At 27.5% G+C, this 258,413-nt stretch overlaps 6 protein-coding genes and 2 pseudogenes across 13 annotated transcripts; 6 read left to right on the forward strand and 2 right to left on the reverse strand.

The window, feature by feature from the left end:
- The first annotated feature begins 39,886 nt into the window (after nucleotides 1-39,886).
- On the forward strand, nucleotides 39,887-72,958 carry LOC107173448 (uncharacterized). Of its 4 annotated transcripts, none has more exons than XM_015523995.2 (30): nucleotides 39,887-40,160; nucleotides 61,168-61,303; nucleotides 61,371-61,793; nucleotides 62,110-63,810; nucleotides 64,300-64,338; nucleotides 64,425-64,469; nucleotides 64,573-64,632; nucleotides 65,343-65,456; nucleotides 65,692-65,736; nucleotides 65,831-65,908; nucleotides 66,109-66,144; nucleotides 66,322-66,393; nucleotides 66,481-66,516; nucleotides 66,659-66,730; nucleotides 66,799-66,843; nucleotides 66,988-67,101; nucleotides 67,639-67,701; nucleotides 67,822-67,857; nucleotides 67,954-68,046; nucleotides 68,179-68,277; nucleotides 68,589-68,624; nucleotides 68,861-68,983; nucleotides 69,095-69,121; nucleotides 69,274-69,402; nucleotides 69,503-69,529; nucleotides 70,017-70,139; nucleotides 70,308-70,436; nucleotides 70,634-70,747; nucleotides 70,867-70,995; nucleotides 71,059-72,958. In XM_015523995.2, exons 1-30 carry the CDS (start codon nucleotides 40,113-40,115, stop codon nucleotides 72,381-72,383), a joined length of 5,517 nt encoding a protein of 1,838 aa, XP_015379481.2. In that variant the 5' UTR covers nucleotides 39,887-40,112; the 3' UTR covers nucleotides 72,384-72,958. The 4 variants fall into 4 exon arrangements, with proteins under 4 accessions (XP_015379481.2, XP_015379498.2, XP_015379489.2 ...); XM_015524012.2 differs by having other exon boundaries at nucleotides 62,119-63,810; XM_015524003.2 differs by having other exon boundaries at nucleotides 61,371-61,784.
- Nucleotides 72,959-92,512: 19,554 nt separating this feature from the next.
- LOC107173315 (neuromedin-K receptor) lies at nucleotides 92,513-169,268 on the forward strand. 3 transcript variants are annotated; one of them, XM_015523812.2, is made up of 10 exons: nucleotides 92,513-92,706; nucleotides 114,809-114,868; nucleotides 136,789-136,934; nucleotides 144,072-144,277; nucleotides 145,921-146,069; nucleotides 146,277-146,398; nucleotides 149,815-150,032; nucleotides 164,987-165,087; nucleotides 165,160-165,250; nucleotides 168,549-169,268. In XM_015523812.2, the coding sequence occupies exons 3-10, from the start codon at nucleotides 136,805-136,807 to the stop codon at nucleotides 168,837-168,839; spliced, it is 1,308 nt and encodes a 435-aa protein (XP_015379298.2). In that variant the 5' UTR covers nucleotides 92,513-92,706; nucleotides 114,809-114,868; nucleotides 136,789-136,804; the 3' UTR covers nucleotides 168,840-169,268. The 3 variants fall into 3 exon arrangements, with proteins under 3 accessions (XP_015379298.2, XP_015379324.2, XP_015379315.2); XM_015523838.2 differs by lacking the exon at nucleotides 168,549-169,268 and adding an exon at nucleotides 166,302-166,471; XM_015523829.2 differs by lacking the exons at nucleotides 92,513-92,706; nucleotides 114,809-114,868 and adding an exon at nucleotides 136,616-136,729.
- LOC107173181 (uncharacterized) lies at nucleotides 102,899-103,688 on the forward strand (annotated as a pseudogene).
- LOC149057521 (uncharacterized) lies at nucleotides 161,908-163,597 on the forward strand. The gene is made up of 2 exons (XM_089223793.1): nucleotides 161,908-163,033; nucleotides 163,099-163,597. The coding sequence occupies exons 1-2, from the start codon at nucleotides 161,959-161,961 to the stop codon at nucleotides 163,227-163,229; spliced, it is 1,206 nt and encodes a 401-aa protein (XP_089079919.1). The 5' UTR covers nucleotides 161,908-161,958; the 3' UTR covers nucleotides 163,230-163,597.
- On the forward strand, nucleotides 166,562-166,961 carry LOC149057522 (uncharacterized; annotated as a pseudogene).
- Nucleotides 169,269-191,613: 22,345 nt separating the features above from the next.
- LOC107173408 (nucleoside diphosphate kinase 6, mitochondrial-like) lies at nucleotides 191,614-194,124 on the reverse strand. The gene is made up of 5 exons (XM_089224340.1): nucleotides 193,969-194,124; nucleotides 193,804-193,912; nucleotides 193,406-193,548; nucleotides 193,184-193,344; nucleotides 191,614-192,324 (listed from the first exon to the last, which is right to left on the reverse strand). The coding sequence occupies exons 2-5, from the start codon at nucleotides 193,879-193,881 to the stop codon at nucleotides 192,176-192,178; spliced, it is 531 nt and encodes a 176-aa protein (XP_089080466.1). The 5' UTR covers nucleotides 193,882-193,912; nucleotides 193,969-194,124; the 3' UTR covers nucleotides 191,614-192,175.
- Nucleotides 194,125-198,671: 4,547 nt separating this feature from the next.
- LOC107173173 (hyaluronidase-like) lies at nucleotides 198,672-215,794 on the forward strand. Its single transcript, XM_089224079.1, has 8 exons — nucleotides 198,672-198,902; nucleotides 199,013-199,149; nucleotides 199,410-199,569; nucleotides 207,970-208,367; nucleotides 208,943-209,082; nucleotides 210,385-210,560; nucleotides 213,194-213,398; nucleotides 215,262-215,794. Exons 3-8 carry the CDS (start codon nucleotides 199,430-199,432, stop codon nucleotides 215,487-215,489), a joined length of 1,287 nt encoding a protein of 428 aa, XP_089080205.1. The 5' UTR covers nucleotides 198,672-198,902; nucleotides 199,013-199,149; nucleotides 199,410-199,429; the 3' UTR covers nucleotides 215,490-215,794.
- Nucleotides 215,795-224,918: 9,124 nt separating this feature from the next.
- On the reverse strand, nucleotides 224,919-236,996 carry nord (neuron derived neurotrophic factor nord). Of its 3 annotated transcripts, none has more exons than XM_089224082.1 (9): nucleotides 236,864-236,996; nucleotides 232,777-232,946; nucleotides 227,711-227,844; nucleotides 227,345-227,603; nucleotides 227,108-227,261; nucleotides 226,088-226,309; nucleotides 225,772-226,008; nucleotides 225,356-225,651; nucleotides 224,919-225,290 (listed from the first exon to the last, which is right to left on the reverse strand). In XM_089224082.1, exons 2-9 carry the CDS (start codon nucleotides 232,941-232,943, stop codon nucleotides 225,152-225,154), a joined length of 1,608 nt encoding a protein of 535 aa, XP_089080208.1. In that variant the 5' UTR covers nucleotides 232,944-232,946; nucleotides 236,864-236,996; the 3' UTR covers nucleotides 224,919-225,151. The 3 variants fall into 3 exon arrangements, with proteins under 3 accessions (XP_089080208.1, XP_089080207.1, XP_089080209.1); XM_089224081.1 differs by lacking the exon at nucleotides 236,864-236,996 and adding an exon at nucleotides 235,209-235,551; XM_089224083.1 differs by lacking the exons at nucleotides 232,777-232,946; nucleotides 236,864-236,996 and adding an exon at nucleotides 235,209-235,552.
- Between the last annotated feature and the right edge of the window lie 21,417 nt (nucleotides 236,997-258,413).

Here is a 258,413-nt window from a genome sequence, read left to right on the forward strand (position 1 = left end):
TTGAAATTAATTTTTTACTCAATTAGTTACATTTTATAACACAATTAATGTGTTAAATTTGATTTAATTGTATATAGATAATTAAGTTAAATTTTAAATTGTATATTACCTAACCATTTATTTATAGCTTTGTTGCTTTATGAAATATTAGATAAGTATCAAAGGATAGGTAACTGAACCAGACTTGATTTCAAGATTATTTTAGAAATCACTAAATATTGTTAAACTTTCATCATTTAAACAATAAGTAAAGCTTTAAAATGTATAACTCAGTTTAATTTTTGAATGAATAAATAACGCTCAATTAATTATTAAAACGAACCGTTTCCTCATATTCTGGTACTTCAATAAAACCACATCATGGTATATTATAATTAAATTTTTAAAAGTCAATTTTGTGTATATAAAATTTCAAACAGAATAGTTTGGTATGGTCAATAATTCATAGCAAACGATTGTTTCAATATTGAAACAGTTGCAATGTTGTTAAACCTTATATTGTGTACATGGATATAAATTTCAGCTTGAATGGATATAAAATGATATACCAACCACATTATGTGCCATGTCTAATATTCTACTTGGCTATGAAATATACAGTTCAAGTTTATTGAAATATATAATATGCCTGTAACATTTCTTGATTTTTGCTACTCATCTTGCAGTACGCTGTAAAATTATATTCTTGTAAAACATTTTAAAGGCTTTAAACCCACTTTTTTCTATATATGTTATACTATAGAACAACTTGAAGAAACTGTTTTTCACGAAGTGTCTTGTTTTATCCAACACAAATACCGTTATGCGTATAAGTTAATATTATTGTCTATATTTAATGTATTTTATGAGTTAAAATTATTATTGTTAGTATTATTGTTCAAATATTTCGAAATATGACATCTTGATTGAATGAAAACCTCTGTTTGTTTTGACATATTATTCTAGAGCATTTTTATTGGTTATAATTTTGATTTATAAAATTCTAAGACTAACAGTTGTTTTATCTACATAGAAATATAAAATTACGTGTAACGCATCTAGAAATAAAATGTTGTAAGTAGAAAAATTGCCTTAAAAATTAAATGTAAAACAATAATTAATTAGAAACGGAGAAATGAATGATGTGTTGATTTTATGATGATGATGATGTGTGTGTGTTTCGTTCTTATTTGTTTAATTGAGGGAAATAATTGAAAACAACGAAAAAATAAGAAAATTAATTTTACTCAAAACCAATTTTTCACAACATTTAATTAGCTTATATTTTTTGTAGATAAATCTTAAAAAAATGTATATTATTGAAATGATCAGTAAATAAACATATGCATATCAATACTTAGAAACCAAAATCTATTTACCCAAAATTTGATTTGTATGTATCGGTACCACAAAAATATTTCGTTTTGGAATAAAGAATTAAAAATAAAAAAACATGGATAATAACAAAAAATTAAATTTTTTCTCCTAAGTTATATGTCGTAACTATTTAAAATTTTGTGAAAGAATATTTTTAAAGATATTAATAGTTTTTGGAATAATAAGTGTTCTTCTATATAAAAATCACTTACATATCTACCTTGCTAGTATCTACAATGTGTAAATAACTATTTTTTTTATACTTATTATATGTAATAATATTTAGAATTTCGCTAAAAGAAATAACAATTATTCCTTAAGTATAAATATGATAATCGTAAGTATTTCCAATAAAATAAAAATCCTTATTAGGAATGTCAAATAAAGAGTGTTTTAGACACAAGGTTATGAGATTTAAGATGAATCAGTACTAAGACGTTTAAAAAGAAAGTCTTAAATCCACTGAATAGATGAATCATTAAGAAGAGTAGCACAAGATATACTTGCCTAAAGCACCCGTGATCCTTGAGCTTGATTGATTTTAGAAATGTTAACAGTTTATATCATACGTTTTATTTAACGCCTACTATACTAAATGGCATACATTTTATTAAAGTAGCTTTTTTTAAATTTATTTGTTCACTTTAAAATTAAAATATATTATGATGGTAGTATAAACTTTTAAAGTCTTTGATATAATATCTATTTTTTATTTTTTTAAATAATAAATACATTATAATTATAATTGTGATAAACATAATATTATACTCATTGGAATAAACTGAGGCAAAAAAAAATTATTACATAGTTTTAACCCGAGATCAGGTACTGTTGCGGGTGACGCATTGTGTTTGTGTTTGTTGTGACTTGTGAGCAGTGATCTACCAAAATTAAAAATGTCTGATTGAGACTACCTATGTATAATAATATAAACAACAATAACCCCTCCTCTCTCACGACCCCTAACTGACACTATCTGTTATAAAGAGGTTTTACTCTCATTGTAAATACATCGCAAGTCGTTCTTACTTCCCATAAGATATTATGCTCAAATTAATTACGGGAATTTATTTCAACATATTTTACACAATTTTATGTTCAATAATCACATTTTTAAGTTTAAAAACTGTTTTGAATTTTTAAAATAGGGGATCAACAAAATATAGCTTAGCTAAAATATATTTTCTATCTCTTGTTCTTGATTTATTTATTTTTGTTACTACTTTTGTAAAAGTGTCATAAAGTTCCATATGATGATCGGAATGGGACACATGTGGTACTTTAAGTTTGTCAAAATTAATATATAACAGTATATAGACAACTGTCAAGTTATACAAAAATACCGGATAGGTGAAATTATGAATTTTTATGGTTGAATATTTTTTAAGATGATATGACATAACTTTAAGCATATATTATATCGTTAAGTTGGAAATTGTTTTCAAATAATTTATTCTACAAAAGACATTATAATATTTATTACCAAATATGGTGCATGTATTCAAAACTTGGATGAATTTGATTTCAACAATGGTTTTAGTATAACTAAAACGATTGTTAATTTTAAAATTGATATTTCCAGTTCTCAGAAATTACCTATAAAATTGATATTTTTGTAATAAATTAGTACTTTTACAATATTTCCATTTTATTTCTTGAATGTTATAAAAAATTACAAGTTTTATTTATTTAAGAATCTTTTTGAATAATATGGTTGGCAATAATTGTTTCAAATTTAATATGTTATATTACACGCTTCGATAGCTCTTCATACAGCGGCTTGTAACCGTACAGTATGTGAATAATGTTTTACGTCCCTGTAAACTTTCAATGCAAAATAAGCTTGTATTGTATAGGTATTTTACTATTTTAATCAATTTTAAAGACATTTTCTCAATAATGTGGATTAATTAATTTTGAACGGGAAATTGGGTTTGGAAAATGATCTATGAGTATTTATTTCTCAATGCGTGTTTATATATTGTGTACTAAGCTACAAGATTATATAGTGTGTTGATTGTGAGTATATAATATGACTAATTAGAGTTGAATAATGCTAAAACTATAGACTATAGTGTATTGATTATAAGTATTGTTAATGAATAGTACTTTATATGTATAATTATGTTATAATATAATCTTAAACAAAAGTACAAAACTATTATTTATTTATTTAGTAAATAATCATTGGAGGAGTTTGTACAAAATAAGTATTCAAAAAAAGATTATTTTCATAAATAGATTAATAGTTTATAAGCTAAAAAAAATCTAAAGGAGCTGAACAAATAAAATATTAATAACCGGGAAACTCACAATAATATTATTTGTTAAAAGTTAAATTATCATATTTATAAATAATCGCATACGAAAAATGATGCTGACAGAGAGCTCTCAGAGGTCTGTTATTCTATATTTTTAAGAAAATTTTTTGTAATTTTTATAGTAACCTCTATTATATAGTCATAGTGCTATGCAAATATTGGCTTAACATATGTTGAACTAATCCTAGTCAAAATTATTTCATATTTTTTGCTATAAATGATTATAATATAATGTATCATACAATATCATTATCACACATAGAATAGTATGGAATGGTTTAAAAGTTCAAAAATAACTTAAAATGTATCTAAATATTTTGAATAGTTCATTGTTTATAGAAAGTTATAATTTAAGTATTAATAGAATGCTTTATGTTGCAAGTTTTAAGTTTCTATGATTAATTATTTTTAGAATTAAAATATAATAACTAACATTTTTGAGGCAATATTTATAAAAAAAAATACCAATAAAACGCTAAAAAGCGAATGTTAAAATTGCTATGATAAGCTCAAAATGAGCCAATATATTTTGAAAATTATACCACATATTATGTAAAGAAAATTCTAATGTAAATATTTGGGTGAAAATTGTGATTACCTCTAAACTGTTATAGTGACAATTATTAATGGTTGTATTTATTTTTAATTACAACAAAATAACAAAATCAATTTGGTAAGATTGGTGTTGGGTAAATATATATGCCTGTTTTTTCATGCAGTTGTTAAGAAAAGTGTGGAAATATTTTTACATTTGACCTTCCAAAATATCTACTGTATCAATTTTGCACTATGAACCATAATTCAAAGTTGAGGATCAAAGCATTTATTCTACCACAAAAAGTTCAACAGTAGAAATCGTCTATAAAAAATTAATAAAATACACATCGTTTTACACCTATGTCCATACGCTGTACGTTCAACGTTCCGATCATAATATCTAAATTATATACAAATACTGTGTATAACATAATACATAACTAAATAAAATTATATAGCTAGGTAATTAAAATTTATATAAGCTTCATAAATAAATCTAGTTTATATGGATACGTGGACCTACTTAGATTTTGTCCCTCGTAAAAAATACCTCTTTAAATATCCAATTATACAGGATAGAATATTATGCATACATCAGGACTCGTGGGTAGATTATTAGTTATTACCAGCGCATATAATATTAAAACATAATGTTTTGTTCTATTATAATGCATTAAATATTGCCAAATATTTCCATAGTACTACGTATATAATGTATGATAATTACTATTATATTAGTAGATACAGTTTTTCGTTTCATAATGTAGTACAATTTTTTTTTTTATTCATATATTTACAGTTATAAAATAATTAAAAATTCGAAATTTTCACCTTTTAATTTATTATTTAATTCAGCATACATATTAAGCTATTGTTACGGTGAAAATGTAACATAAATTAACTCTATACCTAATCTGTGATATAATTATATAATTATATGTCAAATATTATATAATACTCAAACGTAAATCAAGTTATTAAAGTTTGATAAAATAATAAATATTGGAAAATCTGTATCAAATAAAATTGTTTACGTCTATAATAGCAAAATGTATTAGTTATGAATTAGCTTGAAATATAAATAAATAATTTTAGATTTTGAGCGGAACAATGAATGTATTGATTTTATTATATTATGTACGACGTAAGTGTAATTAGTGTCTTTCATCGTCTTTTGAAGCAGTAAAAATCCATATATTTTCTACTTCAGCATATATTCTATTCGAAAAGTTAATCTTATTGTTAACTTTGGGGTAGGAAGTAAAAAATGTGGACTTATGCATTATGTATATGAAAAATGATTTTGAGCGAAGACGGTGTGCAAGCACAAGATAAAAAGATATTATCTTTTATAGTTTTATTATATTTCTATTAATTACTACTAGAGTTTTGAATTCATTGTTACCAAAAACATTGTACTGGCATAATATTATCATAAAATTGTCAGTTATGGTGGAAAAATAATATTTTATATTAGTATGTAAAATTGGGTTTTTGGAATCGGTGCTAGTCAGTAGTCACCATTATTCTGGATCTATTATGATGACTGTAAAAGCTTGTAAAGTTTTATTTAACCAGGAAACAATACATAGGTAATTTAATATTTTCTAAAAATTTTGTATCGATTACATTCTGAATGTGGACGTAGATTGTGTTATATAAAAATAAAATATTAACCACATTTATTTGGTTCATTATTATTGTATATTTTAGATTTTTAATTAGTTTTTTGTTATTTTTATCGTATGATGTTTCGATGATGAGTCGCGTCCTTGTGTAAATGTGTAATCTTGTAATAATTTTCCATAATTTGTGTGTAAAACATGATACAATAGTAAAACAAATTTTATATATTTTTTAATGTAGTTTTAATCAATATATTATGTTTATTGTATCTATATATTGTTATAAAAATCAAAATTTTTAAATCATTATTTTAAATACAATTTGAAAAACCGAAATTTAAGATAAGTAATATAATTGATTTTATTACTGATGATTATTTAAATTACTTCACATTTTTGAAAATAATTTCTTCATATTTGTAGAAAACATTTATTGATCTACTTGCAAGGATTGAAACAATGCAATACATAATTAATGTTAACGGTTTTAAAGAATTAAGAGTCACTTTTTTCCATTCAGGAAAGGTTCAAAGAGCTGTTCTTTACGTCCTAATCAATAAAAAAAAGTAAAATACGAGTAGTAGCTATCTCACTATTTGAAACTTTTGTTTCAAAATCTAAAAGCACTTTATTATATACACTATAGCTTGTATATAGTCTTATCTTATTACTTTTGGACTTAAAATTCTAATAAATTAATGGATTAGGTATACAAAAAATATAATATTCTAACATAAAAATTAATAATCGAAAATAAATAAATTTTAAATTATTTAATTATAGGAGTTTTAATTTAAGTGGTTTTGTCTTTTTAATTCCAATTTGATATTTAATTGTACTCTATAGACGATTCTAAATTAATAAAAATGGAATACGAATTCAGTTGAGAGCCATAGGCGCCCGCAGGGGGGGCAAGCTGGGGCATTTGTCTCCCCTGGCCTTTTCAAAATATTATTTTTAATTGAATGTTTTAAGATAAATTACTATATATCTACTATACAACAAATTTAAAGTATAAAATATAATATATAGTATAATAAAAAAGGTTATTATTTTAAAACACCTTTTTTTTTTTTTTTTTTTTTTTCCTTATGGTATCGAGGACTGGAGGAGGAACTATGGTGCCAGTACTTCTCCTCCAGCCCCCATCGTTTATTGTTCAAAACAAAAACATACGACAATTAGCAGCGGCGGGCCAATCCCCCACTCGCTGCTATTACATGAACAATATTAGGCTATATAATAAATTACAACGGTTTAACTACGGTGAATTATGTCGGTTCACGGCCTGTCGCACCCGTTCTTCCTCTTCCTTGGCTGAAAGGATGTTTTCCACCATGCCGTAGAACAGCCTGAACCGCTCTTCGGCTTCTCTTAGGATCGCATCCTTCCCGTGAGCGTCCGCCGGCAGGAGCTCAAACGCCGGTCCACAAATGATGTCCGGAACGTCGTCAGTGCTCGGTCGATGGTCAATCCTGGCACTCAGGGCTTCGCGAAAGCCGTCCCAATGGGGGCAGTCGAACAGAGTGTGTTCAACGGTGTCTGACTCGCCCGAACACTGCCAGCAGCGAGGGCTGGCGGCCCTGTTCATGCGATGGAGGTACCATTCAAAGCAGCCATGGCCCGTGAGTGCCTGTGTCATGTGGAACGTCAGAGGCACCCACGGGACAGTCCTTCCAAGCCATCTTGCCAGGTCAGGGATGACGCGGCGCGTCCAGGCCGCCTTCGGGGTAGCCTGCCATCTCGCCTGCCAGGCGACGATCGTGATTCTTCTTGCCTCACGTTTCACGGCCGCCTTAGAAGGCCGTTGTTCGCCGGGCTCCGTTGCGGCGCGCAGTCGGAATCCGATGTACTGTCTCTCCAGTCCGAGCAGATCAACGGGCGGCATACAGGCCAAAACCAGAGCGGCCTCGTCCGACACGGTGCGGTAGGACCGGATTACCCTCAAGGCGGCGGTCCTCTGCGGACGGATCAAGATCGCCCTAGTTCTGGCGACTTCTGTAACGGAAGAGATCCAGACGGGAGCAGCGTACAGCAACTGGCTTTCCACAACAGACGCGAGCAGCCTTCTCTTCCACTGAGCCGATCCGCCTATGTTGGGCATAAGCCTGGATAGCGCAGCAGCCGAACGGGCCGCCTTCGCAGCGACGGTACTAGAGTGTGCAGCAAAGGTCAGACGCTTGTCCAGAATGACACCGAGGTACCTGATCTCATTCCGCAATGGGATAAGGTGGCCGCCGACCGTCAAACGCGGAGGGACAAACGCCCGCCTCCGGGAAAGCACCACCGCCTCGCTCTTCTGATGAGCCAGCTCTAGGCCCCTGCTCCGCATCCAGTCGTCTATGGCCGTCAGTGTGGGATTTATTGCATCTTCGAGCTGCTGTCCGGTCACGGCCGTACCCACAACCGCGAGGTCGTCCGCGAAGCCAACGAGCTGCACCCCGGGCGGCGTTTCCATCTTCAGGAGGGAGTCGTAGGCGACATTCCACAAGGTGGGGCCAAGGACGGAACCCTGCGGCACTCCGCAGGTCACTGGTCTCTCAGCCATTTCTTCGCCAGTCAGTAGAGTTCTGTCAGCCAGCCAGGACCGGAGCATCTCTACCAAGTACTCCGGGGTGTTAATGCCCCTCAGAGCTGCGTCAATGACCAGCCAGCCCAGAGAGTTGAAGGCGTTCCTGACGTCCAGCGTCACCAGAACGCAGAGGCTCTTCCTTCTCGGGGTGGTGGCCGCCTGGGCGGCGATGCTGAGAACCGTGCCGATTGCTGACTCCGTGCTAACTCCCCTCCTGAAGCCGAACTGGTTCGGGGCTCTTCTCCGTCCCCCGTGAGCGTCCAGGTGTTCTTCTAGCCTCTGAAGAAGGAGCCTCTCGAGCAGCTTCCCCGGGGCGTCCAACATACAGATCGGCCTGTAGCTCGACGGGACGTCCGGAGGTTTGTCCGGGCCCTTACGAAGTAGCACTAGCCGTGCCCTCTTCCAACGTGGTGGGAACGTCAACGCGTTGAGGCAATCGTTGAAGACGTGGAGGACTGCGCAGGGCTGGGCAAGCGCGACGGCCCTGAGGATCTCGTTAGGGATCCCCGAAGGACCGGCCGCCCTGCCCGGTGCGAGCCTCTGGACTGCTCTACTAAGCTCCTCCGGCCTGAAAGCTGGAATGACCCTGGTGAACTCGAGCGTGTTCAGGACCGGATCGAATGCCTGGAAGATGTTGTGCACCGCTGGGGACGGAGCCAAACCCCAATCCGTGACGGGGGCCGCCGGGAACAGAGCGTCGGCGATGACGGCCTCCCTACCCTTGGAGCTCGCAGTCGGGTTCTGGCCGCCGAGCTTCTTCATCACGAGCTTATAGGGTCTGCCCCAGGGGTCGGTGTCAACCTGAGCGCACAAGTCAGCCCAGCACTTGTTTTTCGCCTCCCGGATGGCTATACGGAGCTCCCTCTTGACGGCAATATAGGAAAGCCTAGCTTCATGTACTCCAGGCTGGCTGGCGCGTCTGATACAGGCTTGGTATCGCCTACGGAGGGCAAGGGACTGGCGCCGCAGATCGGCGATCTTATCCGACCACCAGAACACCGGCCGCCTGCCCTGAGGGCCCTTTCTCTTCCTGGGCATGGAAGCTTCACAGGCGCCGAACAGAAACACGTCCAGTGATTCAGCCGAAGACAGCGCTGCCTCAGCACCAGCGGCACCGATGGTAGCTCCTAGGTGCGTGGTGCTCAGATGACGACACAGAGCGTCTGGGTCGAGCTTCTTGGTAGACCAGCCCGGGGCAACGTAAGCGGGTATAACGGCACGGACCGGGGCCTGGGTTAGGTCGGCCGTGTTGAAACAGACGTAGTTGTGGTCGCTCAATGTCTCCAGGTCAGGTACCTGCCAGTCCATGAGATCCACACCTCGATAGAACGTGAGATCTATGATTGATGTGGCCGCCCCTCTCACGAAGGTAGGAGAGGTGCCCGAGTTGGCCAGGGTAAGCCCCAGACTTGTGGCGAGATCAGACAGCGGTGCGCCCCTGGGGTTGTTGGTTCTTGAACCCCACTCCACGCTCCAGGCGTTGAAGTCACCGGCCAGAACGATCGCTGAGTCCCCTCTAGCACGGATCGCCGCCTCAAGGTCGCCCAGGAACAGTCGATACTCCGGCAGCGAGGCCCCGGGCCTGCAGTAACAGCTGAAGACAGTCAACCCCCGGAGCGACAGCCAGGCGAACCCGCTGCCGGAGCCCCGACCGTCATGACTGAGCTCTGAGCGCAGTGATGTTCCCACAGCAGCCTTGCGATCCGTGCTGAAGCACCACCGGTCCTCATGGCCATAGGGGGTGGCCGGCTCAGACACGATAAGGATGTCAGCCCTGATCTCTTCCGCCGTCTGTGCCATAAGCTGTTCCGCAGCCCAATTTGCGTTCAGATTAATCTGCAGGAAGTTAATCATCTGAGATCTTGGCTACTCCCGACTGTCTTCTAGCGGCGCACGCCCCGGAGCCTGGTTTGTGCGCGACCCTCGGCAGACCAGCGGTTTCACAGGCCACACAACGGTCGTCACCCTCGGCGCAGTCCCTCATTGAGTGGCCTACCACGCCGCACCTCCAGCAGGCGCCCGTCCTGTCCTCCGCGGTGCAAGATCTGGAGTTGTGACCGAAGGCCTGACATCTGAAACACCTCTCCGGTGGCAGCGTTCTTGGCCGGACGCGGCACATGGTCCACCCGATCGGGACCCTAGCAATGCTGGCGGCAATGCTACTGGGCATTTTCGCCGTCGCTATCTGCTGTCCGGATCGGGTGCCCCATATCCTGACGTCACTGACTACGTCCCTATCGATCATAACTGCCGGATCGTCCTGTCCGGGAATCGCATTGCGAAGTGCCTCCAGTACTTCCGAGGCGGTGGCGGCTGCGTCGATGTCCAACACTTCGACTTCCACCTGGACCCCGAGCTGGATCACCTTGCCGACGGAGTCGCCGAGCTTGCTTGACATGGCCGAAGCGATTGTCTTGGCTGCTTTTGTTGAACTGCTTCCTTTTGGTAGCTCCAGGAGGAGACATCCGTCCCGTGTCTGCCTCATCGTGACGCTGGTGCCTATCTCCTCCCTGGTCAGCCCGCAATTCCGCACTGCCAGAATGGTGTCCCGGTAGGACTTCCCGGCCGCATTTTGGATTAGGATCGCCGGTGGTTTCTTGGAGTAAGCTGACGGGCGCTGGCGGAGCCCCGTGGCATGTGGGGTTGCAGCAGCCGTCGTTTTTCTCCCTTGCCTGGATCGTCTGCCGACGACTTTCGACCACTCTTCACCGTCCGTTTCCATAGCGTCGGTTTCGGCCTCCCGGGCGACCTGTTCACCTACCACCTTCGGTTTCCTAGACCTGCGTGCCGAGGCTGCTTTGGACTCAATGGCCGCATCACTATCCCAGTAGCCCGGGGTCAGGATCATGTCCGTGGAGGCGTCGGATGTAGATACAGCGGACTTGTCGGCGGTCGGGGGAGCGCTAAAAACGGGCGCGTTAAGCAGTACCCCATCCCTGTTGAGTAATGAATTTAAGCATTCAAACGCCTCGTTATTATTATTGAGAATCCTCTCCATTGCGCCCAACAGAACATCATCCGTCGTGCGATCATTAATCAACCTGGCATCCCTGTGTACATGCATAAGGTGTGCCGTGACTCCCTTGAGTGTCGACCAAAGATCCTGCAACCAGGCGGTTTGGGTCTGCTCCGAATTGCCCTGAGAGGTTACTGAGGACTTCGGGGACGTTGTGATCTTCATTTTCTTGACTAAGGGTTCATCGGTCGGATTCAGCTCAGACATTTTGTGCGAAGCGGCCAGTGTCTGATAGGAGTGGTCGGTTTCGAAGTCTGGTTGAAGCGTGGCGTCGCCAGGGGCCGGGCCCCGGCGCGGTGAGGTAGGCGGCTTCACTTCTCCTTTGGATTCGAGGTCCAGAGCCGCGGATTTGGGGTGCCTCTATCTCCGCTCCTGGGGGGGATAGGGGGTCCGGGTTTGCGGGGTCAGGTCCGGTATCCCTAAAGATGCTAAGGATACGTTAGGGGGGCAAAATTTTCTTCCCGAAGCTCTCAGACCACCTCCGGCCGAGATATCCACGAAAAACCGTGAAAAGCGGGGTACCGCAAAAAACGCTAACTTCGAAGTTGGCTTAGCGGATCGGATACGGGAGCGTGACTGCTATCGGAAATCTATCGTGGCTGTCGATAGACTTCCGTTGCTAAGTTTGCTTCTACAGGATATGTCGGATATGCGCGCGCGCACACGACGACAGGAATAGCTGCGATAACGGAGCGACCCGCTGCGGTGTACGTCCTTACGGATCGGCATACACAACTCGACTATTTTAAAACACCTAGTAAAATTATAATATTTATTCTCAAATCCTAACATTGCCCCCCCCCCCCCCCTAGAAAAATTTCTGCGGGCACCTATGTTGAGAGCATAATCTGAACATTAAATAATTTAATAATGAATTATTAACTTGATGTATTTGAAGTATTAAGCATTATACCTGATATTTGATTGATTGTAATTTCCACATATGAAACTCAACTTTTGAAGTACTTTCACTAAAGTCAAAATATTATTTACCACAGATTATACAACTACGTGGTAGTTTCACAGAATCCAAATCAATGTCACAAACGTTTATTGTTTTTATGAATTGTTATTTAAAATAAGTTATAAACTATTACTTTGTTATAATATAATCGTTTATCAGCATTTTTAGTGTCGTAGAATGACGTTGACTTACCGGTATAGGTAGATAGGTGCGTCGGTGCTATATCCCTTATGAGTCATAGTCAACTAAACATAGGTATGCATATATAGACTACATGAACATATAAATATTATAAATTTTATTTAAAAAAAAAGTAATTGTATTTTATATAATAATAAGGCTTATGACATAAGCAATTGGAACGTATAGGTTTAATAAAGTACCTATTAATCATTAGTCATTACACAAATTACATTGACTAATCTCGTATTATGTATTAAATGTCAATGCCATAAGAATTTCAGTCTTAATTTATCTATTTGTTGCACAGTGATTAACACACGATCTCACATCACATTATACTATCCCGAGTTGGTTTATATTTATCAATAACAAGATACGTTAATACAATACAATGCACTATATAAACCGTAGCAGTAAGGTTTTATGCATTTACGTACATTAATTGTATAGAGTTATTATACTTAGGCATTTGTCATTTCAGCACATTCTTTTATTTACAAAAACTTTTCTGTTTCATTGAAAATAAAATAATGATTTCAGATTTAATAGTTGGGGATAAGCATACGAGCTGCCATCTTACTGTCAATATAAAGTATAAAGAGAAGAATGATTAAAAATTGTTGTTACGAGTAACTTCGATTTCAATAAAATGTATATTAACATGTTACATATGTTGTTTACTATTGTTATTCGACACCTGGAACATTTTTAAACTTTACCACGGAAATACTTTTAAACAAATCGCTAGTGTTCATCGACATATAGGATGTATTTTAATTAAAATTTGATTGAGTAGTTTTTGGGTTATATACATGTATATGAACCTAATATTCGTATATTGGAATAGTAGACCTTCATTTTAACACAAATAATAATAAAATATAGAACGCAAGTAATATTTAATCTATTAATTATTACAATAAACTACTTAATCAATTATAAAATGTATTAATCCCTATAATTTATATAGGCTATATATTATCCTTAGTGTACAAAGTAAAAAAAATACTCAAAAACTACTAATTCGAATTTTACTTAGATACTTCGGATACATTTTCAATAAACCCCTTTGATAGTTTACAAGGAAAACTGGTAAGTTACTCCCTATGAAAATTTAAGTATTAGGTAATTCGATAGTCTAATACTCTAATGCATATTTTTTTGTGTATATGTTTTTGTACTTAAATGTTCCAGCATTTGAAATTTGAATAAACTATAATTACTCAAGGAACAATTGGAAGTGAGCACGATTGTCGAATCTTCTTGTATATTATTCTGGATAAATTAGTTCAAAGTCAAATATTATAAATATCATAGTAAATAAATAGTTAACAATTAAAAAACTTTTACCAAATAACAGAAAATTATGATTTATTGAATTGAGTTTTAAGTATATCATTTTGTATTGTAATGCATTCATGACAACAATACATTTAATTGAATAAAGCATCTAGTATATAGTAAAATCAATTGTAGTTGTAGGTAACCAGTTTTAATTCAATGAGTATAGGTACTCACTCTTAAATTCGTAACCTTATATCATATAGAAAGGTTTATTAAAATCCCAATTTCGAATATTGGTCGTTATTTTTACGGATGACGAAAGAGAAATAAAATATAATACTTACAAGAGTTGTGGCTTTAATAATTGTATATAAAACTTTCATAGTTTTCTTATAGAATGTTAAATGTATAAAATTACTTAATCTATTCATTTTAAAATCAAAATTATCAAAACTATAATGATTTACGGAATACCCTATTTATTAATTTATTTTTATTATAAACGGCATGATAACATTGATAACAATCTATATAATACCGTCGAACCTCAAAAACCTCGATATTCAAATTTACTTCTTGTTTATTTAAGTTGTGTTCTTAACTTGAAAAATATATTAGTTGGATTTTCTTTATTTCCTTCAAGATTTGAGTTATTTAGATTTCTGTATTAGATTTATACTGCAATGAACATCAATATTATATACACATCGATGAGGACCACTCTACAATTTAAATTTAAAAATCAAATGAATATGTAAGTTTTATCGTATTTATAATGTAAGTTTTAAATCAACCGCATTAATTTAAATATTGTTACAACGTTCGATATAAAAACAATGAAATATTTAGTCTTGTTGTCTACAGGTATAAGAATGTTGTACAGGTACTTGCAGTGGCAGTGGTGTATCCAAGGAGGCTGTTAAAAGTAAATAATATCAACATTTTCATTAATAAATCATTTTAATATAACATTTTTCAACAATTTTTTTAACCTTCTATCCCTCAAAAAAAAAAAAATTCCTTAGTACGTCATTGGGTACAAGTATATATATTATATGGTAATTTGGCGATGGTTAATAATGTACCTATTGTTTTTTGATGTATTAAAAATCATGGTTTTGAATTATTTTGAAAAATTTGTTTGAATGATACTTTAATCATAGCGTATGAATATTTTAATTTGTATGTATATACAAATATAATTTAATATTAGAAAAAAATAGTCAACCAAATCATGATATTATATTATTATTTTTAAATATTAAATGATCATTTTCTGAGTATTAATAAATATTCTAAAATGGTTGTATTTATTTTCTTATAGAAATTAAGTCGAAAATAAATGAAATTCCAGTCGAGAGACCATTTTTGGTAACAATAGTATCTCACAGAATTTTTCAGAAAACTGAGAAAAATAGCTATCGCACAAAAATAAAACCATTCCTATACCACGAAAAAAATTATTTATCATTATTTTTTACTATTAAAAAATATTTAAGATTTAGTTTGCATTACATTTTATTATACTTACCTACAGTGGCATATACAGGGGGGTGGAGGATAACCCTGAAAATTATTCAATGTTTAATAAATTTATTTAATGATCGATCGAGACACATCACAAATAAAATTCAACACAATTTAATGTTATATTTTAAACCCCCCCCCCCCAAAAAAAAAAAAAAAAAAATGCTGGACACGCCACTGCCTACCTAGGTGCTTATGACTTCTTTAGCTATATTATCGTTGATTTTAACAAAACATACAACCATCAATCAACGAAACATACAGAATCATCTATTATTCACCTTTATGATTAACACGTTTATGATTAGCGTCTCGAATTTGAATCAACCTATAATTAAATTGCAAGTATTAATCATAAGACCTACATGTCTTATATTCAAAAGATTCAAAGATTCATATTAGCATAGTCATTAGTCACATCTATAATGAGTAGGGGTTCTTAATTCTTAAAGGTATAATAATATTCGTGATGTTGATATATTTTATTCCTTCGCGATGGAAGCAGTGATTAGTGATAAGTTTTTTTTATAGGTATATGGAAAGGTTTGTATATTTGACACGATCACTACTGTTGGATATCAAACAAAAGTTAGCCAACGCACGTTTTCGGAGTATCAAATAATAATTATAAAATAACATTTAATATTAATTAGTTACCTATACATTGTTGTCATCATACATATTATATTTTACTATTACACTATTACATCATATATTAAGTGTAATAATATATTATTAATATTGTTGTGATAGATAGGTAATACCATTTAATATTAATATCAGTGATTTTTTCTAGGGTCCAAAAAGCTTTTGCTCAGCCTCGAACGAAAGCTTAAGCTGAAACCGTTAATATTTAAAATTCTCCCATAGAAATCATCTTAAATATGATATCAAAGTTTATTTCTAATTTAAATTCTTCAATTGATCCAATAATTTCCCTCTTTAATGAGGTTTTACATAATCGCTCCTCTTGATACCCGATATTTCCCTCATTATCTAGTCATTTATCATATTAAATTTAATATTTATACACTTTACTATTTTACAAACAACCTTAGTCTTGTTATTTTATACTTGCTATCGTGTAAGCTATTTATAAGTTATTATGTTATTATCCATCTTTGGGACGGATATTTTATTTTATTTTTGAGTTGTAAGTAATAATTTACTATTAAAAGGTTATATAATTATATTTAATTTAATTTTCCACTGTTATGATTTATAGTAACCTATCGTACTTATATTACCATAATTGCATTTTTAATACCTACCAACTAAACTCAACTTCCTAATTTAATATCAGCTTTGAGTTTTGGAACTCGGAAAATGTTGTTTGTGCAAATAAAATATCAGTATTAATACACATAATTATAATGAATAATAATGACAAACAAATGTTTGAAATAAGCTTAATTTTTATGTTAATTAACAGTTAATCACTCTTGAGTACTTCATATACACATACAAATAATAATTGATTATTCTTTATGTGGCTTATATTATATTGTTAAATGATAAAAGATATTCTAATATTTCAAAAATGAAAATAAAAGCTCTACAATTTATTGTTATGAAATACGATTTATAAATCCATAACATAATAAGAAAATAATCTAAAAGTTACATTAAATATTTTTACTACCTACAAAATGTCTCCTGCAGATATACCACAAACCATGCTCCCTCCGGCCATACACAGCTCAACTACAAATCATACATAGAAGACAACTAAAGTAATTATTAGTGATTGTTATCAAAATATTTTATCTCAATTTGGTTCAGATTTAAATTCAATCAGTAGTTTGTTAGTTTAATAAGTTCCCTTCAAGCGACACTCAAAAGTTTTAAAAACAATTTTTTCCAAATCGCATTATTTATACTTAATTCGTATGCATAAACACCATAGTTCACATTAAAAACCTATGTAATAATTATGTTTATTTTAATTTAATTTAATTACTGTTAAATAATTTAATGATCAATTTTAACTTAATATCTATATCTCGATATGCACATATCGGGTGTTACTGTTAATAAACGCAACAATGTAAGTTTGTGTTAACCGATTCTGTATTAGACAACTTTTTAAATATCAGTTTGATATTTGAAAAGTAAAAAATAATATACATGTAACTTTAAGTTGTGAGTAAACCAACATAAACGAAAAAAATATGACGTAATTTTAGTAAAAATTAAAAATTATATTATATATTGACTAACGACCAAAGTGATTGGATTATAAATTGGAAATATAAAATATACATTATGTTTTACACACTACTATTAGATGTGTATTTATATTAGGAATACTACTTCAAAATATTATATAGTAATATTATGTAGTAAATTTATTGTTAATTCACGAAAAAGTTAGAGTATGATTTCCTTAAACATAGAGGAGTTTAAAAATATATATTATGTTTATGTTAATCTATTGTTGGCCAATTTTATAATGTATATAATCGTGACCATAAGTCATTAAAAATGGCACAATATATTATTATTCAGGGTGAACGACAACAAAAGATGAGTTCTGCCCGATAGCTATTATAATAATATAATAATATTGTAAGATAAATGATAATTATGTTTTTCTTGGCAGTTTTACGCGCTTAAATTAATCATTATATCTTCGATTTATCTCGTATTATCTAAATACTGTAAATTAAAAAAAAGTTAAATATTCTTCAGTAAAACATAAAAACAGAATAATATTAGTTTATAGATTAATATAAAGATATTGGAAATTAATTAGTTTTTAGATTTTTGAAGAGAATTTAAATTTTTGAATTAATTTATTATTGAGAATATAAGCAATGACTCATGATTTATTTTTAATACTGAAACAGTATTTTACAATATTTATTTTTTATGATGCTAATATACAGTGATGTTCAAAAATGTTCAAACATTATTACGCGATCTTTGATCAATAAAAAAACAACTTAAAAAAAATTAAAAACATTAATTTTTATTAAAATTCTCCATTTCGTCAACATTTTAACTGAAATGTTGTCTATAAATAAAATTATTTGTTAACTAAAAAATAAGTTTCAATTATTCTCGTGATCATAATGAATTTCGTTTAAATAGTTACTTCTAATAAAAAAAGTTGTGCCCATGTATTTTAAATAAAAACATTTGCGATCTTGAGTTAAATTTTCAAGCTAACAAAACAAAATTTATAATTTTTTGTAGAAAATAAAACTTAATAAATTCAAAAGTTTTAAATATTTAGTAGTACCAAGAAATTTGTCAATATATTAAAAAAACCATATTATGAAAGGGTAATTTAAGCAATTGTAAAATGTTTGAAATTTGAACAGTTAATAGTTTTTTAATCAGATGGTACACAAGATAATAAAAACTGTTTGAGGAAAAATCGTTATTTTATGCATGAATTTCCAATTTCGTCAGAAGTCTAACTTCAGTCGACTAAAGAGATTCATACTCCAGCACAAAGTACCAACTTAAACCAATTTGCTAGTTGGCGATTACTCTCGAAACTGAAAATCAAACCATTGTTACGGCTCTAAAAGGTGACTATAGAAACACACAAATAAAAAACCCCATTTCAATACGTCAAAATATGTCAATATTGTACTGTCAATATGCCATAAATCGTATCACTCAAATTCTAAAAATGATATTATGCTATTAAAATACTGCCTTTGGAGTGTAAAGATTTGAATAGACAAAATTATTTTTATTCCTAAAGCCAAGAACACACTCAAATAGGTAGTGTGTCTATACTCCAGCTCATACGTGTTGAAATAATAAAACAATAATTTATTGTAGACATATTTAGGGAATAATAAATCAATTAAAAAAAAAAAAAAAAACAGAAGACACTTCATATTTATGGTGTTGAAACATGCAAACATTTTACTTAAACAATTGTGTGATTTTCTGACTATAATATATATTTAAAAAAATACGCCATTAAATCATAAAACGAAAGCCACAATCATAAGTGCGCGCACAGGGGAGGCAGCCTCCCCTACGAGATTTTCTGCTTCAACAAGATCTTATATTATACCTACCAATTGTTGATAACATTTAAATAATTGTATATAAATATGTTCAAATGTTCAATATTCATTATTGGTATAATGGTATACTGGTATTTACACTATGGAATTTTAATAAAACATATACTTACTTATTTTAAAAGTTTTTCAAATTATGTTTTCTTATTTTATTAATTTTTTTTCATTATGTATTTTTAATTATTTTTTATTATAACTCCTTGATAAAAATAAAGATATTATTATTAGAAAGAAAGTTATTAAAAGCTTTTTTGATAATTTTATGTTTAATCTAACTTTTAACCGCATAGAACAATATCATAATTTAATACAACCATATACTTGATTTTGTGTGAGGATTAATTTAAATTATCGTTGCCTCACATCAAGGTCTTGATTGGGAAAAATGGGGGGGGGGGGTTGGATTCTAGATCTAAGGTATTGCCTCCCCTGCCAAGAAGACCCGCACACGCTTATGGCCACAATCCTTTCATTAAGAAGTTGAGAGAATTTGTCTATATGAGTTTATAATAACATTAACGACGTGATTTCTATTTACAATTAAACTACTGTACGCTTGTCAATGGTAATACATAAATTGATAATAATAATGTACCTATATATACGACATTATTAACCTCTTGCGAAATACCTTGTGTGGGTGTTAAATTTAGACACCAAACAACTATTAAGTTCAAGACGAATCGTATAATTGTGTTAACTATATAAGTAATATTAATTCGTAATCATAACGCATTATGCAGAATGTCGTAATTTATTCCAATCAAAATTATTTTTAAATACAATTTTTTGTAATTTTTAAGTAGTATAAGTTCAATAAGTTGATCTGTTTTGTATTAGTATTAGCGTACCTCATAATTTAATTGCTCATTATTAAAGTTAATTAAGAATTTATTTAGTTTGAATTCAATGATAAATCAATAAATCATATAGTGTACAAAAGACGATTCGCTGAGCGGAGACGGCCTACCACCTATATTTTGAAGGATATTTTATTTTATATTGATATTGCATTATTTTAGTTACCTATAGTGATTCATTTTTAATTAGTCATGTGTAAGAGATTATAATAACTTTTGTCAAAATCGAATTACATATAATATTGTATAATAGCTACGATAATAATATTTAATATAATATTTCTATCAATTTTAATTTATTAATGAAGTAATACCGTTTAATGATGTGAATAGATTTATTTTTATAAATAGCTAATAATAAAATAATTTAAATCTCTTGAAAATGTTGTCGTGTATATTCATTTAATTATGTATGTTATAGTGGACTTTTTCAATTCCTTATAAATAATGTTTTCAAATTACAACAATATATAAGGATCTAGGACAATTCGGCACGGCCGTTTCGGCACGGCTAACCTAACTATACCTAGTCTTAAGTGTTTTCGTAATATTTTTTTTTTTAAATAAAATTATGAAAAATAACCGTAATCGTCAATAGTACAATCCAGTCAAATATAGCTGTTATTGTGTAACGTAAAAACCGATTAAATAGGTAAGATTAAGGTAGGTACCAGCAGTTAAGATAAAGCGATGAATCGACCGTCTGACCGTAGACGTGTAGAGTATTAACTGTAGTTTGTAAGTCAGTCATAGTCGAATAGTCGATCAGTAATATTCAGTATAAAAATTTCTTATTAAGATGTCAAATATACTATCAAATCGTGGACGTGAAATTTTACCGAAATTTGATTTTACAGTTGATTCACTGGCTCAACATCTCGATGAAGAATTAAATGACTTATTAGAATGGTTCGAAGATAATTATATAGGTCGAACTAACCGTAATGGCCGGGGAAGAAGAAATGCGCGTTTCCCTCCAGAAATTTGGAATCTATATGATAGAGTCTTAAATTCTGAAAATAGGACAAATAATCATGCTGAGGCAGCAAATAGGAGATTAAATATTGAAATGGGAGTGTGTGGCCCAACAATTTGGACATTTATAAATTGCTTGAGAAGGGTTCAAACAGGCCACAATGTTGTTATAGCGCAACTAACTGCTGGAGGGAGTCCCCCTAAAAAATTTAAAAAATACACTGACCTAAATCACCGATTATATAAAATAGAAAGCGAATATAATATAAAAAATTGCATTGAGTATTTAAAAGGAATCGCTCATAATATTTCTTTAAAATAAATTTCAATTGTATATTATTAACATTTTATTTATATTAATTCATTTTTTTTCTAATTCATTTATCTAACATTATATTATCAACATTATATTTATTTGTATTTTTTAAGATTGTAATATTCGAATAATATATTTATTTGTATTTTTTAAGATTGTAATATTCGAATAATATATTTATTTGTATTTTTTAAAATTGTAATATTGGAATAATATATTTATTTGTATTTTTAAAATTGTAATAATGATATTGGTAATATTATTTATTTTGTATTTTTTAAATTGTATATTAATACCTGCGGTGCCGAAATTTCCTCGCGCAAAAATGCCCAGCGCCGATTTGTGTTCGTGCCGAAATGTCCGATTCCCAATATATAAGTAACTTATATCGTGGTGTTTCATTTGAATGTCCAATTTCGTACAAATTTTAACAATAAATTCTTTTAAAAAATATAATACTAATACTATAAACTTGTGAAGGATTTTGTTTTAATTTTTTAAGCTGATATAAACTGATAAAACAAATTTAGTGCTTATTTGTTATTTATATTTATTTTTTCTATATTGTTTCGCGAGTAATCATTTTTTGTTTTAAATAAAATATTCAAATTTAGTAGATTAAAAGAGACATTACAACAGATGCATACATGACGTCTTCTTGCGCATTTATAAAGTTAATACTCTATAAATATTTTATTTTCGTTGTTTAAAAGTTGTTATGTTACAATACCTAAGGCGATTTGTATACGATTTAATCAACATAAATAATGAATATTAATTTTTTTAAATATTTATATAAACGATTGAGAACGATCTACAATGTCACAGTTTATTTTGTACAAGTCTTAATTAAACAGTAAAGACGTGACGTACGTATAGTAATGATAAAAAAAAAATTATAACTATAACAACATATAATATTTGAGTAGTATAACAAAGACTTTGGTAAGTTTATTACGTATGGGATAAAGCCATTGGATATATTTAGAAACGATTTTAAGTAATATAAGTATCTAAATTCTATTGTTTTAATTATTGGTATAGACGTTTAAAAAAGAGATTTTACGCAAGCTTACAATTTATAACAATAGGTTGTTTTATTTATGCACATTAACTTTATAGACCAAAATTATCTAAATAAGCTATAATTAAAAAAAAAAATATTGATTGTAATACAAAAAAAAAAAGATTAATTTACGGCCGTGTATAAATTAATTTTGTGATTCACTGAGTACGGTAAAAAGTATACTAAACCATTTCAACCCTGGAAACATTGCTTCTAAAATTCAGAATGGGCTCAATAAAGCTTCCGTTTTGGGTATACGTATCATCATCATGTGGATTCCCGAATATTCGGGTATATACTTGGAAACGATACTGCCCGCGATCAAGCCTCATTAGCCGTTAACGATAACGAAATCGTTTTAATAAACCAAATGTCTTACGATGACTCGAAAAATAAATGGTTAAGTATCTGGAATACGCAAAATACCAAACTAAATGAAATCAAAAGAGATACCTAACGATGGGTAAATCCAAAACTTAACCGAAAAGAAGATACAGTACTCAACAGACTTCGCATTCGACACACCAAAATCACTCACGGATTCCTGATGGCAAGAGAGGAGCTTCCAATTTGTCAAACATGTGGAACTATATTAACCATAAAACACATAATTGCCGACTGTTTATTATACAACCAAGGACGAGTTGAGCACAGGATATCATACAACCTGGACTCCGCACTCGGTCCCAATCCTAAAAATAACTCAGATTTATTGATTTTTTAAAACACTCCAAATTGTACAATCATATATAAAAAAATGTTTATCCCATTATATTTATAACTCATCTTTGTAAATATCGTTGTAAACATTTATTCACACATATCTTTTAACTTTCTATAACTAATAGTCTTTGCTATCGATGTTTTTTTTGTGATCAATAAAAAAAAAATTACTTTTGTTTATTTATATATTATTATCAACTAGTTTATTTCCCTATTTGATGTATAATTGAATAAATTCTATAGATACTGTCTGACCAACATTCTTGACCCCGAATAACTTTGTTGAGTTTTCGTAAATAGTTTGAAACAATTAGTTATTTCTTCTACTGAATTATCTGTGTGTAAGAGATGAGAAATACATACTGACTACTAGAGTACCTACATGATATCACAGAGGAACGCAGTCTATCTGTAATCATTGATTGTCAATTATCATGGTTCACTGCCACGATTAAAAATTAATTGTATAAAAACTAATGAGAGTTGCTCGTCATTCCGAAATAAAATCACAGTTAATATATTTTTCGTTGTTACTTAATTTTTATTTATGGTATATTGTATTTGAACGCACTTCATCTTGTGATATTTTAATGTAACTGATTAATTAAAATATATTACCGCGTTTCTCATGAGCATTTTTATATTTATTTATTTCAATTTTAGAATTAATAAATATGATAATAATTATGTTTACTTTATATTATGATAATTCATAATTGGCCGATGCATATATTATTATGACAATCGTGATTTTAGAAAACAGATAAAATATTATGTATCCACCAATTTCATACTATACAACTATACCTACTAATACCTTTCATACGGATTTGTGGTATAAAAATATGATGGTCAGCTGAAAATAAAAATGCACAACAATTCAATTATTCCAAAATAAAATCCTCAGTAAAATACCAATGTCTTCTACCCACTACCTGCAATATCTCTCAAAACATACCACCCACATACCTCTACGTCATTCTAAAGTTAACAGAAACATCCACAAAACATTATTCAAAAACGTAGAAACTTTGTTTTTAAAAACACTGACCAATCATAACCAAAGGTTTTCTAAAACAAATATTTTATTTAAAAAGTTTATGAAAAAAAACCTGCACTGCAAAAAAGAATGATATTAAAATTTAAAACCACGCTTCACCTGCCTCATCGTATATTACATATTATAATATTTTTATTATTATTATTACGCCATAATATTATATTGACATGGTGTAACATAATGACTGTGTGCAGCGCGATAGGTGAGTTGATTTCCGAGACCTATTTTATGTATGAGTTGATTCCCTATTGTTGTAGAATCTTTTTACCTGCAGATTCTAATTTATAAAAACAATGTGATAGACAATTTTACAAAATTACAAAATTTTTTTTTTGTATTTATTTTACATAATTATTAAATGGTTTTTTTTTTTGTTTTTTTTTTATTAAAGAAATAACCATCGGCAACTTGACCTTTGGGATAAGATACATTTTTAGATTCTGAACGAAGTGATGAATGTATTGATTTTACAATGATGTGTGTGTTTTTTTTTTGTGTCTGTGTGCAGCATAACTATTCGAAATAATGCTTAGATTTCAAACTTTGGGGGTGGTTTCCTATGTAAAATTGAAGATCCTTGGTGCATTATAAAGGTCAAAAGTAAACATTTTCCAACAGTTTTCAAAAAAATCGAGAAAAAAAAATGACAGAAAAACAGGAATTTTTACGCAAAATCAGTTTTCGACCTCAATTTTTCAACTTCAAAATTACTTGCAAATTTTCGCGTTTTTGACAGATTTCGTAAAATTTTGAACTGTAAACGCTTATTAAAAAAATTGTGACTTACGATTTTTAATTTTTTTTTAGCTACAATAAGAACAACTCATAAGGAACCGTGTATTAAATTTTCAAGTTTTTTTGGTCGTCCAACATTTTTTTACCGACACTTCAAAAAAAAATTCTAAAAAAAATCGAAAATTTCAGTGGTCTAAAAATAACTCAAAAAAGTCGAATATTTTTTAATTGTATATAGATATCATTAACATTAACATTTGGTGAAAATTTCAAGTATTTACAGTGATTAGTTATTGAATCACAACCATATAAAGATATCGATTTGGTCGAAAACTGATTTTGCGTAAAAATTCCCGTTTTTCTGTCATTTTTTTTTTGTTTTTCTCGATTTTTTTGAAAACTGTTGGAAAATGTTTACTTTTGACCTTTATAATGCACCAAGGATCTTCAATTTTACATCGGAAACCACCCCCAAAGTTTGAAATCTAAGCATTATTTCGACTAGTTATGCTCTGTACACAGCACAAAAAAAAAAACACACACATCATTGTAAAATCAATACATTCATCACTTCGTTCAGAATCTAAAACAGCATTTTTGAGAAACTTGTCAGCCAACCTCCTCGTGGTGTTTCTTGGGTTATGCTAATAAAAAATTTAAAATGATTCGGGAATCAACTCAACGGTATCGGTGCAGGTAAACAAGTACCCGGGAATCAACTCGTACGCAGCGGTGTGCAGACATTGCAGTAATAAATGCCTGCGACTATGGCGAGTGGAAAAAATTTGTCTCATAAAATAAAAAACTGGTTATTGACGCACGATACTAATAATAATAATAATATCGTGTATGTGGTCAATTTATTAGTTGCGTTGCATTCATACGTATAGAATTTTTCGGAATATTTTTTTGGAACTTAATGATCGTCGAACAAGGAAAAGAAACACGAAACGCGAAATTCCTTGAATGTTTAGTGAACGTATTCTCGGTGTACACGCAAAACCTTTTGTCATACAACGACCGCCATTATTCATCGAATTTACGTTGTGGTGGCGTGCAAGTATGTAGCCTTTTCGTCTTTTTGACAACTATACTGTGCCATGACGTGCATTTTGTATATGAAAATTCACCGCGTGCGCATATACATAGAGAATACATAATATTATTATTATACCATTTAGATTTATGGAACATAATATTTTTGGCACTATCGTTATTATTCATTGGAAAAATTGTAAATACCTCATCGTACGCATGACTGAAAAACAGAGAAAAAAACCTTTCAGTTTAAAAAATACGAGTACATTTCAGACCACGTCTATGTGCATAAGAATAGGTATATTATTATTATTTATGGCCGGAAGTCTCACATCAGCAAATACGGTATTCGAATATTGTAACGTTGCGGTAAAAAAATTAAGTAAGTATGTGTCAACACGATCAATTATTGAATAATAATTATTAGTATTTAGTGCTGATATTCAGTAATAATAATACAACATAATTTATTTAAGCACCACCAGGTTGGACGTGCACATATTGGTCTTATAAAATACACAAATTTATTATCTCGGCACGGGTCAAACACTGCACATTTTGTGGTATGGTTTAATTGTATTTTTTTACCCAAACACTATATCGTATGAGACCAGTGACAAACGATACGATAGTATACTTTACACAAATTTAATAAATTTAAATTTACATCATACAAACAGGTATAATGATAAACCGATTTTTTAAGTACGTACATATAAAAATTAAAAGGTAACTAAACATTATGTTTTTTTTTTATTGAACGTATTTGACATCAGCAGCTAAGGCCATTAGTCACAATTATTAATATACACAATTTTTTTTTTTTAGATTTTATTATATAGAATTGATTTTTTAAGAATTTGAGAACCCGTGCGATGGTGGTTGCGTCCAACGTGATGGGTATGATTGAATTTCATAATTCATCTGTAAATTGGTTGCATTCCGTGCTTATGTGTAAACATTATTTTTGTATTTAGATTTATGGAATATTTCTTGACCTTATCACTATTTGATGGAAAATTTGTTATAATTATTTCGTACATAGTTAAAAACCAGAGAAATAATCTTTCAGAATTTAAGAAATTCATGTCACACGATTATAGTAAGAATATATTATTATTTAAGGCCGGAAGTATCACAGCAGCAGAAACTTTGAAAATATGACATATAATATTGAAATATTGTAATAATTTCCTTGATACGATAAATTAAACAATAATTAGTAATTACTACTAATTACCTAATAAATGGAATACAAATGTTATTTGGGCACCACTCCGCTAATATGGTCAAACATTTACCCATTTAGAGGCACAGAGCTCGGATTTAAATTCCCAAAAATTATCAAAAATTAATATTAAAAAACACATTTATGACAAAAAAACTCTAAAAAAATTTCTTTAAAAAAATGTACTTTGCATGTAAAATTGTGTAGTTACTAAAACAATTAGTAAAATATTAAAATTGCATTACATTGCATTACTGAACTTCACTTTAATACACCGATAGTATAAGTTGCTTACAAACAAATCAACTAACTGATCGATGTGACATAAAAAAAATTTCAGACTAGTCTAACTTAAAATCTAATTACTTGATGCTATATATAATATATATATATATATATTATATAATATAGTTAAAACTTAAAATTATTTATATTACACGGAGTACTATATTTATATTTAAATTAATTCAATTTTCTTAGCCATAATATGAAAAATTGGTTAAAAAAATGTCAAGTGTCTTCAGAAATTAAAAAAATACATTACGAATGTTTAAAATGCACTGAAAAATGTTACGGGTACAACATGCATTGATACGCATTTATTTTAGTTTAGAAATCATCGTGTAAGACATTCCAAAAAAAAAAAAATGATGCGAATGTATTGAAATCCTAACCCTAGTCATATAAAAAAAATAAACGCATTATAATCCCTGAACCTTCAAACAGCGTTGACACACTGTGTAACATTGTGATTTTGATCCAGTCACGGTGTTGTCCGAGACTAGTGATAAACGGTATAGCCATACACTACAGATGTAATGAGAAACCAATGCCTGTACGTATACATAACCTATGTGTCAAATATCCGCACTGACTTGAGAATATATTACAATTCCGAATTGTGAAACTCATTTCGAATAAAACAGCATTAATTTAATTAAAGCGCAAGAAGATCTATCGAAGAGGTCACAACCCACGGTCCTTATAATATTGTATATGTACGATTCTTTGTTAGCAAAAAAAAAAAAAAAACGTGTTTTAGAAATCAAAATGATATTATCTAATAAAATAAAATGTGATGGTAATGGAACTGCAGCAGCGACAACGAAATTGTTGTTTATTAATCGTTTATCACAGATCTATTATGTCACCGTCACTGTAGTTTAATAGTTATAATATATTTGGTACGTATAAATGTATAATTATGCAGCATATTCAATTAAATTTTGTTTCAATGCTAATAAAAATTTTATTTTGTTTTGTTTTATTCTATGGCCTATTTAATTCCAACTATAATTTTTCACCACCATGATAAACACTAAGTGAACAGATTTGAGTGTCTTCTACTATATTATTTAAAAAAATTTAAAAAAATGTCTATAAATATCAATAAGTACATATACCTACTTGTATCACTTATATAAGTTTAGTAAATAACATTATACTTTATATTACAGCAAGAGTAGTCAATTTTCGTGGAACAGTGATCGACTTATACATTTTTTTAGCTTGTTGTGATTGAACAAAAAAAAAAGTTACAAATCATTAATTTTAAAAGGAAATAATTCAAAGATTATAACAAAAAAAAATCAAAATATTTAATAACTCAATTATATTATATATATATATATGTATATTAATTTCTGTTTGTTTTATCGATTCGTGTGAATGTGATAAGGGATAAACAATACGGAATCAATATCGGATCACGTACTATGTACATACCTACGTAACTATTGGCTAATTTATTGTTATTGAAGTATAATTTTGATTTTTATTGTTATTTATTGCCTTTATTAATTTTTATATTTTTTGGTTAGGTAATGTAAAAAAAATAAATAGTTTTATTTGTTTTCTGAAAAAATTCAAGAAAATATGAAAGATAATCTTGATTGGCCTTTTAGCCAACCCTGCATTACTATACAATTGTTACATTTTCATCATGTCTAGTTTACATCATCATATAATATATTGTATGATACATTAAGTATCATTATACGGCTCTTAAAATGTAAAATAAAAAGTTTTGATTTTTAGATTGAATTAAATATAAATAGAATATTTTTAATTACGTAACTTTAATACTATCATGAATAATTTATGTATGATATCTTATAATTCTTCTTTTTTTTTCATTCAATTGTGCGTAAATAAATTATAGCAGTGCCATACCTATAATTATAACTAACTTAATGTGTTTTCGTGGCATTAAAAAATGCGTTATTGTTATTCTTGTAATACATAATAAAGGTAATATTTTATTTGTACGTACCTATTGTGAATAGGTAGTTACTGTATATTTTAATAATACATAATATATTTATTTTTATTTGCATAAGTAGTCATATGTGTATTATTAAATTTAAATCTTACAAACATTTTGTTAAGGTCTCATAAATCTGAATTCTGAATTATTAACTATGGTTAATGTATCGAAATTATATGTCAGCATATCCTTCTGTAAATATAAATTAGACGGTCTCGACTTATGATCGTAAGATAATAATATTTAATATGTATATTGGTGATTTAGTTATAACTCAACAAACTCATAAATTATAACAATGATCAGTAGCTGTTACCAAATATTAACATTATTTTGAATTACTAACTAAAGCTACTACGTATTTGTATTTAATATTTGTTGCGGTATGAATGCATAATACGATTTATAAATATATTATAAATCTAGGACCTATGTAGAAGAAATACACGAAAACGTACATAGTTCACACAGTTTATATTTTTAATTCAAGTAGGTTTAATATTAATAAGTCAATATTGTTTTGTAATAGACGCATATATGTAATTACTAAATTAAATATCATTTTTATAATATGATAATAATCTTACTAATTTTTGACTTTGAAATAAATTGAATAAAATATTTAGGTATATAATCAGTTGTAATCAGTACCCATATAATATTATATATTTATACTTATAGGTTTGTAAATTTTTTCTTTTACTAAAGAATGTAAATATTTGTCATTTGAATAATTTATTATGGCATGTAATATTGTAAATGTTAAACGATAGCTAGTAAACATTTAATTCAAAATTTGAATTTTTGAATCTGTTAGACAGTTCTGTTCTTTATTATTCAAAGACAAAAATATTATTTTATTTAATCATGTTTTATGAATACCTCTAAAAACATTTCAATGTTTTTAATTTTAAAACTTGGAACAAATACATTTCAAGAATAATAAAAAATGAACTTAATAAAATACCACTAAATAAAATTTATTGCGTTTACTATAAATATTTCACTTGTATAACATGTATTTTGTAGAATATGCCTACCTATCATCTTACATAATATTATGCAAGATGTGACGTGTAATGTGTACATATTGAAACGATATTGCTATAACTATACATAGAAATCGATTACAGATCATATTTATTTTTTTGTTTTTTTTTTTTTAAATAAATTGGCGTTTAGGTTTGTTTTTAACATTGTTAGCGTACTCTGTATAAGATTTTCTTTAATTCAATTTGAAACCAATAATAAATCATTCAATTCAAAAAAACGATTCCGAGAAGGGCATGTTAAAAACTTGGTTGACATTTTTTCAATGATTATTTAATTCATTTCTGCGCTTTAAGATACTATTGTAAAAATCGAAAAAAAGAATTTTAAAAATTACCGTTTGATACAACTTTCAACTTGTATACAGGTGTTTCAGAATTATAAATGATAGATTCATATTTATTACTATATTCTAAGATGAATACATTTTTCGATTATAAAAATATCGATTTTTAATTAATTAATTATCAAAATTTATTATTATACGTAGGTAATACATTTTTACTTACACGATAGTTAATAATTAGTAATCTATTAGATACGCAATCGTATATAGTTAATATTGTGGGTGACATCGAGGTTATTGACTACTTTTAATCGCATGATGTGTCTTATGTAATATATAATATATATTTAATAAACTTTATATTAAATTCATATTATTTGTCTTGTTTTTATGTTTCTACATTACGTAGATGGAATACGTTATAAGTTATAAAATATCTTTCCTGTAGTCGTAATTATCCATCTGCAGACATCGTCCGTCGTTCGCGTTCGTCACGGCTTCCATTGCTATGCTTACCAATATAATAATTAATACCGTCATTGATTTTAAATCTAATTATTATTAAGATATTGTTCACGTTTTGGTCAACACTCTCTCGGAGTAGTCTCACCACTATTGTCTAAAAAATATATTTGTATTTATCTTAAATTAGTTTAATGTTCTATTAATATTTTAAACGTTTACCATCGTTTATTTCGTGATATAAACACACGCATTTGCTGTTATGATAGCAACGTCAAAGACTTAAACAACTAATAGGTACATTATTTAATTAGGTAATAACTAATATTACACATATTAAGTTATGTTCATTTTAAATTCATGAATTCAGTTTATACCCACGCAACTAATATTTTACGTTCGTATAGATTGTGCATCTCTTCATCTTGTACTATCATAGCAGGGACAGTATATGTAATACTGTAGATTTAATTTATGTCGAGTCATAAATCGATAATGAAATAAAAACATGTTTTTTTGTTCTGGTAGAAACTATATTTAAAATCTTTAATACATATGTATTTTTACAAGGTAAATAACTGCGGATTGTGCGGATAGCTTGGAGACTTGATTGCTGAAAACGTATTATCTTATTAACACCACTGAGCTACGTTCGCGCACCTATAATTATACGATATAGATAATATTATATTATGGGTGCCATTTTCCGTAACACATAATAATATTCTGAAGAAAATATAATAATTGTTTTTTTTTTTAAAATTATTTTTATAGAAATACTTGAAAAAATGTTAAAAATGTCTTGACCTTCGACCGATAATTACAATTAGACACAGTGACACTGAATAATAACGTCAAAAAAAACGATTGGTGTTTTGTACAATTAATTTTTAAAAAAGGAATCTGCAGAAGCATAAGTAGAACTTATGGTTTTTTTTTAATTCATTGAACAAATTTCAAATTACTGATGTTTTAGTTGATCAATTAAATTTTTAAATGAATTTTAAAAACCGTAGAAATGATCTCAAGTTATAAAAATGTTAGAGTCTAACTTATAATTCCATATATGTAAGTTTGTTATATGGGTTTATTTCTTATTCATACATTTCTTTGAATAGCTGTTAATTTTACAATATATTACACTTGTAGTCTTACATGCATGTACCTATACAAATTGTAAGAATCTATAAGGGTATTTGAATTTTTTTTGGTGACAAGGATAAATCTAGTTTTTGAATTAGCACATCATGTGTAGTTTCTAAAATCTATACGGAGCTGCAAATGTATATAAGGAATCAAAATTTATTTTTAATTTACTGTTGAGTTAAGCATCAAAGAACAAAAATTAGCTTGATAAACATCTCAGCGTAGATATTAATTAATGCTATTTGAAATGATGATAGTGTATAAAAGTTTATTCCATCTTATTGAATTCACGAATCTCAATTGAAATCTAGAATCCAACGGTGGTTTCAATTTCGTCCGCCCTTGAACAAATACTCAACATAAAATGATTATAGATGAGACCGTCAAAAATTAAAGTTGTATTCACACATACGTGCATATATTTAATATCAATGTTGCATTAGAAAATAAATAAAGTTTTTGTTTTCTACTAAAATATAAAATGTTTTGAAATAACTCAGATATAGTTTTCTTTGATTTTCATTATCTAATTATTTCAGCGTGACAAAACAATAATTTAACCTCAAAACTATTTAGCGCTTTAGTATTCATAATATTTAAGTAATAAACACGTCATAACAATAATAGAATCATATACAAATATGAGTTTAAATTATTAACAATGACTTATTATTGGAGAAGTAGACACAATCGCTTTTATGGCGACTAATAAAAAAATTTAAAAAAAAATTTACATTTAAAAATAAGAAGAAATTTCATAACAAATAAATGGTGAATGTAATACTATATCACAGTACATTATTTAAACATAGACCATATTATGTCAATATATTAAAATATGATCTGTGTAAACTAGTAATAAATCAGTCATAAATAGTTAGTTCAAGACCGGTTATAATCTAGATTAAAATGTACTAATAAATGATTGAAAATCAAATAGGTATTATCATCTCAAATGATTTTCACTTGCAATTTATCATATTTTAATATTTTAATATGATTATAATTTATTTTTATCATTATGGTATACCGATTTATTGGTTTGAAAATGATTATTTTTAGAAACTTTTTCGAGAAGTTCAATAATAGTTGAATCTGCCAAGACCAAAATCGATCCTTGGTGGTTTTTCAAATCAACTTATGTATAATGGTTCGCACGACAAATGAAAACTACATAACTGTGTATGAAAATAGAGAATGTACAGCTGAAAACGTATTCTCAATTGTTTGAGGATTCTAAAATATTTATTTCATCATTGGTTTTTAAATCTACGTAATAATAATTCACCTTTACCTATACTCTGGCGCCATTATGAGCAAAACACATTGCTAATGTTTTGATGTTTAACACTTGTAACCCGACTGGATTTTATTCTGTATCCTATTATAATATGTGTGCTATAAAATATGATGAATTAAGTTGCTAAAATTAATTATATAATAGCAAAGATGACTTGTTTAATATTCTTAAATACACATAATAGTCAGAGTTTTTAATATTTTATTTTGATTTATAGCTTTTTTTCCATGACTGTTCGTCTAATGATTATATAGTAGATATATATATATATGTAGATTATGTAGTAATAACTGATTATTCCTTTCAAATTTTATAATACTAAATATTATGAAAAATGTATAATATATATATATATATATGTATTATGTATACAAATATATAAATGCAAAAATGCTAATTTTTTAACTGTTAATATTAAATATTATTAGGGGGGAGGAGGGTACTGACTAAATTATTGGTCATGCACCATTATTTTTGGAGTGCCAATATTTTGTGGTCAGACATTTGTCACTTGAAAATTTTAAAACTTCTAAAATTTAAATTATTTTATAATATAATATAATGTATGATGTATTTTGATATTTTAAATTTAAATAACTATTGTATTAATATACTTAATAATAATTCTTTAAAGCTTTTACTGAATTTTTATAATTCGATCAATAGAAAAATTTATAATATCATGCCATTATGTATTTTATTATTGCGTACTTACTACAAAAGTACAATTATTAGTCAACAAACACAAGCTAAAGCATTTGTGAATGATGTTAAAGTGATTAATGTTAATTATTTCACTACTCAGTGCTTTTGATTATTTTATTTGTTTTATTTTATATTAATTTTAAACAGCAAAAAAGAAGTTAAGTGGATATAAAAATCGTAAACAAACCTTGTGAAAGACAAAATACAACTTTATTATTATTAAAATATGCAGAAATATAAGATATGTTTCAATTTATTCGACAAAAAATTCTCGACAAGACCCTTGATACAGTTCTTAGATTCAAAACCGTAGGCAATTTAAAAATGATCGATTTTTTAAAAGCATCGAAAGTTTATAATTTAATTTAATAATATCTTCTCTTTTTTTGTATGCTATTATAATGACATATATTTTTATTGTAATTTTATTTAATTAGTACATCTATAAATATTGTAAATACTGTACTTATCATAATTATACCTATATTGTATCAATATTGTCACCTAATAACTCAAAAAGTCAAATGATACATCCCGATAAGGTGATAAACACACATGTAATTACCAAAACTAATGGCCTTAGATGTCAGGTTTTTGAGATAAAGAAAAAGAAATGTTTTATAAAAACGTCAACAAATAACAGTTGAATGTAAATATACAAAATATAACATAAATTATATTTACAAGTTTCTATATACATATATATTAATCAGAGCTCTTAAATGTGCACTATAAAGCTTAAATAATATGAAAAAATAAATTGTTTAAAATAATATGTAAAATCTAAAACCATGTAGGAACGTATTAAAACTTGAATATTAACTTGATATTAAAAATATTTATTATTTTGTTAATTAAATCCTGTGACTTTAGTCCTAAGTTTTTTCCCTATTTACCATGATGATCTATCTCCTATTTTTAGTGGATTGGCCCCTCACAAGGGCGTCAATTTCTTTTGCCACCGAGTGAAAAACTGGATTAATTATTTATATTATTTCTTGACACCACATATTGATTATAGTATTTTATATTTATATTAAATGAGATAATATTTTGTTTACGTTACATCGTTAAATTAATATTTTACTGTATACACCTGTAGCAGAAATATGGTAAAATAAAATAAATAAATATTGCTTTAAATATGTATTAATGTAATTTTTTAGGTTATTAATTCTTATACATTGTCTTTGTCTTAAAATTAAAAGATGACTTAAAATCTGCTGTAAGGTAGTACTCTATATACATATTATACAAAATATACATACATAATATATAGAGGTAGTCTCATATCCTTTTGTAACACAACAACAATGATTTGTCTGTTCTATACTTGGCGTAAAATCACTGTGATTGAAATATGGAACTTTTTTAATTCATTTTTTTTAGTGTAAGCTAGACGGTGGGATGATAGCGACAACAGCAATTAAAGTCAATGTGCTCCAAGTGATAATAAATGTGTGAAATTGCTGCTGGTACGCATTATACCTATTTCATTGAAGTATAACATTTTATAGTATTCCAATGACATTTCACTCGGATGAATTTGCGAGTTTAATTTCTGACAATTATAAATTATTATATATAATATCAGTTTTGTAATTGTGTAATTATATGTGCATACAATTTATGTGCACTTATTGTTGTATTTTATTATTATTATTTTTTTTTTCATCGTAATTTATTCTATATGCATTCTTTCCGACAAGTTATTAAAATACAATGCACGACACAATTCAGTTAACATAATATTGTGTGTGTGTTTTATAAGTTACGAACATATATATAGTCATATTATATTTAATGTAGTTATTTTTCACGTGTTCTAAACGCATAGGTATTTTCTCATACTAAGTTAATTAACATGATATTATACTACTACTGCATCGGTCTACAATATAATAAAATATTTTTTAGATTAATAACAATAATATTATAAAACTCGCATTTTTAAAATGATTTTTTCGTCGTTCTTCTTTTGTTCATAATATTGAACTATTTTTTCCGAAGTAGTATCGTTTGAAAAGCAACGTAATTTTACTCATTTTATAAAATAAAAGTAATTGTTTTAATTTTTTATGGTGCAATTCATGAATTTAAAATGATGTTAATTTAACATCATATATCGGACAACATTTTACGTACTTAAAGAATAAAGTCACGGATTGTATTTGACATGAATAATGTACATTTTTTGGTTGAAAATCAGCATGCAAAGAGCTTTGCTATATTTACGGTTAGGTACATTTAATTTTTTTTTTCATGGAGCATTAGGAATCTTAGTAATCATTTAAAAGAAATCTAAATATTTCTACTTGTGGATCAACGTGTGTTCTACTTCTATTTGGTGTATTGAAATTGAACTACGTAACGATGTCTTATAATTAATTTAATACGAAGGTATGTAACCATAATTAAATGTAGAAAAAAAACTATAAGCAACCAATGTTTTAAAATATCACGCTTCATTTATGAATAGGTAATTAGATGCGCACACGATTTTGAAACCTAATAATTCATAAAAACAATAAAATATATTAGGTATATACTATATTTGAATTTAAAAATAAAGCAGCAACCTTAAATGTACTTAGTTGTTATTATTATATTATTAATAGAAATTTATGATACAATTTTAATAGTTGTATCTCGAATTAGCTAAGATCAATCATTGTAACTTAAAAAAAATTATTAAATATTTCGAATAATTAATATGTTTGAAGTGTTTATTAATTTATATTATACCTAATATTCGTTTTTATTAAACAAAAAATTGGATTAACCGTAGGATTTTATATTATATTTACAAACGTGATGTAATAAAAAAATCTAAGGCATACAATTTTTTTTTCAAAATGTATTTAAAATTTTAAAACAGACCTATAAATAAGAAATTGTATGTAAGTTCATATTTTTTTTTTAATTTTTCATTAGATTTCGAGAAAATTACTTAAATACAGCAAAAACTTGTTAAATCAACGTCAAATCACAGAAAGTTTTATTGCAAATTAGAAAATATATCAAACTTAATATTATTATAACTTGTAATAGTATGCATAATATGCTGAAACATTTTAATTGTGATAAAAAATGCAGGGTGATTAACTATAAGCATGCTCAATGCTTTTGTTCTTCAATAATACAGTTCTTCGAATTATGATTATTTTCTACCTACTTTTAAAATTCTTGATGTTTTCATACTTTTTAAGAAGTTTCATGTGGTGATACAAACTTTTGTTTTTCATATGAAATCCACAAAATTAAATTATTTAGTGAACAATTTATTGTTTTGAACATTTTCATGTAACTATAATTCAAAATTCTAACGAGTAAGTTCTTAGAAAATATTAAATGATTTTAAGTTGTGATTTAATTTTCAAAAATATTTAGTATTATGTATTGAGATGTATGAAAATATTTTTCGCTGTATGTAAGAAAATGTTTGATATTAGGTTAAGTAGTATGGTAATACCTACTTTTAATTATAACTCTATACTAAGAGTGGCTAACATGAATACGTCCACGAGCCACATATATAAGTACACTGATATCGAACCAACATTTTTATAAATACATTTTATAATTTTATCGCATTTTATCGTTTTTTTTTTTTTTTTAATAAGGCGAGAGACGCATACGACTATGACGTGAGACATCGTGTTTTCATTGTTTTGAGAGTATTGAAGATATAAATTTTAGTTAAATCTTTTAATTTGAATACTATATAGATTTTATAATGTTTTTTTTTTCATGTTAAATAATATGATGTAATATAATTCGTGATTTTCATATTTAAACTGCAATTTTTTTGTTTCATTATTGTTTAGTAGTTTAATATAACGTAATTGTATGATAAAATTATATTGTTATTTTTAGATTTTCGTGAACACTTACAGTTCTATGAATAAATAATTTAACCCTAAATTTATGCTTATTATTTTAATCGAACGGGACAATTGATTACGATAATTATTAATTGCTCTCCGATAGTCTGATCCATAACATATCCTTAATATCGTTAGGTTTATGAGCTATAAATACAATTCAACACTTTTATTACATAGATACGAGATTCAACCTGAAAATGCTTATAAGCACAAAATCTTATTATTCTATCAACGCATTTACACCACCACAAAATTGTACTGTTAGCAATAATTTTTCTTGGTGAAAAGAATTGAATGATGTGTTTTTGGCACACATTAACGGATAGTTCAACGACGAGTGCAATAAATTGTTTTATTTAATTACATTTAATATTATGAAAAAGTATTGAGTATATAGTATGTAAACAAAATACTATAATAATAACGATTACATTTTGTACCACAACTGGTAACCGAAGGTGATTGTGTAAATGCAATCACAAATATGTAATTAACGGAAGATGTAAGCTCTAAACTGAGATAAGAAAAATAATAATCTATTAAATACTCGTACAACCATCAAAATCCCTGACACCTGTGCGATTCATGCCAGATATAAAATTTAGAACTATTAACGTAAATAATTTGAATCTAAAATTAATGTAACTATATTTTATAATAATAGATCATCAAAGTTTTTGGGTCATAACAGTAATCTATACCGTACTTACTGCGAAATTTAATTTTACATAATAATAAAAGCGCTTATGCATTTATTATTTAATGAACAATATCGTAGATTTTTACGGCTATTAATTATAATTATTATCATCATTGATAATTTTTAATATTATGATATATATAAAATATTAAACTATTGATATTTCTTTTAAATATCTTTTTTGTGCTTTTTTCCTACCAATTTTGGCGCTAATGATTAATTTTTGGAGTAATTATGTCATATACGAGTAATATATAGCCAATGTAATTTGAGTATGTCTAACTATAAGTATATTAAATACATATATTATGGATGAAATGTGTTGCACACCATACGCGCGTGCGTATAAAATATATTTATAATAATCGCATTCGAATACATATGGGTTTCCAGATTCCACCGATCGTGCAGGAAAAAATAATCCGTGTCCGGGGTCAAATGTGGCATCCGCGGGACCTTGACCGCTGGACCCCGGGCTCATACAGTAATACTACAGTTTTTATCGTACCTATGATGATTTTTTTTCGTTTCGCTCGTACCTACCACCGCCGCAGCCGCTTCCGTCGTTATCTTCTTTTTGGCCGCAGCGGCGGCGTTAAAGTCTCCCGGTGCAGACTGGTCCGGCTTTCGCTATATATAAGAACGAAACACCAACGGTTCGTACTCTTTACGCCGGAACAAACCAGTCCGCAAACAACGCACCCGCGATTGTAATCGCACATACACACACACTGAGGTATACGTTCACTCTCGTCTGCCGCGTCGTCTCGCACATAACATTAACATTAAAAATATACACATTCACGCACGCGAACGTAACATAGCTCCGGTCGTTCGGGTTCCAGCAGGATAACCCATACGAGCATCCGGACGCCATGCACCTGCAACGGGACGGCAAAATGTCTCTGAGACCGTGTACAAACGTGAGTACTTATTTTTATTTATAACCGTAGTGTTATATCATAATATATCTGATTGGAAGATTTATCGAACAAAGATTTAAAAAAGCACATTAGCACAGCATTCCGAAAAAGTTATTTTAATGGAAAGTAATATCATTGTTAGAACAATAAATACATTTTCTTTTTCGCTTAAGATGGTTGATGAGATTTTGATGTACAAACCAAATCATTGTTATGTACGAATTTATATTTTTAATAGTTTAACAATTTTTAGTTTGTTACTTTTCTTTTACTTGTAGGTATTGGTTTTTGGTATTATAAACTTAATCGACTTAATACACTAAAATTAACTTAATATACGAGTTGTAAAAATTTTAAATTTTGAAATGCATTAACTAGGTACATAAGCAGTATACTTAATAATATTATTATGAAGGTACCTTAGTTATAACCTAGTTATTTCAGCTGTCTTAATTTTACGGATAATATAATAAGTAGTGTGCATATTTTGTAGTTATATACAATTATAGATTTGAAAAAAATATAAATGCATAAAGTGTAAGGTCACTTGAATAATATTTACCTATGTTGTCATTTTTTTTTTTTTAATAACATATATAAAGTACTAAAATCTAATTAATTAATATTTCACAACCATTAAATTAAAAACCATTAATATTACTTTATTTTGGCATGTCTAAATCTAGCTATAACAGATTTAACAGTACCTATCTGCAATATTGGTATAAATACCTAAAAAAAAAAAAAAATACTTCTTTCTCTCTCTCTCTCTCTCTATATATATATATATATATTTGTATGTACAATTATATTTCTTAGAATAAAAACATAACAGTTTTAATAAACTTATAAACTTTAAATTTTTTAACGATTACCATAGTATTGGTTCTTACAGCACTTATCTGTAATATTCTATAATGAAAAAAATACTTAGTTTAATTACTTACTAAAGTTATAATAGTTTTATATTTATAGCTAATAAAATAAAAGAATAGGCACAATTTAATTAAATATTCATAATAGTCTTTGATAGATATAAAACAAATGTTCAACTCCACTTTACTAGACTTAATATAATTATAACTTATAAGTTATAGTCAATTAATTATTTAGTTGGAATTAGACACTAACATGTCATACATTAAAAATAAAAAAGAAAAAACATTGGTAACATATTTTTAAACATCACAATTGTTTGGTAATTTTATATGTGGCCAGTTAATAAAAATCAACGCAAATGCTTATATTAGCTTAAAATGAAACAAAACAAAATAGTAGATATGAATTTTTTTAGTAAATATTTTTAAGTAATGTGTGATATATATATATATATGATATATATGATATATATATAATACCAGGTTTATATAATACATATATGGTAACATAATTTAGATATTTTAAAATTTACACAAATAGACTATAGACAATCGCTTAGATATGTTGTTGTTCATTTTAGTCATGTAATTTAAGATAAGTGTTTCAACCATATGCAAATTGATAACTATAACATTGTGGTCAAATAAGTCAGCGGTCAGTGCAAAATAGTTCTACTACCACGATTAACCAGGTTTTTTAGTTAAAATTTGTTGATAATTCTTCATGTTTATGTAATATTTTATAATATATAGTGAGTGAGCAAAAAATACTAAAAAAAAAACAAAAATTGTTTGAAAAAAAAAATGTAAAATGTTTCATTGATTTTAAACGTATTATTGTTTCACAAATAAGGGAAGTTATTAGCACCAAGAAATAATGGAGGTACTTTTTATACTTTTAAAGTGATACAATTTACTTTTTTTTAAATATTAATTAATTTTGATACTAATTTATTTACCTACCTCATATTTTATATTTTATTAGTCATAGTTAATTTATTTGATTCACTTTTATTTAGTAATTAGTATTCTAGTATTCTAGTATTATATTTTAATTAATCACACGTATAATAACGTATTATTTCATAAACTTTTTGTTATTTGAACTAACGTTATAAAAAATATTAGTTAAATAATAAAATATATAACTTTTTTAATATTAAAAAAATAACACTATTATTCAAGCTCGGATTATTATTATTTAGTATTTACCAATTAATAGATATTGTCTGAAATATTGAGTATGATCATCTTGGTTCTGTTAAATGATAAATGTACTAAAAAATACTTCATCAAATTAAATTAAATTTTAAATATATGTACTCAATAATTAAAAATTATTATAATTTAATTTATGATGGATATTATTACAGGTTTTAGCATGATAATTTATTGTTAATTTAAGTACAAATTTTTCATTAGATAATGATGTAAATGATATGTAATAGGTGCGGTACCTGTATTTATTAAATAAATAAATTATACGCTAATGTATTCATTATTTTTCACACAAAACTAAAGATTAGTGTTATTTTTAAAACTCGTTTATAAATTAATAATGATGTCGAGACGCATCAGCTTATAAAGAATAATATTGTCTATCATCGACGTTTATAATGTATTCAATAATGACATTATAGTAATAAATTATTAAGTCGTAATTGAAGATGCGAACGAATGTAACATTGATCTAGGTCGTAATCAAGGTGTGACATCTAGGTAACCTTCTTACACTATCTTTCCTTATAATTTTGATGATGATATACATAAATTGCACAATAAGTGTTTTTATTGTTTTAATATCCACTTATCTAAATATATGCCTTACAGATTCTCAAATTGGTATTTATAAATTTCCAATGTGTTTAATTTTTTTTTTAATTCCAAAATCATATAATTAATTGTTTCTAGACTTCAACATAAATCTTTAAACTATGAACATTTAGTTCGCTGATTACCTAATATGCAATTTAGTCTATTGTCATACACAATGGATACAACGTAATACATGAAATTGGCATACATTCAAATATTAGTTAATATCAAGTATTGAAATTTAGTTTATATCAATTACTGAATTCATAATATTAATTTAATGTATATGCACATAAAAATAACTTCTCACAGACGGATTTTAAAACTTTTAATTTCTAACTCTGTGCAACAATTTATTCTATAAATTTTTTAAAACTACAAGCAAAGCACATTTCTAGTTTGTAAAACTACAAGTTATAATAAATTAAAGCTACGAAATCATAATGGCATTTTTTCTTAACTGGTTTGGTCACTATTTTCCTAATCATTAAATCATATATTATGATAAAATGTTAAATAATAATGGATTGTATCAAAATCTTTGGAAGTATAAACATTATTTATGCATCTGAAATTGTTTGTATTTCGATAGATTGAAAACCCAATTACGTTATACTATGTTCTTACAAAATTATAAAATCAGAAGATATTAGTTGATTATAAAGAAACATTGTTTTGTTGAATAAAGTATTATCGAATTTAATTCTAAAAGTTTTGAATACATTTCTTATTTATTTAATGGGCAATTACTTTTACTATTTAAATACTATGTAAAAAATGTACAAAGGTAATTTTAATTAAAATTTAATTACATACATTATTGAAATAAATACATAATAAGAGTACATAAACATAATATATTAATGTTTGGTGTTCAATTTTAATATACTATTACCACTATATTTTTCACAAAATTCTGCAATTCAATTTTAAGTAGCTTCTTGTTTTTTATATTAAACACAATTTTTTTTTCATTAATTCATTTTTGTTCATTTTTATTGAAGCATAGTTGCAGATAAATACTTATCAAACTCATTGATTGTAAAGAATCTGATTACAATACTATACTTAAATTTGAATTTGTTTGTGACAAAATTTTAATTTATATTTATTTATTATGATAGGGACTTTGTGAGTATAATATACTGATTAATTGTCACGTAAGTGTCCTATTGTTAAATGTTACATAACACCGTTATTTTTAGACTGCATATGCACAGTAACCTCGGATCACGTGTTATTTGCGTATAAAATATTTTTTTTTCAATCATAATTCGTCAATTTGTTCGTTCGTGGCTATTGGATATTGGTACTTATACCACCGACATGCTAATAATGACAAAGTTTATTAATCGTGACTCAGATAAATCTTGAACGTTAGATTTATCTGTTTGTCGTTCGTATGGGTACCTATATAAAATATATTGACATTGTGCCATAACACACATTCGAGATTAATACTTTAAGCCACGACAACATAATTTATTTTTATTTTATAAATGTATCATAGCTTAGAATCGATACCTATATTTATACGTCGTGTCGTATTTTATCAAAGTGCAAAAATAATACGTTTCAATCAATATTTTCGGTTACTTTTCATTAGAGTTTTAATCCGAAATATTACGGTGACGTTATGAAGTTTTGGTATACGACTTGATGTTTTTAGTTTAATCAATTTTTATACCGATCTAAATGTAAATAATAAGTCAATACGTTTTTGACACGTTTCGTTGTAACTTGTAATAATAATTTACGTAATACCGTGTTCTGTATAATATTTTTCGCGTAGCGTCTCTCCCGGATAGGAAATAAATAAATTACAACGTTCAAAACCAATTTATTAAAAACGCCGTTCTTTCATATCTCCATTGGCTTTGTATTAAATGGATTAACTTAATATTATTTATTGATTACTTAAAGACCGCTGGGCTGAATAGTTGAGTTACGTTATTAGGTACATATAGATACTAAGCGTAGTACGTAGGCTAGTCGTGGTTTTAAACGTATACCGCGTCAAATGCCAATCGATAATGCACGGTTGGACAACATTTAATGCAGCCGATTACAAGCAGAATACCAAAACCGTTAAGTATTTATCAGGCTGATAATGATATGTTTGTGTAAACACATAATACTATTGTATCATATGTTGTTATGTGTGAACACTGAAAAACAGAAACTCAATAATGAGTAATAATTACTGTCGTGGGTCTTCAGGTGCTCGTTTAAAATATCTCGTAGATCTTCCCAGAGAGCTCATTAAATTAAAAACGATATACCCAACATAGTACCTAACATAAATATAATGGTTGACTAACGAGACTCGTAACATCATTCGTGGGAAGTCCGTCAAGTCTATAAGGGATGAGAGGCGTACCTATAGATAGGTTTGAAAATTATTATCTTTTACACAAGTTAGATATTTTATGGAATTAACGTGAAGTTGATTATTGTATGTAGGAGGCTGAAAATATTTCAGTTTGTTCGTCTTTTGCACGAGTGATTTTGTCACGTCGGTGTCAAAGTATTTACGATTAGCGGTACGACGATAATTTTGGTGGAACGTACGTTGTTTGTTTATTTTACTAAGAAATTATTATTTTTTTTTTTTAGATGTTATGTTAAGTAGGTATATAGAGACATATAATTTAAGAACCTCTCAAAAATTATACTCTCACACAAAAATTGTATTTAAATTGTTGTTAAAAATCATTTTTCACGTAGTTAAAGATTTTGCGTGTGGATTAGAGGTCTTATTGTTTTCAATTTCTAAATCCAAACAGTTATAATTTATTTGAATTTTAAATGAATTTTTTCATTGTTTGTTATAAATATCAAATAAAAAATAATACTCATCATACAACATTATACATTATGAAACACATAACATAGCATACATAGCGCACTAGTAATATAGTATACTTTTGTATGCTATATTGTATTATATTATAATGTTATAATATACCGATGATAAATGTGGTGCAAGTTGGATTTTCAACAGGAGATGGTTAAAGATAAATAATTACACTTTGGATAAACATAAAATCAGGTTAGAAAGAATAAAGCTTAAGAAAACTTTTCTTCTATTGATATAACAGACAATATACAAATAATTGTTAAAAAATAAATGAAAAAACAACATTAGGTTACAAAAATTATGACTTTTTTGTACTAGTAAAAACTATGCTGATTTTCGTTATGATGATGTTTAGAATAAGTTATAATTATAATATTAGTTAGTGTATTATTTTATAATTAGAATGATAAAATATTTATTGAGTTTTTAAAAATGAAAAATTTGCATCATACATGCATCTGTGTTTTTAATTAAAAGTTATTTTGTAATTTAAACTTTGGGTTACCTAATACATAATATGTCGTACAACGCACGTTACGTTTGGTTTACTACTATGAATTTTTTCATATGATTGTAATTATTTATCTATTATGGAATGTATTGACATATTTTAATATTAACATTTATTCGAAATAAAAGAGTAAATAGTGATGTATTATGAATTTATCTTTTATTTTTTCTCATTATTCCAAATTAAAAGAGAAGATAGCATATAATTTTATCTTATACTGATAATATTATAACAATTGATACGAAAAAAATTTTGTTCGTAACTATATAGAACATTATGTTTATTTTAATGATGATGTCTAATATGATTATATTGTATATTAACTAACATTAAAATCATCTTCGCGCGTGACATTATTCAAATTATTTTTTATATAATATATAATTAGCTATTAATTGTCGTGACCAAAAACGCGTATACCTAGCTTAAATCGAATAGGGTAAATTATTAATTTATAGTTTAGTTCTGGCATATAATAAATTGTTGTTACTTTTTAATAAAAACCCTATTGAACCATTCGGTCAAGGGTGTATAACACACTATCTCTGGCCTAAAAAAGTACGCACGTTTTTCTTGCTATTCAAACAAGTAATGAATAGGTATTTCACATATTAAACGGGGCAATTTTCTGACACACCCCGATTGTTTGGGATGAATCATTTTTAGAAAAATGTTTACTTATACGTTCACCAATATCCTGTATTATGTAATATAATTTATCAATGTAATATAATTTATCAGCCAGTTGAAAAACATCTTTGCCAGATGGATGACAGCTTTAATAAGAATTTGACTTTGGTCAAAATTACAATTCCGTCACTGAAAACATAAATTACAGATTAGGTACATAGTGAAATAACTTGAAACCGTTTGTTTGTGAAAATAACGCGCATTATATAGTTATACCAAATTAAATGACTGAAGAAGTGAATGTATACAGATTTCAAAAAAAAAAAAAAAAAAATATACGAAACTGATGACATTTCATTTCCATCGGGCTTTGAAGAAATGTTTGGTATGAAATTGGATAGATTTAATGTTGATAAATTGATGTTCCGTTCAGTTGTTTTTTAAAAAACAAAACTATATAATGTACGAAGCTGGTTTAGACGCAAACAGTCATTTACTGATAGAAGTGTACGATTTATAACAATATAGTATAATGTTTTCCAAGTTTTGGTAAAGTATTTTAAAGAAAATCAATATCATAGACGACGAAACTAATGGCTTCTCCAATATCCACTTTAATCTAATGTATATAATACTACCTGGAAATCTGCTCTTAAGTATCGTTATTTCTATTTTTTTTTTTCTATGCCGGTTAAACGTGATTTTCAAAACGACCTATCATCGTGTCACACGTGTCACGTGATTTTGACCGTATAATATGCGTGCACTTTGTAAAATACCAGTCTTATAATTTATAAAACTTGGCAACCGTTCAAGAGAGATGCGTGGGATAGGGTGCATACGTCTGCTGCCCAGGTGATTTTATGTGTGTTTCCTTCCACGTTGGACGATCGTAAATATCGTCTGTTATTTTGTTTATACGCGTCTCGGCTGTCTTTAGTTGGAAACAATGCGTTTTCGATTTTATTTCCCTTCGGGACAGAACGGATTGCAACACATTCCACATAGCTGTGCGTCAATATGGAAAGTATAAGTAGCCAATGTGACGCATAAACCTGACAGATACGGCGGGTGGTCTTTCTATTGTTTTTTCGGTCACTGTGTCGTTTCATAACAGCATACGAGTATAATATTATAATATTATTATTAGCAATGCTAATGCTATAATATGTCTAAGTGCCTTGGGTTTGTTTCTAAACAAATCATTACACGCCTATTGCAGTGGGCGACACGTAAGCTGCAAGAAGAAGATAGTAATATTATTATATTGTTATAAAAATATTTCGCGAAATAGATTTTTTTTTTTTTAATTAGAAATTTATATCTACTGCTCCGAGGTAGCCGTTTAAGTTTTTTACTTTTTTACAAAACCAAATATTTTTTTGAAATAGATTTTTAATTACCTGACGAATGTTTGACAACAATAAACGGAAGCTTCTGTGAGTCTCATAACTGATTTCGATAGTTTGCCTGGGGTCGTATTGATTTTACAGCTGATAAAAAAAGAACAATACATAAGCAGTGATTCAAAATGTATAAGATACTATAAAAAAAATCAATTATTTATTAAATTAAATCTTTTTTATACACAACTTATTTATTTATACACACGCGAAATATAATACAGTTTTTAAAGTTCTTATACAAAAACCTGGACAAAGAACGAGATGCAGGATTACTCATTTCACTTTGCTATGACCTCTTCTCTGTGTTAAGGAAATTATTTTTTTTATCAAGTTTATCATATAATGAGATAAAAATATGTCATTGATGCATTTTTTTTTTTTAATTAAAACTAAACGGTTAATGATTTCTTCACTATTTATAATTTGTAAATATTCATTTCTTTAGGAGGTTAACTATATACCAAATCTTACTTTTTATATTTTAGGTTCTGAGTGGAGTGAAATGTATTGTTCTTAAAAATAAATTATGTTTTTTTATTTCCGAAGACATTTTTTCTATAAGAAAATAATGTTCCAATCGTCAACATTCATCAAAAATGTACTCATTACTGTTTTTAAAATAATCTTAATAAATAAAAAATAATTAGAATTTAATTTAATGATTTGTCAACTGTCTGTTTACTCAATGTGAGAGTACTTATCTTAATTCCTAAAACCAATCATTCAAATTATAATAATGAAACGTATTGAAAGTAAAAACAATAATTTAAACCGTAGGTATACGTTTTTATTTGTACTTAGCAAATAGTCATATAATATAATATTTTCTATAGGTGTAATATATTTTTTTTAAGCGATTCTCATATTACATTATTACATGATCGATGATCGATAATATTTTAAACCGTTACAACAATATGGTCGTATAAGTATGAACGTTACCCTAACCATCACGTTTCTCGGTAGCACACACAGCTGTATAACTTGTCTCTCTCTTGGGTTGTTACAGCACTATTATATTAAGTATACGACGACTACAACAATAATTATCATTAACAATAATTCCGATGTCTCCAAAGCCAGTCGTAGCGCCTCCGTGTCGAATTCAATTCGTCGGAAATGTTCCGTAGTACCTACCCACCCACCTACACACACACACACACGGACTTATGCCATATTATGCACTACACGAAAACAGCTCCTACTCCTTTGACGTTCAGGACATCATCAACTTGGCGACAAGGTTAGACATGTTGCTGTGTAGATGCTGTCGTGGTCGTCGTCGTTGTATAATAGTAATATTTGAGTGTGAGTTATGTATAGACACGATATATTATAAGCGTTCAATGTTTACGGCCGCAAAACGCGTAATATATCCATGCATGTGCCCATAATTATAATAATAATAATGATGATGATGATGAATAATAGCCAATGCGAAACGCGTTATGAGCGTGACGGCCGATACCGTTTTGGTCGTAAGTACATTGAACGAGTCGCTTCGGTCCTCCCTTATTATGATTGGGATTTACCATTATTTTCCATAACGTATACAACTGCACTGCTCCCCATGCAAGATATAATTACAACGACAATCGTGACTTGTGTTGCGCAACACCGTGGCATTTGTAGTTTGTTTCTTTATATTTTATTATTTTCGTTTTCCCCATTTAGATCATTGTCGCTGCAGCTGTGTGGGAATTGTTAGCTGGCGGTTTTAATTTCACGGTCGGACATCGTTCTGTGTCGATAGATGATGATATAGTAATCACATATGCATGTAGTGCGTATATATTAATGGGAAAAAATAAGACTACACTATCGTTAAATAATGAAAACGTAATTCGAAACACTTCAATTTCATCGTAATATTATCAAAACGATGTGACTCAAGTGTGTAATCTACACATTGTTGTTACCAGATTTACTTTATCTGCAGCACTTCCTACATTTTTTTTCTATTAAAGAATAATGAAGTATATTACTATTTTCGTTTGGCTGAATGATCTGTTTTTAATAATATTAAAATTCAAGAGTAATAGACACAGGTTACACGTGATACAGGTCATACTTATCAGTTATACAATATTCGAATCTCGTAATTTAACAGCCATTTACATTGTTGATATGATTATGACAGTCCGCGAGATTGTGAATTCGTGACAGATATTCCAGCCTCCCCTCTTACCGAAAAATGACGTAATTTGGGTTTTAGATGGTTTGTCATATCTTGAATTCATACATGTATGACATATACTGGAAAATTAATACTTATTTTAAAGTTATAGTTTCGTACAATTTTATATTAGTTTTAATATATTAATACAATTACGATACTAAAGAAAAACAAAACATTTTTTTAAACTATTATTTTGATAAAATATGTTAATTGTTGAAATTTTAGGTATATTAATTTAATTTGAATTAAAAAAAGATATTTTAAGAATGAAATATTTTAAATTCATAACGTTATGATGCATATTTCTTTTTATGTTAATGTTTTTTTTATTTAATTTTTTTTTGTTCAATGACTAATTTAAAGTTTAAGAGAAGTACCTATAAATATATGAATATTTAAATTTTAAATTTTAAACTTTAAGTGTAGTTTTTGGTAGAAAATTGGATTTAGTTGGTTTTATGAGGGGAAGAGAGGAGTCAAAAGTAAAAATTCCACGTACATTCTTTATAAAATATCCTTACAACTATAATAGTCTGTTGGACCGTGTGTCAGATACATGCTCAACTCAAAATCATTTTCATATTATGCATAATATTTATGGATATCATATTAAAATTTAACACATTCATTTATTACAATGAATACCTATACCAATGAGGTTTAGTCAAAATCTTCCATATTATACAACACAATAATATAATGGCTAAGCAAATTTTTTTAAGTTACAACTTTAAATTGTATATCACTTACTCACTTACTATAAAGTATAAATTATAGATAAAGACTTAAATAATTTTTTTTTCATGTATCACATAGTTCTATTCGAGAATGATTTTCTGTTATATATTTTAATTTAAAAGAATATTTCAAGTCACCATCATACATTTTATGCGTTTTAACAAATGGTTCTACAAAACAATTTGAAAGCTTATATTTATACTTATGAAATAATCTTATTAAAGTTAAATGTTATGGAAATTTTATAAATTTTCTTGTCTAGTTAGATTGCGTTTACAAATAAAAAATACCAATAACATTATCTACACGTGCGACGTGCTTAAATGTATTGTAGCGTCGAAACAGTTTATCATCATACTAATTATTTTAAATAAATAGTTCAAAAACTATTATACGTGAAATTAAGCAATATCAACTTTCTAAATAGTTTTGATCGTGTCCATCTAGCGTGATGAACTAGCAATATTTATCATTTAAATCGATACTAGGAATGTCGGAATCATCCTCTTGACGATTTCGTAAACTGCACTTGAAATAAAATAGCAAATCATTGTTAAAACATTCATAATATTGTATTATAAAAATAAAATTGACTAATTATATTATAAATTAAAATAAATCATTATTATAAATTTTTAAATATAACTGTTACATTTTGTCGATAATGCTATGAAAAGCTATAATACTTCATATTATTATATTCATTTTACTTCATATCGGTTTCATATTTTGAAAAAAGGAAAAAACTTATACCTGACAACCCAACCTTCTTTTTCTAATTCATCTCATACATATTATAATTTTTAGAAAAAGAAAAACTTATTACATTATTATTGCAAAATACTGTAAAACATTTAAAAAAAAAAAAAAAATCGGTTTCAAACTTTTTAAGCCAGCCTATTTTAGAGGACTATTCAGCAGTTAAAAAGTGTACATGTATTTAAAACAAATAATGTATTCAAAAGTTTTGTGCACGGATCGGTGAAAAAGTTACTTATATAATATTATGTATATTAATGTTTGCACACGTAAGCTTGATAAAGTCGTGAAGGTTTAATTCGAGCAAAATTTAAGAATCACAGGTCACATATTGCAGCATTGTGGTACTTTTACCACTCGTTTATATTTATTCGCATTCGTTTCCGGAGTATATAATATGCGAAATGACATTAAAAATGTGTCAAACTGCATAGATACCTACGTATACACTACACTATAATATGTGCCTACAATCTACATTTCACGTGGATCACGACAGCGATTAATTATTATCATTATAAGATGGAACGAAAACAAAAACAAAAAAGTGAAATAAAAAAATATTAGATGCTGCTTGTGTGTAGTTGTGTAGTATTATATCTCCAGCACGTCTGCAGATCTATTGTCGGAGTTCGCGCCTTCGTCCATTGTTGTATGTATTATTTCACATGTGTGGGCAAATATTATGTAATCCGTATTCGTACGCACTACACACACACACACGCATATATATATATGCATTATATTATATGTATACGGTGTTCCGGGGAACGGTGTCTTTTCGGTATACTACAGGGAAGCAATGCGCACGTAAGTACTGTAGGTCGAACTTGACATAAAGCTTCAAACCTACCCCGGGGCCAGTGAAAGTAATTTATTGATGTTTGCTATTATCGTAGACATCAATCATTTTACTTCAATATTTAACAATATTTGTCTCATTAATACGAACCGCGTGCATTGTATTGGTACCTAGAGTCCTAGACTGAAATATTATTATTATGATCAGAACCATTTCGACCGCAAAGACCTGAAAGCGATATATTATTATAATAGTCACCGCACCCACACTTTCTGTTTAGGTAGGTACGCGTTTTACACCTACGGAATACTAAAATACATAATTTTATTATATATTACGGTTAACAACTGTTAAGCGATAACAATAATAATTTGAGACGATAACTGTACTTTGTATTTTACAAAATATTACGTATAATAATGATGTACATTAAAATATATTATAGTTTAAATGTGTACGATGTACGCGGTGTTTTCAGAGACGGAAATCAGCAAATATTATTATTATACCGCGATTGTATGAGCTATATTTCAACAAACGCGTGTGGCCTTATACGAATGTCATTTGCACAGTCGTTTAATATGCGTACTATTTTCCGTGATATAACGTGTTTGTTCGACTGCTCGAAGATCGAAGATGCTTTTTTATTCGACGGAATGAAAAAAAAAACACTGAAGTATGCACGTAAAACCACTTTGAGCACGTTGTTGAAATACACTTGCGAAAACATTTATTTATTTACCAGAACTCGCGAGATATTACCATATATTACCGACCGAGCGGGCACATCAATGCGTTTCCAATAATAATAATAATGATGATGATAATAATACGACGTATATAATAATAGTATGTTGTTTACGCGCATCCGTCGCCCATAGGCATTTATAATCCTTGTTGAATGTTCTGTGGTATTTTGCCGGTTTATGGACCGCTTTTCGCGCGTGGGCATTTCTTTGCACGCTATACCAAACTCACCGTATGCCCGAGATTCAATTGTTATTTCGTTTATTATTATAATTTTTTTTTTTCCGTTCGAGTTGTGTATTAACCGTACGCGCAAGAGGAATGTCGAATAACGAAACTTTCACTCATACTCATAATATTATAATATTATTATCAGACAATAAGATGCACACACGGACGTGTGCGCTCATCGCCCCGGCGGCCGCCGACCTTCGAGCGCGTGTGTGTACGAATTATTATTATTTTCATCGGTCTTTAGGGCGCGGATACTCCCAGAAATAAAAACGCAGGCTCCGGGCCAGGTAGACCTAGAAAAATATAAATATAATAATAATATATTATAAACGAACGCGAACGTTGTTATTATTATTATTCACCATCCTTGTCGTCGTCGAAAGTGTTTACCCACGCGCCGTCACCCGAACCCGTATACCGGTCTTCGTAGGTACAATATATAACATTATACATCTATATAATAATAAAATATATTGTACAAAACGTACGCGAGAAGGTTTTGGGCGGTTCACGTTGAACTTTCAACCGTTTAGGTCATACACATGTGCGCAAAAGTGAATGCGTGGAATTCCGACGGCACACGCACACACACACACACGTGCATGCTTACACGTACGCCATATTATTATGATTTATAATAATAATTATACTATCGAAATCGCGTTGCCCCGTAGACGGTAGATCACCGACGGCAGTTTGTTAACGCGTAATGCGATATTAACACACCGATGTAATGATAATTATATTATTAATATCTGGTTAGACCAGTGTCCAACGCCAAGTGGTATATAATAATAATAATAGTTATTATATATTAATAATATAATATAATATGTAAGGACTGATGGATAAGGACGTTCACGTAACCAGGTATAATACTGTACTACAGACGTAGATGATGCGGCGGCGGCGGCGGCGACGACGATGATACCGGACGGCCTTCACCTTAAAAGCGACGGCGCCTGTGTACCATTTATACACGCCGCCGTAGTTAAAAGTGTATAATTTTAATGATAATAATATAATGCGATCGTGTCGATTGTAATAATAAATAATAATAAACGGAGGCAATTCAATCGAAGGACCGTGCGGCTAGTTTTCTTCTTCTTCTTCTTCTCGTGTTTCGTAGACTATGAAGTTACAACACCGTTTCGTTCATTTCAATATAAGTGCTATATAATATGAGTTCCTTATAGTGTACTTATACTTGCATATTATTACTATTATTTTATTATTATTATTATTTAAAATTTTCCCGACTCTCAGTATCTAAATTTAGGCATACAGAACAATATTTTTAACGTTTGGTACATCAGATCACAATAGGGTATGGATTTATATTATATTATGTTATGTTGAACACTTAACGAACCTTATTGTGTCGGTCGTTGTGCCTGTCTGTTAACCACTCGTTAAGGCGGGTTTCCACTTTACGCGTTCGCTTAAATCCTTTGCTGTGATTGGATGGTTAGGTTAGGTTACCACACGATTAACTACGTTACCGTGTTGCTGAACATATCTGAACATTTTTCGTGTATACGGCAAGAGACTTTTATCCTTTGTAGGGACGGTTATACATGAATACACACGCTTAGTACCTACCAACTTTTATACCACGGTACAATTAATGATGTTATCGTAATCACGCGAAGACTGCAACTGTTAACAGTAATCATCTCGATTATATTTGTAATTATTTAACGTAATATTATATTAAAAACGTGTTGCCTGCGTGGTATCAATAATACTTCATGTAGCGTATGGTAGGCAATACTACGTGACCGAACGTGGTGTAATAAATGAGTATAATAACAGGTACAATGAAGTTTTGCTAAACAATGGTTGCTGACTTGCTGTTGGTCAAACGCATGGTTCTGTAAACAATGTGCATACATATCACCTACTGGCATACGTCCGATGCGAATAATATAATAATATCGCATAAATCGATATTGTACCTGTTCTGGCTGTTCTGCTACTATAGTGTTGGGGACCTTTGCGGGGTGCATTAAAATCCAATTTAAACGTCGTTCGTAAATAATCGTAATACAACAAATCGTATACAGTCTTAACACCACAGCTTATATACTTATCGTACTATAATATATATATATAATCGTGGCAATATTATTCACTAACGAAAATGTGTATTTGTTTTTGAGATGATATTATGCTATAATACTTTAATGGCATTAAAATAAAAAAGTTGTTTCATACTGAACGTAAATATGAATAATTCATTTCATTCGAGGGTTTACAGCGCATAATTTAATTTATAATACACGATTTGCATCAAAGATCAGAAATCCAGACATACTGATGAGTAGGCATTCCATTAAAACAATAACGATAAGCTTATCGTTGAGTATGTAAAATTATTTCGAAATTGTTGATTAGAGTTAGGAAACTAAGTTTGTAAAATTACCTAAACGCGTAGCCCTATAATATTACAGCAGTATCCGATCAATTTGGTTTATAATTATTCAGTACACCGAACACTTAAATAAATTCAAATTACAGTATAACCATAACTATAGGAACTATATTTACCTAATTTGAATCATAATTAATGCACAGTTTATTGAGAACAAGCTCAACAAATCCATACCATAAATTTCCCAGCATTAGTAACATTTAGAAAAATGTTGTTTTATTATAGGTATTTACATTTGTAAGCTATAGAACATTAATAGGTTACACATACTCATACAAGTTTTAGTGCTAAATATTCGTTACTTATCTGTCGGTGGACATCAGTCACGTGCGTTCGACACGTACGTCAGATTCGAACAAGTTCCAACGTCCGACCGGAGACAACAAACTTATAACACGTATATATAATCCAGTTGATTTAGATTTTCAACCCCCAAAAAATTTGTTTCTCGAAAGGCACGTGTTAAAATATTCGAGGATCATATAAGGCGAGGGTGTACACATTCCGTATCCTATACCATATAGCCGCTGAAACTGTTACCCAAGTGTTTCAGAACTGGCGGTTCCTACGAGTTCGGTATTATTATCACATAATAATATAATATATGGTGGTCGATTTATTTTGCTGAGACAGTGACTGATATTCCGAGACCTTTGTACTGTATTGATTAGACTGCGTATCCTACCCCATACTTCATGGCGTTTTGTTCGTATACCGGAGTACCTTGATATTATAATATTATTATAGTATTGTGTCGGCTGGCTCATCTTTACGATTGAAAAGCGATTCGTGTTCCCCGTGCCGCGATGATATAAGATAAAGCAATAATGATTTTTTTCTTACTACCGTTTACCATATATTATATCTATTCGTATAATAGCGTATGACATTCAACATTTGAAAAATGACGTCATCTCGTGATCATATTTTCATATTGTATAATACTGTACTTTATCTAATATTAATTATCTAAGGCAATCAGGTTTTTTATTGGCATTGAAATTTAATTATTGTACGAGTGTAAGTGTTTCCAAGGATTTGTTGTATACGCCTCTAAATTGCACCTAAATCATTCAATTGACATAGTAAATGTCAATAATGGTTTCGGTCCTAAAAGTCCGATCCAGTCACAGTGCATACACCTCTACATCACAAAAGGGCCCAGGAAAATATTTGTAAAGTTCATTGTGCATGACGTGCTTTGAATAATAGTCTAAATATATCCACTATTAGACATATTAATTCATTTTGGGCTTACGAAACGTCGTCATTATTTAAATCTAATTAAATATATAAAACTAATAGAATCGTTTTGTTTTAAAACTTGACATCAGGTTAGGTTAGGTTACTCATTGATTGATACAGATAGAAATTTATTTTTCTATCACGTAATGTATTTCTATCTACGATGCATAATGATTATTAAATATTCTTATAAAAGCATGAGCAACACTTTGGTGAATCGTGGGAATTGGAAAAGAATTCATTTATGTTGTATTTAACGTATTATGATTATTTTTAATATTTTATCATTTGCATACAAAAAAATTCGTTGTTTACCCATTTACTTTTGGGAGCTAAAAATTAAGATTTACATTGAAAAAAAACGATATTGGTTAATTAACTTTGTTTATGTGTCTTAATAGCACAGATAAAAAAAATTATATTAGGTATATTTATTTAACTATATATTTTTAATATAAATTATTATGGTTATAAAAAATATGTTTAAATTTTTTTGTACAAAATATATAGGTATAATCACTACAAATTAAGGGTTTTTTAAAATTATTTTAAAATTAAATAAACACATTTATAGAGTTGCTCAGTTTTACTTAAATAGTATACAGTATTTTTTAATTTAGAAAGTATTAACGATTATAGCTACGTTTGACAATATTTGTTATAAAATTAATTATTTTTCTTTTAACGTAATATCCATGATATATATATATATATATATATATATATATATATTATATTTTATACCACTAAACTAGGTATTAGTTTCTGCCCATTACTGATGGAAAACGTATTTACGTTTTGTTTACATTTATCCAGCTTGGGTACTTAATAATTAATAAATGCGATGATCAGATTCGGTTTAAATCGCTGCACCTACTATAGAATAAATATGTAACTTATTGTCAACCTTGGTATTACTTTAAAATAAATAGGGTGAGATTAGGAAAAGAAAATTTCTCCAAAATTGGTCTACCGACAAATATAAGTTTAATACGTTGAATGTTATTCATATGATATAATAATTGGCACCTCGAGGATATTAGGTATAGATGGTCAGATGGATAAGATAGATTATTTCTTTAAAGATCTCTATAGTTTTTTTGTGTATTTTTGAGTTTTTAGCAAAATCTTGAGGCCAAAATATGTTATGTATGGGCATATAAAATGGGTATACAACTATTGTTATACAATATTACAAGTACCTATTTAATATAGATAATCATAAATATACTATGTTTTCTAATAAAAATTGTATATTTTGTAACGTGGTTGGGAGGGGGGGATGATCAGTTAAATATGAGATATCTAGAGTCATATAATCTTATGACCCTACAGATATAATTACCGTAGTCAGGGGTACATAATATATTTATAAGACTTTAAATATAGCGAGAATTCAATTTAGATATAATCATTGTTTATTGTTTTATTTAAAGCAATGTTATAAGTTTTTAACTAAAGGTTTACTGCAAGTTGGATTGTCTTGTAGCCTAAGAATCCATGCTGGTAATCTCAGAGAACTGAACTTTTATTATTGATATATTTGACCATAGCCTTACAATAATAAATCTGTGACAAATATGAGGGGCTAGTCAGCATAAATAATACGAGTATATATGTTATGTTTATAGTGTATATAATACATATATGACATAAGTATATATCATATTTAGGTGCCTATTGTATATAATTATGTTTATAATATATAATTAATAATGCTACAATCGTTACGATTTAAAACCGTTTTATACTAGGTACTTATAACGTTATATTTTTTCTTTTTTATTAGGTTAAACTATAGGGAAACATTATGTTTACCATTAGAGGGAGTATGTGAATTATATTATGAACAAGAGATTTTTTTTTTTTACATTAATTTTGCTAATCATATGTTAATGAAGATATTATATACATATATATTATATATATATATATTTTTTTGAAGTTTTCTTCGCCAAGTGTTATTATAATATTATAATTTATATTTGTTTATAAAATTACTTAAATAACTTAAGGGAAAAAAAATAAAAATAAAATTCAGGATTCACTAAGTACCAGGATTTACATACTGTATGTTGAATATTTAAAAAGTCTGCAGTAAATGTAATTCAGTTAGTGAACATGCCAAATATATTTAAGAATTTTTTTTTTAAATTTAATATATGAAATATAATTACTATTATATGGCATGGTAAACCAAAGTCTATTAGTCTGTATAAACTCCTTTAAAATATACACATTTTAAATTTTATATTAAAATGATTTAACTAATATATTATATTAGGTATATTATGAAGTGCCTAATATACGGACATAGGTACGTTGAACATTATTTCTGTTATAATAATATATTCTATTCTATTTATATGAATAACATAAAATGAAAAAACATTTTTATAACGTAATTTATTCAACTACGTATCTATAGTGCATTATTATTATGTTTCGGATAAATTCAAACCCTGACGCTGTCCGAACAATATTATATTTTAATACGAATATTCCTATAATAAGTATAATAAGTAACAGTACACTGAGCGCACCTTTATGACGGTTCAATAAAATATAGGTAGGTAATTCACCATGCGAATGCACTATAGTCTGAGTTGAATTTCTAAGTGGTGATTACGAGTGCTCTAGCTCGTGTGATGAATTCGACCAGTAGGTTCTCACAGTGAACAAATGTAGGGCAAAAATGCCAACACGATTATAATTTTTAGAATTCTGTCTTGTGCTGAAGAACAACTACGGTTACACTTCGTTGGAATCGCGACAAAAATAACAGTTTAACGTTCATTGGCAAAATTGCAAGAAATAACTATTTTTTTTAGGTATATGCGCCGAGTTCAAAAAAACATACATTATTTTTCGCAGCTGTATACATAGAATAATATATAAATATATATATATTATTTTTATATTAAAAGCCTTATGGTTTTAATAATTTAGTTAAGCATTAAATTTTAGATAGACAAAAAAATGTGCATATTTGTGTATTACTATCGAATTAAAAGCAAATCTACTTAGCGTCTTTGAACTCTTTGTAAAATATAAAGCAACCTAACCTATCGGAAGACTATTCAATACGCGTTCAATACATCAAAACGTCTTTATTGGTATAGTTGGTATTGCTGTTTTACTTTAAGATGGTAATAAATTTATATTTTATATCTTGATTGGGATAAATATATAACTAATATGTAATGAATCTGCAGTTTCAAACATTAAGCATGTGATATTCAAAAATTATCAATTTTGTTAAATCTTGTATATTATTATGAATATATTATATTATATGATACGGCCTACGGGTAATGTGGAATATAGCCAATATAATAGGTATAAAAATGATACAAAAATGGTACGTTATAATTCATTAATGCTTACACATATTTAATGGGTACGACATTTAAATTTTAAACCATCATCTAAACAAATTTTTCCATTTAAAATTTATCAATTTGCAATATTTCTATTTTAAATCAATGTAGTTAAAATATAATTTACTTAACATAAATAACATATTTTAAATTTTTAGAAATTTAATAAACCATTTAAATTATTAAAAGTTTTATACATTGCACACTATACCTAGATTGTGAAATTGAATGAAATATTTAATTCAATGGTAATGAGACACATTTATATTGCTAGTATTTTTGAGGTTCGAAAAAAAAAACTTTCCAATCAGATATTGTATTATGCTAAGTTTTATTCAAACTTTCAATAGCTCTTAATATCTATAATAAAACATTAAATTTCATTTTAGATGTGTTTAATACTGTTCGCAATTTTTGGGATTCAGTTGGCTTTTTCTCAGCAAACTAACCCAAATGATTTGGAAGTGGTGCTTAACATTGAAGATAGCAACAAAACTCAATACCATGAGCAAAATTTCGATACCAGTATGTATTTTTTTAGCCATATATTATTTGATAATATATTTTACAGCATTTTTTTTACATTTGATAGTGGCCTATATATTCGGCTACGAAGTAGGTCCAAATGGTCAATTCCATCACGAAAATAAAGGTCCAGATGGATTCACATATGGTTGCTACGGATATGTAGACCCAGAAGGAAAATTACAAGCAACTCATTATATATCTGATGGCTGGGGATATAGAGTTGTCACGCCAGGTGAATCTGTAGAAATATTCCATCATAAACATGACCCTGCAGATGAAAATCAAGCTAATGAAAGTTCTGAAGGTGGTTCTGAACACGAACATCATGGACACCATGGAGTGGTAACAGCGTGGGGTGATCTTTATTTCCCAAAAGGTTGTGGAGGAGGACGTCCAATTCAAGGTACAGGTCAATTGGGTGGATCAGGCTCATCAGGATACCCTAGTTTTGTTGGAATTGGTCAACCAGGAGCAGCAGGTACACCTGGTAATTTATTATATCGATTTTTAAAATTTAATAAATGATAATATCCAAAATAATAATTTGGATAGTTTTAAATATTAATTATTTTTTAAATATTAAATTTTTAAAATACAGTAAACATTTTTTGTTTTCAGTTTCATTAAATTTATTCAATTAACTACTTTAAAATTCTAAAATTCGAAACTATACATAGAAGTATTTTAAACTTATATTAAGTATAATTATTATAATGTAAAAATATTTTTAATGGTAACTGTATTAGATATGCCACTAGGTAAAACAAAAATAAATATTCTGAAACAAAATTATATTATTGAAGGATCTCCAGGTTCTCCAGGATCTCCCGGTTCTCCAGGATCACCAGGTTCCCCTGGATATGGAGGTTCTCCAGGATCTGGTGGCTCTCCAGGATCTCCCGGTTCTCCAGGATCACCAGGTTCCCCTGGATATGGAGGTTCTCCAGGATCTGGTGGCTCTCCAGGATCTGGTGGCTCTCCAGGATCTCCAGGATCACCAGGATCTCCAGGATCACCTGGATCTCCAGGATCACCAGGTTCCCCTGGATATGGTGGTTCTCCAGGATTTGGTGGCTATCCAGGATCTGGTGGATCTCCAGGATCCCCCGGTTCATTCGGTAAACCAGGATACCCAGGATCACCAGGATCACCCGGATCCCCAGGATCACCTGGATCCCCAGGCTCACCAGGATCACCCGGATCCCCAGGCTCTCCAGGATCACTTGGTTATCCAGGACAAGGATCTCCAGGTTCCCCAGGATCACCAGGCTCTCCAGGATCACCAGGCTCTCCAGGATCACTTGGCTACCCAGGGTTAGGAACACCAGGCTCTCCAGGCTCTCCAGGATCACCAGGCTCCCCAGGCTCACCAGGGTCAGGATCACCAGGATCATTTGGCTATCCAGCATTAGGCTCACCAGGTTCACCAGGCTTACCAGGCTCACCAGGATCACCAGGTGCACCAGGATCCCCAGGATCACTTGTTTACCCAGTATCAGGATCTCCTGGATCATTTGGTTACCCTGGCTCACAAGGATCTCCGGGTTCACCAGGAGCTCCGGGAGCTCCGGGATCACCAGGTTCACCAGGGGTATCAGGATATCCAGGATCACTTGGTTACCCAGGAACAGGATCTCCAGGATCATTTGGCTATCCAGGCACTCCAGGCACACCAGGCACACCAGGCTCACCAGGCAAACCAGGCAAACCAGGATCAGGATCTCCAGGAGGATCTCCAGGATCATTTGGCTATCCAGGCACACCAGGCTCGCCGGGTTTACCAGGATCACCAGGTGCACCAGGATCCCCAGGATCACTTGGTTACCCAGGAACAGGATCTCCAGGATCTTTTGGCTATCCAGGCACATCAGGCTCACCGGGTTCACCCGGCTCACCGGGCTCACCGGGCTCACCAGGCAAACCAGGATCTCCAGGGTCAGGATTTCCGGGATCATTTGGCTATCCAGGTACACCAGGCTCACCGGGTTCACCAGGATCACCAGGTGCACCAGGATCCCCAGGATCACTTGGTTACCCAGGAACCGGATCTCCAGGATCTTTCGGCTATCCAGGCACATCAGGCTCACCTGGCTCACCGGGTTCACCAGGCTCACCAGGCAAACCAGGATCTCCAGGGTCACTTGGTTACCCAGGATCAGGATCTCCGGGATTATTTGGCTATCCAGGCACACCAGGCTCACCGGGCTCACCAGGCTCACCAGGCACACCAGGATCCCCAGGATCACTTGGTTACCCAGGATCAGGATCTACTGGATCATTTGGTTATCCTGGTTCACAAGGATCTCCGGGTTCACCAGGAGTTCCGGGATCTCCTGGCTCACCAGGATTCCCAGGTTCACATGGTAAACCAGGATATCCAACCACACCAGGATCACTCGGATACCCAGGTTCAGGATCTCCAGGATCATTTGGCTATCCAGGCACACCGGGCTCTCCAGGCTCACCAGGATCTCCAGGCTTACCAGGATCACCAGGATTACCTGGTAATATTAAGAAATTCTTAGTTTGAAATTAAATGAATTGTATGGTTAAAAAAAATGGTTTTTCCTAAAATCGCTTTTACAAAAAGTATCCAGATGTATTTGCTGACCACGAATATTGATTCAGCTTCTTACTGCCCTTAAAAAAAGTAGTTGTAATTATTCTGAATTCAGGTCATAAAAGAGTAAAAACAACTTTAAAAAGATCCAGCAAATACCTAATTTACATAGTCGTTTAGCTCCATGAAAGTGATTATAGTTGCATTATCACTTCTCAGCCGATTTCTATATGGTACAATTATTATAATAATTCATACAAACTTACATCATAATACACCACTTGAACGTTCATATTATAATTACCAAGTGAACTTGTAGTGTGAATTATAAATTATTTTTAAAAATTGCACCGTATAATCTGTTTAATTTTATATCAGATTGGAAAAATCTGTTAAAATAGTTAAATTTTTTTCAAATTTGATTTTTTTCCAGGCAAACCAGGTTCAGGATTATCATCATACCCAAAACCAGGTAATTTTACAACTTACTGTGTTCAAAATTCAATTTTAATATTTTAATATATCTTTATTTTTAATATTTAATTGTTTTTTTATTAGGATCCCCAGGATTCCCAGGATCCCCAGGGTCTCCAGGACTCCCAGGTAACTTAAATGGATACAATTTATTTTAATTATTTTATATTTTTCAATTTTGTATTTTGATTTAATTATTAATGTGAGTATAATTATAATGTATTTAATCAAGGTCAACCAGGTCAACCAGGATTACCGGGAAGTCCATCTTCAGTTTATCCTAGTCCTCCAGGTATAAATATGTATAGTTAAATGATGTTTAATTATTTATTAAGCTTTTTACTTTATATTAATATTAACTTTAAATTCATTATTTTTTTTCTCTCACTCTGTCTCATTCATATCATAGTAAAATAGCAAATTAGAGAGAGAAAACAAAATAGTGTACTTCCATCATCTTTTCACTTGATTACTATGTTCAATTATATCTAGGGTCGGTGGGGGGGGGGGGGGGGGGTCAAATTTTGGAATTTGAGAAACTCGTCAGTACCGACCATAAATCAATAATCATTATATTTTTAAACCACGGTCACGAGTTGTTTTTCAAAGCAAATTGACTATACTCCATCCCAAAAGAGAATAATCACTTTTCGCGCATGTAGACTGAGCATTATGGCAGCGCCAAGGCCAACTTTCTCCTACCTAAATCAGCCCTATATAACTTGTAGTTGGTTGGAGATGCGCGGAAATGAACGATAACCGGTCGGCCGACTGATTATTCTTTTTTGGGATAGAGTATAGAAAGAAAAAAATGGTGATTGCCTGATATGGAAAGAATTTGGAAACCATCACATGCATATTAATTTCACGAGTATTTCAATTAACTGTTTTTGCAATAATGAATACAAATTGTATTATATATTGTTTATAATAATAGTTTTTTACTTTACTTCAAATTTTCAGTAGAACTAAAATAATAGTATATTTTGTTTTGTTATCTAGGACCACAAGGGCCATCAGGTTCTTTAGGTGCTACAGGTAGCCCAGGACTACCTAGCTTACCATCTTATCAAAAACCAACAGTTTATCCGACATCCACTTATCCCGGGAGCTCAGGTAATTTTTATTTATATGATGTTTGATTTAAAAACCATTAAAAAAATATAATTCACAAATTTTTCAATATTTTGAATTAGGATTATAGAAAAGTTATTTTAAAAAATTTAATTTTGATAAATAAAACTTTTTATATAATGTCAATACATGAATATAATTTTTTAAATTGTATGTATGATACTGCAGATAGCTAAAAGAAATTATGATATTGAAAATGTTTTTTAATATTTTTTAGGTTCTCCAGGCTCCCCAGGTTTCCCAGGAGCTCCAGGCTTACCAGGTTAATATTAAACTAAACATTTGTATAACATATTGAAAAAAATAGTACCTTTTAAAAAAGCTAAATAAATTATATTTTGACTTTAATTTTATAGGTAAACCAGGATCTCCAGGCTTTCCTTCATATCAACAACCATCCCTTTACCCTAGTTCATCTTATCCTAGTGCACAAGGTAAATATGAAAGAAAATTATTAATCTAAAATAAATAACTTTTATTTTATGAATAATTTATTTATGAATAAATCCATGATCATATATAATTGAATTCTATAAAAATTATTGATTTTTTAGTAATTTGTTAATTATTTTAAAATATTGTAGACCAACAATTGTATAAATTATTAAATGATTATATTTTTAATTGTACTTAGGCTCGGCAGGTTTACCAGGAACACCAGGAATTCCAGGTTGGTATTTTATTACTTACTGATTTAACTAACTTTAAATTAATTTTGCTTAGGCTTACAGTTATTTGATAGTCAAACAATGCAGAAAAGAATAAAATAAATAAATAATTATACACAATGTATTTATAAAGTGTTTTTAAATTATCGTAAATATAACATTTGATTTATTTTATATAGGGGCTCCTGGATTGCCAGGTTCACCAGGATCATCTTTATATAACAGACCCTCGTCATACCCAAGTGGTCCAGGTAATTTTATTAAGATCGCAATTCATAAACGATTTAACATGAATAAATATTTAATTTTAATCAAATGTTTTTTTAATTTTAATTTAGGGTCACCAGGGTTACCAGGTTCACCGGGATTACCAGGTATAATTAAATGTTTTTTAAAAACTAATATAACAGTTAAAAATAAATACCTAAATATTAATAATAATAAGTACATGAATATGTTTAAAATTTATTTCGATAATAGTAATTAATTAATAAACAAAATGAATTATTTATTTAGGAACACCAGGTCTGCCTGGTTCATACCAAAAACCAACACAGTACCCAGGAACATTATACCCTAGCGGATCAGGTACTTTGAAAGGCTTTATCAAAACTAATTTTTAATTTAAAAAATGTAATTCTTAAATTATTTAACAGGAGCTCCGGGATCACCAGGCACACCAGGCTACCCAGGATTACCAGGTATAAATTATATATATAAAATATAACACAAAAATCTACATTTTAATTCATAAATTAATTAGTTTGTTAACGTAACATGATTGATTTAACTCAGAGTTTAAAATTTTTTTTATATGCATATAGTGTAATAGTTATTATTTTTAGGCCAACCTGGAACCCCAGGATTATCAGGTTCTTCACCCTATCCGAAACCTTCATACCCTGTAGCTCCAGGTTCACCAGGTACACCAGGATCTCCAGGTTTTCCCGGTCTACCAGGTAAATTAATTACTTTTTTTTTAAAATAATTTGTATGCTATTTAAACATGTGGTGTAACATACTGACATAGGTAGATTGGCCTACTTCATTTTGATATAAACATATAAGTTCCTACTAGAAACATAATTCTAAGTTGATATTTTCGGAGTGAGTGAGATATTTGTAAGGTGTATCAAAGTCGAGAGTTGATGTATAATTTAAGTGTTCTTTGAAGTTTTTTTTTTTTAAATGTGGAGTAGCTGAGTAGGTTTATGTTGTATTAGTACCTATATTGTACAAGTAATACATTTGTTTATAATATTATATGTACAATGAACGTATAGTACAATCAATATGCTTAATTATATTTAGTGTATCCATAAACACCTATATTTAAATGCGAATTGTAATTGGTTATTTTGTGATTTTATAATGTATTAATATTAATAAATAGGTACATTATAAAATATGATCGAAAAATTTAATAAATTAATCATCCTGTTAGGGTAACTTTAAAATAAACTACTAATTACTAATTTCTAATTATTTGATTAAAGGAAAACCAGGATCTTATGTTCCGCAATCTTCATACCCAGGATCCGCTTATCCAGGCACCCCAGGTATAGATAAATATTTAAAATATTTATATAATTTTCTTCAAAATGCCAATATCGCTATCATATAAAATATAGCATTGTAAAAAACTCATATCATATAATCTGTTTTATTTTTCTTACTAGGTCAACCAGGCCTGCCAGGAACTCCAGGGTTACCAGGTATATGCCTATTTAATATAATATTATATAACATATTTAATTTGAATAAAATGATAATAAATATTTAATATCAACCTTTTTAATAAAACTATGTAGGTAAGCCAGGAGCATCAGTTATACCAAGTATACCGTCTGAAAAACCACAACCAACCTATCAAAAACCAAATTCAGGGTACCCCGGAAGCCCAGGTAAATTAATATTTTTTATAAATATTTTTAACAAGTTTATATTAAGTATTATATTAGAAAGACATTTAGTTTAAATGATCAAAGTATTTTATTTTACATAATATATCCTAATAAGAAATAAAATATTTTCAGGTCAACCAGGTACTCCAGGTTTACCAGGAGCTCCAGGATTACCAGGTACAATTTCATACCCGAAACCCACACCACCATCTACATATCCCGTTGGACCAGGTAATATAATAACAAATATATGTAAAAATTAGAATTACAAATGGGGTTTTTAAATAAGATTCATTCATAAACATTTTAATATATATATTACACTTATTTTAAATATTTGTATGGTTTATCTATTTATTCTAAATTTGTACAACTTAAATTATTTTATTTATGAATTGGAACAAAAAATGTAAAATCAAATAAACATACTATATAATAAAATAGATTTAAAACCAATAAAAATATCTATGAAATCATCATCACAGTATTATTATATTAGGATTTATTTATTTACTTATTTAAAAATATTTTTTATTTTTCAGGTCAATCAGGATACCCTGGATCTCCAGGACTTCCAGGTAACTTTATTCACATATTATCACCTGTAAAAAATTAGTATAAAAATGTTGGTAAATATTTAATAAAAAATGCTATAATAATATACAATAAATACAAAATATGGAAAATATTTTGATTGATATAACATTGTTAATTATTTATTAATGATTTACAACATTGTTTAATTATAAAAATAAGAATTAAAAAATTACGTAAAATAACTTAATCAATATAAAATTCATTTTTATCTCTATAGGCCAACCCGGAACACCAGGTCTACCTGGGTCTGTATACCAACCCTCATATCAAAAACCAACTTCCGTTAACCAATATGGAAATCCTACTTTATATCCAGGATCTTCATATCCTGGAAGTCAAGGTAAACAATTAAAGTTAATATAAATAAAATAATTTAAAAAAAATGTTTAAGTATAATATTGTTCTTACTTTTGATTAAAAACAATAATTTAATATAATTTGATTTTTGTAGGATTACCCGGAACACCAGGATTACCAGGTATCTACTTATTATTAATTTATATTTTATTTTATGAATAGTATTATGAATGCCCGAAAATGATTAATTTAATATTTAAATCAATTAACTTTGCTAAAATCTATAAGTTGAAAAATAATTGTCAAAGTAAGAGTTTAAATTTTTTATTTAAGGTCAACCAGGTACACCTGGAACACCAGGGTCCGCTTATCCAGGTTCTACGTTAAATCAAACACCTAATTATCAATCTGTGAAACCAAGCTCTCAGGGATATCCAAGTTCTTCATATCCAGGAAGTCCAGGTAAAAATATTTGAAAAGTTGTATGATAATCAATCAGTAGAAATAATGAAATCGGAATGATTATAGTAATATATATTTCACATTTTTATTTATGTTTTAGGTCAACCAGGTACCCCAGGATTACCAGGTACATAACATTATTATATTTCTACGACTTAAAATTTAAAAAAGAAACATTAGTATTGTTCATCTAATTTAAAACAAAATTGTCTGTTGCTTAAAACTGCACTTTGTAGAAGACTAAAAGTGTTTATTCTATAATAATTTGGGACAATTAGTTAAAAGTGAATATTTGTCAAAAAAAAAAAGGTTCATTGGTCAAATTCATAATTCATCACAAATACAGTTGAAGAAATAATACTTATTTTTTATTTGTTCTGAAATTTCATATTTGTTTTACTCATTCAAATAATAATAATAATTTTTTTTTTTTTTTATGTCATCATTTATTAATTCAAAATTTAAGTACATAATATATATATAATAATAATTATGATATTCACATAAAAAACTTTAAGTGTCAAGAATTTTAAATTATTTCTTAACAAAAAAATATTTAAGAAATATAAATTTATTGTATTTTTTATGTAAAAATTTGTCAAATATAATTTTAGGTCAACCAGGAACTCCAGGTATACCAAGCCAGCCGTCTTATCAAAAACCAAATCCACCAACATACCCAGCTAAACCAACATATCCTCCTCAACCATCTTATTCTGGTTACCCCGGAAGCTCAGGTAAATACAATTTGAAAAAAAAAACCTGTTGCAATAATATTCTTAATAGGTAAGAATTTAAAAATAAAATTGCTTCGTTATGTTATCTAAATCCAAATAGCTGTTTAATCAACTTTAAACATTTAAATTGGATACAAACGATGTTTATAACTGTGATTTATATCTTAGGTCAACCAGGAAAACCAGGAACTCCTGGTACACCAGGTACACCAGGCACACCAGGCCTTCCTGCGGGACCGCCTTACCAAAAACCTACTCCCCCACCTGCTGGATATCCAGGTTCTCCTGGTAAGCCAGGTATGTTTAAACTTAAATTTAGACCTAAACAATTTAAATAAAATGTAGTTACCTATTTTCTATTAAATTGCTAGTTGGTATTTATTTTTCATAGTTTGAGTTTCTAAATCATTAAAATTTGTTTTGATAATTGTTCGTCTATTCACCTGCATTTTGCAATATATAATTTAAGCATTTAAAAAAAAAAAATATTTCAGGACAACCAGGAATCCCTGGTCTCCCAGGCATTCCAGCTCAATCATTTGGTCAAAATCCTCAAACTTCGGTTGACTACGGAAAACCTAATCCATCGGGATATCCCGGTTCTACTGGTAAGATATATTATAACTAAGGGATTTCGACCATTAAGGTTACGATTAAGGTTTAATAATAATAATAATAATAATCGAAATTAATTTTTTTGTGTAACATAGTCATGTTTTTGTTTAAGGTCAACCAGGCCTTTCCGGTCAACCAGGCACTCCAGGAACTCCAGGAACCCCAGGAATCCCAGGTTCTTATCCCACTTTACCAAAACCCAGCTCATCTCCAATAAATTCAGGCAGTGGAAGTGTATCAGGTGAATATTCAAATAACTATACACTTTTAAATCCATAATGAATCAACATAATTTTTTTTTAAGGTTCACCATCTAATGGTTATCCATCATCAATCGATCAAACTCAAACAGGTTATCCAAATAAACCTGTTTCTCAACCATCATACCCGAGTCAGAACTATGTTTACCCTACCAGCTATCCTCAAAGACCAGATATTCCTGACTACGGAGCACAGCAACCAAATGAATATCCTGGATATTTAAGTTCCGGTTATCCAGTACCTCCACCTCCCAACGCACCACTTCCTAATTACCCACCACCTAGTTCACCATCTGGTTACAATGGTTATTTTGAGTTGTACCCGGGTCAAAATCAAATATACTCAGGTCAACCTGATTCTAATGTATACCCAGCTGGTAATCAATATTCTTTCAATGGTTATCCTGAACAACAATTTACTTACCCTGCAAAAGAAAACAAAGGTAAAACGCCTCAAATAACTACACCCGTTTCAACTTCAACATTGGGTTATACAAGCAAGTCTAGTCAAACTACTGTGCAATATCCAAAAACGCCTAGTTTGATAGATATACGTGTTAATGTGCCAAATGAACCTCAATTCAACGATGGTCAAAAGTCCGTAAATTTAGGTAAAAACGAATTAATAGGACCATCGTCAGGATCATCTGGATATTCTAGCTCACTTACTCCACAATACGTGAATAGTCCTACAAAGGCACCCAAATTACCATATCAATTTGGTCAAGAATCAAACCAGGTAGTCTTATCATCAAGCAAACCAGAATCCAGTACTCCGTTGTATAGTGTAACCTCTAAAATATCATCGACACCTGAAAATATTAATTCAGTGGAATCAAGCAGTACCATATCATATGAAGATCAATTTAGTACTCTTTCACCAGATTCTTCGACACCTGTCAATATAATTCCTTATCCTTTGCCAATTGTGCCTAACCCAGGATCTTGCCCATGCTATTTTGTCCCCCCAACAAATAATAATTCTTCCAATCTATTGCAACAACAGCAACCAACGTTTGACTTAAACAATCTCCCTGAGGGTGCTGTTATTGGATTTGTGCCAGTAGTATTTTATCCATCATGTGGAGCAGGAAGTGTAGCATCAAAAGAAATACTGTCATCTAAGTTAGAGCCTGTTTTTCCGTCGGCTTATCAAGTACCATATAAATGTTCGTATTGCGAACAAAGTGAATCACAAACTGCGACCATCAGAAGCAGTTTTAATCAAGTACTAAAACAAAGTCAATTAAATCCATCCGTTGTAATAAAAAGTCCAAGTAGAAAGAATTACCCAAACGCCCCAATTTATGACCAACAAGAATTTGGAAAAAAGATAAAAGTTGTAAACAGAAAAACTAATGATGAATAATATTGGAAAATTATAATAACACTCATTTAAAGACTAAAAAAACAATAAATTAGAAAACAAATAAAACGGCAATAGGATGAATATAACATCTGAACATACAAACAAACGATTGTGTCCATGTTATATTACATACAATATCAATTGAAAATCATACTGCACTATAAAATTTAATGCCACAAAGCTCAGGTAATTTTATTTTTAGTTTAAGTTGATTTTATTGATTTTAATCGAAATAATAAGGATAATTTTTTAGGCAGTTTGTTTTATTACATAAAATTTTAATTGTACCAATTGGATTTAAGTGAAAATTTTATATTATGTTTATAAGCTTATATTATTTGTTAATTATAACCCGTCCAGAAGTTACCAAATATTTACTGTCAATTTATAGATATTCTCGTAAGCCTATATAAATCTATTGTTACGATAAAACTGTATATATTTATGTGAAGGTAACTCCTGGATAGACGTTGATTGACAATTTTGATTTTCTTTTTAATGAATATTTGTTTCTATGTGCCGTACCTAAATGTCAATTAAAAATAAATAAAGTATAAATAATTTGAATTATAAAATTGTGTGCTCATTTATTAGTTAGATATGCATTTTTCCATTTAAAATTAGACCTTTCAAAAAAAAAAGTGAAACGATATAGTTAATAGTTGGGGAAAATAATATTGTATTAAGATATATAATAATATAACTTAAATTATCTTTTTGATATATTTTTACTATACATACAATTATTATTTATTTATATATATTAATTTCAAGTAACTTATTAAATTAGGACTTAAAATGTATACATATACATACATGTACATTTATACATGTATATACATATGTTTCCAATAGAATTTTAAGTTAATGTTATGTATATAATATGATAAGCAGCATTAATTTATATGCATACCACTTCATAGAGTATGTGGCATATTATTTATGATTTATGATTTATAAATATATTTTTAGTTAGGCCAATTAAGAAAATTTCAAAATTACAGATGGATTTTTCACAAATAGATATAGGTACACTCTAATATCATTATTCAATATAACAAGCAATGGGTCTTTATAACATGTATGTTAAATTTTATGAATGTAATGAGTGAAATATATTCTAAACATTCCTACATATTATACTTCGTGCTGGTGAAGTGATATCGAATCTTGGAAAATACTATCACGTGTATAGCAAAAATATACGCCATTTTATTGTAGTATATACTATATAGATATTTAATATTATTCACAGTTGGATTATTTAAAATATGATGATTTAAAATCATAAAGATTTTGACGAATATTATTAAAACATAATATTGAGAATTGTTAGCTACAACTTATGATTACGTTGAATATTATTTTGATACTTAAAAATTATATTATATATAAAACAAAAACACTACAAATCTATACACTCTATTTTTGCTTTAGAGAATAGAATGTTTAAGACTTAAAACGAATTTTCCTATTATTTTTTAGATAGGTTCTGGAGCAGAAACAATTAAATATCAATTAAAGGATAATGTGAAATTTGTTAAGCCATATAGACCACTGATAAAATATATAGGTACTTATGCATTATAATTTAAATAAAATTAGTATAAATGGCTTAGATTGTAACAGTTACTTCTGGAAATGCAGCGAAACGAGCCAATAGCAATGTGAACTGTAAACTGTTCATACTTAGTGGTAGTTTAATTGGTATACGGATTAATTTACAATGTACCCTTAAAACTGTGATATTATTATTTTTTCTTGAAAATAAAAGATTCTGGATATTTTACATGACGGAAAACATTCGTTGGTATGCGTAATAATGTTATTTATATTATAATATATTCGTAAAAATGTAATAGTAAATTCGTAACAGCAGTGATTTCCTTGAATTCAATAACAGTGAATTATTGATAAAATATTAAATTTCAGTATTTTTCACGTTTGAAAATAAATTTTATATTCAATTATGACAGCAATGAAAATGGCGAATTTGGTTCTAATTTGCACGATTAATCGTCAAAAATATTTCGTTAAACAGGCGATTTCGTTATAGAAGTTTGTTATACAGTAGTTTCATTCTTGTAGTACCTGTGAGGCTATGCCCAGTGACCGCATACCGTATAACTTGATATTTAACTGAAAAAACAATTTCGTAATTTTTCGAAATAATTTTATATTTAAAAATGTAAACACTTAGATATCAATTTATTGCTTGAATTCAAATAAAATTCCTATATAGTTGTTTAGTAACGTAGTATAGGTAAAATTAATTATAATACGGGCTATTAGGTATATTATTTTGATAATTTAATATGCCGTAAAACCTCTTTTTATATCGGAATCTCTCTGTTTCAACATATTTTTCAGTAATATAGAATTTTCCTTTAGGGTTACTACAATATATTAACTATAGGAAATGCAAAATTAATGTGATTTTCCTTTTTATGGAGATTTTCGTCTTACAGTGGGTCCGTTCTTGGGAGGTTTTACTATATATTACAAATTATAAATAACACTTTGATTGTATTTGAATGTCGATTTATATAGTACCATATGCCATATATAGTGTTAATCAAAGTTTGTAGAAATGAAGAGCGTTTTAATACTAATTCGAAAGACAATCGTTGCACATCAATCACAATTATTAGGGTTGCCATCCGTCCCGATATATCGAGACTGTCACCGATATTGAGCTCTCTGTCCCGATGTCCCGATAAAAGACTAAAATGTCCCGATTCATAAATCCCAAATAAAAAAGATTTTTTGTTCAACTTATTAATTTCTGACAAAACCGGCGTGCTCCGAAGCGCTCTGATAGCTATATGCGTTCTCTCGTGGTGCGGACTTTAAAATCCAATTAAGTCGTTATCGTAATAGTTAATGTTATTTTTTATATTAATTTTTTAAATAAACTAAAAATCACGAAAGAAAATGCCAACTGTTGAAATTATGCGAGTATTTGTTTGCAATTCCTGCACACAATGCCACAGTGGAAAGAGTTTTTTCATTAATGTTGGCCCAGTGGACTGATGAACGAAATCGCCTGATTCTAGAGACCTTGGAGTCAATTCTACAGTGTCAAATTAATCATAACATGACTTGCCAAGAGTTCTATCAATCTATTAAAGGGGAGAAAGAATTGTTGAAAAAAGCAAAATCTTCTGAAAAGTATAGTCATACAAGTACTTCTGCAATAAATTAAAAATATTTTTTTGTATGTAACCTTAATAAATAAACAGATAATTTATCTAAAATAAAGAGCTCTAATTTTTATTTCAAAATTGAGTATTTTTATACACTCTATCCTAGAATTCCTAAAACGTCCAGAAGAGACTCTAGTCAAATATGGCAACCCTAATCACAACGTATAAACGGCAAACAAACTAAAATTAACTAAACAAACAAATTGACTTATTTTCATCAATCGACTAATTGAAGCATTGATTGATTGATAAATCGAGAGGTTGGGTGAAATATGAACGACCGGATCCTATGACCTCATATGTTGACACTGATGTTTAACTGTATATAATTGATGCCTCTTGCTGGTTAGGTTAGAGATATGCCTCTAGCTTATGTACCATAACACATATCGGCCAATCGGATCATAGCTTTTTGTGATTAAACTCAACATTAAATATTTGTATAAAAAATAAATCATATTTCATAGCATCAATTTTATGAAATATTATTATTACATTACTGATATATTATTCTTTCACGAAAAATTCCAAAAAATTATAACTATCGCTATTTAGTTACTACCAAGTGACAGATTCATACAAAATCTCGTATGTAGTGTTAAAACGTATAAAAATATATGAAAACAAATAATTTGTCAAGATTAATATACAATAATGAATATAATATGGATAACCGACTTTATAATAATAGTTGAGTTTTCCTTTTTTCAATTAAGAATATTTGAACTTGGAGCCTATATAAATATTAAAAATTATACATTTATACCTAGTTATTCATGACTCGGGTACATAAATCGTAATTTATATATTTGAATTATCTTTATATTTTATAAATTATCTCAGATTTATAGTTTAAAGTAATATTTTTCTAAATTAAAACATCATCACTCTTGTTCGATAAATATAATAATATTGTGGACGATCCTAAATTCCAATAATGGTAACATGATTGAGAAAACAGCGTTATTATACAAAATAATCAGCTAATTATAATAAATAATTATATTATACATTAGTATTATTAGAAATATACATTAGTATTTATGTGACTTGGGCACTTGACGCGGCGGTATTGCTGCAATCATTCACACAACGTGATTGAGTGTACGCACCATTTGATGCCACTAGTTCTAGGATGGGTGACCAATGACCATCAGGGTTCTAAGAGGCGAAAACATTACCAAAAATACTAAACTAACCATATCTAATGGCCTATATTGCCACGGGGTTAATTAATTACAATAATAATGAAATAAAAAAAATATAGTAGTAATATATTATATTATACAAAGCCGTGACTGGATGAGGTTTTCAGAAACCCAGACTCCTCCAAAATTTTTAAAAAGTAAAAAAAAAAAATGTTAGCTCTGAATATTGTTTGTTAAATTTTGTAATAAAAACAATTTTATATTTTCATTAAAACAAAAATAATGAGAATAAAGAGTTTTTATATTTTGAACGTCACAATAACAAATAATATACGGTAGGTAGGTGTCTAAAATAAAAAAAAAGTTGCATCCCATCAAAATTTGTTTTTGGTTATGGTCATGATACCTATTGTATAATATTATAATCTATAACATAATAATAATGTACAAAATTGCAATGATAATAATAGAAATGTTATCATAATGTAATATAATATTTTAGTTTACATTTCGAAACAATACGCTTCAGTTTATACATCAAGTCATCAACTTCATAACTATATTGGTATTTTATTATTGTATTTTACATCTGGTCATTAATTTATTTTTTTACGTTTAATTTACATTTTACCATTACATATTTATTTTTATGCTTTATTTTGAGAGAGAATTACATGTTTAAACTTGTGTAGATGAACAAATTGTAACTATACTTCAGAAATGTTACTTTACAAGAATAGTTATTTTCTGTGATTTAAAAATTAAATTTTGTATTTAGCAAATAGTTGTTGAAACTTTTCATATAAACGTCTCTTTAATTTCCAAGTAGCTAAACTTTGATAATTGGTTTAGTAAATTAATTTAACAAGATGAATTACACTGTGTTACAAATGTTTCAGATTTCAGTACATCAAAAGTAAAAATTTAGTTTAAAAGTTAAAATTTAGTTTTTATTAAGTTTAAATTTATATTATTTTGTTTTTTAACTATAATATTAATTGTAATAAAGTAAAAATATTCTTGCTCACTTATATCACTGATATATAAATTTAATACTGAATCTAAATCAATCTTCCTATTATTACATCACTTGCTTTATATTTTTAAATTTATTATTTTACCATAAAAAACTATTTATTTTGTTTTTTTAAATAGAATATATGCAATTTGTAACATAAAAACAATAATAAAATAATATTTATTTTTTAATAAAATATTTACATGGTGATATATTATGAGGGGGTAGGCTGTCCAATGACAGAACCCTCATGCGTCATTGGTGTTAGGGGTTTAGTAAATTCCTGCACCAACTCCAAATAATCTTAAAATATGTGATTGAATACCTATTAAATATTTAGTCGTAACATCTATAAAAATTAATATATTTAAAATTAAAAATTAAAATATAAGCACTTTTTCTAAATAACATTTAATACTTTACATTTTCCAATTTTTGGTTATATTTGTGTACAATCTACAATTAAAATGTATTAATTTTTGGAAAATACATTTTTTTAATATGGTACGACGTATTACATATTATAATGTATGGAATCGACTGAAATTATCAGTAGCTAAAAGAGATAATGGATACCTAAATGCCAATCTAGAATTGTACGCATGACCACATGGATATTAAATCTTTTTTACACACACAGAATATAAACAGACAAAACAGTAAAACATTAGGTTATAAAAAAAAGTACAAACTTACATAACTCAATTACAACTAATTGTGTAATATTAATTAGAATGGTTTCATACGAGAATTACAAAAACTTAAAGACCAAAATATGCAATGATGTATGATTGTAATGAAATGTAAATATTTATAAAGATAATATCCTTTAGAAAACATCACAATAATCAAGTCGTCCTAAAAAACAAAGCTATGTTTTTGCTTATTACAAAGGTCTGAATATAAATCTAAGTTCCACACAATTAAATATTATCACTATTAATTAATCTCGTTTTCATCTTAAATAAGCAAAACATAATATTTTTTAAAGAACGTGTTTTGATTTAAACATAAATGAAGTATATTATATCATATTATCCTATACATATAATAGGATTTCAACGGTGCTCCTCAAGTACGGATTGTCAATAAATAAAATACTCAAAAAAACTAATTCATCGTCAAAGAAGCTCTTCTGTAAATAATTCTTTAAGTCGTCATCATTCTAGTTTAGGTAATTAAACTCATGTTATAAATCTGAAATGTAAAACAAATCATAAAATATTTTCTGGGTTATATCAAAATATTCGTGAGTTAAGAACTACATTATCCTCTGTTCAATTACATATGCCCAGCTTATCTCACTTTGATTATTTATTCTCGTTGAAACCTGGTTAACTCACGATATATACGACTCTGAGCTTAATATGATTAACTACAATATTTTTAGAGCTGATCGTAATATTAATAATAGTATTCATAATAAAGGCGGTGGTATTTATATAGCTGTCCATAAGCGTTTTCTCTCTTATAGTACCCTTCAAATGATTCTAGTTGAGAACAGTTATCTATTATGATTAACACAAACGGAACTAACATCATTTTACACTCCTGTTATATTCCTCCCAACAGTTCTTTAGAAATGCATGACAATCATTGCATTTCTATTGAAAAACTATTCACTGATCATCCTGATTCTACCTTCATATTTGCCGGTGATTTTAATTTATCTGGTATACACTGGGATAACTCTGATGATCATGCTATCCTTACTGGTTTGATGACTAATAAATCTGAGTTAATTAAAGAACTAGTCATATTCCTGCATTTATTTCAACATAATTTTACTAAAAACCACTGTTCTAACATTCTATACTTAATATTCTATAATAATGCTAACTTAAATGTCTCTAAAACTTCATTTCAATTTGTTAAAATATTGATGCTGCACATCATCCACTTGAAATTATAGGTCCTAAGATAATCTCTACTGACTACCTAAACAAATTAAATCATGAATATAATTTTTATCTTGGTAAATTTAATGATATGAATAAATATTTATGTTCCATTGACTGGTTTTTAGTTCTTCTACGTCATCCTAATGTTTCTTCAGCAGTTGATACATTTTATGATATAGTTTATAACTCAATAAGATTATTTATTCCTAAATCCTGTATTACTACTAGCACTTTCCCTAAATGGTATAGTAAAAAATTGAAAAAAATAATTTTCGAAAAAAAAACGTCTTCAATGATTATTTAAATCTACAAATGATCACTCATACTATATCGAATTTTCCAAACTAAGAGCTCAATACAAAATAGAATCTAAATCAATTTATAGAGATTATATCATTAGTATTCAATCACATCTATCTAACAAACCTAAGACTTTCTGGAGCTACATTAAAAACTTAAAAAACAATAATAATATCCCATCTGTTATGGAACTTAATAATATTAGCAAATCGAATGACCCTGAAATAACTGAATTGTTTAAAGATTACTTTAGTTTGGTTTAATCTATGAATACCCCAGATTCAAATAATAATACCTCTCAGTTACCTGATGTAATCAACTTACTAAATATACAGTTCTCACTATCAGAAATATTTTTAGGCTTGGACAGTTTAAGTACTAATTGTAGCCCTGGTCCAGATAAAATTCCTGAAATTGTCCTTAAATCATGTAAATTTGCTCTATCAATGCCAATACGCATCCTTTTCAACTGGTCTCTATTATGTGGATTATATCCTTTATCTTGGAAATGTAGTTACATTATTCCTGCACACAAGTCCAGCCCTAAAAATAATATCTCTAATTTCATACCGATCTCCAAACTTTCTTCCTTACCTAAACTCTTCAAAAAACTGTTAGAACCCATCTTATCTCTGGCATTTAAAAATTTATTCAGTTCTAATCAACAGGGTTTTAGATCTGGATGTTCTTAATCTGGATAACTGAAACTAATCTACTCTGCTTCTATTCTGATTTAGTTGGACCAGTTGAAAAAGGTCTTCAGGTTGACGTAATTTACACTGACTTTCAGAAAGCATTTAACACTGTACACCTGAAATTCTAATATAAAAATTAAAATAAATTGGCTTTTTTGGAAATTATTAAAATGGTTTGAATTAATCTAGTTAATCATCATCAACAAGTTTAAGTAAGTAGTAATATATCATCTAAATGCAATGTAACTAACACCCTTAAGGTGGATATTTATCCCCTTGGTTATTTTTAATATTCTTATTCGATATCGACACATGTTTCAAATCGTGTAAATTTAAAAATTTTTCTGATGACTTGAAACTTTATCATAATATAGCCTATGTAAATGATTGTTTGATATTTCAAGAAGACTTAAATAGACTTCTTGATTGGTGTATTGTAAATAAATTAAAGGTCAATGTCTCTAATTTTTCAAAAATTATGTTTTGCCGTACAAAAAATAAAATAAACTTTAATTATTCAATCAATGATGTTATATTACCTAATGTTACTACTATTTGTGATCTTGGTATTACATTCCAATCTGACTTCTTATTTTCCACCCACATTGACCAAATTTGTTTAAAATCTCTAAAAACTCTTGGATTTGTAATAAGACTACTTATATTTTACTGATATTTATTGTCTAAAAAATCTTTTCTGTTCCCTGATCCGATCAATACTGGAGTATGGATCTATTGTGTGGTGACCATTCTCGACATGCTATATTGAAAAATCTAGCGGATTCAAAGAAGATTTTTTCGATTTATTTATTTTTTTTTTAAATTAAATAATGAAAATTACTATAATATAAATGATATTCAAAATATCCTTAATCTCAGTCCTTTATCTATTCGTCGTAAAAATTCCGATATTTCCATCCCCTCAAAATTAATTAATGGTAAAATTATATGTTCCACTTTCCTAGAATGTATTTCTATAAATTTTCCTCAATATTACTCTCGTAATTGCTCTACTTTCTATATCAAAACCCACCGTACGGATTATGGATAGAATAATCCTTAAGAAAGAATTCTGAGGATGGGAAATGAATCCAGAATTGATTTCTTTAGTTTGTAAGTATCCACTAAATATTTATGAGTTAACTGTTATCTAAATTCTTATCTAACCATAAAAATGGTGTCTAGTTGATACTTTGGAGTATGGTATAAATGATTTCGCTAAGATATTTATAGATGTTTATATATATATATATACATACTTTTCTATAGAAGTGTATGCTAGGTAGAGCTTACAAATTGAAACAAAATCTGAAAATATGAAAAATATTTCTGAAAAATATGAAGTGTATTATTATATCTTGCTAGCTGTCCCAAACAGCATTGCCAGTGGCAAAGATTTGTTAAAAAAAAAAAAAAAAAATGTGAATAAATATTAATCCAATACTTCTACTTATTATATTAAACTACTATAGTTTTATAGCATGAAGAATGGCAATAATATAAGTAAATAAAAAAATATTATTATTTCATGAGCTACCCTTATTGTATATTAGTTGAATAAATACAATATAAGCACCCTCGGGTCTTAAGGAATTGATTGTTATAATTTTTATTTAAAACCGTCCAGTAGTTTTCGAGTAAATTATTTACAGAAAGACAAACTAACATACATTTATTATATATTATTATTATATTATGTATAATATATAATAATATTATATTATATAAATGTATAAGTGTGAGTGTATAAATAGATGTTATATTTATAAATTCTATTTACGCACAAGTCTTTTAATAATAAAGAGAGATCATAAATTATAGAACAGTTTTATTTAACACTTTGCAAACGGGTTGTTTTGACAAAAACTCAAAATTCTCTATAAATGTTATATATGTTTTTTTTTTCCTGTGATTGTGACTCATTTATTATACATCTTGTTAGGTATTTAGCCAGTTAACTTAAATCATTTCAAGAAAATATATGGTAAGATTACCAAGTATCATGTTTAAATCATTCAGAAAACTACGAAAAATTAACGCCATTGGGTTATTCTAAGATAAAAAGATATTACAAAAAAAAATTTTCGGGCGTCGCTGCCAGAGGTAATCGAATAAACCATTTCTATAAACATAATTTTATGCTTAATAGGAATGTATAATTTATTATAATTTAATAGCTGAATTACCCGGCTTCGCACGTGTGTAGTTTTTGCTTTCTCAAAAATGAAATCGTTAAATCAACACACATTGTTATGTTTTAAAGAAAAAAAATGTATTTTACTTATTAATGCTATCAATTGCTAAATAGTAGTAGTAACTGTATTATAAATAAAAAAAAAAAATAATAATAATAATAATAATAATAATATTCACAAATGATTCTATTTCGCATACTGATAAGAAATGTATTATAATTTTTAGATAACGCAATTTGTATAATAATTGAGCTGGTCAGTGTTTTCTATACAACTCATAAAATATATAACCTCAAAAAAATTCATATCAAAACGCCGATAAAATGCACACACAAAAAAAGGTCAGAGTCCAGGTAAAGGGAAACCCTCGGGACGCCGTGCCGTATCGTATTTCCCATTATCGGTCAACTGCTATTGTTATTGTTATATGAATTACATGTAAACATTTATTTTTGTCGATTTCAATCCTTTAAAATAAAAATGTTGAAAATCGGGCGCTGTGGTGACACTCAGGAAGGTATTTGGAACAACTCTGTGAAAAAAAATTGGAAGAAAGTTAAATAGCGTCGTCACAAAATTGGTATATATTAAAGGCCTGTTCTTTTTGTATGTATAAGGATTCAGATTTGTATAACATTCATTTTATACAGTTTTAAATTATTGTTGTTCTTTATAAATTATCATTATTTTTGTAGCATTCAAAAACAAAAATGATATGAAACAAAGAATTAATTCTTATAGCCGCAATTTCAATAAAAAAAAAACTAAAGGTGCTTAAGATATGTATCATCTTAGTTTTTTTTTTTTTTTTTTGTAAGGAAGAGTTTTTGATATATAAACACGAACATTATTTGAGGTTGCTAATTTTAAAATTGAAGGTGCTAATACTCCCAAAACCCTCCTTCCGATTTGTACCTTTGAATTAATCTTATTATTAAATTGTAATCAATGTTTTGTTATCACAGCAGAAAGTACCGTTCAGATGATCAAAAATAAAACACATGTTATTATTATTTACGTATTATGTTTTCTTTAAGTCTCAATTATCGTAGTAGCTTTCTCTTAGAGTTGGTGTATCAACTGATGAGAGATTTCATTTAGATAAAACTAATCAAGTTCCCTGCTGACCATCCGAAGAAAAGTGAATATGGACTATGTTAAATCTGATAGTTGAATTATTATACTCTATACTATAGTTGTCAAAGTTATAATCATATCTTAATAACTATTGCATGGATGTAGTGACTTTAGATAAATAAACTTATCAGCCAACATATTTTTCATATTTTTCTTATCCGTTGCATTTTTTATATCTATAAATAAAATAAAATCAATTATAGATTCAAATCAATCTTATACCACAGATTATATTATATATAATATACATAAAATATATAATAAATAAATATTAATATTATTATTATATATATATATATATATATATATATAATCTGTGCTTATACAAAGAATTGTGAATTCTATCTATGTATATCATTGTAGAAATCAGTGATCAGTTATTAGCCTACCTATATTTTCTGTCGTGCAGTTTAATAATAATAAAAATAATACATACTATCTAATATAAATTTTTTATCTGGGAGTTAAGAAATAAGACCATACGAATAAATAAAATTATTATTTATCATAATTTCAAATGATAAGTATGATAATAGCATTTTAGCATATTCCATATTAATTTATTTAAAATTCTACGAAGTACCTAGAGTTAATATTCGACAAACTCCTTAACTAGAGCTCACATCTTAAATAAAAACGTAAATCAATGAACTCTAGACTGCATCTTCTGAGACCTCTATTAAAATCGAAACTTTATCTAGCCAACGAACTTACAATATACAAATCAATAATTCATCCGGCTTGGCTTTACAGCATCTAACTATGGCGGCCAGCAAAACCATCTAACATTACAACCTTGCAAGAATTCCAATTCATATGTCTATGCCTAATAACTGCTGCACCTTGGTACGTTACCAACAAAAACCTCCAAAAAGACCTGAACATACCAACCCTCAACGACTTAGTCAAATCCTACTACTTAAAATTTCACTCAAAGCTTCGAGCTCATCCAAATCCCACAGTTAAAAATATATCCTCTACCTTAATTATTTCTAGAAGGCTAAATAGGCAATAGCATAGAGATCTTCTCAATACCAAAAAATTAACAAGGAAAAAATACTAAAAAATTAAAACTCTAATTTCTTGTCAAGTGGCACTGCTGTGAGCCTTCCTTTTCTGTAATTAATCTTATTTTGTCATCACACTTACTTATTATAACATTGTATAGATTGTAAAATCACTATTTTTAATAATAATGAAAAAAAATTCTATAAAATTCTAAGCCCATACTATACACAATACAGTTTTAAATGGTATTGTTTGATGTAGACATAGTTACGTTATTATATTATTATACTTCTACTAGTTAACATCGGATGGATTTAAATCGTTTAATTTACTTGACATAGATACTTGCTTTAGTAATTAAAAGTTGTTTTCCATACTTATATTATAAGGTATGTATATTGGGGTTTTTAGATTTAATAATTAAGTTTGAAAAATTAAAGAACCGTAACTTTTCATCACTCAAATAGAAGTATAATTGGATTTTCTTAAAATACTACGAACAAACTTGATAAATAGTTCTGTACATACACACTTGTTCAAGCATTTTTCTAAGAAAACAGATTTTATGATTTCAATGACTGTGTCGAAAAATTGTTATTATACGTGATACTGGTACCAATAGAGTAGTCGGGGGATTTGACCACACAAATTATAATTTATGTTGGTAACTGCTACAAACTTTAACACAGTTAATCATATAATGTACCAGGATATTTTTGTTTTGTTAAAATAATTATTCCTTAGAATGTGTATACAATTATTTCTTTAATAATTTCGCAAAAAATTCATTATAATTTCATAATCTTATGACATTTAATGATATAAAAAATAACGAAAAAAAAAACAATAATAATTTCAGACTTTTTATATAAATATGCATGCAGTTAATTTACAACATAAACATATTACATATATGTATGTATAATATAATATTATTTTAATAATAAACAATTAACATAAAAAAGAGAATAACAAACAATATTTTGATATAAATATTTGCTGAATAATAATAATTATATAATTTTCATAATTAATTAATTAATTTTATATATTATGGGTAATATATTATTAAACAAAAATAGGTAGTAACAAAAAATATTTTTAAAACTAAAAATTGTATAGTTTATATTTTTATAATGCAATTAATTAAATATTTAATTAATATAGTAACTTCACTTATCCAACCTAAACGTATTCTTTAAATTAATTCACCCATTTTTTTTTATATATTCAAATATTACGACCTCCGACTTTGGGGCAATGCGAAAAAGATAAATATATCAAACATCCAAACCTTTCAAAATATTGCACTTAGAATACTGATGAATGCTCCACCCTACGTATCAAATCATACACTACACACCGACTTGAAACTCAAAACAATAAATGAGGAAGCAAAAATCTTTTATAAAAGATTCCATTGTCACCTAAATAATCACCAAAATGAACTTATAAAAACTTGGCTACTCCCACAATACCTGGGAATCCTCCGAGACATTTGAAGCGTAAGTGGTGTCTTTATCTCTTAAATTAAATTAAACTAATTAAATTTATTTATTTACTATCAAGCTAACAGAAAGTGTCATCAATGGGTGGCTCTTTTCATCAAAATCTCATGACCTGTCAACTTTTATCTAATATTCTTACTGTGTCAAGTATAATTAATGATACAGATTGTTTATTTTTTGTAAAAAAATGTAAAAAAAAAAGAAATATTTAAATGTTGATTTATATCTAGATTAAATTTAAAACATACCAACTTATACAGAAATACAGAATATTACTGTAGTTTATCTGAAATAATTGTCTTTAAAGCGTCAAATAGTAATCAAAGACTATATAAAAAATAGTAAACATTATTACCTATATAATATTTGTTTAACCAGTATACTCAAATTATTTGATGAAGAATAGTACATTCAATAGTACTTTTCGCTTAAAATTCCGGGCACGAACTGACTTTAAAAGATTTAATAGGAGCGTTACCTATATTTATGGAATACAGCGTCTGTGTATAAGTAGGGCCATTAAAAGAATTTGGAAGAATATGAACCTAATTATTATTGGTTCTTATTTTTTTTTACCTATAGAAAAAAAATATACATTACAAGTTATGTATAACTAATATTTTTCTAGTGTGCAATTAATTTATATTTGTTTTAAATTATTGTAATAGGTAATAAAAGAAGAAATAATACAATGTTTTACCATTTTTCTTGTTTATGTATAATGCATAATGTTTGAGTATAAAGCATTAATATTATTAAATTATAAAAAAATGAATACGTTTGGTACATATTATTCCACCAAAACGTACTGTCAAAATTATATATTACCTAATGTAATGATTTGAGATTTGAGAATGAGCTTTTTAATTTGATTATAAAGCTACATTATTATATCGTATATAACAATAATGGCATTTGTGGCCATTGGACGTAAAAATACATTTTACAATATTCATAATAATTATTTATATAATACTAAATAATGAGAAAAAAAAGAAACATATAATTATATTATTGGAATAACAGGACATGTTATTTGTTAATAAGCTACGTTTCTGTTAAAAATTGTATAATTCCGAAGACGTTGATTGATTCAGGGTTGAGTGATTTAGCGAGGTGGTCGGAGATTTATAGTTGCCTTCTTTAATAGTCATAAGTTCTACATTTGGTTAAAATATGTTTAACCGAAAGGGGAAGCCCACAACAAGTACAGATAGGGGATTTTTTCTTCATTAAATAGGAGTGAGTGAGTCGAGTGTGTCCTATTATTAGACGGTTGATGGAGGTCTTTTGTTTTCTTGTGGTGTTTTTTTTTTTTTTTTTGGGGGGGGGGGGAGGAATGGTTGAATGGATTTCTTGATTTCGTTTAGTTTGGTGGACGTTTCATTCCACTCCATTTGACATATTATGCGTGATGTGTTATGCCCTATGACTTTCTTTATGTCATTATAAAGATTATAATTAACATAGGTAAGGTACTAAGGTAGGGGCATATGGGGACGAGTGGACGATTTTCGCAGCTGCATCTGCTTGCTCATTGCTAGCTATTTTGTAAACAATAATATAAACACACTGATACACGTATATATTTTCAATGTTTAACATAATATTTTCTACAAAAGATATGTACGGCATTAAACAGGTAATAATGCATTTATATAATATGTGTATTTCCCCGAAGTGCCTTCGCTGGTTGGTTCTTCCCTCAAGATATTCAAGCTCATTAATTATAATTTTTTTTTAAAAAACCATAATTTATGCTTATTGTACTTTTTTTTATGTACAGATTGTATAATTTCTAGATTAAAAATAAAAAAATAAAAAATGTGTGTATTTCATAGCTGGTATTAGTATATAATATGAATCAATAAATATAATACCATATTTATGATACGATGGAAATTTTTTATAGCAATATGTTATCACTTATCAATATTAAAATATTATGTAAATGTCAGATAAAAGATAATAACATTAACAACATTATTCTATACGGGTTTATGTTATAATAATTTGAAGTATCGCTTGAGGTTTCTTATTGCATGATTGCAAAGACCAAAATACTATTATATCTTTCTATCAGGTATCTAATTACTATCTATAGATACTTATCTGAAATCGGCTATCACAACCACTCCAGAAGTTAACTTCTCGCAACAATAGTTCTATTGGTAGATCATATTATTAGATATTAGGTAGCTAGTTGTCTATGTTTTTCCGAAATCAGCAATCACAATCACTAGAGAAATTGTTGTTCACTTGCCACCGTAAATCTATTGGTAGCTATTAATATTCGTCGTGAACGTTCCAAATCCATATTAATGGTTATCTTTAATATTATGAGGCTATCGTAGTGAAAATATTAAATAGTTGTATTATCGTTCTCCGTTCAATAGTATTATAGAATACCAGTAGGTATCTGCAGATCATTGTTTGAGTGTGTCGCTCGTTTTCGTTTATACTAATCAACTACGCACTCACAAAAAAAAAAATTAAGTACTTCTTACCTAGTCATTGAAAATTCACATGATAAATTCGTGTATTGGAGCATAAAACAACAGTAAATGTACTTACTCAGTTTTAAACAATTCCATAGGTAGTTAAATGTTCATTTAAGTTTAATATGTACTCAATTGAGTTTTATAACATTTTATACCCGAGTAAAACATTTCACGAAGCATTTTATTACAATATTAATAATTTATGTAGATCATAGTCTCATAGGTACTGTGCCAAAAGGTTTAGAATCTCAGATTTCATGATGCACAATGTTAATATTTTGGTATTTTGTTTGAAATATGATTTACAAATTATCGTATTTTCTATACATAATGCTCGTAGGCTATAAATGTTTGATTAAGAATTTATAGAAGTGATACACTCTAATTGAGTTGAAAAGAAATATAAGACTAGTGTTCTTAATTTTAAACTATTAATTTTTTTAAGTAGGAATCTTCATGAAGTTTTTTTCTTAAGAGTTATAAATGGGTGCCCCGGGTACTTCTATAGGTACTTGATAATATAAGTACTATTATGGATATATATTACTTATTGTGATGCATTTTATCATCAGTTCAATAATATTTTGAACGTTTATAGAACTTTCAAGTTAAGTATAGAAAAAATAATTTCTTAATTTTGTGTTTTTAGCTTACAAGAAATTAAATATTTTAAACAACACAGAAAAACATTTTTTTCAAACAAATTAAAACAGGTATGTCTTAATAATAGTTTTTTTTGATAATATTTTTAGCTTAAAATTTATGTTTATTTATTTATTTGAAGATTTAAGAAGATTTTTATGGATTTAAAAAAAAGGTTTGGGTATTACCATTTTCATACTGACCTTCTATTCATATTTATATTTAATCAAAATGTATTGTATGCAGTATTCACTATTTAATTTAATTTACATAGGCTTTAAAATATAACTTTTAAATAATTTATATGTCTGATACATTTAAACAAATAATAACATGTATTAAACAGTAATTTAATGTTGAAATAAAAAGTAATTGTTTTACTTAATATGCATATTATATTAATTTTAAGCTTTTCGTAAATATTAAAAGAGCCAAATACTAGATAGGTATGCTCAATAGATGAATATTATAAAAAATAAAAATACCATATGATTATTTCTTATGAATGATTGACCGCAAGAATTTTAATCTCATAATATAGTACCGTATCAATCATTATCACAACACACGATCTAGGTACCTATTATATAGGTTAAGGAAATTTCATATTTTATAATTATATAATCATAACAAAACAAATTAATTCATATGGTCACCCATCCGGGAGCTAGCAACACTAGCCGGTGTGTACACTCAGGTGCATATGCAACTTGGCACTTTGGTCACATCAAATTATATCCAATTAAATTTGTTAAATAATTTCGAGTAATTTTTGTGTAGTGCATTATTTTTACGAACAAATTACGTAAATCCGATTATTTGACATTGGACTGCAATATTGATACCCACACATACAATATAATACCATTTTGTTTGTAAATAATGAATTAGGATTTTGATGATTTTTATTATACAATTTGATTGACATTATATTAATAATATGCTTATCATATAATTACATTAACAAGGAAATTAAGAATTCATTCTTTACAATGTTATACCTAATTATTATTTACTGCACAATTATTTCATCGTGTATTCTTAGACATAAGTTATTCACGGATTGATAATCACATAATTCACAGTTCACAATGAACTACTATTATTGTGCGTGAATACTGAGTAGGTATATTAAACTTTTTATTCAAAACTCATTACCGTAGAGACTAATAAGTCATAACAATAATTCATAAATCATAATGATCCGGGTTCTTTAGCGAAAAGCATTCTAATTATTCTTAAGTACGCCATGTATGTAATACCTACGAGCATAATGGTAAAAAGTCAAATTGTTTGCTTTATTGTATGATCTATAAAATTATTTGCCTACAACCTACGTATAAAAAACGTCCGGATTAAATACCTGTCTACTTCTATATTTCTGTGTAAAAAAAATAATAATAGGATGATTTGAAAGCATGGGTATTTTTTGTATTTAATTTATAAATTAGCATTCAAATTATTTTGTTATTATTTGTTAGATGATATATTTTAAATTTAAACTATACATTTTTATTCAATATAATATTATATATAAAGGTAACGCGTTTGAGGTTTTCGTATCTATAAATTCAATTTCATTATTTAACTTTAAATGATAAAACATATTAACGATAAAACCTTTATCGTGAGTAATAATAGTACCTACAACTTTCAGTAAGAGACAAAGTCATTAATATGCACATGCTTGTATAAATATCATGGAAATAATTATATTTTGTATCACCAGAAACTACATTTGAAACCAGAGATTGTATTGTTATTAAATTAAGTTAAGTTACCATAATACACGTGTAAAGGAAAAACAACAATTACCTATATTTTATTAAACTATAGAAACAAAACGTTTTTAGTTAAAGTGAAATGAAATCGAAAATTGAGTTCTTTGCGAATTTAAAATGCGACGTGGTTGAAAGATTTATGTGTTTGAAAAGACAAAATAATTGTTTTGTCATACGCTTGTACCAATATTTATTACGATATAGGTACGCACTTCATAAAAATGCAAATATAATGTGGATGCTATGTGTATCTTCTAACTATGATGGTACAAACGAATATCATGACAGATGGTGTGTGAATAAAACTGGAATTTAAATTTGAATTTATAGTATAGAATGATCATAATTAATTTTTTTTCTCCAGTATTATGAATTAACTGTAAACGGAATTTAAACCAAAATGCCTTCATTGGTTTGCTCTTCCCTAAAGATATTCAAGCTGCTACTTATTTTATAATAGGTAAGAACATATTTTATGCTTATCATATACCTACTTTTTTTATGTACAGATTGCATAAAACACTAGATTAAAAATAAAACTTTAAACGACATTATGTAAATTTATGCGATTATAGATGCCCAATTTTTTTTTTTTTTTTTTTTAAAGAGATCAAAATAATTTGATCAAATAAAAATTAACACGAGAGTTAATATGTTAGACAATTATTATAAACATCGTGTAGGTATGCAATTAGTGTATTAGTTAGGTACTATTTTTTTAGTTACCAGAAGTATGTAAAAAAAATGTATGTGTCCATATAGTCGTGTTATAAATCTTAACTAAATATAAATTACAATGAATTCTCTATTTATATTCAATTATTTGGTTAACAAAACACGTTTACTGTATTAAATACATGTAATGTTTTTTATTTTTATATATTACATTCTCAATTTAAATAAATAATAACAAAAAAAATTCCAGCGTGCGTGAGCACAGACACACAAATACTGGAGAATGTAATGGCCGTTTCCTTTCTCTTGTTAGTGCATCTGTAAATACAAGGCCGTAAAAAGGGTTTAGGACCTGCGCGGGGTTGTTGCAAAGCAACACAATGCGAGAGCACACGTTAAGGGTTGCCAGTCTGGTGTTGCCGAGCGGTTAACCAAAATGTCCAAAGCGCTTATGTTCACGATTGCTTCTCTCGTTCCGTATTCGTTAGCAATTACGAAAGTGTTTACTCGACGATTGAATTTTTTTTTCACACATATAATATAAGAACAAACGATAAATTTACAAATATGGTTTCAAAATGTTCGAGACATCCTATAGATTGAACAGCGTAAGTAAATACAAATTTAAATTCAATACATAGATAATATAGATAGGTGAATGATAGGTATTTTTATATTTTATAAATTCAATGTTATTATTACAATTTGTATGAACTAATGTTGACGAGTTATTTTCATTGGTAATGTAGATTAAATTTTTATTGCACGCAATATATGGTAAAAGTAATTGCTGAATACACAATCAATATTAAAAAATAATAAGGTTATTAATTTAAATTAAGCAATGATCAACAATGAACTACGTTAAGACATGTAAAATAAAAATGCCAATTTCAATAATGAAATTTGCAAAATATCTCTTATTTAAATAAGAAATGATATAATAGTTGGAAACTGAGAATTAAAAGTTAAATTTATTGTACAATATTATAATAACCTGGTATTTTTCATAAATATACATTATGATTATTATTATTATTTTGTGTTTTTGTATTATATTTTATAAAATTAATATTAAAAGTTGAAACCAATGGCTAGGTTGAGATTTTGGTTTTAATTATGATATCAAATAATCAAATGCTAATATTTATAACGTCAGAATATAATTGCCTGTTAATAAAGGACTGTAAAAATTATAATAAAATCAAATAATTAGTGGTTAATTAATGTATATAGCAATTGATAAAGATGGCTTATTAAATATTTAAACGGTAGATGAATGATGAAAATAATGTATATTGTTTAATAAAATGTATTATAATCACAAAAAAATACGTCTTAAAATAATGTTTATTTAATAAATTTAGTTATAATCTTAACACTTCAGAGTTTTAGATTTTAAATAATTTATAAATATTTAATATTTCAACTTGGTTTTTTTTTAGATTTATATCCTTTGCAAGAGTAATACTTTAATTTGTTTAGATTATAAAAACTGTCATTGCGTTAAATATTGATTAGTCGTTATAATAAATAATAAATTCTTCTTTATTTTTAAATAAAATTTTATTCTCTATTAAACATATTATTAATTTGTAATTCATCGAATTACGATAAGTTTTTATTTTATTTTATAATATCGTCAAATATCATGGTAGGTATTTATAAAATAATACGTATATTATTATCTAGTAAGACGTGTATTGTAATTTACACTATACAAGTTCTTCACTTATTTTTATTTTGTTAATTTTGTAACATCATTGTTTGATGACAAAATTTATTTTATTATAAAAGATAATAATAATATTTTTTACACGAAGATTTATAAAAAAAAAAACTTGTAATGACGCTCTGCCGTATAATAGGTATTTAGAGGGTACCTTTTTATTCAGTAGGTCCGCAGCTGTAATGGATGTGTTAAATTCAAATAAAATAATAAATCATTGCATAAGAGAAAAGAATCCAAAGCTGTCTGTCAGTCTATATCTCTAGGGTTATTTTATATAAGTAAATATTATTGCTATACGCAATATTATTTCTTTTCACGATGTACCTAATATGGTAGTTAGAAAACATTTTAGACAAAAAAAAAACATTCATCTAAATTTATATTATAATATGTACTATTTGTAATCATAATTAGGTTCGCATTAAAATACCAATCAAAATGTTTTGAAGTTTGAATTGTGTATAGTAAATTAAACAAGAAAAATTTCTAGTTTCTATATGATTAATATATTCTGTGAATGACACCAAACTAATTCAAATCATTATTTTAGATGCTGAGCGGAGTGAGGAATGTATTGATTTTACCATGATATGTGTATGTTTTTTTTTTTTTTGTATCTGTCATCACGTTTTGGTACAGTAAAAGTGCTTCGATTTTCGACTTCAGTACCTCGTTCGATCAAAAAGTGAATTTAGTTGGTACTTTGGGGGTCAAAAGTAAAAAAAATATTTTTCTACATAATCGGAATAAACAAATAAATTAAAAATTAAGGGAAAACCGGGAATTTTTACGCACAATCAGTTTTCGACAAAATCGATTTTGGTTTTTGATGTAACTTTAAAACAAATGATCATAGATACATGAAATTTTCACCAAACGTTAACATAAGTATATTCTATTCACCGTGCAATTTTCAACTTAGGTTAAACTATTTATAGGCATATGCCATTTTCGATCATTATTAGTTTTTTTTTTAAATTAATATCGATCAAAATGTATTTGATGGGTAGAAAAGCTTGAAAATTTAATATAAGGTTCCTAACATATTGTTACAATAGGAGTTGAAAAATAAAATAAATTCATAGTCACATTTTTTTTTTTATAAGCATTTAAAGTTTGAATTTTGACAAAATATGTAAAATCACAAAAATTCACAAATTATTTTAAGCTAGAAATTCATAAAAATTTTTCTTTTTAAATCTAAGATTTGAAAGTTTAATACAAGATTCCTTACAAGTTTTTCAATCTTTATCACAAAAAAAATGTCCTCCAGAAATTCAATTTAAATTTTTATGAGCGTTTGAAATTTAAATGTTTACAACATTGGATTTTCACTGGATTTCACATTTAGCGATTTTCTTATTTTTATGTAACTCTAAAACAAATGACCGCAGATACTTGAAATTTTCACTAAATGTTTATATAGGTATTAATTTCAAATATAAAAATGTTTATCCTTTAATTATTTTAAGGTCAAGCTACGTATTTTAACCAATTCATATATATAAATTTTTAAATTACACTGAATTATTTGAATTAATGTCCACGATAAAATATACATTATGTAATACCTAAAATTTTTTAAATCTAAGTTTTTATGAATATTATTAGATATTAATAAGAATATTGAACACAATGTCTATTTCTAAAAATACGTTACCTATTTCCGTCGTCTTGATAAAACACTAATTTATTCAAAACTTTTACATATTTTGTATAAATATTGTACGTTTTTAAATATTTAAAATTAATTTTTCAGCTTTCAGCGTATCTGAAATAAAATTTAGTGGATCGTCACAACATTTTGAACCTAAATAGGTACTTTGATGTAATTTTTTTGGCAATTTCGTTAATTGGGCACCATCATGGTATGTCGTTTGAGTGATAAGTTTAAATGATAAATAAAGGAATTTTCAAAATTCAGAGACCATCCCAAATAAATCATAACTCATTAATATTGTCATAAAAACAACACAAATCAGTAATATATTATTTGTTGTATAACATTTCCTGTCATAGAGGTATATCATGCTTCATTATATTTATTATTTAGTATAAACATTACTATGATGACATTTGTAAATTGTTAGAGAAATATCTCATTAACTCGCTAGTTGCTTAAATTAAATTAGTACTTATCTTTCATTTGAATAAGTATAAGATTGGAGTTTTATAACAATACTGTGACAATAATAATATTTGATTAGAATTTGAAATGAAAGCTTTATACCATTTATTTTGATGTTTTTAGATAATATATTTTATTTAATTCCTTAAAATGGATAAAGATTTTGAATCTTTTGACAGTTAATTTTTAACTATCTAATCCACAAAGTTTGTTGGTCAATAAATATAAAATCTTTAAAATTAATTTATTTTTATCACCATTTGAAAATATAAGAAAAAAATTATATGAAGTTTATTTTATTCTGTCATCTCGTATAATTTCTCAATAGAAGTACACATTTTTTTTTTTTTAATTTTTATGAAATTATTTCATACAAACAACAGATTTTATAATTAAATATTATTGTGAATAAATTATAAATAACATACATTCGACTTTAAATTAACTGAAAACTTGGAATTTACCTCTTGATGCTTGTTAACTTACTAAGGAATTATCAATCAAACTATAGTTAAGAAAATGTTGCTTCGTATTGAAATTTGACATCCATTATGATGGCACGTAATATTATGTAAATCCAGAATTCACTATTTCTCAAACCAATTACACAATTTATGATTTAATATTAAAATAGCCAGATTTAAAGGTTTTTATAACATATTTATTATTTGCATAATATTATAATATAAACTTATTCATAATTATCTATTCCTATTTTTTAAATATTCCAAAATATGAATAAAGCATGTTTTATAAATAGTATTTTTTTTTATTGCCCATAAACCATACTTTTCTATTAAAACAATTACCGGTATAAAAATTATAATTGTTCTTAAAATTGGTATTCTTGACGAATAACTTATCTGAAATATTAATTCAGAATATAATATAGACATTTTTCTTCTCATTAAGAAAGTTACAGATGTTAAATGATGTAGGTACAATATATTATTATTATATAAATGAGTAAAAATAATGATGTTTTATATAAAAAAATCACTATACTATTATGGTTAATAATAGCAGCTTATCCAACATAGTAATAATATAGATATGTACTAACTTAACATAACGATTTCATGATTGATTTAAAAAAAATAAAGTTTTTACCTCAAAATAAATATATTTTTGTTTGGAAAAAATAAATATTTATCATTATTTTCTATTCCAAAATATTAAATTATTATATCATATTTGTTGAACGGCGTGATGTATAGGCAATTTTGGTACATCAGTGTATAGCTTCATTGTGGTAACTGAACGGTATCTCGTGATGTTAACGTTAACGAATTTTAATACAAGAATATTATACTTCGTCACAGCAACAATACCGCTTCAACACCCATGTCGACATGCGTGACTACAGTTTAATTATAAACATTTTCAGATTCCATATAGCATGATAAAGGTTTGACTGTTTTGGTTAAACCATATTTATGTTTTCACAATTAATCTATATATCAGTTATAATGTATAATATTACTTCAAACTCCATTTCTACTACGACTAAAATGTAGGAGTAAATCTAATAAATGATTAAATAAGAAAGTAATATTCCTATTTTTCTGATATTAACTACCTACTGCGAAAAAAAATCAATTAAGTAATTAATTCTTAAGAAAGTAAGTAGTACATAGTAGATTTTGTTTTTATTTTGAGTGGGAAGAGCGTTTATACAATATGCTCTCTCTCTCAAAAAAAAATTAATAATAAGTTTAAATACGAACTTTGAAAAACAGTTATTTTTCATAAATATCATTCTGATTTTTTTTTTTTAATTGGATATTTATAAATACGATGATGTTGTTATACATTTTCAGGGTTAAAATCCATTATTATTTTTAATATGTACCTTATTTTATTTTTATCACAGAGTGTTCTAATTTTTGGATCATCTATTTTCTTAAATAATATATTAGATATTTTTCACTATTTACCTATTTATTTATTTAATACCTATAATATTTATTAGTGTGACCATAATTAAAATTATAAATATGTCTAAATATAGCATACGAATATACAAAAAAGTATAATATTCATAACTTTCAATTAACAACAGCGAAATATGTCCACAAATGTATATTAATTATTATTTATATTTATTGTCTACTTGTATATATATAATATTTTTATAGAAATTAGATAGTAGCAACAAACTGGTAAGATATATGAATTTAAATAATTTATTTTGATGTTATAATAACTTAACGATATAAATTTCCAAACCAAAATAAATAAAGAATTTGCAGCTTAATCCATTAAACAATAGCTAGTGGTTTAAATAAAATATCTCAATCCACAAACTAACATGAAATTGTAATTAAAATATGCATAAATAACGATAACGATATTTATGATAACAACTCAATTTGCAAGTCAGTGCAAAATAACGTTTTAAAAATATAATAAAATAACAATATTATGAGATAAAAAAATAAAATAATAATACCTGGCGTCAATTCTATATAAAAATCTGTTTTATCTATAAATTTCAAGTATTAAGAATCTTTTAAAAAAGGTTTTACTTTTCCTTTTTTAAAATACAATACATAACATCAAAAAATAATATGAAAACTCTTAAGTCAGTAAAATTAGACGATTGTATACATAAAGAAAAAATGTATATAACATTATACACAAATATTTTTTAAAATCATTGTTTCACACTCGACACCTGGCGCTCAACTACTTAAGTGAAATAACTTTTGTGGAAAAAAATCTACTCAGAAAAGATCGGTAAATTAATTGAATCTTTTTTTTAATGGATTAAAGGATTCTTACTTGACTATTCAACACATTTCATTTAGGTACTTCATTTAGAACATCTATAATCGGTGTAAACTCAATTTCCCCTTTATATTCTTCATAATGGATTTAGTTGATTATAATTATAAATTCAAAATGAGTCCCCGGAGCATAGCTGAATAATTCTGGCCATGGCTACCGGCATAATGATATGACTTAGTATTTTCCGATATAGGTATTTACTGGTGTAATTTTATTACCTATGGTAATTATAATCGGTTATAGCTACATACCAATATAAAATTTAAATATTATAGCCAGTCACGAAGGATAAGAAAGAGGAGGATCGAAAAAGAGATGATTTGAAGTTATAGAGTGCGATATGAGAATGACTGGTGTTTGTGAGGAGGATGCTAGTAAGTGGAAATTGAGGACCAGGGTGGCCGACCTCAAATAGTTGGGAGAGAAGGCGAAGGAAAAGAAGAAAATTATAGCTAGTCACGTTAACGATTTGTTTATTTTAAATTCGTTTCTAAGCTTAAATACTTATCAAACATAAACGTGAATCATATTAATACATATTTGTTTTTTCATTACTCATAGTAATTAATATTTTATAACTTCTAACATTATCTGTATGAATACATTGACAGTTACCTTGTGAGTATGATCGTTTTCTCATAATCATGCTTTGATACAAACTAAAATTTAATTAATTATATTATGGTTGGTTTCACACGTTATAAATTTGTAAAGGACCAACAGTATAAGACGAAAATAATTCATAATAAAATAAACTATCAATACAGGATAGTGAATTATAATTTATAATTGAATTCGGGATATTTTTTTTATCGAAAGTAAAAATTTTAACTGTGGTTTTAAATCAATGATAATATTATTAAAAATTTATAAACTTTAAATACTAATATAATTGTATGAAAATGTTCTCGTAAATATAATATATAGAATTTGCTTTTATGTAATAAGTATATTACTCCTTACTCTTAGAAAAAGATTTTTTTTTTTTAAGTTAAAGCAATTTCATAAATATTTTTAATGGATATATGAAATTGAAAGTTTGACGAAATATGACATTCTTGAGTATTAAAACGATTTCTTATCAAACCATTTTCTTATAATTAAAAAATATTTTAACCATCGTCAATTGCTTATATATATATATAAGTATTTTCTATACATTTACATTGTAATATCTCAATTTTCAATACTTAAATGTTGACAACATTTTTCAAATTAATAAATTTGCATATTATTTTGTAGTTAAAAATGTATACAATTTAAATTTAACACGAGGTTTCTCATATGTAGTCTATATTGAAATAAAAAAATATAAAAACATAAAAATATAAAACAAAATGTATATACGTTTTACGGACATTTCAAGTTGAAAATTTAACGAAATTATTGATTTTTAAATGAAGTATTATGATTTTGATTATTTTATGATGTATAAAAATTATTCATTGAAAGTGGGAACTTGAAACTCTTAGCGTACAACAGTATATATTATATACCTATACACACAACACTGTCCTTTACACTTGCATGACAGTGACTTTGTTGACTGCCGTGTGTTTAATTTGAGTAATATAAGTAATATATATATAGAGAGAGAAACAACTTTATTCAAAGTGAACTGCCCGTCTACCGGGTTGCCTATATGACACAGTGTAAAAATCAAACATAATTGTTACAATGGAATGGATAAAAATAGTATATAAATGAGATTAATAAATTGAAAAAAAAAAGTAAAACATATACTTATAGGTTGCTAATACTAATAATAATAAATCAACAAATTTGGGCTGATAATAATATAAAATGGACTGTATTATGATATTTCCTCACATGGCATAACAATATAACACAAATAATATATATATATATATATATATATTATAAATAATAACAATAATCATATTTGCACATAGTGGTGTAGGCTCTCACCTACTATATACGAGTATAATATGAATATTAGACCAATCACGTATCATCTGAAAATAATAATAATAAAACCGTAATTATAATGATACAATAAACACCACGAAGGCCATAATACAAAAATATTGATATAATGTCAAAACAACGTATCTATACAAATAATAATGTGATAATTTGGAATATAGATAAAAAAAACCATATATCAAGTATTATGATACTGTGTTACCGGTTAATGTCAATCGCTCGACCGCCCATATGACTTCATATAAATGTTTAACGAAGACCACCCCAATGTCTGCTCGGCTCGTTCAAGGTCCACAGATAACGACAGATACTACTAAGGAGTGGGGTTCTAATTATTCTGTGCTCTATCGGCGGAGACCCATGACCAAAATAACTATTGTCACCGCTAGAGTCGGTACCGAACAGACTTATTCATTGACGAAATACTTTTGACACCTATAACTTTAGTTACCTATACGTATCTCATTTTTTGGTTTGTTTTTTTTTAGTTTTATACGACTTGTTGTTCAAATAAAATCTATAAAACTAGCTTTGACCATCAATGTATTATATTTCTTTGTTTTTATTTGATAAGATTCATGGGTCAGAAAAAACAAGGTTTCACCACACTATTTGTTGACAGGAGTTTAATAATTAGATGCATTTTCGCAAGACCAAACAACGAAATAAAAATACTTACACATGCCGTAAAAATTTAACAAACGTGTGTTCCATCCGTTCCACCCCCTAGCAATGTAATGTGTAGTCTTAAGGATCATATAACATAATACGCTAGAAAATCAAGTTTAAGTGTGTATAGTAATAAAAAGATTTATTGTAGGTACTTGATATAGTTTTCACAATATGTTATATTAAACTATTTTTCTACTCTGAGAACGCAGTTTTAAACGTTTTTGATGAATTAACTCTAATTACATTGTAATATAATGTGAAAATTTAAGTTTTGTATTTTTAAGTAGGAAATATATTACAAAAACATTATTATATTGAAAAATATTCACATTAAATATAATTATAACTCAATGTGAAATGTCTTAATGGGGTATAACCATATAGTTTTACATTCTTGAAAATAAAATACCACTAAAACGATTTCTTTCTATGTCCTTAGTTTATAAAATTATATGTCTATTATCAAGTTTGAACTAACGTTTTGATAGATAATGGTTCAATGTCTATTTGTTCATTAAATGCACCTAACATATAGGTATATGTCATCATAAATATAATGTAGCGTAATATTACGAAATATCTTGAACACTAATGAATTTACCTTAAATACGATTCGGTTTATTTTCCTATTTATTGTGGTATTGTAAACATATAAGATTTTTAGATTTATATACAAATATTTGTCTATTTAATCACAAGTTACTCAATTGTTCCTTATTGTTCCTAATGCCTCTTTTGCAGTCAACTTGATAGTCTAAAACCCTACCACTGCAGTAGTCTGTGATATCTCGTATTGATACAATTTCGTAGTAAAGTTCTTTAGTAGGTACATAATAATTATATAAGTAGTATAATTAAATAACAATGGAAATTAATTCCGAAACGAATAACTTTTCTTGTTACCAGGCTTGGGTTAAAATTCAGTTAATGTGAAAATCATGGAAATGAAGTTTCGAGTACAACGGGATCGTAGAAATATTTCTTTGATGGTTTGATAGGAAGATACCAATTACATGAAATTTGAGAGAAATGTAATGACTTTTTAGTGTTTGAGTGAATGATTCGGATGAAAATTAAATATAAAAAGTATCTAAAAAATCAAAGAGCAAATGTTATTATTCAAAATGTAATATAAATGGCCATGTAAACCATTTTATAATCCTTAAATTATACATTTTATTTATACATATCTTATATTGCATGACTTATAAAGTCACATATTTAAGACATTTAATACACATACATTTTGATTTAAGGTACCTATACATTTGTTTGTGATAGATGTCCTGAACTTTAGTCTGAGCTGTTATATCTAAAATTAGCCTACTCACTCAATTATATAGGTATTTACGAGTTTTCCAAATTAGAGAATTATTAGCATTTTAGTAATTCCAATAAGTCTTAGTAGTATGTTTTAGTAGATTCTGTGCCTCTCGCAAATCCAGTCGATCTAGGTACCCCGCCCAGACTATGGTATGATATCGCAAACGTGCCCAGCCTTTCCCACATTTTTTTATAATTTTTTCTAAACATGGCTGATTCAGTTGTAGATAATATAGGTATATACAAGAAAACCTTTACATATATACCACCAACACCACCTTCAGATTAAACTTCGTGAAACGTAAGTTTATACATATCGGAATCGATCCGAGTGATATGTCTAGAGTAGCAGTCCATATATACATAATAACACCATTACATTATGTAAATATTTCAACTGAGTTTGTAAAGCGGATATTTTCACTGATGGGTAACATCCTATCATTTATTTTGGAGCAACCAAGGAAGTACAAAAGAACCATTTTTCTTGAGACAGAGAATTTAAAATTATCTAGTATGATGTATAGTGGGGAAAACACCTTAGTAATAGAGTCTAAGATACATGACGGGTGTCGAAATTTTTTAAATCGTATGGAACTCATACGACTTAAATATCTAGAATGGTGTATTTTTGAAACAATTATACGGAAATCAACTATCATGCAACCAATCACTTAAAACAATTTGAAATATTTTCCTAGTATCTTGATAGAGAACTTAGCAAAATGGAATCGTCACACAAAACGAGTGAAGAAATGATTATATTTATTAAAGATGTACGCGATGATCATATTGTTACTAACAGTCCTAAACATGATATTAAATCAGTCAGTTCAAAATGTATGCATTTACACAATTAGCGGAACATTCAATACAACGATAGAATAGGAAAATGTCACCAAAAGTAATTAAAAAATATATATATTTATACCACTAAAATATTAATTTATCAAACATTTTAGTTGTTTGACGGAATGTTACTTCACCAACCCCACTGACAAACATCATGAGAGATGAAACATTTTATATACAGAATAGGTCAGAAGATATTCTCAAAACAAAGGTAGTTTATAAAACGATAATATATGTCATACATATTAAATAGCGTTTAGTGATTGTAGAAAAGCTACATTTTCGGCTGTTATGCCACCTCCCACTATTGAGTATTTATTTTTATTTTTTTTATTCAGAGTTGCTGACTTGATAATGTCACTAACATGACTCCCAGGTTTCTCGTATAATCGACTATTTATATTATAAAACTGTAAACTTAATTTATCATAAGTCCTTGATCAATAATCGTATTGATACTGGTTCTCCATGTAAATCAATCAGCTCGTTATCTTGATTTTTTAAAGTTATCTCTGCATGCGTTATAGATGAACAATTGATAGAATCAAAAACTAAATGTGTTGAATCTTTATTACTTTATAACCTGGAGGTAAATTCGGATAAAACTCATGTATTGTATGACACTGCTTTCCGTAATTGAATGAGCCCACGAATAAATTTGATTCGATATATATATATACAATTTTTTTTTTGTAATATTTACAAAACTATTCCGATTAATATTTAACATTAGCATCATATATACGTTTTTAAAAACCTAACAGTTAACCTATATTATTAGGCATAGATAAATCTATAGATTCGCTACACAACATTTCACATTTCAACGTATTATTATTCCCATTTAACTCGAAGGATATCTTAGAATCAGTTAGTATATATTTTATCAGGGCATCGATTTCACTCATTTTATAAGAGCCTGTGGGTAATGAAAAATCTTGACAGGTCGTATGATCCATATCATTCTTATTTACAAAACCTATTTTATCTTTATTTTACTGTTTATATTAGGGATAAAATTATTTGTCTGAAATCCTAATAGGCAAATCTTGGTATAATTACTGACTTCTATCTGCAAGAAAAAGTTACGAGATAATTCACTAGAGTTACCATTTAACGTTATAGTGTGCATGATGAAATTCTTAGATATATATGACTACAGTTTGATGTATTCTATTTCTGATGTCTATCGTAATTATATTTGATAATACAATCGTTGAAATATTTCTATAATTCAAGTGGTGGGGGTTAGCTGCTGTTAGACAAATTCTTATTAATTTAGTTATATTCTTTTCTATCATTTTATTTTTGATTGAGTTTTCAGCATCTGCAACCATTTGTTTAAATCCACAGCCTGCCCCCATTTACGTTTGACTTGCATAGCTGTAGTAACTAGTCACCAACCAGGAAACAGCTTTTTCCTTAAGACCATTGTTTTTAGATTTAAACACCTCCCAAGCTTGATTTTCTAATATTTTATCGGCCTTGTGTCTATCAGCTAGTGAATTACTTCTATCAAAGGCGATATCATGATCTCTAGCCAACTCGTCTAGAATGTTTACACCACGATCACCGCGTGCTAACCTCTCTTTTAATTTAGTTCCAGAGCCAGCAAATCTGAAAATAATTTTATGTTAAATTAGGATTGATCTAATAATATAGTGTAGTGACTTACCGATAATTAGCAAGTTGTTCGTTAGCAACTCTAATAACACCCCTATATACCTTAGCATCACGTCGAACGTAAGCCCCAGGGCCCTATAATAATACACAGGGTCAAAGTTGTACGTTGACATACATAGGTCACGAAAATTCTCCATCACGTCGGCTAAACCTTAAGGTGTAGGTCACTGTAGTCGTCGAAGGTCACACAGTTGAAATGACACTAGTGTCACAAGTGTGACTATTTGTCGATATACTTGTATGGAAATACATTCTTTCGCATAACAAGTGGCATGGCATGTCGGTAGGCTGGAACACCTTGGTGGTCTCGCGAAATTCCTCAAACTCACCAGAATTCATGAGGAGGTTCTTAGCCAACTCAGCCAGACTCGAGGCCATGATCCTACACGAGTCTAAGAACCTTACACTAGAGTCAGGCAAGACACGTTTCGAGAACATGATTCAGTTCTCTTCATTGTTGGGAATTACCGTTATCGTCTCCTTATCGAAACGGTACAATCTTGGATTTGACGAGATTGAGGTTTCCGGTGTGTACTAGTTGCGGTCACTCAAATAATAATAACTAAGTATACTAAATAATATAGTTTATATAATAATTAAATATGAAATTAATATTTCGAGTATTTATTTAATTTAGAAAAATGTATCAATCAACATTTTCCTTCCCATTTATATCGAAAATATAACATACTTAGGACTGTCTACACACTATTATTTATTGTGTAGGTATAGTTAAAAATGTTGATACTTATGTTTAAATTATTCGAATATTCGAAACTATGATCGGAGTATACAATTTAATCTATTTTATTCATAAACGCTGTGTACATTAAATCGTAAAATATGTTTATCGTATAATATCAATTTTGCTTGGAATTAGAGTATAATAAAGCTATGACCGCAATTAAGATAGTACCTAAATTGGCGTGACCGTAACTGTTATATCTGTTTATGTCAAAAATCGTCATGACCGCAACTAGTATGCAACCGAGGTTTCACGGAGAACAGAACATGTTTCTCAACCGGCCAGATAGATGACAGTGATCAGCGACTTTACACCTGGTCTCGGTGAATGGTAATTTATTTTATAAATTAATATATTAATATAATAAAAATATTAATATATATATAAATATTAATAAAAAATAATATCTTCGCATTATGCACACGGGCCTCCTCCACACTCATCGAAATTGGCACATTAGTAGCCTTCAGCAGGTTCCCCAACCTGATGGTGAGCGCTGTCATACTGGCGACAATGTGTTTGACTACCTCGTCACGCGATTCCGACCCCGATATATGACCGGTGTCTGTGGTATGTCGTATTTCTCCATCAGTGCTACGGGTATTTCTGCCGCCGCCTTGACAAAGTACCCATAGCTCATCGGATGATGTATGTGTATCTCCTCAGTGCTTGCCACCAACCGCTCTGTATATTTTCGAGTAGGGCTTCAAAATCTGCGTACATCGCAAACGGATGACGCTGCATACTTGCCCACCCGTTAAACTTGAGTACCTCCCCCTCTTCGGCATAACTAGTAAAATCGGTTTATTCAACCCACATAACCTCATTATGTTGTTGGAGAGCATTATTGCCACACAATTTATTTATTTTAACTCGTTCATCGAATGAGATGAAACACCTCTCACAGATGAAAAGTCGGCTTTCATGAGATGTTTTCTGGCTCAACCGCAAAACATTCAATATGTAGATGTAGTGCATCCATTCCAAGCCCTCAATCATGAGCAGGTCGAAATTATCTTCCTTCTCGTTTTCAACAACTCTGATTAGATATACTACACTCTCTTTACCAACCTTCTCGCCTTTACCATCCTTTACTTCCTCTTCCACCTTCCCCATCTTACCAGGTTTCAATCCGTAAACGTTTACTGACACCTCCCTATTTCGTTGTTCAAATATACGGATTTCCGAAACAGGTGTCGGGGAGGATAGTTCAGAAAAATCATACCGATGCTCCTCATTCAAATAATTTTGTCCTACACGATTATGATGACCTACTGGAACATGCCTGGCTAGAATTGCCCACTTGAAGCAATCACCGTCGATGTTCATAGAAATAGTGACGGCCTTTTTCCACATAATGTTTTCAGGGAGTGGAATATACAAAAACTCTCCAAGAGGGGTGTGTTCATAGATACCTAGAAACAAGCCATCGATAGTGGATAGAGTGAAGCCCGACCCCATTTTCATATATCTGTCCTCCTCAGACATTAGGGCTGCTCAGTCTTCATCAACCACACTACTCACATTGCTGTGAATATACACCTCCCTCTACATAGTTTTTAAATCACTATTCTCGGCTGGTAATTCCTTATGCACATATATAGCCTCCAACATTAGGTTATATTTTATAGGGTTAATACGCACACAGTCATTGATTTTATGCACAAATTCAAATTATATCAAGTCTAAAAATGCGTGATAACTCAGACAGTCGTCATTATTTCCCCTATAATATCAAACTACAGTTCTATCCAACGGAGAGCGAAGCTCGATAAAACCTGGTGTATTGGCCATTCCTACGAGGGATTTTTTAAACTTTACAATGTTACGCGTTGAGCTGGTTTTGGCAAGTTTATCTGACTGAGTGGTATGTGTGGAGGTTTGTTGTGGAATGGTATCATACACATTTGATGTGGACGCAACACTATTTACGATACCCACCATACCTTATAGAAATAATAATTATTATTTTTAATATCGATCCCTATATTTTTTAATAATATAGTAGTTACTTCTCAACAGATGACTGGTGTTGTTGCTGTTACTCGACTGATACCCATGGCCGAATTATATTCAACACCATATTTATCAAAACCTAATAAGGATGAATTATAAAATAAAAGATTGTTTTTTGACTTATAATGTATACTATGTATTAAACAAATTATGATTTATTATTATATAAATTAATAAATATATATTTTAATTATTTATTCCTTAATATTCAATTGCATTTAATATTCGATTGAACAATTTTATATTCGTATATACAACTATAATAATTTTATGAAAATGGATGTTATTAAATTATTATTATTTTAATTTGAGGAAGTATCGATTATTTGTTTAATTTATTTATTAATTTATAGAAAATTCGATGTCCATAAGACAAGAATAAGTCACTAATTTTATATATAAATAATATTAAATATAATACATACCATGTTTTTTCTGTACGTGATCGGCCAGATTATTTCGACGGGTGAAATCTTATTTACAGTGACCACATTTAAATTTAATTCTCTCGTGAGATTTTGCATGTCTCAGTAAATTGGATCTCAAGGAGAAAACTTTTTCACAGACACCACACTTGAACATTTCTACGTAATGGACACTGAACTCAGAACAATAGTGAACTGCAGACTGTTTTCAAGAGGTTGAAGAATAGCATGACTCCTTTGAGTTAAATCAGCTCTCTTATATACGATACATTTACTTCTTCCACTCAGTTATTGAATACGTGGTAAATATCTATTTTCCATATACAAAAATGAAAAGTGATGTCCTACACGTAAATTGTCTTTTCCTAATGACTTTTAGTTAAACGAGAAATCATATATCTAATAACAGCAAGGTGTGTTATAGAAATGTTAAGTCGTTATAATATTACTACTACTGTAGGTGATACTGTATGAATACATAGATAAGTGATTATGAATCATCTTAATCGTTTTTGTTTACCGCAACTTTTAAATCGTTATAGAAATAATGATATTCGTAAACAATATATTACTTATAAGAAGGTATATCGTATATCATTTTAATTTAATTTAACTATTTATAATATCATCGATGGTTGTTAACGTTTCAACAGACATTAAAGGTTAATTTAAAATGAAACACTTTCACATCTCGTAATATCATATCTAATCGTTGGTAGTCGTAAACAATTTATTAATGCGTAATAAAATATATGTCTAATAAGTAATAATTAAATATAATTTTACACTTAGATGTATATTACTATCGAAAGTAGATAATTGAATATCATTTAAATTACATTTGACTGTTTATATTATCGGTTGCTATTAGTACTTCAATAGTTATTAAAGGATAATTAAAAGTGAAACACTTTCACAGCTCTTAATAACATTTTCAAGAGTCTAATTCGCTGGTAGTTGTTTATAATATCTCAATGTGCAAGATTTGAATATATATATATATGTCACAGTTAAAACCCGAAATCCGTCGAAACTAGTTTTAACTAGTCAAAACTAGTTCCCACAAATCCCTTTAGTCACTTCTGATTTTAACTAGTTAAAACTAGAATTTACTAAGACCATCACCATCAAAACTAGTTTTAACCTATTTTTATTTAGTTAGAATTAGTTGTGTCTAAAATATATTAGTGAAAACTAGAATTATCTAGTGAAAATGCGTATTGTTTATACTGATAGCTGGTAAAACTAGTTTTAACTAGGGGAAAGTAGAAATATAAGTACATATTAGGATAATTATTAAATATAAACATTTATTATATTATTTATTTTGACAGGACAAACTATCGTGGCATTTAGAGTTACATAGAATTTTATTTTTTTTACATAGACAGCGATTTGTTCCGCAGGATTTTTTACATGTGCATTTTACAAAGCCTTGCCCTGACCCCGTTGATGCTTTTGTTGCGGCTGCACGGAGGGAAATATGATTTTATTATTGCATTTATTGTAATTACTGAAATAAAGTGCCGTCCGTTCTTATACTATGCGACGTTTTCGTTTGTTATCCGAACTCCAATCCCTACATATTTATAGAATATATCATATGTGGTCGTGTGCGTTTTGTGTAGTATACTATACGAGTTCGAATACATGCAAATTTTTAGTTAAATCTAGTTTTTACTGACTTATTTGAAGCTGCGGTTAATTCTAGTTTTAACTAGTTAAAACCAGACGTGACTAAAGGGATTTGTGGGAACTAGTTTTGACTAGTTAGAACTAGTTTCGACGGATTTCGGGTTTTAACTGTAACATATATATATATATAAATATATAATTACTGTTATATAGAATAGAAGGCTAAGGTTTATACATAAATAGGGGGAGGAATGTCAAGTATGTCGGGGATAGGAATGGATTGGTGGGTAGGGGTATGTGATAGGTATAGAAGGGGAGGGGCAAGGCCAAACATGGATGGAACTGGGCAAGGCCGGGCACGTTCGCTATAGCATACCATAGGCTGGGGGGGGGGGGTACTTAGATCGACTGGATTTGCGGGGGGCACAGAACCTAACAAAACTACTAGCCTTGTTATTTGGAAAAATCAGAACCTAGATCTTAAATATTTTCACACAATTTTGGTCATAACTATATTAATAGATTTATTTTTTGATTTAAATGAGTCACAACAACATAAATATTAAAAGATTATAATGAAACAGTTATTAAAATAATTAATTTAGAGATAAAGCGATCCAGATTATTAGTAATTATTCAAATTGATTGGAGTTGAATGATTTAATGGATTATTGTAGGGTTGTAAGACTTAAGTATGAGTGTTATGTGTTATACTTACACAAAGAGTTGCAAGAGCAATAGTTGTTTATAATAAATAAAGTTATGTCCCTCTTTTTACAAATAATTATTTAAAAATAACTTATCTTGTTTAATACATTATATTATTACAGTTTTACGTTCATAGAAAAATATTTAGACAGTAGAAGATTTATGTTTGATTTTAATATTATTATTATTATTACTTTTTTTTTAAATTAAAAATGTAAAATATTTGCAAAAAATTGTTTGGATTTTATGTTAAAAATATAATGCGTAAATCTTAAAACCCTCAGTTGAAATTGTCGCGAATTTTTTTATTTCCTTAGGTTTTTTGTTTTGTACTTTAAAATGAAATGAATTTACTATAGCACAGTTTTTCAAGAAATTATATGGAATTATTAAAAATATTTAATAATCTGACTTATTATAAAAAAATTCAACTTCTTAAGTCATGATTTATAGCCGTATAGTAAGCTTGTTATTTGAGAAATGCACAACTTAATTTACGTATATTAAGTTACGAAAACAAATTAAGTTATAAAATTATTATCAGCATAATCTATCTGAAATGATAATTTATCATAAATTATATTTTAATTTCGAGTATACTTTTCTTTTCACCACAAAATTAATAACATTATTAAGTAGATGCTTATTTAGTTACAACTCGTTTACCTAAAAATAAATTAGTCAAACCAATATAGTTTATGTGATCACAATGATTGAAGGTCCTTTATTTAAACATTAAATAGTATATTGTAAACAAATTTATGCCTATAAGTTAAAGTTTTTTTTTTTTTATTAAAGTAGAAAAAAATATACAATCTGTATCACATAATACAATAAGTAATTTAGATAACATTTTTACCAGTCTGGACGGCTTGAGGGAAGGGAGAGTCCATTGACACTACTTCCAATATGAACTTTAATAAGTTAAAGTTATAGGTGATGAAGGTATTTATGTAATAATATTTATTTAATTTATTCAAAACACTAAATTAATTAAATTTAATCAGAAACCAACTATTCTGTTGTTTTGTAGATTTCGTTTGTCCTTCCTTATTGAATAAAGGCCCGTATTACAATATTTGAACTCTGGTTAAACCACGGAATTCAGCCGGTAAAACTATGATTGTAAAACGGGTCCTAAGTCACTGTCATTGACATTATATTATGTTAAATATTTAAAATCTATACAAATTAGCACCATACGTTTATATCATAATAGTTATGTATAATATGAAAGGTATTATTAAATTTATTAAGCAATAGTGATTCTTAGCTAGTGATAATTTTTAATTATTACAATATATTTATTTTTTTAATTGGATAATTTAGAAAAAATAATCATAAGGTTATTTTTTTAATATTAATAATTTAATTATAATCATTCGATTAAATATTTCATTTAACTTAATATATGTGTTTTATTATATTGAAATTAAATAGGTAGTTTCACAAAACTATTAATTATTTTTTAATTAATTATTCCAATTTAAACTATTTATTATTACCCTCCAATATCTTCATTTTATAGCAATTATGATGTATTAATATATAATATACACAAAAATCAATCAATCTATTTAATTTTTTTATACTTATCGTATAAGTTAAAATAGGTAGATATCAATACCACACATACAATATGTGCCAATTTGAAATCCAAACTTTCAATTCACACAAAATCAATGTAATATAAATCTCTGTTAAAGCTCATTTGAACAGATAGTGTACACATCTGGGACCGTATCAAACCATCTCAGAGCTTTGCTTGTACACAGACTTATATCCAACATATTGGTTCTATCCCTGACAAAATATAATATAATGACTCTCTAGAGACTAAGAATATAAAAATAAAAATTGTTCACTGACTAGCAACCAAATATCACGGAAAATGATGTACTCAATTTCACATCTCACTCCAATTAATTTGTCAATTAGTATTTTCACTCCAAAATAAATAAACCGGTAATCATTATTATTATTACTATTATTATTATAATCATTTAATTAATTATAATCAAATAAATATTATTAAAACCTTGAACATAATATTTTTAGAGCTAAGTTACTATAGTCTGTATAGAATTATGCTGTGTGACAGTTTTATTTTTTATAGAATTCACTTTTGTTAATTAATCCGTGAAATATATGTTTGTTGCATAAAAAAGTCATATTTTCATGAAGAAAACAAAATACAAAATGTTTATTGTGATAATATGACGAATTATTTATATTTATTTTTATGTAATTAAATATGTGAAACTAAAACACCATAGTATATAATAAAATAATATTTACTTACAAATTGATAATTTGTTTATACGTTCTACTCGACATTTGATAATAATGTATGCGATTCTATTAATATTCTAAATTATAAAGTGATATATTTTATAAGTTAAGAACTTAGTTAAGTTAAAAAGTCTCTGCACCAGTTGTTTTTGAGGCGTCTTTAGAGTTGTTAGGAAGAGTCTTAGAGGCCAGTTGAGAGATGAGATGGTTGTCGTTCATGAGGAGTTTCCTATGGAGCCTTTTGTAGAAATCGATGGCTGTGCCGTAGACTGTTTTGATTTGGAGGTCGATGTAGAGTAGTTTGTCCGTTAGGTACCATGAAGCTTTGGTAATGATACGCAGACAAATTGATTGAAATGCTTGGATCGTTTGAGTATTTCATTTTTTAGCTGGACCCCAAAGTACGATGCCATAAGGTTCGAAGGAGGCATTTGTATATAAGGACTTTGTTTTGAAGTATGATATTAAATCTTAGTAATGGTCTAAGAAGGTGAAGTCTACTATACAATTTTTTTCATTTATGCTTGAGGTGAGGGCCAAAAGTAAGTTTTCTATCAAGTATGATACCGAGATATTTGACTTGCGTGTAATAAGGAATGGTAGAATTGTTCATGATGATCGGCGGACAGTCATGTTTCTTAGGGAGAAGGTAATATGCGATGACTTGGTTTCATTGATTTTATTTCCCCCACATTATTTTTTTATTTTTTTTTTATTGATCAAAGTACATCGACAACTGGGCCATTAGTAAAATAAATTTTTTTTGTTACATTTTTAGTATTTTATGTATACATTTTCTAGATTAAATTAAATTGTACAATTCTGTTTTTTTAAGAATAAAATTAAGTTTTTTACCCACATTATTATTTTGTTATATTCAATCATCTTTATGAATAATAGCTTTCCGAATTTTTATTTTCGTTTTTTAGAATCTAGTAATTAAAAAAAAAAAACAACTTTTGTAGTGTTTTCCAAAACTTTGTCAAAATATTTCAAAATACAGTCAACTCTCAATAATTTAAACCTTCAATAATTCGAATCTTTGGGAATTCGAAGTAAATGCTTAGTCCCTTGAAAATCACGCGTCAATTCTAATAAAAACAATACATTTAAGTACACTCGGCAATTCAAAATTAAATTTAGGTAAAACTGGACACTAACACGTGATATTTCGAAGTATCGTCGGTTTAAAGCTTGGTAATTCGAAGTTCATTCACAAAATTTAAATAATTATAAAAAAATGAAACTAAATTCGATGAAGTAGAAAACCATTAGAGATCTCTTCAAAAAATAATTATCTTTTATTATAATAATTTAATTTACAATTTAAAAACAATATATAAATCTAATATTTTAATATTTACCACCTGATTTTCTGAAATAATTAATAATTAATATGTATAAAACTAAAAAGAAATTTTTTTCTTAACTCTCAGTAATTAGAATTTTTTTGCTCTCTCGTTACTTTGAACTACTCAACAATTCGAACCCTCGGTAATTCGAAGTTTTTCAAAAGTCCGTAAACTTCGAAATATCGAGAGTTGACTGTATATTATTTTATACGTAATAATTAACATCAGCATATTATGATGTAGTTACGCACTCATACTGTTTTATTAAAATGGAAATTGAGACATGCCATCAAGGAAAATAATGTCTCAACTTGTGCTAATTTATTAAATTAGTTGTTCTACACAAATCTACTTTAGAACTATAATAATCGATAAAAAAAATAACCATTGTATATATATTTTTTTTTTAGATCTTACAGATTACTACAGAAGAATGAAAATAGCTTACATCACGAATCACTAAAAAATAGGTAATTTTCCACAAAATTATTAAGAGAAATGTAATATACAATATTAGATAATAAAGGATTTACATTTTTATGTATAGGTATGTCTTATGATGTGCCATTTGTAAACACCACAAATACGATTATAAATACAACAGCTTGTATTTCATTGCATTTTCATGGTCAGAATATAAATAGTTCTCTTACTAGTTGTAGGTATTTGTGGTGTTTACGTTGGACACGGAGTATTATGATACCAGCTATAGGTACCTATAGTAGATACATAGTTCAATAAGTAACTTACAGAAATATAGAATACAATTGGAGTAGTTAAGAAAATTTGTAGAAATACCATTTTTATTGTTTTCAAATTAAAAAGTTTTTTTTTAATCAGAAATATATTATAACTAATAATTTGTATAATACACTAAGATATAATTAATATAAAAACACACACACACAAGCGCGTCCGCACGATTGGAAACGGTCATTAGACTAATAAGGATTGATAAACGATTGTTATAATAAGATGATAAAATATTATATCTAATACCTAAATAGGTGCATCAGTGTTATCTGTTATTACTATATGTAGATAAAAAGATTTGGAATCAATAATTAAACAGTTTTCAAATTGTTTGAGTATCTTATATAAGTACTACTTATATACTGTTTATATATATAATATGTGGTGAAATATATACACTGATCATAGATTCCAATACGTAAAATATAAATAATGGATATGTAGGTTAATAATATATTTAATATTCTGAACAAAACGATTAAATCGTTATTTGTTCAAAATTATGTGTGTTTTTTTTGTCTTTGCTCACATTTATAAGTAAATAAAAAGCTTACATTTTAAATATAGAGGATAGTTTCAATTGGTTGACAATTATAGTTGTTTAAGTTAGTCGGAACTTTGAGTCAAAATTACAACAAAACTTTTCAATATAACCGGAAAACTTTAAAATAAATTACAAAAACCAACTCTTTTTTTTTTTTTTTTTACAAGCTTTTAAAGGATGAATTTTTGAAATTATTTTATCTTAGTAACCTACTCAATAATTTGATATACTCGAAACTTACATATATATACTTTGCTATAAGAATATAGGCCAGATGCGTTTGTTTGTGAAAATAACTGCAGAAAATTCGTGGAATGTGTTACACTTTTTGAATATATCTGGAAAACATTATTGGTTTTTCAGACGTACTTTTTTATATTTGTAAAACACCTTTTGGTGAAAAATGTTTTCAAAACTTTACATATTATTCGATTGAAAAACGGACACAAGTGGTATAAAATTAGGATACGTATAAGTCTGAATTGTAAAACTATGTATAACTTTTCTATTAAATTGCAGATTTGTATTATATATTTTATAGTTTTCCGTATATTATTATTGTGTTATTATTATTATTGTTTCACAACAATATGCAACAATTATTTATGTCTTTATAAGCTTTAAAAATGTAAACTACAAATTTATTCACGTTTCCTATTTCAAAATAAAACTGAAAACTTCATTATTAAGTATAACTATTTATAATATTATATTATAATATAATAATAATCTACTAGAAAATTAAAAGTAATGAACATTTCTAATATATCTGAGTATCTGATCCAGCTGTAAATTAGTTTTTGTCTCAAAGTACTTACATATTTACAATAGGTATTATGTTTTTTTCCTTTTATAAAATATTTTTTAGTATATTCTATATCAATGAACCGACGGTTGACAATACTTTAAAATAATTAAGGTGGTTTGGTTCATTTGAATGAATAAATATATGTATGCGTTATATATTCCAGGATATAATATTATGTCACATTGCTTGTTGTAGGAAATACTATAAAAATATATGAAATACCTACTTATAAAATTTAATTGATTTATATTAATTTGTCAACTTAAAAAATAATATATATGCTGTGTATCAATACTAGTAACGAAAATATACTATAAGAAATTACACATTTGTTTATCTCTTTAAGATATTTAAAAAAAAATAACGGACATGATAAAATAGGTACCTAAACAAGTTAATAATGTTTAACATGATTTTTATTGAACACAATGCAATAATTTAAATTAAATAAATTATCATATATAACTACATTTAAGTAAGTTTGAGTTATAAGATGAAAAGCGTTCAATTGTAAATACTAAAAAAGTTAAACATGTAAAACAATCAATATATTGTAAAATAAATCCTCGAGTACCTATTAAATTTATAATAAAAATACTTAAAATAATTACAATCAATAATAAGTATATATTTATGCTAATAATTGAAAATGATTAATTTACATATTATTACAATGAAAATATAATTGAAAATCTTCATAAATTATTGTTATTGTTTAATTTGTAATGACGACTAGAGTTCTAAATTTATTGTAATGTTATTAATTTTCTTTTACAATTTAAAATTAAACTTATTCTATTTTCAAAATTAAAACTTACCTAACCTACTATATAGCAACTATCTAAGGTATCATGATTTGCTAAATATTTTAAGATTCAATCGTCATCAATTTTTACTTTTTAATAATGTATTGTCCACACTATAATGCTTGAAAATAAATTGTGACAACGACATTTTGATATTAAAAAGATAAATGTTTAATCTTATCCAAAATCACCTAATTGCAAGTTGAAAAGAAAATCACACTCGCGTGGACAAACTTTTCACTACTGTCTTCAAACCTTTTAAATTTTTTTTTTCATTTTATATTTTTTTAAATATCTATATTAATTAAATTGTTATTAAAATAAAAATAAATTTACATATTTCACACATGATAATAATAATATTATACAGAATGGAACATGAAGATCTGACAGATGAAATAACTTTTATTTTAATCAATATTTAAAATTTTCTCTTTTCTTAATTTATAGCCATTGCAGGAATAATATTATTATATCATTTTTTTTAAACTGAAAATAAAAAATTTAATTTGATTTAATTTTTTTTGTTTGGAAAAATTCAAAAAAGCCAATTTATAAGAACAATTTTGATGGCAAAAACATTAATTGAAGTCTAATAGTTTATTTTTTAGAATTTTTCACAATATCAATATTTATGAGTCAATTAATTTAAAACGTACTAACATATTTCAAAATATTATTTTTGCGAATTTCCTCACATGAGTATATTTCTTAATTATTTTTTAGCCATATAGTTTCCACAATTTTTGGTTTATGCGTAAGTACCATAATTTTTTTCAGGTCTTCCTGTTACACCCTGTATTATAGTTATTTAAACGGACTTGGTCAGTTATTATTTATTTTTAAATTAGCATTAAACAAATTGTTAAAATGGAAAAATTATTATTTTATACCGCCTTATCATACAATAAATGCCTTAATTATTTTTTATAACTTATGTCTATTGCCTATTATATGGGTTCTATATTTAAATTGTATTGAACATGTATATCACAAAAAGGTTACATAGTATGGTGTTATTCAACGGACTATTGTAAAATGCATAATACATCTAGGTATCACTAGAACAAATAAATCGTTTAAACTAAAGTAATTCTACTCAATGGTAGGTATATATATCAACTCCAACACAATTTTTCTTATGGTAAAATCAAGAAGCTAATACCAGTGTGAATAAGATATATCGATATATGCATAATACCATACGGAGCGCATATAAAATATGTTTATGCTTTTAAAGTTCCATGTTCAATAAAGTTTTAAAGAAAGCTTATGTTTTTAAAAATAATGAAGAGTCAGTATCAAAAAAACTTAGCAGTATTTTGAATAATATTATATAATAATATATAAGAAAATGGTCATTATATGCAAAGGTATTTTTATATGTTATATCACTCGTAAAAATTATTTTCAGTCTAGCAAATACTCTTTATTAAATATGAATTATATAAAATATTATGTATCGCTTATAAAAATTAACAACTTATCAAATTAAAATTCTAAAAATCTTTATTTTTCTCGTTCTATAAATATAAAGCTGTTTATATTTCAAGAGAAAGTAAAAACATACAAAGAAAAGCCACCATTTTAATTATTTTTACGCATGTTAAATTATTTTTTATATTGTGTAAATTTACCTTGAATAAATAACAAAATGTAAATTTATGTGTTTCAATGCATTCATACTCACACACCTTTTGAGATAAGGTAACGGTTGAATTAACATAGGTTCGTACAATCAGACAAATATAATTCCTTCCAGTTAAAGATTAGTCTTCTATCTACTTCCTGTAATATCAAAAATTACATTAGAAGTTAGGACCTAGCGTACAATTGTAATATATGAGTTCGTGATATATATATATTTATAACCTGATTCTAGAAAGTATCGAAATAGGTATCATATTATAATATATGTATAATTATAACAGTTTAATAATTTTAATTTTTTTCTTTTATGCCACTTAAGTTATTATAATATTACAGTATTATTGAAACATTTTAATATGACTCTTTTGATTTTTTTATTGATGATATAATAGAGAAACTGAACAGAACTCATTGATTCAAAATATATTCTTGCTAAATAATTCATATTTGTAGTACATGATATGTGTAAAAGTATCTGATTTAATAATTATTTAATAAAAATTATAAATATATAGAACTGATGTTTTTAAGTATTATCATCAACATAAATAGGTACATATATTTTACACATGACCTTAGAATATTATTCCTCTAATGTAAAACTGTTCCTAAAGCATTTAGTTTGAATTAACACTCAGGTAATTCAACATATTTTGCAGATTCCCATTTCGAAAATTTACTCTGTTATAGTATATATTATTAAAGAGGAAATTTAATCACCAAATTATTTTTGTATAAAAATGCATACGTTATACAAACTCAAAACACAGAAGGCTTCAAAGATCCGTATCTCCTTAGGCATGAACTTGGCCAATTAACATATTTATATACCGTTTTATTTACTAATGCATGTATGTAAAAGACAATTCTGAATTAATAGCATAAATGCAATAAAAAAAAAACAGGTTAGTGGGTAACGCTCTGAATTTGAATTTTTGTTGTGTATTTGTGCTCAACTTTTTCTTAAATTTTTTTACTAAAAACAACTTACTGGGAGCCTTGTATTGCATGTACAAGTATTTTGATTTTTTACCAAACGAAAATGTTTTTTTGGCGATATGAATTTAAAAAAAACTTATACTAATTGATAATTTCATATGATTATAAATAGCTTAGCATAAGTCTAAATATTTTATAGAGTTAAGGAAACGCTAAAATAGACATTCAGTGAAAATTTCATATCTCTACAGACATTTGTTTTAAGGTAGGTAACACCAAACATCAAAATCGATTTTGAGCATAAATAAACCTAAAATTTCAATCTTTATTTTATCTTTTTTTTTTTTATTCTGACGTTTTTTAAAACTATTGAGAATTTGACCTCCCAAATGAACTAATTAGTTTCACTTTGCACCAGAAAAGATACTTAAGTTGAAAATCACAGTATTATTTCGATTTGTATAAGTACTATAAGTACACATAATTTAATAAATAAATAAAAAAAATAATAATAAACACATATTATTGTAATATCAATACATTAGTCATTAATTGCTCCATTTAGAATTTAAAACTTGAGCAGTCACTGTATGTAGTTAGTACTGGGTATCAAGTGTACTTCGTTATTGGAAAAATTACTGTTATAAATATATTAAGTACATTTTAGATTATTGATATATCATTATTGTATACCATATACATGACGAAATCTGTGCGCAGACAACCGATCACCTATATTTCTTCGTAGATTTTATTTCTATGATCTGTCTAAAAATAAATTCGCGATATCGATGAATTTTGACCAAATTTGAAATTAAAACACTTATAAACAGTTAATGTAGCTTTGCGATAAACTTTAAAATCTTTATAAAAAAAAAACATACATGGAAACTTGTATTGAATTTTTCAAATTGTTCGTATAAATGTTAAATGTTTAATGAATCAATTTTTTTAAATATGTCAAGTTTCTTAAATTATATAATCTTAAACTACAAATTAATTACAAAATCAATTTTGTTAAAAAATTGTTATACGTGAATATTACTGTTTTTTCAAATTCATTTTTATTTTTCCTGATTAGTATGAAAAAAGTATGAAATGTTTGCCAAAAAGTAAAAATTAGATTACATTTTCTACAAAGAATGCATCTCAAAATTGATATGAGACCGGATTTTCGCCTAAAAATTTCTCATTATTTCAAAACCAATATATCCCCCTGTTTATACAGCATTTTGAAAATTAATAAATATTTGATAAAAAAGATAAATATTTTAACAGAAAATGTTCAAAAACTATGCTCTTTGAGTTTTTGTATGATATATACCTGATTTGTACTACAAAGTACCTACGTACCGCACATGACTGCAAAGTATTAATATTTTAACAATCAAATGATAGGTATATACAGATAATATTTTTTCAAAACCTTTTAAAAGTGTTGTGAAAATATTTGTTCAAATTATACTTCCGAAACCATGAATTGTGAAAATATTTGCAAATTTAGAAACACATATTAGAATATTTCTAAAACTTATCCAAATTAATATTAGCTTGTTACTTGATACATGTAATTCAAATGTCATAATGTCATACATTTTGGTATTGATCTTTTCGATGATAAGACCTCATCGCATTTCCACTTGCTCTATCGTGCAACGCATGATTATAAAATTTTTCCAAAAAGTGTGATGTATGTTCACAGTACTTTTTACAGGTTTAAAATCAAAAGGAAGAAAAATTATTGTTAATATTATAGAAAAATAATTGTTTTTTAATGAAATTGTAAATTTTAGAGAAAAAAAAATGATAAGAAAAAGGAAAAAACAACTAAAGTACAACTTGGTTAAATAACGGCTTATTACAACTGAATAAAATACTAAACTAGTTTTTTATAACAGTAAGTAAAAGTTAGGTTACCATCACAGTTTAATGTTAAACATATGATAAATATGACACTTTTTTGAAAAATTGTATGATTATGCGTTACGCGATAGAGCATGTGAATATGTCATGTCAAACTAATGAAATCTCTCTATAAAAAAAAGTGCTGCGAATAATTAATGTACATTACTATGATACAATATAATTTAACTGTAATTTTTTATTCGAAAATAAACATATTTTGGTCTCAGCATACAATTATAAATGTAAATATTTGTTAATCTGGACTTAAGTTGTTTCCTGTAATTTTTTATAGCCACTAATATGTCTCAATAAATTACGAGTAAATAATATAACATAGTATGATATACATTTGTAAGTTCACGGTACCTTTATCTCATCAGTTGACATTTTCAAATGTTCCATCGTGTAAAATAAGAAATTTTTATATTTTAACAACTCAAAAAAATTTAAAAACATTAAATTTATGAAATGATGAATGTCTTACGTTGAATGGAACACCCTTTAATATTATTTATACATTAATATATTTTGTTAAATTGAAACATCAACAAATCCCAATTTTTAAATTATACATAGTTATTTTTTTCTATTCCATATTATCCATGTTATTAGATTAGGTTAGTTTCCATAAATAATTATATTATATTTTTATTTTTATTTAGAGTAATTGATTTAACATTCTTGGTTATTAGCCTATAGTTGTAATACAGAAAAATGAAGGTTAGGATAAACAGAATTAAATATTGACAGATGTATTACAATTCATTACTTAATTTCACAGTATGTGAAAATTGATATATTACTTCAGTATTTTCTCCGTTGAAAGCTAGTCGGAGAGAAGTTGAGTTTCTAAAGATTTTCAATGCTTATATTTTGGTATATTTTGGACATCTGATAACGATGTGATTGATTATGATCATTGATCATTACAAAGGTAATCCTTGCATTCATCGCATATTGGAAAAGGTTCATTTGAGATGAGTAAGGAGTGAGTGAAAAGTGTGACACCTATTCTGACTCAAGTTATGTCAATGGTATTAATGAGTGTTGATTGAACGCATATTAAATAATAATTAAAAATCTCATTGTAACCAATTTTTAATGGATTGTTATTTTTGTCATACTTTAATTCTTTAATAATTATAATAGTTCTCCTCAAGGCGCAATTGCATCTCCAACTCTATTTAACCTCGGCAGATCAACCCATTAATCCGAATACTTAAATATTATCGAATTCGCCAACGATAAAGTAATATACCGACCAGGGCTTAGTTTCAACCTCTCTCCAAAACCACCAGAATAACCTATCACACTGGTAATCTTTCTGGCGCGTCAAAATAAATGAAAGCAAATCTGTACAGTATACACATGACCTTTGCTCTCCGTCACAGCCAACTTTCCCCACTACATATAAACAACAAACCCATCCAAATTCCAACACAGCCAAATACCTAGGTCTAATTTTCGACAAACGTCTAACGTGGGCTAAACACATTCATACAACAAAAATAAAATTAAACAAGTGACTCTCTACTCTCTCAGACCCATCTTTGGTAAGTTCTCAAAACTATCCCTCAGAACCAAAATTCACATCTACAACCTCCTCCTTAAGTCAATATGGTTTATGGTATACAGGTCTGGGGCACTGTAAAAAAATCAAATATTCAAACAAATACAAGTGTTCCGATCTAAAATCCTCAGACTCGTAACCATGAATGCTCCTCGTTACATATCTAATCACACCCTTCATACTGATCTCCATATTCCTAAAGTCACTGAAACAGCCAAGTTATTTTACTCTAAATTCAGAAATCACCTTCATAATCACACTAACCTTCATGTTAAAAACTTACTATCCATCTCCATCCTTGTAGTACACCCTAGAATACTCAAGCCACAATGGCCTCGAGATCTTATAAATTTAAAAAAAAAATCCTAAATAATTTATAAATTCATGCCGAAGTGCCTTCGCTGGTTAATTGTTCTCTCAAGACACTCAAACTAAAATACATAATATATATAATTTAAAAAAAAAACATCATTTATGCTTATTGTACTTTTATTATGTACAGATTATATAAAATCTAGATAAAAAGTAAAATAAAAAATAATTAGTTCAAACTTGTGTCACTTTTATCATGTATAATAAACTTTATAATAAGTAGGAACTCGAATCATTTATGAAGTATGTTTTTCTATATCAAATGACAATGTTTGGGTATTGTTTATAATTGTAGCATTATACATTAAGCCTCATAAATTACTCTAGATTTTTTATGATTGTGACATTTCTATTTGGTAAACAATAAACATAACTACGTATGAAAAATTCTAAATAGTTGAGATGACAGAAGTTGATCTTTTATACATAACATTTTTGAATAATTTATGTGTGTGAGTGTGTTATTGACGATTTTTAGAAATATTATAAGATACAAAAAAGTGTATGAAAATATATTATCTACAGTGAATGATAATAATTCACACGACACTCAGTTAAATTATAGCTTGTGTTCTACCCATTGATGAGATAGATACTATTAAAATGTATTATTGTAGATGAGACGGAAGCTCTCAATTTTTTTTCTATTTGTATTATTATTTAGTTGTTTTATAAGTTAAACCAGTTATATATTATATCTATCCTTTGAAAAATTTTTTAGGTAACTCGTCGTATTGAATAAGCACATTAGCCATTTATTAGCTATACTGCCATACATTATGATAATTTAAATCAATATGTTTAAATGTTCTCCCATACTCAGACTTTATTATTTAGGAGGTCGATAAGTTAACATGTATATGCCAAGTTTCATAAACAAACACCAGATATTGAATGAAAATAAAATGAATCAATAGTGAGCTAATGGTCTTTAAACTTAGTTTAGTGGCCAATGATTGGTCCATTGAATTTTGATGAACGATAAATTAATCATTTTTTTTTTTTGCAACTCAACATTAGTATCTTAAATACTGTAAACATTTAAATTTTAAAGTAGTTTTATAGTAAAATAGTAGAGATTGGAATTTTTAAAGAGTAAAATTGTTTGCGTTTTCGATTGAACTACCGAATGAATTCAGATTTTTTTTCAAACAATAGGTTTATAAGTTTACTTTCTAGTTTTCTTTCCAAATAGGAAGTAGTGATAGATTTATTTTTAAAAATTATGATTTGGCAACATTATTGAACGTTAATATAAAACATTATAACCCTTTTAAAAAATAAATATTACATTTATTAAAAAAAAAAAGGTTAAGTACCTACGATCTTAATCTATGTATGGCATAGTTTTTGAAGAAAAATCATTAATATAACAGTCGAATTGTTGATAATAAATTCGAATATGCGCAGAAAAATCTCTAAAACAGTTTTATTGCTTTTCAGATATTCATGATGAAGTTATTATAGATAACCATTAAACAATGTATGAAATTTTATACTATACATAGATTGTATAGGCATCAGTAAATAAAATTTCACTAGATACATAATGTTTTTTTGTCCGTCACATTTATTATATAAAACCATTCAAGCTATTATCATTAAAACTGCAAAGTGTCTATAACTTTGTATTGCTTATTCAAATAAAAGTTAATAATTTATAAGTATTTTATTAAGGCACGATCATGATAAAACACTTAAAATTAAATTTTGGTTTTGCTCTTCACCCCAGTAAATATAGAAAATATGTCTAATGTAGTTTATTAGGGTTTATAAATGACTGTTTTGAAATCTGCCTAACGTATTGACTGTGAAATGGAAAAATCAATTATATTCTCATAGAATCTAGAGTAACAAAAACTCATTGTAATTGAACTCGGTAGTAATAAGTGACAGATTATAAAATAATGAAATGGAATCTAAAGTTTGAACGTTGCTACCTTGGGTGTTCATACAATTCATACATTGTTTAATAATATAATTAATGATAAATTCCCTATGACCTAAATTATTAATTTATTGATAAAAGTTGAACACAATATGATTTTTATTTTTTATTTTTTATTGGAAAAGATTCTATTATTATAGTAATTTCGTTCAATGGCAATATTATAAGTCTTTATAGAATCTATTCGAAGAATGAAAATATTTTACGGTAGATTTAGACATCGATTGTCTTGACTTTTACACCTTTTAATAATTTTATTAATAAAAAGTAAAAACGAAAGTATTATGGTAGTATGCTACCAATTTTATATTTAATTTTATATAGGAAAATATATTGAGGAATCATAGATGTGTTTTTTATTTATTGTTGGTTTGCGTTTGTATGGTGATAAACAAAGAATTATTTACGCAAAATCAGTTAGAAAAAAAAGTTGAGACCAGAACAAAAGCATATAAGTATATAAGTAAAAAACAAGTAATACTATAAAAATTTATCGAATTAGGTGTACAATTAATTTCAGAAATTCGTCACATATCTATTTCATCCATCTCTACACTAGTTTGTATAGAGACGCTATTTATATAACCTACTTACGTATTATTGTTATACATTTGATAGTAACGATGAATTATAACCATTAAGATATTATTTAATTAATTGAGTTTAATTTTAGTGTTTCTGTTTACGGAGTGATTCATTTATCATAAGTCACACAATATTTCAGAAGTAAAATGGGAACTAAAGTTCTAACGCCGGTGTTAAGTAGTTCATGCATTGATAAAGTATATAAATATAATAATAATATATTAACATTTCATTTTTCTGTTAAGTTAAAAATAGGTTCTGTCAATGATTTATTTTATTTACGATATTAGAGGTTATTAGAATCTAACTGTAGAACGCAAATTTAATGGTAGGTTTGGACATCGATGATCTCGACTTATGTACCTTTTACACTTTAGCCTAGAGCAAATCCTATAAAAAATTGTTTCGTTACGGTTATAAATAAACGTGTAAGGGTAATCCCACGACCATTTGGTGTGGCACCGTATTTGAGGTACCATCCATATTATACGCGTGAATTATTCTTTTCGTTCAAAAATTGCGTTGTTCTATCTCAAGTTGGGAAAAATAATGTGAGATTTATTTTACACATGTCTTAATGGAAAACATTTTATTACCTACGTATTGAACTATAGTTTTTACTCAATACAAAAAATTGAATTCTGACAATTTTCAAAAAAAATCGAATAAAAATTAATTTAATTAAAATTTGAAAATTAACACACAAAAAAAATTGTTCATAGATTATAAAAATGCTACATTAAAATGTTTGATAAAGTAAATAAGTAACTTTGTAATATTTGTTTTGGACTTATCACAAAATTAAAATTAAAAATTGAATATGTACTACACCAATATATATATATATATATACTCGTATATATATATATATATATATAGAGAGAGAGAGATAGAGTCTGTGTATATATACTATAATTTATAAGTATACATGTAAATCTAAAATCTAATGAAAAAATATGGAACAACCTCAATGAAACAGATGGAACGAAATAACCTGAGTTAATATAGTGCCATATAAAAATTTTATTTCATTAATTATTCACGTACCATTATACTTCCCAATGATTGTTTAAGAATTACAACTAACATTTCTTAAAGTTTTCATTGTATGCAGCATCATATGACGTTTATAAAGTTTGGCAAACCAAACCGTTAATAATATTAACGAATTATTCGTAAGACATGGATAGTGTCATCATCTATGATTAACGAACAACGCTTTCATAACTTGAACGCAAAACCACAATCAAACCACAGTCTATGAATGTATTATAATTTTTTTTAAATCTCATTTTCACAATGGAGTATAACCTAGTTAAACTGCATAATATTCATAAGTAAAAAAATTGTAATTAATATTAGGCTAACTACCTAGTTGATTACCTTGCCATAAGTTAATAATGGCCTTTGTATAATTGAATATTAATTAAGGGCAATAACAAAGTTATGTATTATATGTTGATATATTATATTATTGTAAATAATATTAAAATTTAATAAGTTTAAGATTAATATTTGTTTTTTTAAAGTTTAAAGAACTCAATTTGTTTTTAATAATTATCCTGTATATTACAATAATGTTTTATACAACACATTATACATTAATAACTAATGTTTCAAACCAATATATGTAATTATCAACTAAACTTAAAAATTTAAATAAATATAAGTATTATCCATTAAATGTAATTTAAACGTTTTAAAATAGATAGATATTTTAATTTAAAAAGTGTAAATTATTGAATAACTTATATTTTTTTTTTAATTCATTAGAAATACAAAAAATTGTAATATTTCTTGTAAAGAATCGTTACGTATGCAAAATACAAATTAATGTTTGGTAGTAAATTATTTTTATATGGTGCTAGATATAATTATTTAATTAATATGAAAATAACAAGAGTTCTAATTTTCTACATATTATTAAGGTATATAATATAGTGCGAATTTATTTTAAAACACTGTATTGTGTGAAACAAAGACAATTGTGCGTTCCAATTGTTGATATTCTGTCAATTTTTTTAATCATTAATTTTATCTCTGTTCCATGATTTAGGTTAAGAACAATGCAAAGGTATAATATCAAATTTATAGTTCTGGGGTTATGCCGAGTATGGTCAATGATCATATCTGTCAACCAATGATCGACCACTAAATAACTTCTTTCTATTTTTCTCTAAATACGCACCCCGAAAACCAATGTACTAAATTACCATAAATAATTTTCGATTATGTATTATTTAAAAATACTACCGATATACATTCAATTCTGATCAGAAAATTATACAGAATTATAATTAACTAAAACCAATCCTACTTTAAGCTAAAATTATAACATTATTATAACATTATAGATAATGATGATGGTCTATGCTTGGATGATCTGTTAGAATTTTAAGCTATGACTATCTTATTCTTTATATGATAACGTTTATATCACTTTTTCGTCGTATATGATTAATTAATAATTCAATTGAATAGTACTGATGTAATTAATTTTTCAATAATAAATAATTTTAACTTAAAATTATAATAATATATCGACATAAAGAATCACCTATAATTTTGTAATAAAGTCACGTATTATCTAAACAAATTTATTAACTATTAAAACTTTTCATTGATGTTTTGATGTACATTATTTTATTTAATACGTTTTAAATGACATTTATAAAATTATCAATAAAGGAATTTATTTTAACCGCTAACTTGTTTCGATAATTATTTTATTTTTTAAATAATTTTACTTTTCATGAAAAAAAAAAATATAATATATAACATTGATGTACACTATCATAATTTAATTATTCATAGCACAAAATTATAATAATTGTTTTTAATATGTTTTAATTAATACTTAGAAATGTGTGTATCCGTGATAATATAAACCATCCATGCAAGACCTTTTTTTCGTTTTCACAGACATATTTAAGTTCCGATACGCAGCAAGTATCGACGTAGTAATTAAAGAGCCTATTGAACGATGAAAGAGGTGATTCACGGAGAATACAAGTTTATTAATAATTTTATAATGTATTACAGTTCATCGTAAAGTGATTATATGCAATTTTGCACAAAACTCAAATTAATAAAATAAAAATAGTAGACAAGTGGGTGCCGCTCTGCTGTAAAGTAGATGTCGAGTATGTCATTGCAATTGGATGTGTTCAATCCAAATTCAATAACAAATTATTGTATACGAAAAAATATTCTAAACAAAGACAGTGTGTTAGCAAAGTATACTTGAAATAAATCATCATATTTAATAATTAAAAAATATTAATCAAAAATTTATCATTGCTTTTAATACTTCAAAAAGAGTCAAAATATTTTGTTTTTAATATTTATCGTGTACCTATTAAAAATACAAACATAAATATACGTTTGAAATATAGACAAACAAATTAACATTAATTTTTGGTTCATCTTTTTTTTTTTTTTTTTTTTTTAAATAGAAAAACTTAGGGGGATATTCTATTAAATATTCAAATGTTAACTACCTATGCAAAGAAAAATTTTATGGATTTCTAACTAAAAATATGTAAAATTTAGCAATTTTGATGAATTTCACAAAAATTTTAACTTTAGACAGTCATAAAAAGATATTGTAAATTTACGATATTAAATTTATGGCTGACTATTTGACGATTGATTTAAGCTATTTATTATTTTTAATTATACTATGGTCTATGATTGACTGATATGGAACCTTGTATTATGTTTTTAATGTATTAAATTTGATCAAAAGAAAATGTATGACTTATTGACAATAATTTTTAAAAAAAACTTTAATAAACTCTCAAAAATTTCTCATGGCTGTAAATAGCTCTAAAAAAATAGCACTATATAAGTAAAATACAATAAAGTTTTTAAAGTTTCAAGTCCTCGAAAATAATAATGTTATTGTTCGTTTGAATATCTAATTTCACCAAAATTTAAACTTCAGACGTCTGTAATAAAATTCTACTTTTATAGTTTTTAGATTTATTGGTCTCGGTAATAACTACTTATAAAGAACTTCGCATTACATGTTCAAGCGTCAGATCTACATAGGTATGTAGGTATACGTTTTTAATTTATTTATATCAAGAACCTATTTAAACCATTCTTTAATAAAGTGGTGTTAACTCAAAAGTTAATAATAATGAATTTTATAAATGTATACAATATTTTTGTAATTAAATATAAATATTATCATACGATGGTTTCAGCAGAAATAAAAATCAATCTACCATAACACCACTAGTACTAAAATACCCTACCATACCCTACAAAATCAAAAACCTACAAACAAAAATATTTAAAAATAACCCCCGCTGTACCACTTCACACCAAATGGTCTATGTTGCCGCAGGTTCCCCCCCAAAAAAAATGATATCATTTTATTTAATATAAATGATTAATACCCAGACAATTTTAAAATAAATTAAAGAAAAAAACGAACACGTAAAAATACTCAATTCATCATATTATTTTAAAGCAGAAAATCAACGGAAGTTAAACATTTCAAAAATAAACATATACATATCATATGAATAAAATTCGTAAAAATGTTTCATTTATACGGGATACTAAATAGATCAAATACCAGTAAATAACTTGAAAAAAAACTAAAAATAAAGTGATAATATAAGCACATTGCAATAAAATTTCAGTTTTGGAGAAATATTAAATTTCACATTATGTATATAAAATTCTAATATTTTTATAATAATATAATATAATATTTTGAAATATAATAAAAGTCATAAGGGTGTTGCATATCAAAAACGTTGATGAAAATTGTAGATCTTGAGCAGAGCAATGAACAAATTAGTTTTACAATGATGTTTTTTTAGATTTTTTTTTGTCAATCCTCATGTTTTGGAGGAGGAAAAAACTTCCAGTCATCATATTTACTTTGAGGGTATAATTAATGCTTTTAGAAATTTGTGTTTAGATGGAACTTTTTAAGGGAACTACAATATTACCTATCCTAATACCATTCTAAAAATGATTTTAAAAACCAAAATCAAATATGAAAAATGAAAATATTTATGTGAATTCAGTTTTTAAATTTATTTTTATTTTTTATTGTAATTTAAAAATATATAATTGCAATTATTATAATTTACGCTATGATTTATTATAAACTTATGAATTCATAAAATGTATGCAGCTAATTTGCCTAACCAACACTCCGTGTCACCAAAGTTTTGAATTTTTTAAAAAAATGTTTTTGTTTATTTTTTTTCTAATTATTAATATATCAAAGGAAGTAATGCCAACAGCAATTCCCCCTCCGGTTTTCAATACCCTGATAAAAAAAAAGTATAAATACATCGAATGCATCTAAAACTATTATTACACAACATAATTAAAATAATAAACCTGGAGCCATAATGATATTTTATCGAAGCCACTTTGTTGTTACTATTTATTATATTTTTTGTCAAATTTTTTATAGATATATTAATCTATTAAAATCGTCGTCAACCTAACCATATTGTTTAAACTATTAATTTTGTTATTTTACTTCATCACTCAAGTTACTATAATATACCTTATGTGCATTTGAAACAATTTTACAAGCTCAAAATGAATCAATATATTATATAGTGAATATGTATTTATTTTTTTTTATTATTGATCTTGAAATTTACATAAATAAATTTCCGGTTCGACAACACAGGCCACAAGCGTTACGTTTTTAGTAAAATACAATTATATAATTATAAATATGGTATATATTTTAAATAATTTTACAATATTTTAGTCGTGACTTACAGTATAGATTTATTATTTTTATTGTTTTGAAAAATTGTATTGTATTGGATTCATTTTCGGGGTTTGGGCCTAGAATTATTCCAATGTTGGGGCTTATGTTTAGTTCTTCTCTTTGTATTTGATATATTCTGCATTCTTCAAAAACGTGTTTAATTATGAGAGTGGTGCCACATGTTTGGCATATTGGTGGTTCGTTTTTTTCCATCAAATATCAGTGGATCAATTTTGAGTGTCCAATTCTAGCTCGATCCAGTTTTTTTTCGTAAGTGGTACTAATGTTTGGGTTTCTTTTCCATCTTTTTACTGTTTTTTTAATTCGGTTTAATTTGTTGGTTTGGATGTTCCATATGTTTTGCCAAAAAGAGATTGTGTTTTGTCTAATCTGTTTTCTTACGTCAGTGTACTGAGAAATGTTTATGAATTGTGCGTCACTTGAGCGGATACCAAGTTTGGCTTGTTTATCTGCCCTTTCATTGCCATCTATGTGTCCAGGTGTCCAAATAAGAATTATAGTATTGTTTCTTTTTTTTTGCTTCCTCTAATCTGTTTTGAATTTGTATTGTTATGTCACTAGGATTAAATTTGTTTTTTACACTAATGAGGGAGCTTAATGAGTCGCTTAAAATAATATATTTTTCATTTTCATTTTGGTTAATGAACTTGATGGCTAGCAGTATGACTACTGCTTCGGCTGTATAATATAACATGTTGGTGGTAATTTGAATGATGTTTGTAGATTTTCTTTTACTAAGGCTATTCCTACCCCTTCATCATTTTTTTAGTATGACAAAAATTCTATGAGGAATTTTCAGCAACTTGATGAAATTCTTTACAATAAACCACCTTTAAATTTATAAATTTTAATTATTTTTCTTAAAAAAAAAATAATTTAAAACTAAATACATTTAACCTAATACTTTAATACTTTTTTTTTTAAATGATTATTAACTAATGATTATTTTTAGTAGTTAGATTTTTTATATGAAAGTATTATTACTACATATTTCTGCTTGAAAATTTAAACTTATGATAATTGCAGGTCAAACATACAATTCATACATAATATTTAAGTTTTTCGTAATTTCAAATTCATTGAACAAAAATAATTGAAAATAATAAAAGTAATCGTTTTTCTGGAATAAATATAATTTTCATATAAAATAAAATGTATTTATAGTGCATTTCATTATAATAATATTATCATGGAAATCGTAGACCAGTTTTAACAAATATTTATTTCTTTTTATGTTTTCAAGATCTGCTGGCATTAATTGTTCATAATTAAAATACGTTAGATGTTTATACTTTTCATACTAGTAAAAGATCGCATATAGGTAATAAATTGTATTATAATATGAATAAAATATATTCACCATATTATATAGCTGAATAACCTTATTTTTAAAATATATTGGCTATTAAAAACTTGATACTCCACATTATTTCACAGTGAGTTTCAAATTCCATTTAAAACATACAAATTAAAACAATATGTATATATTGTATATCTAATTTATAAAAACTATCAATGATAAGTATAAAATACATTATAATATTTGATAATGCACAACTCAGTTGTAATAATATTTATGTTCTCTGCATACAAAGATTTTGATTAAAATATTTTTGTAAAGAATGAAAATAATCACAAAGTAAAATATTTTGACTCTTTAATTTTTAATTAAAGCATCCTTGTGTAGTGTTAATATAAATAAATACATTTAATACAAAGCTAACTAGGCACTAAAAGTTAAAAGGTTCAATTAAACTATCGTGGTAATTAATATCATCAATGTTTGCTCATAAATCATAATATTACAATTTATTAATACAATTTTTTATTCGAATATAAATCATAATTACTAATTGCTTAAATGTTACAAGATGAGTAAATGTAGGTAGTTGTTTCCACCCACATAATCATCTAATTTTTCATAATAGACATTATTATATTCTAATATTAGATTAATTTCTACCTAAAATCATGAACAATACACAATATACATATTATACATTTCAATCATTATTTTACAAAATGTCTAAAAAAATAAAAATTTATCATTAAACTAATTCAGATTTCTCAAGCACATCTTGAAAAAAAAAATTAAAATAGCAAAGTGAGTAAAATTCACAAAAAAAAAACCAGTTTGTTGTATTTTTTTTATGTATAATAAGTTCTCGAAAAAATATGTTTGCTATACATAAAACGTTATGTTAAAACAAAAAAAAAGTCTACACTTTTTACTATATAAACTATAAGGAAACAAACGATTTGAACCAAACTATAATATATTGTATGTGTGTATGTGCCAAAGGCTTTAAAGTTAAATTTTAAAATATGAGAAGGTGAGATCTTGTAACTAGTGGCAGTATAAGAATGCTACTTAAAATCCCTATAAAAAATAACGAATATTCCAGCTTAAAATATTGTCTATTAAGAATTATTTAAAGTTTTGTCTTCTAAACAAACAATGTACGTGTGAATTCTTCGTTAATTCAATCAACCTAGTTAATAAATTAAAAATATTCATCACCGATTTTTTATTTTATGTGAAATCAAACAAACATCTTTAAATGATGAATCTAGTCATAAGTGATAATATATTTGTACATAATTTATAACTATATAATATATATATAAATAATAAAAATATCATTTTATTTATATTTATATGCCGACGCGCGACGTATAACTTAAATCTTAAGATAATATACCTATTGTTAGCAATATGTTTAATAATAAGTTATGTACAATGCGCCCTAATGTCTTGAAACTTGAACCACACAACCATAAAATAATAAATTCTAAGAGTAGTTTTAGTACAGGTAATAATACGAGTATGCATGGGTAGTAGTATAAGAAGACGAAATATATTTTCATGGCATACCTTCTTAAAAATATAAATTATATTTTTAATATTTATTTTTTCCTAAACCACTTGCAGAAAATAATAAACATTACAAGTTATATGGATTTAAAAAACAATTATACTTTTACCAAAAAATATTTATGTTTATTTTCTTAAGATGTTTTATTTTAAAGATGAATTGTATATTTCTTTTTAGATAATAATTGTATAAAATTCATATTGTGGTAGCTAGTAAACCAAAAACAATTTAAATCTTGTGAATAAACCAATTCATTTATGTCACAAACAACGACTGACTTCAAAATATGTCTGAATTTAAATGATAAACAGTTTTTCAAGATGGGAAAAAATGAAAAGATATTAATATTATCATTTTGAGCTTTAAAATAGGTAAATGAAATTACATGATACAATATCATCTCGTTTTACTTGTTCAAATGTAAGTACTACAAGTTATACTCTAGTATTCTTGATAAGTGATAACTTAATTTTTTTTTAACTAATTTAATTGTAGGTACTATTGTTGTACTCTGTCAATAACTTGAAAATCGAAAATATTTTTTTACCTCATAAGTTTTTATTTGTGTAGTTAAAAAAATTAAATGACACACCTAATATAAACATAGTTTTTATGAATATTTTTGATTTGGTATAAAAAATTATATTTGTAAACATTTAATTTATTTTGTTGTAATTTAAAAAATATTATACGTGGGTACTCGAAACTTTTAAAGTATATCATTATATTTTTTAAACACAATTTCCTTTCAAATACAATGTTTTCAGCAATTAATAATTCAACCTCTCATATTTCAATAATGGAAAAATAAACAACTTTAATTGAAATTATATCATAAAATGTACTGATCATAATAGGGACTGACAGGCCATCTTCGTTCTGAATCGTTGTTCATGTGCAATGATTTTATATCATTGAATTCTAATTGAATTATTACATAGTGATTCACACGACACTTATATTATCAGGCTGAAACACGCTTGCCAATATTTTTTTTAAATCTGATAAGCATAAAATCAATGATACGTTTATTTAAAATAAGTAACATACGTTATCGATAGTAAAATTATATTATTATGAGTGATGGATAAATTTATTCAAATTATTTTTAACAGAAAAGAGCTAAAATCAGGTATGCAACAACTAACCTGTATGAAAGTATCTATCCAATTACCTAATACTTTTTGTTTCTCGTGAAAGGTTATGACCGGATTAATTCAAATCCCTGGTACCGCTAGTTTTTAATGGTACGGAAAAGCTATCAAACATCAATTTACAGGGACATTTTTAAGCATATTCATCCCATTTTTCCCTTTATACTTATTCAAATTATGACTTTTAGACATTTCAAGTATACTTAAAGATCATATCTAAATTCCTTTCCTGTGGTAATACAAATTTCTTTTTTTCAAATGAGTGCCTGAAAACTTGTAAGACTGTTATAGTGTTATTATACTTATCTGATAATAATCATAATATTAACCTCTTGTTACATATTATGGCTCTTAAAAAATTTATGCGATAACACACGGTTGAATGAAAAATTTAGTTTAATTATTTTTTATTTGTATTATAATACATTTAAAAATCAAATCTAATTAAATAGTAATTTAGTGTGCACGTGGAAAAAAAGTAAATTACATATTTTATATAGAATTGAAATACATAAAAACGCAGTAATAAGTACGTAGTAACTAAGTATGCTGTAACATAAATTTGAAATCCTGGTACTTAGTTGTAATGTACCTACAGTTTAACAACTTAATTTCAAGATAATTCTACAAGATTTTAAAAAGGTATTGTTATGTTTGATTTTAATCAACTAATATTGTTGTAAAACATTTTTTGTTTTCAGTTTTTAATCAATCATAATGGACGAAATTCATTACAACGCTGTATGCAATAAATCTCTGGAAGGAATTAAAAACCTAAGGAATAACGATTCGATTCCAATAGATGATTGCAATAATTATACTAATCATACGGATTTTTATATAGAACGTGAGTAGAAATAAAAATTATACTCCATTATATTATTTTATACATACCTATTTTATTTGTAAACAAATATATACAAGAAGTAAAGAACTGGTTTTGTAATATTATTTACTAGCTCCATAATTGATGTTTACTATGCCTAAGTCAGCATTATTTTGTGGAGAGTAACATCGGTTGATTTACACTTATAAATTATAGGTACTCGATTCGAAGAGTATAGTTATGAATCTTTGTTAGCGTAAGTTTTGTCTGATATTTATTTGTATATACAATGTATTGAAATTATATATTAAAGGTTATCAGACATATCTAGTTGCGACTGGGCTTAAGTGCACCTCACTGCATAGACATTTATCGTTTAGAAAAAAAAAAAACAATAAACTTATACATATTAAAAGAAATTATTACTTACAAATAATGTGCAAATCAATTTCAATTAAATACAAACTGGTTTAACGATTTTTATGAAAAAATTATTTCGATCAAATGTAGTGTTTTGGTTAGTCTTGTAATTATTTAATTTATATTTTTTATAATTATTGTCTAGACTCTAGACCAGTAGTTCTTAACCTTTTTTATTCCCCTCTTGTAAATTTTAAATATTCTTACGCCTACTTCATTAAATTATAGTTTAATTTTAAATAACTAGGTATAAATTAATTTTTATAATATATAATACATCGATGGATTACCACCTAAAAATTAATGTATTGTTATCAATTTTACTAATATTAAAATGTCATGATCAACATCGCCGTAACCTTTTCCATGTGTAGTATCAAAATCCTCCTCCAGGTTAGTAAACACGGATTATATATCTTGAGATCCACAGTTAGAAAATAACTGACTAATTAAAGTGTTTTTTTGATATTTTGAGCTAATTAAGATTGAGATCTTTGATTAAAAATTATAGCAGATATAGGCCATTTTAATTGTTTAGAAAATTGGAAAGAAGTGAATAGTTGTTATTTTAATTTATGATCAGATACATACTAGAAATGATATCTAGGCAACTTCTGTTAGTATTGCTGTAATTTAGGTTGGCTTCGTGTTCGATTAAGGGTGGCTTACAGAATCATCGAAGTTCTCTGTAGATACGGTATCCTTATAGTAGTTCGCTAGATAATCTACCTTGCATATAATATTATTTTGACAGTTAACTGTTTTGTTTTATTGTTTTTGTTGTATTATTACTATGATTTAATTATATACGTTACGTATACCCTCGGAAACATGGGCCATTGGACTTACAGATAAAATAATAAATTACATATTATATTGTATACTAAATCTAAATTTTAGTTTAAAGATTGGCGGCTATACTGATATTTTGTTATTAACTTCAAAAGGAACATAAACTACAATTTACTATACAGCAATGATATTTTTAGTATATATATATATATATATATATATATTTTTAAATAGAACATCAAATATCAAATTTTAAATATTTGTACCTATATGTTTTTAATTTTCTATTATTTGAATTATGATTTGAATTTTTTTTTTTGCGTTTATTATATATAAATAAAAAACAAATTTAAATAATTAATAATATTAAAAACAACATACATAATTGTGTAATATACGTAATAGAATTGTATATTTTTTTTTATTAAGTGTTTATGGCATAAACAACAAGGTTATTAACCAGCGTTAATTTTTTTTTTAGTAATTTATTTAAATTATATATAGTGTATACTGACATATTTTTATCAACCATAAAAAGTATTTATATAGTTTAGTTACAAAAACATTATATAATGATAATAATACACAGTGCTAATGTAAAAAAGGATAAATTACTAATATGTATGTACTTTAATGTAATAGTATATTATGATATGTGTCATAATATGTTCGTGATCACAGTAAAAACTTGATTGTATAGTTAAATATAATTCCTAGTTGAATATATGATTAATGTGAATTGTGATAACTTAACCAATATTTTTGGTTAAATCACTAGTATGATAAGCCCGTATCTTATGATTATTGGTTGTATTAGACTTGTTTATTTTTAAAATAAATCGGTTGCAAACATAATTATAATAGGTTTTAGTTATATTATGGATGTTTGAAAATTTGTAAAAATGAATTCAACTCGCATTTTCTATTTTTATTTTTTTGAATAAGCGATTTAATTATAATATAATAGTTATTGTACCACTGTAATATGAACAATTATCAAAATATTGACTATAAATTTGCATAGCAGGTGAGTAAAGTTTCAAAGATAAATCTTAAAAGGCTTTTGTACACGTGATGCCTATAGTAGGTGTATTTAATAAATATACGAAGAGAAAAATACAAATCAATATGTAAATGTATAAAAGCTTTGTCGATGGTGTTACATATTTTGTGGGTGGGTGCATGATTTTGTGTAGGTACTTATATTATTAAGTCATTCTTCCAAAATAAATAGTGCAATCGCTTATCGGCCGCAGTTCAGATTGGGGGAGTTCTGTCCGAAGATAATCTGAAATAGTTCCGTCGCTGAAAATATTTCGTAGTTCAGATCTTCCGTCACTGCATAGAGAATTAAACATTTCAATAATTTACTTATATATAATGCATAAACTTAGATATTATATAATTATAATAATAATTGCTCATTTGATATTACACTTGACTTGAGAATATTATTTAGATGAGCTTAATTACGTGACTGTAATTCGAAAACAGCAATCGATAATTGTGCGTCACCTCCCTCCCCCCATCAACGTTCATCGATAGTATGGTGAGGAGAGGGGTTCAATTTCCGAACTCACAGCTGTTATCATAACTTTTAGATTCTGAGTGCAGCGAGGAATGTATTGGTTTTAGAATGATGTTTGTTTCTTTTCTTTTTTATTTTGTAAACACTTTTTCTCCCTCTAAACTTGCTCAAAAGTGTAACATCTTTTCTAAAAGGTAATGTTCTTCAGCTGGTACTTTAAAGAGGTGATTTTTGAATTTTCGAAACGGTACTCGAAATAAAAGCGGTTAAAGGAGAAAAAACGTACGATTTCACGATTTTATAATATTAAATAATTACGGATGATGTTTTTTTTTTGAAATTATAACAATGTAATTAATATATTATATCATATCCTAAACTAATAAACCTTATCCACTCAGAATCGTTTTTCGTATACAATGATATTACATTATTGAATTCAAACTCAATATCGTCCATTACAGTAACCCACTTATAATCTACTGTACTGCAGAGCGACATCCACTTACTTACCTGCTTTTTTTATTTTGTTTTTTCATAGACACTGCTCTCCGATCCGGTAAAGTATCGCGTTACAGGTACCAATACCGTTATTAAATCAAAAGACGCATGGTTCGTGTTTTTGAGACAAAATAATACCTTTATGGAGGGAGGGATGTGAATAATAATAAAATAACCCGATCTCTATCATTCGAATTCAACGCCAACACAATAATAATTTTTTTCTATTTATTAGCGGGGGCGTGATTCATCGACGCGTTGCGTGCAAATCATAATTCAAAGCCATAATAGTAGGTATAAGGTATGTAGTCGCTCGTGCCATCGTAGGATATCATCCAAAACCGTATTTTTCACTCAATATCCTCAGATTGATATATTGTGTTCGTATATTACTAATTATATTATATATCTATACATATATAGCCTTATTATGTTATAATAAAAAATTACCTAACAACAACATTCATGGTCGAGAGTCAAAAAGACTCAAATATCTTTAATAATAACTACCTCTGTATAATAATGTGATGAAGGTATTACATATATCGCACGTGTAGTTAGTCCTCCTTGCTACGTATACCATATAATACATTAATAAATACATGTAGGTATACCAAGGGTGTATTCTAGGTCAGTGGTTCCCAATTAGTATTGAGCATGGACCTCTAGCTAAATCTTAAATTGAACGGGGGAACCCTTATTTGTGATCACTTACTTTTCAATTTTGTTTAATAATAAAAATGAAAAATATGATATACAGTATAATATATAATACATTAATTATCGACATTTTTAACGATAATCGAGTTTCAATAGTGATCGAGTAAAATACCAGGAATTTCAAACCAATACATATTTAAAAATTCTACTAAAATAAAATAAAAATATCACTTCAGTACTACATAACCACGGACCCCCTAACATCAACACGTGGACCCCTGGGGGTCCGTGGACCACTTATTGGGAACCACTGTTCTAGGTAATTATAGTGCACTGTTTTTCAAATGAAAAATATATATAATTATTATTTAAACACGTATAATTCAGTACATAATATTATAACGTTATTGCGTCAGCAATAATATATATACAAATATAAATCTATTATAAAATTATACGTCAAGTAGAAAATATCACAGTGTGCTTTTAAAACATCGTGTTATAAACATATTCAGCGTTGCAAATGATTTAATCGGACCAACGAATGGTATTATTATATCTATTATATTACATTTAAAAGGTAAACTTATAATATATTATGTACGTGTTAACGGTTAAAAATGTTTTTTTTTTTTTTTTTTTCAAAACAGTTTCTACTTTTATAATTTTGTTTTTCACACTAACAGTTAACACGCGTAATAATATGTAATTTTACTTTCATCTCGATCTGCGCACCCACATTTTATTGTCTGTATAATTTTTATCATGAACAAAAGTATTTTTTCTATAATTTAAAAATTTTAATAGTATATATTACATTCTCATAAAACATTTAGTAAATACATTAGATTCGTTTAACAATTAATTACCTAATGATGTTAAAAACAAGAACGGTTTTGTTATGTACCTATAATAAAAAGTGTGTGGATACCCATAATATTAAGTGACGTATATGAACTACAATGAATCCTATTAAAGTGCGGTAGTTGGTCATAGTCACTATTTCGAATCGTGGTAAAGTGTCATCTGGCGTCACTAGTACTCAGATGGGTGACCACCCTGGTTTTCAATGTCAAATTCTCGGCCAATCTATTATTCTCTTGTGTTGGGTGTCATTCATTTGGGCGAATAACCCAAAATTTACCTGAGTAAAGCATATATCATTTGGGCGAAAAATTGACTGATCGTTTAGCCGAGTTTATAAATTATTGAATAATAGGGAAGTAACATACTTACGTCTACAATAATTTTTTTAATATTTACTACAGCTAAATATTATTATTATATCGTTTCGGCTGATTGGTATTTATACGCAAATTTACAAATATAGATAGTGAATGATAATTTGTTAGATTGTACTAAGACGTGTGGGTTTTAATTTTTTGCCCATGTCTAATCTAATCAGATACTGAAGTGTGACATTTATTAATTACAATTTAGTTAATAATAACAAATATTATATATATATATATGATAATACATAATAATAATAATAGATTTTTAACCATACCAGTTAGAGTTAACTGAGAGTCCTAAAAATGGGAAGGAAAACCTATTAGTCTATAAAAATGTTTATAAATATATATTTAATTACTTATTATACCATTGTATAGATTCTAAATTCACTATTTTTAATAATAAAAAAATTATATATATATATTATATATAGCTCACCCAAACGATATGTTATTTTGGGTCATTCGCCCAAATGAAACCCCTCCCCCCTTGTGTTTCTAAACCAACTTTAACCTCTATACAAAATGATAATGACCATATTTTTTAATCCTTATGTTCAATAGAAAAAAACTATCAATTTGTGGTTTAATCCCGAGTATAAAAATATCAGCTAAAATGTAACAAACATAATTATAATTATAATTCATCACCATCAAATATTAATGAATATTTATTTTATTCATGTCTTATTCCATAATTTTATCTAGCGTGCTAGCTGTTATGATAGTGTACATACACCAAATGTTATTCAACTAACAAATTTAGCGGATTTTAATAGTTCAATATTATAATACATGTAATCACTGAGCATTTAATTATAATTTATAATACTATAACTGTAGAATATAGCTGATACTTGAAGTAATTCGCGCACTATTACAAAACAATTTCATCAAAAAACCCTATTTACCACCCCACTGATCAGCTACAAAATTAATTGATGTAGTTAATCTCTTTGAATTTAATGATGTCCAATTGAGAGGTAACCCTTAATGTTGTCTTATTAATTGAAAGTTTAACATTTGAATGGTTCAATGGGTACTAATATGATAATCTAAATTTATAATTTAGTACGTGCTTAGGTTGCGTCAAGAATTCCAGACGATATTATTTATTAGAGTTATTAATAAACAGCGTGATTCACCAAACATGTGACACACTTCAGACACTCCCTTTTTCCATTCAAATTCTGAAATCAAGAATTTTAAGTTTACTTAAAGACTATAATATTTCAAACAACTAACTTTATCGTTTTATATAATTCTTAAAGTATCCTATGATTTTACCAAACAAACTACTTATTTTTTTAATAGGAATACAAACTTTTTTTTATCAATTGATAAGTATATGTTTTTTTTTTTGAAAATGTTAATATAACTAACATTTTAATGATCTAAAGAAAATTCAACGAGTTGTTTCTGAGTTATTAAAATCTAAATTTTAAGCACTTAGGATCATAATCCTCAAAAATTAATTATGAAAAATACATGATATATCTACTTGAAATATGTTTTAAATTAAAAAATTTTATCATATTAAATATTAATTATAATGTGATAACATTTTCGTTTAAAACCATATTACCCTTCCATATGATACCATATCATCAAAACCCAATATCATAGGTCTATATAATTATTGATAATTGAAATGAATTTAATGAACAAAACAACTCGTTAACATTTTGATATACATATATGTGTTTATATACAAATTAAAAAAAGCCATATTTTTGACAATTTACAATCTAAAAGGGTTATTTTTAATTGACCAAAAGTAAGATACTAACTTAACTAAACTATCACTGGATACTGCTTCACCTGAAATTGTATGAAAATATAAGTTGGTATTTGAAGTACTGTTGTCCTCATAGGTGAAATACTTGTATTTAATATATTAAGTACAGTATACAGTATAAGTAATACATTATAATAATATAAGAGTATAAGAACACATAAACCATTTTAAATAAAGCACTTAATATTATTATAATATATTTTATTTTTATCATAACATTATAGCTACATTATTATATGATGTGCCCGTAAGCATAATTCTTCTTCTGTCAATGTTCTATGGAACGATATCTGTAATGGCAGTGGTGGGCAATGCTCTAGTGATATGGATTGTGACGTCGAGCAGACGAATGCATAATGTGACCAACTTGTACATAGCAAACTTGGCATTAGCTGATATCGTTATCGGTTTGTTTTCAATACCATTTCAAGTAAGTAATATTATTGATCTTATTTTGTTGATGTACGATCATTGGTATTAGTGTGTGTATCAACAATATACAATGATTCGCACTGTCTATCTATAATTTACATTGTGATATATCACTGTAAATTTAAAGCAGTAGGTGCCTACATGAGATAAGAATAATATATGTACACCAAGCCTACTGTTGAACCTAGATAACAAAATATGAAATATCTCAATAAGATGTAAATAATTCCATAGCAAGATATTTTCAATATACATATAATAAATATTAGAATAAATTAGGATTTTTATAAAAATGATTATCAATATCTTCTTAATTAATTTTTTTAATTTGTATAATCTAAAAAAAGCGAAAAGTACCTATATGATTTTTCACTGAAAGTATTTGTTTGTTTATTTTTATGTGGGTGTGATTTCGTTTCATTACGTTTGGAACTGGAAAATTAATCCAATGTTAAATATTGAGAGCGATTTATGATGGAGAATTTTATTTAGTTTGTATTTTGATCAACCAAAAAATAATGGAAATTTCTAAAGCTGTTCTTTGATATTTGAAAAAACTACCAAAAAAACAGCTAGGAAACACGAATACCTACATATTTATACAATACTTCAATCTTACTTTAATATTGTCATAATCGAAGAGACATACAATTTTCATTAAATACTTATTACAGTATTTTATAAACAGATAATAATAAAGTTTTAAAATATATTCATGAGCTATCTATATATTATACTTTGAAATTTCAGAATTTTGGAATATCTTTTTTTATCATGTTAATTAAATTTATGTTATTGGAATGATAAAATAAAATTTTGAAAAATTAACACATAGTTATACCTACCATAATTTGTTTTTACAGCAATTTAATACAAGGTTCTTAGTAAGATTGCGTTTTTAATGAATTTAGAATATTATGTCAAAAATAATTTAGGTTAAATTTTTTTATTTACTATACGATAAGATATAATTTATAACCAACTTATAATCTATATGTGTCATTTTGTTTCCAAATTTTATTTTTTGACAAAAATATAAACATTAATATTCATTTTCAAAGTGGTTGTAGTAACTAAAAAAATGCCCAGTAATATAATATTTAATTTGAGTAACTTCCTAAAACATTCATCTTTGATAAAAAAAAAACAACAACAACAACAACATCAACAATCAACATAAACCAATCGATACGAGAGATTATTAAATGATAATTTAGTTATATTTATCTAGACGTGATATCATTTAATACATTTATAATATATGTAATATTTATATATGTTTGTGTTTTATTTTTTATGAAAATCTTGGATATTCGTTAGCTTTCATCACAAAAACGTGTATACATAAATATATCTACACATTTAAATAATTCTCATCCCGGAATTTATGGAGGGGGGGCTAACATATTATTTTAATTATACCTTACATTTTTTCTGATTTTAATATATCATATTCCGTAGTATATAATTTACTAACAATAATATAACACACAGTATCGATGTGATGGGCACTTATTCCCAGTAGACTGTTTTACATGTATATGTTGTCATATGCATTAAAAATATACATAAGGTCATGATCGATTTAATAATAATATGGTAATCATTGTATGATACTGAAACACTATTTTAACAATTAAGTTTCAGGCCGCCCTGTTGCAACGATGGAATTTACCAGCTTTAATGTGTCCATTTTGTCCGTTCGTACAAGTGCTTTCAGTTAACGTGAGCATTTTTACCTTGACCGCGATCGCAGTTGACCGGCACAGAGCTATTCTCAGTCCGCTCAGGTTAGTACGAGTTGTGTCTTTCGGTGAAATAAATAAACGTACACCAAACACAACAATAACCAACGGGCAGTGGCCACAATAATAATTAGTTGTTGTGTATTAAATTACAGTGTTGTTGTTATGATTTATTAACATTATTATTATTATTATTAATACTAGTAGTAGTAGTATTGTTATTATTATTATTATTTCGTATATTGTTAACAGCGCAATACCATCGAAATTCCGAGCAAAAATTTCAATAGCCACCATTTGGACGATAGCTTTTGTGCTCGCGACACCAATGGCTATTGCTCTCAGAGTGCAACTTATCGAATACGGAGATAGAGGTCAGTGGTAATTTTATTTATACGAAGAATTTCTTTCTCTTTAACAAACTTCTTCAAACCGATTCTAAACTGACTGTTTTTGGTTTACGTAGTACACTTCGACTACAATTACAGTCACAGAATGTGCAGACTCATTATTTAACCGTATTATATACGATGTCAATATAATTTGTATTTTTTAAGATAAAAACTATCAGACGTAATTATTGCAAACACAAAAAACATAAATCGTTGATACATTTTTGTTAATCAGTTTAGTCAACATATTATTATTATACATTAATAATACATATAAACTATACATATAATATAACATTTATAGCATTTAGATTAAGAGGTGTGTTATTGAATTATATATTTTAATAAGAAATAAAATAGAAAATTAAGATAAATTTAAAATTATGAAAATAACAACAAATATATTCTATATCCTATTCGACAAGTAAATTCTTGATTTGGATAACAAAGACATCACCATCATGCACATAATTCAATGATAAAACAATTATTAGTTAAGAATGTCAAATGCAATTATTTATTTTACCAAAAGTTTATATTAATATAATTAAAATAATTATTAATACACATACATCATTAAAACATTTAAAATTCAGTATAACCTCTTATATTTGTCTTTTAATGAATTTCCTAAAGTTTTAAATTCAGCGCGTCTTACAAAATATTGAATTAATAACAAATTACAAAAATAACTATAATCAAGGTTCTAATTTTTTTTTTATTTTATTAATATAATTGTTTCAATACACCAAATATTTTTACAATGCTTTTAAAATATTATAAAATAAATAAATTAAGGTTTACAGATAAATTTCCGGATATATTTTAGCTTGATTATGAATCTGGATAGTCCTCTTCTTGAGCTTCAACTGCTTTAAATAAAACATCTTGTGGTAGCCGTGGCTTTAGTCTAAGATTTTTGGTTCTTTTCCCAATGTTTAAGTGAAGGGTGCCTTCTATTGTTTTTAATTTTGAATGACATTTTTTAAATTATTTGTTGATCCATAAGGTTAGGTATAGTATTCCAATATCGTTGTAAAATTATGTGTTTCGCATGTACCATGAGGCTTTAAGAGTTATTCTGAAAAATTTGTTTTGTAACGTTTGTAATTTTTTAATTTTTGTTAGGGATCCGGCTGCCCATACTATAGGCCTGCACATTTAATTAATGGTACTATTATTGATGTGTATATTAGAAGTGAGCATATAATCTGAAGTGTTGAACTGTAATTTATTAGGTGGTATACGATTTTCAATCGTGTATTGGCTTGGTTAAATTTTTTATTTATATGCATTTTCCATGTTCATTTTTCATAAACTTCGAGATGTTTAATTAATTAATCTTTATTATTCTATAATAATAAAGGCTGATTTTTGATCTTTAATTGAGTTGTATTTCAGTATTTGTATATCTCTTAAGGTTAAATATTTTCGCCTCGCTCTTAATTGGATTAAGATGAGCGATCTAAAAAGTTATAAACAATAATAATACTACATCAACTACCATTATTTTATTTATAGACTTAAAATATATTGATCTAGTACAGTATAATTGTCAATAAATTACAATAATCAAACCCTTTATTTTGAGCAATTTTTATTCAAAGACTTGATAAATATTCTTTTATTTAAATGCATATAAATGAATATTAATAAGTAATAATATAGATATATTTTGATAAATATTCTTCCTTTTAATTGGGGCCCGGTATAATAAATACTTATATACATATATATATATAATATCATACATGACTTTGAGATTATTTTTGCCATCATTGTTATTAAAAATATACGCTATTTTTTTTTTTAAATTGAAATACTGATTTTTAAAACGAATTCTTTTAAAATAATGCCAGCGGGGACTCGGGTAAAGTAAAATAATATAGATGTATTTTCTGAATCCTATTTAAACTTAATTTTTCGAAAAATGTTTTTAGAAAACATATCATTATTTTTATATTAAAAAACAATTCATATTGAAATAATATGAAAATATTGCAATATCTCCATTTAGTATTGTCAACTATTATAAAATATAATAACATTAAAACCATAGAGGCACGAAAAGCAAAAATATGGTTGAATAAACGACACCTAATACCACTTAATGGACACATTTCGTAGATTGAATGACGTATGTAGCCTATAATATGCAGATGTTGCACATTCCTTCGTAAAGCTAATGATCATTTACTGTTCACAGAATGTGGCCACGCAGGCACTGAACACAATTTACATTGATCCGTACATTTTCAGGGCCCGACATATTTTTTTTATATGAAGTATAATTAAACTAACACACTGGTTGGTATATAGTTATAATTTATATAGACTATTCGAGGAAATACGCATGATCAATAAGGACATCATATTATAACCTTATGATTATTTTAAACTAAGCAGTAAAGACACGTCATGATATACAAAAATATCAAATATTTGATCAATGTTGGCGTCTAATTATTTTAGTCTGCATTGATGCGGCTGTCTATAATTTTTAAGTCAATGATTTCAGACTATTCTAGTAAAAAAGAGATTCTTAATGAGCTCGTGGTTGACCTGAAACGGCGAGATTTCATTCAAATTAAGTGCTCGATTAATTTTTTTCTACATAAACACAGTGTTATGAACCTTTAAAATGTAGAAATTTAAAGAAAAGTGTTTTGTTTTTATCAGTACATAGTATCGCGATAAAAGCAATATTTTAAACAAAATCTATTTATTGTTTTAAACGCAATGACATTTAATATTAATTGTTAATTTAATGAAGAGAAAGAATTAATATAGTCTGTAACTAAATGTGTTTACATAAATCAACTGAAAAAACAGCAATATAAATATTTTAAGTTAACTTCATGCCGTGCTCATCTTAGAAAAAATCGAAAAATATCAGTGTATAACAATATAATTAAAGTTTGATCCTTTTTTAGTCTCGCTCATATGACACACACACACATGATATGCAAGTGATAGTGAATATTTTCATGTTAAGTATTAACACTCATAGAAATAGAAAACTTTTTTTAAATAATAGTTAATACTATACTTTTTACTGTTTTTATCACTATAGTTATTAATTTTTATACATTACGTAGAACATATTATATTTTTAATTTCATATTCTGTAGTAGAATATTGTTCTGAAAATGTCAATATATATTATATGTATATATTAATTAGGTAGTTTTTGAAGTTCCAATAAAAGCAGCGTGTAGTAATTTAGTAAAACTATACCCATGTACCGAATAATTAAAAATATTTTGCGAAAAAACACGAATAACTTTTGAGAAAATGAATGTTTACTTTTTAAAAATAATCACCATGTGTGTGTTCTGAAACATAGAAATACATTTTAATAATATTATTATAGTTTATTTTGTCATATAATATTGCAGACGGTCGGAAGTTGGTGAAACCTTTCTGCTACAACGTCCGGCTTCCAGAACGCACTATGTTATTTTACAGGATCACGCTTCTGTTTGTTCAGTACCTGGTACCCGTCGTCATCATAACGGTTGTGTACATGCGAATGGCGTTACGGCTGTGGGGGTCACACGCTCCAGGAAATGCGCAGGACAGCAGAGATGCGAATCTGATGAGAAACAAAAAAAAAGTACGTGTTCGATGCATTAAAAACAAATCAATATTGTTTAATATAGAATATCACGATGATATCTAGTCCCGTCTTGATCGTTTGATTTCGTCTAGTCAATAATGATAATAATAGTGTACCTCTCGTGTACTATCTGAGCTGTGGTTCTACGAACACCTGCTGATAATGACATGTTTATAATCGATTACCGGAAATTATACCGACTCCGCTCTTCAAAAGTTATCGGGGAAATTAAAATCATTGTTTTACGCGTATGATTAAAAGTTTCTCCCGAGTTGGTCCCATATCAAATCTCTAAACTATCAATAAAAACTACAAATCGGGTAACCATAACTTTCGTGACAAAAAATCTATGCATATATATTATATTTATACTTTCGTCTTACAAAAGCATGCAAAACAGTAATTTATCAACATTTTGATGAGACGTTTTCGTTTTAGTTATTTAGTTGTTGGTGATGCACACTCAACCATCTCCAACATTTCATCTAGTGTTCCCCCAAGAGGGTATTTCTCACCAGTTCTATATAATATTTATGCTGCTGATCAGCCTACCTGTCCTAACACGAAAAGGCAATAATATCTATCAATTCCAATATGGTAATAACTAATAGCATCACATATTCTTAAAAATCACCTAACCCTTTTGGAAGACTGGTATACTAAATGACGATTCAAAAATAAACTATAAAAATCTATTTACACTATATTCATACTTCGTTTTATTCCTTACCCTGAAGTATTTATACATGATACTCAAATTCATACTTTGTCTACAGTCAAATATTTAGGATTAACACTAGATGGCAGACTTTCCTGGGCCCTCCACCTAAAATCTAAAAAACTTAATTTAAACCATCAACTGCGTCTGTTAAAAACTATTTGCAATAACAATAAATACAAACACAATAAAACTAAACTATTAATTTACAAATCTCTAATTAAACCTATCTGATAATATTATATTCAGGTCTGGGGTAATGCAAAAAAATCAAACGTCAACCAAACAAAAACCTTTAAAAATATTGCACTAAGAAAACTACTTAATGATCCACCTTATATCTCTAACCACTCCATACATCAAAACTTCAAGATGAAATCCGTTCAAAATATAGCAAACCTATACTATGAGCGTTTCCACAGTAAATTACCCAATTACCCACTTCTAAAAAACCTAGTAGTTGCTACAATTCCTGGTAATCCTGTTAGACGTCTTAAAATAAACTGGTGTCATGGTCTACTGGATGCATGAAACCTAGCAGATAAATACTCAAAATAAGTAGTACCATCATTGGGTGGCTTTTTTCGTCATATTTGTAATGTTATATTTTGGTATTGTAAAATTTGCTTATTGTTCCTTTTTTTTCATTATATTGTAAATATCAACTTGGGGTATCTATATTTAGTTGGGGTTTAATGTTCAAAAGGGAGGGAAGTAGATAACCCATATGCTGTACAATTATATAATGGTAGAGTGTACCTCGTATCAAATAAGTCACTTTAATGGATCTTGTCTAATGGACAAATTTGTACAATTTGAACTTAATGAGGAGAAAAACTGATAAATTATTGGATACAAAAATGATTCTGAACAGAGCGGTATCTACGATTATTTGTTTTTGAGTTGAGCAGAAAATATGAAAATCGATTATAACGAAAATTGGTTTTGCAAATTTCCACAATTTTATTTTAATCTAACACCATTATTTTGAAAAATACTAGTAATTTTCAATTGTGATCAGTCAAAAGTTTTAACTAGATCCCATTGTCTATCGGAAGCTACAATCATAATTGAAGATTGAAGCATTATTTCAACTATGCAACGTACAGATAGACACAAAAAACACACACATCATTGTGAAATCACTCCACCAAGATGTATTAAAACAATATATACGTTTATAATAATATATTAATATGATGAATCAGGTATCTGTATTTTTAATGAAGGAAAATAATTATAAGGCAATATAAGACCATTCATATTTTTTACGATAACTTATAAGTAGGGCTGGGATTTTGATGCAAAGGCATCTTTTTTTCTGATGTTTTGAAATGTTGATCCGTAAGTATAAAATGTGTTTTGGGTGATACTGATTATTTTAAAGTATTTTTTATTTTTTATTTTTTTTACATTTTTTGACAAAATTAATTCTTAAATGCATTTTTGGACATTTTTTTATGTTTTTAGTGCATTTTCTTGGTTTTTAGAGCATTTTTCATAATTTCTTCATAAAATGAACGAAAATTGTTGCGATTCACAAAAAACTTTCGGCAAACTGCTGACGGTACGAATAATAAATTATATATACAGTATATATATATTATATATATGTAGTATCATATATTCATATATTTCATCATAGCTAGGGTTTTCCCTGAAAATTATCACCATTTTATCATACCTATTATGAATTATTATTTTTATTACACCATACATACATACATAGGTACAAGTTATCGTCGATAACAATTTTATCATAGCTAGGCTTAGATAACTATTACTGAATTTGTAACCAATTAGTACTCCGTCGTCGTAGTATAATTTAAATTTATTTTCTAATTTTTAACCTATAATAAATATAATTTAAATGCATTTTTTGAGTTTTTTAAGTCATTTTTGCATTTTTTTAAGGGCATTTTTTGAAATTTTTTAGGGCATTAAAATCCCAGCCCTACTTATAAGATAAATGTGTTGATGACTCTGGTCTGTGGATAAAATTTATGTATGTCGTATTCACATAGTGAAACCACTCTTTTCATGAACTGGATATCAAGATGATGAAATTTGTCCAGTTCATGAATTTTGACAAAAATACATTATTTGGACATCCATTTCATGAAATGGATAATACCTATATAGTATATAGTGTACTTTGCGTAATGTTTATAAAACAACATTTTTATGTTATTATAATCATAGAACAATAATATAGGTAATTTTCTATATTTCGCTATTAATAAAAATATAGCAATAATAGTCAATAAACTATATCATATTAGTACGTGCTTAGACTAAATAATAAATTTGAAGTTTTGTAGATTGTTTAGTAAGCCTTATAATTTTCGTAGTTAAATTAAATTATGATTTCTGCTAACAATTTAATTTAGTTTAGTAATTATAAAAATATACATAAAACAGATATGTTTGCTGTTTGTAACATCAGTGAAAAAAAAATTACTTATTGATTTAAGATAGAGAAAAATATATGTTTCAATTTAGTTAATGTAATAAAATTTAACTATACAGAGTGATCCATTTGAGGGAGTACACTAATTATCTCGTAAACTATTAACTTTTTTCATTTTTTTTTTTTAAATTTAGGTTTTTTTTTATTGGTCTTGAAATTTACAAAGAATTTCCACTTCGACAACTATGGGCCATTAGCGTTGGATTAATTTATATAATTAGAAAGAAAGAAAAAAAAATTTGTTAATTTTAACATACAAAATAAATATGTAAAATTTTTGGACATTTTGTGTCTTATAATTATGTACATGTCAAAATAAATTTAGGTTTATGTTTTTCTAAAACCGTATAATATTAAAATTTTTTTCACCTTTATTTATGAAATCACTATAAACTTTTGATTTTCAATGTTAACATATAATTAAAATATCATGAATTCATAAAACCATTTTTCCTTGAATTTACGTCTTAAAATTATTATTTTTCGTTGATTGGTTTATAAGATACAGCTCCTCAAAGTATTACTGGTTTTTACTATTGTTCCAATTATTGTAAAGACCAGCTATTGGTAAATTCGATATCGCTAAATCCAAGGTAACAAAATAAATCCAATTAGTCCAATAATTAGTCGATAAGTTAATAAACGATAAGGGTTCAAAGTACAATAGTAATCTTAATTATTATTTATTTTGTTACCTTATATTTAGTGATATCGAATTTATCAAAAGCTCCTGATCTTAACAATTATTGAAAAAATAGTAAAAATCACTAATACTTTGAGGAGCTGTATCTCACAAAGCAATCAACGAAAAACAAAAATGTAAACACTTAAATTCAAAAAAAAAAAAAAATGGTTTTATTAATTCATAATATTTGAATTATATGAAACTATTTGAAAATCAAAAGCTGATATTGGTTTCATCAATAGATATAAGGTGAAAAAATTAAAATATTAAACAGTTTTAGAAAAACATAAACCTAAAAGTTAATATTTTTCGAGATAATTAGTGTACCCACTTAAATGGATCACCCTGTATATAGTATATAATTAACTTCAATTTAAATTGGAATCCATTGAAATTAATAACTTTTGAAACACAATAATACAAGACGTATATATATGACTGATATTTTTATACAATTACCATATTATTTTAAACGCATGATTTGTTTAACTAACAGTTATCTACGTACGTCAGTAAGTTATCTTCCAATATCATTTTTTTCTCGTTTAATTATTATGTATTATCTGAATAGGAGAAAGTCAGAAACATTATTTTTATTTAACACAGCTTACATGCATTTATAACAATAATCACACGATGAGTTGACAGGGCCTGCCACTTTAAACACAAGGTTGATGATACAATGGGAGCATGAGTATAGAGGAGTAGGAAATGCACACTATAGAGAATCAAATGAAAAAATTATGCACGGTGTTGGATTTGAATAAAAGTGACGAGCAAACACTGAGCCGCAGTATCAATTTAACCTCAATGCACTCATAAGTGGATCGATGAGGACGTAGACGAATATGTCACCACGAAACAGTCTCATTTATATTTCCAATATTTCCTATATTATATACGTGACGTAATATATATATATATTAGAATTGATTATTTATGAAAGGGTTGAAGTAAAAAAAAACCTTAAAAAAATGTATTCATCGCTCCACTCTAAATTGAGAAAACTATACTAGCACTTAGTGCTCTATTCATAAAATGTGTAAGCTAAATGATTAAATCGAAATAATACTATTATAATACATAATAAACTATTATACGAGTTTAACTCATTCTAAAAGTTCATGATCCGTCTATACGATACTTTATATATATATATATAAATACATTCGCTCTATAAATGCAGCATAGCATAACATTTTTATGATAAAATAAATTACTTTCTGAAAAAATTTGACTTGACGCATTTTGGGTCAATTCAATTAGTAAGTATTCAATACATCCTTCACAACAATATAATACAGTATGACTAATAAGTAATAACTATACAGTTATAGGGCACCCGACATTATATTTAGGCGGTTAATCTTTGCAGGGAGAATTAGTGCTTGTTGACTGTTGAGTAATAATTTATTATATTTTCAATAATTATTATCTAATTAATGCGTTTCTATAAAAGTACGTATATAGTTTTATAGCTCCCTACGCTATTATGGTTAGATATGATAAAGATACGGTAAAGATTGGGCACTTAACTTCAGGTTCCTCCACATAAATTTAAATTTAATTCAACGGAACTGGAGTGTGCTATTACTGCGATTACATACTCGTTGAAAATGATAGCCCTTTGATGTCATTCATTTTAATACTGCTGCAGACAATGAACGCTCTTAAAACACCTACAGCTGTTGTAGGTAGGCAGGTATATACGGTTTTAACATAAATTTGTAACTACCGTTACAAAACGTTAATAACGGTTTAGCAATGCTAAGTTGTGTAAACTTTTGACAATAAATCATTTTTTCACGTCTCAAGAAAATAATTTATATCGTATCATGCAAAATTTAAAATCTCATTATTTACTCGGTTCGATTTATTATTAGTCCGCGAGCTGTTCAATACATATTATAGTGCTAGGTAGTGGAAGTATTAAATCAATAATCAATATATTTTGTTTTCAAACAACCATTGATTCTATATTATAATATTATATAACGAGAAGTAATACCTAATTAATAATAATATTCAGTTAACATAATACAAACCAAACTATTTGTTTTAGTATAAATGAGGTACTGCTACTTCTTATTTGTCTGAATGTGTAATCTTTTAATACACGCCAACACGATATTTCATATTTAAATTATTTATTTATTACCAATCATCTGGTTCAATTATACTCTTACGAATCTAGGACATTTGACACCCGAGACACTTGACACCCAATAATAGGACAATTGACACCGAAAATAAAATTTATAAATACTGAATAATCAGCGTATAATCGTATAATATAATAATATAATTCAAAAATTTATTCTAATAAAATGAAGGGATAAATGATTTTGTAAACATTAATTAATATAAATATAAATAATAGTTAATAAAAATAAAAGATATATTTAAATAATTTAATGTTTAATTACATAGGATACGTTTTTTAAAAAACTAATAATTTCAGTATTTGTTTTGAATGAAGAAGATTAACATATATGTTTAAGCCTTAGTTCATTTGATTTAATTGATAAAAACTTTTGCTGATTAGGTTCTGCTGTCATCGTCCATTTACCCTCTGATACGAATTCTTTGGAAGGAATCGTAGGATATGAATTGTTACGGATTCTCCTTAAATTTCTTTTTTCATTATTTTCATTAATTTCAGCTGTTAATTTGGTAACTTCTTTTGCGTACACTTTAGAAAGAATATCAAAATTTTTTATAATTTTTTCTTTCATCGAATTTAAGGCACGACATACTTCAGCTTCAGCAGAATCAGGATTATGAAAATATTTTTGAAATTTTAAAATTTTGGTTTTGGACGAATTTATTGTTACACTACTTTTACAAAATGTTTCTTTCGTTGAACACAAGTATATCTAAGCCCATCGCCTACTTTTTTTATTGAAATACATAAATATAATCATTAATTATTACTTTTGTTTTAATTATTTCAATGATATCGGAACATTCTGAGTCCATATTGAATGAATATTATGAATCTATTACTTTTAAATAAAACTGAGTACAGACTGTAGACTATAGACACTAACTAGTAACTAATAACTATTGCCTAATGTCTATAAGTACTTACCTACTCACGATTATCGCCATCGTAATCGTAATCGTAATCGCTCGGTGTCAATATTGTCCGTGTTCTAAAAATATCGGATACAAAAATTCCGATATCGGCAAAACCGTCGGATGTCAAAAGTCCCGGTTGTCAATTTGTCTGAAACCACTCTTACAGACCCTATATTTTCAATTATTTAATGTATTAGCTGTTCCGATACAAACTTTTGTTTGAAACGAAAATATTATTTCTTACTAACATGTAATAGTCTGTGTGGAAGCAAATATTTTTATCTAAATAATATATTAACATGTATCAAAATCAAAATATAAACAAATGTAGTTGAAATAAATTATTCGGCCTACGTTATAAATTCATCTATTGAGTTTTTGAGTACATTATAGATAAAACCTATTGTTATATCACAAAAAAACGTATACACGATTTTTCTTAATCTATGTATACGCATTTTCAAAGTAACTGACTACATTATAACTAGTTAACGTACAATATTGTCTTATACTATTATCACTTATATCCAGGGTGACACGTGCTAAACCTGCCATCGTTTTACGCTAATCGTGTGTTTTAAATTATAATGACTCTCTCCGAAACCAATTGGGTCAACACTATTAGTTAATACAATTCTACACAGTTTTTGGTCGGAAACACGTCTTTTATTATCGATTTACAACAAACATAAAATAATTCACTCGTCCTTGTTGCGATTGTACTAGATTTCCACGTACGACCATTGCACACACTTTTTCACAGGAGCGTGACTCACTCGTATTTGTCAGAAATCAAAATCAAATTTAAAATGGTCAAATAATAATTATCATTTGGCATCTGTACATTCGCTACTTTATTCTTGACTACATTGGCTACATTAATAACTTACTATGATAATATCTAACTCTTATTATTATTGTACCGTCCATATATTGTATAATATTTGCAAATTACTATATGTAATATATGACAGTATAATATTATAATTATTTTAGGCTTTATGAGAAGATCCCCCGAGAAGTTAAGCACTATGGCTATATTATTATTGTATGGTCTTAAAAGTTCCTTAGTGGATTATCAAACTAGTAAATCAACAAAACGTTTCACATTATTTAATAAGGTTTATATCGTTATCTCAAAAATCAATAATATCAAAAATAATTCGATTTGTTGAAAGGATAAAACTATTAGTATTGGAGGAAATAGTGCAGTTTGATGAAAATTGATTTATTTTTTTCAAAATTTGCTTATTCCAGTGTTTTATTCAAAAGAGAACATTTTTGGAAAAGGAGCATTTAATCAATGTCTTTAAACTTAAAAATATATAACTAACGTTTTAAACAGAAAGTTTTCAATATCAGAAATTAATTTATCGTTTTTTTTTTTACCTATTTTTCAATAAATCCATATTACCTAAAATATTTAAAAATTAGAGAAAAAAAAGCTGCCCTGAAAATGTATTTGAAAAATGGAAAAAGTTTATTTTTAATTGACCCTCTCTATTTTACTGTCAAAAACAAAATCCGATGATAAGCAATTTTAACAACTGTCAAATTGAAATATGTATTTTTATTTACATTTAATGAATTTAACCGGCATTGGGATACTTAAATCATTTTGTTTAGAATTTTTAGTAGTAATTGAACAAACATTGTAATTTTACTAAAAAAGTAAATCTCATAACATATTACATAAATATATTTGTATTTTTTTACTACATAAATTATTTAGAAAATAATAATCATGAACACTTGACGATTAGATTAATATTAATTTAATAGTGGTCTTTTTACTATCAATTTTTTTTAAGTTTTACATAATATTATTATAACCCAATAGAAAATCTTGTTGGAGAAAATTATAATGTTAATATATTTTATATTACAAAATAAAAATAATAAAAATATTAAACTGAATTCGGATGAAAAGTACTATTACGGTAATAAAATACAGTTATAATGACGGATACTATTACCTGAGTGTATAAAGTACACTATATGTTCATTTTTCATTGCTTCTTAAGAATGCTGAACTAAGATGTGGTTCAAACTAAATTATTTAGATGGGTAAATTATTAAATCAAATATTATATTTTTAGTGCAAAAAATATCAATAAAATATACGAGTAGATTAAAATAGTTTATTATTATGTTATATTTTGTTCTTATTGCGATTGAATATTACAGCAGTTACAACTAATCATTTTTTATTTTATTTCTTATTTTTTATGAACTATTGCTAGGTAAGATTATGTACAATAATATTAAATAGGTAACTCAATTTATCAGTGGACAATTGCATTAACTAGTCATTTATAGTTTATTTAATACAAATCATATTTTTCTATTATTGCTTAAGTTCAAAAATAAAATAAAAATAAACCAACTTTTAATATTAAAAAATGGATTGGTTTAAAACATTCTACATTTTTCAAAATCACATAATCATTATTACAAGTTTCAACAGTTCCATTGTAATCGACATTGTTTCAAATTTTTGATTGTTTTTTTGAGCCGAATAATTTGTTAAAAGTCCCGATGGTAACAATATAATGCATATTTAACATACTTTATCAAACACTATGTATGTATACAGTTTAATAAATCCGAATCTATACGTTCAAAAACTGCATACTTCAGTATTGAATTTAAAAGGAATTGGTTTCTCAACAATCAGCAAGCTAACATACTTCAAATATTTTACAAAATGTATATTTTCGATTCTTAAACATTTTCATGATAATTTGGTAAGCTGATCGTGGTATACAACATTTTATACATTCATTACAGAAAAGGCGATGCAAATAATAATCACTGTGATGTTCAGTGTACAGTTGTAGATGTCGATTGATTAGCTGAGTCATTGAGATGTATATGTGTTAAATTTAATTTAAATGACGAATCATTGCATTCGAAAAACGATTTTGAACAAAGATGTGGCCTGTCAGATGATTCTTTCCTTCTAAATGCACCAATACTAAACATTTACATTAAGATACTATATTTTTAATTTAATATATTATTTGACTGTCGTAATACATAATGTTGGACAGATACAAGTACAGATAGTGCACTAAGTGCGAAGTGGGTAGTTTTTGAATGTAAATATAGAACAGCGAACTCAGGCTTATATATGATTATTGTTCAACTCTTGTAAAAGTTTGGTAAGTCGGGAGTTCGGAACATATCTTACTACCTCCCTTTAAATATTTATTTTTATATACTTAAAATTTCAATAAATGATGAAACATGGACCCTGTGAAATCAGTTCAGTTCCTTTGTAAAAATGTCATAAAGAAAAATGAGACATGTACCAGTATATTATAGTAAATCATTTATTTAATTCGCTACCTCGATACGATAGTAAATTAACTGTGTTTAAGTATTCATTAATATATAACTTGTTAACCACTTGTCTGTATTTATAGCGTCATCGATGTAAAGAGATATTGACTAAATAAGCTCTCCATAAACTCAACTCTTCTGAAGCAGTTGATAATAAGAGTGGTGCTACTGAACAGTTAGATTCAAATCTCTGATTTACATTTTATCAACTGTACATTGTAGAAAAATAATGCCTATTTAATTCGTTCTATATGTTTTTAATCGTTTTTAATCAACAAGTAAATAAATTCGGTGATTCAATCTCCGACCAATGATAACATAGGTAATTGATTTATATTTTATTTATTTATCGATTGACATAAAATATTATACGTTAATAAGTCATTTTATTTATATTTTTTTTTTTATCTTCATATTAATCAAACCACAACTTAACATGATCATTTATGCACTATAAAGATAACACCCATATCCATCGGGATCCTGGTAAATAATTGAAGGCATTTTTAATTTTTATCTTAAAAATTTGTAAACTAGATAACCGATTTCCTAACAGGAAATTTAATATTGAAGTTAAGAATCAAAACGTTTGTTCACTCTAAATCGTGTATACATAATATTACATATAGGCCGGGGCTATACTCAGCGATGATTATACACTCATGATGTGTTGAATGGTTAGATGTTCTTGGCATTTATTACATATGGTTGGTGGATATTTTTTGATTAAGAATAAATGGGTCAGAAAAGAATGTCCAATTCGCACTCTGGCTAGAGTGACTTCTTGTCGTCTGTTTAAATTATGGAGATAGAGCCATTTTTGGGTGCATTTTTGTATGTTTATGTATATTTTGTTTAATTTGTCGAGAGAGGTTTTTGAGTGCTAGGAGAGCACTAAATGAATCATTTACTATTAAAATATTGTTATTTGAAGTGGTCAAGTTTGTTAGTTTGATTCCTTCTAAGACGACGTAGTTTTCTGCTGTGAAAATGCTGCTCTCCGGAAGAAGCTTATGTAGGATTTTGGTTTCTTCTTTGATGATTGCAAAGCCAGTTCCATACTGAGATTTAGATGCGTCATTATAAATTTGTAAGACATTGGAGTATTTATTCTGGATGATTTCTATGAAGTAGGACATGATAATTGTTGAATTTTATCTAATATATGTATAAAAATCTCGTGTCACAATGTTTGTTACCAAACTCCTCCGAAACGGCTGGACCGATTTTCATGAAATTTGTTGTGTATATTAAGTAGGTCTCAGAAAGTGATTTAAACTATTTTCACACCCCTATTTTTATTTAAAGGGTGGCTCATACAGGGATTTTTTTTAACCTACGACATTTTTTTTTTTTATAGAAATGCCGTTGGTATTAAATTATTATTATTATTTATTTTTATTCTTTATATTTAATCGCTGTTTCATATATTTAATCAATGGCCACACTAACCAATCAGCCGCCGTTGTCGCCGCTGTCGTCTGACGTACTTCCATAGATATAAACATACATTAATTAATTTAGTTTAATATGAACTTTAATTGTATCGATTTGTGTATTTTGTACAATGCCAGCAAGACACAAGGGGTCTGATTTGGCTCATCGAACGACCAAAAGTACAAGCATGCGAGATAGAAGAGCACTAAGAAATGACGTACAAATCCAACCGAACAATGAAAATGTACGTGTGAACATGGTGCGATTGCGTGAGACACAAGCTGAACAAAATCAAATAAGACGATTAGAATCGCGTCAATTCGTAGTTAACACACGCAGAGCAAATGACCGACAACGCCAACAAGTACATAGAGCATTTACATCCAATTCATTCCTTCGTCTAGCATTCGGGTATGGGTCCGATATTGAATATTACGCTCATTCGAAAGTAGAGATTGGTGCTGTGGACAAGGAATGTCCACATTGTAATGCGCTGAAGTTCAAAAATGAGCCAGCCGGTATGTGTTGCGCGTCAGGAAAAGTGCAACTACCGGAAATTGAAACACCACCTGAACCATTGAACGGTTTACTTATCGGTACGGATCCAGATTCTAACCTGTTCCTGAAGTCAATTCGAACATTCAATTCATATTTCCAAATGACATCGTTCGGAGCAACAGAAATAGTTGAAAATAATGCTGCAAATGGTCAACAATTTAATTCAACATTCAAAATCAAAGGCCAAGTTTATCATAGAATGGGCTCATTGCTACCAATGCCAAACGAACCACATACATTTTTACAAATTTACTTTATGGGTGGTGAGGACTCCGAAAGCGCACTTGCCAATCGCGTGGATGCACGTTGTAGTTACAATAACCTTAATTCACCTTTTTCCAGGCGCATCGGCGGTGATCTGGGCGCTTTATTGAATGAGCTCAATGAATTTTTGAAATTATTCAAATCACACATGCACAAATTACAAAGTGACAATCACGCAATTGTCATCAATCCTGATAAAACACCAGCTGGAGAGCACATTCGTAGATTCAATGCACCTGTAGTTGACGACGTTGCTGGAATCATGGTTGGCGACCGTACAGCTTCACGAGAAATCGTGATTCGAAGAATAAATAATATTATTGAGTTCATTGCTGATGCCTGTACACGTCGTTCATACGACGCTCTCCAATATCCGCTAATGTTCTGGAAGGGACAAGACGGATATTGCATAAATATTAAACAACGGGATCCCGTAACAGGTACTTCATTCATTGTGAACATCATTACTTAATTTGAATTAATACTTATGAATATATTATTACAGTAGACGAAACAAACAAGAACGTTAGCTCGAAAGCTTATTATGCGTATCGTATGATGATTAGACGCGGTCAGGACAACGTCATTCTACGGTGTCGCGAGCTTTTTCTCCTATTATTTTGCTACGTAATTTGAACCCACCAAGGCTGTGCAATAGCACGCGATTAGTTATTAAAAATTGATGAAAAACGTTATCGAAGCCAGCATTTTGAATGGCAAGTTTCGCGTAGAAGATGTATTACTACCACGAATCCCTATTATCACTACAGATGTCCGAATTGAATTCAAACGGGTTCAATTTCCAATCAGATTGGCATTCGCAATGACAATCAATAAGTCCCAAGGCCAAACGATGACTGTTTGTGGCTTAGATCTGGGCACACCATGTTTTTCACACGGACAATTATACGTGACATGTTCTCGCGTGGGTAAACCATCCAGTTTGTTTGTGTTGGCTAAATATGGATTAACTAAAAATATCGTACACTCCATCGCACTAAGAGACTGACAATATTTTTTTTTAATTCATATAATTTATGATAGAGATGTAATTTTAAATTTATTAGTTAAGATATAAAAAATACAATGAATTCAAAAAAATTAATATTTGGTGTTTTGTTATTTTTATGGGCCGTCATCTTTCACAGTGCTCCATTCATCTCTCAGCCATAGACATTCCCACACACTTACAATAAAAAAAAAAAATCACACATCATTGTAAAATCAATACATTCATCACATCGTTCAGAATCTAAAATAGTTTAAAACGTATATCATTTATAAAAATATATTTGTTTATGTTATCAATAAATAACTTTGTAATTTACTCATAAAATTGCAGACTATGTTCTATCCTTAATCCCGAGGGTTATTAATTATTATTAGTGACATTATATGAATATTCTCCAAAACCACTAATAAACTACAAATAAAAAAAAAAATTATTTTCTCATAGGTACATAATAACTAATAAGTAATAACACTATACACGGCCTACGAAAATGCCAAAAAACAAACTAATACGCGGGCAACGCCGTGTCGGGACAGCTAGTGCTTAATATACTTGGTTAATTCGGTATTTATATGGGTTTTTCAAAGCCATATTATGATTTATATTAATGCCATATCCTTATATTTTCATTAAATTAATTGTTGATCTATAGAAACTTTCGGTTGAAGACAATAAAAATAAATAAATAAATAATAAAAATAAAAAATAAAATAGTACATAATATTGCAATCAGTTTGATTATTAACATTTATAATACCATTGATAAATAATTGATAAAACTGAAATGGCTTGAACTGTATGTATGACCAATTGAACGACACAAATGTGATTTCCAAATGATGCGAAACACTAATCTCATTTCTAGTAGTATATTCTTCATAAAGCTAAGCACTATTCAATAAATTCAAATTAGTTAACATTTGTGAGCAAAGAAAATTCTTGGATTCATAAATAATTCTTGTAAATGTATAAACATTTTACAAAAGATGATTTCTACATGAAAATATTATCGTGAGTATAAAAATTAACAACACTATAATTAATGCTATTTCTGTGTGGCAAGTTAATATTAATCAAGCTTAATAAAAGTGAATAATGGAATTAAAATTATGATACGCATGATAATATGATATTTTATTAATAGGTATGTAAATATACAAATAATGTGATGATTAAAATAAAACATATCTGTTTTTTCTTGATAATTTGTCTTAGTGTCTTAATTATACAAAATTAATAAGAACATAACATCCGATTAATATACTTATAGATGTAACAATTGTTTTTATTTCTACACAATTTTGTGTTATGTAAAATAATATTAAGCTAAGTATATAAGATTTCAAAATTAAATTTTCATACCTGCTTGGTGATTTTTCAGGTTATAAAGATGTTAGTTATTGTGGTTGGATTGTTCGTTTTATGTTGGTTGCCATTACAAACATATAACGTGCTTCAAGATATATTCCCATCAATAAACCAGTAAATCACTATTAATCTATCGATACTTAATTTCTGGATGTACAAGTAATTTTGAAGCTCATATTATTTTAGGTTTCGTTACATAAACATCGTATTCTTCTGTTGTGACTGGCTGGCAATGAGCAACAGCTGCTACAACCCATTTATCTATGGAATATACAACGTAAGTACTATTAATTATTATTGTATTGTTAAAAGATATTTCAATGAAAATAATGAAAAATATTATGATAAACTTATTAGAACATGAAATATTACGTTGTAATAGATGTTGTTTTAGCTCTATAAATATGGATTTTTCTAATCGAGCGGAGAAACTATTTAAATTATTAAGATATTTCGTATTGTTATTGTTTTTCTCAAATGTATTTAATCTATAAATTATTTTCAAAAGAATAAACTTTACTTTAATTATTTATGTATTCACCCTTGAAATTTATATTTACTCACCAAAAAATAGTCGTAAAATCTCAGTTGGCTCATAAATTAAATATCAATATTAAATTTTACAACACAATAATAATATATTATTCATTTATAGCAGATATGTTATTTTACTAACATGATAGAGACCGTTCGGCCGTTTATTGTTATTTTTATAAATCAATAATGAAAAATATTTCAATTACTAAATGTTTATTTTATTTTTTTTAAATCATATTATCGGTATAATATTTTTCTTAAAAATGTTAGGATATGTGGTTAATGATTATGAATATGAACATTGAACAGATATGATAGGAAGTGCCCAGCAGGTGGCAAACACATAATATCTTTGATTTTTAAATGTTCTAAATTAAGTGTTGAATCTTTTTTTTTTAACTTAAGCAATATTTAAATTTTAGTATAGAAATTATAAATACGATAAATTATAAATATTATATATTAATATACATATATATATATATATATATAACTTATATATTAATATATTTCTGATTTAGGTTCACAAAAATAATTAGGTATATTGTTCAAAGATAAATCGTTTTTACATTTATGAGTGAAAATTTAGTTTTAATTTAAAACTATGGGATAGTGAAACATTATTGTATGCAAGAGGATTTTGTCAAACAATTCAAAATTTTTATTTAATTTTTTTTATTTTAATATTCGGAAATATTTTACCCCGAGCAACAATTATTTTTAATATAATGTAAATATTTGACATGACTTACTGTAACGAAAATTTTTTAGATTTTGTTAATCATTTATAGATTATGAGAAATGATTTTGACAGTACTTGGGTACTTGAGAAAAATCGGAACGTTGTTTAAGCTCCAAGACACCATCTAGATCTAAAAGGCAAAAAGTTACCGAAGTTTTTGTGGATAAAAAAACCAAGTATCGTAGACTATATTTGGAAATCATAGATACAATAACTATAAAGACGAATGAAAGGTTTTCAGATATTAATCAGTTAAATTTCTTTTCATCACTAGATTTTTCAAAATGTAATTAGTATATTAAACAATTTCCTACTAATGCAATGAATTCACTAAAAGAAGCATATGGAGAGTATTTTGATTTTGCTCTATTACATAGTGTACTCTCTATTGTGTACTCATCGGCAGAATTCCATAAAGCAAGTATTTATGAACTTTGGTTATATCTTAAATCTACAAGACCTATCGGATAGTTTATCACAAATATCAAAATTAGCTTCATTGATTTTAACTATTCCTGCAGCCACAAGTGCAGGCACTGAACGATTTTCAGCTTTAAAAAGAATTAAAACTTATCTCAGAAACTCACAATCTCAAAATAGACTTTCGGCATTATCCCTTTTATCAATTGAAAAAAAAAATTTTGATCATTGTTCAAAACCAAAATTCTTTCTATGACGACGTTCTTGAAGACTTTACAAAAAACCAAGAAGAATTGATTTATTATTTAAATAAAATTATAATTTGTGAATTTGTTAAAATTTGTAAAATAAAGTTAAAAGGAATTGTATATATTTTTTACCAATTAAATGTAGTTGACTGTAAAATTACTAATACATTTTTTATTATTAATAAATAAAAACAGTTTTTCTGCTAACACTTTCTTAAAACCCACGTTACGTCACTGGTTTTAAAAGTTGTTGACATTTAAAAGCATTTTAAGTTAATATCATGATCGATTAATAATTTTAAAAAAAATGTTGTTAGGTATGATACCTGAACATTACTTATAAAAAGTTTAATGTTAAACAATTGTTGTTATTCTAATAAGGAGTAGTAAAAATAATAAATAAACGGGATCAAATGAAAATTTAGAGTATGTGATTAAATGGATAATTTTTTTATTGATCATTATATGGTAGCATATACGTTTATTTTTCTTGAATACTAAATTTCTGATATTTTTGCGTTATGTATCTACATCAATTTATAATTATAAGTTTTTAATTTTGAGTGTTATGTTTAAAACTCGCCGTGTTATTGTCTATGTATTTTTAGTGATTTCACAATATTATATTTTACTTTATAAAACCTAAATTTAGGATACTAATGATAGTATCCTATCACTATTTTTTATAGCTATTTCATAAAAATTTAAAATTCAAACGCACTTAAAATTTTTCCTATTATGATGCTTCGAGTTTTCTCTATAGCTACTTGAAGGAAAACTTATGGAAAACATAGTGTTGTATTTTTAATCCTTAGTTATAAACACAAAAAATTTTATGTTTTTTCAACTTCAAAATTAATTGCAAATTTTCGCGTTTTCGGCAGATTTCGTAAAAATTTGAACCTTAAATGCTTATAAAAAAAAAATTGTGAATAACGATTTTAATTTTTTTTAGCTACAATAAAAACAACTCATAAGGAACTTTGTATTAAATTTTCAAGTTTTTTTGGTCGTCCAACATTTTTTTACCGGCACTTCAAAAAAAATTCTCAACAAAATCAAAAATTTCAGTGGTCTATAAATAACTCAAAAATTGTCAAAATTTTTGAAAATTAAACTGTATATATATATATCACTGACATAAACATTTGGTGAAAATTTCAAGTATATAATATAGTGATTAGTTTTTGAATTACAACCATATAAAAAAATAGATCAAACATCCTGATACCCACGAAAACAATATGAAAAAACAGCGGACGTTAGTAGTGAATCGCATAGGCATTTTGATTTTTAACTTCCAATAAATGTATAAACTCGAATGTAATAAAATATATTATCATGTTTTAATATTGTGTTTGCATATTCACACAAATATCAATTTGCATATACACATCCCGGGCTCTGGCAGGTGGTGTCAAATGATAAGTCAAATGTGAAATGATATATAACAGTAAATATGGTTCGTTTTTTACCACCTCGACATCGATAGAACGTAATATTTTATATTATTTTGGAGTTATCGATTGGACGAGCTATACATTATTATTTTTTTATAACCTATGCCTGTTTTTCGAATAGACAACGGTAAGTATAGAGAAGAGTGTTACATAATGTTGATGTTACAGGAGAAATTCAAACGCGAGTTCCGCATCAAATTGCGGCACTTCCGGCGCGGCCGTTTTCGTGGCAAATCAAACGCAAATCACGGGAGGTCACCCTCGGTAAGATCCACCACATTATCTGAGTGGAAAAGAGGATATTCGACGCGGTGCACGAACAGGACAACGGCGAACGGCGCGTGCGCGGATAGTCCGCCGCCTAGAAGGGACGAGGTGGAAATGTTCGTGTGCAAATCGGGCAAGATTACGTTGATCAAGTGTGGCAGCCGTGCGGACCTCGAAGAACTGTGTCTGTAAAACATTGTAATATGTTAATTCTATGTATAGGTAGGTACCTACCGATAACGTGGTATAATATGAACTTAGTGGTTACATTATTATAATAATGATGATAATAATAACATGGTGACCCGCATATTTACCATGGAAAAATTGATGATTGAAATTCGCTGCACCGGGCAGGATCTAATCTTTTACGTTATATGACAATAATAATATTGAGTTGACTTATATTATATATTATAATAACGACAACACTGTCTTTGTTTTTTTAATAATTATTTGCAAGAACGAATAGTCATTTTCTCGGCTATACCTATACTATGATTTATTATAATTACAATGCAGCAATACGATTTTACGTAATAATATATAATTACAAAATATAACATTGTACAATAATTCTGTGTATAATAGAAACAAATAATAATGTGTTTATGTTTAACACTTGTGGAAAGTTTTTTGTTTTGTATAATATCCCATTTTTTTCTTTAATAATAATGGATTAAATTCATGAATATTGAAATTTTTAATTAAGAAAATATTTTATATGTCATATAATTTAGGGAGTATCCTGTGGCTATACAAACATCTTCTATTCAAATGAGTAAGAGAACAAACCTTTCTGAATTATTAAACAGCCGACGATTCTTTTTTCAAATGTTTTTGTATCTATATCAACACTTAAACGAGTAGTTTCTAAGTTATTGTTCTATACGAAAAAATAATATCCCTTAAATATAATTTTGAAATAATATAAAACAGAAGTTATTTTAGATCTAATATACTGGAATATTTTTACAAACAATGTTTGTGATTTTTGCGAAAATTCGATGATTATCGTTTGAAAAAAAAATAAGTTGCTATGACCACAGGACACTTCTAAAAAAGTACTTTAAAATATGGTCAGTTCCAAAAATCGAAAGCTGATATATCATCTAGTATACAATATGTATTATATATTAGTACATGTATGATGGTGCGATAATATAGTGTAAATTAAAACAAATATATCATATAATGTTCCACTATTTATAGATACATATTTCTGTCCAGAATATGCATTGTACGTCATATACTATTGAAATACAAATAATATAATACCTAAGTACTGATGTAGATAGGTATACTTAATGCTTGAATAAAATTATTTGGTACAGTTAAATAATAAAATGTTATAATATAATATATTACTACATACATTACAGCTATTTACTGATTGTGATGAAAATATACGTTTAATTATTTAAATCAAGTTTATTAATATATCTTGTTGTAATATTGAACGTGTTAATTACACGTAATTGTACCTACACTGAATAATAAACTGAATATTCGGTATCATATCGTATTGTATTTCAACAATGTAACTGCGATATATATAATATATTATTATATTATATTATTATTTATTATAAAATATACAATATAATGTAATATATTATAATATTATTTTTGAAACATATACAATAGGTACTGTAAGAAATGTTGCATTCATTATTATTTACTTTACTTAAAATTATATTGTATATTAAATTTACTGATACAGCGAATTCTGGATCAAATAATTTAAAAGTAAAAATATTAATTTGTCAACAGCATAAGACTGGCATAATATATATTTTCCGATATCTCAAACAAATTCCCAATAAGAAATTAATTAGATAAAATGTGTAATAATAAATATATTCTTATACATTTCTATAATATCAAATAATTTCTACAGTTTTCAAGCAATTCTGCCTGATTCACATAAATAAATAAATATATAATTATATAAATTACACGTTTTAGTTGTAATTCAGGCAAAAATGTTCCATTTGATGGTAATCAGAGAATAATATCAAATTGCCTTTTTTATTGTAATATTTATAAAGTTATGGCAACTTCACATGTCTAAAACAATATTTCAGTTTTATCTTTTCTGATGTTTTGAATTTAATGGTCACAAAACATGTCAGGTTGAAATCACTCTCATTAGATCTTTGTATTTGTACGAAAAAAAAATATAAATATTGTGTGATTATTTATTTAATTTATATAATATTATATCATTCTTTGTTAATTTATGTAATACTCTTTATATGCTAATTAAATTCAAAAACACCTTAATTAACCCATCAGCAACTGCAGGTATTACTTCAAGAGAACTATCAACGGTTACCGGTATTTTTCCCGAATGGATTTTTTTCCGAATGGTATTTTTCCCGAAATTCCGAAAACCCGAAACCTTTTTTCCCGAACACCTTTTTCCCGAATCAAAATTCCCGTATGGTATTATGCCCAAAAATTCGAAAACCCAAAACCTTTTTTCCCGAATATAAATTATAATACGTATAAAATATAATAATGAATTATTAAAATTAATAATAACATAATAAATCCTGTAATGTACCTAATGTATAATATTTTAAAATCGATAAATTATAATACGTATAAAATATAAAAATAATTAGGTAAAATTAATAATATTATAATAAATCCTGTAGTGTAATAAAATATTTTGAAATAATTAAATTATAATACGTATAAAATATAAAAATGAATTGGTAAAGTTAATAATAATATAATAAATCCTGTAGTGTACCTAATGTTTAATATTTAATAATTTAAAAAAGCTTATACAATACAACGCACTGAAAATTAAAACGAAAGTATAACCACAACTAATAGTACGCGAACAACGAGACTTTTCGATTACAACAATTACAACGATATACGAGCGATACTAATCATAACAATAGTATCACAAGCGCGCGATGATATAGGTGCATTATATGTCTATGCTAAACAACTTAAAAAATTCATCCGGGAATTTTAATTCGGGAAAAACGGGGGTTAGTGGGTACCACTATCAACATCCAAGCCATCAAGTAACATTTAATGATAAAATTGTAAAATTGATTCCGAAATTATAATAAATATTTTATTTTCAAAGTCATAATGTATTTATGTTGTTGAACGCTTCTAATTGGGAATTTATATTTTACATCTAATTGATTTTTTTGTAAGATAATATACTCATTGGTAGTCATAGTATCCATTCTATCAAAAATAATCTATTCAAGATTGAATAATATACTTTAATAATGTAATATATAGTGATCTAGTGAATGTAATAGAAAACATTTCAGTGTCTAATACTCTAATGAGTCTTATTGGTAAATTAAAACCTGATCAATTCATCTACTATTCAATGTAGTGAGTGCGTTATTATTACTATTATCGTTTAATAAATGGAAATTTTACAAGCTTATACTTGATTCATGAAATAAATTCTAGATTTCATAAGATAATAAATTCTTTGTGGTTAGTGATTAGTGGTTATAAACACTAATATAAAACTGATATAAACACTAATATAAAATTGTAAAGCCCTGATTAAAATATTAAAATATATTTTTCGTTTAAAAAAAATAAAATTGAAAACTTTTGTTTTGTTTCTTATTAATTAGTAGTTTAATGTGTTGTACCAAAAGTATGTATTGCAATTTATTTCAAAAACACAATTAAATTGAAATTATGGTACCTTTATGCTGTATTATCTGTATTGTAGTTATTAGGAAAATATGTAATTTTAATAACAACAATTATCATATTTTAATATAATTTTACCGAACATTAACTAAATTCTATATCGCATTAAATTAACATATAAATATTCTATTAAACTATTTTTATATATTTATACGCAAATTTAGAATTTTAATTATAAAGTTAATTTTTTTTTTCTGACAAGACTGGAATTTCTTATTCCTAGATTTATTAATTGCCAAAAAAACTTAGATATAAGTTGCAGATACTATATATGTTGCTAAATCGGATACATATTACTATTATCAATCACTTAATAAATTATATATGGGCACTTTAAATATTAATAAATATTAGTAGCACAGTTTTCAATTCTGCAAGGATTTTTCCAATTACGAAAGAACTTTTCAACTTGCGAAAAATCATTTTCAACTAACCAATTATTTTTACAATTTTCACAAACATTATTTCTTATTGGTGAAAAGTAAATAGGTATATACTCTTACTATAAATCAACTTGAAATAAATCTTTTGATGACAATTGTAACGTAGCCGCTGTGGGCGAATATCCGTCTCTTTAAAGAAAGTGTAACACTCGGGTGATTTCGGTTAATCAACATGTTTTTTATTTCTATGTAATGTTAATATACAAGGTATGGGGATGATGGTTCACGGGGTCGAAACCATCTTGACAAAGTGGAGAATGAGTTATTTTATTCACAGTTCGGTAGGGTACCCACATACCGTATCCCCCAATACGTTCGGCCCGCTCAAATAAGTGGTGTTAGTGCGTATTGCCGTACGGGTAGCGTGGCCTATGCAGGCTCGCTTGGGGGGACTTATTTGTTTTATTTGCCTCGAAAACGGGTTTGGTGGTATTCCGGTCCGGCGGTGATCTTCGGAGTCTCGTAGAGCTGGATTGCTCGGCGTGGCTGGTTCATCCGAGCGATCGGCGACTCTTCTGCGTCGTCCTAGGATACCGGCTTCGATCCGATGGCTTGGCCGCTCGTTCCTGATCGGGAGCTCACTTGACGGGATGGCTACCAATGCTGACGACAGTTGTGTCCACTCGGATTATCGTCGCACGACCGGCGGCGTGACGATGGTGTGTCGGCTTTGTCGGAAGGTGGTATAGGTAGCTATATTTATCGTGAGCACCACAACTTCGACTTTCGAGGGCATTCGTCAATCGTCCTACGCAGAATTGAGATTCAATTAATCCTGAGCGGTTGTGCTATAGTCGGCATCCATGGAGAATCCTTGACGATTACGACGCTTCGTAGTCGGCCTCCACACTGTATGCGGACAGCGGTGTCGGGTGTTCGTATCGTCGCTCCACTCGTGGCAGCTGGGTTTCGGGCGGCGTCTTGGGGTTCGCTGGTATCGTTAGTTGGTTCCTGCAGTTCTACTACTCCGGCGTGGTGGTTGGCGGTCTTCTCCGTTTTCAAGCGACAAATTTTAAATAGCCTTGATATCTTGGAGGTTGGAAAATTACTGATAATGATCGCTTTGCTTTGACGTTAACTATTCCAGGCGTATGCCTCTACTAGTGGGTGGAAGTTTATTTGGAAGGTTTATGTTAGTTTTATTGATTTACCCAGGTGAGTGGGTAGGGTTTAATTATGCGTTTGGTAGTTGGAGGAGTGTGAGTTTTGCCTAGAAGTCGGACGTGAGCGTGATTTGAGAAAGAGTTTTTGTAGAACATTGAATTGGTTTGGGAACGAATAGAATTTTGAATAGATTTGAAAGTAGTGGATTTTAGAAGGACCGAGTTTTTAACGAAGGAAGGTAAACCCGTGATAATGATCGATCAAATGCACCCGTTTATATACGCATCGACCGACCTTAGCGTTGTTATGGTTGGTGGGCGTATCGGTGTTCGACGAGTGAACGTGACATCGATCAACGGGTCGCCAGGTATCCTGCACAATGTTATTTTCACTCAGCAATATTGTGTAAAAATACTCGTGCACAATATAATTGTTTGTGTAAGTTGTGTGCAAGTCATTGAGTGGTCTTTGCTTGCCAAACGGTAATATTTGTTGGCCATGAGAACGGCCTTTTTAAGTGTTGTGTGTTTTGTACCGTATCACAATTTAAACGGAATGTTTAATAAAAATAATTAAATAGTTCGTATGATTTGGTGTATTGAACAATATATTGACAAGAAATCCTTTAATCGAAAGTAGAATCTTAATTAACGATAACTATATTACTGTGAAAATTAATATTTTTAAAGTGTTGCTTAAATTTTTTTTAAATGTCTGAGAAAATATTCGACATTTTTTTATTGTTTTGAAAACATAATATACAAACCAATATTTTTTCTAGTGAATATGATATGAGTACCTAGCAAAGTTGATGTAACTCAAGATTCGTGATCCATGACATATAAATAAGTGGTAAAATATCATATGATAAATTTAATATACATACAGGTACCTACGTACTTTGGATGTCATAAAAATTGAATCATAAAAATAAAATGAAACACTAATACTAACCCAAACGGTTAGGTTTATATGTATAGGCTTAACATACTATCATGACTTACGAAATAAAACATAAGGGGTTAGTGACCATTGGTAGTATAATGAATTAATAATTTGAACAAATAGTAAGTATTACTAGTATAAATAGTAAAATTAGTTAATTAACTATAAATTATAACAATGCAAAGAATCTCAACTTCAATCGTTTATTTATTTTTTGATTTGAAGTTAAAAATCGATCTAGGTTTAGTACCAATCGATACGAATGATAATATTATAGTGACGATATGGCAGAGGTGAAAATCTAAAAAATCTTTTTATTGAATACCCACTTTTAACTTATTTAACAACATAAAAGTGACAACAAAATTCAACAAAGATTAATAGATATCTAAATACATAAATTAATTGATTAATATTATATTATATTGTCAGATTGTAATCATGATATATTATTACATATAAAATTGGCATACAACATAATAATTGTGTTAAGATATTATATACGAATTTCTACATACTGCGTACAGATAAACTATATACCTAGTAAATAGTAATAGTAAAAAAAAAAAAAAGCGACCAATAAATATTTATTAATTTTTATATTACCGTTATTGACCATACGGGTGAAAAAAAACAATAAATTGAATATGTCATAAAGGTATACTCCAAGTATTAGGCATAATATCTAATTTTATTTTTATATGCAATACAATATGTAGGATGTATAATGAATATAAGTTTATATAGATACATAATATTTTTTAAAACTATTATTTCAATTTCACGGATTTGTAGGATTTCATATTTTCAACACGTCGTAGAAATGGCAATGCTATTAAAGTTGGTACCTACCTATTCGGCATAGTGTTCTAAAACAGTCAAACAAAAGCGGAAAATGTGAGGGGGCTGCCTTTAAGACCATCGATCCCGTAGTGGTAATTACTTATCAGTTTATCATTTTCGTTTACGAAGGCTACATGGCTCCAGAACACGCGAACAGCGTGCAATAAATATATTTATTTAAATGTGATATTTAAATTTTCCAACAATTGGAATCAAGAGAATTGTTTGCCTATTTCGCCAATAACGTCATAGTTGGTTATTCATAAAACTAATCCTAAATATATGAATTTATTAGTGGCTATTTTAAAAACGTTGTGGTTATTATAATAGTTAGTAGTTACAATAGTATAGGTATGTATATATTTTATATGTACTTATCATGTAAATAATATTTAATATATGTATATATATATATATATATATATATATATATATATATATATATATATATATATATATATAATATACATTCCACAATATATTATTATACACTCTGCGAACAACCTAATTGCATTTTGTTATAATCGTCATGTTAAACATTTACAATATAATATTGGGGTCTGGGATTTTAGGTGGGTAGCTTATTATTCTGTCACAATCCATCATTTTTACAACACTTGTGATATAGTACAATTTATATACAATCATAATACAATATCACATATTTGCATCTTCAATGAGTATGCATTGATTTATGACAATAATATCCTGCATCAAAATAATATTATGCTGGTCTATTTATTTCAAACCAAAACGTTAACGATTTTGCTGATTTACAATCTACTCTGCATCGAGAGCTACAGGTATTTGAAAATTCAGTAATGAAAAATAAAACAATAAGTTTTCTTTGGTCCATATTTGGTAATTATATAATTTATATACACGAACGGGCATTCATTTTCTTATACATTAAATTTATTTTTAGGTGTGACGATACAAGAAAACAACATTAGTAAGCAACTTTAAGAATATATATTGAACTCTTGCTTTTTTTATTTAAAACAATATGAAAGTCTTTTAGGGTGACTTACGAACTTTTAAACAAAAGTAGGTATATTAAGACATGAAAACAAAGAGTTATTTTACTTTAATTAATCTTCTTTGTAGTTTTTACAGATAAACTGAACGAATACAATATAGTATTATCTGATAAAGTGATAAGTGGTAACTATAGGTATTTAGTTTTAAACGTTTTAGCGTAAAATAATACTCAAGGATTTTTTTAACCAATTAATTTAAGCATAACAATTATATACATAACTATGATTTTGACGTGGCAAGATTAAAAGCCAATAGTTTATTTTGCTCTATAATTCTATCTTTTTAACTGAATTAAAAAAAAAAAATACAATGAAATATTTATTGCACACAAATGCGATACTATGTTGAAAATACAATCTTTTTTATATATTATTATCATACGTAGGTACTATAGCATACATTTTGGATAACTTGTTTGTTATATTAATATCATAGTTGGTTTTAATAATATGAGATGGGATCAATAAAATAATTAAATTATATTATATTTGTAAGACACCGCCTTGTGTAATTGTATGAAATTTGAATACAGCTGATAATGACATCTTATATTATGTATCTTTATTAAACGTAAAACCAAATTTAGTTAATTAAATAACTCCTTTATGCATATATCAACTAGGTATGTTACCAGAATTTTCCAAAACATTATAATTTATTATATAAACGTTAAATCATTATTATAGGTACATAAAACTATATAAGTCTTTATGTTAAGCAAATTGATGAGAAATTCACTCCGAATTCCGAAATAATTAATTTGTGGCAGTTCGTTTTTTTCATTTTATGTAGGTAATAACATGTTTAAAAATATATAAATACTTGTTAAAACAATTTATTTTAAAAAAGTTTTTTGATTTAAAATTATAATATATTAAATTATTACACACTACATATTTAAAAAAAATTCCAAGTCTTGTAAACTAAAACACGTACCTAGTGATGACGTATAAGAAATATAAGATACAAGATTTATATGAATTTCTTTAGTAAAAAAATAAAACATTTTTTTTCTATTATTATTTAAAAACTATAAAAACTTTAATGTTGCTATTATTGTTATTAATTTATATTTTTAAACGTAAATTTGTTAAATCATGACATAATAATTTTGTTATTTATATTTTTTTTCAACTGTATAACCGTAAAAATTTATACTGACCACAAGTAATAGGTACAAATGGTACACTAATTTTAAAGAAAGTCTGAAAACATTCAGTCAAGCAATTCCATTTTACATATATTTTATGCTCAATAGATTCTACTATCTAATAATTTAATGAGCATGTATAGGTACCCTATTTACTTAAATAAACTTATATAAACCTATTCCAATGTATATTATGCGTTATGCGTATAAGAAATATTCGTGATTTTTGAATTACATACTGTCTAAATCGAATTCTGTTATATTTACTGTAATTTACTATTTCTATTTTCTAAAAATCCATATGCCTATATTATACTATAATATTTTAATTAATTTCTTTCTTATAATAATTGATTACTAGTACAGTTGTACTTCATAAGTAAATTAGTTTATATTGTACCTACCTAGGTACACTGGGTACCCTATAGCTAGGTATACTGGCTATATGGTGTTATATTTTAGTATTTGGTCTATTATTACTACTTACTACGAAATAGTATTATAAAATATTTTATATTTATGCGAATTGCATATTTAATGTTATTTTTCTATACATTTCCTATGTAGGTATATAATATACATACTATATATATATATTTATCGTGTTAATTCACACTTTATATTTATGAGAACATCATTTTATATTATATCGAGACGTAAGACTCAAATACGGTTCATAATAAAGTAATAACTAATAGGTTTAAGAATTCACATTCATTTACTATGTTAAAAAAGATTAAATCATTCATTTTTTTTTCTTTCAAAAAAGGTTCAAATAATAAATCTTAGGTAATATATTATTTTTTTGTAAAGCAATATTCATAATTTAAGTTCTAAGGAGTTTTACCCCCACGGATATATTATTATTATGTTTTCCATTGTATTGTTGGATTAGGTACTTCAGACAATCTAACTCCCGATAATACCTTTTTGGGAAATGAGAAACGATTTTGTATTGATATATTTTTTTTTCTTAATTTTGTACATACGTAATGGTAGTTCAATTGATTTTCTCGGAATATTATACTACTATAATTGATATACTATAAAATAAAAAATATGTGCTGAGTAAAAAAAAACACATTTTTTGTAGTATTAAATATTAAATATAATTATATCTGTTAGATAGGCTAGTTTCCATTTTTAAATTTTTTTTTAAACATTTATTCTTTGGTAATTAATTAACACTATCAAACTTGGACTATCAACCTAACCTAACCTAACCAATGGTGAAAGTTTTGGGAAAGAGGCCAGAGAGAAATTGAGTTCCACTTCTTATTAGAAATAATTAAAATTGTGTGTCCCGTTTAGTTTTAAATCTGGGGACACGGTTTAAATGTGTATGGATAAAATTAATACAAATTTAGGTAGGTATACATTTATATTAAAAACGAAAAAAATGTAAAATCTATAATAATATAATATAATCCCAAGACCTTTGAAACTATATTTTATATAGCTCCAACTGAATATAATCAGTTTTGTATAATCTGTGATAATATCCTGTTTTCATTTACTTAATTATATTTTTATGATGCTATTTAAACGAGGAAATGCTATCAATCATCAGCTTAAGAGAAAGAATCATACAAAAGATGATACTAATATTTTATTTTTATGTATTAATTAAATGTAATTATTGTCAAGATTTAAAAAATATTTCTGGTGAATAAATAAAATTATAACTATATACTGGATACCTACCTATTTTTGATGAAGAGTCACGATATATGACCAAGAAGATTCCCTCTACTTTTCATAAAGCTAGTTTAATATTAATCAATAAATAGTAAATACTAGCTATCACATCATTTATTTATTTCTTAAAGAACTATCCAAGAAAAAAATCTAAATCGTTAGTATTTGTTATAATTAAAAATTGGGTATCGTTAAAAATATTATTCTTCACTCCATTCGATCGTTATCGTATTTTTAAAATGACACGTTACGTCACAGGTTCCATCGGTCGGCCGCCCGCCTATTTCAATACACGCATTTCTTCGACGCGTCTTTATTCATTTATTTATATAATAACTTAATAAACTAAAAAATTAAAAATGCTTTTTATATTACAAAAGCATTGATATACTCTTACAGTCTAATACCAGCACCCTATTGACATAAAAATATTAAACCGTTAAAGATAGAAAGCATTTAATTTATCCATTATTTAAATTATATCTTTTCGTTTATTAGTATTTTACAAATATTTCACCAGCCGATCATGTTAAATAATATCCACCACTTTCCATTGTTTAGACTGCCACCTTATCTTAGTTATTATTATTTTATAATATACTAATTGTATAGTTGTATAGTCCGTACACTAATACAATTTTTATAAATATATTTTTCCGTTCATTATCAGACATCAGTCATGAGTCTACTTCGTAGTGTGTCAAGTATTCGATAACAGAAAGTTCTATATAGTTCGTTTTCGTTTTTATTTTTGTAATAATTATTGTTTAACTTTAACTTAAAAAGGTTGTATTCGGTTTTCGGTCGTGCGTGTTATAGCAACAAAGAATCAAATAAGAACATTCATTTTTATAGATTTCCAAAACGTGGAAATTTTTCACATGCATTATACATAATATAATTTCTAAAATGTTCAATATTTGTTCTACAAATTTACCTAGGATGTTGAGATGGTTCTTTTGCCTATACAACTGGAGGAAATAAACAATCTGGTTCAACATATTATGTTTTTAAAATATAATAAGCAAATCTATGACTATGTAATTCATTTGGGCATAACGCCATTAATAGTATAAAACCATCTTCATGTATGTTACAGAAATGTGAGTCCAAAAAACATTTTCAGTCAACTACCAAATTCATTATATTATCGTATTTGTAAGCATTCTTTAAAATTTTGTCTTCATCTAGAAACACGTTATTAAAAAAAAAACCTAAAAACCATAACTAACTCAAAAAAACAAAACAAATTTATATATTATATAATATTGTGCAGATTACTATGTATTATTGAATTATAAATATTTTTACTTTATTATTTTCACGTCATAATTATTATTATTATAAATATTGTAATTTTATTATTTTCACGTCATAGTTATTATAATTAAAAATATTTTGATTTTAATATTTTGATGTTAAACTATTATTATGATAAATATTTTCATTTTATTATTTTCATGCCAAATCTATTATTATCAAATGGATCTAAAATCCAAATACTATTTTAATGTGACTAGGTATATTAAACATTGACATTGAAATCATGTTATTTTTTTGACGTATTATATTTTAAATTATTATAATTATTTGAATAAATATTTTTAAATTTAAATAATAATAATTTTTTTTTTTAATTGAAAATTTGAAAATGGCAACGTTGCAGAGTTTTTTTTATGCTCAATCGTGTAGGTTTTCTTTTGTAATATTATTATTTATAACTAGGTACCTTCCTAAGTATAGACTATAATATATAATTTTAAAGACAACTAAAGGAATGACGTTCTCTTAGATTATGGGGGTTAATTACATTTTTGCACAAATACATTTAAATTTAAATATACCTTTTCCCAATGAAGTCCATGAATTAACCCAATGAGTAAACTGAACATAACAAATATATCTCCCATGTTTTATTCGGTACTACTAATGCGCTAAACTGCTTTTTCTTTAATTTATTTTTAGTTTTTATAATCATCTGTTGCCGAGTAATATTCAATATTTCTTCATCTAAAATAATTTCTTCAAAAGAAGCAGTAGCAGTAACACATTTTTTCGAGCATTTTTTTGAATCCAATAATTATTTTACGTTATCAAATTCTGAACAACACATGCATTCAAAATCGTTCGACAGTTCAGCACATTTTTCACAATTACACCACTGATTTACTTCAACTTGGGTTCTTCCACGAACATCCGGTAAACATAATTATAAAAAATAATTTGGTTCAAATCTATCAATGTCACCAACATTTGGCTAAAAACTATATGGTTTTAAAGACATTTTAGAACGCATAAAGTTTGACGTAACATAATGAAATAATGCATGTACATTCACGAGACACAAAGTACCTACCTAATATATAGCAATACTTTTGATTACAGATAACAAAATAAAACAAATTTAGCCTAAACAAAGTCTGTAGTGGTTTTTAGGAAAACCCATAAACTGCTATTGTATTGTTTTTGTTTGTGTAAGTATACGGAAAAACTAAAATATGTATAAATTATGAATAAAACAAACGTTTTCTACGTTTAATATTTATTATTTCAAAAGGATTTTGGTATCAGGTTGTAGGAAAATATCTAAGATTTTAAAATATGAAAACCACTTTTCATTATGAGTATTATAAGTTATAAATAAATAAATGACTAACGAGGCGTCAAGGAAATACATGTATTGAAATAGGTGCGGGCGTGTGCAACCAAAGAAACCTGTGACTTCCCGCATCACTTTAAAACGACACTAAAAACTGAACAGAGCGATGCAATCAAAAATAATTTTTACCAAAATGAAGGATCAGCATCCAAAAGGGTATCCATAGAACACATTGAACCAGTGGCGTGGCGAGGCAGTTTTTTTGAGCCACGGCTCCGTTGATTTTTGGGGGTTTAAAAAGAAACATTTTAATGAATTTCTAGTTTAAAATAATTTCCGAATTTTCGTGATTTTTACATATGTTGTCAAAATTCAAACTTTGAACGTTTGTAAAAAAAATTGTGCCAACATATTTCTTTTATTTTTCACCTGCTATTGTAAAAATATGTTAGGAGCCTAATATACAATTTTAAATTCTTAGATATAAAAGAAAAATGTTTAATGAATTTCTAGTATAAATAATTTTTGAATTTTCGTAATTTTTACGTATGTTGTCAAAATTCAAAATTTGAATGCTTGTATTAAATAAAAATTGTAACTAGGTACGCATTTTTTTTTTCAACTGCTATTGCTAAAATGTGTTTTCAAATGCTCATAAAAATTTAATTTGAAGTTTCGGTGGACTTTTTATTTGTGATAAAGATTGACAAACTTGTAAGGAATCTTGTATTAAATTTTCAAATCTTAGATTTAAAAAGAAATTTTTTTAAGAATTTCTAGCATAAAATAATTTACGAATTTTCGTGATTTTTACATATTATATTGTCAAAATTCAAACTTTGAATGCTTATAAAAAAAATTGTGACTATGTATTTCTTTTATTTTTCAACTGCTATTGTAAAAATATGTTAGGAGCCTTGTATTAAATTTTCAAATCTTAGAATTAGAAATAAAAACTTTTATGATTTCTATCTAAGATAATTTGAACATTGCCGTAATTTTTACGTATTTAGTCAGAATTTGAAATGATAAAATGCTTATAAACAAAAATCGTGCCTAAAACACACCTAAATTTTATAAATTTAATGCTTATATTTATGATTTTTTTCTACACAAGATGTGTTAAAGAAGCTTTTGTTAAACTATTTTTATAAATTAAAATATTTGCTATTGTCTTTATAGTATAAATTATATTATACTGTATACCTAATACAGATAAATTAAAAATTGAATTGTTTTTTGATTACAAACAAAATGTCATGCTAAGATTTAAAATTTGAAGTTTCTAAATGTTTTGATTTTATAAAGTATGCTAAATGCTTACGACATTACACATTTTGTTTAAAACAGAATTTTTATAAATAGTATTACGGTATTAGATTCTGAGCGGAGCGATGAATGTATTGATTTTTACCATGATGTGTTTTTTTTTTTTGTGTCCGTCATCACGTTTTGGGGCAGTAAAAGTGCTTCGATTTTTGATTTCAGTACCTCGTTCGATCAGAAAGTGAATCTAGTTGGTAATTTGGATACTTTAATACTTTTCTAAATAATCGAGAAAAACAAACTAAAAATTAAGGGGAAAACAGGAAATTTTACGCACGCTAAGTTTTCGACAAAATCGATTTTGGTTTTTGATGTAACTTTAAAACAAATGAATATAGATACATAACATTTTCACCGAATGTTTATATAAGTATATTCTATCCATCATGCAATTTTCAAAAATGTTCGACTTAAGTCTAACTATTTAAAAGCATTTGAAATTTTCGATCATTTTTAGTTTTTGTAAAATTAATATTGATAAAAATGTATTTGTTTGGCAGAAAAGCTTGAAAATTTAATAAAAGGCTCTTAACATATTTTTACAATAGCAGTTGAAAAATAAAAGAAATTCATAGTCACAATTTATTTTTATAAGCATTCAAAGTTTGAATTTTGACAACATATTATGTAAAGATCACGAAAATTCGTAAATTATTTTATGCTAGAAATTCATAAAAAATGTTCCTTTTAAATCTAAGATTTGAAAATTTTATACAAGGCTCATAGTACATTTTTACAATAGCAGGTGAAAAATAAAAGAAATATATTTTCACAATTTTTTTTTACAAGCATTCAAAGTTTGAATTTTGACAAAATCCGTAAAAATCACAAAAAATCACAAAATATTTTAAGCTAGAAATTCATAAAAAATTTTCTTTTTAAATCTAAGATTAGAAAATTTAATACAAGATTCCTTAAACGTTTTTCAATCTTTATCACAAATAAAAAGTCCACCGGAAATTCAAATTAAATTTTTATGAGCATTTGAAATTTAAATTCTTACAACATTGGATTTTCACTTTTAACGATTTCTTTATTTTGGTGTAACTCTAAAACAAACGACCGCGGGTACTTGAAATTTTCACTGAATGTTTATATAAGAATGTTATATATTTGATAAAATTTTCAAAATATTTAGATTTATTTTGAGCTATTTTTATTTTAATTTTTCAACTTTTTTAGTTTTTTTTCTATAAATATCGATAAAAATGTATGTGCTCGGTATAAAAGCTTGAAAATTTAATACAAGGCTTCTAACACATAGTAACAATATCAGTTAAAAAATATTAAAAATACATAGACACCATTTTTTTTTATAAGCATTTAAAGTTCAAATTTTGACTAAATACGTAAAAGTTATGGCAATGTTCAAATCATCTTAGATAGAAATTCATAAAAGTTTTTCTTTTTAATTCTAAGATTTGAAAATTTAATACATGGCTCCTATAATATTTTTACAATAGCAGTTGAAAAATAAAAGAAATGCTTAGTCACAATTTTTTTATAAGTATTCAAAGTTTGAATTTTAGACAACATACGTAAAAATCACGGAAATTATTTTATGCTAGAAATTCATTAAAAATTTTCCTTTTATATCTTAGAATTTAAAATTTTATATAAGGCTCCTAACATATTTTTACAATAGCAGGTGAAAAATAAAAGAAATGCTTAGTCACAATTTTTTTACAAGCATTCAAAGTTTGAACTTTGACAACATGTGTAAAAATCACGAAAATTCACAAATTATTTTAAACTAGAAATTCATAAAAATGTTTCTTTTTAAATCTAAGATTTGAAAATTTTTAATAATCTATAATATATTCTAGACAGATAAACCGTCTTCGCTCAGAATCGTTTTTCGTATACAATGATATAATATCATTGGATTCAAATTTAATTCCATCCATTAGTGAGGATCAAAATAAGCAAAGGACTTGTTGTCTTTATAAATAGAAAAAAAAATAGTTGTACTCTAACTTCTGAAAAATCGATTAATATACCATTAGTGATAAAAACATCGAAATTTGTCGTATTAATCGAATAATTTATGTCCATAATGCTATTTTGAATTAAATATTAGAATTTAAGATGAACATCAAAAATAATAATACATTTTTTATAAAGAAAGGATTAGACAATAATCAGAATTGAGTAACAACCTACCTACTTATAACTAATAAAAAACTAACAAGAAATTACTAGATTCATTATGTTGGTAAAATGATCTATAAAATACAAAAACAAATAAAAATTGTTTATACGTAGGTTTGAACTAGTAAAGATATCGAAAAAAGTTTTAGAATACTCCAATATGTTTCAAGTATTTTTATATAGAAGGAGCGTGTTTTTACCATAAAAAAGAGCATTACCTAATGATAGACAAGAAGTGTCAAATAGTTTTTTTTTTATTTTTCACATAGACATTGGTGTGACACTTTTTGGTAGTATTTCACCATACATTTTACATTTTGTTGAATTTTGAGGTAAAAATATTTTCTAGCGGACTTCGAAACTTATCCAGAAAGTTTAAGGCGTCGTTATGCTACATTTTTATCAAAAAAATATGGTTAAAATGTAGTTTTGAACTAGTATAGGGATCGAAAACAGTTTTTCAATAGACTGTATAGACGAATGTGTTTCGTGTATTTTGATGTACAAGGAACGTGTTTCTTCTATCAAAACTTAGCTAAACCTATTATATTAACATCCACTATTACGTTGATACACAAAAAATTTAAAAAAATTCAATTTTTTCACATAGATATTGGTGTGACACTTGTTGATAGTGTTTCATTATACATTTTTCATTTTTTTGAATTTTGATGTGGAAATTTGCCGAGTGGAGATATTAAATTTATCAAACAATCATGTAGTGTTATATATTAATATGCTGAATATGTCTGACTAGTTTTATGCAGTGCTGGATTAGGGGGACTGCGTAAGTACTAAGTAAACAATGACGCACGCGCTTGTGAAAATTGTGCATTTTTATGAAAATTGATTTGTGTTTTTCCAAATGGTACTTATTATTTCAGTGTTTTATTCATAAGAGAATTAAGCTCTAGGAAATAATTGTTTTAACCAAAATTACTTTATTTAAACTTAAAAATATACATTTTATGAATTTTAAGAAGACTATACTTTTGACATCAGAAATCGATTTAAATATCATTTTTTTTAAAACTATTTTTACATTATTATTTCTCATACCTATCTAAATAGTAAATTCTAAAACATCTAAAAATTGGAAAAAAGGTCTGTTTCGAATTGAATTGCTTCAATTTTTTTTCAAAAACAACTAACATTTCTTAGCATTTTTTACTGCACCTGTCAAATAAAATTATACACTGTTATTTTTATTTAAATTTAAATTCATTAAAAAAAGTTTTTTCAATTTATTTATACTTACGTAGTTTCTTATACCTTTATTTATTTTTTTATAAGCTCATATTGTTACTAATTATAATATTTTATAAGAAAACAAATGATATTATAGGTACATTAAAGTTATAATTTGGATAAATATTACAATGTAATGCAATACTTCTATACGCCCAATTTTACATTGCAATGCTCTTCATTTCATATAATTTCCATAACTAAGCATATTTTACAATTAAGTAGACAATCGTCATATTAGCTATATTATGGAAATTGTATTAAACCTCAAATCAGTAATCGTTTTTATACAGTATCATGAATTAAGTAAAAACCTATTTTAATATATTTAGGTGTGTAATACTGTTTATACTGTCTAGGTACTTATAGATACAATGTATATTTTACCGTGTTTTTCCTCGTTATCATAATAGAATGTCCTTGCATTCATGAATATACAATTTATTTGTTTAATTAAGTAATTGTAATATTGTAAACGTTAATATGTACGAGTAATTAATTAACGAGCAACTCCATTGCACAAATAAAACGTGATAAATTTAAAAATGTAATTATATTTCTATGTTTATATATATTAAAGTATTGATGAAAAAATAATTTATAACGTGTATCATTTACAACATTAAATTCTTTAATGATGGCTATCAATTGAATCATATGTACAATTAAATTTACAAGTACCTATATAATATAGTAATGTACTAACTTGTTTTTTATAATTATTATGAATTTTGCAGTTTTAAAAACACCTTATGGCTTCACATTATTTTGAACAACGATGATAGGTAGGTGCTTGATAAAATCTTCTTTTAAATTAATGATTTTTTTTTATAAATCCGACAACTTTCCTTTTGTTTTAAAACGAATGTTTCTAAAAGCTACAATACCTATTCCTCTTTAAGTGGTATTATTTTAAATGATAATTAACTGTAATATCTTTTGTAAAAAAAGTCCACACTTTTAATTATTTTTTTTTTTTAAATTGAGTTTAGCAGTCAATTAGAAAAACATATTATATTATGAACTGATTCTTCTTTCGAATGCATTTGTGTTCAATTTATTTATAATGTTCTGAATCGTGATTGATAAAAGAAAAAACTATTAACATAATAATTTAAAACTACTACCAGTGGCGTAGCTAGGGGGGCTAAGAGGGATATATCCCACCCCCATTGGCTGTGTTTATTTTAGCCATTGTAGGCTATAGCTAAGAAGGATGCAGTTAAAATATTGGAGCCTGTAGGCATAATAAATAAATAAAAATGTTTATACATGTATACAATTTAAAAAAAAACGTAAATAAAAGAAATATGTTATTTGTATTTTTAGAATTTTTTTGTGAGACTTAGCCCCCCCCCCCCCATACAAAATTCCTGGCTACGCCACTGACTACTACCTATATACATATGCATAACTGCTCGTCCTCGCTACACAAAACCCGTAAATAAAGAATAATGCGATTAGCATAATATTTGTAATGTTGTATTGTACAATGTACATATTTCATTGATTTTGATTGAATGACATATTATTGCGGTTAGACTTTCTGCACTGTATATTACAAAAGTTGAGTGAGTGGATATGATATATGATAAACATTTACACAAATATGTATAATATATAATATGTGGATACCTACATTGTTATAAGTTAACTATTTAGAGGGCTACTATAATACTTCTCCGGCCAAATATTGCAGGTTAACTGTCATCTTGTCTCTGTCAGTTATTGTTTAAAATGTACAACGGAGATATAAAAAAATAAATAAAAACCATAGAAATTGTTCAGAAAAAAACGGGTTAAGTCGTCACGTTCCTATTGTGTTTTAAACAATAATTTTAATTATAGACTTAAGTTGATTTCGTCTTCTTCAATCCGTTCGGAAAAATACCGCGTTTGGTTGTCACGTAGGTACTGTGAGTTTAAATTATAACTATAGACTTATATAGACTTAAGTTAATTTTGTAGCTTTTGCAATCGTCTAACTGAGTGCCTTTACAGAAACTATGATGACTAATGTCCAGTACTATATGTCTATATGTAATATAGCTATATAGCACTACATAAAGGCAGTTGTAAACATATTATATACATATTCGACATTTCGACCATACTGCTTTAGGTGGGAAAAACTGAGATAAGTGACTTGCGTCATTTTCGATCGAATTTCGACAGATTTTATTAGCTTTGTATTATTATTATATCATGATGATAATATATTTTATCGTCATAGAGCATAGGTCATCAATGGGGAGGGGGGGGGCTCGGAAGTCAGAGGAATGGACTACCAAAAATATTTTATTCCAATAGTGATTTTACTTTCATCATTTTTCTCTGGGTGGTCCACAATAACTTGCTTAGTAAAAAAATGTATTTTTAGACATTAAATATTTTATCCAACTCATCTGGCCTCCCTTAGAAACTAATGATTTACGACCCCTGCCAATGCCTATGCTTTACTAACGCGTGAATGAAACCTTTTTCGACCAAAATTGTCCCCTTATCTTTTTAGTCAAAGCAGAAGGTTTTACAACAGATATTGTTTTATTTGTACCAAAAAAATAAGTTGTATAATATTATATAATTTAAAAATAAAACTTATACCTACCTACATAATTTATCGCTGTAAATAACTACGCATATATTTGATTAGTGGTCGTCGAGTTTGATTGTGACGTTAATTACCATATTATTATAATGGTACCTATATTTTATAATATGTACCTATACCAAGATATTATATACGTCAACTTCCGCTGTCATCAAAAATCTAGTGTAGGTATTACTTAAAGTAAAATAAATTGCTTTAATAGCAATTAGCTAGGTAACAATATCACATTATAAAGTACCTATTTTAATCAACATAAAATAAATAATTGAGAAAGATTAAAATAGAAAACATTACAAAATATATTATTTTTCATATTATTATGCAATAATATATGTCTACTACTAGTGCTTTAAAATTGTAAATTGTTTGTTTATATTTTACTTTTTTATTTTTTATAAGCTTTTAATGTAACTATGATAGCTCAATAATTATTAAAATTATAACAAAGGTAGGTAATTAAGGTATACATTACAAAATAATATTTGTGAACATTGTGATTTAGATGATGATAACGATTAACGGTTGCTTATCTTAAAAAACTCATAACTCGCTTTAAAATTAAAATATAATAAAAAAGCCTGTGAGAATCCCTATGTAATAATATTACCTTTGTTGTTGATACGAGGTCAATTCACTCTAAATTTTAGATTAACGGAACTAAACGTGATCTGCTGAGCGAGAAATTTGCTATATTACGCACTTGTAAGACGGAGACAACACGTGCGTCCTCTTAATACTTTTTATGCGTCAAAATGTCGAATATATTTTATTTATATAAATAATATTTTAAGTACTATTAAAACAAAGATATTCTTATATTTATAAATGATAGGTAAGTCCTACCTAGAAATAAAAAATATTATATACATAATTTAATTATTATTATGGTACAAGACTAAAAACTATTTGACTAATGTATATGTTTTTAGATTCTGATTGTAGCAATGAATGAATAGGTTTTACAACAATATATTTTTATATTTTCTGCCTTTATTTGCTTAAATATTACCTGTCTAGATATGGTTAGCTCTTGAGTGTGACGAGAAAGCACTGCACCCCTACACCTAGACCTGATTAGGATTCTATAGTATGTGCATATTAAGACCTAAGAGGTCATGCCGTATGTGTTATTTCTATCTTACCAATCCATAGATAGCAAAGTAGTTTACAATTGTAAGCTGATTGTAACTTGTTTCAAAATTAATACTTATAAATTTAAATTTTACCTTTACATTTGAATAATAGATCAATATCAAGAATAAGTAATTATAGTAAAATGGATTAGGTATACTGAATAGAATATTTGTTAAATTTTGCACTTGTAATGTGTAATCATTACATGCAGATATGATTTCCTCTTGAATATTTTATTTATTTCAATGTGGAAAACAAGCTGAGCAAGTCACTTACAATATTCAGCTTAAAAAAACTATACTAATATTCACTAAAGGTACTGAATAATTTAAACAAATGAGAACTGTAATATGATGTTTTAAATTTTTTTCTTTCTAGAAATTGAATAGAATATTACAATATAATAGCTATAGATTATTGAATTCTAAATTGATATGGTTTATTACCAAATAAATATATTGTACAAATATAAGACATGTCATATTAGTTATAAGTCATCACATAAGTGCATAAAGCATTGTTTCATTACCTATATTTATTGTATTGATAAATGATATTATACTAATTATTTAAAATCAATTTTTATTATGATTTTTGAAGAAAAAAGGTTATATTATGATTTATGAATTCTATGTTCAGACCTTAAATTCTTATAAAAAAACTGGATAATTCTGAAAATATATATGGTAAATGTCCATATAATAAAATAAAATTTGTACTAAGTAAATAAATTGTATAAAATGTATATTAAAAATATTATAATCTAAATGACTGATGACTATAAATAAAAAAGTGTAAGTTGTGGTACAAAAAAAAGAACAGAACTACAGTCTTATTATTCTTTTATATTTCTATTAATGTAAAATATATAACTGTTATCTAATATACTATAGTAAACACTAATAACTACTGCCAACTTAATTCTTTAATTTAATTTTATTACAATTTATTTAGTTAATTAATATTAGAACCAATTTTGTTACATTACTTAATAGATAAAATATATAATTATAAAATAATTAGTCTTCAAAAATATGAGAATCATAAACAACATTTCTTTGCAATATAAATAAACTATACAACATTAAGTTATAAATCAACATTTTATCCAACATTTTAACATTTGTTAATATTAGTTTTAAAAACATTGGGCTTAGTTCTTAAACAAAAATGTGTAATCTACTTAATATCAATAGTAACAATATACGTAATTAATTATGATATACGTGGTAACATAGAGCAATAGAGCATATTAATTGATTAACTCAATACTATACATATATAAAATAGTAATAAAATAAATCTTATAAAAGATAATAGCAATACATTGCAATTAGTTAATTATTAAACATCATAATATACTTTTTATGACTCAGTATGATACAGAATAGTCAATAAGTCTAATATTGTTATTATTAGTAATATTTGGTTTACTTAAATAATATACCTAGAATCACTATTGACAATTTAGCCAACAGTAATCATCATTAATTTGATGAAAATCATCATCATACACAAAATAACCTAACTTTCATGCGCAGAATGAATAAATTGTTTATCATCAAACTGTACTCTTCCATTCCTAAACATAGGCTCTTCGGTTAGTTTCCAGTGATCAAAACAAAATTCTGGTACCATTATGCTGACTTCTCTGCGAACAGATACATCAGAATCTGAAATGTAAACAATAACTATTTTATTCAATATACAATTGTTTAATTTTGATTATTATTATAATTTTTGATGAAAGATAATATTTTTTAAACAAAACTCAGTCTGTAGACTTACTGTAAGAACAATAATTAAACAAACGAAAAGTAAAATTTCATAAATTAAAAATATTATTGTATCATAAACTATAGACTACTTTTGTTACTGAACATCGTAACAAGTTAAAATAAATGGATAGATGGACTAATATTTGTAACACATTAAAACTTGATTACATTTTTTTTTTTTTATACATATATATATAATTCAGAAATAGAATGATAGAAAAATCAGAGCATTTCTTTTGGAAAATTAAAAAAAAACTGTTTAAAAATTAAATAAATAAGTTTAAAATTATAGCTAAACATTTTTGGAATTGTATGAATTCATAATTTCAGCATTAAAATAATTTGACATGTTTTCTTTTTAAAATATGATGTATATATTATTGTTTTTAAACTAAGTAATATATATATATATATATATATACGTGTATTTGTAACATATATTATGTATGTCAATATTATGCTCCTTTTGACTTCACTGATTTTCTAGAGAGTCCAAAAAAAAAGTCAATCACGGGCATAAAGAATAAAACAATTAATTATATATTCTTTCTGTACCTACTAAGTACTAATGATGAAGAGTATAAAATCTACAACATTCAAATCAGCAAAATGTATTATAACTTATTCCATTTTACCATTAAAAGTACAGTCTAATTATTTTAAGGTATTACTATAAATGTAAGAGTTTATGAATATTTTTTAAGATAAGTATAATAACTCTATTGATCAATACATCAAATAAAAACAATATTACCAGATCCATGTGTGGCGTTTCTAGTATCTGTGAGTCCATGTTTAGCTCTTATAGAATCAGGATTACTTAGCTGACATTGGAAAACTTTAGTTGGACCCATTAACTGGCGCCAAACTGAGATCGCATCTTCTCTGGCCAATATATATGCTTCTGATGGTCCACTACAGATATGATCACAAATTAATCATAATATTTTAAAATTATTAAAATCAATTTAAATACCTTGTCATGAATGTGATGAGTCTATTGTAAAAAAACTTTGTCTTATGCTCTCCATAAAATTGCTCTGCCTGTTCCAGTTTAATGGTTTGACGCTTTGATCGTACAACGTAAAAACCATTGTCCAGTATTGTTCGCCTAATATCCTGTTTAAAACATTAATGGTGTATTATTATGAATTTAATTCATGTTTACAGTATTGTTTTTACAGAACACCAACTACTTAAAATTAACTCAATAAGAAAAAGGAATACCTACCTATAATCCTATAATACAGCCAATAAACTAGAATTTTTTTTAAGACAAAAAACTTTGTAATCGTTACAGAAATAATCAATATCAACACAACTACGGCTGAGTTAAAACGAAATGATTGATAAATGCATTTTGACAATACGTACGAGCAAAGAAAATGGACTGCACACCACATGAGGTTTCATGATGGCTAAAGTCAATTGCAAAGGCTTGATAGATGTCATCTCAATGAAAGCATATCATCCATTTCTAATACTAAACAATTTGATAATAATAATATATTATTACAAATAACTATTAAATTTACTTACATAATTCATCCGACTAGATGTTATATAAATAATTAAAATTAAAAAGGAACTTAAGGTATATACTATATTTTAATAAAATTATTATTATTTATTTTAGTGGGTAATAGATAATAGATATGTTATCATTCACATCTTATCGTATATTGATAACGATTTTGATGAACACATGTCATGCCGTTACAGTCATAGATAATATAAGAATTCTTATATTATCTATGGTTACAGTGTGGAACGAATACGATTTATTAAAATATGCAAACAAATATTACAAGGCGTGAAGGCGTCATAATGACTATTGACTAATGAGTAAAGTCATAGGTTAATCGGAAGCGTATTTAAGTGGAACACATGGGGCCAGTGCCCTAACCATTTAATGTATTTTATACTTTAAAAAAATAATATGTTTTATTAATTTTTTAGCTAATTAAATGTGATGTTTCCATCAAATACTTACAAGTATTTCGGTTATTTGGTTATTTGGTTATTAAATTATATACTTAAATTATATAGGTAATTACATTAGGGCTTGTCATGATTTAAGACGTAACGATTTAACCGTTATCAGTTGTTATCAAAATTTGGAAAACTGCCCCGGTATATTAATATAATTACGAACATAAGCCTATAATTTGCCTGGCCATGCAAGTATATAGCATATAGCCATATAGGTATATCGCATATAAGTACCTACTTACTGAAGCAGTGAAGCCTACTGTCTGTAGGTATAATTGTTTTAAAAATGAAATTCTAATACAAACTAAATGATATGAAAAATATTATAACCTGCATTGAGTTAGCAAAAGCCAAAGCAACATATTGCCATATTGGCTATTATTACCTATATTTGCAATAAACACAATAATATATATTCAAAGTTTGTTATCTACGTATGAATGAGTGTGATATGTGATAGATATATCTATTACATAATATATATTATATATCTAATAATAATTACATATAATACATATTTATATTATAACACTTAACAAACATCATTCAGTTCAAACTGTTTTGTTATTTTTGTTATTATCATTAGCAAATATAGGTACCAATGGTTATTATTCAATGTTTGCAAATTAGTATTGTACTATTGTGATAATATTATTCACTTACCTATATGATATCAACAAGAGCGAATAATCAAATATATTATACACCTATTGTATTCATGTGTAAATAAGTGGACAAATTATAAAACTCAGTTGACAGCTGACAAGTGCCTATTGAAAAATTAGGTCAACTATAAAAACAACAGCTAGCAAGATATCTACTTGATAGCGAGCAATACGCAAAGTGTAGGTGCCTAATTAACAATAGGTGTGTGATAATGCAATTGACAACATAGGTCTAATTGGTAATATAAAGATCGAAAGTCCTTCGAAAAATATTATAAACAGGAAACGGCCTTGAAAAACAATATTATTATGGTAAGTGCGTGTGGTCCAAAATCGTAGACGGGTGAAATTGGACGAACAGCATGTGTTCGCCATTGTAAATATTTATAATCGAGTTGTTACTCACCACATAATAATTTAAACAACACGAACTCAGCGGAAAAACATAAAAAAAATATTCGTTCAGATTTATACGTACGCGTTAAACGTAGGTACAATTTATCATTGTTTTTGTAACTTTATTGCATTTACTTTACACCACAGAGTATCATATCCAAGTGGACCTATAGCTATCTGACTAATGGAAATATACGTTTTAAATCTTTTCCATTTGGCAACCAAACATTCAAGGTTCATTGACTTGTATAAGTCTTAACTTTAAATATTTATGTAAAATTCGACGCAAATAGAAACAAAGCAAGTTACGTTTTGATTACTAAGCATTGAGATAATTTATCAACGAATTATACGTAGGTTTACGACCTATATAATAATATGTTTACACATAATATAATACCTAATTTAATTTTATAAATGTTTCGTGAAATTAGATAATTAAGTCTAAAAGCATTATATATTTTAAACTAAACAAATATTATCTTAACCATTTATTTATATTTTATTGTAACACCTACAGGTTTCAGGGAAATCCATTTATCACAAATTTCTTAAAAGGAATTCTCAATTGGTTCCATTATAATTCGTAAATTTTTAATAAGTTAGGTACAAATATAGCATTTATATATGAAAAAAATAATTTAACAAATTACAAACGTTCATATGTGATGATGTAGGTACTACAATTTAATCAAACAATTTTCTATTATTGTTAATAACAATAAAATGTTTAAGATTAATCATACATTTGTGTTTTTTTAAATATAACTCATAGGCATTTTGAATTATTTAATTTTTTTTAAAACTCAAAATCTCACTGTTAAAGCTATGTCGAAAATGAGAGATATTGCTGAAAAGTTACATAAAATTATCAAATAATGGACTACGAATTTTTAACAATGAATTATATTTCTGGGAGACTGAAACATATCGAAATTCAGATAAGAACTTTCAGACACCGTGATTAACTTTGAAAACCAAGGCATTTAGACACCCTCCTACCATATTATATAGTCCAATCAAAATATACGAAATTCAAGGTAAAATATTATAAAAGTATAAATGCGCAGCTGCGCTCGTGGTCGTATAAGAATGGAAAAATTGTATTTTTTCAAGTGGGAAAACAATATTGACCACGTGATAGTGGATAATGTCTAAAAAGAAGGGGAGGGTCAACTTGAGCGTGTGCTTTTTTAACAGATGAATCGAGACGGAAAATCGTGCGTTTAGTTGTATAACGTTGAATGCTAATCACTATGTGAGATATTCAAAGAAATATTACGATATTATAACTTACTGGTGGTTTTGACCCTGGAAAAGTAATAAGATATTTTCCATAAAATTATACAACATTTATTTGTCTAAGCTTAAGTAAATTAAAATACAGCAAACATACAACTAGTTGTAGGCACCTATACCATATAAATATTTTGTTCCTAGTGTTACGATAACAATGAATGCAAATTAACAAAACATGCTTATTTGTTTTTGTTTTTCGATTTTTTTTTTTTTTTTTTTGTAGTTCTCTTACACTTCTCTGATTTAAAACTACTTTAAAATGTTTTCTTAGTAGTCGAATAGTATATAATAAACTAATAATATTATGAGCACAATGTAGGTATTACTTTATTGTTTTTCAGCTAAAAATATAGACTGTATTAAATAATTAATAACAATCCTGTACTATATAGTTATGGAGTTTTATGATATATTCTTAAATCATTAGGTATTATATAATATGATCAAAATACTCGTATATCAAAATATATTTAAATCAGGGATGTAACTGCCTATATTAGGGATGGCCACTAACCTTAATTTTGGGAGCTGAAAATTTATGAAGCTAATTCGAAGTAAATTACATTATTAAAGTATGTCTATAAAATGGTTTATAAAATAAAGATACATTTTTATTTTATAACAATAAAGGAGTATTTATTTTTTACACTATGTAAACGGAACATTATTGTTTAGATACACACGACCTAGGAAAATGATATTTTACTTTTGAGAGGTGTTTTTTTTTTTTTATTATACTATTTAATTTTAGTAATTTTACTCTAAGCTTGGTATCAAAATCCACACGAGACTGATTCGCAAATGGCATGTGGAAAGTAAGCCTCGTTGGGGCCACCTCTGGCATATACTATAGAGCAGGGGTGAAGAACCTTTTTTGGGTCTAGTGCCAAATTTTTTCAATTAAAGGTTTCACAATTTTTCACGTACCCAAAGTTTGTAAATACTAATTATAACATAATAAATATAGTGATTAACATAGGTAATACATTTTACATAGGAATTTATAATTTTTTTTAATGTATATAATTCGTTTCTTTGAATTTTTTTGCAAGCAACATTTTTATGAATAACATTCATTTATTCATTTATTTTTCACAATAATTTTGATTTTTTGCTTGCCATTGCAATTTGACAAACATACCTAATCTAACCACTTTTGGCACGTGTACCGTGGGTTCACTTTAAATACTCTATAATAATGTAAAACAAATTATAGTATTTGGTATTCCATCGTTCTCAGGAATATCTGGTAGTGTCAAATATCGATCATTGAAAATTCAAAGTCCATACAAATGATCTAATTCCAATGAATATTATTTCCAAAATATAATTTCATCAAATTTAGGTAGGTAGATGGTAAATATAAAATAAAGTACTAATACGCCAATATACCTACTACCTCGTAGTATTATTATGCACAAATTGAATGGAACTAAACCAGAAATTGATGAGAAAAACATACAAAACATTAATTATTTCTATTCGAATAAAGAGTAAGTACCTATAACTTACCAAAATAATTTTCCACAGTCAAAAATCTCTGCAACAACTTACTCTCATACAATATTATTGTGAGATATTTCAAATGTTGACGAACGAATCGAACGGCGATTAATACAAACCTGTGTGCGTGTCTTTGTTTGTAATCACTATACGTAATATAATAATAATATTACTAATATTTACATTGTTTTATAGCCAACGTGTAGCTAAAACATGTTATCCGCGTGTATGCACTCACGCATACACGCATACACGCTATGCAGCTAAAAACGCATTAATACGTATTATTATTGAAATGATCGCGTTGTGAAATTTGTATTATTAAGTAGGTACATAACTATACTATTCAGTGTTCTAATCATTAGCATAATGTCACCAGGTAGGTGTCTTATAGTCACATATGTATCGCGTCTATTATGGTCGCCGTGGTATATGGTCGTATACTATCGTCATGACTTAAGACAATGACATAAGTCACCTATATTTAAATTTAGATATAATTTGGCTTTACTATAATATGTGTGACGAACATAATGCTGCAAAAGCCAAGAGGTACCTGCAGGCGTGGATCCAGATGGCTATAAGGAGCTTTAGCCCTATATTTAGTAATGTTATAATGTAGGTATTATATTATTATATTTATTCATATAATAAACAGTTTATACGTCTTATTAAGTACATAAAATTAAAATATTAATTGAATTATTAATATTGTTTTAAAATCTTAGGTAGCTATATGTGTGATAACTATTATTGTAATGTTATCTATATAATATCACACTAGCATAGATGTCAATTTATTATGTCTAAAATTGGAATTGGATTTTTCTGGAAGATTTCAGATTCCTAGATCTGCGCTTGAGAGGTACATCTCGTATATAATCAATTTATAAACTTTATTGAACTACATAGTCCCACGCATAAGGTATAACTGTATATTATTAAGTTTACGTAGGTATATTGTATATTTATTTTAATCACCATAATAATATACCTAGGTATATATTATAGGTACATTATATTTTTACCACGCGATTGTGGGTGATGTCTAAGGGGGAGGGGGAGAGGGGACCCGAGCGAGTTTGTTTTTAATAAACGAATTGAGACGGAAAAGTGTGCGTTTAGTTGCATAACGTCTTTTGGAAATGACGCGCTGCCGCTCATCGTCGAAGCGTCTCCTACGGTCGTCGCAGATACCTGAACCAGTCGCTGCCGCTGCCGTCTTGTGTTCGCTGTTGCTTCTTCTTGTGTACATCCCGTCCACCAGATCCTTTAGCATTTCATGGTAAGTGGGAATTAAAATTAGTAAGCTTTTTTAATGAAATATACAAAATGTGAGAGTAATATTAAAATTACTTTGAAACTATTAAATTATATATTATACAGTGAAACACTGAAACTTTCATATTACGAAGTATCAAAAGCAAAAAAATAAATAAATAATGTAATAGAAAAATTCGTTAAGTAAAACTAAATAAATTTAAGTCTGATTTAGTTTGGATCTTAAAAATATTTCATTAAGCAGAAAATGTTATTCAATGGAAGTTCTATATTATTATAAATATACAACCTAGTCCTTGACAGCTGTTGAGTGATGACTAGCATAATATAGAAATAACAATGACTATAATTATACGTTTTTGTAAAATATTTATAGGCGTTAAACTGTGTAAATTAACTAATAAATGTTTCATAAGTAATACAATTTTAGAAATTGTATTTACGTGTACGATTTCGATAGTTTTAACAATATAATATGTGGGCTTATTTTTAAATGGTTACATATTATGTACTATTTGTGTTAAGTTTTTCTTCAGTAAATAAATGAAATATTATTATATTATTACAGTGCCTATACAACGAATACATCAGCTTTATATTTATAATTTCTTGTTTATTTTTTTCATCATAAAAAACCTTCTCTTAAATTTATAAATATACTTAACGTGCCTTTTGTTTACGTAGGTAAGTAAAAACACAATATAATAATGCACACAAGTAATTTATATTATAAGCATATAGGTAATACATATATTTTTAAAATATCAATAAAAATAATCAATTTACGAATAATGTATAAACAATATGTTGCAAATAATAATTTCTAGGTATTTTAAATATACCCAGTACAATATGATGTTTATTAATTAACTAGTAAATATAATATCCTGAATATTATATAAATGTATTTTATAAGATTAACAAAACGATTTTATTAAAAATCTGTTGGTGCTCTCAATTATCTTATTCATGATATAACCAGATAAACTATTTGCTATTATATAACCAAATTCTTAGAAATGGACATTTAAGTCCAAATTTCTATCAATACCACTATACCTACCTACATCATTTTATTTAAATTCAATTACTTCAATTGCCTAACTAAAGCAGTATAGAATTGAGTTTTGAGTATATTATATTGTACAATATAGACTATAGTATAGACACACACACATATTAAATAATAATGAAAAAGATACATTTTACATTTTTGTAGAGTTACAGCCTTGACCCTTAAATAATATAAATTATAATTTATTATAAAATGTATATTATAAAACTTAAATTTAAATTCTTATAAATTTCAATCAAAATATTTTAAATATCACAGACATCTCTGTACCTATATACCTAATTATATTACTGTTATTTATTTAAATGTTGTATGTGTTATTACGATTTTTTAATATGATTTTCATTATTTCTTTTAAGTTTAATTAGTAGTGACCTTAAGATGGACAATGTCTGAAATTACTATAATTACCATTTTTATTTTTATATATTAATAAATCTTTAATGCAAAATATGATATACCTAATCTTTTTTATAGTTTCTCTGATTTTCTTCTATTACCTATTAATTATTCTTTTTTATTCAATTGATTAATTACCTATACCTTAGCAATATGCTGATTATTACTTAAGTGCATATTTATGACCAATTTTTTACCCATATACCAGTGTTTGATTACAGTATTATTTACTTTATAAAATAAACAATTCACATATACTACGTCGTATAACATACCTATATTTTAATTCAACAATTTGTAAATTTATTAATCCCATATATTTGGTACTTGGGTTAACATATAATTAAACGATTAATAATTTTTTTTTTACGGCATTACTAAGAATAACTAATTTACTCGGTAGGTATAGAACATTTTCGTAAGATAACATAACGTAGTGGACTAAGGAGTAAGGACTGGGTATTCGCCAGAAGACATAACTGTATAGTAAAAATTCGGGTGTTTTGGCAGAATTTGTATATTGTCATAATATTATAAATACATAGTAATGATCACAGTAATAATATACTTGTTAAATGATAAAGCCTGGCAACTGTCAACATTACAAAATATTATACTGTGCGTAAGATTGATAATACGATGAAAAGTGTTAGGCTTTATTTAAACGGAACTGGGTCAGTGTAATGGGTTGCGAACGACATTATTAATTATTTTAACAATATTATGTGTAGTAATGTCGCTAAAGAACAAAATACTATTTGGACTATAAGCCCACATTGACAATGCATACAGAGGGACTAAGTTAGAGTCGGTATCCGCGGTAAAACGGGAAGTGTGTAACTTAATAGCATTAATAACTAATATATAATTTACATAACTACAAAATATTCGAAACTAAAAATTACATGAAATATAAAATATAACATTTGTTATCATTACAAATTTGTATATTTACAAATTACAGTTATTAACATATTTTTATGTACCTACGCTCCGTAGTCCTTATACTTTCACCGTTTAATATTTATGCTAGTAGTAAGATATTGTTTTAGTTTTATAGAATAATATCACAAAGTTTTGCGATATTATGCATACCTACTAAAATAATACGCATATGTACGTCGTGCAGAGTACAATTTGATGCATATCACAAAATCACAATAGTTACATATAGTATTTAAGAGGAGTCACAATAACAATGCAAGTGGCCCGTCTAACCCCTAAAAACCAATGGTCAAAATACGTCCCAAGTATGAAAATATTGACTATATAATTTTATATTTGTGGTTAGCACTCTACGACATTGCGACCTGACCTCGTCAAGTTCATGAACACAATGAGATGCGTGAGAGTCGGAATTCGCTATGTAGAATTTCCTACTAATTACTTAAAATCGTGTACACTTTCACTGGGAGCGCCGCCGCACCACCGTGTATAATTCTCATGTTTTTTCTTCAATACCACGTCCATGAATGCATTTCTATTAATTTTTTGAATTTCAGCCCGTCACGAAGTTAAACAATTAAAGACAAACACTTTATCCTATTTTATATGAAATTAATAGTTGCAATACGTATATCGCTGACTATTCATACCAATACTATGTTAAGTGGCGAAAAAATTTATTATTTCGGTAACATATATCTAGTCATATAGTTAACTGCAGTTCATGTTATAGAAATATTACTTATCTTTACATACCTACCTACTTACGAACTATTGATTATAATTGAAAAAAAATTATTTTTAAATTTTTACTCAGAATTAAAAATTAAAATATTTACGAAAAACTGAATACGAACTGAATCTCGATAAAATCTTAATGGATTGAGTACTAGAATGTTTTAAGGCATATAATATTTAAATTAATTTTCTAATAGTAATGGAGTATTGTCAGTATTAAAAAAATATCATCCTTCAAATTTTTACCGGTTCATCACTTTATTAGGAGTTAAAACTGTATGCAGTATAAAAATTCAACAGGTATGGTTCAAATTCTTTTTTATGTTAATTTTGTCAAATTTGATTTATATAAGTTATATATATTATATGTAATAAATTCAGTCGCTTAAAATATAGTATAATACTTAACGAGCATGGTATTTATTATGAATAATTCAGTTGTTACTTATTTATAAATAAACAAATATAATTATAGGTAATGATTAAATGAAATATCTTAAATTGATAAAATGTATGAGATTAACTTTGTATTTCATAATATTCAAATCTTACGGTTGATTATAATATTAAATTTTACTTAAATAATCATAATATGACTCAATTAGTATATTTTTCGTTTCTCAATTGCAGATTCAATTGGTATATATTTTTCGTTTGAATACCCAGCAAACCGGGACTCAATTAGTATATTATTTTTTCGTATCCAAGTACTCGGACTCAATTAGTATGCACCAGACTAAAATACTGTTATACTCCTTTAATGAAGGGTTATTAAGAGGAAACCACACACATACAATCTCAGTGGGTTTCAAACAATTCTGAGGAGCTTCAGTCTAAAGCTTAACTATCAAACCTAACCAGGGTCCTCTAAAAAATAAAAAATATATAAAATTTATAATATTATTCAAGTTAAAATTTTTTGTTCAAAGGATCATCATACATCATAATATAATAATGTTAACATATAACATTTAACTTTTCAAAGACGAAAATAACAACAATTCATAGAGGGCTTATGGATTATGATTTATTTATAATATATTGATCCTCAATTTAAATTTAAATATTTTGAAGTAAAAAATAATACTATGTGTTATTGAAAAACAAGAAGATAAAGATTAATTTAACTAACCATAATATAATATATATCATATAATTTGGTTAATATTATTTAATTTTCTTTGATACCTTTACATCTCAAGTGGAACAATAATTTAACACGTCTATGATTTATTATTATTTTTTTTAGTATAAGTAACATTAAACGTTTGAATATTGCAGTGTTTTTGTTGTTATTGTAATTTTTTTAATACGGAAATCTTATAAAATAATTTTTACAATTATTTACTATATAACAACAAAATATTGTGTAATCAAGTAAAATATTTTACATTAAAAAGGAAAAAAATACATAGTATAGTTTTAACTTTTTATATTAGGTAATAAATAATAAGATTATAAGGACCTAACAATATTATTCAGACTTATAAAAAATAAATAGGTAATGATCAATAAAAATAAATAATTTGAAATATTTAGAGCCATAATGAAATAAATATTGATGATAATGATGAGTTGTTTGTACACATGATATTAAATTTTAGGTATTGTTTTAAATATTATACTAAAACTGTGTTGACTTATTTTAATTATTTATTAACGGCATATTTTATATAATCCTCATTTTTTGTATCTAATGAATATTAATTTTTCTAAATTAATGTTTATCACCAAAAATAATGATACATCACGTGTAAAATATTCCATAACATATTAATTAATATTTAATAATCTATGTATATAACAGTTAACAGATAATATTCTTCAGTGATAAATATTATTTATTTTTAGATTCTGAACAAAGTGATGAATGTATTTATTTTACAATGATGTGTGTTTTTTTTTTTTGTGTGTGTCTGTGCACAGCATAACTAGTCGAAATAATGCTTCCATTTCAAACTTTGGGGGTGGTTTCCGATGTAAAAGTGAATATCCTTGGTGCATAGAGGTCAAAAGTAAACATGTTAGTGATATCTATATACAGTTTAATTTTCAATAATTTTCGAATTTTTTTGAGTTATTTATAGACCACTGAAATTTTCGATTCTTTTGAGAATTTTTTTTTGAAGTGTCGGAAGTTGTTCTAATTAAAAAAAAATTAAAAATCATTAGCCACAATTTTTTTTTATAAGCGTTTATAGTTCAAATTTTTCGAAATCTGTCGAAAACACAAAAATTTGCAAGTAATTTTGAAGTTGAAAAATGATAAAATGTTTTGTGTTTATAACTGAAGATTAAAAATACAACACTAAGTTTTCCATAAGTTTTCCTTCCAGTAGCTATAGAGAAAATTCGAAGCATCATTATAGGAAAAATTTTAAGTGCGTTTGAATTTTAAATTTTTACGAAATAGCGTAACGATAACGATTCATCCTCAAACGATTTTAAATATTTGTTATTATTCAAAAATTATATGTAGTAGATACTTGAAAATTTCACCAGTTATTATGATTGGCATTTTCTTTACATGATTTAATTTTCAAAATATTTTGACTTTTTTTGAGATATTTATAGACAACTAAAATTTTCAATTTGTCTGAAAACATTTTTGTGGAGTGTCGATAAATTTTTTTTGGCCCTATAAAAATATTTGAAATTTTAATACAAAGTTTCTCATAAGTTATTATTATAGTGATTAAAAAATTATAAGAATACATATGCACAATTTTTTTTTATTAGCATTTGAAGTTAAAATATTGACAAAAATTCGTCAAAACCATGAATATATTTTTTTTTGTGTCTGTCATCTCGTTTTGAGGCAGTAGAAGTGCTTCGATTTTTGACTTCAGTACCTTATTCGATCAGAAAGTGAATCTAGTTGGTATTTTGGTGGTCAAAAATTCTTATATATTTTCTAAATAATCGGGATAAACAAACTAAAAATTAAGGGAAAAACGGGAAATTTTACGCACAATAAGTTTTCGACAAAATCGATTTTGATTATTGATGTAACTTTATAACAAATGACCATTGATACATAAAATTTTCACCAAATGTTTTTATAACTATATTCTATACATCATGAAATTTTCAAAAAATTTTGACTTATGTTAAACTATTCATAGGTATATGCAATTTTCGATCATTATTAGTTTTTTTCTAATTAATATTGATAAAAATTTATTTTTTGGGTAGAAAATCTTGAAAATTTAATACAAGACTCTTAACATATTGTTACAATAGCAATTGAAAATTAAAAGAAATTTATAGTCACAATTTTTTTTTATAAGCATTAAAATTTTGAATTTTGACAAAATACGTAAACATCACAAAAATTCGCAAATTGTTTTAAGCTAGAAATTCATAAAAAAATTTCTTTTTAAATCTAAAATTTGAAAATTTAATACAAGATTCCTTACAAATTTGTCAATCTATATCACAAAAAAAATGTCCACCGGAAATTCAAATTAAATTTTTATTAGCATTTGAATTTCAAATATTGACAAAAATTCGTCAAAACCATGAATATTTGCAAATTATTTTGTAGTTCAAAATTCATAATATTGTTTGTATTTATATCTGAGGTTATAAAATTCAACACATAGTTTTCCATAAGTTTTGCTTCAAATAGCTATAGAGAAAATTTGAAACGTCATTATAGGAAAAATGTTTTGAGAGTTTGAGTTTTAAATTTTTATGACATCGCGTAATGATAACGATTTATCCTCAAACCAGGTATATGTATATCTATGATAATATAAAGTATTATGAATTTTGATAACTACATGCAATGTTTTTGGAAAAATTGATTAACCATGCCTTATTCAAAATGCGTCCTAATTGAAGAATAATTGATTTGTTTCAAAATAGAATATAATATGACAATATTTAAATATAATATATCCTAGACTGACAAATCATCTCCGTTCAGAATCATTTTTCGTATACTAATTTCGTATTCAAATCTAACCTACCGTAGTCAGAGGTCCACTCCACCTCCTAATGTACAGCTGAGCGATACCCACTTTCCCGCTTTTTTTTAAATTATTTTTCTTGTATAAGTATAAAAAGGTAGTTATTGAAAATAGTATAAATATATTTTATTATTGATATTATAATAATATGTTAGCTTAAAACTGAATTACTTTAATTCATAAATTGGAACATTGAGTTTTAGTAATCCTTTTAATAAATTTAGTTATATAACAAAATTATTCCATAATGGATAAAAAGAAAATAAATGCTTACATAGCTATTTTTATACAAAACATGGATTGATCTTACCAATATAATGTTACCTATAGAAACTAATTTAAATCAATAGGTAAGTTGCGTGAAATAGGTTATTAATATAAATATAGAACTCAAATTGAAAATTGTACGAAAAATTATATTATTTGGCGTTACATTATTATTCTTTCTAAATATTTTGTTAAAACTATTATATTAGGTACTTACTTAATTTATTTTTGAATAAAATATTTGGCTATTTGAAAAAAAGAAATTAACAATTATTTTCAATGTGAATTAAATCTCAAAACCAAAAAATTGATTCGCAAGTATCATCATTGAAACGTATTATAAAAAACCACAACATCTTTCCTTTTCAAATTTACCTATCTACGTACTTTTACAAAATCAAATGACTAATTATTTGATGATTATTATTTATTTTCCTCTTATTTGAGAATGATTTCATAGTACAAAAAAAAAGTTGTTAGTCAATAGATATTACTCATTGTTAAATTGATATTGAAAATTATACATTTATCATTTCTAGTTCTTTATATTTCATGACTTGGTTAAATAATACCATAATATATGTAGGTAGGTACTATAATTGTTGTGGTAATGAAATACTTTAATTGAAAAATTAAAATAAAGTTCACTCAAAGCCCGTCATATTCTAGACAGTATATAACATTACGAGATCTAATACAACCCATATTCATTATCCACCAAAGCTCGTTTAGGTTATTAGTATGAATACATATTAGGTATTACATAATATAATTTACCATTGAAATCTACATATTATATATGTATGAACCGTAAATTTTCCTCAGAAATTAAAAACTATAGGTCGTTTTAATCCATCCAAACGATGCAAACACATTTTCTATATATTTCTTTTAGCTTCATGTAGCGTAATAAATTTGCGATTTCGGTAACTGTAAATGAGGACTTAGAAATGAATAGAAAATCTCGATCACATTACCATAATATGTGTATATAATATATGTGTAGGTTGTTCGATGATAGCACGTACAGGGGAATTCTGTATCCTAAGTACGACGACGATTACCCATCAGCGACGTACGAAACGGACGAGTACAACGACGTGTTCAATGAGTTCCGCGTGTACTGGAACGTGCCCACGTTCCAGTGTCACAAGTATGGGTATAAATTCAATGAAGTGGCTGAATGGGGCATACAGCAGAACGTCGACGACAACTTCCGCGGTGACAAAATCAGTTTGCTTTACGATCCAGGATTATTTCCGGCTCTGATGCAAGGCGGTGGTTCCAGGAGCGATCACGTCATCAGGAACGGTGGTGTGCCCCACGAGGGAAACCTCACCAAGCACCTGGAGTTATTCACCAGAGACCTAGTCACCAAGCTAGTGCCAGACCCAAGTTTCTCAGGTGAGTAATAACTGAGCAAATAATAAACAATATAAGTTATAACACAAGGTAATATAGTACGATCTATTTATTTAGGTAAGTGCGTGTCTATTATAATATTATCGATACATGCAACATGCAACTGCAGTTGTTATTATGAAAAACGGACATTTTGCATAATATGTATAGTGTATACCTATAAGTATGTAGGGCCATTAAACATTTTAAAAATGTGTTTGGAATTAATTATGTAATAAGATGAGTATGCGTCAACAAATTTAATTATAATAATATAATATGCATATAGATAACAAATAGTACTTACTAATTAATAGACGCCTAACTATCATCCTAATTATATATACAAATATAATATTATAATGTAATTTAAATAATAAGTATTAAAAGATAATATACATCTTAACACATTACGAATTAATCAATAAACAATGAATTAAAATAATAATAATAACAATAATCCGTGTTAACTATTTATTGTAACAAAGGAATATTTAAGTATAAATGTATAAGACATGCCTATAAAATAATAGTTTCTTACTTTTAAACTGCATTAATCAAATAATAATAATGTATAGGTTTAGCTATTATTGATTTTGAACACTGGCGTCCTATGTTTGAAGAAAATTTCGGATCATTATCACCATATAAAGATTATTCCATGGAAATTGAAAAATATAATCATCCGTATTGGCAAAAAGAAGATCTTCAAAAAGAGGTATATTATATCTTTATATCCTTAGTAAAATAGTTCCGATGTCTATATCCTTCAATATCGTGATATCTCTATGATAGTTCAAAATGAGTTAGATAATATTTATATTTATATTGATATCGCTGTAGAATAAACTACTTATTTTTTTTCAACTGCAATGTTGGCTAAAAAAATATGTTAGAAACGTTTGACAAATTTAATTAAAAGTAACACCCACAAATATTACAATTTTAAACTTAATTTTCAAATTAAATTAGGTATATATAATTGTTTGTTACTGATCTAAAAACCTATATAATATGTTGACAAAAACAATGAATGATTAAAAAATAAAGTAATTTAACGTTAAATCTTAAGTCTTTGATCAATACTTCTTTCTTTAATCAATATGTTTCTAGTAATTAATTTATACAATTTATCTGATGATGGTTTTTATCATTTTGTTATGTTTGTTAAAAACTTCGATAATATATTATATCTTACCTTTTTAAAGCTGTTGAATAAAAAAAGCAATTTAATTAAAAAACTATTGATATTAAGATTATATTAGATTTATGACTCTGGGTGAATATATTTGTTTTACAATTATGATTTGTGTGTGTATGTTCTGTTTTATTCGTTTATTTATTTTTGTGTCTGTCATCACCTTTTGGAGCATCAAAAATGATTCAATCTTCAATTTTGAGTCTGATTTCTGAAAAAATTGAACCCAATCGGTATTTTGTGGAATGTGGGGCAATAAAATTAAAAAACTCTTAGTGACAATTTTTCAAACTGTGGTATATTCTAAATCTACTTTATAGTAGAGCGACTTGCCCAATAATGTGTATATAAAAAATAAATTATGATTAACAAATTTGTTTTCTCCATCTTAGAAGCGTGTAATAACCTATAGTAAAGATGTAATATTTTATGATAATTTAAAATAGCCCATGACTCCTTTAAAATCAAAATATAGAAACAACTAATATAAAATCCATAAAAAATGCTGTTTCCTTCAATTTAAATTCAGGTAAATTTAATTTAATATTAAAAATAACTTAGCTTTAAACAATTGCCAAACATAAATTTCTTATACTATACACATATTTTAATAAGTATACTAAACATAATAACATGGTACAAAAACATTAATACAATTTATACCTAACTCACTTTTGGCCATATACACTTTTAAGCTAAACATACATCGTATTTGACTTGAAGGTCTTCACCCTCTCCTTTTTTATAATCTACATAGTTCTTCCAATTATGTTACATGTAAATTTGTGCTAACTCAGTTCCTATGCTTAAAATATTTACTAGGCTTCGAGAAAATTTGAAAAAGCAGCTACACAATTCTTAAAACGAACTCTACAAGTTGCTAAGTCATTAAGACCAAACGCATATTGGGGCTACTATGGATATCCATTTTGTTTCAACTATACACCAAAGAACGATCAAGCAAAATGTTCATCAAATGTGATGAAAAATAATGAAAAGTAACGTACAACACCACAAATTACATAATTTTAATTAAATAAATTATGGTACGGTAAACCTTATAAATGATATTAATAAAACTATATAGGTTTGAACTATCAATTGGAATATCTTGATAACTAATATTGTATTAAATTTCATTTCACATATACAACTATAGCAGAACACTTAACTATCTATTTTAAATTAAATTTAAAGAGATAAACATGTATAAGTTTTGGAATTATTTTTTTCCGGAAACAGAAACCTAAAGGCAATAATAAACATAATTCACATTGTTGTGAATCCAATATCAGTTGTAACTTGTAAACTGCTCTAAAATCTAAAAATATATTATTATAAGTATATATAGAGAAAAATAAAGTTTTTAAGAATAGGTAGTTAGAATTTTTACACGAATAATATTTTTAGTTAGTATCTATCAAATATAGTATATATTATACAGCTATCTAAATATTTTAATATATCTATACTTATATTTACAATTAATTATATCAGTACATTGAAAGTGTATTCGTTTAAATAAGTTAGAAATTTAAATTATTTGAAAGTTGAAGTAGACGAAAAGAAATGAATACAATGACGCGATCAGTAATATAAATTTTCAACGTGAATTAAAAAATGGGCTCTAATCAAAGCTATAATGTATATATTTATATGATATATAGAGATTTAACAGAGTGCATTTACGTATATAATATAATATCTACTCCGTGATCGTAAAACGTTATTAAGTGATTAGTAAACGCTAATGGAGTTTGAAAGGAAAATATTTAGAAAAATAGATGTAGTGAACGGATCCGGAAAGATTGAGGATAAGGAAGAACGACGATCTGTTGTAGATGTACTTTAGATGTACCGAATTGTATGAAATACGTATGATTAATAAAATAGGTTATGAATGGTCAAAACATGTATGGAGAGCGGTGGATGTCCAGAACGGACATAATCAAATTATTGAATGCAGGAAAAACAGCTAGTGTGAAATTGTAGAAGTTATGGTATAATGCAAAAGTGAGAGATATTTTATAAGATAATAAATTTACTGAAGTGTCAACTGAGTATATCATCAATGGTAAGAAATAGTGAAGGAGGTTGGTAGACATTAAAACCTAAAAGAGAAATAAGAGAATTTTACTAAATTATAAAAAAGATGTACAATATTTTTATTCTATTAACTGGCACAAAATATAAACCTAAATTATTTAATTTTCACTTTATCATAACTTTAGGCGTATAGTTTAATTTATAAATAATACATTAGTTTATTGTTACTGTTAAGTTACAAAAATATTTAAATTAACCGATGAGTAAAGTAAAACAGTTAAATGCACACATAATATAATCACTATAATTGTTATTAATACCTAATAATACGACTAATTGCTATAATTATTATAATTTCTACGTTAGACGTATAAATAATTTGTAATAATTAAAAAATGTATATAATAAAAATAATTTTTTTCTAACTAAATATATGATATTTCTATCGAGTCTTTCAGTAAATTAGACATTCTTTTTCTTTTACAATATAGGTATAATAATTTCTTATTCATCATGAAAATTATACACGATTAACAACTGACTCATAAAATTGTCTTCATAATTTAAGTATAATGCCTGAGTGTATGTATTCATGGAGAAATGTTGAACTATCATTTTTTTGTTATTAAAAACCTAAACTAATTTTACCATATAAAATTATATTAATTTATTAAGACTTAAACAGTTGTAGTAGGTAAGTTAATAACTATATTGTTGAAACCCAATAATTTTAGCAAACAATTATTAAAAATAAATATTCATCCTAATTTTTTGTCATTTTAAATCATTCGTGTATTTTTATATAGTTATCTATCGTATATAGAAATAGTTTTCATGATTAAATGGTTAAATTTGAATTTCTTTGGTGTTCACGCTAAAATAAAGACTGTTGTTAATGATACCGGTTAGCACATTACATACAATCAGTGAGAAACTGGAAACTTGAGGTCCCACAAAAACGATAGGGTTACAGTCGTAAATAATAAATATATTTCTAAAAAAATTTCTTTGTTAATAAAACATATAATAATATAGGTAGAAATAACCTTATTTAATTATTTTATCCATTGCGTTATTTGTATATTATAAATTTAATCTTTTTTTTTTTTTTTGTTAAATTATTGTATTTGTATCAGTATTACTTTTTAACAAAGGAAGATTATTTTAACAATATAATTCAATTTATATCTAGTGAAATATAAAAAAAAAATCATTCTAATTACTAACTACCTATAAAATAAAAATTGTATGATCTCATCCAAAAAATATAAAAACTTAAAAAATAAAAATGATAATGAAGTATTAAAAGTATAATATTTTAATACAGAATTTACTTTATATAACTACAAAAAAAAAAAATTATTTTCAAAAATGTTAATCCTTTTAGAGATAAGTGTTTTCTGCTAAAATAAACACACTGTATTCTACCATTTAGTCTAAAATTGTTTTATTTTTATTATTATTATTAATGTAATTTAAATATTTGGTACCTATTTATTTATTTGTATATTTTATAATTGGAAAAATTTAAAATACTAAATAATATTGTGTTACTTATAAATTAATGTATTGTTTATTTTTGTAGATCAAAATGGTTATTTGAAGAAAGTACAGCTATTTTTCCATCCTTATATTTTAAATACGAAAATATGAGTTCAGAAAAGAGATCTAGGTTTATGCATGGCAGAATGGTGGAAGCGATTCGTGTGGGAAAAATGGGAAATACGAAAAAATCTGTTTATCCATACACATGGATTAAATACTATGACACAAAACAATTTGTAGAGAAGGTGATTAAAATTTCAGAGTCCAATATTATAATATTCGTCATCACACCTAGAAAAATAAATGTTAACATAATTCGATCGAAATATAACTTGAAAAATAAATTTCAATCAAAATAGAAATATCTGATGTTAAGAATAAATTATAATATTAAATATGTATATTTACAAATAAATATGACATTAAACGCACTTTCGTTACACATTCTGTCGTTTAACCAATGAGTCCATATTCGGTCATAATCATTATTTCACAATTACACGTTTCGCAATACTATAAAGATAATATTTGACACGTTTAAAGTGCATTATTTCCTATTAAAAAAAGGTAGTACATACTCGGCACGTGGTGGATATCGAGAAGGCCGCTTGAGTAGGTGTATTACTATTTCAAAATATTTTAATAATTCATGTATTCTAAAACATCAATTGTAAATAATACTCTGATTCTTGATTTTGTCATATACCTGAATATATTCGAAAATCTTATAAAATTTGGTTTTTTTATAAATATTTCATCCAATCTAATCACGTGTGAAATATTGAAACAATAAGTATTTATCTAAAAATAAGACATTAAAAAATAGCCAAAATTTTCTACCAAAACTGACATTCTATAATTAGGTAAATAGTTTTTTTAATTATAAAACAATTTATATATAAAATACAATAAAGTTTGACAAATCATAAAAATAATCCAACAAGAGAATAATAATAAATTATGATAGCAAATTCATGTTGGTAATTTTTTGAAATTATTGTTGATTTCACTTTAAATTTAACTAAAAAAAAAACATTTATTATTTGAAACTTGTATAAGTCATCACTCATCATACATACTTTTAAGGAGTTTTATATAGGCAATTTAATGTCTATACTGTTTAAAACTATAAGAATTAATAATAATTTACTATAAAAAATACATTTTTAAATTTAATATATTTATAAGACTTGGTCCCACATTTAGTAATATCGTTTTTTGATAGTTACCCAATAGAATAAATATAATACAGGGTGTCCCGCGAGGATTTACTCATTGCGATATCTCACAAAATAATAGAGATATCAAAATTCTGGTTTTATGATAAGATTCAGAGGGATAATAACTACAATTATTTCATTTTTTAATTTATTTTAATATACATGACGCTAATTTACTAATTTTTGGATGTATGAATATTAATAACAACTAATAAATAATTAATCTTGTTATAACTAAATATTTTGATAACAAATTTGTTTACAATACGTAAAAAGAAAATTTAATAGCATCATGATAATATATTATGCTCTTGCTGCAAGAGTCTTGCAACGCTATTTTTTTAATTTTTTTGGAACAAAAGTGTGATATGGTCTCTGTGAAATAATCCTCGAATATCAATCAGTTTATTTTATTGTAATTAATTTAAAAAATAATTAATTAAATGTAGCTTGGCTTGACACGGTTGCTTCACGCAACGTGATCGAGAGTACGCACCGTCCACTGCCACTAGTTCCCAGATGGGTGACCTTCCGAGTTCTTAGTGATAAGAACTTTACCACACATACACAAGTTGCCAACTTAACCCTACCATACCAACCGTGCTAACCACCACAGCAACGCTTACAATATAGCTTATGGCCATAGTTGCCGCTGTTGCAGGGCTCAAGACCAATAAAAAAAAAATTGAAGCATTCATTTGGTGGTGCATGCAAGTATTATTTTCGCAGAATTTTGCTTTTTGCTCTCTTTCATCGCCAAGTCAAGTTATGGGTCACCTAAAGATAGATGAATTCTTGCGGATAATAAACTTTTATATTTCAGTTTTATCGCGTTTCCATCCGATTTTACTCGGTATAATTAATTTAATTAATGGTATTTTTTTTTAGACTGATCTAATGAATATGTTTTCAATACCGAAGAAAAACGACGCTTCCGGAGTGATTATTTGGGGAGCGTCCAATGATGTAAACAGCGAAAGAAAATGCAAAGCGATGCACAATTATCTGACTGGAGTTCTTGGGCCTACGCTCAAAGCGTTTTATAAAAGCAACAGGAAAGCGGTGCAGAGAAAAAGAAGAGCGAAAGTTGACAGTATATTCGATTACTTAATTTAACGTTAAAATTGAATTAATTTAAGAGGGCATTTGAGCTGCTTATAACTAAATACCTTATAGTATATTATATACAATTATTTATTTTGAGTATATACTATATATAGATATATAGTATTTACTATTTACTATACCACAGAGTTACCTAGATTTATAAACGAACTATATGATTGTTGAAGTCTCTTGTTGTAACGTCATTAGATCATAATATTGTTGTGTGTACATATACTACATATAGTTATTAGTGATTTGTGTTATATTAACTTTGTTTAAAATATTTATTAATATAGTTATTTATTCTTTTGGAATTTGTTAAGTATATTATTTATTATTTTCCTTATACCATATATAGGTTCATGGTTTTAGACGATTTAAACTAACTACCTATTAGAATTATACATACAATTCTAATATATCTTGCCATTGGAAAGTAATAGAAATCATATGAAGTCTGTGTATGAATTAATTAGGTATTATATTATATCAATTACCAAAATCAGTAATTTCTAAATATCGTATATAATTATTATTATGATAATTATTAATTATTGTACATTATATTAATAATATTCGTATCGTGAATTGCATATAAATTATAAATTTGATAAGGTAGTGTAAATAGGTGTATCTACTTGCCACTCGTTAATACCACAATGTATGAATGTATTATGTTGTTGCCTGTTGGTGTATATATAATATAATGTTTATGTGTATGTATCACACGATGGAAGTTTGTAATAACAAGGTGACTACCCTAATTTACTACAATAACCTAACCTATATCTATGAAATGAAAACGACGAAGTAAGACAATGTGAGAGAAAATCAGTTAATTCCAATAGAACCGTGTGGATTAAAATAATACCATAAGCATAACACTATAGTATGTTATGCATGTAGATACAAAATGTGTTACAATACTGATGAAAAAAGGAAACATTCTTCAATATTATACTAGATGCTTGGTCATTCTAATGCCTATAATAGAAAATGAATTGGTTGATAAGGCAGCAAAAGATTCAATATCTAACCCATTAGCAATAGAAGTTCAACTCGTAACGAAATAAGATTTAATACCCTTTAATGTCATTGTACTAATATGTGGCAGATAGACTGGTAAACATTTTGCACGAAATTAAAAAAGACGTAGTCAAATGGCTACACCCCACAAACCTTCCCCTCAAGCCTTCTTAGAACATTCAAAGTAATCTTAACAATCTGACACATACAAGTTTAATATCATTAGAATTAAGCTCTTGGTGTAGTAAGTAATATTAAAAAATTGTAAAAAGATTTATCTAAGTCAAGTAGTTTATTTTTTAAATTAATTTGGAACGGAACAATTTTTAAAAAAATATGATTTTTGAGAATTTGCTGACATAGTACATTTCTTAAATTATTTACTTATCGTATAATATTCATAATATTAACAATTTTTGTCATACGATGAATTAGCATATTTATTTTTTTTTTTGTCAGGTCTTTCTGTTACACCCTGTATATGGAAAAATAACATAATTATTTTTATACTTCATTATAGAATCATTTATATACAACACGTGCTAAAAGTGGGCGATTCATATAGTGGTCCCCCGCAAAAACACCCCACATATATTCGCCTAACTAAAGATGGCGGCTTGAAATTAACGATCGTGACACTTAAATATATAATCATGAATGAATATCATCGCGAATATTCGAGAGTCGAATATTATGAGTTAAATCGCTTGCTTAATGTTGTACAGCTATCATGAAATCACACGTATCGTGCGAATGCAAATAACGACTGAAATATACGCCTGCAGCGGCCGATCCTCTTCCGACCATCCGGGAGAAATGCAAAGTACGTTATATTATTACTTGAGGCATTGCAAATCACGCACTTATACAGAGTGATTAACAGATAATTTAATACCTTATAGAAACCAAGATTATTAACATTATAGTTTCCGAAATTTTTAAATAGGTATACGATAGATATATATCTACTTTAAACACCATATTTTTTTAATACTCGGATTAAAAAATGTTTGAAGAGTGACAAGATTTACTTCATTTTTTTTCATATAAGAAACATTTTAATTGTATCAAAGTCCTACATATTATAAATTGCAAAACATTTTTCATTTTATTTTTTTATTAAAAAGAAAAAAAATATATGCAATCTGTATTATGCTATACAATAAGTAATATGGTTAATAATTTACAAAACTGGACGACTTGATAGAAGGAAGTGCCCAAACAACACTACTTCAATTCTAGACTTTTAATATTATTTTTTTTTGATTGGTTGGGGAAATTGCTAAACATATGATATATTTTTTAAAATTTTTATGTATTTTAATCGAAATACGAATGAGTTATTATAAATGTATCTACTAATTATCTAGATGATTATAAATCTATTCAATTATTTACTATCTAGGTACAGATAATAGGTTAAAATAGATTAAGAAATAAATAGTTATGTTATTAATACATTGAATGTATTTTATAATTGGTAAAAAATTTCAAAGTATGATAATAAGTACCTACTAAACCAAATATTTCATCAATTTTTTAGTTGTTTTTGTAAAATTCTTATTTTTATACATAGACACATACACATCAACATTTTCAAAATAACAACAAGCTTCACAACGCACAATAATAATAAAAAAAAAAAAAAATGGTGAAGATTTAAACAAAAATACTGTTGTTCACTAGTAGTGAACTCTTTAAACAGCATAAAAGTATTTGTTTGGAATTTTGGTATTAATATGTGTACTTGAAGTTCTAAATATCAGAATTTTAATATAGGTAGATATGCACATAAATTATTAAATGCTCACGACTATGCTAGACTAATCACCCTGTGTGCACCACGTGTGTTCATACCCAACGAATCTCATAAATAACATAATATATACTAGGCTAATTAAATTTTTGATAGCAATTCGAAATTATCCACTAGCGAAAATTATTTAATTTTTGTCCAAGATTTTCAAGAAGACAAGATCTTAATTTTTCCGATTTCGGCTTTACTAATAAGCCATACTCAACAACATAAAATACTACAGATTATAGATAGGTAGGTATCTTTCTAGTATGGTTCTCCACTTATCAATAGTATAATATTACAAAAGCAGTAATATAAGTATTTCAAAAATATTAATTATTAAAAGTTATTGACGTGCTGACATAAACATGGCGAGGCTCTCTAACGTGTATAATATATTTTAAGTACGACGGCGTGTCAGCTGTCTATTCGCCGTAATTTAAAAATATGGCACACATGTGCAGTGTATTTAAACAGTAGGTGGGTAGAGTGGAGTATAGTTGTACTATAATATGGTGTGTATACAGTAACTTCATCCAGATGACTTTTGCACGTGTATTTCTACAAGCCACATAGGTATATATCGTGATATATAAACTTACCGTTATAGGGTGTTATCGAAACATGATAGGCACTTAAGTCCAGGATTATCTACATGACAATTAGGTATAGTATTATATTATGATGCACGTCTGTGACTCATATGAGACATTTATCATACTATACCTACAACCCAGTGAATGTAATATTATTTTGTAGAATTAAAAAAATTGTATAATATAGGTACTTAGCGATTTCATGATCACCCTATTTTCATGCATAGATTAGGTATGCAATATATATTCAAATTTTGATTTTTGACATTTTCAAATATAGGGAAATGGTGATTTTTCGATCCTTAAAAATTTGAAACGATTATCTAACTTTGAGTTTTCAAATAATAATCGTAAATCAGATCATTTTTCCGAATATATTGACAGTGATATTGTTATAGAAATTTGAAAAACATTCTCTCAATTATTTAAAGGTTATAAATACCCACTAAGGATAATATTATTTTTATTTTTATTTTTAACATTATTGGGTGCGATAACCTATAAGCATTTTGTTATATTTAAAATTGTCTTAATCAATATTTTATATCACATACTCAATCATAATTATCGAGCTCGTATCCGTTTTTTTAAGTAATTAATAAACTATTATAATTGTCCTTAGTATCTGAAGAAGAATAACTCAGAAACTTTTCACTCAAACGTCTATTACAATAAGTCAATATTTAAAAAAAAACATCTGATTCAAAATTAGCATTAGAATATATGTAGATTCTCAGTTCTCATTTGAATAATCAGACCAAATCAAAAACTTTGGGTATTAACACTATTAACTACTTAGTTTTTTTTATTTTTAAGCTTTCTAAATTATTTAGATGAAAGTGTTAGATTGCGTATGGTTAGGTACAATATTAAATTATAGTAAAATAGAAATTATTATATCCTATAGTTATATCCATCTTAAATATTTAATAATAATAAATTAATTACTCACAAACATAAATCTTACACTAAAAGAAAAAGATAATATTTTTATATAATAAACAATGATCCATTGTTAAATAAAAAAAATTTCATAAATATTATATTAATAATTATGTTTCCTGCGTCATTTGCCGTTTATCGGTTGTCGTTAGACCTAGTCATAATACACAATAATAATATACACCTCTAGTGTCTAGACGTGTGTTTAGAAATCAACGAAAATAATCTAATAAATAATTATATACCTACGCAAAATATACTATCGCTTCCCAAATTATAATATCCTGACATTCGCTATTTACTGTTTGCAGGTTCACAGAAATATTAATAACAAAAAAAAAAAAAAAAAAAAATGAAAGAAAGAAAGAAAGAAAATATAGAAACACCCGTCTACCATCTGTATAGTGTAAACCAATGTCAATGTCATGACAAAAACTGCTGACTCCAACGTTACATCCGGTAGGTATTAATACTCAGGTTTGTTCTTCGCATGTTCGCAAATTTTGCTTTCTTCGGGTTATCAATAATAATAAAAGTAATAATCAATATCATTACATTTAGTACCGTAAGGGGCCGGAGTAGTGCAGTGGTCAGTGGTCACGCAGTTAACTACGACTCACACAGTCATCGGTTCAATTCATAGCGAAGTGCAAAAAAAAGTTTATGTGGTTCTACGTGATCACCAAATCCCCACGCTGTCGTCCGATTGCGTCATCCGGTTTCCAACTAGGTCCCACTCCACTGGGAGTGAAGACCGCACATGTCTCCTCTTATAGAAGTGGGGTAGTATCATGTATATATAGTGATATATACATAGATAAATAGATCACATGATCTACCTACTACCCAATTGTGATAAGCATTGACGAAGACCTAGAGGTCGTTGCAATGAACAAATACAAAAAAAAAAATTTAGTACCGTAAATACAATAAGATAATACCTTCGCAAGACGTCATCAACTTTTAATTTTGGTTTTTATAATGTTGAGCATTAAAAACACTTTAATATTATAATATTGTCGGTTGATGAAAATATAATAACATGTAAATTATATTCTCACGAGAGACAAATAAATAAACCTATACGCATGATTTCATTTTTGAAACACTATAATATATGTTGTCACAAGCAAACATGCCCATAACATAGTACAAGGTATGCGTAAAGTGCGTTTTGCTTTTATATTTACAGATGGAATACGTGGTAAACAGATAAGGTATGATAATTTCGACCAATTATTATTATTAATACCTCTCGATGGTTATAAAGTATTTAATATTTATCAGACAGTTTTGAATTTGATGCGTTCACGAATTCTGTTCTTTATTTTTTTTCCAACTCGTTAATATATTCCGAGTGTATTAGTCAGAACTTAGTGCAAAAAACTATATGCATGGGCACATTTTTATTAGATATTAATTCATAAAACCAGAATTTAATTTCAACTAAATGTTCTATATAGAATCTAGCCGATAAATGTTGATAGACTAGAGATATATTAACTAATATTCTGTACGGCATACCTCACGTATTAATATTATTGTACCCACTGCACACACAAGCTGATTTCTGTTGCCTTGGTAAACTATTTTTTGAATTGGGAAAAGCTATATACTAAGCGTAATGATCCTCTAATTGCCTAATGTATCTAATAATTTTATTCACTAATGTAAATTTAATTTAGATTATATATATATATATAACGTTCCATATAAAATAACCAACAAGAATTTAATGAGATAGGTATCAGATATACAATATTAGTTGGACTTTGATATATTTTTATTATATCTATATTATTTAAAATTATTAAAATATTAAGATAAATAAAAATATATATAGAAACCAATAGTTCATTCGCTTTTCATAAATCCGATCAGAAAAAAATTGTTTGGTTTTTTAGTAATTATTAACATCATAGGCATTGACAAGTTGACAAAAATTACAAAACTCACACAGCGTGATGAAAATAATTAATCATTATTACCTAGATGAGTTTCCGTTAAAAATCAACCCAGCGCACCATAAGAAAAAAATGCGCAAATTTATTACCCTAGTATACAATTTGACTCTAGATTAGGTATCTACGAGGTCGTATATAATTTTTTCACGAAGAAAATGTTGAAATTACTTGCAAGTCATTTGAACGAGTTTGATGAAGTTATCACGACATAGCGGGTTCAATAAAATTCAAAAAATTATTCACGAGCGTGTATTATACTACGTATAATCAGACGAAGCTGCTTGAAATAGCCATAGATAATCATTTGAAAAATACGTAAAAAAATATCACATCTTGTTAAATGTCAATGAAATATAGGTGCTTCATTAAATAACAGAAAAATCATAGTATTAATTAAGATAAAAGTGATGTCAATAAAACTATGACATTACTATTCTGCATAGTTAGCGTATTCACCTATAGAATATAGGTAATAGGTAGATATTTAAAGGACTAAATAAAAACAAATGTGTTTTAATGTACCTACAGTAAATTCAAGCTTAAAATAGGGGTACATAAAGATGTCTTTGCCCCATCACTATAAAATGTTAGGAGGGCACAACCACCAACTCATTGCTAACAATGCTAAACATGATTATAAGTACCTAAATAGTATAATAGGGTGATGCCCGTTTCCTCCTCCAAAAGTGTATCTTTCCCTTTTCCACCAATATCCGTTTCCACCAAATAAAATTATTAACCACGTTTTTACAAAAACAATTGTATACTACTATATTCTACGATTGAAAAAATAATATCAACCAATTATACATATATATATATATAATATATAAGTAGATACAAATGATACAATATATACATAACTAAATACACTAATATATCATTTTTTAAATCCAGCATTAGTTTTTTAAATAAACTTATTACTGTATTAAAGATCTTAGTATAAGCATCGTATACAAATTATTTTGGTAAATTAACCGTGGTTTAATTATTGTTAGATCTCATTTGGTGGTAACGGATATTGGTGGAAAAGGGAAAGGTCTACTTTTGGTGGAAACGTGTTACGCCCGGGAGTTACCCGTTTCGCCAAAATAATATTGGCCGTTTCCGCCATAGCCCTTTTCCGCCAAAAACGAAAAATGTACGATTCCCGTTTCCGCAAAAAAAGTTTGGAAACCAATGGTGTTAATTTTTAAGCAATATATAATATGTTGTGGTATATATAAAATAAAATAGTAGTGTAAAATATAGGTAATAGCAATGACATTTGTAAATAATTGCGAAATTGCGAATAGGTACAACAATATATACAGCGATAATCTTCAATAATAATTATCGACAATTATTATTGTTGATAATCATCGATAACGGAAGGAAGTATACACTGTATTATAGTTTATTTATAATTCACACACAATAATTATCTGACAAATGTTAAATTCTTATATTTCGATTCAGTAGGTATCTGTTCTGTTCGTCATCAGTTAATACGGTTTTTAAAATGGAATTATTAATATTTTTTGTGACATTTTTAATTATTTAAAAATAACGATTTGTTTTTTCAAAACTCTATTGAGACTATATTTGACCTATACTTGTATTATAATTTTAAATAGTTAAATATAATGTATTATTAATTATTATTATCTACTTGTATTATAATTTATAGTAATAAAAATATTTTTATATGATAAGAATATGTAATATTTGTGCATGGTTCCCAAATTGACGGAAACGTCTTTTCACAAAAATAAATTTTGGCGGAAACGGGAATCATACCTTTTTCGTTTTTGGCGAAAAAGGGCTATACCTAAATCAGGGAACCGGTTTTTTGACGGATGGTTGTTGAAAATTTAAATTTAAAGACATTCAATTTACTTTCAAGTGTAATAAATTGCATAATGAAATTTGACTGGCGTCAATCATACATACAGAAATTTAAATATTAAATCAACAAAGGATTTCCTTACACCAAAATATATAACCTGAACCCTAAGATTACTTGATTATCTTTTTTTGTACCTATACAGTATACATATATGATTATCTTGTTCAATACTTATACATAATTGATTTCAAGTATATTATATCTTCGATGTATTATACATTTAATTACTATATTAGCAAATTTTGACTTTTCAAGTATATTTTAAAGAATACGGTCATTAAGCATATGAACTCTAATTGACAACTCGTGAATATAATATTTTTCTATGAAATAAAAATAATTAATTATGTTCAATAATAATAATTACTAAAGTTATATTTTATCTTATAAAACAATAATTTTCAATAATAATATATTACTTATATTTATTTCAATAATATTTTATAGTTTAATACTATAGGAATGTATGAATAACAATCATAATTTAGTATAAACTATTTATTAAATATTATCGTATATATTTTAACAGAAAAATATATCAAACTGTCAAACATTATAATATACTACAATAAATAATAATGAACAAAATATAAATAATTTAAGATGCGTATATGTTTAATATATTGTTAACAAAAGAGCGCAAAGTACAATGCATATGAGATTTATTCTATCTTATAAACAGCCCCATTGTAAGGCGAGTCTGTCGATGTTATTATAACCAACCCTTGTAAAACTGGAGAAAAAATATGGAACTCATTAAATTAACCGAAGGTTACTCCGCTCCTTGCGTTGGGTTCACTAACCCTTAACATAATGTGTGCAGTGTTCCCTACATAGTAACAGTACCCCAAATTTAATGGACTCAAATTCCTTAAGCGTATATTTTTTGACATGATTACCCTATCAGCATGGTACCTAATAATATGCTTTAAGGTACCTGCTATTGTTAATGTTTTCTTTTACCAACTCATCAACGCTTTATTGGTATATGTTTTAATATGTACCTACTATATATATATATATCTACCTTCAATCTACTCAATTTATTTTTATTTCAGTATTTTTTAAACGAATTGTACCTGTTTAATCACTTTTCTTTATATATGTACCAACTAGCTGTCGAGGTGTCGAGTATGCCAGATGTTTTCTTTATGGGGCGTTCCACATTCTTTTTAGCTTAACATTATTATTATTATTATTTTTAAAGCAACAGTACCACAATACTACTTGGAAGTCAATTTTATTTTTAATAAATATAGATAATAAAAATTAATAGTAACAATAATAAAATCTACAAAATAGTTACGATATAAATGTTTAAACGTAATAATACTATGAAGGATTACAATTTACAGGATGAAGAAGACGACAAAACGAATGCGACCGATCGGTGACATTTTTGTCAATAATGATGGATGGCTTTTGTTGGTTTCCAGCAAAAGTGATACAAATAGTCTTTAGTTAAGTCCACACGAGTTTGTGTCCAACTTTAGGAAATCATACGATAGCGTTCTTCCTCTTGGTTTAGTAACTGTCACTTGAATGATGTAGGTTGTTGAAGGTTTAAGTTTGAGTATCTTTTCTACTAAGACTATCCTGCGTTCGAAAAAAACAATAAAAGTAGTATAAAAATAAAGAATTATATAATGAAATCCACGTACCCTTTTTCACCAATGTAACATCGAGTTTTCGTTCGATAATTATTAGAAATATCGCTTCTTCTGCTTTTTCCGTAACGAACTTTGCACTGATCTGGCTTGACTGAAAAATCTACACTATTCAAGCTGTTACTATTCTCCTGTACGTACACGCAATATTTTAAATCAGTCAATGAGTTTGCGGATAACCAACCGATCTTCACTGATTTACAGTCATCTGGTCCGGCATATTGTTGGACCCTTAGATCACTTGGCATATCTGGCATTGGAATCATCGTTGGTCGTACGGTGGCCATCACCTATTTCAAAAAAGACATAATTTTTACAAAATATATTAATATTATAATACTTATTATTATAAGTTGGATATTATTAAATTGTTTACTATATTTTTAAAAAATTTAATTTTACACACCAACCTCAATGGATCTGATGCGTTGAGTCTCATCAACAGATACGGATTCCACTTTTAACACGTATCTTTCTCCACTCTTAGTGTTGTTTATGATGAATTTCTCGTAACCAAAAACTCTTTTGCTTATTAATAACCTCTTTCGGCAACGGATTTCAACGAATACTACTCCATCGCATGGCATAACGTACCAATATAATGTATTAGAAGGAGCATATTTTTCCAACAGCCTATTATTTCCCACCTAAAATGATAATCGTAATAATTTTGCACAAATAAAACACACACATATGTTTCCCACAACAAATAAACAGCCCACCAACCTTGTACCTGAAGGATGCTTTTCCATTTTGAGCCCTCAGGTTGATCATTCTGGGCCTCGCATCTTTTAGTCCAATGGGTTTGGACTTTTGAAATTTATATGTAGCGTTTGCGTGGTGTGTGGCGATATGAAGTTCATGGAACACAAATACAGTAAAATAGTACGTTTCGTCATAGATTAAATCAGTCATCGTATAACTTGTATTATGATCCAGATGATGTATCTAAATTACAACAAAGTATTTGTGATATAAATATAGGTATATGTTAAAGATTGATCTATAATTTTTTTCACATACTATAGATAGTATATCCATATAGGTATATAAAAGTGAGTAAAATAATACTAATAGCGCAATAGATAGTTACATATAGTTTATCCATGGACAATATACCATATACAGTACGAAATTACTTAAATTATACTTGACATTATATTATTGTGTTTTAATATGATTTTCATTTTATGTACTTATTATTCTTAAAATGAACTGTAAAAAATCGAGGTTTTACTTTAATAATTATTAATTAAAGTAGTTTTGAGCAAAAAAAAAAAAAAATTAGTTAATTAATTGTTTTGTAGTATTTTAAGTTATTAACTTAATAATGCTAATAATAATATTATAAACTAACATAATATTATAATATTTAGCAATATCAACTATTATGTAAGTACTATTATGCTAGTACCTACCAATATTTGATTTAAAATTGTATACTAAGTGTCCATTAGACTATTAGAGCGTCTATTAGGTATTCTAAACAATAAAATAACTTTAAAATGCATTATCGTATGATACTAAACTCCGATCGTAAAATTCTAATATAATAAATCATATAACATAATAATTTTAGTCTGGTGATTGCGGCGAAGGGCCTAAATGGCCTATACTAAGCCAAAAAAAAAAATATTAGTCTCATAGACTTTGTGCCATATATATAAGTATATTATAACTTATGTATGTCAATAATTTCGTTAAGTATTTTATTTTATAAAATAATCAAGAATTCAAAACATATACCTCTAATCGATCGTCAGGTCGTAAATCATCCTCATAATATGTCAAATTTGTTTTAAGTTTTTCTTCCAAACGATTTTCAGCTTCACAGATTGTCGAGTATATTTTTGATGAACTGATCACAAGACTGTACTTCATTAAATGATGATCTATATGGCTAATGTTCAGAATATAATGCATTAATTTTAGGCAGTTTTATAATATTATGTCTCTGACATAAATTTATTACTTAAAACTTACCTTAGATTCCATCTTAAATAAATTTTTTGGCCGCCTTTTTTGATTTTTATTCCATTTGTACGGAAACCAAATTGCTTTTTTTGTGACTTTTGTTTAAGACCAACATGAAACATAACCTTTGAATCGTCGCCCGTTGCCATCTGAGCTGATATAACGTAAAGACCTCTATTCGCTCTGCCGTGTTCATACGTAACAGGTATGGATACACCCGTGTATTCTATGAGTAACCTTCCGATATCATTCGACGTATTGTTGTTCGCTATAAAGTGTGGGAAAATAATACATGTGTAGGCAATGCATAATACAAAAATGAATTCATTTGATTGATAATTAAGTATAGAATAGTTCCACTCAATTGAAACTTACATAATATAATGACTGGTTGGTTAAATCTTGTTAGAGGTATAAACTTCAGTTCCCAGTTGATCACGGAGTTGCACGATGGTGTGACGGTCACGGAAAGATTCCGGTCGGAGTCTTGGTGTATCAAAATGTGAAACCTATTAAAAACATACACATAATATACACCTTTATTTCAAATGCTATTTAACAACTGTATTTTAGACAAAGACCACCCGTAACATCAAAGGGTTGTCGGCTATTACAATACGATCGTTATTGACGATTGTTGGCGACGACCTGGAATTCTTGTAATGGATCATTTGAAAATAAACGTGTATTGTTCTGAAGTAAGTAGGACTAAGCATTACGCAGCAATGACATGCAGTACGATTGCATTTAAATTTTAAATAGGGTTTTTGGACCATAACACGTGTGTCTTATTATGCTCAACTCAATATATCTCGACAAAAATAAAATATAATTTTAAATTGTACCAGCCATTTAATTTGCATGAATACTGTTTGGGACTGAATTAATTTTTTTTAAGGAATTGTTATTTTTATTTCAAAAAATTATGGAAATTATTTTAGAAACATACCTACATTATTTATATAGCTTATTTATATTTGACATGTACGACGTGTTTTCATGATAATGGCAAGATTTCTGAACTTATTTACGTTTTAAAACTTTGTCCGAATGGTGAATGTACACGGCTATCATTAATATTTGGATTTTAAAAATTAAAATTTTTTTGATTAACAAATTATCACATGTGACAAGTGTCACATTACTATGATCTATATAATTTTACGCGGATTAACTATAAATTAACACAAACAATTGCTAAATAAAAAAATGATTCTCAAAAAAAAAATTAAAATACAGTTAGGTATAATATTCGTATATCATATTAAAAAACGTACGAAATCTTTACAATTTTTGTATCCGTTAATCTACTCTGATGTAATATACTAAAAGTACGTGCAGGTGTGGTCGTGTCGTACAACTGACAAGACATTCCATACAAATACAGACTGAGTATGTCGTTTGCAGGGCCAACACTGCGGGCAGATACCAAAATAAAGGGACGAGGGACACATTTTGTATCATACACGCCTTGTGCAGTTATTGTGCGTGATGTGTGTATAGGTACCTAAATAAAAAAAATAAAACCATAAAAGAGAAAAATGATCTGGAAAAGGTGAAAATGTGAAAGTGCGGTGATATAAGGATGCGAAAAATTGTCGTGAAAAATATCTTTCTAATTATAATGTTCGCTCGTCGAGTACGTGAACAATATAATACACATATTATATGCAACGTAAGTGTACATTATTATGCGCAAACGCATTATAAGCATTTAGATTCCACTTGGATACGGAATCCTGAGTGTCTAGACTATGGTTATTTTTTTTTATCTGGGCCAAGGCTAATTTTGGCTATACCTACTACCTCCTCCACATTCACGCGTATAAAATAACGCGGACATTATTGTACGAAATCACAAGGAAGTATACAACAATAATAATAATAATTGCATTGTTGCTATCGAAAACGTTGATGTTAAAGGTCATGAACCATAGTGCATAGTACTGCAGATATATTATATTTATTATTTATACATAATCACTCCGTTTGTCAATGTGACTTGCGAGCACCACAACGGCTCTGGATTGTTATGCAGCATAGCAGTTCTATTATTTTTTTTATTTTTGTTATTTAAAAAAAAATATTCAAACGACGTCATATTATTATTATTACGCGTGTGGTATCCGGTTCGTGTTATCAATGCACCACCTGTGCAAAATTTCTGATCAATACGCATTTCGCATAACCGGTTGCGGTACCTACCGGTAGTATACTAGTATACCTACGTACAATTCGGTGCACCGGGCACATCACAACCACTACGTAACCAATAGACATTATATTATTCGGCAATAATGCTAAATAAGAAAAAATAATAATAATAAAATAAAGATGAATTACCGTTGTTAGCATGCAGTATTATTAAGCATAATGTGTGCTCACGTGTTCGTGTTTCGTATTGAAAAAAAAAATAACAGAAACTTTTCAAAATAAATTATATTACTAAGATTTATTAAAAGAAACTATTGTTGAGGACATTGACGTCCGGAATCCATCGGTAATTTTATTTTCAGCTAAACTCTTCAAATAGTTTTCAATATAATATTTTATCGATAAACGTTTAAAGTAGTCTTTAATAACGGTGATTATATATTTTTTCCTAAATAATTATACGTAAGAATTAAAGTCTATGCCTACCTATATTTAAAAATAAAACATAGCGTTTTAACTTTTAACCATGCACATAATTGAAAAATAGAACCTATACATTTATTTATTTTCAGAAGAAAAAAAATACGCGTAACACGGATTTCCGTATGAATGTGTATTTTAAAATAGGATAATATTAGGTTATGTCTTATACTTAATTTCACTATATTTGACATTCACTATATTAATATTCAATATTGATAAATTTACCTTATAGAGGGATATAATACAATTATACTGCGAGTGAAAAATACCTAAGTGCATTATCTAAAATGTCAATTTTAAATTAAATTATTATATTATACAGATAAAATTTATTTTATTTCGATAAGTTTCAATTTAACATTATTACATTAAGAATCATTTTAAATATTTTAATATTTTAATTGTTGTCTTATTATTGTTAGAAATCAACATCTGGCCATATCAACTATAAAAAATCCCTGCAGTGAACGTATAGACTAATCCACTTGGCTATATTATTATCGTCTATACTGTTATTAACTGTAACATGTGAACAATTTTGTCCGCAAATACTATATTATATTATTTATTGTAATAATAAAATTATAGTATGTCTAAGGGGCATTTTTTTTTACTATTTAAAAAAATGCACTTGACAAGAAATTAAATTATTTATGGCGGCCAGCTACCTATATAGTTGTAGACCATGATTTTCAAGGTTATAGTTTTTTTATGCATTTTATACTTAAAAATACTTTCGTTGTGATTTATTCAACAATAAACTTTGAAAAAATATACAATTATAATTTATAAGACAAATCTAAAAAAAATAAAATAATATATATACATCGTAATAATTGTATTACCTACGTATTTATTTAATATAAACTTTCACGGTTCCACGAAAAAATATTATAATATTAACTTAATAATTGTATGGAACTCAAATTATTATTTTTGGTAGATTCGAGTGATATTTAAAATTTTAATAAACAACTAATAACCATTTTCTAAAATAAAACGCATCACTATCTAAATGCAATTTTTCAGTAGAATCATAACTACCCAAGATTAAAATAATTTACCTGTAATCAGCTATGTACCTACATATTATTGAAGTTAATACTATGCTATATACATTCTTACTAATTTATTATTTTTTTTTTACAATAATAAATCATATTAATTATATTATTAAGTTTCATATTGTTGCAATAGCTTTGAAAAACTAAATAAAGTGAAATAAAATGAAATAAAAATAAAAATGACAATTTATATACTTTTGATTACCTATATAGTTGAATGTAGTCAAAGTGTTAAAACACTTCGTTTAACATAATTTTTAATCTATATACCTGCGTGTAAAATATATGATATATATTTTGAAAATTTTCAAATCAGCAATGTGCTTAAAATTGAGTACGGAATTATACGATATAGGCACTCAAAATTATTACACTGTAATACATTTTGGTCAGATGATTTATTTAAAACCATTTTACATAATATTCTTGATTTAATAAATGACTTGTATTTAACGATTAACTGCACACTAGGTGGTAATAAATATATTCGTAAAACTGTTTTTGTTTGAACAAAATTAATTTACGATAAAAGACGGATAGTCCAGTTAGGCATTATACATGAATGTTGCACAATTTTAAACAGCTAAATAAAACGATAAAGCGATCTCGTTGGCGTAACCACACGTGTTATTATACCTCTGTTTCTGAATAGCCTCACCCTCATCTTCAACAATAATTTATAGATGAAACAATTCACAGAACTATTTATACAAATTATATATATATATATATATATTATATTATAATGATGTATATTATATATACATTATATTAAGTACTGTAGTTCAACCTATTATATGTTTTTAATTTACCTATGTATTTATTATTTATATATTCTATATTTACAAGGTATTTTCGTGATTCTGCTGTAACATTTTTACATTTTTTTCTCATCGATAATTGATTAATACTTATTATTAAATAGCTTTACGTGTGTCCACTGTAGTTATTAAAATTATTTTAACATTTAGTGCACGCATTTCAAAGAAAAAACAAGTGGATTTATTTAGAACTTAAAAGAAGACAATTATAGATGGAAAAAATATTTTCTAAAGCTATATAATTATAAAAACAGATTTTCTTATGTATAAATGTATAATACACAGATATAATATTAGAAAATTATACTTGTATATTTATCTACTTATATTCTGGATATTTATTATTTCAATATATTACTTTCATATGAGAAAATAAATGCACTAATGGAAAGTTGACACAAACATGGTTAGGATGGAAAACCCTACGCTATAAAAATTTAATATTTTACATGTTTTTTTTGTTGGTATTTTAATCTTTATGATTTATTTATTGATATTAATTATTAATTAACAATCTTAAAGTCTAAAAAAATGTAGTCATTTTAATAAATAATGTGTTTCATTTATTTATTATAAATTATATGGGATTTTTAATAGAAGTTTAACATTATATTATCATCAAACTTAATAATTGTAATAATATTTACTCATGAAATCAGAATTATTTGTGAACATAATATATTACACTAATTATTATTGTATGACGATAATTTAATTACGTTACAATATATAATAAATTATTACACGTATTAAACCTATAACCTATTACAGTTGTATAATTAAATTTAAGTGAATTAAATATGAATATTACATTAAAATACCATTTACCTGTTAGTATTAGAGTTGTAAATGTGGTTATATTATTTTTACTAAATAGAACATGCAAAAAAAAAAACAATAAGTAAATGAAAACACTTACTTTGTTCGAGATTTGGTTACTAACACAATGTGATCAAAATCATGAGGTACAATATTCACTGGTTTAAATGAGGGTACATCGCGTGTTAAATTAACCTCCAACGGTTTGAAGGCGACCACCGTTAACAACTCGGTCATTAATACCACCAACGATAACCGTACTAGCATCGCCTAAATATTACAAAAAAGTAAGCATTAAAAAAAAGAATTAAAATGCACGTGTATATTAAAATGTATCAAAAATGACGAATAGCTTTTCATATTAACATAAATATATTTTTTTATCTCTTGTTGAATACCTACTTAGTCATCCCTCTTAGCAGATTATGTGTAGTGGGATAAATATATAGAGGAGATTTCTTTTAACGAAAGAAGAACAATGCACTTCTCGTGGGGTATCGTGTACTTTTCCTTAAGCGAGGAGCAAAACGAGCAGTGGATGGAAGATCTAGATATTACGGGTTCGAATTTCAACTGGTCGCTAATTTTACACGGAGAGAACACGTTAAATGAAAGAAAAAACAGACAAAGAAGACACGAACAAGTTTATTTACATAAAAAACATTTTAAAAAAATAATAATAAAGAAAAAACAGTATTGGAAAAAACAGAACCTGGAAGTTAGAAAGGAAAGCCACTGTTTCGAAAAAAAAACTGTACTAGTCAATAATGGCATACACACTCGCACACACTCACAAGTAAATACAGACACAAACAAAATAAATACAGACACACACATACTTGTACACGAGTACACACACGTGTAAGCCTACACCACGAGATTTAGTTCCCATTTTTTTTTAGGTAAATTTTTTCGTGATGTTATATTTTGCAGTTCTGACAAAATCAGTAAACACACGATAAAATCGCAGCATGAAACCCTCCTCATGGATGAATATTGCCGAATTCGCATCATTTTGATTATAACGTTTGCGTATATTATGTAGATATATGATTTTTTATTTCCCAAGAATAGTGATCTTTTTTTATTATATTGTGAAATAAATTAATTGGTACCAAGCAATAAAAACACAAAATTTTTGTTCTAAACTTAGAACCACGTACATTTCTCACGTTTTAATGTTAGATTTATGTACAGGAGGCAAGTCAATTTTTTATCAGCGTTAAAATGAGCAATAATAATAACGCCTATAGGTGTAAGTCTCCGGTTTTTGTATTTAATCTATACAGGCACTCTTCATAATTATTATGCTATTGGCTACAAATTATTATTTTATCGTTTATAATAATATTATGTAACATAACATAATATTATTCAACCAATTTGTCTGTGTCACTTGAAATTGAGTTGGTTGGTTGTAATAAATGTTCTTAAAAGTTACAACGTTATAATAAAAACGTGTATAGTTTTATACAATACATCAATAGATAATATATGTCTGATAGGTACAACCATAGTATAACACATATATAGTAAACAACTTATAAGTAGTATTAGTACAACGTGATCGAATGAAACATCTAAAAGAATTAAAAGATGGAGATTTAAACTGCAGACGAATTGAAAAAAAAATATTTTACTACAGAATCCACAACAATGGTCGAAAGAGGGTTGATTTGATTCACCTTTTTAGAAGGATATATATATATATGCATATAGGTGTATACTTTATTATGTTAGTAGAATAATACAATTTACACAATATAACATTTTTGAGCTATCGCACCAAAACTAAATATTATAAAGAATAATGTGTATTTACGGGAGTTGAAAAATTACTATTGTTGCGACTATATTGTAATGCACATACCTAGGTATTGAAATACACATTTCCATTACGGCGAAACTCGAGAAATCATTATTACGTCAATATTATGTACGAAGTGTAGGTATTTGATACCTCTTTTCGGGGGATGACAATACAAATTAAATGAGGGTTCCTCGTGAACACCACCGCCGTCTAACTTTATATTATAATATTATAATATGAACATTTGCGCATCGTGGTGATGCAGAGCCGATGACAATTACTCATGTCACCGGACAGCAGAATATCTATTTTTAGCGTACCTACGGTATTAGAAAAAAAAATACGAAAAACAATGCGCCGAATAGGGCACGCGTGATACAATGATGAGACTGGAGGTTTGCAAGATAAGAAAACACACGTGTATTTTAGTCTTAATGCGTCGTCACATCCCCTCACGGAATTCGTCACTGAATAATTTGGAACTTTGCCTGAACCGCACGGGCAACCATGACTCGATGGGGTGACGTAGGTACACTCGGATCGCGGTTATTATGTAACGAGTGCTTATTAAATACGCGAGATAAAAAAAAATCGATGGACGAGAATGTATAATATTATACCGTATGAAATATTATTAAAATATTAGTTATATTATACGTAAAAAAAAAAATGTACCTACAATACAGGTACAATAATTATTTCATTGCGGTATAGGTACTTACTCGGTTTTGTTGAATTCAGTGCCGTAGAAAACAGTCACCATTAATGTTATTGATTGGAAACGGTTATCCAACTATATTATTATTATGTTTTATTTTTGACGATTTCGAAGAATCCACGGGTTTTTTATTTATTGAAAAATATGATTTATTTAAATATAATAAATTTCAACGACACGATTATAGATATTAAACATGAATAAATAATAATCTAATGGTTCGACGACGAAAAAAAAAAACTATATTCACGACAATTTTTATAACAATGTTTACGATATGGCGTTCAAGCAGCAGCTACCGGCGGTGGTGCGACGGAACCGAGCCCTTATAAAATCCAAACTGGAGTCTGGACTGTCGCATATGCTCTCCTCTACTCCTGTTTAGAGACAATCCACCATATGCCCACCCCCCAAACCGCCTATCACGCATGCGCCATGTTGCTTTATTTTTTTCTCATACCTTTATTATTATTATTATTATTATTACTATTACTATTATTATTCCTTCTCATTTCTTTTTCCTATTATTTTTTCATCGTTGTCTTTTTTCCATTGCTATTACTATTACTATTATTATTATTATTATTATTACTGTATTATCGTGAAAAGAAAAACAGTGCGCTATTCTGTAGTGTCAGGGTAAATATTCCTTGACCCCTGGAGGCTATAAATGCAGTGCGTATATGATAATTCAATTTGTCTCTTCGACTTTGTGCTCGCGGAATGCAGACCGAGTGCTTTACCGGCCTTTTGTTGTTAGACATGCACACGCACACACACGCACAGACACGCACACATACACACACGTTCACAAATCACACGCGCGCACGCACGCACAATAATAATGTGTATAAGATTTTTTTTCTGTAGAACTCACGATATTGGTGCAGAATCCGCAATGAGTAACGTGTGTGGCGCCTGAGTTGCATGGGAATTTATCTCTCTTCGCCACTCTCTATATCTCCCGTTCTCCGTCTCTGTCTCTGTCTCTGAAGTGTTTGGTTCTCATATTATAGGTACCTCTTCCGCCCTTGCCATCGCGATAGGTAATTAGGTATCACCACCATCATAAACGCGACCATCAAACCATAATTCATAAGTATATATCAGCAACCGCGAGCCAACAGCTTATGATTTTAAATCAACGCACTGACTAAAGTTTTACCTTAACACGTACCTAGATATACAGTAACCAAGATACCACGAAATCAACTCGTGTGTGAAAACCTTGATTATATAGGTATCACAGCACTGTAGTAACTAGCTGACGTGTAGTTGCACCATACGAATATCGTTGTTGTTGTAAAGGTATTGTATAATTGTTTTTATTGTTTAGGTATCTAGGTAGGTAATAGACGCAGTATAACGCAGATTTCTTACACATTATATTATATTTGTGTTACCTGTACTCAATACTGGTCATAAAAGATTACATTAATATTAATAGACCGTGACCTTTGATCCCGAACTGTTTCGCATGAAAATAATATTAGAAAATGTGTTATGAGTACACTTACAGAAGATAATTTTAAGTATCGCGATTATTAGTTGTAACCAAACCATTTTTTTTTTTACTGGACAAGGTTAAGTCTCTCAAAAACTACGAAATATTGTTTCATCGAATTATTTTAATAAAATTATTTAGGTACCATTACTCACTATTCTCGCTGCCGTAACTCTGCCATAATCCACACGGTTGTGATCGTCGTCCGATACTAAATCTGTATAATCGTTTTCGATGATGCATTTCGACGAAAAGAAAATACTCGTGTTATAGTGCTAGACCTATACTATAGGTATATTGTCAATAACGGCTGGCCGGTCACACGACCACTACCGCCGTACCATGCAAATCCGGTCCACAAAATTTGAACAAACTGGTTCGCTATAATACATTAAATTTAGTATGTGAGTAATGAGTATGTCCCATATATTGATAACAAATATTGACAAAATAATAATGGCGTATATAGTTTTGTAAATATAATATGCTCATGTAAGTGTAATTGAAAAAATCGACTTAACTAATCAATCGACGACGTATTTTGTATCGATAATATTTTAACAACTCAGCGTATATTCGTATATAATTGGTCATAGTTGTTTGTAAATGTTTAATGTACACAGTACACAATATATTTCGGTACAGTACCTATACATCTTTTAGCTCCTTTATCATAATACCACACATCAAATAAATATTAAAAACTACAGCCGTATAAAATTTTCTATACGCAATAAAATATATTGGCAATATAAAATTTAAAAAACCCAACAACCATAAACCATAGTGCAGTAGTCATACAGACGTAAATGAATATACCTATTACTTATATACTACATATTAGGTGTGACCATTGACCTAACTTTTTTGGGCCAAAAATGTATGAAGCTAATTTGATGCGAGCCGCATTATTAAAAGATCCACCTTAACAATTTTAGTTAATAAATTTAAATACAATTTTTCATTTTGTAACAAATGAAGAAATATTTCATTTTTACTCTACACAGAATATTATTGTTCAGGAACACATCAAGAAATGGGATTTTACTTTTAAAATTTGCTTTTTATATGGTATATATATATATATATATTATGCTCAATCTTCGGCAACGCACTGAGCGTACGTACCGGCCGCAGTTGCTAGCTCCTGGATGGTCACCCATCCGGCACATATCCTTATACCTTATATCCTTATCCGACACATACACAAATACGTGTTACAACCTTACTAACTGAAAACCCTACAAAAATAACCCCTACCGTACAACCCCACACCCAATGGCTTATGTTGCCGCGGGTTCCCCCCTAAAAAAGTATATTATATATTATATACTATTATATACTTAGTATATATATACTATATACTAAGTAATAAAATATAGTACAACCCTCCCTTGGTTGCCTAACACATCACTCCCGCGTAGACATCAAATCGTACTCAACAGATTACGAATTGGCCACACACGTTACACTCATGAACATCTAATGAGCAAAAAAGAACAACCTATATGCACCTCATGCAACACCGTGACTACTGTCAAACACCTACTAACAGAATGCCTCCTCACAAAAGATGCCAGAGAAAAACTCATGCTCCCCAACAACCTATGTGAAATACTAGCACCAAACACGGAAAGAACATCTTCACTCCTAGAACTTCTCAAAGAAACGAACCTTCTACAAAAAATATAACTATATATTTATTGATATCATATTATTTATCTTATATACTTTTCTTCTTTATACTTTAGTATCATTATGTAAATATAATTAAACTGTAACATGTATATCTTAAACGCTAATAACCCTGGTAGTTGAGGCGTATTTCTAAAAAAAAAAAAAAAAAAATATATATAGTACATAATAGGAATATTTACATATAGTTTATAATATTACCTGTTATATAGTTAAATAAATGGAAAATAAATAATTTATTTTTTTTGTAATTGTAACTTATTCATTATTAATGAGAACGACATCAATTAAATCGCATATGGAAAAACGTCTGAGCGTTTTAAGGATTTTTCCGTGTAAAATTTTATTGCCAGCGTTACCCATAACTATTATAAACTGGAACGTTAAATTGTGATACTGAAATTTCATTTTATTTTTATAATTTGTGAGAAATTATTTAAATAAAAATGTTTGGTCATTTTAAATTGATGACTGCATATCCAACAGTATAAAGTTTATTAACAGTTGAAGGGTTGGACTACTATGTGAAATTTATTTAAAAGTACATTTTAATAAATATTATTTATATACTATATAATTATAGATATTGCATTGAACCCTTAAATATTAGGTATCTGAAACCAACTATTAATTTAACGTAATAATAACATAATACGATAAAAAAATTTAATGACTCGTTGAATAATGAACAATTTATTATTATAATAACCTGATTTATTATATTTACTTAACAATGCTAATAAGAATTTTTTGGAGGCGTATGGATATTTGATTTTGTGAAAATTAGAATTAAAATTATAATAAACATTGTTTATGGGTTAATTGATTAACACTACACTTATATAATTTATTTTATTTCCTGTAAAACAATTTGTGAGGAATATTGTATGGGATTTTAAAGCTTTTTTTACTCAACTTGTTACAAAGTCATGTTAAAAAAATCTCGATAATTTTAAAACAAGTGTTATAACTGTATAACGTATAAGTATATTAAATGTTTAGAAAATTAGATTTTGAATAACTTCATCATTAAAGAAAAAAGAAGTAAGCATGCCTGAATCACCCGGTATATAACATAAATATTTTTTTTTAACATTTTAATTTATATTTTATTTGTGAGGAAATAATTTTCCATATCATAAAGAGCTGCATTTTTAACGTATAGCTACAACTTGGTTTTCATGTCAAACATATTTTTGAAACAATTATCCGTATTGACGGGTGCTCATTTGTTTGATGGAGTTTATAAGTCAATCATAATTTAATGCATTGTTTTTCTTATTTTTGAAATCTGAAATATAATCTGAATTATTTTTAATATTTGTGTATAATGTTTATCTAGAGCAAATTTATTATTTAACTATTAATTTATTAAATTAAATTGATCAACTAATGGCACTAATAAATTAATTTATTTCAAATATTACTTGAATAATGTTAAAATATAAGATTAAAGATGAAATAATTCATAAGAGTTTAGAAATACATTATTAAATAATATAATACTATGTGAAAAATATTTACTCAAACGAAAATTGGCCGGTACCTAATTTATTTGCTAAACTTGCAAGAATTATGATGATATAATAGAATGGTAAATTTCAACAGATCGATAGTCATGTGAAACAATAAATTATGTATATTACGAAATATGATGATGAACTGTCTTGCAAAAATAATACATCAACAGTGCATTTTTAAGCTGAAACATATTTACTGAAAGAAAAAATGTCATTCTTTAATACCGATTAAAAATAAATATAATTACAGTATACTCATACATTCGATACCGGATTTTTTCAGTAATAATTCTTTAATATTTTTGTTGGTATTATGTGATTTATAAATACAATATAATTCTACAATCTCAATCTAAATAGCAAATGCATAGTAAAAAATAAGTCATATTTAATACAGCAAGATTACTGCTTCGCCCAAACCCAAACCTTGGACCGCTTTAATTTGAATATAATATCGTCTTCGTTTCTATTGTAATAGTTAATAAAATAGTAATTGACAACGATATATAAAGTAAAATAAAATTGTGTCGAATACCTACTGTTTACGTAACGCGCACCATTAAATTGTATATATTTTATTTATATTAATGAAGCGTTTTATTGCGATTAATATAATGCCATTATACAATCATAGAAATCTAAAATGTTTTTAATTTATAATAATAACAATAAAACTTCAACGTCCTCTGAAACTGAATAGTATATTTTTTATTATCAGTAAATTCATTCATCTCATAAAAATAAAATAATAAATTGTTTAGCACACAGAAATAAACCATTTCCGCGAGAAATTTAAGAAAACTACAACGTCATATCATTCCATAACACGCGTGTCGATTTAAATATTTTTTTATTACACAGATTGATTATTATGCAATATCAACTACAGAAACCGATTTTACGTAGGCAGATAACAAGAAACAACTATTATTATAGTGAATATTCAATACATTGCAGCAGATGAGACGGGAGGATAAATTTTCTGCGTTTAAGCAAAATTGTAAAAAAAATAAAACTATAAGAGGTATAGACTTTCTATTCCAATTAGTTATCGAAAAGATTTCTTTTAAGAGCTTAGGAGTGTAAACAAATTCGGTCAGTTATTTTTATGTATATATATATAAAAAAAAATCAAAATAACAATAATGAAAATCATACATCGGTCTACATATAAACATGTGGATCTAGTAGGCCAAATGCGATGAACCGGTTTACCGTAATGTCTGGGGTGTATGTATTCCAATAGGTATACTACCTGCATTTTGGGAGACCAGCACTAGCAAAAGAAGACAAAAAACCCGCAGAACTCGCGTGTGGGTACAGTATATTTCGAGAAAAAAAAACGAGTTATATTGTGAACCCAATAGCTTCAGGAAGTTAGTGCACTTAATATGTTCTTATAATAGTATGATTATCATAGAACCGGCTGTCCATCCAATCACCCTTACTCTGTCTCTCTCACACTAGGTTCGGTACCTATACTCCTTTTCTGTTAACTATCTCTCCGCGCGCGGTGCTGCGCAATCTAATAAAACTTAATGCGAATTCTATACAGTCATTATACGTCCGTTTAACCCGTCTTCAGATCGGTATAGCCCTAAGGTTACATAAGACCAAGACCTTGGAGTAATATGGAAGAGCGCGCGAGAGAGAGAATGTAAAAAAAAAAACGTACTCAATAATAATAAATTGGGTGTTATTCAAATTCACTATACACTCGCAATAGGTGTTTTATTCATTGATCATTATTTAAGTAGCGGCAAATCGGGTCTAATTATATTGCTCACGGTCGTTATAATATAGTGCCCTCTAGTCCTCCAGAGTTGAAGAACATGCGGCATATTAGTGTGTTACCTACTGGCATTATGAAAAAGTGATAGGAAATACTACTCTATTGGTACCATTATAATCAAGACTCGAACAGCATTACGGTTCTTAAGGATCAATTAATTTAAATAATATCCATATTTTTTACGCCAATTTTAATGCTTTGTGAACTAATTTTATGGATCATCAAATTTCCATTGATCTTTATTTGGACTTAATTAAAATTTGTATAGCTATATATTATATACTAATAAGTAATAAGTAGGGAACTATTAATATATTTATATCGTAAGAAAAGTCATATACAGTCCAAAACTTCCATTAATTAACTAATGTCATAACACATGAATAATAAAGACAATTTCGATTTATTAATATTGATATCTATATCAAAAAATATTTTCATGATTAATTAATTGTCTAGGTAGTATAATATATACAGAATAAGACGTGATAAATCAATATTATATTAATTCATTAACACAATATCGTTATAGAATATTTTTTTTTCTGTAACTTGTAATAGCAATAAATGCATTGAAATTCGTATTCAAAAAGTTAATTTTTAAAAGATATTATTTTACGCGTTGAAAGTATTCAAATTACTGAAGTTTGATTAGAATTATTTTAGTCTTTGATGTATCTATAATATTAAATAAATGATAAAATTATTATTATTTTTTAAATGATTTTAAGTAACGCCGTGTGAAAATCAAAAAATACAAGTCCTTTATATTTATTCATCAATTTTTTTTATCGATATTCTTTAAAAATGCAACTGATGAAATATGAAAATAAAACAGTAAGACAGTTTACTTGTCTATATGTCTACAATATGTACAGCGGGTAGGTGATTCTCTCATTTAGTCTACCTCGAATTAGGATAATGGCATGGTATTAAATTCATGCTTAAAGCATTATAGCCATGATAAAAAATCGTAACAGAGCTTTATTCAAAATCACTAATTATATATTTAAAACATTTAAAAAAATTAACTATAACTATCTCTCGACATTGAATTATTTCTAATACTTCCATTATGCTTCTCGGAGAATTCATTTAGGGCATTAGTGCATTACACCTAATTTAATTTCTTTTTACTTACTGTACTTAAGTACCTATTTAGGTTAGAACTTAAAACGTTGAATACATTTATCATAATTTTAACTATTATTACTAAATTATACATTTAATTTAATACACCTATAAGTCTAGTTACGGCCAAATTGTTACTATAATTAAACTTTTTTTTAAATATCATTAAATTATTCTAATAATTTATTTTTAGGTTTATATAGCTATATGTTATCATTAGTTATTAGTTACTTATTGCTTACATTTTCAGCACAAGCTATAAGCATACAGGGAGTTAATTAATATAATATGTGCGAGGTTACTTTACGTATCTATATAATTCATTAATATGATTAGATTTTTAAAATAGTAAGCATGATATATGTTATAAAATATATCAAAATACTTGTAATAACACGTAAAGTGCTGAAAAATATTGATTGCTTACCTTTATTTTATCATAATTATAATTTATTATTAAAGTATATTGTATATTACAAAAGTTTTCATAAAATTAATACATTTGAAACATTTAAAGTTAATTTCATCTTTTTAATACGTTAAAAATAATATAATAATTAATAACTAATCAGTAAAATATGTTAAAAATAAACTTATAATATCATAGTTGATAATTATTAATTGTTATGAATTAATCAAGGAGTGTAAATTTTTTATTGTAAATTATACTTTGAGTTATAGATTATCAGCTTGATTTTGCTTAAAATTAGCATAAGAACGATGAGCATCTACCATTCAGTTAAAAAAATATCAATGCGAAATCCCATATGTTTTGAACAAAAACTTAGAATGATGTGTAAATATTACTAACATATTTAAGGTACCAATATTATAAACATAAGTATATCGTATATTATAATAGGCCACTTCGTAAATAATTTTTTTTTTATGAGACAAATTAAATTTTCTTTCGCAAGGACAAGTCATTATAACCTCAATAATAAAATTGTATGATAAATATAAAACATATATTGTAAAAGTTCTAATACTAATAAAATTATCATTTTGTAATGGTATTCTATTAAATGTTATAAATGGTAATATAAAACAAAATAATGTTGATTTTTAAATAAATACATAAACATGTGGCTATGACTAAATATAATAATATTATATTATAATGTATCTAAATTTCAATAATATCATTAAGATATTAAAATATTATCAATAGGTAGCCTATATTTTTTTTATATCTCAATGCAAATATTATGGTTTTTGATACCCGAAGTCTAAGCATATTTTGTGTATGCTAGGGGTAGTTTTATTATGATGTAGGTTATAATATCATTTTATAGATCCTTTACCTATCTAATTTAAATTTTAAAAAAAGCGGGTAAGTGGATGTCACTCTGCTGTACATTAGGGGATGGGGTGGACCTCTGACTAGGGTAGGTTTAATTTGAATGCAATGATAGGTATCATTGTATACGAAAAATGATTCTGCAGAACGGAGATGATTTGTCAGTCTAGACTCTAGGATAATATATTATATTTAAATATTGTCATATATTTGATTTTGAAACAAATATATTATTATTTTTCAATTAGGACGCATTTTGAATAAGGCATGGTTAATCAATTTTTCCAAAAACATTGCATGTATAGTTATCATCATAATCGGTGTGTACTAGTTGCGGTCATAATCAAAAATTACGTACAAGTTGCGGTCATCCATCAAAAAGGTTACATACTAGTTGTGGTCACTCAAATAATAATAACTAAGTATACTAAATAATATAATATAAAATAATATAATAATTAAATATAAAATTAATATTTGGTTTATTTATTTAATTTAGAAAAATGTATCAATCAACATTTTCCTTCCCTATCGAAAAATATGTTTATCGTATAATATAAATTTCGCCTGGAATTGGAGTATAATAAAGCTATGACTGCAATTAAGATATTACCTAAATTGGCGTGACCGCAACTGTTATATCTGTTTATCTCAAAAATCGTCATGACCGCAACTAGTATGAAGCCATCATAATTCATAATACCTTATATTATCATAGATATACAATTATATACATATACCTGGTTTAAAGATAAATCGTTATCATTACGCGATTTCATAAAAATTTAAAACTCAAACGCTCAAAACATTTTTCCTATAATGACGCTTCAAATTTTCTCTATAGCTATTTGAAGTAAAACTTATGGAAAACTATGTGTTGAATTTTATAACCTCAGATATAAATACAAACAATATTATGAATTTTGAACTACAAAATAATTTGCAAATATTCATGGTTTTGACGAATTTCTGTCAATATTTGAAATTTAATTTGAATTTCCGGTGGACATTTTTTTTGTGATAAAGATTGACAAATTTGTAAGGAATCTTGTATTAAATTTTCAAATCTTAGATTTAAAAAGAAAATTTTTTATGAATTTCTAGCTTAAAACAATTTGCGAATTTTTGTGATGTTTACGTATTTTGTCAAAATTCAAAATTTTAATGCTTATAAAAAAAAATTGTGACTATAAATTTCTTTTAATTTTCAATTGCTATTGTAACAATATGTTAAGAGTCTTGTATTAAATTTTCAAGATTTTCTACCCAAAAAATAAATTTTTATCGATATTAATTAGAAAAAAACTAATAATGATCGAAAATTGCATATAGCTATGAATAGTTTAACATAAGTTAAAATTTTTTGAAAATTTCATGGTGGTTAGAATATACTTATATAAACATTCGGTGAAAATTGCATGTATCAATGGTCATTTGTTTTAAAGTTACATCAAAAATCAAAATCGATTTTGTCGAAAACTGATTGTACGTAAAATTTCCTGTTTTTCCCTTAATTTTTAGTTTGTTTAACCCGATTATTTAGAAAAGTATTAAGAATTTGGTACTTTTGACCCCCAAAAGTACCAACTAGATTCACTTTCTGATCGAACGAGGTGCTGAAGTCAAAAATCGAAGCATTTTTACTGCCCCAAAACGTGATGACAGACACAAAAAAAAAACACACATCATGGTAAAATCAATACATTCATCGCTCCGCTCAGAATCTAAAATAAAAATATTAACGAAGTTGAGATCGAATGATGGGCCAATAATATGCACAACAATGTATGTCTTTAGAGATTTGTGCGATAGCAATCCCAGTACTCGTGACCAGCATAGTTGGACTTCATTATACATACATTTAATACTCTTCTCGTGGAATCACGGAGAGGTATTCGCACCAACTTTTTTTTTAAAACGCCTTTTTTGCATGCCAATAATAAAATATAAGCTCTGCGATTTACCTAATGGATTTAAATCAGATATTGAGTTAGTATTTTTAAAAACAAATTTTAGTGTATTTCATTTAAAAATAACAATTAAGAGAAAATGGATAAAAGAAACGTAGTATATATACTATACAAGAATGAGTTGAGGGCATAAATTGATAAGCACTTGTTAAATACCTCATACCTGCTTCACTTGTTTAGCTCAGCGAGAAAACGCACAGGTGTACGAAGTGGAATATAATTGCACGCGTTTAACCTTTTTGGGTATATAAGATTAAAATAATGAAGAACATGCACGATTTTGTCTATATAATTCAAAAGCGCACAATTGCGCTTGAACTTAGGCGCGACGTTGCTAAATATCAGTTATTTTTAATATTTTAATTTAGACACTCAAAGACTTAGACATTCAAAAAGTATTTAAATAAATTCACACAAATACTTTACAAAAATGTTTTAATATAAAAGAAATTTACTATACAGTTTATTATTATAGAAAAAATATTTATTAAGTAATTATCGTTAAATATATGTAAATAACACGAAATAATAAAGTAAAAAAATTAAAAATTAAATAAATTACATTCAATATTTTTTAGATTAAATATTAAGCCATCTATACCCCTATATTCCCTGTTTCAAACTATGGCCGAATACTGAAGTTCATTTTTTGAAGGTGTTTTATTTTTACATATTCTTTGTGTTGCTTACAGATAAATTCAATTTTGAACAATAAATTACCAGGTTCAATGTACGTTTCCAAAACATAATCACAAAATAGTTTATCATTTGTATAAATATTAAAGTACTTATATTATACTTGGCAACGTTGCTTAATAGTAAAAGTAATATAATAGGACCCGTCAATAAGAACCACGCGCAATCACATCAAGCTCGTTATACGATACCTAAGTTTATTATATTTTATGGACGAGCGGGCGATACTAAGCTACCCAACATCATCCGTAGATCATTGGGACTTTATTTGCAACTCTTTGTATTATCATAATAATGATGAGAAAGCAAAAAAAATTATAACTCCAGTCTCCCGCCATAAAATAAAATAAATAAACGTCTTTAAATAGCATAAATTAATGAATATGTTTTAGTTATTAAGTGTACCCTTAAATACCCTTAAATTTATTTATCAAGTGTAAATATAATAGGTAACCACAAAATAAAAAGTACACAAAAAGTTGACAAAAAAAAAAAAATTAACACAGATGATAGTTTCGTACTAATATATTAAATGACATTATCCTTAAAAATTACATAAATATTTAAAGTTTTTGAAATTACACAGGTTGGATATGTCTCATTATATGGAGAAACAATTCAAAGGTAGTGATGGTGGCTATGGAAATACATTTTTAAGGAAAGAGAGAAAGATCGAAGAAAAGGTGGATAGGTAGAATCGAAAATGACACGAAAATAACTAGTGTGCATCATAAAAGGGAAGTGGGGGACAGAGCACTGTGGAGATGTAGGTCAATTGTAACCGACCCCATATACCGTATAATTAGCAGAAAAGACGAAGAAAGAGACGGAGGTTGATGCTTTCCTCCACATCCCCTTCCCCCTTCACACCCTCCTCGGACAAGGACCCAAAAAAGGGCACAAGGTTGTGACTTTTAATATTTTGCGAAAATTTAAACCAAAAAAAAAATCTGAAATGACACCCCTGTTTATATATTTATTATTTTATTTTTATTATAATATAATACTGTTTTGAAAACGAATGAGAAAATCAATATATAATTAATATTGTAATATATTATTATGATAGTGTTAAAATAATTGAGAAAATAGTGTGCTATGAATGTTGGTTTATGATATAAATGCTTTAAATAATGACAAAAAGTATTGTACGTACCTATATTTGTATAGATGACAGCAAATATCAAAGAATAACACATCATTTAAATATTAAATATTTTAGATCAGGATGAATTGTATATACTTACTATAATATACCTAAGACTAAAGTTCGTTGAGTATTTTTTTCTAATACGTTTAAAATAATTATTTTATTAAAACATTATTTTGAAAGTAATAATCACTCAAAGTTAAAATCATTTATTTAGATAGTAAAAAGGCACCTAAGATGTAAATAATGTTATTTAATTCGACTGAATCAAAATAATATAAACAATTTGTTTTTATTATTATTAATAGCTATACTATAGTAAATATAAGCTTTAAATGCTATTCGCCAGAACTAGGGCGAGCTTTATCCGCCCGCAGAGGTCCGCCGTCTTGAGGACAATACGGGCCTACCGAACCGTCTCGGATGAGGCCGCGCTGGTTCTGGCCTGCACGCCGCTGGCAGATCTGGCCGGGCTCGAGAGAGGGAGAATAAGGTCTCGGCTGAACGTCACTTTTGAGCCAGGAGAACTGCGTCCGTCTAAACTAACGGTCAAACTCGAGGAGCGAAAAACTACAATTGCTCTATGGCAGGCAAGGTGGGAAGCAACCTCAAAAGCCGCATGGACGCGTCGCGCCATTCCGGATATAGGTAGATGGTTAGGCAGAACTGTACCGTTAGTGCCTCTGACGTTCCACATGGCACAGGCACTAACGGGCCACGGATGCTTTCAATGGTACCTGAACCGGATGGCGAGGGTCGACAGCCCACACTGTTACCAATGTTTGGACAGCTCCGACACCGCAGAGCACACACTGTTTGAGTGCACCTACTGGGACCGATTCCGCGACCAGCTGAGCGCTCAGTTAGGTCATCGACCGACCGTGGCTGATCTTCCTCGGATTATTTGCGGCCCAGAGTTTGAGCTACTCCCGGCGGATCTCACTGAGAAGTTCGTGATACTAATAAGAGACGCCAAGGAACAGTTCAGGCTGTTCTATGGTATGGTGGAAGGCATCATGTCCGCTAAAGAAGAGGAGGAAAAAGCCCGGCAGACCACCAAAGCCAGAGACGCGACCGGGAAGACGAGACCTAGACTATTTATAATAAAATATAAAAATTTAATGTGATAGTAGTGAGTGGGAGACTGCAGGCCCACCACTACTTATAAGATTTTGTATTGATTATTCAATAAACGATGGGGGCCGGAGGAGAAGTATTGGCAACATAGTTCCTTCTCTGGTCTTCGATACCATAGAAAAAAAAATAATAAATAAAAAAAAATGCTATAATAAAAAATTAATATATATTATAATATGTAAAACATAAAATAACCTATCTATAATAATAAAATAATATAATAATTAATAAATCTTAACTCTCAGTTTTTGTAAAATTTCTTAAACAAAGAAAAAAATCATTATTTATGTATAAATATTGTAGAAACGGGACAAACAAGGCAGGTACATAAATAATCTACTAATTTTTTACTTCAACAAACTATAATAATATTAATTTGATCAAATTATTTATTGTAAGTACCTATACATTTTACAAAGTTGGTATCCAATAGTTTGTTTTAATGATTTTAAATTTGATAAATTAATGATAATGATCATATGAAAAATTAAACTTGTTAGAATAGTTGATTTTTTTTATAAATTATTATATTTCCTCATAATTATATAATAAAAGTACAGTTATCTGGCTATTGAAACTATACACACAGGTGATTAAAAATAATTTTTTAATAAGATCTACAGTAAATTTTTATTTAGTTGCTTCCGAGTATGTTTTTATTTTATTTATGGTGTATAAAGTGTTATGATTGTAGCTAAACATATCACAATTTTAATGGATTTTTTAATATAATTTCATAAATGTTATTATTTAAATAATTACCTACAATTAAGTATAATTTTGTATCATGTTCATCTACTTTATGAAAAAAATTCCTGTTCCTTATATTTTGTAGTGTTATAGTTTGTTTTTTTCGAGGAAGCTATTTCTTGAAACCAAGCTAATGACAAACGACAGACTCCAACTGAAAAACTATACTACCACTCACCAAGTAATCAATTAGAATGGCTCATTTGAAAAACACTAAGCCGTAAGAGAATGAAAGTAGATGTAAAAAAGAACATGAAGTAATGGGATCAACTCGAAGGAACCCACATCATATGAGTATAGACGGGATAGAACAGATTTTGAAATATATATTGCAATGCCCTTAATCCTGTACACAAGAGCAAGAATTAAATGCAATTATCATAAATGCAATTGACAATGCCCAAGACGAAACATGGTTTTGGACGAATATTATATAAGCTAAAGGAAAAACAAAACATTTTTTAATCATTTTGAACTATTTCAATTGTTCTACCATTAACCTACTTATTTAAATTTTAGTTCATTTTTTATCTTATAAGCTCATGAATGTGTTTGTTAGATTTGCGTTTAAACATTTTTAGTTTTGTATAGTGTCTAACAGCCTAACACGAATAAAAAAAGGAACAAATTTTACAACTCAAACTTTTATTATTATATTATTAATTTATTATTATTATTATTATTATTTTATACTAAAAATATCTACGAATACAGTGCAGTTTTTAGTGGTTGTAATTAAATACTAAACTCAATAATTATCAATAATAGATTGTATAGATTCAAACTACATAATATTATTATAATATAACAAATTAAATCTATAACTCATGGCTTTTCACATGAACATAATACTTAGTAAATTATCTAGGGGTTCCTCGTGTACGTCCCGAATTGCCACTTTTTAATATTTCAAGTAAATCTAGAATTAGGTATCAATTGAGAAAAAAAGTCATATTTTGACGTAGCCTGAATACGTCCCAGTTAATTTAGGGATAGGTTTCTAAGGCGCATAACGAGAAGAACTGTCTTACACAGTTACACCCCAATAATATTTTTTGATTCTTATTATTTATTATTTTAGCTTGAACTCTTAACTTTGGGTAAACGTTCTACTTTATTATTTAAGAGATTTGTTTTTATTTCGATTTTTTCGATTTTGAGTATCTAGACATATATAGTATATTATATAATAGATTATAATTTATAGACTAGTGTTTAAATGCCATTCTTCTGACAAAATTTAATCTTGATATTTTACTATTTTTAAGATTACTTGCATAGTCTTCGATGAATGAAATTTTCTTGCATGTACTTCATTATTGTGACTGATACCTATAGCATTCCGGCTTTTGATATAATTTTTCAATATGACTGCGGACGCACTTAGGCTATAAAAAGGTACAAATTTAATAAACCCCAAAATCAATTCGTTTTATATAATAATAATACCTATATAGGTAGGTATTCTAGAAAGCAGCGGGAAACATATTTTAAATTAAAAACTAACAAATTAAATTGTAATTTTTACCAGTTAAAAATTGAAATTAAAGTAGTAATAAAAGGAAGCAGAAAAGAAAAACACTGGGCGACACTCGTAAAATGGTTTTAAGCTAACGAGTTAAAAAAATAAGTGTCTGACACTTCATCGATTCAATTTGGCAGTTGTAGTTGTCGATGGTATTTTACGATAAGAAATACTTGTCACCAATATCATTAGCTAGATAAAGTTAATGACCTGGAAATTCGGCATAACAATTTTGTAAAATATTAAACTTGATAACGTATATTATTTATGGGTTCAGGAATTAACTTAAAAAGTTATTTTAACAATGTCCTGTCAATGCTACTTAAAATAATCTACATTTCTAGTAGGTACCAACACAAATAAAAATAGTATAATATCGCGGTTGTGTGCCTACTTTTCTATCGTTGTCAAAAAAAATAAAATTTACCAAACACGGCTATAACTTCAAAACGAAATAATATACGAGACCTACCCAACACAATATTTTGATGAGATAGCCTAACAAGAACATAAAAATATTAGTTGTTTTCAAACGTCACACGACCAGTAAAATAGAGTAACCTACCATATAGGCAATATGGCTCACAAAAATATATAACCCGTTAAATATTACGTTTTACACGGGAACCTATTTGATAGTTTTCTTTTTTTTATATATAATGTGGTCTCCACAGATGCTTATAAGACTTGCTCAACCCAACCCTGTTTAACCTAAATTTCATTGTAATATACTTATGAATTATGATGACTATTCGGTGTACTGGTTATGGTTTCTAGGAAGCATCATGGGTCGTCCTATTGTTCTCCCCATCGTGCAAATACATCAGATTTTAAAAGTGATTTATGCCATTCGGTGATACGGTTCACTAGACATTATGTATACTCATTTTGTGCACACGTAATATTTTCCTCTTTCTTATTTATTAAAAAAAAAAAAAAAAAAAACGATATACAGAGTCAACGGAGACAGATATTGGTCGGAGTACAATAACATTTCGTATTTTATACTTCATGTTCTATCGATAATAATAATATGGTATGTATTTCATGTACTAAACATACACGTCATTATTATTGTGAATAATGTGAATATACTAACTATTACACACACGAACACCATAACTGTTATTTTATTGAAAATTAAAAATTGGTGTTACCTAAATAGTTTTTACAGCTTGAAATACATACGAATCCATCCAAACTAATCATTGGTAAAATTCATTAGATTTTATTCATGTTCTAAATTAGATTATTGTTATTATCGTATATTTAAATATGTTTATTAAATATTGATAAATTAAAACCATGGTTTATGATTTAAAAACCGTTACAACCCTGAATCCAATACGTTATGAAGTTAGTTATTAAAACCAATTATTTAAATACCTAATGTTAAATATAAAAACTAAATTAAAAATATCTCGGGAAAACTAAAAAGTACTGTCTTGGGAATAAATACAAATGGTAAAAATATTTTATAACGTATAATTTTTAATACAATTTTAACTAAAATTAATCATGCTTAAACATAATCTAGGTACCTACCTACAGATGCTTGTATCAAGAATAAATAAAAAATTAAATAAATACTAGGACAACAATAACTAGGAATTATCACAGTATTATAGGAATCAATATCGACAGAGTTTACCAATCAGATCAAAAATAACTTTTTTGAATACTAGTATTGCATTATTGATGTTAAGCTAAGAGTACTAACACAAAATGCTATGCTAATATTTAGTAACTGGTAGTCAAATTCCACTGATTTTATTTTAGCATTTATATAATAATATACAATTACAAAACGTAAATGTAAAATACAAAACAATTATTGACCCTGAATACAATATAGCTATCAAATATATTTCTAGTGATTACAATAAATTTCAATCTAGTAATATCAAGTTTTATTTAAATTAGATACTTTTTAAATAAATACCTATATGTAATAATAATATCCTAACCTAACCCATAATACACGTATAGTTTTTTTATGCGTAAATATTATATATTTGTTTTTTATTTAAAAGGTTTCTTTTGGCATAAATTATATGATTACAATTTTAAAAGTTCTTTAATTTTTGTTGTTAAAAAAATATATTAAATTTCGTATGATTAAAATATAAACATAGAAAAATATTTAAAAATATAGCATTGCAACAGGTATCTCATTCATCCGCTAAAATGTTAAATAAAATCAATGCAATAATAAGTTTATCGACCATAGAATACAATTTATTTTTCAGTTAAACTGGTAAAAATGTGTTGAATAACGAAGCGTTAAAAATAATTTTTACAACCCGTTTAAATTTTAGAAGATAGTATGTGGGGCAAGTATCACATTTATAACATCTCTATTAATTAATGTGTTGACAATTTTTTTTTTTTTTGAGAATAACTTTGAAATGTTTATTTAAAAATATTGTGAGCTAATGCGATTCATACGTTTCATGTCAATTGTCAGTTGTCGCTCAGTATTATAAGTTAATGTTAACATTATATAAATTATAAAATAATAACATTATTTACATATACTCGATGATTGAGTAACATTTATTGACCATACGAGATATAATATGACATATGACGATTAATATGAGTTATTTAATCACTATAGAAGTAATCGGCCATGTGTTTGAAATATCATAGCCATAAAACTAATAACTTATTAGGTTTAATATGAACTTCCTCTAACAATGTGTTGAATAAATTTGACTGTTAGATATGTGTATATATTAATAATTTGTAGGTGATAAAAGTATAAAATATAACTTTATCACACTCCATCATTATAAAAATAATTAAGAAATTGAGATTATAATATTATAATTCTATAATTTAAATATTCAACGACAGGTACCTACACATTTTAAAATAATGAATAAATAAACTATTAAAATATTGTTTTTAAATTCATTATTTGTAATTATTTGATTATTAGGTTTTCCAATTTTTTTTTTTTTTTTTTTTTTTTTATTTAATTTTTTATTTAAATTTAATGATAATATCACCATTCACCGTACATATTATGTGCTTCTGTTCAATATTTTATAATTTTTGGGATATTGCTTAAACACTATTTTAACAAGGTTATTAGTGTTTTTTCAGAGGTTATATACTAGTTAACGACACAATTTATTTAGTGAGGAGTAGGGTGTCCGATGTCACTAACCTATAAATATTTGTTATAGTTATTGATAATTAGATAATTGCCCTTCCATTAATGCTTCAATACACCGCATTGCACATGGGTACACTTTAATTTTAGGAACATCAAATATTATTTAATACTATTAATATTTTATCTATCAAATATTGTTATGACTTATCAATTATTAAATAATATAAGTTTATCTTGCCAAACGCCAGTAGTCTGATGTGGTGCAATGCGTTGTGACTTGTGCTTTTATGTTATGTTATGGTTATTATAATTGCTTATTATTTTTTTTATAGAACCAGAAAAAATAACTATAACTGAAAGACAAGATTAAAACAAATTTAAGGCTAATTACACTTTTAAAGACAAAACTTTATTGGACTTATTTTCTTAGTCACAGTAAAAAAAGTGAACAAAAGTAAAAATTGTATTTCAGCTGTTTACTTTAGTTGCTTATAATATTTAAATTCTTTAATTGCATTGCTATTTTAAAAACATGTAATAATATTGTTGATGTGAATAATAATTACTTATACGATTATAAAAAGAAAGGAGAGAATATTTAATTAACTACAATTATATTATATTATTTTAATTTACTTGTTGAAAGCTCGCAGATCCGGAAAAAACTGAAAGGACGGCTCAGCTTACAGGACCTCCTGACTGATCTAAGAGAGTTTCTTTATACAATTAATAGGTAGATTAAAATGGTGGTATATAAATTGGTTTTTACCACATAGGTACATCTCATATACTCCACTCTTATGAATAATTTTATTTGAAAACTATATTATATATTATTCAGTAATGTTAGAAGTGTAAAAATATTATTTATAACTTCGGAATTTTTTATTTATAATTGTAGGTATACAATTAAAAATATATGATTAATATTGATCATATTCATTAATTTAAAATACAAAGAAATGTAACGAGATTCACAAATCACAATTATTGATAACTTGCTCAGTCTAGTGATTAACTATAATCGTTGATCGGCTTAATATGGTAGTTTGTTTGTAAATTGTTATCTATAGAAGCTAGGTTGATTTTGTTCTTTAAATTTTATAAACTATATTGATGATTTACTGTTATGGTTTTAGGCATATGTCGTTATTCGTTTGAATAGTTTAAGAACACTTAACTGTTTATGAATGTACCTACAATACAATGAATACATTAAATACAGGATGATTGAATAATTTGAATAGGTAGGGATAGGGATAGGCGTAGTATCGTATAACTAAACGTGCCCCCCTTGTTATTAGTGCAATAATAACCCTAAGTATATTTTCAAACTTTCAAAAACTGCAACTGTGAATTTATATGTTTATAGCATACAGCACGAAACGAAATTAACTCTTTAACAACAATTAACTCAACAGCAAAATGTCTTCGCGGACCTCTTGTCCTAATTAATCAGAATAAAATGACCTTATTATGGCTACCATTACGATAGACAAGAGATCTATAAATCAAGTAAACAACACAGTACGCAAAAAATAATTTTTTTTATTACGTATCAAATGTCTATCAAAATATAATAACTACATATTTTTAAATCAATCTTAAAGTCGACGATTATTTTATCTACTGCCATCTAGTGGTGTGAATTAATAGCTCATACTATAACAGTCACTTAAATTTTAATAATACTACCTACTTGTAATAATATTACGATTTATGATAATTTGATCAATATGGATAACATTTTTAATTTCATTATTATAATTGCACACAAAATGTAATATACGCATATTATAATATTAAATACAAATACTTATTGATACATTTTAAGTAACTCAGTACAAACGTTTTATTTAGATTTCCAATTTAAAAAATCTAAATTTAATATGAGCTGCAACGTATTGTAATTCGCCATGTAAAAACCCGTTCGTATTTATTGTGAATAAGGAGGATGGGGGGGATATTCATAAGTGTATTGTAAATTATTATATTATACTTTTAATACTGCCTCTCTATTGCCAAATAGATACATTTTTTTATAATCATATTTTGATTTTAAACGTTCATATTTTATTAGATCCCGTATTCCACATCCTGCATCAGAATCATACATCGATAATGTCACAAATAAGCTAAGTACTTTAATTTATGCTACGTGCCCAATTGTTTTATTTTCAAGGTTTATGTCCCACCAAAAATTACTACATTCTAAACTGGTTGGTTGAATGAGGACATAAAAACTTCAGGCTTATGAAAATAATATTGTGAACACAAACAAATATCTAAATAAAATTGATTCGATTTTTATCCTATTTTAAGTGACCCTACCGGGGTGTATATCAAAAATTAGTTAGATACATTATTTATCGAAATCTTAATATTTATAAATTATCATTTGGCATATGGCATAATATATTATAATATACATATTATATATGCTACAGTTAAAACCCGAAAACCGTCGAAACTAGTTTTAACTAATCAAAACTAGTTTCCACAAATCCCTTTAGTAACTTCTGGTTTTAACTAGTTAAAACTAGAATTAACCATAGGTTCAAATAAGTCAGTAAACACTAGAATGCAAATACCTATTCGAACTCATACTACATAAAACTGACGCGACCACAGATGATCTATAAATATTGCTCGATAAATCCGATCGGCTGATTATCAAATCAATTAAGATAACTTTAACCAGCCATCCATCACTTAGAAACAATAACTTCGACCGATTATACCTACAACAATATTAATAATAATTAATATTATATTGATATTATAAACATCAGCGTATACGGTGAGCCCGTGTTTCGCCAGTGCGATTGTGTTCGTTGTAGTAGTTGTACCTAAGTGTTTTTGTAGCGAATCGCCCGTTGTCTATTCTTTTTCCTCTCTCGTTGACGTTCGCCGATATTTAACATCGTCGTCGGGTAACTGTACATTGTCACTGTACATCTTGGTATCATGTTGGAAACTGAGAGACAAATGAGTACCCGAGAATGGTTTATTAAGAAGCTTATGGAAACGGTGGAAGGAAAAAAGACAATCATTATAATGTCATTATAAAAGACGCTTATGATTTGCTTCTAAAAGAGGTTAAGGAAGCGATATCGACAGCTAAAAAAACCTCAGTTCAATTATATAAGTATTAAACGGTTCAATGTTTTGGAATTTGGCAATACAAAATAGCTGGTAACCCGTAGAGAGCCAGTTAAATATTATTTTCCGATGGAAAATATTTTTTAATGTCATTGATTTGTTACATATCGGTGTAAGGCATGGAGGGAGAGATCATCTGAAGGTTGAAACTTCAAAAAAGTACGCCAACATCACCACAGACATGATTAATATATTTTTGTCTCTCTGTGAAACGTGCCAGAAAAAGAAAAAGCTCGGAAAGAAAGGACTCGTTTCGAAACCAATTTTGCACACTGAGCTTAATAGTAGATATCAAATCGATTTGATAGACATGCAGTCACAACCCGATACATAGTTTAGGTTTATACTTAATTATCAGAATCATCTGACAAAATTCTTTCTGCTTCATCCCTTGCAGACCAAGTGTGCAGAAGAAGTTGCGAGCCATGTATATTAGACAATATATTTTTAACCTTTGTGCTTTGGTGCCAACGTTAAAAATCGTGCACGGAAAAGCAAGGCATTCCCAAAGCCAAGGTTCCGTAGAGCGTTCTAATCAAGCCGCTCTTATAAAGCGTAGATTATATTTGTAGAATTTATTTCTACTGTTCCCTAGTTAAAACTAGTTTAACCTATCATCATAAATATTACAGATTTTCAATAGATAATTCTAGTTTTCACCAATGTATTTTAGACAAAACTAGTTCTAACTAAACAAAAATAAGTTAAAACTAGTTTTGACGGCAATGGTCTTAGTTATTCTAATTTTAACTA

The sequence above is a fragment of the Diuraphis noxia genome, unplaced genomic scaffold (genome assembly GCF_037042655.1).
Source record: "Diuraphis noxia isolate RWA-SAM2 unplaced genomic scaffold, SU_Dnox_SAM2 contig0003, whole genome shotgun sequence".
Taxonomy (NCBI): domain Eukaryota; kingdom Metazoa; phylum Arthropoda; class Insecta; order Hemiptera; family Aphididae; genus Diuraphis; species Diuraphis noxia.

Coding starts and splice junctions, on each gene's coding strand:
- LOC107173448 (XM_015523995.2), top strand. CDS start 40,113: ATGCACCTGCAACGGGACGGCAAAATGTCTCTGAGACCGTGTACAAAC. Junction 65,457..65,691: donor CACTTATCCCGGGAGCTCAG/GTAATTTTTATT, acceptor AATATTTTTTAG/GTTCTCCAGGCTCCCCAGGT. Junction 67,702..67,821: donor CGCTTATCCAGGCACCCCAG/GTATAGATAAAT, acceptor TTTTCTTACTAG/GTCAACCAGGCCTGCCAGGA.
- LOC107173315 (XM_015523812.2), top strand. CDS start 136,805: ATGGACGAAATTCATTACAACGCTGTATGCAATAAATCTCTGGAAGGA. Junction 144,278..145,920: donor TGTTTTCAATACCATTTCAA/GTAAGTAATATT, acceptor TTAACAATTAAG/TTTCAGGCCGCCCTGTTGCA. Junction 146,070..146,276: donor GCTATTCTCAGTCCGCTCAG/GTTAGTACGAGT, acceptor TATTGTTAACAG/CGCAATACCATCGAAATTCC.
- LOC149057521 (XM_089223793.1), top strand. CDS start 161,959: ATGCGAGATAGAAGAGCACTAAGAAATGACGTACAAATCCAACCGAAC. Junction 163,034..163,098: donor ACAACGGGATCCCGTAACAG/GTACTTCATTCA, acceptor ATATTATTACAG/TAGACGAAACAAACAAGAAC.
- LOC107173408 (XM_089224340.1), bottom strand. CDS start 193,881: ATGACATCTATCAAGCCTTTGCAATTGACTTTAGCCATCATGAAACCT. Junction 193,345..193,405: donor CTCATCACATTCATGACAAG/GTATTTAAATTG, acceptor TCATATCTGTAG/TGGACCATCAGAAGCATATA. Junction 192,325..193,183: donor AAACGCCACACATGGATCTG/GTAATATTGTTT, acceptor TTTACATTTCAG/ATTCTGATGTATCTGTTCGC.
- LOC107173173 (XM_089224079.1), top strand. CDS start 199,430: ATGACGCGCTGCCGCTCATCGTCGAAGCGTCTCCTACGGTCGTCGCAG. Junction 209,083..210,384: donor AAGAAGATCTTCAAAAAGAG/GTATATTATATC, acceptor AATATTTACTAG/GCTTCGAGAAAATTTGAAAA. Junction 210,561..213,193: donor GTGATGAAAAATAATGAAAA/GTAACGTACAAC, acceptor TTATTTTTGTAG/ATCAAAATGGTTATTTGAAG.
- nord (XM_089224082.1), bottom strand. CDS start 232,943: ATGCTAGTACGGTTATCGTTGGTGGTATTAATGACCGAGTTGTTAACG. Junction 227,604..227,710: donor CCAACCAGTCATTATATTAT/GTAAGTTTCAAT, acceptor CACACTTTATAG/CGAACAACAATACGTCGAAT. Junction 226,310..227,107: donor GACCTGACGATCGATTAGAG/GTATATGTTTTG, acceptor GTTGTAATTTAG/ATACATCATCTGGATCATAA.